Source organism: Odocoileus virginianus, chromosome 20, assembly GCF_023699985.2.
Source record: "Odocoileus virginianus isolate 20LAN1187 ecotype Illinois chromosome 20, Ovbor_1.2, whole genome shotgun sequence".
In the NCBI taxonomy this organism is placed as follows: domain Eukaryota; kingdom Metazoa; phylum Chordata; class Mammalia; order Artiodactyla; family Cervidae; genus Odocoileus; species Odocoileus virginianus.
In genome coordinates this window covers 25987649-26225772 of record NC_069693.1, presented here as the reverse complement: position 1 = coordinate 26225772, position 238124 = coordinate 25987649, and the positions used below count along the sequence as shown (strand labels likewise).

Below are 238124 nucleotides of genomic sequence, written 5' to 3'. Positions count from 1 at the left end.
ACTCTATTAGTCAATCCTCAACTCTGGCTAGAATAATTTAAACAACTTAAAGTCATTATTGGCCTTATTCAGGTTTCAGAAACATTGGGAAATGTGAGAAGATAAGATACAGGCATAAATTTTTGGTTAGAGAAGATAATGTACATCTACGAGTGGTAGATGCTAAGCAAGTGTGGCTATCGAGCTTTTGAAATGTGGCTGCTAAAACCAAGAAACTGAATTTATTTTTTAATTTAAAAGCTGAAGCTATGTTAAATATTTTTCTGTTATAACTTTGGGGAAGACTACATTTCATGTTAGCCTTTGAAAATCTTGTTTCCGGGTTGAAGTACACTAAAATACCAAATACCAAAAATCTAATACAAAAGAAATAAGGTTTAATTTACATTTTGACTACATATTAAAATATACACTGTTATATTGGGTGAAATAAAAGTAACTTTGGTTTTTCCTTTTTAATGTGGCTAGTAGAAAATTTTAAATTGTGTGTATTGGTTTATATCAATATTAACATTGTAAGTAGGCAGAGGACATAGGTCATACTTTCAAAAGGAAAAATAAGTTTTAAACAAAGTAAACTATTAGAGTCTCACTGTTTTTAAAACAAGTGTGACTATTTTACCTCCTAGGATCATTTAGGGAAGAAATGTATTCCAGTACCCAAAATAGTAAAGTGAAAGTTGCTCAGTTGTGTCCAGATCAAACCATGTCTCCTGCATTGCAGGCAGATTCTTTACCAGCTCAGTCTCCAGGGAAGCCCAAGAATACTGGAACCGGTAGCCTATCCCTTCTCCAGCCTATCTTCCAAATCCAGGAATTGAATTGGGGTCTCCTGCATTGCAGGAGGATTCTTTACCAGCTGAGCTACCAGGGAAGTCCCAAAATAGACATGGTCTTTGCCCTCAGGGAACCTACGATCTGACTCAAAAAACGAACCAAAAGCAGACAAAATACACAACTTGTATTGGAAGTTGTGGCTCTTACGGGGCACATCTAACTTGCTCTGGGTGGTCAAAAAGACTTCCTTGAAAAAAGAAAAAGACTTCCTTGAGACATTTGAGCTGAGATCTGACTGTCAGCATGACAGAAGTATTATAGGCAGCATGGCAAATTTGAGAAGCTAAGTGCAGTTCAGTGTGACTGGTGGAATGAGGCTGGGGGTGCTGCAGTGAGACGAATCTGAAAGGGTCAGCAGGGGCCAGGGTGAGGGTAACCAGCAGTGCTGGATGGACTCTTCCAGTCATGTTAAAGTCCCTGGACAATTCCCAAGGGCAAATAGGAAGCCAGTGAGGGGTTGGGGGTGGGAGGGAAAAGGTGTTTGATAAAGCTCATTTTGGTTGATAGAACTAGAAGCAGCAAGTTTGTCCCATTGATGATAATGGTGACACAAGAGGAAGATTAAGGATAGCTTAGCGAGCATGAAAACACTTCAAGTCAGAGAAAAAAGTACAGGAGGCATAATTGACGATTTTTTCTTACCTGGATAAGTTGGTTGTGTTGCCTAAAACTCCTCAAATTTTATTGGCTTAAAGAATTATTTGCTAAATGTCCATCAGGTCAATACCTGCCCATTGACCTAGGCTGATAGATCACGGGAACATTGCTAGCCATGTGACAGAGCCAAGAAGACAGTGTAATGAAAGGGGCACTGACTTTTAAAACTGTCACCTGAAACTTGACACATGCATCTTCAGTTTTCATTTCATTGGACCTAGCAATCACAAGGGCCATGCTCAACTTCATCTGGACAGAGAACCACAGTCTACCTTTTTCCCAGGAAAGAAAATATCTGTGACTACTACAGGCCACCCTTTGAATTCTTAAATATTTAATTTTCCTGTCTTTCCCTCTTATTTGCAATGCAGAAATAGACGTAGAGAACAAAGGTATGGATACCAAGGGGTAAGGCGGGGATAGAATGAATTAGGAGATTGGGATGGACATATATACACTACTATGTATAAAATAAATAACTGATGAAAACCTACTGTATAGCACAGGGAACTCTACTCAATACTCTATGGTGGCCCAAATGGAAAGGAAATCCAAAAGGGGGGAGATATATATATATATACACACATACATATATATATATATAAACATATAGTTAATTCACCTTGCTATATGCAGCAGAAACTAAACACTGTAAAGCAACTAACTCCAATTTTTTTAAAAGAGAAGGGTCCTGTTAACACATATATATCAGTTAGCCACTTCCCTACTGATGGACTAGAGTGGGTAGCCTATCCTTTCTCCAGCGGATGTCCCGACCCAGGAATTGAACAGGGGTCTCCTGCATTGCAGGTGGATTCTTTACCAACTGAGCTATCAGGGAAGCCTGGACATCTTAATGACTCAGTTCTATTCTTTTGGCATAGGATGTTGCAAATGGATAGACTTCTCCGTGTTTATTTTATTGTCAGTAGCAATGACCTCAAGTTTTGGTAGAATCTCCCATGTTACACTCCTACCAAACTAGTCTAAGAATTCAGCATGTCACTCTGCTAAAAAACATTCCTCCGGGGCAATATAATGGAAAGAATTTGAATTCTACCCCTCGAACCAAAAGGCCTTCAGCCTCTCTGGGCCTCTTCCCCAACCCCACCCCCTACCCCCTCGCCTGTAAAGTGAGATAGGACCAATCTTGCATCCCAGGGCGGTTGAGAATCCAGAGATTCCGTCCATGAAGGGTCAGCTCCAGAAGAAACTTGGTCGTCTTTCAGTTTTAGAGTGCTCCAGGACATTGGCCAGAAGCTCAGGCTGAACAGGCTGGAGGACACCCTACTCCCGACTTGTAAATGAGGAAACGGGCACGAAGAGCACCAGAGATTTGATGAAAACCACATAGCGCTGGCGGCAAAGCCGGTGCTCCGGCGGAGTCTGGGCGGCTGCCAGCAGTGTTCGGATTGCAGCCCTCGGGGCTGTACACAGCGGAAGGTGGTCGGCTAGGAGGTCGGCTACTTAGCTCCTCTCTAACCTAGACCGCTCCCCCAGCTCCCCCAGCAACCCCACCCCCGTCCCACCCCAACACAAGTACTCGAACCCACTCCTCGCTTGCTTTGAGCTCGACCCAAGTCCCAGTGGCCGCAGAGAGAAGGAATCATTCCTGGACAACTAGAGGCAGCTGCGGCCAGCGTCAGTCTTGGCCCCAACCGGGAGTGGTAAGGCGCCGGCGCGTCTTGAGCTTTGAGGCTCCATGTCCTCTCTCCCCGCTGGGCCTCAGACAGTGCGCTCTCGGAACTCGCCTTTTGCGTTCAGTGACTGTGAGTGGGACGTACATGTAGACGGCAGACAGGTTCTGTATAGCCATGTCACATGTATGTGTTGCGTGGTCACGCATCCTTTTGTGAAACGTGTTCACTGTGGTGTGCGGATGTCGGGGTGCACGGAGTGTGATGCTCCTCATTCCAACAGCTCCCGCACTTCCGGATGATACAGACTTTTCTGCTTTTGCCGGACTGTCGCAACCGCCTATCCGGAGTTTGCGCTGGAGTGACTCCGCCTTACCTCCGCCCCCGCGACTGAAATCCCGCCTTCGCCCCGCCTCCGCCACACTTTACGGCCCCGCACGCCACTTTTGCCGCAAACGCTCCTGCTGCTGCCGCCGCTGCCCCAGGCTGCTGCCGGTGAAGTGAGGTGAGGTGAGGTCAGGTGAGGTGTGGTGTAGGGCCAGTAGCGCTGGCGACAGGGTAGAGGTGGAGAGCCGGGCCGTCGAGGGCCGGCGCGGGTGGTGAGTCACCTGCTGCTTTGTTTCTTAAGCTCCGGTCCGGTCTGCGCTGCCGCAGGGAGGCCGCCCCGGCCCGGCGAGCCGAGCCAATGCTGGATCTGGAGGTAGTGCCCGAGCGCTCTCTGGGAAACGAGCAATGGGAATTCGCGCTGGGTGAGTGTAAGGTCTTCCCCCACGACCCTTCTCGCTGATCCTTACTTCTTTCCCTGCCCTTCCCACCTCTGAGCTCTGCCCCTTACTCCCCTGCGCCCGCGGCTCCTTGACTCTTTGGGACTCCAGTCACTAGATGCCGGCCCCGACCTGGCAGCCTATCGTTCTGCCGGGCCCTGACGCCCTTGCATCATGCCTCGGCGGGGCCCCTCCCGGGGCAGTGCTACGATAATAACAACAATGGCTGACACGCCCCGAACATTTACCCAGGGCCTGACCCTGTTCTCCGGTGCATGATTATATCAGGTTGCCACCGGGGAGGCCTAAGATTGTTATTTCTTTACCCATTTTACAGACCAAATAGCTAAGAAGTGACTGACACCCTTAAATACCGCCCAAGTAGTTCATCTCCCTTTGCTTTTCTGGGCCTTGTGTAGCCTCTCCAGAAGGAGAAACCTAGGCACCGTTCCCATCGCCAAATACTGGGGAGCTGGTCAAGGGAACTGAGGAGAGTTTTTGTGTGTTAAAGCAACTTCTGACTAGCTTCCTTCTTGTTTTTAATGTGGTCGATGGGTGGTGTAATCCTAAACCCAGACTTTAGCAGAGAGAGTGAAAGGTTGAATGAAATAGAAGTTTGGGTAAAGTAACATTTGGTTTGTAAAAACGCAGGTTGGGCATTTTGTGAGATTTGGCCCGTGTTTTCCCCTTTTCCTCAATGTCGCTCCCTTTCTGTGTACAAGTATTTGCATTCAGTAACCCCGGAGTGTGTTTACTTTTATGTTCCAGCACTGGGAAGAGGGGTTGGGGAGCAGGTGTTTGTGCTGTTTGTTTGTGCAGGCCTAGACTTTTGTCACACTAATTTGGGCTACTGGACTGAGTCAGCTGCTCCATTGGGCTGTAGTTTATCCTTGAATCTGGAAGACTCCTGTCTATGGAGATAGGGTAGGTGAGAAACTGCAGAACAGATTTGCTGGTAGGATGCTACTGGTGCTCAGTGTCTCTGTGAACTGAACAGCAAGCTACCTCTGGGTTGTAGGAGCCAGTTTTACTGAGAATTTACCTTAACTGGTATGAAACACTTTAGCTTCTTGTGAAGCACCAAGAACCTGATTGAGAGGCTAAGGATATCATTGCCTCCAGGCCCATTTGTTTTGCTGAGGCTGTTTGGCTTCTAGTTAGGAAAGAACCTCCCCTAAACACAGCTTCTCATCCCAGGACTTCACAGGGCAGAGTGAAAACTATGACTATAGCTTCAAACTGTGCTTGATGGTGTGACTAGGTTGTGTATCTACAAGTACAGTCTCTGGGTCAAAAGTAGTATCATTTGAGATTTTCTAAAAATGAGGTGGGAGAGTAAGGTTTCTTCTATCAACTGTTGTTTTGATACTTTAACCCCTACTCCTAAGTTTGCCAGTTTCTAGGAGTCAAGGATTTGGATAGTTCTTTCAGGCTGTCTGAATACCAACCACAAATAGTGAAAAGAGCATTTCTGTATGTTGGGCATAGAACTGAACTTTGAGGGAAAGCTCATACAGGGAATAAGCCTGATGATCATCAGCCTTGATGATTCCTTTTTGGGTCTTGAAAGTCTGCACTTAAGGAGAGTTCCCTGGCGATCTAGTTGTTAGGACTTGGCATTTTCACTGCAGTAGGCTGGGGTTCAGTCGCTGGTTGGGGAACTAAGAGGCTCCAAGCTGTGCAGCATGGCCAAAAAAATCCACGTTTTTGTATTATGTCTGCCTGAGAAATGGTCATTTAACTTCCCTAAGCTTTTTATTAAAAAGTAATTTTCCCTCTTTCTCAGTCTTCTTACCAGCCCTTAACATTTAAGCTGAAATTTAGGCTCATAGGTAGGGATAGTCCTAAGAAGTGAATCTGTGCTTTAGAATTATATTCTTAGGCTAAAGTCACCACAACCCTGTGAGATTACCTATATTTGCCAGGTGAGGCATAGGCTCAGAAAGGTAGAGAGGATAAAAAGAAGCCTAGTAGGGATTTCCTGCTTCTCACTGCTCTGCCCTTCTGAGAATGGGTTCAGCTTAGTCTCCAGGTTTCTTTTCAGCATCTGTGCAAATACAGATGTATCCAATTCTTGCCTTCATCCATCTGGCATCACAGTGAGGAGCTGCATCCAGCTTTTTGGCTTCCTTTCCTGACCTTTGTACTTTTGGGAGATTAGGGAACAACACAGAGATAAGATAAGCCTAGGCAGAGAGGAATCTTTTGCTGGTACCACCCTGGCTTGACCAATGGTGGAGTAAAAGCATTGCAAACTTAAGTGTTTTCATGAGACTTACAGAATGTATTGGTGTGGAGACATGTCTCTAAATTTGTTTTTAAATTAATCTTAAAAAATAGATAACTAATAAAGACCTGCTGTATAGCAGAGGAAATTCTCAATATTCTTTAATGACCTATATGAGAAAAGAATTTTTAAAAGAATGGCTATATATATATATAACTGATTCACTTTACTGTATAACAGAAACCACAACATTTTATATCAACTATACTCCAATAATTTTTTTTTTTAACTCATCGTGAAGATGCCCCAGCTGGGTAAATTTAAAGAATGAGTGGACAGTAGCCTTCTCTGAGATCACCTTGTTCCAGAGAGACTGGGGGCTTACTCTGTTGAAGGCTCATTCTGTGAACTCTGCTTACAGTTATTGAAAATTGAGTAAGAAAAAGTAGTCATGCCCTGAAGAACTTAGTCTAATGGAGGGGAAGGATTACAGAAATAGTTCATTTTATTATTTAAAAAATAGTTTATTTTATGGAAGATACTTGACCTGACCTGAGAATTCAGAGGAGGATTCCTATCAATCTCTAGGAGCCAGGAGCAAGTACTATTCCTAGAGCCAGTGAGCACCAGGAAGGCCCTGTCAGAAGTCTGCTGCCAAATTTCTCATCTAAACTTCCATAGACATAAATCTTCCAGTCAGTTTTTTTTGTTTGTTTTTGTTTTTTTTTTAAAGTGGGAAAGATAGGTGGGGGTGGGGCAGTGGGAGCTGCAAGCAATTTGGTATTGTAATTAGAGCATGATGTACTAGTGGGAGATCAGTTCCCCAGATTCCTTGTTTTTCAGTTACCTTCCTGGGACACTATCAGAGAGACTCTGTTCAGTGCGGAAAAGGATGTCTATTAGTAGTGTGTGTAGGCATGGGTTTAGGAGGAAAATTTGGAGAGATGGGTAAGGAAGAGGAATCTAGAGGTTTCTGGCTTGAGTGTCTGTGTAGATGTTAGAAATACTGAGATCCAGAATACAGAGGAGAGGGCAGAATGAAGAGAAAATTTTAAAGTTGCTTTTTTATCTGTCGGCTTTTTATTCGCCTTTGATTTATACAGAAAACAGATTAAGATGTGAGTCAGAAAAAAAAAAAAAGATGTGAGTCAGAAACTAGGTGGTTGGGTACATGATGGATGCGCAGAAGGAAATACTGCCCGACATGGAGACCTGGGAAAGTCAGAGGAGCAGCAGGAGAGAATGATAGTGATGGAGACAGGATGAGAATTCTCAGAAGGGGAGGGTGGTCACAAGGGCTAGAGGATCTAGGTATTGTACCTGATTGCTTTGTTTCACTCATTCAGAGCTCAGCAGATACATGGGACCACTTACTGTTGTGTTGGGCACCGGTGATTGAGTGCTGAGGATACATCTGTAAGACAGACATTGTCTCTATCAGCAAAGAGACATAAAGGGGAGACTTACAGATAAATAAATGGGATGGGAGGTTTGATTAGATAAGGCAGTCAGGGAAGTGAAGTGTGAGCCGAGACCTGAAGAGTGAGAAGAGCTAGCTATGGGAAGAACATTCCAGCAGAGTCCAGAGTCAATGCAAAAGCCTAAGATGGAAAAGAGCTTGATGTGTGCTGCGAGGCTTGGTGAGAAGTGGAAGGGATGATGGAGATAGACAAGGTCTAGAGTATTCAGGGCTCTTGGGTGAGGGCATATTGTTTGGGTTTTATCCCCCTATAATGGGAAACCATTGGAGGGTTATAAGCAGGCTAATAATGAGTAAGGTGTAGGATTTGTAGACTTTAGAAGACAGAGCATATAGTCCACACCCTTTGGGTGGTTAGGTAACTCTTCAAGCTAGAACAGTTCTCTGGTTTCTTTGCCGTATACACAGTTGGTTCCTTTTAGAGGCCATTTGTAGCTTTCCTTTACTAAGAGCTCTGTGACAACCGGTCATCGCTAGCTGCTTTGTCTCCTCCAGGTGGGTCACTCCTGGATGACTCAGGACCCAAGACTCCAAGGCCAGGAATGTGATGTGGTTAGGTGTGAAATAACTCTCTCACAAGAAACTGGCTTGTGCCATGCGGTCTTCTCTTTCTCAGCACCTGAGATTATCTGTCTTGCCCACATGAATGTTTACCATTCCCCCTGGGAGAGACAGCGTAGATGCTCCTCAATTTCTGGAATGCCAAAGCTGAGGAATGAATGCATCAACTTGTTCATATTCTCAGTGAACATTTAAGTCTACTATGTTCCAGGCCTTGTGCTGGGAAGTACCTTAAGGTCTGGTTTACTCCAGCTTTCTTCAAACTGTAGAATGGGCCATTGAATAAAGGCAGGATCAAATTATCGTTTAAATGTAGATGGGCCACACATTTTTTTAACCTACTGCTTTCTCTGTGAGCTCTTCTCTGCACATCTCTCCTCGAATCAGAGGTAAACTGATCTTGAATGTGAGCCACTGTCCTGGCCCAAGGTCATGTGGTGGTCTCTCTTCCTTTCTCTTGTTACCTAGTCCATAATCCTTCAGTCTCACTAAATAAATGTTTATTCAACAGACACTATGTGGGTCCCCAATGCTGGAGATCCAAAGAATGGCGAATAACAGTGAATAAATAACACAGACACTGTCCTTGCACTCATGAAACTTTGTTTTTGGATTGTTTCTGTGAGTTTCTTCTTGTTTGAAACATAATGCACTCTGTGAAAACATACTTTTTACCGTTCCCCATGAGTCCCTGAGCTTCCCTGGTGGCTCAGATGGTAAAGAATCCACCTGCAGTGTGGGAGACCTGGGTTCAATACCTGGAGGAGGGCATGGCAACCCACTTCAGTGTTCTTGCCTGGAGAATCCCATGGACAGAGAAGCCTGGTGGGCTACGGTCCATAGGGTCACAAAGAGTTGGACACAACTGAGCAACTAAGTACGCGAGTCCCTGGAATTTTTGAGGTGTCGTTGGAATTTCAATTTCTTTTACGCGAGTCCCTGGAATCTTTGAGGTGTCGTTGGAATTTCAATTTCTTAAACTGCAGCAGGGGTGCATATATAAATTTGTTTATAATGGGCCATGAGTTAAAAAATCAAGATTTAGAGGATGTTTGTGGGTTGATAAGTGAGAAGCCAGTGAAATTCTTGGAAAAATAAGTTGATTTTGGTAGACATATGATTCTTCACTTTTTAAATGAGCGCTTACAAATCATGCGCTCCTGCTGACTCAATGAGGAGACAAATATCAGGGAAAGAGGAAGGACTTGCCTTGGTTATACGTAATCATGGCAGAGTGAGAATCAGAATCTTGGTCTCCAGAGTCATGCAGTCAGTGCATTTCTTTCTTCTTTGGTTCCTACTGACTTGGCTTTCTCCAACCCCTTTGCCTGTTTGGGGATCAGCATAGAAGTCCCCATTTCCAGGAAGTCTTTCTATTTACTCCTTCCCCTTATACAATCCAGTTTTTCTCTTAGTGCTTGCTGTTAACTTTATTCTCTAGATCTTACTGCTTATTGGGCTTATTAAACTTTTATTTACTCAGTATGTCCGTAGACCTTAGTGGCCCCCATTCCCACCCCTGGCTTTACTGCAAGGACTAATGCCTAGTACACTGATAGATGTCAGTAAATAGATAGCCCAAGTAACCACACAGGTGTCCTTGCTTTATTTCAGGAATGCCTTTGGCTCAGGCGGTGGCCATTCTTCAGAAGCACTGTCGCATCATAAAAAATGTTCAGGTTCTCTACAGTGAACAGGTGAGTGGTAACTTATTTGTTTACTGAAATAGCATCCCTAATCAGTGGCTCACCTCTGGAGGTTGACGCTCTGGGAGATACTGACTGGCAGGGATTCTTAGGTCAATGTGTTTGAATGGGAGTGTCTTCAACACTTAGTCACTTACCCAGTACATTTTCTTTGATTCTGAAACATTTGTAGTTTTGATCATCTAGTACTGCCAGAAGGAAATGGCAACCCACTCCAGTATTCTTGCCTGGAGAATCCCAGGAATGGGGGAGCCTGGTGGGCTGCTGTCTGTGGGGTCGCACAGCATCAGACACGACTGAAGTAACTTAGCAGTAGCAGTGCTGCCAGAAGTTTAGATGAGCAGTAATAATCAAACTTGTTTTTTTATTATGTTTGACTTACCTACAGGCCCTTAAAAGGAGGGTTTTCAGTGGGAGGTCACTTCAGGGATTGTCTGGTCTTCTAGGGTACTTCCCTTCCACTTTCATGTTTAAAATAGTCTTTTCTGCTTTGTTGATTGCTTTGGTTTGCATTCAGGATTGTTGCAGTGCAGATTTCTAGCTAGCAGACCATCCCAGACTTGAAAAGAAGCAGGTATAGTTCACCCTTTTAATAAGAATGATCTGGTAATATGAAAATTGCTAAACATTGGTTCCAAATTAACGGACATGTTTTACTCTTATTTCTTTTGTCTGACTTGTGGTAATGTTTGTTAAATGTTGTGCCAAGAACTACCCTTATAGTGTAATGTGCGTGCCTACGAAGACCTTTGCAGTTTCCAGAAAGAGTATATTTTAGGTTAGCACTGGTGCAGAACTTTCTGAATACCAGGATTTTTTTATTAATTGGGTTTTATAAGTAAAGTTGGAAACATTTTTATAGACCTTTAGAAATAGGATTCTTCTTAACTCTCTAAAAATACTGCCCCTTTGGATCTCATGGCTCTTCTCGGACACAGACGCGCTGCCTCACGGAACAGCCCTGTGTGTCATAAACCTCGGGGGGTGGTTTTGATCCTACACAGGCTGCAAGATATTCTCAGTGCCTTTTCTGAGACCTTTTAAGTACCAATTTGATGATTTTAGTTCCATTCGTTTCTACTAGTTTCTGATCCTAAAGCAAATGGCAGCTTATTTTTGACGTGAACGTGACTGAGACTTCTATGTGGCTTCCGCATTTGGCTTAGTGTCAGAGTTGAGTGTGTTACCTATACCCAGACATTATATTTTACAGTACCGTGCACCTCTGACAACCTACTGAGGCCCATGTGAAAGGTCCTTCTGAGACAGAGAAGGCTTAATTTCCAAGCAAGTATTTGGAAATTCTTGTGCCAACCACAGGACTTGTGGGAGTGGGCAGAGCCACAGTGCCAAAGTGGTTTCTCTTTAAAGAAAAATGAAGAATGGTGACTTTTCCTCTTTTTTGCAATCAGATCATACCTAACCTAATCTGACTCAGCATTAGACCATGAGGGAATTACTCAGTGACAAGTAGCAGCCATCAAAACAGGGATAATGGGTTTGCTGCTTGAGCTTGTAGCCATCTGTACATTTAGTTCAATCAGAATTAGGCACCCAGGATTAAATACAGTTGAAAGTAGTCTTTAAACTTTTTAACCAATTTTTAAAATGAGGCTTATTTCTTATATCACTATCTTGTCTGTCATTCCAGTCTTTGGGTACAAATAGTTGTTCTGGCATTAGTTAAGCTAATTTCCCCCAATGTCTTCTAAGCAGCTGGAACAACAGGGTTTTAAATCCAGACCTTGGTTCAGATCCATGCTTTCCCCATTTCTTGGTTGTACAGCTGTGGCAAGTTAATAACCAGTCTGGTTCTCCAGATGGTTTCCTTATAATAGAATAATCTTTTTATGAGGATCAAGAGGAAATGGCCTCTCAGAGCTCTGATATGGTGCTTTTTAATTGTGCATCCTATCCTCGTTGCCCTCCTTCGCTTCTTTTCCCATTTGTCTCTTTGCTTCATCATTTGACCCCATTAAACATTTCAGAAATATCTTGTTTCCAGCAGATCACACCTTGGAAATTAAATGTGCATGTCAAGTAGATCCCATCTGAGAGGGAAGAGATGTTAACAACTAACAGAGACAGCTTTATTGAACTGGAAGGACCTCCTTAAACACCACATAGCACATGTGATTTTGGTTCTGTAGATAAAGTACTAACAAAATATTGATTGTGAGGATGATTTGCTTGCTTTTGAATACTGCTTAGTTATGTCCTAAATTGTAGCAATGCCAAGGGAAAAACGATCAGATCTTGGAAATGTGTAACGAAATTCAGATACTCCAAACAAAGGTCTTTAAAGATGCTGAAATATTGCTTCATCCTGTTTACCTCCATGGAATAGCCCTCTCAGAAAGAGAGGGAGAATAAGTGACCTAAGACGAGGTTCATTATTCCATTATCTTACTTGAGTCCTATTGGTTTTAGAAAAACATTCATAGAGACCTACTGGAAAATTACAACATTCTTTCTTCTGGTGTTTGCCAGGCATGGTGGAGCCACCTGGGCCTACTATCTTGTGAAGATCAGTGGGGTGGAGGGGAGTGGACAGTATGAACTAATCTCAGAAGGCTCTTTCTAGAGAATTTTTCCAGTGAGGCCCATACCAGCAGGGGCACCTGGCCTTCTAGCCTATATCTCTATCTCTGACAGACACCACCTTCAATCATTGGGCCCACCTTAAGAAGCTCTATAAAGAGAGAAACTTCTCTAAATCTTTTTGACAGCTATGTGCCAGTTTTAAGAAAGGACAGGGTTTTGAATGGTGGTGTTTTTCTTCTGCTGGGCAGCATGGTTCAGGGCAATGGAGAGTCTTCAGACTTTGAATTGATTGCTTTGCAGCAGAAGCAGGCAGGTGGGACAGACTCCAGGAAAGAATATTATATGCTGAGTGCTGTGCTTGATGCTTTCTGATCTACTGTCTCTGTCCTCATTACAACCCTGGAGGTGTAGGGATGATGGTATTCCCATGAAAAAACAGAAAAGTATAGAGAAACACTTAAGGTCACCAGTTCACCAAGTCTCAGGGCCAGCTCTATCCATTGCTCTGCTGCTGCTCCCCTCCCCCCGAGGACTCAGAAGGGGCAAATATAGAAATGACTCCTTAGATCTCGGACTTGGATTTTACAGAAAGAGGCACATGCGACATGGGATGGTGTGGGGAGGGAGGGAGGAGTGAGAGTGTCATCTCGTACATAATCAGATCACAAGGCACTTCTTTGTCCCAGAATGTGACGCAAAAGAGTCAAAGAATAAAATGTGTTTCCTTTGAGTGGTACAAACAGCCTGAGAGTGAAGGGACATAGGTTCAGCTAACAATGCACTGACCATTACTTGCTGAATTTGGGTCCTGGTGAGGCCTTTTATAAGGCTTGTATTTCTCATCAACTACTCTGTAGCTTTGACAGCAGTAAATAAACCCATGCTACAAATATGGACTCTGGACCTGTGAAAGAAAATGGCCTATATACCCACATAATTTTGACTTTTCTCCCAGGTAATAACTCAAAGCCTGGAAAAGAGGCTCTTTTCAACCAACATTTTGAAGCAACAGCTGCGGACTGGAAGTAGAGGACACTGAATTCACAAACCAGTTTCTTCTGGCTTGTAAACCTGTCAGCTGTCTGCACTTAGATACTCCCTGTGCACTGCATTTATGTTGTAAGGTTTCAAATTCAGCTAGTGCTGATGAATATACTTAGTTGTTCAGAGTGTGTATTTATTTATCATTTTGTTTTTTGTAGTCTCCTCTAAGCCATGACCTCATCCTTAACCTGACTCAGGACGGGATCAAACTACTGTTTGATGCTTTCAATCAGAGACTTAAGGTAACTATAAATGACAACTGAAGTTTCATGTCAGGCTGATTAATGTGTGCAATTGTGGAATGTTTCCGAAACTCCTGAGTGGGAGTAGGCTTGTGGTTCAGAGACAGCCACAATATAGGAGACTGAAGCTGTGCCTGTCCTCCTAAAGGGAGAACCTGGGGGTAGATTGGGATGGTTGGAAAGAGGCTGGGAGGGACTTCAGTTCCAGGCTCCAGAGGTGAAGGGGAAAGAGTATTGAAGATACGGAGAACATGCTGTAGGGAGCAGGCTTTTCTGTGTTGAATCGAAAAATGAGAGGAGGTAAGTATTTGTCATAGATTATCCTAAGTCTTTAAAATGGGGCCTGACTGCAGAGTAGAACTGGAAGGCTTCAGTCAGATTTTTGTATCTTATTGTTTTACTTCATTCTTGAGTCAAACAATAAGACTTGGAAGATGAAAAATGGAACCTTTCCTCCTAAAATGCTGAGGGCTTGGACCTTAACACCACCATCACCAAGTTGATTCTTAAATCCCTTTAAAGAAATCAAACAACTTGCTGGTATGTCTTAATTGGCATTCAAGTACAGTTTACTAGCACCAATTTCAGACCAGGATGTTTTTAATGTGCTATTTACAAATGCCTGGACATGATAGGTTAGTCATGTAACATCCGACTCATGCCTTAGAGTCACAAGGTTGAATGTGGCTCAGGGCAGTGGCATGCCAGGGCTGTCGTCCTGGTTAGCTTATGGAGCTGCTTTTCCAAAGGCTTGGGTACTTCCTACTTCTCACCATCCCCTCTCAAGTGAGCTGCTGAGTTCAGAGAACACATGGAAAAATAACCTGTATATGGAATAATAATTCTTCATTTATGCTGCCTTTTCAAAAAGGAGAGTTTGATGTGAACACTCTTATCCCCACAGCACCCTTGCCTCTCTGTATAGGCTCAGTCAACCTGGCCTACTGACCAGAAGCCCCACACTGAGAAAGGGTAGAAGCTGGTCTTCAATGTGGCTTCATCACAGATTGGGGGAAATTAATCTGGAAACACCTTTACAAAGAGCCATTTGTCTTTAACTTGGTAAATCCACTGTAGGAAACTAAACCCAGAAAGATTAATGGGGAGGGTAATATTGCCAGGTATTTATAGCAGGGCTTTTGATAGTAATGAAAAGCCGGAAGTAATCTAAATGGGCAACAGTGGGGGGTAGATAGGCAGCCTATGGCAGAATTTCAGCATGGTGAGGAAATATATTTAGTAAGCACTTAGTACCTGTTGGAGAAGGAAATGGCAACCCACTCCAGTACTCTTGCCTGGAAAATCCCATGGGAGAAGCCTGGTAGGCTACAGTCCATGGGGTCACAAAGAGTTGGACACAACTGAGCGACTTTACTTACTTACTTACTTACTTACTTACTTAGTACCTGTTAGTCATGTGGCTGAGTGCTTCCCATGCATTTCCTAATTTAATCCTCACAAGCCTGTAAGTGGTAGGCTTACTAGTGAGACAACAGGGGGACAGAAGATAAGCAGTCTACCTGACACCAGGCTTTTAACTCTGTATTACCAGAGCATAGCGACTGGCTCCTAGGAATAGAAATGGCTTAGGTTCTGTTGATGAATGTGGGAAATAAATGGGATAAAAGTGTGTGAGTATACTATGCAGAAATGCAAGGAATTCAAAGTACCATTGAGTGGGAAAAGAGAGAGAGTAGAACCATCTCTCTCCCTTCTGTGAGTCCCTATGAAGGGAGGGCTGGAGCCCTGCCTGAGAGCATGGAAACTGAGGAAGCAGTCCCTCAGGCACCGTTGATGGGCACCAGGTCTGACCTGACCCGTCTGCCCCACCATACAAGGGCTTCAGAAGTCACCTCTCCCCACTGCTGTCCCCTGCAGTTCCCCCATCCTCTCACTCCCTCCCTGTGAGAGAGCCCTGTGGAATGAAGCTTCATAAGTCACAATCTCGTCTTAAGTCATAAGTCACAATCAATTTCTGATCTTGCCTGCTGCCATAACTTCTCCTCTGGGAAATCAAGGTCTTTTCCAGCCCAGAGGGTGGAAAACCATGGCTTTCAGATTTCCCCAGCTACCTGTCCCTATGGTCCAGCAAGCATCTGTGGGCGAAAATCTGCTTGTTGATTCTGGCAAGGGACCCAGAGTGCTGACCATCTTGGAGTCCTTCACATCACAAGTGCCATAGTGTCACAGGAAGAATATTCTGAAGGCCCACAGGCTGAGTGATGGGCCACCCTTGGGGGATCATTGGTCAGCCATAGTGGTAGCAATCAGAGGGGCAGAGTGCTACTCCTGCTGCACAAGCAGAGGTTCTGGCTGAGGGTCGAGGCCTCTGGCAGCCTGGGACCCTGGCCTCAGTAAAATGGCACACCCGTTTAGCATAATATACTGCCATGCCCCAGCTTCCTGAAGATACTATTATGAATCACAACTATTCCCCTGCCCTTGCACGACCTCCCTCAGCACCTTTTTTCATGTTTCTGAGCTTCATATTACCCTTAGCTGGCTTCATCCCAGGCAGACTCCTGACATGTGTTGTGTACCCTTCTGTGCACACTAATGAGCCAGACTAAAAGGGGCCTAACTCAGTGGGACAGTGAATGGCCTATACTGGTAGTGTAGGAAAGAGTAGACGGAAATGCTCCAACAGCCCAGGAGAGGCAGTGATTCTTAGCAGCATGTAGGATCAGTATAGCTGCACTTTATAGTTAAGAAGCACCCAACTTGTAGTTTTCCAAGCCAGGGACAGGTCTGACCACAAGTGAACTGTCTGTTATGTCTCTGTTCCTGTGACAGTGCCAGGTGCCCCGTCACCCAATGTCCACAGTCCTTCCCAGAATGAAGCCCTGGTTGTCAGGGCAAACAGATTGAACCAGCTCTGCTTGTGCTTCTGCAGTGGAGGCCAAATCTCCCAGCTGGGGAAAGCAGATGGTTTGCCCATCCTCAATCAGCTATGCTACTGGCTAGACGTCTAGCCTTTGATGCCATGGACATCAAAGACATCAGATGCAGATTACTAGTGCATTACTAGATGCATCACTAGTGGCTGGATGTTCAATCCCTTTTCCTTTGTTTCCTCCCTGAGTTCTTGGCATTTCATCAGACTGCACCCTTAGAAACTTCACAAGGGTCCTGAGGTTCTCTAGGTTGGACCAGATTCTCTTCATTAGGGATGTAACAGTATTGTCACACTGGACCTAGGCTAATAAAATGACTTGTTTTCTAATAAGATAGATCCCCCTATCTTTCTTTTTTTTTTTTTTTTTTTGTAAACCACAATATTTTGAAACTGTTTTTGAAAGTGACTTGATTTGGGTTTTTATAATGCAATAAAGTATAGCATGAAAGAAAAGGGGCTCAATATTCCCCTTACAGGTTACAACCTTCACAAGCTGCTTGAATTTGTTTTTGTGGAGGGTTTCACTGTCCTGTCGCATGGTATGTGCACTCTTATGTGTGATCCAGCTGTAGACTAGATACAAAAACTTGACCCAGAGCATCCACAGACCTCTGTTGAACCATCCTCTACAGAGAGGGGGAAGGTGACTTTATGCCATGTGTGGTATGGGTTTTTCTTCCAGATTTAAAAATAAAAGCAAACAAAATGTGTAGTGCTTCAGGAGAATTTCAGCTAGTGATTTTTTTTTCCTCACTGCTCTATAAATGTCTTCTAATTAACCTTTTTCAACTGCCGAGCTCCAATAGATCTTAAACATTTGCTTTTTGTTTTTAGGTGATTGAAGTATATGACTTGACTAAAGTAAAGTTAAAATATTGGTAAGTTTTCTCCCGGTTTGTGTCTTAGGCTTGGCACATATGGGCTGATTTCTATCCTCAACAGTTCTGGGATTACAGCCGGGTGCCATGATTCCCTCAGGCAGCCTCCAAGTCTACTCCATTTCTTGGGGAAGAGAAGGAAAGGTCATTCACAACACACTGTAAATGAAACACTTCCCATTTGGGTCAGTTTCCTTAATCCCACCACAAAGCAGGACCTCAGTCTGTGACTGTCCCCTGGGTCATAGCTGCCCTTCCCTGCACAGCTTCTTTTGGCACCTTTTTATGTTTTCATGACCAACAAAGGTGGGACAAACCAGATATAGCTGATTCTGAGGCCTATGCTAAAGAGAATGCCAAAACGATCACTGTTTGTGGGGGTGGGGGGAAGGGGGCAAAATCTGCTTTTTAGAATGAAAATGGAAATAGCCTGTATGGTGCACAAATATTTCAGCCCCCATATGGTAAGTTGCTGTGCTGGCATCTAGAATATTCTGTTCAGTAAGCTTCCTTAACAAGCTTCCCTTTTCAAGGATATCAAAGGGATCTGTTCCTGGGTTGTTTCAAGCAGTATCTGCCAATAGAGAAGTGGATAAACCAGATGCATAATAGCACTGACCCCCTGCAGATTCTGGTTATCTTTTAGTCTTGGGGCCTTCCGTACCTCACGGTTTGGCTTCTCTTTACCCTCTTAAGAGTCACTGGTGGGTAAGCGAGGGGTCAAGAGTCAGGCTGCCCTGGGTTTGAGTTATGGCTTCTTCATTTCATTACTCTGCGAAATTGGGCAAGTCACTTAACCTCTTTGAGCTTGTTTTTTCATCAGAGAAGTGAAAGCATAAATCTGGCTGCTGAGTTAGGAAAACTACATGAGATAATGCTGATAAAGCATACAGCACAGTGCCTGGTTAAAAACAGAGGTGCTCTAGATGCTAACTATTATATACAGAGTAGATAAACAGCAAAGTCCTACTGTATAGCTTGGGAAACTATTTTCAATATCCTGTAATAAACCATAGTGGAAAGAATGTGAAGAAGAATATATATATACATATATATATAATTGAATCACTTTGCTGTACAGCAGAAATTAACACAATATTGTAAATCAACTATACTTAATAAAATTTTTAAAATGCAGAGGTGTTCCATAATGATACTCATTTTTTAAAAAAAAATATTCTTAACCTTTAAGCATTCTCCTTAAAGTTAGAAATGACTTATCTTCATGCTCATCATCTGAAATCACATGCTCCTCTTTGCTCCCAAGCCCACCCCCTCCCAGGTATTTTTCCTTTGCTTGGGATCATTCCTCCCCATCCACTTACCCATTCACCCAGTTGATGAGTGCTGGTTCTTCTGCTTGTTAGGAAAACAAGCTGCCTTGCTCAGCTGTATCCTACATTTAAAATGTTCATCCCCTTTTTAAGAAAGTTCCTTTTCAAGACAAACTACTCTGGGAAAACACATTAACAATGTCTATTTCTATGATTATTCTTCTCCAAGTCCAAATGCTATGGGGCTGAGGCTGAATTTACTTCCTTCTGAACTGGGCCTGGTCACCATAGATGTCTTGGGAGGTCCTAGAAGGCTAACCCTTTGTATCAGCCTCAGGAGAATTGACTATTTCTGACCTCATTAATTGTCTCTTGCTTAAAAGCTCTATAGTTAAACCTTTATTTTGATATAATTATAGACTCAACCCCCATGTATTTTAAGAATAACTCTTCCAGCCACCATCTCTAATGACCTGTGAGTGCATCCTACAAGCCTGGTATTAAAAAGCATCTTTGTTTTTCAGTGGCGTGCATTTTAATTCTCAAGCCATAGCTCCCACCATTGAGCAGATTGACCAGTCTTTCGGTGCAACCCATCCTGGAGGTAAGCCCAGCCCATCTGATTCCTCTGGTCGTCTGTAGCAGCCAATAGTAATAAATCTGGCAAGTGGTGCCATGCCAGCCCCAACCTCAAAGCTCCTATCAGATTTGGGGGCTGGTACTTGAGTGTGAAGGAAAGCTCTCCCCCATTGTTTTCAGCCTAGTAAGTCAGTTCAGAAATGAGACACAATGAAAGTGTTGCCAGTCATTACTCCCTGTCAGGCTGGTCTGTGCTCACAGCTTCGGATGCCATTCAACCTTGTCATTTTCTTCTCCCCACTCCCACAGTGTACAACTCTGCTGAGCAGCTCTTCCACCTCAACTTCAGAGGATTGTCTTTCTCTTTTCAGCTAGATTCCTGGACCGAGGCTCCCAAATATGAGGTTAGCCTTTTTCTTTCCCTGATATTTATTGCCCAGTGCCCGGATGATAGGGGGCAGAAGACAGTACCATTGGAGGAGGCTGGATAGGTACCCTTCCTTTGGTTCCCTTAATCTCTGAGGTCTTCAGAGGCCCCTTGGGTGTACAGTGGGTGAAGCTGACAGAACAAAGCCCAGACTGGCATTCTCAGGAGGAGGGCGCTTCCAACTGAAGTGAGGTCGAGCTTGCTCTTCAGAGGGAAATCCATGTCGTGTGCTATAAAACTCCAAATCACCACAGTTTTTCTCAATGGCCTAGAATTTGAGAGAATTCATTCTTCGACAGTGGCATCCTTAGTGTTATGAAATGGTAGTTTTTTGTAAGTTTTACATTTTATTAAAGAAGGCATTTCTGCATGTTCTCCCTGATGAAGGAAAGGAAAACAGTAAAATTAAAGATGAACTTGCATGGTTGAGTGAATTTATTGACCTGGAGACAGATCAGACTGTGCTTTCACCTGTCCAGTTCTTTTTTTTTTTTTTAATACCTTGATAAATAAAACGAGCAGATTTCAAAGTTTCTCAGAAACCATTCCACACTGCAGGTAACAATACCCAGTGAGAAAATGGATACAGAAAATTTGTACCAAATAAGGCAGTACCAGTAGTACAGTTGTGTCTGAAACTGAGATATTCCTTTTCTAAATTCCCTACTTTTGTGACCTGGCCAGTTCTCCAAAACCATGAGTATTGGGAAAATGCCAGGGCCTGCAGTGTGCTTTTAGTAAAACATTTATCCTGTGTTTGCAGCCCAATTTTGCCCATGGCCTGGCTTCTCTTCAGATACCCCACGGAGCAACTGTGAAACGAATGTATATCTACAGTGGGAACAGCCTACAGGATACCAAGTATGTGTGGGGGAGCACAGGCTTCATGCTAAGGCCACGGGCTCCCTGGGAGGGAGGACAAAGTCTCTGCTCACTCTGTGCCTGCCCCCAGGGCTCCCATGATGCCCTTGAGCTGTTTCCTGGGCAATGTGTATGCTGAGAGTGTGGATGTTCTCCGGGATGGAACTGGACCCTCAGGTTTACGACTCCGCCTCCTTGCCGCAGGTCAGTTACTGGCTTTGGGGTGGTGGGTTCTCCATTATAGCCTTGTCAAGATGGTCTAAAATCCCACGTCCTTAGGGATAGTTGGTAGAAAACAAATGGTGCTAACGTTTATGGTTAGAAGTTTTCATTTGTTTGTGAAGGAATAAGACATAGTTTTATTTTGAGCAGCCCTTATAAATGACAGTAAAACTGTTTCCCTCGACATGTACATCAGCCTCTGTGTACTTAGGTGGTTTTGCAGTGGTGCCCGGGTCTTAGAGGTATATTTTATAGGCTCAGTGTTGCATGTTCTCTCATTTTCCACCCTTTGTGCTCATTTCTCAGAGTAGACTGGCAAGAGGGACTTGTTGAATTGTGATTTGGCCATACCCTGCTCAGTTTTGCTGATTACAAACAAAAAGAATTGCTGCCTTCAGTAGCCAGTCTCTCTAAAATCCACACCTCATCCTGTGATTTTCTTGTGTGGACAGTCTCAGCTCCTTCAAACTTTGGATTATGCTTAGGGGTACAGAGATCGTCCAGTGTGGAGTTTGCCTCCATAAAGATGACCTGGGGACTGTGAGATCCATGAAGGGACCTGTGCCTTCATGGAGCTCATAGTCTAGCCAGCCTTTGTTTGTAAGCTGGGATCTTCCCTCAGTCTCTGGGGCATCAGTTCTCAACTGCTAAGAATCTGGCAAATAAATTGTAAACTCACTCCCCTGAACAATTAGACAGTTCAAAACCTCCAGGTTAGAAATTTCTTAAAATGTGGTTTTCTAGCCATGGCAGAACACCAGCTACTTAAAGGAGCATTGTGCTTGTACTGTAGTTTTCGAAAAAATTGAGATGTGGCGTCTCAAAAAAGAAGATGAGGTCTTCTCAGGAGGCTTGCTGCTTGAAGCAATGGGGTAGTCAAGGGTAGTATAAGACACCAGGTGACAGCAAGAGGAGCCTGTTGAGAGTAGGAGGTCTCAGCCGGTTCTGACCACCACCCTGACAGGACAGTCCCAGCAGTCACATCACACTGCCTACAAAACACCTTAAGTCAAGACCTCACTGAGTTATTATCCCACCCAGTACTCATTGAGAGTTCCTGTGGAGTGTGGCTACAGTGATGCCATTCAACTGTCTTGATCGCCACAGTAATGTATAGGAGGACTCACTCAAGGGAATCAGAAACTAAAGTAGTCTCCTTGAGAAACTAAGGGTGCCTTTACTTGAGGAGACTTCAGATAGAGTCAGACAAGAGAGGAGACTCACCTGTGAAGGGTGCCTCCCGCACAGCCCTGTGTGGGCATTCACAAGGATCTGGTACTCGCAGACTTTGGGCACACCATCTAGCTTGACAGGACTTTCAGTGGTTTCCATAGGTCACCCAGGCTTACCTAAGTGCAGGATTTATACACAGAACTTAATGTGAACTATGCTTCTTTCCCCTGATTTACACACAGCTTTGTGTGTGTGTGTGTGGAGTGGGATTTGAAACAGCTTTTATTGTACAAGAAAGAGCTTTGTCAGCTGTAAAGCCCTATGCAGAGTAAGGTGATAGTGGTGATTATCATGGTACCAGAAATTATTCCTCCTCAAATTCTTAGCTTCCTTTTATAATTTTGGGCAAAACACTGTGTCTTCCCATCCACAGAATGAGGGAAATTTTACCGTTGGTACGTTCATTGCTATTCCACAACCACTTTGTGTGTGTGGTGGTGGTGGGGGGGGGGGGGGGAGGTATTTAACCAGAATCATTTTTTAAATGTATTAGACAAACTCAGAGTTTAAAGATTATTCCCAAAGAAGAAACCTTTGACAAATCAGGTTTTCCGTTTTCACCCACTTTCCTGGTTTGTCTCTTTGAGTGTTAGTGTCTGTAGAGTCAGGGAGTAAGTTAGTGGGTGCTTAACTCTTGGCTCTTTTATAGAGTGACCTTCCTGTCCAGTCTCAGGTTGGAGGTTACCATTGAGAAGTACTTCTTATCGTAAATCCTCTATCTTGTTGAGAACCGGAAAGTGGCAGGAGATAATGGCACCTATTTGTATATTTCCATAGCACCTGTGCTGCTGTTTGTTGTATGGCAGTTGTGTGATGGTCTGATTAGAATCTTTATACCATGAGCTCCAACGTAGGCAGAGACTGCACCTGTTTTTCTCAACGTTGTTCCCTCAGCATCTAGCAGAGTGTCCTAGCCCAGGGTGTCAATGACTAAATATTTGGTGAGTCAGTGAGTGACATCTCCAGAGCTCCATGTTACTTTTGTGGGATTGAGTGAGCCTCTGGCATTGTTTTGAGTAGATAGTGATCTCCTGTAGTATCTCAAGTCCTGGTGACCTGGTGTTTCTCCTTACATGCAGTCTTGCCCCTCAGCCAAACCTGATAATGAAGCATGCAGCCACTGGCCTCTCTGGAGCTCCAGACCCTGGGCTGCAGGGTTCCAGGCCCTGACTGGGAACCTGACCACCTCTACTTGTTCTCTGCAGGTTGTGGACCTGGCCTGCTAGCAGATGCCAAGATGCGGGTATTTGAACGCTCAGTGTATTTTGGTGATTCTTGTCAGGATGTTCTTAGCATGCTTGGCTCTCCACACAAGGTCTTCTACAAGTCAGAAGATAAGGTAGGGGAAATGTGTTTATAAAGTGAATAGGCAATCTCTCTCTTTTTATTTAATCAACTTGAACTTAATAGTGAATAAATATAAGCTGCTGTTTTCCCAGAGAACCTGTTCTATTAAAGCTAATGGAAAAAAAGTAAAAAACTGATGGAGAAGTAAATTGAAAGCTCTCTTCTGACCCTTGTTGGTCAGATTGTCCTGCCTTTCCTTGGAGACCAGGGCCCAGTCTGTAGTCAACCAAAGCTGTCTGGGTTGTCTTAGCACCAGCGTCGGGGACTCCCACACTCTTGCTTACCCAACAGATAACTGTCACACAAGAAACACAACTCGTAGACTCATTTCATCCAAGACCTATATTAATGGATTGGATTTTAATTCACTGTTATTTTTTCCCCAACAGATGAAGATTCATTCTCCTTCCCCTCATAAGCAAGTTCCATCCAAGTGCAATGACTACTTTTTTAACTACTTCACTCTCGGAGTGGTAAGCTGTGATTCCTTAGAGAAGTGTTTGATTTCCCTGGGAGTGTGCAGTGTGCTGGGCAGACCTGTGTGTACACTTGCAGCTTTAACTGTGCTGGCCTCTGGAAGCCAGAAGGATCTGGCTGGTCCTGGCTTTCAGAACAACCAGGTGCCTTGAGCCCCTTGATGGTCAAGGGGGTCCTGAATCTTCTCATTAGCTTTTAAGGCAAAATCTGTGCTCAGTTACATTTTTTAATCTGGTGCTTTTTGTCAGGGAAGATCTCTCTGACCATGTTTGAGTTCCCAAACAGTGGGAGCGGTAGCCCTGTGTCCCTGTGGGGCCTACTGGTACAAGGTTTGGAATGAGGAGGCCTGAGATGGTTGGAATGTGTGTGTCGTCCCATCATGCTAGGCCTCACCTGTCCCCTTGGTTGTTGTTTGGGTCAGAGCTGTTCCCCAAGGGCATCCCCATTGTGTAGTGGGTGTCTTTGAGTAGGACATGCCCTCGAAAGCCCCCTGCCCGCCTCAGTAACTTTACCCACTTGAGCACCCTTGTTTTCTATCCCAGGACATTCTCTTTGATGCGAATACACACAAAGTGAAGAAGTTTGTCCTACATACCAATTACCCTGGACATTATAATTTTAATATGTGAGTATACCCGCACCTACCCCTCCAGGAAAGAGAGCTTGTGGCCTTGGATGTTTGCTAATTCATGAAAAGTAAACGATTTCCTGAGTGTTTTCTGTTCCTGGTATAGTGTCCATTACCTTTTATCTCTCCATTTATACCCATTTTACAAATAGAGAAATGGATTCAGAAAGCTTGGCCTCTTATCCGAGGTGACAGGGTCTTCAGAGCCCCCTGGCTGTGCCCTTTCTGGTTTGACTCTAGGGCCCAAATCTGGCCTGTCCAAGGCTTTGAGCAGGTGTGCTTGATCTTGTTTTTCCTGGGGTGCGGAGTTGAGATGTGGGGGTGGTCAGGTCTCCCAACGGGTCCCACCTTTACCCATCTCCCTTCTCTCTCTAGTTATCACCGCTGTGAGTTCAAGATCCCCCTAACCGTAAAGAGAGGTGAGTGGTCAGTGTCCTCAGGGTAAGGAAAGGGTTTTAGAGTCAGTCTCCCATGCATCGAAGAGATGATGATCCAAGCAGAGAGGGTGGCAGTGGTTGGATGTGTGGACTCTTTGCCCACCTGCTTCTGCCCAGAGCCTCAGCTCCTCTGGGTTGGGCTCTTGGTTCTGGGAGCCACGTGGTTCTTGGTCCGTAGTCTCCTGGAAGCCCTTAAGGTCTTATCCTGTGCCTGTGGGATTGGCGGTTTCCAAACTTGAATCCTAGTGTATAGGGCGGTGAGGGCTGGGGTCTCAGGTGGGCTGAGCCATCTACTTGAGCAGATGTGGAACTGAATCCAGGCCAGGCCCGCTACCAACCATGCTGTGTTCTCTTTTCAGAAAACACAGAGGGTCAGACAGAAACATGCACAACCTACAGCAAGGTGAGCTCCTGTTTTTCCCACCTGACACAGCCTGAATATGGGGAGGCCACAAGCCTACCAGCAGTCTGGTGCCTGCATCCTTTGGGCCAGCCTTTGGTCACAGTGGGGTCGGGTCCCTGCTAATCCCCTGTCACCCTTATCCCTCTTGTAGTGGGATAACATCCAGGAGCTCCTGGGACACCCTGTGGAGAAGCCTGTGGTCCTGCACAGGTGAGTGGGGGGTTGCTTTCTGATCGCCGCACCCAGCTCCTCACCGCCCAGAAGGACTGGGAACCCTAGCGGTGGGTATGGCTTAAAACCAGCAGGAATTTCTGATGTTGCCACACGCTTCCTGCCCAAGCCTTGTGAGTTACAACTCGGCCAACAGTTCTGCACATTTACTTGGAACTGGAGGGGCTGCCCCTGGGATAGCTCCCCCCTCCAGGTATAGGGACCTTTCACCTCCAGTTACTCAGAGAGGGAGGCAGTTTGGCTGGCTGTCCACATCACACCTGCTGCCTGCTTTGGCTCACAGCCCAGCACCTGGTTGCCCTCCTGTCTGAGGCTCCATCTCCCTGCTGACTGTACACCCCAGTCCAGCTGCATAATACCCTTCTGTGCCAGCGCGGCTGCACAGGATTTGGTGCCCAAGTGAGATCCATCACTGTGCCTTGGCCCTCAAGAGCCCATGTGGGACACACACTCAGAGCCCTGAGGACTGGCTAACAGCCCCTACCCCAGAAGGAACTGAATGCCCCACCTGGCCTAGGTCTCTTGTCTGCCCCTCTAATTCTGGCTTCCTCGGCCTCAGGTCCTCGTCCCCAAACAACACCAACCCTTTTGGCTCCACGTTCTGCTTTGGTCTTCAGCGGATGATCTTTGAGGTAAGCCCTGGGGGTTGAGTGGCTGGTGATCATGGCAAGGACAGGCAAGTGATGGGGAAGAGATTGGGGAGGGCCTGAAGGCCCTACAGGGCAGGCTCATCCAACAAGATGAGGGGAAATGGGGAGCCCACATTTATACTTGAAAACATGAGCACAATAGCAAAGGGAACTGCAGGGAAAGTGGGGCTGTGTCCGGGGGCGTTGGGAGATGGTCTTTAAATGCCACATGAATGAATGTGCGGTGGGCCGAGTGGCTCTTGAGGCCCCACTGGCTGGGAGAAGAATGGGCTGCCCCTGCTTTCCCATCTGGTTGCCATACCTTTAGCAGACTCTTAGCAGTTCCAGAAGGGCTGGACAGATGGGTATGGTAAAGTTTATGTGTCCTGGAGGAACAGGTAGACACAGGCAGAGATGACACCTAGCACGAGCTGGGGGATGTTGAGGGGTCATTCCAGCCCCATGTGCAAGTGTGTTGCACACACAGGCGCTGCCTCAAGTGCCTTCTCTTCTGTCACAGCCCAGGACTGATCCCACTGGGGGTTTTGTGGGAGTTTTGCTGTGCTTACATCCCTTCGACTCCTCCCCATCAACTCACTGTCCTCTTCTTACGCCAGGTCATGCAGAACAACCACATTGCCTCGGTGACCCTCTATGGCCCCCCCAGACCTGGTGCCCACCTGAGAACTGTGGAGCTCCCCTAGGAACGTCATGACCCTTGCCCCTCTGCCCTGTGGAACTGTGCATTGCATCCTGTTCAGTGGGTTTTCTTGGACATCTTGCCAGTGTGGAAGGGCTGTTGTGGTATTTTGAGGTGGGGCTCAGGCTGGGCAATCTGCCATGGGGTGAGAGGCCCAGATATTCCTCAGTCCATTCTCAGCCTGCTGGTGCCAACAGGGGACACAGACTGCAAAGAGAAGCACAACTCTGAGCCTTGATACCTAGAGCCGGGAGCTCTCAACTAACATGTGAGGGGACAGGGTTCTGTCTCCCTGTCCCACACATTGGGAAAACTTGGGACTTTTCTATAGCTGAGAACACAGGCACCCAGACAAGGACACGGTCCTGCCTTTGGCCCAACATTGCCACGTGACCTTTAAGGCAAGCAGGTAGCATGTCCATTGTACTTGGTTGCGACTTTTGCACTACATCCACTTTAGTTACTTGATGAGCTGGCTGTGGCCAAGGTGGCCCACCTGCCCTTCCCTGTTTCTTTCTTGCATGTGCTCCCTGCCAGACCCAGTAGGCACACCCAAGTGGTTGAAACACAACTTTCTACCATCAAGGTACGTGCCCAGGCCTGACTCCACCCATCTTGGAGCAAGCCTTCAAGGTCGCCTGACCCCCTGCTCTGCCCCAACGTGGCTGGTGGGGCTGCATGTTTCCATTCTGTTTGCCTCTTTTATTTAATGCCAAAGTTTTAGCCAAAGACATCTTCCTCCTTTTTTGTGTGTTTCAGCATTCTGTTCTGCACTGTGGGCTTGGCTCTCCTGCCCTGACTCTGGGCAGTGTCCCCTGGCCGGGCCCTTTCACACGGCTCAAGGCCTCTGGGACTCGTGGAGGGCTGGGCTGCTCCCTCTTTGTGGGACTTGCTAAGGAAAGAAGCATATGTGCTTTAAAAATATTAATCCTTTTGAAAAGAATTGAGAAGAGAAATGTATAATTTTATCCCATTTTTAATATTTTGGTCTAGCAACTTGTGATACATAGATGACAATTTTGTGAGGTTTTTCAAATGTGTGTACAGATTTTTGTAAATACGACTCTTTTGTAATTAATTGATGTACAGCCTCATCCTGTATAGTTTAACAATGAATGTGCGGGGGACCAGCCCCGGGCTCCTGTGTGACGTTCCCATGACTTCGTGACTGATTGGTGTCTTCCTGTGTGGACAGTGGCCTGGCCAGAGACCCCCACACATCCCACTGTGGGGCAGCCAGGACTCTCCCCATCCTCCTAGAATGGGGGAATCTTCCTCATGCCCTACCCTACCCCTCCTCCAATAAAGACATGCCCTCAGCAACAGCTCCCCATGTGCTGTTGCTGGGATGTTTGTACTAAAATAAGCCTGGAGGCATTGGTGTGTTTTTTGTTTGTTTGTTTTTGAGAAAGGGGGTGGTTGAAGAAGATGGGGAATTTTCGAGCTGGCATCATCTTAGAAGAGGTTCCTTGGCTCCTCCGAAGGGGGCAGCACAGACTCCAGTGGGTTGCACAGGTGCACAGCTGCATGGGTGCAGGCTCTCCCGGGGGTAGCTGGAGGTGGGGGGAGACCTCAGGTAGGACGGTGTGCCGAGTCCCTGTGTGCCTCCATCCCAGGTGTTCCCCCTACTCCAGGGCTCAGGGGGAGCTGGGCCAGGAAAGCAGATCTAAAGACCTAGGCAGAGCTAAGACTCCAATTTGCAAACTGGAGGGGCAGATAGGATGCAAAACACCTACTTTCAGATTGAGTTGTGGCAGAATGGCTGCCAGTTCCATGAGGACTAAGGCCAGGCCCTTACCCCTCCCTGTGGGGTCCAGACTTGAGAAAGACCTGCATTTGTTGGCATGACTCTAGGGGTTCTAAACTAAGGAGCATGGTCAGACAGCATGAGTCTCTGCCGCCACCCCTCCCCCCATACTTACACTCACACATCCCTGCTAGGAGGACCAAGCATGTTCACCTGCTTGGCAAAGAGCCTGGTTCTCCACCACCTCAGCCCTGGCTATCTGTGTCACCATTAGATTGGTTCCAGATCACCGCCCAGTAGAGAGGGTCAGCAGGAGCCAAGCTCAGTCTTCATTCCCTGGGCCTTCTGAAGGCAGACACCTGGATACCCCTTTCTGGGGAAGAAACACATACACAGCACTTAACCCGCCTGGGAAATCTACCTTTCAAGCTACTTCCCACTTATATCCTGGGTCTGAATGAGGGGGGCTTAGAGCTGTGACAGGAGGCTAGGGGCCCCACTGGAAAGGGCCAGCAGGAACAGGCCATGGACGCGCACAGGCTGGCCCGTTCGGCCCGTGTAGCAGGTGCCACATAAGCCAGATGTCAGCAGCCGAGAGCCCGTGCACTACAACCAGCTCACGGTAAAAACAGGGATCGAAGGTGTGGAGGTGCGGTGCGGCTGAAGGTCGAGGGATGCCAAAAGTGCGGAAAGCAGGATGAGGCTCAGGCGTGAGGCGCAGGCGCTGTAGACACATGCCCAGAAAGACGTCGTCGATGGGGAAAAGCTCAACCTGCGCGCAGGCACCGGCCAGGCGGCGCAGTGTGGCCCCCGAGAGCACGAAGCCGCCGCCGCCTGCGTAGGCCGGGTAGGCTGGCAGGCCGTACACAGCCTCGGGGATGTAGTACTTGCTGGCCCGCACGCGGATTGGCCGCGCCTGCACGATCACGTCACCTGCAAGCAGGTCCTGCGCCGGATCCCTTGGCGCCAGGAACTCCAGCAGGTTTCCCACGTGAACGAACACGTCGGCGTCGCCTTTAAAAACGAAGCGCACATCGGGGCAGTAGGCGGAAGCCCAGGCCAGAAAGTGGATCTCCTTGAGCGTTAGGTTGAAGAAAGTGTCGTCGAAGGCCCAGAGCAGGATGTCCGCGTACGCGCGGCTCTCGGCACGCAGCAGGGCGCTCCAGTGCGTTTGAGTGCCCGCCTCCGCCTCACCCCCCACTGTGCCTGTGCCCCTGGGTATGCCCAGCAAGAATACCCTGCGCACTAGCGCCCCCTGCACGCGCCCCTCAGCACCCCACGTCTGGCGCACGGCCTGGCGCCGCTCGAAGTCCGCCGCCACGGACTTGACGGCGATGAGCAGGTCGGGTCCGCGGGGGAACGCGTCATTTCCTTGGCACTTGTGCGGCTGATTAATGAGGAGAGGGAAGCGCCGCTGGTCCTTGGCGCGCAGATAGCGGCGGAAGTCAAAGGGTCCCGTGGGCGTGGGCGGCTCTGGCGTATCCCCTTCGTAGGCCGGAGGGGCTGCACCCGTGTCCGGGGCCTGAAATACACGGAGCCCTGGAGTGGGCCCCGGCGCCGCCCTCCCTTGTGCTCGCGGCGAGCTCGTCGTCGGGGCCGTGCTTTCGTGCTGCGCGTAGAGCAGGAGGCCGAGGGTGGCGCCGAGGAGCAGCGTGAGCAACGCTTCTCGGCGTAGGCGCAGCCTCCGCCTCATGTCAGCCTGGCCGGCGCTCGCGCCTCCTGCGGAGAGACTCAGTCAGGGGCTCGCGACGTGGAAGCTAACAGCCGGCGGGGGCTCCCGCCCGGGGCTCCCGGAGGGGAGGCCGCGGGAGGCCACAGGCCAGGGGTCTCCGGCTACTGGTCGTTCACCCCCCTCCAGGGTCCTTCTATTTTGGACCCTAACTCCCCCCACTGGGATGGACACCCTGAAAAGACAAGAGGTTCCTCCTGTTAGCCGGCTGCCACCCTCTCAGCTCCTGCCCAGGACGGTGCCCCAGAGCCGGGGACGAGAGACGCGGAACCTCGGCCCCACCCCCTTCCCGCGCTGAGGCCGAATCCCTTCCACCCATCCCTACCCACCACGGCGGTCCTTGGGATCCTGACACACCTTCGGCCCTTGGGAGTGGCGCGGCCCCGGATGCCAGGGCCTCCGGGGCTCAGCGCAGGGTCCCAAGGGCGGCCATGGACGGGGCCTGGGCCAAATGCAACGTTGGCAGGAAGGGGGACCAGGGCCGCTGCCACGTGACCCTACAGCTGTGTGCGCCCGGACATCTGGAGCTCAGCTCCGCCCTGGCGCCGCGGGAACGCTGTCTCCAAGTGGAGACTAATCTCTGAAAGGGATCCTCACGGTCAGCTCTCTCTCCGGAAGGCTCAGAGAGGTGAGTTCTGGTCTTCGTTCTGACTTGAACTCCCCAATTCTGCCTTTCCAGGGGACAGGAAGAAGCACTAGCCTTTTTGGTTAGTTTCCCACCCTTGCCTCTCCGGAGCCAGAAGGGAGCCGGAAGGGAGCCCCAGCGCAGGCGGGCTTGGCATCCCCCGGCCCCTCCCAGGCCATCCTTGGAAGTGCCTCTTTTATGCATACCAGAAGCCCTGGTTCCCCAAGTACGCGGAGCCACCTTTCTCCTGGTTCTGCCAGGCCCACCAGCAGACACAGCACACACACAAGGACCAAGAGGACTGCTTGCTGAGTTCTCACAGCCCTGGCAGCAGCTGTCATGGGCCATGCCCAGATGAGGATATTCCTTCTCAGGGAGTCAGGTGACTCGCCCAGGATCAAACAGACAGAAGGTAAGAGCACTGCCCAGGACTTCTGGAATTCCATCCAGGACTCTTTCCTCTGTCTCCCTTGCCCCTCTGCCTACCCATCCACAGGGATACAGGAGAGGGGGCCAACCCTGTCTGCTATAACTTCACAGATAAGCACTTCAATCTTTCTTCGCAGAGGCAGTTCTGAGTCCTCTAGTCCCTAGTGGCCCAGGCCAGCATGGCCTACTGCAGGAGGAAATCACCATGCCTGGGCCCACTGCAGGCCAGACAGGCTGGCAGGGATTGGTTCAGCTTGGGGAACTCCCGAAGTAGGTCAGTGTGCAAATGGTTTGATGGGAACCCAGTGGGGCAGAGAGGTGAAGACTGAGAGGCCAGGCCTTGCCCAGTTATGCTGCCACCTCTCTCTCCCTGGAACTCAGAGCCTCCAGGTCCCAGCCCATGCAGTGGGGCCTGGAGTAGACAACCCCACCGCATCCCCCCCACCCCGGAGTTTCTGAGGGCAGACTAGGGAACCAGCACTGCTACCCAGCGCCATCCTCCTTCTCCGTGGCTATGACTGCTCCTTCTGACTTCTTCTCACCAATGTTCTCCTTCCAAAATAAACCCTCCATCCTGGGCCTCACTCTCCTGCTCACAGACTTTTCAGGAGTCCTCTCCTATCTGTGGCTTTCTCTACTGCTTCCATCCCATCCCTCCCGTGGTCTGGTATCAGGCTGTCCCCACTATGTCCCAGACACAGCCTCCACCTAGTAACCTTTTCCCTGACTCCAGTGGACACTCCTCGGCCTTCACAAATTCTCAGCCTCCATCACAGCAGGGAGAGCCATTCCTCTGGCTTCCAAATCTGGTTTTCCTCCTTCCTCTTTGGGTTGTTCTTTTTTCCAGTTGGCGTCCTTCAGGACCTCCCCCTGGGCTGTCCCACCCACACCCACCTGTACGTTTTGGAGTCCTTAGCCTTGACCCTCTCCTGAACTCAAAACTACAGCTCTAGCCATCCTTGAACTCTGGGTGTTCGACAGGAACATCACACCCAGCTAGTCCCAAAGAGAGCAAGTGCTTCACTTTCCCCAGGGCCCCTATCTCAGCAGGCAGATCCCTCCTCCCATCTAACTGGCAAAATCAGAAACTCTGGAGTCCTCTCCCCGCTCTCTCCTCTTTTAGTGTCACCAGGCCTGTTGTCCTTTGTCCTAAACAGCTCTCGGTGTTCATCGTTTTCCTCCATCTCTACTGCCAACTGCCTCAGCCTGGGGACTGTACTCTCTCTCCCTCTGAATCCTCACTCCCAGCCTGAACTGTCAAACCCCCTTAAAGGCCTCTCACTCGCCTCCGGATGAAATCCAAACTCTTGTAAAATGGTTCCCCAGACCCCATACTCTCTGCCTCCCCGACTCTCCAGTGGGTCTCTGCAAATCCACCCACTCCTAGATCCAGCCACTGTAAACCTTCTGTTCTAACATCCCTCCCTCCCACCTTCCTCAAGACTTCACCTGAGGCTGGCCATGTCCAGAATACTGCCCTTCTCTCATTCCACCCCTCCCCAGCTCCAATATTCACACTCATCTCTCCCCAAGGAAGCCTAACCCCTAACCTGGGTTAGGCCCCTGCTCATTTGTTCCCACAATGCCTTGTATTTTTCACATCCAAAAAATGAGTAGTATTTTATTACTTTATATTCAGAGTCCCACACTGATCGTGAACTGACTACAGACAAGATTCGTGTGTTTTGTTCACCACAGTATTTGCAGCACCCAGGATGATGCCTAGGATACAGCAGGTCCTTAATGAATAATAATGAATGAAGAGGTAAAGTCTGGCTGAAACCCTTCTAGGGTGGGAGAAGGTGAAGCAGACCTTGCAGCAGGTCTGTTCTAGATACTAGGACAGACACCCATTCACTCTGTCTCTGTCCTAGTATCTAGAACACAACTGCCCATTAGCACCCCAGCAGACACGGTGGGTGCTTGTCTGACTCCTGGAGAGGGCCGCCATCATCTCTGCGCAGCAGCTCCAGCAACTCAGCTAAGTGGGGTTGCTAAGTGTGGTCTCAGAGTCGCGTGGTGGACAAGAGGTCAGCAGTAGCAGCAGGAGGGACCCTACGGTCATCCAGATGCTCCAAACCCTGGCTGGGCAACTGACTGACCTCCCCTTTCTCTGGTACTCTGCCTAGGCCAGGCCGCCGTCAGGGTTCGCCAGGCCCAGCAAGTCCTCCGCCAGGCTGGTGAGCTCGTTCTCCTCGAGCGCCTCCACCAGGCGCTGCAGCGTGGCGCGGCGGCCCTCGGCCTGCACGAAGCGCCGCAGCAGCTGGAAGGCCTGCTCGTACAGCCCTTCGCGCTCGTATTCATAGGCCAGTGAGTCCAGCGCCGGGTCCCGCAGCGCGCGGCAGCTGCGCTGCAGAGAGCGCCCCACCTTGCGCCACTTGAGGCCCACGGAGCGGGCGAACTTCTGTTGATCCTGCAGGTTCAACGGCCGGTTCACTGCAGAGAGAGTGGGGAGGGAGTGAGCTTGGGATACCCTTCCATTCCCGCCGTGACTACCCCGCCCAGACCTCGCCCCTCCCCAAGCTTCATCCTCCTGAGGATCCTGCCTCTCCCTTTCTCTGGGAGTCTCACCTATGAGCTGACCCTGGAAGAAAAAAGTCTGGCCAGGCGGCGGGGGTGGCGGTTTCTCCTCTGGCGGAGAAGGTGCCAGAGACTGCGAGGGGGCTGGGGTGCCTTGCACGTCGCCCCCTTGGCCCGCTGCCGAGCCGCACGTCAGATTCCTGAGCGCATCCTCCAACTCGGTGAGTTCCTCATCCCGGAGCCGGTCAGGCTAGAGAGGAGAGTGTGGCGTCGGTGGAGGTCTCCTTAGCGAATTCCCGCCCCACCCGACCCTGGCCCCAGCCCGGCCGCACCTTCTGCGCGCATATGCAGTTCAAACAGTGCTCCTCGTCGGTCAACACGGCATCCAGCTGCTCGGCGCCAGCACGCAGCTCCAGTTGCAGCGGCACCGCGTTCAGGGCCAGTGCCCGAGCCAGGCACCCTTGCAGCGTGGCTCGCAGCGCCCCCTCGCGGTAGGCGCGGAGGAAGCGGCCGCACGTCTGGCGCCCGCTGAAACGCAGTTGCACGATCAGCTGCGGGTCGCTGCGGTGGATCTTGAGCATCTGCAGCAGGTCGGGGCTCCCGCCACTCTCTGCGGAGGCGGGCAGTCAGGCGCCATGCAGTCCCCATGCGGGGCCATGCTCCATGAGGCCGGAGAAGGAATGAAGGCCGAGATGAGATGCCTTCCCCACCCCCAGACACCTAGGGGCGTGGTATACCCCAGAGCTCCTGGCTGGGAAGCAGAATGGGGAGGTAAACAGCAACAACCCAGAATAAAGGCCAGGACCTATCACAGGGATCACTCTGAGACGGAGTGGGTGCCACTCTTGCCGCATCCCTGAAGCCTCAAATGAGGGTGGGCAAAAGGGACGTGGAAGAGACTGCAGCGTAGAAAGGGGCGTTTGCCCTGGGCAGCCAAGACCTCTGGGTAGGCAGCTGGCCATGCAGTAGGCGGGTTTCAGGTCTTCCGCCTCCTAGTACTGCTGCCCTCCTCCCAAGGAGAGGGGCTCTCGCTGGTCTGAGGCTGGGGCCAGATCCCCCAACCAGCTTCAACCTCCTGTGGCCTCAACCCTGAGATGGGAAAAGTAGGCTGGAAAGGGAGGTACTGGGGAAGGATCTTGGGCAAGGAGTGCTGCAGTGAGAGAGGAAAAGAAGAGAGAGAGTGGTAAAATTAGAAAGCAGTGAGCAAGCGGCCTGATCTGGGGAGTGGGGGGGGGCATGGAGTAGGGGGATATTAGTGCACACATAGGTAGACTATACACAGACACAGAGACACAAGTCTATACCCAAGGGCACTTATGCGTGCCAGAGAAGAAAGACCCTACATAACCAGGCATCCTTCTCCTGTCATCCCCAAGGAATCTTTTCTTCAAAGCGGTGATTAAACACAAGCCCACAGAGTTGAAGAGGTGGGGGTCTTAGTCTCTGGCCCCGCCCACAAAAGGCCCCAGGCCCCCCTTTCTTCCCCAAGTGCCTGCCCAGCCACACACCTGCCAGGGCAGTCCGGAGAGCCCTGTACATTGCCACTTTCTGCTGCTGGTGAGCGTAGGCATCGGACAAGACCACTTTGTCCAGCGAGGACTCCACAAACAGGTACGCGCTGCCCACCCACTCCTCAAGCCCATTTGGCCCAGCCGCCATCTTGCCTCCTGGGCAAGGAGAGATAGGCATTCAGATCACCCCTGGCCCAGCCCTGGAGACAGCTGTCCAGTCCCACGTCACCCAGCTGTCCCCACTCAGCTGGCACGCTTGTGAAGGTAAGTTCATAATCCCCTCGGCAGCTTCTTGTGCTTCTGGCCCCAGCTTAGCTAAGAGTTGTAGTCAGGACTGTACCTCCACTGCCTTCTCTGAGAAAGAGCCCAAGGTCACAGGGGTGAGGAGAGGGACAGTGTTGCAGTAAAAGCAAAGTTCTGCCCCCTCCTCAGGGGAGGGTGTCTCTCTTTTCAAAGCTGACTGGAGACACCCTCCTGGATGGTGCCCACGCCCCACAGCACAACCAGACTCATGTCCTGGTATGCCCTCAGTTCAAATTTGAGGATCCCTGCAGGGGTTCCACAGCTCCCCCCCAACCTAGGTTTCTTCGCTGGCCTTCCTGCTGTACCTCCTGGCTTCACTTTAAAGGACACCTGTAGTTTGCGCCTGCCCAGATTCTCTCCCCGAGTCCTGACTGATCTCTGGGGACTTCCCTCTTCCCTTTACTCAATCCACAGGCCTGTTGGAAGGGCTAATCTCACTCCTGACGTCCAGCCTAACCAATCTGCATCTTCCATTCACCTTCCTGAAATGGTTTGTTCTGAGTTGGGCACAGGATTCATACTGGACCTATTGGAATCAACCTGCAATTTGGGCTTCCCTGTTGGCTCAGTCAGTAAAGAGTCTGCCTTCAATGCAGGAGACCTGGGTTCAATCCCTGAGTCGGGAAGATGTGGAGAAGGAAATGGCAACCCACTCCAGTATTCATGCCTGGAGAATTCCATGGACAGAGGAGCCTGGTGGCTACAGTCTATGGACTCAAAAGAGGCAGACACAACTTAGCAACTAAAGCAACAGGAAAGAGGAACAAGCTTCCCTTTCCTATGTTGAAGCTGAGCTAGAAGGAAGGGTAGGTCTCCTTTGCTATTCTCAGCCTGACCAAGAATGAAACTGGCACAGAAAGCTGCAGGGCCAAGAGATGAAGAAGTGCACCTCCAACCACACCGAGTCCCCGGCTCTAGCTGCCTCTCGGACTTTTCTGTTATGTGAACTAAATCCTTCCTTTTTAGTCTCAAGTTCTTGGAGATAGTCTGTTGTCTGACGCCATTCAAGTTGTTCTGTTACAGGCTCCTTCTCTGTCCAAACACAGTCAGGGCCCTTGGCATTAGCATCTCCTCTAATCTATCTTCGACAAAATCCTAGCTCTAGATCAAGGAGCAAAATTCTCAGTCAGCCATGGCAGTGGCCTGTCAGTGGCCTCCCAGCTACAGCACCATGAGCAACAGGTGGAGACCTGCCCTGCCTCTTCCTTCACCCCTTACCCGAGGCAACATTATACCCTTTTTTAAGAAAAATGGGTTCAAGGGAATTCCTTGGGGGTGCTTTCACTGCCAGGGGCCTGGGCTCAATCCCTGGTCAGGGAACTAAGATCCCTCAAGCTGTGCAGTGCAGCTGGCAAATTTAAAAAATAGTAATAATAAAGGCAAAGAGAAATGGCATCCTCCACCTTCACCCAGACCTGGTAGGAAGAATGATACCTGATAACCCTACCCTGAGTTTGAGCACAGGGAACATACCTTTTGACCAGCTCCTCCCATAATTAGTAAGAAAACTTACTAATACTTGTGTGTTTATCCAAAAACAATAGAAATTAACAAGAAATTAGTACTGTTTATTTCTCTTGGGGAAGGGGGATATTGGGGTGATGTTTATTTTCATTTTATTTAAATATTATGCTTTATGTGAAATAGAGATTTATTTTGTATGAAAAAGGCATATTTGTTTTTCTTAAAAAGCAAAACAAAACAAAAACGAGGTGGATGACAACTGGGACCAAGAGCAGTAGGGAGACAAGTGGGAAGCCCTGGGGTATTGGCCCAGAGTGGAGAAGTGGGAACCTGGCCCCAAAACATTTCCCCTTTGCCATCTTCCTAGACCCCTGACTGGAGGGTGCTGACCCCATAGGGTGGGTAAGTAAGGGCAGGACCAGACAGTCCTCTACCCAGCTGGCCTGCCTGCAGGACACTGCAAACCAAGAGGAGGGGGGAATCTCTGTCATACTGTCTAGGACTGGAACGGGAGAAGGCAAACAGCCTGGTAACGGTTGAGAAGTGGCAGGGGTGGGGTGGGATGAGGGGCGGGCCTTGGCTCACTAAGCCCCCTTGGGAACTCTGTGTCCCTTCACAGAAGCCCCTCCTTGGGAAGCTCCGCGCCCCACCCACCTGGGGTCCGCCTCTCTTATCAGCGGGGCCTGCCGGGGTCCTGGGAACCCTTAGCTGGGCTGAGACCGTAAGGGACACGTGGGTACCAACTCAGGAAAATATGCCCCTGCCATCGGTAGCCAGCCGGTGCAGCGCTCCATTAACACTGACAGAGGATGAGATGGTTCGATGGCATCACTGACTCAGTGGACATAAGTCTGAGCAAACTCTGAGAGATGGTGAAGGACAGGGAAGCCTGGCGTGCTACAGTCCACGGGGTCGCAAAGAGTCGGACACAACTTAGTGACTGAACAATAACAGTCCTGAGTAGCCCCACTTCTGGCCGGCTAGGCGGTGACGACCTGCGGGCGTGGCCTCTCAAGGCCTGAAAAGCTGCGAGTTCCAGCATCTACTCAAGCAAAGCCTCTCACGAGCTCTAGAGAGGAGCTCCCCGGCCTCCCGTTAGCCCACCCTCCTGCTGGAGTTTCGCGCCTGCTACTGGCTCTTACCGGCAAGGGGTTTCTACTCGAATGTCTGTTCAGAACCAGCCCCACCCCGTCCTCTCACCCACAGGGCCCTGCCGCCCCTTGAAAGCCCCTAGTTGGGACAAGGCAGGGGCCAACGTCGGTACCCTCTCTCCAGCCTCCCACGGAAACAGCTCAATAGGCCACCACCACGACCACCACCACCTGCCCCGGCAGCCGCGGGTGACAACCGGACCGCGCCCGTGCTCCTGAGCCAGGATCCGCCTGGCTCCTGCCCGCAACGGAAAGCCCACCCACCCCCTGCACTAACCTGGCCGCCTTGGCCCGGCCTGGATTCCCACGCCCGCCGGCTTCCACCGGACTCGCGCTGCTTCCGGGTGTGCGCGGAGCGCAGGGGCGGTGCCCCAGTCCGAGCCGCCCCGTCCGTCCCGGCGTCCCGCCCCCCGGGCTGCCCGCAGTTCCTTCCCGCCACCGTCCTCTGCTGCCAATCCCCAGCCTCTGGGCAAAGCCCACCCGATCCGCTGCGCAGGTAAGACACTGGCGCCTGAGGTCAAACAGCCGGCGGAACTGCCCGCGGCAAGGGACTTCGAGGACTTGAGGTTCTTACGAGGCCGGAGGGCCCCAGGGTGAGAGCCGATCCTCTTCCTCCAGCGGGTAACGGACGGAGCAACGAGGGGACGTCCCCTTCTGGGTGGTCGAGCTCGAAGATCCCTGATCTCTGATTCTACCTGACACTCTGAACTGGGTGCCAAGTTCAAGCGTGGAGGAGGGTATCAGAAACTCCCGGGTACTCGAGACACAAATTCCAGCAGGGACCGTTAGCCTAGAAAATATGGGAAAATAGAAAGCTGGCCAGTGGCGTCAAACGTTGTCTACGAAAACCTTTAAGCACCTTAAACTAAAATTGGCAACTTCAAAAAGGACACACAATCTCCAACAAAGGCCTGCGCTCTGATGTGGGTCTGCGGAATTCCAGTTGAGCTTAAACCGCCCAACGGGTGCCTGGGCTGCTCGGGGTTCAGGATCGGAATTTGAACCCAGGGTCCCTCAGGCTCCCACAACCCCAAGATTTTCTCCGCCTCGCTGGCCTCTCATTGGAAGAACCCAAATTGTCTCCCCCAGTGAAGTGGAGGAAGGAGCCTCCCTTCTCCTTGCGGATTCAGCTACGCCCCACCAGCACCTCTGCTTCCTGATTGGCTCCTGGTCCCTGCCAATTAAAAGTTTTCCTTAATGCTCCCGCCCTATTAACTCTGCCGTCACTCTCTGGTGACGGGTGGGGCTAGGACCGGCTTTCTCAATTTGGGACCTGTGGTATACATCTGCGCTTGTTGAAATTCATATTCCTGTGCCCTACTGTTTGAGGAGAGCTTGATTTAGTAGGTAGGGCCATGAAATCTGTAGTGTGAACAAAAGTCCGGGTGATTCTGGTGCCCAGCGTCCTTTGAGAAGCCATTTCAACGGCCCTTGGTGTTTGGGCTCCGTCGTTCCCTAAGTACTCAGGGTCTAAGCTGGGAGGCAAGCAGTTCAGTGACTCTGTGAGACTAGTCCGGGTTCTCTGGCCGCCGTGATGGTGCGGTAGAGGGAGACGGGGGTGAGGGGTTGGGGAAGACGTGGTGGTCTGGAGTCAGGGCCTGGGCAGCGGCCCTCCAACTTCCTCAGAGAAGGCATTGGTGACTAGGAGAAAGATCTGACAGCATCGTCCCAAATCCGGGTATTTTGGCTTTATCAACCTGGTGCACGGATCGTGGTTGAGTTCCTTCTAATAGAGTATTATAAAATGTGGATTTGTTCAACAAGTGAGAACGTAGTTTAAAGGAAGAATCAGAAATGCTCGGCCTCTCAGTCAGACCACATGCGTCTGAGATCTGTGTACAGAGCCCCAGGCTTGGTTTAATAGCTTGGTTAAATGATCTGCTGTCAACGGTCTTGAAATCCTCGATAATATTTTAAACAGAGAGACACACATTTTCACTTTGCACTGGGCTCTGCAAATTTACATAGAGGATGCTGGGCCCCAAACATTTCTACACATAGGCTCCAGGTATTCCCCTCAACACTGTGGCCTTCCTGCAGGGGAGGGGGCCCACCTGGCCATGGCCGAGCCTGGAGAACAGCTGCCGGAGGAGGTGCTGGCGCTCATCTTCCGCCACCTGCCCCTGCCCGACCGCGCTGCTGCAGCGAGGGTCTGCAGAGCTTGGGCTGCCGCTGCCACCTGCAGCGCTGTGTGGCACGACACGAGCATCAGGTGAGCAGTCTCTTCCCCCTCCCACCTTCTCCCAGTCTTGGTAGAGTCTGAGGTTGGGGAGATGCTGTGACTCCTCCCCATATTAAAAAGCATCATTTCTAACATTGGCCACCTACTGTGTACCAACCATTGTTCTAATGGTTGGTATACCAGTCTTACTAATTCTCACAAACACTTTATGTGATGGACTTTATTATCTCCATCGCACAGATAAAAAAAATGAGGCAGAGAGATTTAATTACTTCCTCACTCAACTGAGAAGTAACAGGCGGAATGTGAATGCGGCAGCCCAGAGGCCTGGCCCCGCCCCGCCTCCTGAAAGACCCATGAGAAAGCCCATTTTCTAAAATACCTTGCCTCTCTCTGGCACGGTTTCAACTGGAGGCAGATGCATCTGAAGGAAGGGATAGGGCTCCCTCCTAGCTTACGTAGGAGCGACCAGGCATGGGCGGAACAGGGAGATTTGTGGGCAGGGGGCAGAAGTGGGGATGGTAACCGGAACCCAGAGAGAGGGGTGGGTTAGAGACCTCTCGCCAGGTCGCAGGGACTTGGCCGGCCGATGCCTTTTCTCTACCACTCTACCCCCAAGTTGCGACTGTGAGCTGGAAGGCATGCTGCCGCCGTATCTGTCCGCCTGCCTGGACCACATTCAGAATCTATGGCTGGAATTTGAGCCGTCGAGGAAGTCGAGTCGCCGGGCGGCCACGGAGTTACTGACTGCACTGAGGGGCCGTACCCCCGGGCTGCGAGGCCTGTGCCTGGAGTGCCGCGGAGAAAAGCCGCTCTTCGACGCCGGCCGCGACGTCCTGGACGCGGTGCACGCCCTCTGTGGGGCGGCCCGCGCGCTGCGCCACCTCGACCTGCGGCGCCTGCCCTTCTCACTAGACGACGCGCTGGTGCTGCAGGTGGCACACGGTTGTCCGGAGCTCCGCAGCCTTTTCCTGGATAACAGAACGCTGGTGGGCAGCGTGGGGCCGGGCTCCGTGCTCGAGCTACTACAGGCCTGCCCCTTCCTGCGCGCCCTTGGCCTGCACCTGGCCAGCCTGTCGCGCACCGCGCTCGAGGCACTGGCGGCGCCAGAGCGCGCGCCTTTCGAGCTCCTCGCCCTGCGGTGCGCGTGTCCGGAAGACGCACGCGCGCCCCCCCTGCCTGATGAAGCCTGGGCCGCGTTGAGCCACCGCCACCCGGGACTGGAGGTAGAGCTGGAGCTAGAGCCGGTGCTGCCTGCAGAGAGCGTGACGCGCGTCCTGCAGCCAGCCGTACCCGTGGCTGCGCTGCGCCTCAGCCTCTCTGGGGACACCGTAGGCCCAGTGCGCTTCGCGGCGCGCCACTACGCCGCAACCTTGCGCGCGCTTGAGGTGCGCGCCGCCGCCTCGGCAGAGCTGGACGCCGCACTGGAGGAGCTGGCAGCGTGCTGCGCGGGCCTGCGCGAGGTACACTGCTTCTGCGTGGTGCGACCTTCCGTGCTGCACGCCTTCCGCGCGCGCTGCCCGCGCCTGCGCAGCTACACGCTCAAGCTAACGCGGGAGCCGCATCCCTGGCGGCCCACGCTTGTGGCGTGATGGGACAAACGCTCTTTCCGCTCCCTGCGGACGTGTGTCCTCTGAAATGCTGCGTGGGTTTGCCCAGGGGCGGGCCAGCTGCTAGCCCTCTCCTTTGGGACTCTTGCCTCTTGTCCCTCGCGAGGATTAGAGCCTATAAAGTGGCATCGTTACCGGTCCAGGGCGCCGTGAGCCCACTCGTTGCTTTCAACATCTGCGGACACCCACTGTCCCTGCAGTACAGGGATCACCCTCCTCCAACCCCAGCCCTTTGCAAACGTGTCGCTAGCTCGGCGGCCCTGGCGTGGAGGGAGGGAGGGCAGTGGCTCAAGTCATGCCTCTGGGGTGAGTGTGGAATAAATCAAGCATTATCTCTGAGTCCTGTGAAAAGCCGGGTCTGCTCTGAACTGACAGAGGCTGGAAGAGGGGTAGGGAGGGTTTGAGACCTCAAGGTCCATTTCTACCGGTGCAGCTGCAGCGGTCAGGGTCGGGGTCCTGGCATCTTCGGAATGACAGTGTCCCAGGTTCCGCGGGAGGGTGTCAGCTTCTCCTCCCCACCCTCGCCCGCCCCTATCTGCACCACTACCCGAGGCTTGGCTGTGCCCATCTCTTTCCCAGCCTACATCAGGCTGTGTACGCTCGATTTCTCCCGAAGAACACAGGAGCAAACTGCGGGCCTGAGAAGGGTGCGACTCGAACTCAGGTCTCCCTCCCTCCTGCCCCCTGCCCCCACGCACATCCGATCCCATACTGCCCTTTCGGTCCGCTGGTGTTGCGGCCGCGGCCAGAGCCCCGCCCCGCCAGTTCGCACGTGGCCCCCGCCTGACCCGGCGCCGGGAGGCGGAGTAGGGCGGGGCGGGCGGCAAACGCAGCACTTTCCGCGGCTTTGACAAGCCCGCGGCGGCCGGGCCCAAGCGCTTAGCGGTGCCGAGACTGCGCCATGCAGGAAGCGCCGGCCGCGCTGCCCACGGAGCCGGGCCCCAGCCCAGTGCCTGCCTTCCTCGGCAAGCTATGGGCACTGGTGGGCGACCCGGGCACCGACCACCTGATCCGCTGGAGCCCGGTGAGGGCTGGGGCCCCTCGACTTCCTCACTGGTCCCCGGGATTCCTCCACGTCAGTGAACGTCCACGCTCATCAACCCCTGCCTGGGACGGGGTTGTGGGTCCCTTGATTCAGCCGTCTAGGGTAGGCGACAGCTTGGGCGGAGGGTGTGGTATTGGAGATGGAGGTGAGGCGACTTCCTTCGGGCAGAGGAAAGGGTAGGAACCTTCTGAAGGAGACCCAGCACCCGAAGGATCTTCGAGGTCTTCTAGTTCCCACCCTATCCCATCAGACAGATGGGAAAAAGGAGACCAGGAGAAGGGAAGGGCTGGGTCTGATTCTAAATCAGAGTCACAACGCGGGTCTGGGAGCCATCCGGGTCTGGAACCCAAGTCTGGCCTCGGCACCTCCTCCTAGAAAACCGAGTAGGGAGTCTGGGTGGGCTGGGGTAGAGGTTCATTGTGGTGGCCCCGGGATAGGCCTCCGAGCTGGTTCCGGCCGGCCTCGTCCCACGTCCCCATGAATGACAGTCTCGGTCTCCAGAGTGAGTGCGAGTTTGTGTGTGCGCGCGCCGGCCCGCTGGCTTGGCCGTGGGCGGGCACCGCTCACCGTGTCGTCTGGTCTCCGCCCGCACCATGAGTGGGCGGGCGGTGCTCTCCTCAGAGCGGGACCAGCTTCCTCGTGAGCGACCAGAGCCGCTTCGCCAAGGAGGTGTTGCCCCAATACTTCAAGCACAGCAACATGGCGAGCTTCGTGCGGCAACTCAATATGTGTGAGTCCCTAGGGCCGAGTGGGAAGCTAGCGTGGATGACTTGGATCGCGGGGACTCAGCAACTTACGCCCACGCGCCCTGCTCCCTAGACGGTTTTCGGAAGGTGGTGAGCATCGAGCAGGGTGGCCTGCTGAGACCCGAACGGGATCACGTCGAGTTCCAGCACCCGAGCTTCGTACGCGGCCGAGAGCAACTGCTGGAACGCGTGCGCCGCAAGGTTAGGGGCGGCCAGCAGTGACCAGCGAACCCGGGTGGAGGTGGGACAGCTATTTCGTGCGACCCTTACTTGAGGGAGGCTCCCTCCTGCAGGTGCCTGCGCTGCGCGGCGACGACGGCCGCTGGCGCCCCGAGGACCTGGGCCGGCTGCTGGGCGAGGTGCAGGCTTTTCGGGGAATGCAGGAGAGCACCGAGGCGCGGCTGCGGGAACTCAGGCAGTGCGGGGGAGGGGGCGGAGGAGGATGGGGAGGGGGAAGGGGGGCTCTGGGCGCGAGGACACTGGCTTCTAGATGGTTCTGGGCACCTCCTCCAAGACCAGTGGGCCGAGCTGTGGCAGTCTCTTGACTATGAATGGACGATCGTCCGAGCGGACGCGGGCGCGGGCCTGCCGTTCTGGGGGTGGGCGGCGGTGACCCCGCGAACTCTCAGATGCCTCAGCATCCTCCCGCGCCTTCCCCCAGGCAGAACGAGATCCTGTGGAGGGAGGTGGTCACGCTGCGGCAGAGCCACGGTCAGCAGCACCGGGTCATCGGCAAGGTGACCCTCCTCCCCCGCCCCACTCCTGAACGCACCCCGCCCCGCCGCCCTCGACAAAGGCCAGTCCCGGAAGCCCCCTGGCAGTGTCTTGTGAGAGTGAGGGGTGAGTTAACCCTTCGTTTCCTTTTCAGCTGATCCAGTGCCTCTTTGGGCCACTTCAGGCTGGGTCTGGCAGCGCAGGAGCTAAGAGGAAGCTGTGAGTGAGAACCCCAGAGACGCCCCTACTCCCTGCAGGACTTCCCTGCCAGAGCCCCAGGCAGGACTCCTTCTCCTTCAGAAACCCCTTCACCTGTCTTTCCCCCTGCACTACAGTCTTCCTCACCCCATGGCCATCTCCCCTAAAGCCCCATTCCAGGGCTTCACCCCACCCCTAATTCTACCACAAAACCCCAACTCTCAGACCCCTCACTTCCAGGGCCTTAATCCTGTATTTCCACCTTATGATCCCCTTCCCCTCACTCCAGAGCATCCCAAGAGCAGAGGGTCTGGGGCCCAACCAGGCTTCCTCCCTCCCCTCTGCCCCCAAAGGGCCCCCATCTCTGGTGGGGGGGGAGCCCCTTCTGCCTCCAGCATGTGACTGATGCCCTGGCAACAGGCCTCAGCTCTGCTGACGTGGCTGCTGGGGCCTGTGGGAGGGCGGTGGTGCAGGCTGAGGGGCCTGGGAGATGAACCTGCCCAGCCCCCTGCCTGTGCCCCTGGCCATCTTGCACAGGTCCCTGATGCTGGATGAAGGGTGCCCAACACCAGCCAAATTCAACGCCTGCCCCTTACCTGGTGCCCTCCTGCAGGACCCCTACTTTATCCAGTCGGTAGGTTTTTGATTCTCCTCTCTTCCCTCCATAGAGAGCCTGTTCCCTTTCCCCATTCCCCAAAAAGAAGAGATGAAAAAAAAAAAGAAAGAAAAGAAATAGGAGAGAAGATGGAGCCTAACCTCCCTCCCACCAGACCCAGCAAGGGTCAAGCCTCCCCCTTCAAGCCTCCCCCCTTAGGTCTGGCCCACGTGGTACCAGTCGGGCTCTGGCTCACCCTATGACTTGAGATAAAGAGCTCAACCCGTCTTCTACTTACAGCCCCTCCCGGAGACCACGCTGGGCCTCAGCAGCCCTCACAGGGCCAGGGGCCCCATCATCTCCGACCTCCCGGAAGACTCTCCATCCCCTGAAGGAACCAGGCTTTCCCCCTCCAGTGGTGGCAGGAGGTAAGAGGGACAGGAGCTGCCTTCTGGGGAGCTGTGGCGGGGCGGGCCTGGCAGCCCAGATGGCTGTGGGGATAGGGGGAGAGGTCAGCGCCAGGGTCTGGTTGAAGCTTTTCTCTGGTGCAGGGAGAAGGGCCTGGCACTGCTCAAAGAAGAGCCAGCCAGCCCAGGGGGGGAAGGCGAGGCCGGGCTGGCCCTGGCCCCAAACGAGTGTGACTTCTGCGTGACAGCACCCCCACCGCTGCCTGTGGCTGTAGTGCAGGCCATCCTGGAGGGGAAAGGGAGCTTCAGCCCTGAGGGGCCCAGGAATGCCCAACAGCCTGAACCAAGAGGCCCCAGGGAGGTTCCCGACAGGTGAGCAGAAAGCCCATTTGTGATCATAAACCCCGTGGGCCATGTTTTCAGCTAGACCCGCACTAGCTAGTCCTGAACCTCCCAGCCTTGTCTGCCCCGGGGTGGCTGAGGAGGCAGCCATGATCTGACCTGATTTCTCAGAGTTGCTCTAAGGAGCACCAGTTTCAGAGGCCCCTGGCAAGTGGAAACGCCTCAGGGGCAGGGCTGAGGAGTCTGCATTTTAAATGCTACCACTGGGGTGATTGTCAAGATTGTAAAGTACATGACAGTTGAAGACCCACTGGTATTGATAACTGCCTGGGTGGGGGCAGGCACACAACCCAAACCTCAGACCAAAGGTAGGAGGCAGAAGGCACTTTGTCTGTGCCCTTCTGTGTGTGGGGGTTGGGAGGTCCTCTTCTAACACTTTCTAGATATTGTCAGATTTAGATCCTGATGTATCCAGGTTCCTTGGAAACCTAATGCAGGGAGTGGCCAACAGCAGTTCTCTGTGCACAGGGGCCCTCTGGACCTGGAGAGGGGAGGCCGGAGTCCAGAGAGTCTGCTGCCTCCAATGCTGCTTCGGGCCCCCCCTGAAAGTGTGGAGCCCGCAGGGCCGCTGGATGTGAGTACACGTTCCGTGAGGCAGGGGCACAGGGCTCAGTGGGCTCCAGCTGTCTGGGCACCATTGACCCAGAGCTCCCCCCAGGTGCTGGGCCCCAGCCTCCAAGGGCGGGAATGGACTCTGATGGACTTAGACATGGAGCTGTCCCTGGTAAGATGGGGGTAGGAGGGCGGCGGGGGTGGGTGTTGAGGGTTGCTCAGCCAAGCCCTTTAGTCCACCACTGTTCTCCCTCAGCCAAAGCCCCAGCTCCCTTCACCAGCTGCTTCCTGGGGTTCTCTTCTGCAGTTGCAGCCCTTGGTTCCAGAGAAGGGTGAGACCGAGCTGGCGGTTAAGGGGTTAAGTTCTCCAGGCCCAGGTAATAATTGTGGTGACTCAGGGACCAGGGGGAGACCCTGAGGGACCTGAGCTATCACGATTGGGTGGGCTGGGCAGTCGATGTTTGGGAGGGAAATCCCCGGAGTCAGGCTGGGAGAGGGGGGAGGTTGAGAGTGGATGTTTCATCTCAACTGACCAGAGGGCAAGGCGAGTGAAGCTCTCCTTCCCCGAAGAAAGGAGATGACCGTCTCTCCCTGCTGAGTACAGCCCCGCTTCTCCTAGGAAAGGACTCCACCCTCGGGGCACCACTCCTGCTGGACATGCCAGCGGCTTTGGGAGGCCCAGCCCTCAGCCTGCCCGGAGCTTTAACCATTTACAGCAGCCCTGAGAGCCGGGCCTCCTACCTGGGCGCGGGAGACAACCCCTCGCCCTGAGACCCCCTCCACTCCGAAGCCAGCCCTGCTGCGGGGCTGGCCGGCAGGAGCACGCCCTGCTCGGCTTCCTTGAGCCCCCTGGTGGACGCTGAGTGAAGCCGCACTTTCTTGGCAGCCCCTCTCCATTCCCGAGCCCTGCATAAAACCGCGGTTTTTTTCTGTGTTTCTGGTCTCTTTCCTCTACCGACCAGGGAACACAGAAGTCATGGGTGGGGGGGCGCCTTTGCCTTCATAGAAACGTCCAGATCCCAGGGCTTTAATGTTAATCGAGGAACCCTTGGAGAGCGGAGGTGCCTCCGAGGCCGAGCTCTCTTGCTTAGGCCCCATCCTCCGGGTGCGAATCCAGGGCTGGCTCATGGCCACTGCGACCTCCGGGAATCGGGGGCTTTTAGGGGTCACACCCAGCACCGCAGTGCACCCGCTCTGTGATCTTGAGTAAGCTGGTCCCCTTCTCTGAGCCTTCTCTGTGCGGGTAGAGAGAATGGGTGTAAAACGTCTGGGAATTGCTGGGGTACTTGGGTCCGCGGGCTTAACGATCCCCACCCTGACTCCTCCGGTGCGCCCGGGGTGATGAGGGAAAGCGGATTGCGTATACGCGGCCAGACGGTACTCGACCTCTGCGGCCGGCCTCCCCGCGTCCCGAGAAGAACGGCCCCCTTTCCCCACCCCCTCCCGGTTCCCAGCAGCCCTGGCCGCCCCGCCCCCGCCCCCGCCGCAGCTGCTGCTCCCATCCCGCCCGGCCCTTTCTGCCTCGTCATCTCCTGCCCCGCCGAGGCTCGACCCGTGAGTGGGGCCGCCAGGAGCGCAGGGACCGGGAGCCCCACCGAACCCCTCCCCCCCCCCGGCTGGGGGAGGGAAGAGAAACTGAGTTTGGGCCAAATCCGTGCCGAATCACCACCAGCAGCCTTGCGCGAAGGTCTGTGAGCCCCGCCCCTCCCCTCCCCTCCGCAGAACTCGTCTCTGGGGCTGGGTGGAGGGATGGATGTTAAAAGCTCGCAGGTGCGCGAAGTCTTCCGCGTTGACCCATCACCTTCGCTCCTTAGCGAAAGAACGCGCGCAGGAAGTGAGGTGGGGAGGGCGGCAGAGACCCCCGACCACGCGTGCTAACTGGAGCCGCCTGGTCCTTTGGGAAGAATCTGGGCTGTGATCATTGAAGGACGTAACTTCAATATTCTGAGCATTAAATCTCAGAGGATCTAGACTAGCTGGGGTCTCTGCTCTCCAAACAGGACAAAAGGCAGGACTTGGGGTAACTAGAGGAGGAAGCTAACATGAAAATAATTTGGGGAGGAGGGAGAAAAAAGGAGGGGCCAACCTAATATGTCCCCTCCCTCTCTGCACCTATACACAGTGGGTTCTGTCCTCCCTCCCCTCCTACACTTTTGACTGGGGGAACAGGTTTTGGAAACCGCAAGTAAGAGGGCAAAGGATCCATGGTACACAGTCCAGTGATGTCAGCCTAGTGAGGGTGTATGATGTTCACTGGGATACAGAGGAGAAGGAACCAATCTGCTTCTGGGACACTCGGGCATTGGGGTAAAGGAGGGGACAATTGAGTCTTGGAGGATGGGTCCACCGCTTGGAGGGAGAAAAGGGATTCCAGGTCCAGGGAACAGTGTCTACAAAGTTTAGGAAGTGCGGGTACTGAATGGTTGAGGGAAGTGGGGGAAAGCCTGCTATCTAGGGGGTGGGAGGTGAACAGATAGTCTTGGTTCTCTCTGGTGGTCTCACGAGGGTTTGGGGACAGGTAGTTATGGTTGACATTTTGCTTGGCCAGACACCTCGTAGTTCAGGCTGGAGCAAGTCAGACTCTAGTTCTGCCACTTGGTCTCTCTGAACCTGTCTCCTCATCTGTAAAATGGGCACAATAATCCTACCCTAGAGAGTTGTCAAAGTCACTGTTCCATAGGGTGATGGGACAGGAGTGAGAGGTGCTGGGAGAGGCTGTTACAGGAGATGGGGGGTGGAGGGAGATGCTGGTTCTTACTGAGATGTTAGTGGAGGAGCAGCATTTGTCACAAATGGGACATGAAGGGAGAGGGAAGGGCAAAGGGTCTCTGCTCATGGCCTGAGGGAAGGGCCGACACCTCAGTATGGCTAGGAGGGGTGCAATGACCAGAGAGGCATAGCATGACACCAGGCAGTGAGAGACATGGGGGTTAAGACCAAATCCTCTCTCCCATTCCTAGAGCCAGGTAAGGAGGTAAACGAGGGACCCCAAAGAGAGGATGAAACCCTTGGACAAAGCCAAGGCCAAGGGAGATGGACTGAGAGAGGGAGTGGTCCAGGGCCTGACCTAATTGCCCCTTAATGCCAGGGACCTTGCTGCCTGGGTCAGGCGACCCAAGAGGAGATGGGCCATTGTCCTTGGTTGTTGATAAGTGAACAAAGCAGATTAATTTCTGCCCAACACCTGCTGTTGGGGTGGTGACAGCCTCTCAAAATGGGAGGATCCACGGAGGAAAACAGTGAAAGTTTGACATTTCCTGGTAGCTTTTATAAGTTGGGTCCTGGATACTTCAAGATGATGGCTGTAAATCATTCCCAGAGTAGCAGGGAGACAGTTTGGTCTCAGGTGATGTCAGAAGATCTCGGTCAGAGCTAAGACTCAAGAGGACTCAAGTATCTCTACTCAGGAAACCAGGAGAGGCCAGGAGACCACACTGGGGTTCCAACACAGTGGTGGTATTGGTGAGGGGGTGCAGAGGCAGGGGCCTGTCCAGGAAGGATTGACCTCAGGCTCAGGATAAGGGGTTTGGACTTCCTCAGGTAGGTGAGAGGAGCGGAAAGACTCTCAGCACTTTGGGATCCTGGACGGGAGATACGAAACTTTGCAGGGTCTAGGCTGGAAATGAAAGACTAGACTCAGTGGTGAAGTTGACAAAAGTATTCAGCAGAGAGACTGAAAAGGACTTGATTGCAAGCTGGGTGTGGGTTATCAGGACCAGCTGCAAGTTGGGGAAGCAGGTTGGGAAAGAGAAGTTAGGTTGGATAAACTAGGTCTGAATCCATCGCGGGATCTACAGGTGGCAGGGACTCAGGAGGAAGGACCTGCTTGGGGAGGGCAGTCAGAGTAGATGATGGTCCTGGGGTAGCTAGGGGAGGAGAGGAGCGCCACAGCTCACATTTAGGGACTGAAGGTGAAGCCCGAAGCAGAGATAAGGCAGAAAAGGCCAGGGAGGCAGGATCGGTCCTGTGCTGCGCTGCGGGGCTGGCGGGCCACAGCAGAGATCCAGGTGAACTTGGACCCCAGCCACGGATGTTCACTGGGGCCCCGGGAGGGAGGTCAAAAGCAGGGGAGCTCCGGCCCCCACTACCTCTCGCCCCCCACCTCCCATGCAGCCCCTACCATGGGCAACACCCAGGAGAGGCCATCAGAGACGATCGACCGCGAGCGGAAACGCCTGGTAGAGACGCTGCAGGCGGACTCGGGGCTGCTGCTGGATGCGCTGCTGGCACGGGGCGTGCTCACCGGGCCCGAGTACGAGGCGCTAGACGCGCTGCCTGACGCCGAACGCAGGGTGCGCCGCCTGTTGCTGCTGGTGCAGAGCAAGGGCGAGGCTGCCTGCCAGGAGCTGCTGAGCTGCGCCCAACGAACTGTGCGGGCGCCCGACCCCGCCTGGGACTGGCAGCACGTGGGGACCGGTGAGAGCGCGCGGGGGAGGCGGGGCCTAGGTCAGAGAAGGGGCCGTGGCGTGGGGGCATCGATCTGTGGTCTTCCCCAAAGACTCGCACGTGTGCAGAGGAAACCAAGGGGATAAACTGAGCCTGAGACACTCCCACCTCCGCCGCAGGCTACCGGGAACGTAGCTATGACCCTCCATGCCCAGGCCACTGGACTCCCGGGGCTGCTGACTCAGGGGCCACGTGCCCCTGGCTGCCCAGAGCTCCAGAATCCGACGAGGCCCGGGGTCCTGAGGACTCCGAGGCAGCACAATCCGGAACCCTCGAGGAAACTGAGCCAGAGCTGGAAGCCGAGACCTCTGAAGGGGCTGAACCGGAGTTGGAAACCCAAATGGATCCGGAACCGGAGCCAGAGACGGAACGGGAGCCGGAGGCAGAACCAGAGCCAGAGCCACCAGAGCCGGAGCCAGAGCCGGAGCCAGAGCCTGACTCTGACTTCGAGGCTGGAGACGAGTCTGAAGGTGTGAGGCTGCCCAAACCTGGCGGGAGGGCGTGGCCTGGGAGGTTGCGGCGCGGGGAGGGGGGCTCCACCTGAATGACCACGCCCCTTCCATCATTTTCTAGATTCCTGAAAGCCATAGAGCCTACAGGCCACTCTTCGTCGTAACAGGATGGGATCTGGGATCCTGCCATGGTGACATCAGATGCCACCAAGGTTCCATCTGGCCCAGTACCACTGAAAGTGAATAAATTCTGGAGGGTCAGCCTGGACTCTTGATTGTGGCTCTTTGCCCAGGAACGAGGGTGTGGATGTGTGGCTCTAAGTGCCAAAGACTTGGGCAGCCCTGTGTCCATGGCACAGTCCTCAGCCCATTTCTGTCGTCAACAGTACAAACTGTACCCCTATAGACCCCAGACCCAGGTCCCCAGTGGGACAAGGGCCAGATCCTTGGGCCCTACTCCATGGCCCTTTTATCCTCATGAACCATTTGGGAACATGTGTCATCACCAGCCCCACCCCATGGAAGCCCCTAGCACCGGCACAAAGGGCCAGGGAAGGAGTACTTCTCTCCACTTAGAGAAAGCTAGACTCACAGCCTTGGGAAGGGAGATTAAGAGAAAGTGGAAGTGATCGTGAGTAGATGCAGCCGACACACTTCATTGTAATTGTTTTAATTGGCTTCTCTCAGGACTGGGAGCTCAGTGAGGATTCTGACCAGTTAACTGGTACACAGAAGGCGCTCTATACATATTTAATGACTAAAGGAATAAGGACTTTCCAGCTGTGTTTCCAAGTTTTCAAATGGGAAAAGTAAGGCCAAGGGTGGGAGTGGGGCCAGGTCAACCTGACTCGGCTGTATGAGAAACTAGAAGCAACAATCATCTTGGCACCTCTCCTGGTTGAGGAGAGGCTCGGAACTTGGAATCACCGGGGGCCTGCCCCTCAGGCTTGATTGTGGATGCTGCCAGCCTATGCCAACCCCTGCCAGAGACCAGCTGCGAGGGTGTGGGCAAAGACAGGGACAGCAGAGGCCAGTGCAGGGGTTGAGGGCAAGGCCAGGTGAGCGCTCGGCTTGACTCACAAGGCCTGTGTATGTGTGTGTTGGGGGGGTGTATGGGTGGAGCTGGGAACAGTCAGTGCCTTCCAGAGGAGCCCTGTTCCCTCCACCAAACTTTCAGAAGCCCAGGACATACAGCACATAAATAGGGAATACATACAATGACAATGGGAGAGGCAAAATGCTGGAAAGCACACCCCAGCCCAGCTGGGTCTCTACTACCAGGATCCCTGCTCCTTGAGTCTGTGTGAAAGCCAGGACAGCAGGCTCAGGCAGTCACCCCAGGAGAAGGGAGATCCCCACCAGGACCCAGTGAGAGGTAGACAGCATGAAAGCTGAAGGAGCACCAAGGGGCCAGGTGGGGGACGAAAAGACTGGAGTACGCAGACACCCAAAGCCATCTCATGCAAGAACAAGTTTCTACTCCCAAACCACCCCCCTATGCCCACTCATGCTCAGCTTCCCTCCCTCCATCAGGCTCTTCCTTGGCTCAACAGATAGCTGGAGACAGGAGGGCAGGCTTAGTTTGCCTGACATGCTGCTGTTGGCCCTCGGGGTCCAGGGAGGCTAGTACAAACTCTGCTGTTGCCGCTGCTCCCTCCTGAAATGCTTCTGCCCTCCCCAGGCCCCAAGAAACACCCAGGCTGTGGAAGCACAGAGCAGCCAGCTTCATGTTCTGGGGGCTGATCCGGAGCCCTCAACCAGTATCAGTCAGGCAGCAGGCGGCCCAGCTCTGCCTCATCCAGCCGGTTGGTGGTCATGATGTGTTCCAGCTGCTGCCGGTAGCGTGCTAAGTCCTGCATGAAATGGGGCACCCGGGTGTTGTCCAGCACCCCGTGCGGCCGGAGGTGATCCACATCCTCATAGGAGACCTGCAGGAAGAAAGCTGGGCCTCAGTGCAGGGTCCCCTGGTTTTCAGGCAGCTGGTCCCAGCTCTCTTACAATGGCCCATAGCCCTTTGCTCCCAGAACCCCTCCCACTCCCCTTCTGATTCACTCCCAACATTCTGTACCCTGTGGCTCCATCCTGGGTGTTTGCTCTTTCTCTCAACACCTTCTTCTAACATCTATGTGCTACAACCCTACACGTGTCTCCAGTCCAGCTTTCCCCCCTTTATCTCCAAATCTGGGTATCCAACTGCCTTCTGAACATCTTTCCCTGGATACCAGGCACCTTAGATGCCTCATATCCAGCCTTCCTGGGTGCCAGCTTATGCAGCCCAACCCTTCTCACAGCCCCTAGGTCAGATTCTAGGGTGGGGACATAGTGTCACCCTCCCACTCAGAGTGGCCACTCTCTGAAGATCTCTCCAGCTTGCCCCTTCTTCTCCAACTGCATGACCACTGTGGGGTTATGCCAGACCACCATCAGTGTTGCAGAAGAGATGAAAAAGGCCTCCTCCTCTTTCCCTTGCACTCCCTTCCCTAGGCCTCTCGTCCCATATGATACACAGAGCCTTCTAAAGCCAACATCTGTGCCACCCTTTGCTTGAAGCTCCTTGGATTCCCCACTGCTTTGGATGAAGTTCAACTTCCTCAGCCTGGCACAAATACCCAGTGCCAAGGGCTTGATCCCTGGCTATTTCTCCAGCCTGCTTCCGCCCTTCTTGACAGCTCTCCTGGCCTGGAATGCTCACTTCCTTTGCAGTGTCTACACACCTGTGGGCTGGAAAAAGCACCTATACTGGCTGCCAGACTGTCACGTCATCTCCTGTGCTCACTCCACCCACACTCCCCCCATGAGAGGCCTGGCACCCAGTCCTCAGTCAAGCTCCAACCAGAGGCTCAGGGAATACAGCAGTAAGGGGCAGAGTTGGCTGGGGCCTCTGAAGGCCCTGTGGCCCCTCACCTTGCCCAGCGAGGTCAGCAGCGGGAAGTCGATGGTCTGGCGATGCCGCAGAATGCGCACGATGCCATCCAGGTATACCTGGTCCTTGCTGAAGCAGCCTGTGGGCACAGGAGGGCCGTGAGCCCTAGGTCCAAAGCCCCACCCTCACCCTCCCGCCCCAGATCGAGGCACTCCCCCGCCAGCCCCACAGGACTGGGGCCCACCGGGCAGCGAGGTGTCAGTCTGGCCGCGCTTGGCGCGCACGCAGTACTCCCAGCGCACGTCGGCGTCCTGCACGTAGCGCGCCAGGTCCTGGAAGAGCTGGCGAAAGGACATGCGCGCGGCACGATGTATCGTATAGTAGAGCAGCGCCGCGCGCCACAGAAAGGGCTGCTTGCGGAACAGCACGCTGTGCAGGCTGGCCAGGCCCTCCTCCGTGGGGTTCGCTGGCCGCAGCCCGTACTGCTGCCGGCCCTCGGCGCTGTGCCATGGCTGCCGCGCGTTGTTCACGCCCCGAAGGTAGTGGGTACCTGCGGGGTGGGCAAAGAAGAGGCTGGGCTGGGCATCCAGAGGGTCTTCCTGGCCTGACCCTGTCCGGGCCCTGCTCTGCCTGGCTGGACCTTTAGCCGGCGACTCACATAGCTTTATGCCCCTAGAATCAGGCTCTCACACAAGCCTCTCCACCCCACACCCATACTCACCCAACCTAAGGCATCATCAAGACCCTCTTCAGGTGAACTCACACCCAAGGATCCAGAGGCTCACACACATAAATCTCCCCCCACCCATCCAGGACTACACACACACAACTCTCCCAAATGCACACTGCTCGCCCCGCCAGTCCCCTAGAGAGGTGGGGAACTCACACACCACCCCGGCCCCACACCCTTGCATGCCCATCTCATGCTGGCATCTCCAGCAAAAACTACCTTTTGCCCAGAGCAATGATTCTTGACGAGGAGTGACAGACATGGAAGAATAGTAATTAGTGTCCTATGCCTGCCTTTCCAGCCTGGCCAGTCCCCTCCTAAATCCAGCTGTGTCTTCAACCAGTTCCCCTCCCAGAATCTGAACTTGCACCCACCATGGAAGGCCTGTACTGTTGGCTAGACTAGTGGGGCCCTTAGGGTTCTCCCTCTGGCCTGTCCGGGCCTCAGCAGTCTTGCCCCATGGACAAGGGAAATCAGAGAGAAAGCCGAGGGAGAAAAAGATACCCAGAAGGAACAGGAAATGAGGGTGAGTCCAAAGAATGGGCTGGCATGTTCTGGGCTACCTCTGTGAGCCAGAGGGAGAAGGTGGCTGCTGGTGAAGGGAAGGGGAAGAATGAGAGGGGATGGAGTTACTGGGGTCCCTCACTGCCTGCCCCCCACCCCACATCCCAGCCCCCTCTCATCCCAGCCCACCCACCTACCACACCCTGACCTATCTCGTGCCGCAGCATGCCCTCCAACCAATACTGGCGGGCTCCAGTCAGGTTGATGGCCAACGTTGGCCGGCTGTTCTCCACCATCATCACTGCCTGGGACAGCAGGTCCTCACTCAGCTGTACCACTACCTGTGGGTGGCAGAGACGCGTGTCATGGCCACCAACCCTGGGGGCCAGTGGGCAGGTGGACCTGCTGATGCCGCAGGGGAGCCACGCAGGACAGTTGACCACGACACCCACCCTGCCCCACCTCTGCTTGGAGCCAGCTCCCACCTGACTGGGGCAGGGGCGGGAACAGGGCTGGCCTGAGGTCACTAGCTCCACCAGAATGGAGCTGGGCCTGGCACTGCCCACTTGGTAGTCTGGTTGGGAGCGGGTGGAAAAGGGGCATCACTGGCAGTGTGAGCTCACCTCCCCGACGCAGCCCTCCTTCTGCATGTATCTGCGCACAATGGACCAGATCTGGCACTTGGTCAGCAGCTGGCCCCCTGTCGCAGCCTCGAAGTGTTCATAGGTCCCAAACTTCTCCAGGACAGCCTCGATGATGCCAACTGCCTGCACAGAGGGCCGCAGCAGCAGGTCAGGCCGGACCACTCAGGTGGTCCGGGCTGGGGTGAGACGGGCAGTCTGCACTGACCTGATGAATGAACTGTCCAGAGGCCTCACAGTATTTCTCCAGCACAGCCGTGGGCATGGGTTCCTGGTATTCAAACTGTGGGTTGTAGGTGTAATGGGACTGGAAGAACTTGTCCCGCTCACGGTCCATGTTGGTTGGCCGCAGAGCCACCAACATGCAGGGGCTCTTGCTGATGCCGCGGCCCGCTTCCTTCCGCGCTTTAGCGATGTGAGGCAGGGAGGCCGCGGGCCGCAGGGTGCCCCCACCTGGGTCCCGTCCCCGTCCAGGCGGGGCCCGACCCTGGGTGCTGCCCCCCCGCCGGCCAGTACTGTTCACTGTGTAGGTGCTCTCACTGCGCCGCATGTGTCCACGGCGGCCCAAGTGCAGCTCTGAGAAGGGCTGCCTCTCCGCCTGGGGCTGTAGGGCTGAGGGGACGGACAGAGCCAGGGGCAGGGCCAGGGACTGAGGCCAGGGGAACAGCGCTGTCCCATCTCGGTCTGAGGGCCCCGGCCTATGGGCCAAGGAGGAGGGGCTGGCTGGTGGGCTGGGGGGTGCCTGCTCATACACCTGAGCACCTGAGTCCAGCACCATTCTGTCCTGGAGGGCACATCCAGCCAGGTCACTCCAGCTCCCCACACCGTCGACTTCTGGAGACACAGGAAGGATATGGAGGCCACCAGTGAGTGGGTGTGGCCTGAGTGAGGGCCAGCAGGCCCCTTGCCCCCTCACCTCCACCCTAGTTAGTCCATTCCCTGGACTGGGGGAAAGCAGGAGGAAGTCTCATACACCCACTTAGATGGTGGTTCCTCAAATCCCCTTAGCCCACGAGCTTCTGAGGGTAAGGCCTAAACCCCCAACTCATGATTCTAATCCCTGTGCTCAGCACCCACCCAGACTGGGAATTTGGTATAATGTAGCCTCAGCTGCCAGGATGTCAGGTGAGGGGGCCTCACTACCTTCTACCTCTGGCATTTTCTCCGTCTCACTCCACCCTCCCACCCGGCTCCATCCACCTCCTCCAGCCCATTGGGCCTGCCTGCCCCTTGCTTATGCTAGTCCCTCCACCTGGAATGCTCTCTCTCTCCTCTGGTCCATCTGTTCAAATCTAAATTAGAAACAGCTTTTTGTAAGCAGAGGGAAAGTTCAGCCAATCCAAGCCAATCCCTGGGTGTCTCCCATCGGAGCCATCTTCCTAGTGGTCATCCAAGGCCAGTGTCAGGACAGTTACACCAACTCTGTACCAGGGCTCAGTCCAACCCAGTCTATCCCCAGAGACTGACCAAAGGCTCCATCCTCCGAACTCTGTCTGCTCAGGGACATAATTCCAGCATCTCTCCTTTTCCCTACATCTCCTACATCATCAGTCTCTTCCATTCTGCTGGATTCTTCCCGTCAGTATAAACACATGCTGTTATTTCTCCATCTTAAAAAAACAAAACCCTCACTTGACCCCATAGTCTTCTAGCTTCACTGCATCTCCCTCCAGCTGCTTCTCAGGGTAACACAACACTCCAAGTCATCTACACTCAGTCTCTATCTAGCTCCTTCTTTCCTGTTCTGTCTTAAATTTCACTTCAAGTAGGGGCTTCTGGCCCCTGCTCTCTATCAAAACTGACCTGACCAAGGTCACCAGTGATCTTCATGTTGATCAGTAGAACTTGACAAAGTTAATGACTTCATCTCAGCTTGGCCACATCTTCCACTTGGTTCCCAAATACACTGGGACATAGTTCTCCCACCTCACTATCTGAGTGTTCTTGTCTTCCTTGCTGGTCATCTCTTTCTGACCTCTTAACACCATAATGTGGAGACACCACTTTGGGAAAGATCCCTGCTGTTCTCCTAACTTGCTACAACTAATAAATCCTTCCTTACCCACCCCTCCCCTGGAAAAAAAAAACAAACACTCTAATGTCCAGGACTTGGAAACTTCTCTTCTCCATTTATGCTGTCTCCCTGGGTGATCTCATCCACTCTCATGGTTTTAATTATGTCAGCCCAAACTTCTTCCATAAATTTCAGACTAGTGTTCTGTCTGTGTAAGTTGCTCAGCCATATCCGACTCTGCAACCCTATGAACTGCAGCCTACCAGGCTCCTATGTCCATGGAATTCTCCAGGCAAGAATACTGGATACGGAGTGGGTTGCCATTCCCTTTACCAGGGATCTTCCCGACCCAGGTCTCCTGCATTGCAGGCAGATTCTTTACCATCTGAACCACAGGGAAGCCCCTCAAACTCTGTTATCAGTTCTCAATTCAACATGTTTACTTGCATGTATAACAGACATCTCGAACTGAAAATGTCCCTGTCTGGAACGCTTTCCCCTCATATAACCGCAGGGGTCACTCTCACTTTCCTCAGGTTTCTGTACAAATATCTTGTTAGAAAAGCCTTCCCAACACACCCTCTATAAGACAGTAAACCTCCTCTAAACCCTCTCCATCAGAACCTTGCCTTCCCCACAATATTGTCCTCCAATGCAGTCATCACCATCTGAAGTACAGTATATGTGATTATTATGTTTTCTCCTTCTAAGTGTTCACAGCTGTGTCCCCAGAACAGTTGCTCAGTAAAGGAATGAAACCGAGAGCCCTTGTCCTTCTCAGAACTGGAATCATTCCTTCCCTGCACTTGGCTTCCCCAGCTAGTTCTGATCCCCTCCCCCTCCTCCCAGCATTCTGCCTAGTGACAAGCTGCTGGATGATTTTGGGACTCAGGCTTCCTTCCCCTAAACTAACCATACACTTTTCTGGATTCCTCACTGCTCTCCAAGCCTCTTACTTGTACCAATCCTCTTTATCTCCCCTTCTTTCATTTGACCTACCTCTTTGGAATTACCAGGATATGCCTGTTTCTTTCATGTGTCAGGTCCTTTTGCCAAGAATGCCCTCCCAATGTCTCCCTGTAATAAACTCCTAACCATTCTTCAGGACTCGGTTTAGGCCTCACCTCCTCCGGGAAGCCTTCCCAGCGTCTTAGAGGCTCCCAGTGCCCAAACGGCTTCTTTACCACCCTAGGCTGTCATTGTTGAAGCCTAGGTCCGTGTTCCCCCACATCATCCCCTGAACTCCCTGAGGGCAGGGACGGTTCTCATTCACCCCCATGACGAAAGTACACAGCACTAGATGCAGAATGAATGAAAGATGGTTGTGGGAGGAGCCCAGACTGAAGGCGGAGTCTGGTGATATAGTAAAGGGTGTGGTCTGCTCCAATAAGAAACTCCGAGAGAAGATAACATTGAAGAGGAGCCAATGGGTACTAGGAGATCGAGGAGGGGCGTGACCTACAGCCAATAAGTGGCGGGGGCTGGGGCAAAGGGCGTGCCCAATGGAGGGCGGGGCCAGTGGACAATGGAGCGGGGTTCCCAGGCAGATGAGGAGGGGTCCGGTCGAAGGCCTTTTCTGCCTCCTGGGGGTGGGGGGATTACATCCGCGTGCCGCGCCCCCACCTGTTCAATCCTCTTCTCGCCGCCGCTGTTCCCGCTCCGCAACACAGGCCGCCAGCTGCCCAGCCCGCGGGAGCCGACGCTGGTGACGCACGGACTCGGGCGCGCGCACGCTCAGACGAAGGAGCGCGGATTCGCGTCAATCTCTGCTGCCGCAAGAGCCCGAGGACACGGCTTGGGGTGGGGCCAGGCAGAGTAGGCGGGGCGGTGTCCGCCATCAGGTCACGCCCCTGGGTGGGGTGTTGTCTTAAGCCCGCCCCCTCTGCCTCAGTTGACTGACTCCTGGCGTAGGAGACGCTAGCTCTCTGCGGGTGTGTGCAAACGTAAAGATGTAGTCCGCACACTGTGTAAGCCCGGGTACTTGGGAAAGCAGCCCACATACAGGTCTGGTACCGGGATAGGTGGGGCGCAGCCATATATCAGAACTGGAACCAGGATACCTTAGGTGTGTCACTGAACTTGGACCCCCTGCCCTTCGTGGGCACTTTTATTTCATCCACCCTTCGCCAACACGTACAATTCAGGCGTACGGGGACGTGACTTTATTCTGCGGGCAGTCAGGGGTCAGGCACAGGACCCTGAGGGGAAGCAGGAGGCCAGCGAGGGTGCAGGTGTTGGCACGAGGCTGAAAAGTGCTCGGCGACCAGCTGGGGGCGAGGGCTGCGGGCCGGCCCGCAGAGAGCTGAGTGCGGCCAGGCGCTGCTCTCGGGACACGTCCCCGCGCAGGTCCAGGAGGGCGGAGACGTGATCCTCGCTGTGGAGTTACGGGTGCGTTAGCCCCGCCCAGCCCCTCCTGGGTCTCCTCCCTTCCCGACCCGTCTTCGCACCTCACGTCGGGAAACTGTTGCCGCAAACCTGCCACCTCGAGGCCAAGTAGCGTGGGGTCGCTGAGGTTCAGCAGCTCCCTCAATGCAAGCAGCACTGGCGCACACTGAACGCTCTCCTCCAGGCCCTGAGCACACAGGGGTTGGTCTTTCTCCAGTCCTCGACCCCTATCGAATCACTAAGATTCCCGCCCATCCGCTCGCCCAGCGAATTCTCACCAAACCGAGGAAAAGCTCCTGAAGCTGGGCCGCATCGTGCTGCAGGCGCTCGGCCGCCTGGGTCCTCTCGTCAGCACCGCGGCAGACTAGGCGGCCTTGCATCAGCGCACGTAAGTACTGCAGCACCACCGTACGCTCCGCCTCGGCCAGCAACAGCTGTGGGGATCGCGATCAAATGGGTCCAGGATGTTTTTCCCATGGGCGCTTTGACCTCCCACAACCCACCCCCCCCCCCCCCAGCCTTTCCCCGCAGATGCACCTGGACCGCGGGATTCCGCACGTGCCGAAAGTTCTGGCAGAATCGCGCCGTCCGCTCGCACACGTCATCCAGCAGCTCTGGGCTTGAGAGCCAGCGGCGCGAGGGCAGAACCGCGAATAGGGGCTGAGAGCGGAGTTCAGAGACACGGCTGGAGGGACGATTCAGACCCAGCATTCCGCGGCAGAGGGCCCCATGCATACGCTGTATCTGCTCCTCCCAACCCCATCTCCCCCTGAAGCCTCACCTGTAGCTCCGCCAGCAGCGCCTCCAACACCAGGCGACAGATCCTCTTCTGCAACTTGTCTAGCTCTGCCTCCACCGGAGCCAAGACCCCTGGAACCACCCATTCGGGCTGCAGGACGGATACGGAGGAGCTGGACCGACCAAAAGGACGGCTTCAGGACCAAGGCCAAGGCCCGACAGGCCCTCTGTTGTCTAGCCACTCGGGCGCCACCTAGTGGCACAAGTGTGTCGCCCGAGGAGGGCAAGAAGGGCGGCTCCCTGCACTTCTGAAAAGTGTAGACCCTGAGCTGAGGCTGAAGTGGTGGGCTCAGCGAGCTAGAAGGCACACATGCCACCCGGACCTGCCTCTATTTCGCGGTATGATTTTTGAGCAAGTTATGTCTTTCAGTTTGTTTCGGTAAGAGGAGAGAGTTGATCCCAGTCAGGAGGGAGTCAAAATCATCATTAACTTGTTTGGTCCTCTCTTGCCCACACCCCAGAGAACATAAGACCCAAGAGGAAGGGAATATTTTTGTTATATTCACAGCGGTAACGCTAGACGTTACCTGGCACAGAATAGGGCCTTGATAAATATTTGTTGAATGAATGAATAATTGACACTCTGTGCCAGGTACAGTGGTAGGTTCTTTATATCTGTAATCTCACGTGAGTCTCAGAAGGTCCATTATTACCCATATACTATTAATGACAGAAGCAAAATTCAGAGAGATTAGATAACTGGCCCAAGGTCACACAGCTAGTAATTAGGAGACCTAGGATTGGAATCCCAGGGTTACGTGAGTCTAAAATTTCTAAAGGCCCAGTGTAGGCTAGATCCGTACTGAATAGATGTCCAGTCAGGGGTTAGTGAAGGTGGGGTTCTGTGGGCACATCCTGGTACCTGAGTGCTAACTGGTGGTTGAGGGTAGCCAGTAGGTAGGGCACGTAATGCGGGACCACTGCGTCCCCCCTGAGATGGTCTCGGGAGAATCGGATCAGAGCATCGCTGAAGCTGCAAAGAGCAGAGGTGGCTCCGGTACCTGCTGTCACTCTGTGCAACCCCAGTCCTTAGTACTCTGGCCCCACCTCCAAGATACCAAGGCCCTGTTTTGAAGGAGTCCTTTCCCATGGGTGTGTCTGATCACTCAGAACCCCTTAGGGTTGCCTGGGAGCAGGGCCAGGAGTTGGGAGTGGGTCAGACCTCCTCAGGAAGGCACTCAGTTCTGACAGTGCCATGCCATGCACCCGCCGCTGCAGTGACACGCTGACCATTCTGGTCACACGAATGTTCTCTTCCAGGATCTACAGGTAGGGATGGACAGCCATTAGCGGAGTCCTGGTCCTGCCCTCCTTCCCTTTCCCTGTGAGGGCTGCCCCCAGGCTTCACCACTTTTCACCCACCTGCAGCACGATGGCTGGCAATGGTGAGTGGTAGAAGCCAGACAGGTCTGTGTCAGGTTCCTGCTCTCGGCCCCACTCAACTACCTCCCCATCCAGTGCCTTCTGCAGCCACTGGGCCACATTTGCCTGGGGAAAGGGGGCAAGGTGCAGCAGGATGTAGCAGGGCACTGACACTGCTAGAGACAGGTAGATGCGCGACTGCACAGATACAGGCCCACAGGTGGCGGCAGCACTGCTCTGAACCTGGGCTCCAACTACTCACCTGGACTTTGGCCACAAATGTTGCCTCCAACTGCTCGATGTTTTCCAGGGTCAGGAGGGGCTCCAGATCAGACACGTCAGCCTCAGGCCCCAACTCCAGGCTCCCCATCATCTCTGGCCTGGAGGTGGGTGGCCCAGTGTTACACAGAGCCCCCAGGCTTTGATGCCCCCACGCCCTACTGCCCCCGAGACTGACCCCTGGTAGACATGCAGCGCCCAGTGCAGCAGGGTGAAGGTGTCGGCAGCTTCCAGCTCAGGCCCTTCCAGGAGTTGCTGCAGGCAGCGCCGCAGGCCACCATGAAGGGTGTGGGCCCACAACTGGACAACTTTGTAGTGTGGTGGGCAGCAGGGTGCTACCAGAGCCTCAGCCATGGCCAACTCGGCTGGAAGAGCCACCCGAAGAGCCTCCAGCCACTCTGCTAGTGCCCCAGGCCCAGGCTGCAGAGATGTCCCGAAGTGGACCCGCTCCAAGCCCTGCTGTAGTGCATGCAGACAGCGCTGTCGCCAGTCCCGTGGAGCTTGCTCCAGGGAGGTGGTGCGCCCAGCATCCACCTCGGCCACACGCATGGCAGCCACCAGCAAGGCTGGGTCCTCCCGGGCCAGCTGCCCTGCAGCCCCTGCAGCCGCCTCCACAGCCTGGCCCAGGGCCTCAGCCAGAGGGCCCAGTCCCTCGAAGACTGGCAACTCCAGGCCCCCAAGATGTGCGCATGTCTCTTCTTGCAGCTGCTCCAGTTCCCGGAGGCTCACATAGGCCTCCAAGAACCGCTGGGCATCAATCAGGGTCTGTGTGTGGGCCACTGCAGCTGGCACTAATCAGAGAGAAGAGACAGCCTTGAGTCTAAACCATTTCCACCTGTGCAGTGGGTACAGCAGTGGATTTTGACGCCCTGGGGCTGGGGTGTGGTGTAAAAGATTTCATAGTCAGTACAGTAGAGCACTGGGCAGTCTGAAAAGCCCCAGGGAAGGGCCTACATGGTGGTTAGGGTGTAAACCCTTGAGCTGATGAAACAGGAGGAAGGGAGGAACTTGGGGGAGGGGGTCGTGCCAGTGGCTATTCGTCCACCCTGTTAGGGAACTAGTTCAGCCAAGTAACTAACTATAACAGCCAAGTGGGGCAGAGCCACAGGTGTCAGTCCTGACTCACATCCCATGCTTGTGCGGTGTTTAGTTGCTCAGTTGTGTCCAACTCTTTGCAACCCCATGGACTGTAACCCACCAGGCTCCTCTGTCCAATGGGATGCTCCAGGCAAGAATACTGAAGTGAGTTGCCATGCCCTCCTCCAGGGGATCTTCCCAACCCAGGGATTGAACCCAGGTCTCCCTCGTTGCAGGTGGATTCTTTACTACTGAGCCGCCTGGGAAGCCCAAGGGTACTGGAGTGGGTAGCCTATCCCTTTTCCAGGGGATCTTCCCGACCCAGACCCAGGACTAAAACCATGGACTCCTGCATTCCAAGTGAATTCTTTACCAGCTAAGCTACCAGGGAAGCCCTCACACGCCTGGGAACCCCAGAATGAACTAACAGGCACCCTACTTCATATGTCATCTGAAGCCTATATTACTCCCTGGGAGGTCCCCGATGTGTCCCTCCATGCAATTTCCCACTGGCATCCCAGCCCCTTGATCAGTGACGGTGCTTGTCAACTGGCTAGCAGAGGGCTGAGGCTGAGGGCCAGGCACACTCACCAGCTCGAAGCCGGGGCAGCAGCTGAGACAAGGCCTGCAGTTGTTTGTGCTGTACAACCTGCTCCCGCAGGGGTTCTAGGGTCTGCGCAGCCTCAGCCATATCCCGGAGCAGCTCACGGGCCTGGCCCAGGGCCTCTCGGGTTCCCCGCACAGCCTCAAGGGCCTGGGCCAGCTGCCACACCCCGGTCTTCACACCCTCCAGGTATGACTGCACCACTGACTGTGGAAGGGAGGCAGGCTGTGAGGCCTTGCCAGCCCTGCAGCTTGCCCCCAGCACTTGTGCCTCCTGCCTGATGCCCACCTTGATGCGTGCTTCCAGAGAACAGGTCCGCTGCACCTCACGGCTCCGGTACTGGCCCAGCCTGGCCAGCTGCTCTGGCCGGTAGAAGATGCCTGAGGCCCACTTGAGTGCTGCACCCCGGGCCAGCTGCTCCGCCCGCTCCTGCTCCGGCCACTCCGGCCCTGGGCAGGAAGAGCCTGGGCAGCTGCGTCAATTGGGCTAGGCCTGCAGGAAGCGGCTGCCGAGTCTGCTCCTCTTCCTACCCCTCGGCCTGTCCCCCAGGGCGGTCCAGTCCTCTCCCCGCCCTACAGAGCTCCAGTCAGACCCCAACCCACCATCCCCATCTTTCTTCCCACCATCCCTCTCTCGGCCCACCCAGAAGGGCTCATACCAGTGGGGAGTGCGCGCTGCATTTTGTCCCTGGCTGCCGAGTCCATGGCTGGAGGAGCTGGAGCGGAGGTGGGAATGAGGGCAAAGGTCCAGGTTAGAGCAGGCAGAGTGGGCGCTCCTCTGAGCTACTGTGTTCATCTAGGCCCCTCTGAGAAGGAGAAGGTTCCAGCTCCCTCAGGAAATGAGGGAGGTGGGAGAGACGGGGAGGCACCTGAGATGCCTTTGCCGATGAGGTTTTCCGGTTTTGCCCCCAGATGTAAGTGAGGCAGGGTAGCCAGGGGCCTCTGCTGGGCAGCACTCCTGCTCTGAGCTGCAGAGAACAGTGTGATATGGAGCTCACCAGGCTTGACCAGGCGTCCAGTGCTCCCTCCTCCACAGAGAGCCTTGGCCTTGAGGATGGCCCTCTCCCCCGGCTGTCTCAGCAGAGTTGGATACTCCCTCCACTGGCTCACGAGGCCCACACCTCAGCCTGCCACAGCAGAATTCCTCACCCCAAGGAAGCCTCTGACCCACCTCCCTCCTCAGGAGCACCCTCCTCCCTCCAGGCCCCGCCCTCTCCAAGGCCACATGCAGAAAGGAAGGAAGCTGAGTCTCTGGTACTTTATTCCCAACAGGAAAGAGCATCTGCACCGTGGGACAGAGTGGGGAGGGCTGGGCACCACTTCCTTGGGGGAAGGGGGGGTGTCCTCCCTGTGATCAATGAGTCTGGAGCAGCCTAGGCAGGACCTCCTATGCTCAGAGCACAGACGGGAACTAGATGGCCCCAACGTGGGTGGAGAGGAAGGTGTGCTGATATGGATGCAGACATCACAGTGTGAAAACTGTGTTGACAGGCCCTTAGAGGCAGGTGTGCCTCTGCAGAGGAGCAAGAGACCATAGGCTATTGTGAAGAGAGTGTGTGGCAGGAGATGGCAGAGAGGGATGGAAGGGCTATGAAAGCTTGTTTGTGTTGGAGATAAAAGGAGCCATGGAAGGGGATGCTGCTCCCGCTTAGCTGCTTCAGTCGTGTCTCTGTGCGACTCTATGGACTGTAGCCCACCAGGCTCCTCTGTCCGTGGGATTCTCTAGGCAAGAATACTGGAGCGGGTTGCCATGCCCTCCTCCAATGGAACTGACTAGTAGGTAGTAATAATGCAGTGGACACTGGCTACCATCCAAATCCACCTTTCAAGACAAAGACACTCATTCCCCTAGCTGCCTGAAATGTAGGCCAATGAGGTCTCAGATCTGAGTCTCTTGGTCAGTGTTAGGATATAAAGGCCAGATAGGCCTTGGAAGGGGTACCCCACTTTCAGTGCTCCTAGGAGGACAGAGGCCTCCATTTTAACCTTCTCAGTTTAATTCTCCTCTCTGCCCTGTTTGGCCTGACTTACTTCCTTACAAGTGTGGCTTCTCAGTAAACTTCCTGCCGGCACATCTCTTTCTCAAAGACTGTTTTCCAAAGAACTTGACCTAAAATAAACCACAATAAATGACAGTGTTAAAAATAACAAAATGATACTAGCAAACACATAATCCTTCCACATGCCAGAAACTAAGGGCTTTATAAATATTGACACATAGGTAAATATGTTTACATTGGTTGAAAAGTGGTTTTAATCCCATGGCCTCTGAGCACTGTAGTGTGGAGACAGAGAAAGGTGAGGCTGGGATCAGGGGAAGAGAGTGGGGATGCAGACAGGTGGATAAGCTAGATGTAGTTAGTGCTTGCTGTTTGGCAGGAAGTGAAGGACAGGATAGGGTAGGTGATCCCAAGACAGTGGGGCAGTCTTTTAGGAGCAGGTTTGGGAAAACACATTGGGTTCATCAGGCAGCAGGGTCTCCTCTCCTGAGATGAGGGTTGGGGCACAGTTAGTGGAGTTGGGGCAGGTTTGCCAGCCAGGAAGTTTCCAGTGATTCCTCCTTACTATTCCTGGGGCTACCCAACGACTTCCGCCACATGCTTCCTCGACCACACCTGTCTTCCGGGATCCTGGGGTTATTTTCGTCCTCTTCGGCGGTTGGACATTTGTCGATGGTCCCTGAAGTTTTTCGGCCATGTCCGCTGAGAGGAATTGTGATGGACTCCCTGGAAGGGAACGAAGCGGAAGCGGAAGTAGCGAGGCTGGCGCCGGCGGCCGGGAGGCCAGGAGCGGAAGCGGAAGTGGCGGCGGCGCCGGCCTGGCCTGGCCTGGCTGAGGGGAGGCGGCGGGCGGGCGCGATGGCGGAGGCTGGGCCACAGGCGCCGCCGCCCCCAGGCACCCCAAGCCGGCACGAGAAAAGCTTGGGACTTCTCACTACCAAGTTCGTGTCGCTTCTGCAGGAAGCCAAGGACGGCGTGCTTGACCTCAAGCTGGTGCGGCCCGGGCTAAGGGGCGACTGGGGGTATGGTGGATCAGGCCTGAGCCGGTAGAGGGAACCCCCGGGGCGGCCCAGCTGAGCCCTCAGAGCAGGCCGCCATACATGTGCTTCTCACAAGCGGGAGGCCGGGAGCTGTTTCATTCATTCGGCTGAGGCTGTTCATCGGATGTCAGCTTTGTGCCAGGCTTGGGGCTGCGGGTGCTAGTCCTCGTGGTCCTCCCCAGCAGGTGTAGGGAGAAGAGAATCGGAACATCAGCTCAGGCTTCGTCAGGCCTCTTCCCACCCCACAGTCCTGAGCTGCTGTAGTGTCTGGGGAGGAGGGCTCGAATTCAGGCCACCCCCTTTTCAGACTGCTCCAGACCGAGTTCCCCCCAAGAGTGGGACTGAGCATTCTCCATTCTCTTTTCTCTGCCAGGCAGCTGACACCCTAGCTGTGCGCCAGAAGCGGCGGATATATGACATTACTAACGTGCTGGAAGGTATCGGGCTGATCGAGAAAAAATCCAAGAATAGCATCCAGTGGAAGTGAGTGGGGGCACCGGGGAGGGCAATGGGATCTACTGCCCAGAAGTGTCAGGGGTGGAGGGTGGCAGAGAGGACAGGGGCTGTGGGACCCAGAGTGCCAGGCAGCCCCTCTCAGCTCTCCTTCCTGGACTTAGGGGTGTGGGGCCTGGCTGCAACACCCGGGAGATTGCAGACAAGCTAATTGAGCTCAAGGCAGAGATCGAGGAGCTGCAGCAGCGGGAGCAAGAACTAGACCAGCACAAGGTGTGGGTGCAGCAGAGCATCCGGAACGTCACAGAGGACGTGCAGAACAGCTGATATCCTCCTGTCGGCGGTCCTGGCTCCTGGGGAGTGGGCGATGGGCCCTCTAGTCCAGCTGGGTTTGCTCTGTGGCCCCCTAGTCCTTGTCCCGCTTGGGAGGATGGTCGTCCGGCTCCTGGCCAGGTTTCAGCCTCGGGTTCCCTCCTCAGAGCCTCTCCCCGCACAGTCTTGGTCTGTGATCCCTCCCCCATGTAGACCCCAGGCCTCAGGGCTTTTCTTTGTGAGCATGTATATCAGACCTTTGCTGCAAAGCTGGGTCTTCGCTATGGTCAGTCATCTGTCACCATAGGCAGGGCATCAGCCGTTCTCCTTAACCCCCACACCTTGGCCTACGTGACTCATGAGGACATCTGCAGATGCTTTGCTGGTGAGCAGAGCCTGGGTAGGGGGAGATGGGGGTGGGACTGGGCTGAGCCACAGCCCTGAGCAGTGGACTTGGTGTTTGAGAGATTTCCATCTCTTAAGAGGGTTCCTGGGTCCTACTCAAAGAAGAACCAGACAGGGTAAGTCCTGGATTTGAGGGTCTCTGGGACCCTGTGGAGGCTAACCATGCTGAGGGTACAGGAAGCCTGGACTGGGTCCCTCGGTCAGCCCCCACCTGCATTGCCCCCTAGGTTTGGCTTCTCAGGTGTGACAGAAGCATACGCAGAGAGAAAGTGTGTGTGCCTGTTCGTGTATGCTTGTGTGCATGGGCAGTGGTGCCCACTTCCAACCTGTAGTTTAGTTGCACTGTAGGTACAGGAACTCTTCCTTGTCCATCTTGCATTTCCCAGGCTGGTTCTCGGGAAGAGCTGTTGGCCTTAGCCAGAATATCTTTGCCTAGGGAGCAGCCCCATCAATCAAGTGAGGTGCCCATGGCCACTAATCTTTTGCTCCACGTGTCTGAACCCAGATTTTCTGGTTACTGACCTCTGGGTTCTTAGGAGGAGAAAAGCTTTAGTTCTCTCCCCCAGCCTCGATAGGGAGTGAGTGAAGCCTACTGTCTGGCCCCTCTGGGACTATGACCTCCTTCCTTGCTCTGAGGGATAGGCACCCCATTCCCAGTTCAAATTGAGCCCATGGGCCTTGATCCATCCTCTTTGTCATCCTAGGAGATACCCTCCTTGCCATCCGGGCCCCGTCGGGCACCAGCCTGGAGGTGCCCATCCCAGAGGTGGGTGCTCAGCTCAGCCGGGTGGGGTGGATTGAGGGCGGGTGCTGGCTGTGGAGCCCGATAAGTCCCGGGTGGGGCAGGTAAGGGGAGGCCTAGGGTTTGAAGTTATCTAGGAGAATGGGCAGCCCAGGGTGGGAGAGGACACTGGCCCTGGCCCAGGGTCAGGCAGGAGCCAAACCTGCTTCCAATTCCACCTGTCCTCCACCCCTACCTCCAGGGCCTCAATGGGCAGAAGAAGTACCAGATTCACCTGAAGAGCGTAAGCGGCCCCATTGAGGTGCTTCTGGTGAACAAGGAGGCATGGAGCTCCCCGCCCGTGGCGGTGCCTGTGCCACCACCCGAAGACCTGCTCCAGAGCCCGCCTGCTGTCTCTACCCCTCCGCTTCTGCCCAAGCCTGCCCTGGCCCAGCCCCAGGATGCCTCACGCCCGAGTAGTCCCCAGGCGACCACCCCCAACCCTGTCCCCAGTAGCACCGAGGCCCAGGGGGTGGCTGGTCCAGCAGCTGAGATCCCAGGTGAGGCACAAGGGGTATGTGGTAATGAGGGACTTCAGGGACCCAAGAAGCAATATTTCTGTGTAACGAGATGAAATACTCAGAGTTGGAGAGACCCTGTAGGGGTTATCTTACCCACCCACCCCCACCCCACTGGCCTCTCTGCTGGTGCACCCAATGAGCCCTTTTTAACAGGGACATTCTGACTTTGTGAAGGGGCATTGGTGGCAGTTTTCTACCAGGTCTGCCTGTGTCTCACTTGCCCTGGCACCCCTCTTGACGTGTGGTTGCAGCAGTCATATCCGCGAGTCTCCCTCTTTTGGGCTTCATGCCCCATCTCCTTCAGTGACTAATTTTCACATTACCTTTCTGAGAGTGGTGAGCATGCCTAAGTCTCCTTGGGCCGAGGAACCAGGGCCGTAGTCATCCTGGCTGTGGATTCTACCATGGCCAGCTTCAATATCCTGCTTCCTTTCCATGAGTGACCAGGTTTGGGGGATGTGGTTGCAGCGAGTGGAGGCCATGGAACCGAGAGCAAGGACAGTGGTGAACTCAGCTCCCTCCCGCTGGGCCTGGCAGCTCTGGACACCCGGCCACTGCAGTCCTCTGCCCTGTTGGACAGCAGCAGCAGCAGCAGCAACAGCAGTTCATCTGGACCCAACCCTTCTACCTCCTTTGAGCCCATCAAGGCAGACCCCACAGGTGGTGAGTACTTGTACCCTTGGGGGCAGGGAAAACCCAGCCTCAGAAAGACCTAGTTCAATAGAATCAGGCCTGGAACCGAACTCTCCTATCTCCTCTATCAAAACTGGCCAGCCCCCTGCCATCAGCTAGAGCTCTGCCAGCCAAGGCGAGGAGCCTGGCCTCTGGCTTGGTGCTGGTGCCCCTTTGCCCCCTTTCCTGGTCCTCCCTCAAGCCTTGCCTACCACCCCTTGGACTCAGGTCTCAGGAAGGCATGAGCGCTCTCCTAGGGAATGGGCTGTGGTATGGCCCTCAGGCTCCAAAGTGGGGCAGTGTCTTAGGAGAGACAGTGTCATCTGTCTGCTGTCTCCTCGTCATCCTGTGACTTGAGTGTTTGCTTTTTCCAGGACTCATTCTCTCAGCCCTCAAGCACTGCTAAGTCTTTCATTAAATGACATTTCATCCCTTGTATCCCCCTCTCTCGCCTTCCCTACTCTGTGTTTAGACTCCTTGAAAAAGTCATCTCCATTCTATTCCATATTCTGGTCCCCTGGTCAAGCTTCAGATTGCAGCAGTCAGGACCCCAGCCCTAGCTCCTCTACCCCATTCCATACTAGTGTTGCTCTTGATCAATCACCCAGCCCTGCCCAGCCAGCTTCAGCAAGTTTGTCGGTGATTTGCTTGGTCCTCTCTTGCTTTGTGTTGATGCTCTGTTCCCTCTTTAGCATCCATAATGTCAGCTTTTGGCTCTTTTCTGTTAATTGATTTCTCCTTCTGACCTCTCCTTGGCATTTTTTTACATCTGGCTTCCCAGATCTCTGGCCCATGGCACACTTGTGGAGGGCCCCAGTTCTGGGTAGGTGAATCCCACCCTTCATCTTTCCTAGGTCTTTTGCCTGAACCTTACCTCTTATGTCCAAGTGCCTTCTGCACATCCAATGGGCACTTCATTTCTATATCTCCTCAACTGAAACTTGTTTTTCCATGTCTGTGCGTACCCGACCATTGGCCCTAGTCACCCAGAGCTGACACCCTGGTGTCACTCAAGCTCTCTCCTTCTCCTGCTCCCCACCCCTATCAGCTAAATGAATTCTCTCCCAGATGTTCCCCATGGATGGCCTCATGTATCCTAACACTCAGGATCACTGCCACCACCTCTGTCCTAAGTTCTTCAACATTGTCGTCTTTATCCTGACTAATTCTGAAACACCCTGACTGGCTTTTCTCTATTTACAAAAATTCTTTTAACAGCTCCCTAAGGTATACTGGATAAAACCAGAGCCCCTAAACCTGGCATATGAAATCCCTGCTGACCAGGCTCCAACACTTCTTCCCTGTTTCCCATGTTTGTCCTGGTTAGACCTTTGTAGCAGCGTCGTCACCCTGTAGCACTGTTCCCTATTTAAGAGTGCCTCCTTCTCTGCCAAGTGACTTGGGGGGTGTGGTCTCAGCCTGGCACAAGTAGGTGCTTAGCTAGGGCAGGGATGGACAGGACATCCTTTCATCATGCAGGGCATCCTCCGTCAGACAGGCATCCTCCATCAGACAGGGTATGTGCTCTGAACCTAGAGATGAAAGGGGAGTGTGTTGTCCTTCTGCTGAACCGCTGAGCTAGAAGCACCGTACCAATAACTTAACAGTGGGCCTCTGGCACAGAGTAATTCAGATCTGACACCCTGGTGTCACTCAAGCTCTCTCCTTCTCCTGCTCCCCACCCCATATCAGCTAAATGAATTCTCTCCCAGATATTCCCCATGGATGGCCTCATGTATCCTAACACTCAGGATCACTGCCACCACCTCTACTGACAGTGCCAGCTTGGCCTGGTTTAGGGCCTACATCTCAGCTGTATGGCACCCCCTGGGTAGGTGGCATAGGATGTGGAGAAGCAAGGGCTAGAGTCCAACTGCGATGGACCTCTGTGCCCTTGATCATGGTTTTCTTGTCTTTCAGTTTTGGAGCTCCCCAAAGAGCTGTCAGAAATCTTTGATCCCACTCGAGGTAGGGCTGTGTTCCTCCCTGGGGCTGGGGTAAGGGGCACAGCTCATTGGGTCTTAGAGCTGTTTTCTTGCCCTTCTGAGGACCTTATGGTTGTGCCTGTTATCTGTTCAAAGGGTCAGAGTTCCTGGTGGGTGGCTCAGTGGTCCCCTTCATGAACTTTGGTGGGTGGAGAAGGGGGAGCCAGGATGTAATTGAGCTCTCCCTCTGTCCCCAGAATGCATGAGTTCAGAGCTCTTGGAGGAGCTGATGTCCTCAGAAGGTAGGTGGCCCAGCAAGGTCGGGGGTGAACTGTATGTGGGTAGAGTTTGGGTGGCCGTGGGTGGGGCCTCAGCTTGTTGTTCTCTGCAGTGTTTGCACCCCTCCTCCGCCTTTCTCCGCCCCCTGGAGACCATGATTACATCTACAACCTGGACGAAAGTGAAGGTGTCTGTGACCTCTTTGATGTGCCTGTTCTCAACCTCTGACTGACAGGAGCATGCCCTTTGTGGCTGGGACACAGACTGTCTGACCTGGGGGCTGCCTGGGGACCTATCCCCACTCCCCCACAGCTTAAGAGCCGCAGACTTCTGGCTTCCCCAGCCTTCCCTCACTGCACAGTTCTGGCCCCAAGTCCTGCTCCTGCAAGTCCACCTGTTCTGTGCTGGGAGAGCTGGGGAAAGGAGCATTGCCCCCTCCACCATGGAGCCAAAGTGTTTGCCTCTCCTTTTGGGTGGCCTTACCCTACCTGGTATCCTCCTTGAGCCCTCCCAGAGTTCAGGTTCAGCTGCCACCCAGTGGCACAGAACCAAGGACCCTCCATCACCCTCACAGGGCCACTTGTCCATTCCCATTGCCCTGTACCTGCCAGGCCTTCCCCCTTGCAGGAGAAGTCTGGGGTGGTGATGGGCACATGCCAGCACCACCCCTGGCCTCCTTAACGTCTCCCCATGCCTGATCACACACCTCCTCCTGGACTTCTCATGTGCCCCCTCTTCTGCTGGGCCCTTGGCCCTGAGGACCTGTTGACATGGGGGTGCTAACAGGAAGGAATGGAGGTTTCTAGCTAAGAATCTGGGCTGCTGAGTCCCTAAGGATTGGCCCAGCCTCCCTCTGCCCCATAGCCCCCCCCTCTTGTTTATTCATTTACCCTCATTTAGAGCCATTTGCAGAGATTTAGAAAGATTTGCAGTAACGGATGGATTCCTATATAAAGATTATTTTTATACTTTTTGCAACAAAAGGAAATTGTAATATTTGTACAGTATCCAAGTAAATAAAGATCGTGCCTAAGGCTATCTTTGATCTGGTTCTTTCAGGGCCCTTCCCTGGGATTGTGCTGGGTTGGTGGTGGAACTGGGCGGGTCAACTCTTGGAAAAGGAGGTGTGGCTGTGCTGACAGCCCGCCCTCCACACCCCCACCTGCCGCACCTTGGGGCAGGGCGGGGCCTCCTTGGTGGGGCGGGGCGGGGCAGGCGCTCTCCTATCCTCCGGACTCCAACCCGGAACTGGCCTTGGATCCGGGTCCCTAGGGAAGGCCGCGGCACCTTGTCGCGAGTGGGAGCCTGAGCCACGGGAGCCAAGCCTCGGACTGAGGAACGCCTTCGTTCTCAGGGGCCCCAGGCCAGGTGTGCTCTCAGCGGAGGTGGCACATCTGGAAAGTATAAGGCCCCCACGGCTAGACCATGGCGCCCCCGCGGAATGTGGTGAAGATCGCCGTCCAGATGCGTGACGCCATCCCGCAGCTCATCCAGCTGGACCAGGTCACCAGGCCTGGCTGGCCTCCATCCAACCCACCACCTACCTCCGGGTCACCCCCTTCCCCTCGAATAGCCCACCCCGCCCCTCCCCAGGCTCCTCCGCAACCTGTTCCCACTGCCATCCCGTGAGTTGACTCTTCCACTTGTAGGCAAAACCCCTGGCTGCTGTACTGAAGGAGGTGTGCGACGTGTGAGTGCGGGTCGCGCGGGCGAGTAGGGGATGGGGCGGGGCAGGAGGGGGAGGGCGCCCCCTGCCTGCCTCACGGAGCCTCTGCTGCCTGCAGGTGGAGCTTGCCTCACTCTGAGCGCTATGCCCTGCAGTTTGCGGATGGGCACCGGAGATACATCACTGAGAACGTGAGTCCCCTCCCCTCCGCCCCGCATTCCACCCTGTGATCCCTTCTAACTCTGGCTTCGACTCACATTCATCGTCCCACTCTCTGCAACCTGATCTTTTACTGACTCCCAAATCCTCCCTTCTTGGCAGTCCCAACTAGCCAGTCCTCAGGGCCCTTCTTGACTTCTTTCCGTTCTCTGCCATCTTTTCCAGAACCGCATGGAGATCAAGAATGGCAGCATCCTGTGCCTCAGCACGGCCCCAGTAATGCCCCCCCCGACCCCGCCCTCCTTCCCTGCCCATCTGCTGCGCCTCTTTTTTGCACCTGGAGACTGGGGGCCCAGTCCCAGCTCCAGCCCAGAAGTGCCCCACCTAGTGTACACCCGCGTCCCCACACCCCAGTTCTCTCTCACCTCCTCACCTGTGCTCTGCCCTTGCCCTACCCCGCCAGGACCGCGAGGCGGAGCGGCTGTTGCGGGGGCTGCAGAGCGAAAGTCGTGAAGGGCGCCGGGAAGCCCTGCGGCACCTCCTCCTGCTGGCCCCGGACCTGACCTTCGCCCGGGAGGTCATCAGCCGTGATGGGCTTCAGAGACTGGGCACCATCATTGAGGATGGGGACGAGTGAGCCCAGGGCTGTGGTGGGCGGGGGACACAGTGGGACCGCGGATCCTGGTCTTGCTCTGCTCAGCCTCCGATGTCCCTCCAGCCTAGGAGAGGTGCTGGCCCTCGCACTGAGGGCCTTCTTGGAGCTTATGGAGCACGGCGTGGTGTCCTGGGAGACACTCAGCATCCCCTTTGTTAGGAAGGTGGGTGGGCTTTTCTCGGGGAAACAGGTGGGGATGGTGGAGAGGTGTCAGGGCCTGGCCTTCCACGGTGATGAGGTGGTGACAACCTCTGCTCTGCCAAAGGTGGTGTGCTACGTGAACATGAACCTGATGGATGCCTCTGTGCAGCCCTTGGCCCTGGGCTTGCTGGAGAATGTGACCTTGAGCAGCCCTACCCTGGGCCAACTGGTCAAGAGCGAGGTGCCACTAGACAGGCTGCTGGTGCACCTACAGGTGTAAGTGTCTGAAGGTGGGGGACCAGGGAGGACAGCAGGACTGGGCCCTGGATGGCCGGCTGAGCCCTCTTTTTGACCCAGGATGAACCAGCAGCTGCAAACCAAGGCCATGGCTCTGCTGACAGCTTTGCTACAGGGAGCCACCCCTGCAGAACGTAAGGTGGGCATCCATCCAGTGACTGGATGGGGTGTGCAGGAGCTGGTGGGTGCTGTACTCAGCAGTGGGCCAAAAAGATGGGTGCTCGTGGTGGGGCTAAATCACTCAAGCCCCCTTCCCACCCACCAGCACATGCTTGACTACCTGTGGCAGAGAAACCTTCGCCAGTTCATCTACAAGGTAGGAAGGACCAGACCTGACAGACCCCTCCCCACTCCTCTCCTTGCAAGCCCACACTCACAGCCGTGGACTGGCTGTCCTTCAGAACATCATCCACAGTGCAGCGCCATTGGGTGACGAGATGGCTCACCACCTGTACGTACTGCAGGCCCTGATGCTGGGGCTGCTGGAGCCACGCATGCGGACACCACTGGACCCCTACAGTCAGGTAGGTGCCTTGAGCGTGCAGAAGGCTGGGGCTGGCCCGAGTTTGGCCTTGAATCTTCAATTTTGCCACCACTCCCAACAATGACCCCAGGAGCAGCGGGAGCAGCTGCAGGCCCTGCGCCAAGCTGCCTTTGAGCCGGAGGGGGAGCCCGTGGGCACCGGGCTGAGCGCTGACCGTCGCCGTTCCCTGTGTGCCCGAGAGTTCCGCAAACTGGGCTTCTCTGTGAGTGACCCCTACCCAGCCCTCTGCCCCCTGCCTCCACCCAGGGCTACTGCTACTGCTCCAGAGGGCTGGGACCTTCCTCAACTGCCTCTCCCCTTCCCCCCCCCCCCCCCAGAACAGCAACCCCGCACAGGACTTGGAGCGCGTGCCCCCTGGCCTGCTGGCCCTGGACAACATGCTCTACTTCTCCAGACAGGCACCCAGCGCCTACAGCCGGGTCAGTGGTGGGGCGGGGTGGGGTATGAATGAATGGGGTACAGGGCGCCTAGGTGGGGCCTCCTGGGGCTTAGTCATGACTCCCCAGCCCATCCTGTGCTCCCGCCTCCTCAGTTTGTGCTAGAGAACAGCAGCCGTGAGGACAAGCACGAGTGCCCCTTTGCACGGAGCAGCATCCAGCTGACCGTGCTGCTGTGTGATCTGCTCCATGTCGGGGAGCCCTGTGAGTGGCGCTGGGCACAGCGTGTTCAGGAACGGGGGACGGAAGGGCAGAGAGGGCCAGGGGCAGCACACACTATCTCCCTGAGCCCCTCCTGCCCCCCCACTCCAGGTTCCGAAACAGCCCAGGACTTTTCACCCATGTTCTTTGGCCAAGACCAGAGCTTCCATGAGCTCTTCTGTGTGAGCATCCAACTGCTGAATAAGACCTGGAAGGAGATGCGGGCCACTCAGGAGGACTTCGACAAGGTGCGGAGGGCAGCAGTGGGGAGACCCGGGCCAGGGCAGAGGTGGTTCTGGGGTTGGGGCCTGGAACTCAAGCCGAGCTCAGCTTGGGATGGCCCCAGGTCATGCAAGTGGTGCGGGAGCAGCTGGCCCGCACGCTGGCCCTGAAGCCCAGCTCTCTGGAGCTCTTCCGAACAAAGGTGAATGCACTCACCTACGGGGAGGTGCTGCGGCTGCGGCAGACTGAGAGGCTGCACCAGGAAGGCACGCTGGCCCCCCCGATTCTGTGAGTCATGGGGGTGGGTCCCAGGCCTGGCCCCCACCTGCCCTGCTGCCTCGCCCAGGCCCGGCCGTCCGGCTTAGTGAGCCCCCTCCCCTGCACCCAGGGAGCTTCGGGAGAAGCTGAAGCCGGAGCTCCTGGGCCTGATCCGCCAGCAGCGTCTGCTCCGCCTCTGCGAGGGGACGCTCTTCCACAAGATCAGCAGCCGGAGGCGCCAGGGTCACTGTGTGGGCGGTGGTGGGGCTGGAGGGCAGCTGGGAAGGGTTGGGGAGGCCCTCTCATTCCTCCCCCTCCCCCTTTCCACCCACAGACAAGCTGTGGTTCTGCTGCCTGTCCCCCAACCACAAAGTGCTGCAGTATGGGGACGTGGAGGAGGGAGTAGGCCCACCAACCCCCGAGAGCCTGCCCGAGCAGCGTGAGGAGGGCTTGGGGGTGGGCAGACACTTGTGCTCCCCCGAGCTGCTCCACTCCGGGCCGCCAGGGGTCCCAGTGGTCAACCCAGCCTTTTTCCTGCAGTTCCTGTGGCCGACATCAGGGCACTGCTGACAGGCAAGGACTGCCCCCACGTCCGGGAGAAGGGCTCTGGGAAGCAGAACAAGGTGAGTGCAGTGGGCGCCAGGGCTACTTCCCACTGGCCCCTGCTCAGTGCTCCTGGCTCCCTTGCTTCTCCAGGACATCTGTGAGTTAGCTTTCTCAGTCAGCTATGACCACGGGGAGGAGGAGACATACCTCAACTTCATTGCCCCATCCAAACGGGAGGTGAGTATCTGGGCAGCCTGAGCAGATGGGCAGGGGGACAGACGGGCAGGGGGAGAGATGGAGAGGACCTCATGGAGCTGGCCCCATCCACAGTTCCACCTGTGGACAGATGGGCTGAGCGCCCTGCTGGGCAATCCCATGGGGAGTGAGCAGACACGGCTGGACCTGGAGCAGCTGCTAACCATGGAGACCAAGCTGCGGCTGCTGGAGCTGGAGAATGTGCCCATCCCTGAACAGCCACCCCCTGTGCCCCCGCCCCCCACCAACTTCAACTTCTGCTATGACTGCAGCATTGCCGAACCTTGACAGTGAAGGTGGCCAAGGGCCACAGCTGCTGCCGTCATGGTGGCCACAAAGGGTGGAGGGGGGGAAGCACAGGCACCTTGACCAGCAGAGGCTGCGGCAGAAATAAAAGTCTGCTTGGCTCTTAGATGTGTGTCGAGCCAGCTCTGAACCTCATAGGCTAAGCCTGCCTTCCACCTTGGCTGGCAAGTGAAAGGGGGTGTCAGGCCAGGGCCACAGCTTGGGGCCATGAACCTGGGCAACTCCAGTTACGGGGCTGGTGTTCTGAAGGAGGGTGAGGACCGGCTGGCCCTGTTACCCTTCTCCAGAGTGAGTCTTCAGCCCACCCTCTGCTAGCCCTGCAGAGCAGAATGGGCTGTAGTCTGGGGGCCGCCAGCTGAGAGAGGTCTGGGGAAGCCAGCCAGATGAGGGAGAGATGGCAGGGTAGGAAGTATTTCCCCAATTTTAGCAGGGGCCTAGTTTGGGAGCCATATTTCCAGAAGGCTCCAGACAGTTTGAGCTTAGCTCTCCACCCTGCCTGGCCCTTCCTGTGTCCTCTGTGGGTCCCAAAGGCCTGCTTTCGAGAGACTTGAAGGGAAAGACATGAAGTTGGGCATGCTTTGTGCTGAAGGGCAAACTCAGGGTTCCCGTAGGTGTCCGCCAGGCCAGTGGGAGGATGTAGGCTGATTCCGACAAGATGGAATTCAGTGCAAGAAGCCTGCGTTCTGATTAAAACTCATCTGCAGCAGCATGGGTGGGGTGGGAGCCACAGATAGGCCAGCTGGAGGCGAAGCTCAGAGGCTGTGGTCATGGACCCCAAGCCTCTGAGGCAGAGAGGAGCACACCCACCCCCAGGACCCACAGACAGGCTGGAAGCTGCTAGCCATCACCCTCTGATCTTCATGCCTCTCACTACCTCTCCTTCCCAGTGCCTCCTCAAAATATCTTTAAGTGTTAACCATCACCACGTTGCCTAGAAACTGATGGTATGGCACCTCCCTTGAAGAATGTTCCGGGGGAGTACTTGCTTCCCACCCCCTAGCTATGCTTCTTACTTGGGCATCTAGGGCCCCACGTGCCCACTCCTGTATTCAGACTTCCCATCCCACTTAGAATAGTCCCTGTTGAGTTCAAGGTGAAAAATGTATCACCCAGATGCAGTTACATCTCCTGATACCTTCAGTTCTTTTTCAATGTCTCCAGTCGCTTGTACAGGCCACCATCATCTTAGCAAGAACCTCCTGACTTCCTGCTTCCTGCCTTGCCCTCCAGTCTTCTCAATACCACCTACTCCAACTGCTTTCTCAAACAGGAAACTGACCTGATTACACACACACATCACCCCCTCCTGTTTCTCCCGTGTCTCCCTGTTGTCTGTGGATAACAGTCATGGTACCATGACTGAACAGAACTGAGCTGGGATGCAGACATGCCATGGTTTACCCCTTTCAACAGAGTGCCCGTAGCTTACAGAGCTCTTGATGCTTGATTCAAGCTGGCATCCTCCCTGCTCACTTTGGGAGCTGGGAACCCCCTACCCAGCCCCAACTCTGGCCTGCCCACGTGCACCTCCCCAGGTCCCTTCTGCCTGTTTGTCCCCTTTCCTCCCTCTTCTTTCACTGACTTGATTTCTTTCACTTTCTTTGACTTTTCAGGCTAAGCTCATGCTCCCCTGGGCTCCTAGACCCAGGAGCTTCTTTCTGTTTTAGAAGGTTGGACCTCTAATGACCTTTCCTACCCAGAGATGCTCTCTCTTGTGTCTTATGTGTAAGTACTGAAAAACCCCATTGACTCAACCATCCTTACTCTCTATGCTCCTGGGATCTTCACATGGACATGGCTTTGCTGTGGGACATGTGCCAGGGCTCATGCTCGGGAGAAGCCTCTGGCATCTCCCACCATGTGGGGAAGAAGCTAGGACCTGCTCGGGGCACCTGTTGGGCCAGGTGTGAGAAAGAAGCTGTCTGTCCCTCTGGCATTTCCTACACATTGTCCCTGGGCTGGGCTGGGCTGGGCCGCTTCACTGAGGTGGGGAGGGGCCCTTTGGTCTGAGAACTTCAGACAAGGAAGAAAGATCTGGAATTTTTAATCTTGGGTATACAACAAAGACTGTGGCTTAGCTGCTAAAACTCAGTGCTGGTGGGGGGCTGGGAGAGCTATAGGGAACAAGGCTGGGCACAGGCCTCAGTGTGAGAAGTGGGTGGAACAAAAGGTGCCAGGGTCCACTCTTTCCAGCATCAGACCCAGCCCACCAATGGCCTGGCCTCTGGACCCAGGCCTGGACAGGCGAGCAGGATCTGGCATTTCCGGGGGCCTGTGGCAGTGCCATGTAGCTGGAGAAGGTTCCTGTGGGCTGTGGGGCAGGCAGGCAAGAAGCCTGGTAGGCTGTCCTGGTATCATCCCACTCTCAGACCCAGTGAAGGGGTTTCTAGTTTGGGGAAGGCCCTCTGGGGCATGTAACAGAGAGGGGCAGAGGGAGCTGAGTCAAACTCCAGGTCCAGAGGCCAGGACCAGGGATGCTGGAGATGACAGAGGCTGAGCCACTGGTCACTGATCTGGCCTCAGAGTGTTAGGGTCAGGTCTGCCCCTCCCACGAAGCGGGACTGGATGCAGGTCACCTCAGGCAGTCGGGCTTGGAAGCGCCTGACGGAGGCTATGCTGATGCCGGGGCACATGGCCACATCTACCATCCGCAGCTGCCTGCACGCCTGCCCGATGGAATCCAGAGTTCTGCAGGGAAGCCGCCGGGTGAGCACCTGACCCGGCCCAGGCCCAGCCAGCCCCCACCGCAGGCAGCCCCCGATACACTCAACTGCTCCGTGAGCTGACTGCAGCTGGACAGGTTGAGGTGCTGCATCCTCGGCCAGGAGCTGGCCGCCTGCGCCCAGCCGTGGTCGCTGAGGAGGCTGCAGTGACTCAGCGCCAAGCGCTCCAGGCTGGGGCAGCCCTTGGCCACAGCCACCAAGGCCTTGTCTGTGAGTGCTGGCAGCAGGCTCAGTGACAGCTGCCTCAGCTGGGGGAACCGGAGCACCTGCGAGGATGCAGTAGGGATGGGGAGGGTAACGAGGCCCTGGAGCCCTTCCAGCTTCCCCCACCCCCAGCCAGAGGAAATGCCACATCCAGCAGAAGCCCATGAGAAAAACGCTTGTTTCAAGCAAAAAGCTCCAGTCCCAGGCCTATCCACGCCCCCAGCCTCACACCTTGGTCAAACTGGCATCAGTCAGCTTGCTGCAGGCTGTGAGGTCTAGCTCCCGCAGGGCCTGCAGCACGAGCAGGGAGGGGCCCTGTGGCTGGGGAAAGAGGTCCTTGGGGCTGGAGGCCCAGTGCTCCAGCTCTTCGTGGGGCTGCGGGAGGAAGCTCCTGCTGCTCAGGTTCCTCCTGAGTTTGGCCCTCAACTGTTGCCGGACAGGGACGAAGGAGGGCAGCTGAGCCCAGGTACCCCCACCAGCCCACCATGACTTCGAGGGTCTCACACCTGAGGCTCCTGCGAAGGTGCCTTGATGGGCTCCCCCAGCCCCAGGAGCCCCCAGTCACCAAGCTCCTTGCACCAGGCCAGGCGTAGGACTGAGAGGTGGGTGAGGTAGGTGCAGATGGCCTGCAGGGTCTGGTTGGTGAGGGCCACACAGGAGGACAAGTCTAGCACCCTGAGGCGTGGGCCCAGCGCTGGGATCAGGGAGAGCACCGAGGCATCCTACGAGGGAAGTGGAAAAGGGAGCAGGTGATGGGGAGGTGCCCGCTGCTTGTGCCACCAGGTGTGGCAGGCTATGAGGTCCAGCTCCCACGGGGCCTGGAGCATGAGCAGGCCCTGTGGCTAGGAAGAGGGGTCCTTGGGGCTGGAGGCCCAGTGCTCCAGCTCTTGGTGGGGCTGTGGGAGGAAGCTCTTGCTGCTCAGGCAGGGAGGGGTCCCAGGAAGGTTCTGCCCAAAGTTACAGCCCCACAGGCAACAGGAAACTGTCACAGGGCCCACGGAAGGGTGCATCAGTGTTCCTGCGCTGTGTGTCACAGTGGATGTGATGGGCTGAGAAGGGGGAACACAGGGAGAAGGACAAATACCTAGACTGGCTGGTGTGGGAAGGATGTAGGTGAAAATCTCTAAGGCGTTCACCCTCTCTGTGGTCCCAGCACCAGTCAACCAGGTACACTCCCTCTAGGACTGGGAGGACATACAGCAGAGCTGCCACCTGCCAGGAGTGGTTGGGGGATGGGGGGGGGGGGGTAAGAACTAAGGGCAGGACAGAGGAAGCTGCTTTGTAGAGATGCAGACATGGGAACATGGGCCTCTAGAGAGAGTGCTTAAGAGACACACGATCGACACAGTGAGGATGAAGTAGGGCAAGAGAGGCACTTGGGGGGAAACGTTGAATGCTTTTCAGGTGAAGAATGCTCTGGGCACAGTTGCAGATTGAAGGAATAACCTGCTAAAGAGGGAGGGAGCGACACTGCTAAGACAGGACCACCACCCAGAGGGACAGGGCTGAGCCCTACTGAAGGGACCGGCGTCAGCCAAAAGTGACCCTCTTCCTCCCTTGTCACATGGCCTCCCCAGGGCCCCTCCTGAGCAACTACTGCTATGTGACCTCGGGGCCCCTTTCCCCAGGGCCTGGTTCTGTCACCCCTGCCCCCAGAACACCCACCCTCAGTCCCCTCCCCAGACTGCAATGATCACCAAGCACCGGACTTGTGAGGTGTGGGTCACCTCGTGGGCTGGGCCCCTCTGGTCTCCGGGACCTCCCTCTGCATGGACCCACCACGGGGGCGGCAGGGAGGAGTGTGGGCAGCAGCACCGTCTGCCTAGGCACCTTTCCACTTCCAGCTGACTTGGACACAAACACGGGGCACCTCCCTGGTGCCAGGCTCCCAGTTCCCCCAATCCCTGGCCCTGGTGAGGAAGGAAGGAAGGGGGTGGAACGCTCACCTTGAGTGAGGAGCAGTAGGCCAGGCTGAGGGAGGCCAGTGGGGGTGGAGGTCCACACACCGAGCCCAGAGACTGGGCCAGCTCCCGCCCTCTCACCAGGCAGCACTCAGCCATGTCGAGGCTCTGCAGTTCCCGCAGGCCCCCCAGGGCCGAGCATCCTGCGTCTGTCAGCCGCTGCAGCTTCCTCAGGCTCAGGCGCCGCAGGTGCCGCAGGCCCCGGCTCACGGCCAGGACTGCTCCATCAGTCAGTTCTGAGCAGCCACTGAGATCCAGGGAGGTAAGGCCTGGTTGCTGGTGGCAAAGGGCGGCCACGGCCTCTGTGGAGAGGTCCCGGCAGCTATGCAGGCTCAGGTTCTGCAGCTGCAGCCCGGCCACCTGGCCCAGCGCCCGCAGGGCCTCGGGCGGCAAGCCAGTGCCGCTCAGGTCCAGGGTGTGCAGCCTGCCGGCCCGCTCCTTCAGGAATCGCAGCAGGTTACGGAAGGAGAGTTGAGAGGGGGAGGAGTCCTGGGGGTCAATGGAGCCCCAGGATGGGCCTAGCTGGAAGGTGAGGTGGCAATAGGCCAAGGAGAGGCGCTCCAGGCAGGGGGCACAACTGCTGAGCCGGTTGAAGCTGAGGTCGGCCAGGTCCCGAAGGCTAGCCAGGCTGAGCTCACGGAGGCCACTCAGCGCCTGCTGGACCTGCTGCGCCGTCTCAGGCTGAGCCAGCAGCATGCCCGACGTGAAGAGGCTGTTGCAGCCACTGAGGTCTAGGATACGCAGGGCCGGGCAGCCCAGGATCAGAGCCATGAAGGAGGCCTCTGTGGGGCTGCCCCCACCAAGGCACAAGCTCTGCAGGTGTGGGCCCAGGTGGTGGGTAACAGACTGCAGCACCTGGAGTGAAGCCGGAGAGCCATCCAGGTTGGTCAGGCTGATGCAGGTGACGCCCCTGAGACCCAGGCTCTTGATGACCGGAAGGGAGGCAGATGACACAGGGATGTTGTACTGCACGCTGGCCTACGGGGCAGCAGCGGGCCTGGGGTTAGCCCTCTGGCTTCACAGTGTGCCAGCCATTGGGTCTGGTGGCAATTTGCTGGCCAGAGTTTAAGGGAAGGTCAGGAAGGGCCCTTCAACAATGGGGACCCACTGTGGTGTCATGTGCCTGAGGGGGTGCTGATGGGAAGTGGGAGCAGGGAGGACGGGTCATACTGGGGCTCAAGGGGGAGGAATACAAGGGGAGGACAGAAAGTTAGTGATGGCCGGGGCTGAGTGCCTATGGAGAGGCTGGGCCAGAGTGGGGACTTGGCATGCTAGGTACAGGAGGTCTGGGGGACGGCCTGGAGGAGAGCCAGCAAAGGTCCCTGGGAGCAGGAGGACAAAGCATTCTGGACCCCAACTTTGGGGACTTTCAGAAGGTGGCCTTGAGACCCACGGACTCCAAATCCAGGGCCTCAGCTAAGCGTTAGCTAAGCAATCAGCCTCCCCCACTTTCTCAAGAGCATATAAATAGCCCTGAGAGCAGCTGAGGGCGGGAAGAAGCAACGGCAGGTGTTGCTCACCACAACGCCCTGTGGTCCAGATGCCAGAGATCTGGGGCAGGCAGTGAGGCCAAGGTACTCTGGTGGCCTCAGTGTCTCGGCCACAGGAATGTTTGCAAAACCGGCTTTTGTGTGTAAGTGAAAAATGTGCCTACGCATGTGAGTGTGGTGTGTGGATGCGTGTGTATGCGCACACGTGAATGCCCTTTAGGCTGGAGATTCCAGATGCGCTTGTGATCCCTGGTCTTATCTCTGGAGGGTCTGTCTTATTCCTGCAGGTGAGGAGGGAGAAGTGTACTATTTCTCTAGACAGGAACTCAGAGAACAAATTTCAGAGGCAGGGAGGAAGTTGGCCCAACTGGAGAGGAACTGGGGACGGAGCTTGGGGAGCACGGAGCTGGAGTCCGGTGGGGCGGGGACGCAAGCTCAGGGCTAGTTGTGGGGAAAGGTTGGCTTGTTTAGGAGTGTGAGGAACCGCCAGTAAGAGTTGTTTTCAGAGAACCTTGCCTGATCTTGTGATAGAGGGAGCCAAAGGACAAAAAGTACAGGAATGTGTGGAACTGGTCTGTCGGGGAGGGAGAAGAGGGCTTGGCTTCTGAAACCCTAGCCCCATTTCTCTACCCCCACCAAGGCCCAGGATGCAGGCAAGTGATACTCATAGATTCTTGTTTTCACAAGCAAGCTCCCCCCCAAACCTGTCCAGTGAGTAACAGGAAGAACAGAAGAACAAGCTGACATTCCCTGCTTGTCCCCCACAGAAAATCATCAAAAGGGAACCAGAAAGCTCAAAATGATGCATAATATGTGCTCCCTGCAAGATGTTTATCAATGGGATTCTTCCAGGAAGACAGGTGGAACTCATTCCCAGGTGTGGAGACCCCACCTGGCTTCTGCCCCAGAGAAGCAGCAGCCCCCGAGGGCTGTCGTCCTGGGAACGAGCCTGTGGTAAGAGGGAGACCAGCTCCCACCAATTTCACGGGAATCAGGGAGTCAAACCACGTTCTCAGACCCCATGGTCAATACGGGTGAGAGGAGCTCTGCCCATAGATCCCCCCATGGACACCAGGAGACTGTGGGGAGTGGGGACGCCAGAGACCTGGGTCCCTCTCTCAGATTTGAGGAGAGCTGGCGAAGATGCCAGTGTGTGAGGTTGGGGAGGGTACTGAAAAAGTCAGGGAGAATAGTTTTAAGAAAGGAACGGTAAAGCATGCCTCCAGCCATTTCAAAGCCCTGCAGTGCTAGATGAGCCAATCTCATAATGAGTAGAATGAACTCTGGTGGGGGGAGTATAGAGCAGTGCTGGTTGCCAGGCAGCACCTGCCCCCACCAGTCACATGGCACCCCGCAGCCCCCAGCTCCAGCCGCCTTCAGTCTTCCTTCTTTCCCTATCTTCCTGAGCCTTGGCTGCCAGCAGTGTTCCTCCCTCTCCCACTGCCTTCCTATACACAAGGTAAACCAACAGCCCAGGGTCCAAGTGCAGGGCTGGCAGGTGGCCCCAGGAGCTACCTAGTGAAGGAGCAGGGCCTGGCCTAAAGGACTTCCAACTATGGGGCCGGGTGAGTTTTGAGGCCACCTCCCTACTCCCCATAGTTTTTCCTGGTGGGAAGAAGACGGCCTCTAAGCCATCACTCAGGTGGTCTACCTGGGACTCAGATACAGAAGTCCAGGAGCAGCCTGTTGGGGATATTTACCCTCTGTGGACAGCCTTCTGGGTTCTGGTCTTTACCCCAGTGTAGGAAAGTCCCCCTCCCCAGGCCCTGGGAAGATGCTTCTAAAGCCCCAAGGGAGTATAACATGGGTACCTGCTCCAGCTTCAGCTGCCTCGGCAGAGGGGCCAACTAGCCCCCTGGTCTCCTCCCTTCTATGCTGGCATCTTAAGAGTAAATGCGGACTCATTTGGAAAAATGCCCTAAACCTGCTAAAAGCAATACGTGTTCCTTGACTGTGAAAGGCCAGGACTCTGTTGTAACTACTGAAGTCCTGAGCTGAGGCAGCAGGCCTGTGTGCAGACTTGGAAAGCCATCTGAGAGAAGCATGCCTCTCCTGTCTGCCAGCACAGGGATCCAAAGTTAGCATGCCTGTTTTCCGGAAGGACTTTGAGGAAGCATATGTCCTGGTGCCCAGGGGCTTTGGTCTCCAGAGAGGAATCAGACTTTGGGGCTCATTTCTAGAGGCTTTTATAGACACCTCAGGCACGAGAAGGCAGCAGGGGGCAGGAGCTGTCCTGAGATCTTCACAGTGACCAGCATGGTGGCAGCACCCCCGCCCCAGTCCCAGGTATGGACAGAGCCCAGGTGTACATCAGGCCCTGCCTTTGTCTGTCTTCTTATTTGAGAAAAAGTGGAAATAAGTGGGGGCAGGTGAGGGAGATTAAGAAGTTACCAAGTTGAGCATCCTAGCCTGACCTGGAGCCATACGGCTTGGCCTTGGTGAGCCAGAATCTTCCACAGCATCTACTAGCTGGGGCACCACCTCCTCAACCGGCTGCACCCTGGGAGATGGGTCCTGTCAATAGGGCTCCAGAGATTGTTCTCTGGGACATGGTGGTGTCAGCCCTAGAAGCCCAGGTATCTGTGGCCTGGCTTCTCAGGGCTCCCAGTCCTGGCGGTGGAGTAGGGCTTTGCAGAGTCACCGAACGGGTCTTTGTCAGTGCTCTATCTGGAGCTCAGGGTTCACTGGAGAAGCTCCAGTGCTAAAATGGTAGGCTCTGGATCCCAAACTCTGACCCTGGCCTCCTCCTCTTCTTCCTTCCCTCACTCCTGTTCCAGTCTCACCTTCATCCCTGGGGCCTGACTGCCCACTTGGCTTCTTCTGCACCCTCCTTTGCTGGACTCCAAGAAGCCTCCCTGACTGATGACCTCTCATCAGGGTCCCCGTGGCCCTGCCCATCATGTGGGTGCACCTGCTCTCTGGGCCCTCTGCCCAGCCAGGGATGATGAGACCATGGCCTCCTCTCGGTACGTGCTGTCCGAGGAAGCCACAGCCTCCCTTCCTGTCTGCACTGGCTCCCCTCTCCTCACAGCCCCTCTCTTCTCACTCCCCTTGTCTTCTTTCCAAGCCCCCGATGCTACTGCAGCTCCCTCCCCTCACTCCAGCCTTCTCAGATATGTTTCAAATAGAAACCAATGCTCTTAGGTGGGAAGGCCCTCTTTCTTCCCTGTTCCCATCCACCAGCCCATCCTTGGCAGGACCCATCTGAACCTCCTTCCCTATTCTGCTCTTGGGTTCAAGGAGACTCCTTCTCCTGGCCTACTGAGCCTGTCCCCACCCTCTCCTCTGAGAATCCCCAAATCTCTGCCTTTCCACTGCTCCTTCCTCAGAGTCCACAAACACCCCAGAGTCTTAACAAAGGCCTCCCTTGATCCTACAACCCCCTCACCCCTCCCCTTTACTATCACGCTTCTTGGAAGCACATGGGTGCCCACACCCACTGTGGCCACCTCTTGACCACAGTTTTGCCCACTAATCCCTCCACCACTGTCCCCACAGAATCCCTCATTCCCAGAAACAGCCCCTCTCCAGCAAGATCACCAATATCCGGGGGCTCCCCTGCAGACCTTCCACAGGTGTCCTTCCTCTCTGCTGCGCCATGGTGCCTACTCGATACGGCCTGTCTCCCCGGTGTTCTTTCCTATTGGGGGTTCTGAGACTCTGCCCTCTTGTCTCTCCTACCTTCTAGCCTGTTCCCTGTTTGGGGTCATCAAAGATCAGAAAGACCCAGTCCATGGACCAGTGGGTTCCCCATGAATTGTTCCATTCCACCACACACACACACACACACACACACACACACACACACACACACACACAGAGTTTCCCTCCACGTGCACCCCAGCAGACTTCATGCCATTCCAGCTACTCTGTTCCCTGTTTGGGGTCATCAAAGAGCAGAAAGACCCAGTCCATGGACCAGTGGGTTCCCCATGAATTGTTCCATTCCACCACACACACACACACACACACACACACACACACACACACAGTTTCCCTCCATGTGCACCCCAGCAGACTTCATGCCATTCCAGCTACTTTGTTTCCCACACCTTCTTCCTGGGCACCAGATACTGGAAGCCATGACCTGATGGACCTCTCTCCAGATACAGGGATGCATTATGCCCAAATCTGAATTTACTGTCTTATCCCCGCTTCTCCCAAACTCCCAGTGCCTTCTACCAAATCACCTAAGTCAGAAATCTGGCAATCATCCTAGACTGCTCCCTCATATCCACAACGTCCAAGGTCCTTTCCAGTCCATCTCCCATTTCCTCCTGGCCTTCAATCTCTCTGGCTCCAGTCTACTCTTGGTATTGTCAACAGAGTGATCGTGACGAAAGGCAACTGACCACGTTTTTCGGGGCCTTGGTGGTTCATCACTGCACAGGATGGAAGCTGAGCTTCCCGGCTGGCATTCAGGGCCCGCCTACTTCTTCAGCCCCAGCTTTCCCATGCCTGCTCCCCACTCTGGCTCTGGAATGCTAATTTCAGACCACTGTCTCATACTTCCATGCCTGGGTTCAGCTGTTTTTTTTCTGGGGGTGGGGGGTGGTCTGACCCCTCACCTATTCCTTAACAAATATGTATCCTCTCTCAAGATTTAACCCAAGCATCCCCTTCTCCATGAAGTCTTCTGTGAATCTTCTCTGCATCTTTGGTATGCATCATGCACCTTTCTTAAGATTTTGAGCGCAGTGCTGTGTCTCTCTCACTGTCAACTCTGAGTGCTGTGTCTGCCCCAGCCCTGGGGCCTAGCACAGTGCTTGGGCACAGAGGTAGCATCACCATCCGAATGAGTGAGGCCTCTCTACAGGCCCCTCCTCCTCTCCTTGCCTTTGGACTGGTATCCTTCCTGGACAGTCTCTGTGGCCTGCTCTTCAGGGCTCCTCTTGTTCTCCCCAGGGAAAGTGACTTAGATCCAAGGCTTAAATCTCCACCTGTTCTTAAATGACACCTTCATCTATATTTATTACCCAGAACTTTCTCTTGAATTCCTCTCTCAGAAGTCCAACTACCAACTGGATCTCGCCATTTAGATGTTTTATACTTCATATTTTCAACAAATTCAAACCAAATTTCTTTAGAAACTAGGCTCAATGACACTGGAGAGAGAACTCAACAACAACCCTACTTAAACGCTCATTTAAAATGTGACAGAGGAGGTTTCCAATCCATTATACATAAATGGTACTTGGGCTACTTGAAAACTAATCAGTTTAGCTCCTTACCTTACAGCATAAGTCAAAATAAATTACATCAAATATATATGTGTGTGTGTGTGTGTGTGTGTATAAATTCAAGCCATAAAACAATTTTGCTGTGAACCTAAAACTGATCTAAGAAGTAAATCGAAATTTAAAAAAAAAAAGCAAAATATGAGTGTATATTTATCAAATCTCCGAAGAGGCAAAGTATCTCTAAAGCAATGGCAGAAATAAAGAAAAGAATGTTCAGAGTCAACAACCCAAAAATTTAACCCCTGTATATCTCATAAACAACACATATCTACAAATCAAATTTTAAAAGGCAAATATATGAGGAATATATTTCAGTAAGTATGTAAAAGATTAACTTCTTTAATGTATAAAATGTTCATACAAATCAATAAGAAAAATACTAAGACCCCAATAATTAGACAAGGAACAGAAATACACAAAAGAGGGAAATATAAATGGTCCACTAATGAGAAAATTGTTCAACCTCAGTGACAGTCAAAACTGAAACAAAGGGCTCTTACTGCTTGCCTTTCCAACTAGCACAAATGCCTGCACTCACCTCCTAGGGGGTTGTCTCCCTATGAATCACCTCTCAGTCCACTCTGCACTGTGGAGGTCTAAGACATAAATCACTGCATGTCACTCCCCTGCCTAATGTTCCTTTAATGTTCCATGGGTTACCTGGTTACCCATGATGATAACCAGGAGAAAGCCCTAGCAATGCCACCTGGCACATCTGTCTTGCTTTCTGACCCCTTTCTAGCCTCATCTCCCACCACTTCTCTCCAACACACCTAAGTTCCAGTCATAGCGAACCTGGGTGGTCGTTTCCTGAACTATTTCACACCTTGATGCCTTCGCCTGTGCGGTTATTGAGTCCTGAAGACCAACCTTCATGCTCCTCATCCTGTTCCTTCAGGAAGCCTTCCCTGATGCTGCCAGTCTCCTTCCATGTCCTTAATGTTCCCATGGCCCCCTTCATGCCAATGCCCTGAGCACACAACATCATGATCACTCACTTATTTGTCTTTTTCCTTCACTAGACTATGAGCTTCTCAGGGGAGGGGAATATGTTTGGTTCATCTGTAGAGTCCCAGTACTGGACCCAGAGCCAAGTATGTATGAATAAATATGCAGGAATGAATGGATGGATGATGTATGAGTAGGGCCACGAGCAAGCTGAAGTGAGACATACTGAGAATGGGCTAGGTGAGGGTAGGCACCTTACCTCCCGAAGGGCATTCTGGGCTGCACAGTACCAAGCCCGGCTCACGAGGGAGGCCTCTTTCTGATCTGACAGAGGCAGGAAGCTCAGAATATATGTGACCATCTGAGGGAAAAAGACAGGGCATTGGGGCTGTTAGTGCTGGTGGGGCCCTCTGAAATCTTCTCTGTCTGGCAGCACAGTAGGTCAGAGGGGACTAGAGCACTGGCTTCTAGCTCATCTTGGATCCTAAGCTTCAGAAAGTCTTCACTTGTCCTCTCCAGTCTCCCGTATCTTTACTGGGAACAAACCTTTGCTGAGCACCATCTGGATGCAGGTTTGTTCTGATAAAAATCAAACTTCCTGCTCAATTTGATAAAAAGGGCCTGGGCACTGGGACTAGATGAACCTAGTTTAGATCCTTATTCTCTCAACTGACCCCTCTGAGCCTTATTTTTCTTATCTATAAAAAGACAGTTGTAGTGAGATTTAAGTGGGTTGCTGTGACAGTTAAATATCATGGTAAAGTGTCTTGCATAGGATCTAGAACACAGCAAGGCAAGTGCTGATCTTGAGGAAGTTACACTGGGACTGCACTCTTTCAGTCTTCTTCACAGCTTCTCAGCCGGCTGTTACAATTCTCAGCAAGACCCATCCTGGTAGGCTAAGGCTCTCACTCCACCTATGCTCTACGAGGCTGGGGGTGGAGGACTTATTAGGGACTGGGGAAGGGAGCTGCCTGTGAGACCAAGAATAATCTGGTATTAACTATTCTTTTCTTCTGGTATCTTCCCTCCTTGACTTCTGTGACACTGTTTTCTAGGGCTCCACTCACCACTCCAATTGCCCTGTTTCTAGATTCTTCTGTGGCTCCCAGGGCTCAGACCTGAGTCTTTCAATTTGTTCACTTTCTAGGATAATAAATTCACTTGCATTGCTTTAACAATTACCTCTATAAGAATAACCAACAATTCAATATTCCATATTGTTTTATCATTCATGTGCTAGTCTAGTATTGCCAACTGTCCACAGGATTCTTCATCCAAATGTTTTACCATCACCTTCACCGCAGTCCAAAGCAGCCCCTCCTCCCAACTTTCCAGCCCCCAAACTTCAATCCCAACAGAGCATCTCGCCTGAAGATCCTGATAAAACTTTATACTCTTCATGCTCGTCTGTCCCTTGCTCCAGATACAGGTATAAAGCATAGGCTTTACTTAAGACTCATTCAAATCCCAGCTCCACCAGTTCCTAGCTGTGTGACCTCAGGCAAGATATGTGATGTCTCTGAACCTCAACCCACACCTGTAAAGTGGGGATATTAAAAAAATCTAGATCACAGTCTTATGTGCTGTGCTTAGTCATTCAGTCATGTCCAACTCTGCAACCCCATGGACTGTAGCCCGCCAGGCTCCTCTGTCCATGGGGATTCTCCCAGGCAAGAATACTGGAGTGGGGTGCCATGCCCTCCTCCAGGGCATCTTCCCAACCAGGGATCAAACCCAGGTCTCCCGTATTGCAGGCGGATTCTTTACTATCTGAGCCACCAGGGAAGCCCAAGAATACTGGAGTGGGCACCCTTTCCATTCTCCAGGGGAACTTCCCAACATAGGAATCAAACAGGTCTCCTGCATTGCAGGAGTCTTTAGTAGCTGCCCTCACAGTCTTCTGACAGGGATCAAATTATAATTTATATATATATAAATTTAATAGATATAATATGCTTCACACCTAGTAGATGGTCCATAAATGGTTCCTGGATTGCTGTTATTAATAATTCTACCTTTGAAACCTTACCACCTTAGTAGCCCAGATCTTCCTCACCCCAGACCAGGGTTTCTTCCACCATCTCCCACCTGATCTCCTTGCCTCCAGGTTCATCCTTGCTAATCATTCTACAGACTGCAACAAGGTTAATTTTCCTAAGAAACAGCTTTCAGTCTCAGTGCATTCCTGATGAAAACCTTTGGGGTTCCCCAATACCCTCAAGACAAAATTTCTTCTCCTGAGTCAGCACTGCCAGGCCTCCATGCCTGACTGTACCCCTGATCCCAGAGCTTCCACAAGCCAGTCTTCCCAGTGTCCTACAAACACAGCAAGTTGATTTTCTTATTTCCTTCTGCCAATGTGGGCCTTTTTCCTGGAATGCCCTTAAGCTTGACCCTCACCAGCCCACTTGGTCTCTTCTTCCCTTCCCTGATTGCTAGTACACAGAAGGTACTTAGTCAGTACTTACTGGATTGAATTAAATAAGAATGGACAGTCTTTTACCTCTCTTTTCACCAAAGATTTGCTCAAGGAATGGGTGGGAAGATAAAACAGATCATTACTGAGAGGAGAATGACTGGCGAGAACAACTTCTGGGCCAGGGAGGCTAGGCCTGGGGAAGAGACCTTTGATGGGGACTGAAACTGACCATGCTCCAATCCCCAAGAGGAGGCAGGAAAACTTGTCTGAGCTGAGGTAAGATAGTGGTCATCCTGTCTTCTGGGGTTCAGTAGCCAACCCCAGAGCAAAAGGAGGGCAACAAACCTGTCCTCACTGAGAGGGGGAAGCATGAGTGTTTGAGTTGAGAAGGGGGAAGGCCTTTCTAGAGGGAACAGAAGAGGCAGTGATAAGGGTGGAGTGGCCATCCCAGGAACTCCATCCCAAGGAGCTACTATAGATATGACTGGTCATCTTTGTGATCCATGGTGATGGGACAGATATCCTCTGGGGCAGAAGGGGGAAAGGATGCCATCTCAGGGGTTCATTGGAGGTGGAACATCATTCCAAGGCCGATGGGGAAAGGGTGCCCTGTCTCTCTTGGGCAGTGGGAGGGGTCTGCCAACTTTCTGGGCAAACAGGATGGAGAGGCCATCCCAAGAGGCCACTGGGACAAAACTTATCTGTCTCGGGACAACAGCGGCAGAGTGATCTACCTCCAGTTTAAGTAGAGGGAGCAAACATCTCATGAAAGATGAAGGTGAAGGAGGCAGGGATGGCCATTACTAGGGGCTGAGGAAGTGGGGAGCAGGCCTGTCCTCGGTGAGGGAACTCAGAGACCATGCCCGAAGTTGATGGGAAGGGGCAGCAGTCTCTCGAAGGGAAGGGAATGGAGCGACCATTCCAAGGGACAAATGGGGGTAAGATCGGTTACCCTTCGGGGCTGATGGGATGCAGCGGACATCTTCCAGAACTGAGGGGGAGGGACGACCATCTCAAGAGATCAGGGGTAGGCAGAGAGGCCCTGTCCTCGCTGAGGTGACAGCAGCTATCTCCTGGGGCCGATGGGGAAGGAGAGGATGGTCCCCCAAGGTAAGGGGATAGAGTGGCCCAAAGGCGGCGGGGCCGTTACCCATAGCCTGCAGGTCCAGGGATCTCCCGGCCGGGTTGTTTCCGCCAGACTGGCGGGTCCGGGAGAGCTGTCTGACAGCCCCTCCCCACAGCCTGGGACCCCGAAGGCGGGGCCTGTCCCGAGCTAGGCCTGAGGGCAGCCTCCTCTCACCTCCAGCGGCAGCGACTCCGCCATCGCATCCCTGCTGCCTCCGCCCCCGCGCAAGGCTTTCTGGGAAGCGTAGTCCCACCGACTCTGGACGGCGGGGCTTGGGAAGGAAGTGGACCTACAACTTCCGTCCCAGGTGTGACGTATTGGATCTGCACCGGAAGTGTCTGTGCTGCCGATGTGGTACCTACTGAGTGCGGTTTTGGTCGCTCTCCCTTCTTTCCTTGGCTGGGTATTTGCGTCTCACTATGGCGGTAAGGAGGGCGAGTAGGGCGTGGTCCGCATGGCAAAGCGCTCCCGGGATCGGGCGACTGAAATCAGAAGAAGAGCTTCAAGGGAAATAGGTCAATCCAGCGCCCCCCCCCCCACCTTCGCTGGAGGGGGGCGCCATCCAGTGGCCATCCAGGACCATACCAGAGCTGGTGCCAGAGAGAGCTGGGCGTCTGTAGCAGACAGTACCAGGGCTGCAGAGATCGAGGGGCCTGAGGGGCGATGGGCGTCGATATCAAACAGTAACTAGCTAGAGATCTGAGGGGCTTGAGGCAGGATAGTGTCAGCCCCGAGCGGGTTTACTTCAGTAGAGGCCGGAGAGGGACGCCAGTCAAGCCCATTCAGCTAACCGGAATGGTGGGGAGGCTAAGGCAGGTCCTGACTGATGTGGGTTCTGATGGTATCTCATTATCTCTCTGCAGCCCAAAGGAAAAGTGGGCACGAGAGGGAAGAAGCAGATATTTGAGGAGAACAAAGAGACCCTGAAGTTCTACCTGCGAATCATACTGGGGGCTAATGTAAGTGCCTCCCTCCTTGGTTCCTTGCCCACCCAAGGTTCCATAGTCCTCAGCTCTGTTTGGTGGGGTGGAGTGGTGGGGGTGTGTGACAGCCAAAACTCCAGAAGAAAACTCCAGTTAAACATAAAGGAGAGAGACTTCCCTGGTGGTCCAGTGTCTAAGACTCCCTAGATCCCATATGCTACACTTAGGACCGAGTGCAGCCAAATAAATGAGAAAGAATCCTGGTGCAGAGAAAGTGCTGAATAGTCAAAATGAAAAACAAAAGCAAAATGAGGGTGTGAGTCTCAAATGAACCTGAGCCTTTCCCATCCTAAATGCACAGGGGCTTCTTTCCTGTGTCAGGGGTGTCTGGATATTCTGGGAGCAGATCTCTTCCCCCAACCTTGTAAGAAACGACTTGTCTCCTTTCATCACCTGGTCTAGAGTCAAAGTCAAGGAAGGTCCATGGTTTAGTAAGCTTTTGATCCTAGCCTGATCCTGTGTCTGCTTACAGGCCATTTACTGTCTTGTGACCTTGGTCTTTTTCTACTCATCTGCCTCATTTTGGGCCTGGGTAAGTGTCCCCCATCCTGCGAAGTGGGTAAGCCCATAGGGTCAGTGGCTGCCCTTTTAACACCCCCATTCTTATTCCACAGATGGCCCTGGTCTTTAGTCTGGCAGTATATGGGGCCAGCTACCACTCTATGAGCTCGATGGCAAGGGCAGCCTTCTCTGAGGATGGGGCCCTGGTGGATGGTGGAATGGATCTCAACATGGAGCAGGGCATGGCAGAGTGAGTGTCCCCCGCTGTCAGCCCAGGTGAGCAGCGCCAGGGCTGGGGTGCTGGGGCCCAGATAGCCCAAGACCCACAGCTGCCTGCAACTTGAAGAGGGTGGAAGGGAGTTGAACTAGGGCCCATCTCTTATTTTTGTTTTATGTAAAAATTTTTGGCTCTGCTGCGCATCTTGTGGGATCTTAGTTCCCCAACCAGGGATTGAACCCAGGCCTTCAGCAGTGAAAGCATGGAATCCTAAACCGCTGGACCACCAGGGAATTCCCCGGGTACTATTTTTGGCCCTTGCAGCTTCCCTTCTCTCCACAGGCACCTTAAAGATGTGATCCTACTGACAGCTATCGTGCAGGTGCTCAGCTGCTTCTCCCTCTACATCTGGTCCTTCTGGCTCCTGGTATGTGGGTTGTGGGACTCCCGAGGAGGAGCTGGCGCATCTAAGCCTTCTCTTCTTTCATTTCCTGTACCTGGCTTCAAGCTTCCTTTTTTCTCCTAGGCTCCAGGCAGAGCTCTTTACCTCCTGTGGGTCAATGTCCTGGGCCCCTGGTTCACAGCGGACAGTGGCGCCCCAGTGCCAGAGCACAATGAGAAACGGCAGCGCCGACAGGAGCGGCGGCAGATGAAGCGGTTATAGCCACTGACATTGTGGCCCCAGGTTTCTGAGCCCTGGGTGGCTCTTATCAGGCTGTGTGGTCCCCATGCCAGGAGCAGTGAGGGCCTAGTCCAGGGGCCAAAAGTGGTCTAGGGTATAGGATTGTTGAATAAATGGCTTATAATGTGGCTAATGGCTTTGTGGGTGATAATGAGAGAGCTAGGGCAGGAACAGCCAGTTCTTTGGGATTTTCTTTTCTGCTGTGGGCCAGCGTCGTGGGTACCCTGAAGGAAGAAAAAGGCTCTTGACTGGCTAGGAAAACTTTATTATGCTCCAGCATCCAGGGAGCTCACACATGCACACGCACACCCACACAGGCATACACAGCTAATACTGCTCACGGCACTGGCCACGGGCACAGAGTGGCCCTTGAGTTGAGAAGAGGCCCAGAATTCTGCTCTGGTGCCTCCTCACTATAGTCTCCTGCACTGCAGGCTGGGGCCCAGATAGGTGTCCTGGAGGCAGCACCTTCACACTTCCAGGCCAGGACCCTTGCTCAGTCCAAGTGCCTGTACCAGGTCCTCTCCAAGCCCGCTCTTCAGTGTCCGCCTCACTGCAAGACAGAGCAGGGTTGGTGGGGCTTGATGGGGTTAAGGTGGGCAGTGGGCATGTGGGGAATACTCACAAGACTTGCGGTTGCCACGGGAACGCTTGCGTTCCCTAGCAGCTAAGGCACGGGGGCTGCTCTTGGTCACTGACTGCACCAGCAGGTCCATGATCTCATCTGAAGTGTCACTGGGTAAACTGGAGCCTGGAGATTCTTCTGGGGGTACAGTGGATGGCCCCACTGCTGTAGGCATGACTGGGGAGCTGCTCTGGACCATGCCTGTGAGAGCCAGGTAAAAAGGTCAGACCAGAGTGGCCCCAGAGCCCACTGCCCCCAGCAGCCACTGGTCCCACCTCTGCTGCGACGGCCATGTGTGGCAACCTCAGGCTTGCTGGCCAGCAGACTCTTCATGGTGGCGTGACTATCAGCATCACCTTCTTCCGGCCCACTGCTCACAGCCACAGGGACAGATGGCTTGCTGGGGGTTTCCCCAGCCACACCCGAGAACTTCTCTGTCTGGAGAGGGGAAAGGGGGTGAATGGGGAGTAGAAGAAAACCACAGGGGTGGCAGTCAAGACCGGAAGGCACACCCACCTCGGTGATCATACGTCCCCGGGTCTTGTTGCGCTCACGGTACGTGGCCCGCTTCTGCTGCTGTTGCAGCACCCGGTCCCGGCAGGTCCGATACTCCAGTGCGAACTCCCGCAGCGTGTGGCAGAACTGCATGATGCGAACCTCACGGGCTGCCTCCGCCGTGTACCCCAGGTACAGCAGGAAGGCATGGAATCTAGGTGTAGAATGGAGAGGAGGGCTGAGTCCTGTTTGGGGTCTGAGGGATGGTGGTGGCGGTCCCCCCTCTGTCTGCAGTGCCCCCACCTGTTGCAGACACGACGGTGCACGACCCTCAGCATGGCAACACGGCGGGTACAGTGAGCCAGGAAGTGGGTGAGGCGGGCACGCAGGGCTGGAGCCAGCTCGTGCTTGGCCAGGCTCCGCAGGCTGTCTTCAGCTGCCCGGCTCCGGCGCTCCAGCTGCCCCAGGTTCTCAGTCAGCTGCTCAAAGTCCACCTGGAAAAGCAGGGGGTAACATGCAGTCCCCCCACAGAAAGACACTGCCTGAGGTTGCCTCTGTGCTGGGATGGTCAGCCTGGGCCCTGAGCAAACAGCAGATCCAACCCCCACCCTCCAAAAGCTCACAGTCTCGTGCAAGATTCCAGCAAGTCCATGTGATACAGTAGGGAACAGAGGTTTCTTGGGATAGTGAAAGTGTTAGCTGCTCAGTCATGTCTAACTCTTTTTGACCCCGTGGACTGTAGCCCACCAGCCTCCTCTGCCCATGGAATTCTCCAGGTAAGAATACTGGAGTGGGTTGCTATTCCTTCCTCCAGGGGATCTTCCCAACCCAGGGATCAAACCTGGGTTTCCTGCATTTCAGGCAAATTCTTTACCATCTGAGCCACCAGGGAAGCCCCTTCTTGGGATAAGTGGCAGCTAAACAGACCCCAAACTGAGTAGGTGTAGCCAGGCCAAAAGAAGAGTGTTTCTGGCAGAAGACAGAGCCCACACAAGCCTGGAGCCTGAGCAAGCCCTGGCCCGGCAGCCCACTCAGAGAGAGGGAGAGAAGTGGTGCTCCCTCATGCCATGACCAGCCTTAGTCAAGCCTCTGTCAGGTGCTGACCTTGGCACAGCGGGTCAGGGCAGGAATTTCTGAGTAGAGGTCAGAGGAATCAGGTCGGGTCTGGAGCACCAGGGAGCAGAGATGGTGCAGCAGTGACTGTCGGCGCACCGTGTCCTTCACTTCTGACACCTTCTCCAGGTAGCTCAGCTCAAAGCCGCTGCTCTGAAAGGATCCCGTCTGAACCTGGGCCTGGGCCTGGCTGGCTCCAGAGTCCCAGTCCCCACCATCATAGGCTCTCAACTCACCTGGGAGCCATTGAGGAAGTTGCCCACAGCCAGCAGGGTGGCCAGGATGCAGCGGAAGGTGGCATTTTGCACCAGTTGTTCCATGCCCACTTTCAGGTCGAACAGTGGCTCTGCAATTTCCTGGTAGGGGAGATGAGGGATTCAGACTACACGGTCATCATGCTCACTTGTCCCACTGCCTGTCCCGTCCCATGACCCAGGTACCCGCTCCATGCTGTCATAATCCAGTTTGAAGGCCCAGAGTTGTAGGCGGGCCGCCAGGCCCCCGATGGAGGCGAGAGTCACCAGGAAATTCTCGGCTGGGCCCAAGGGTATGTCGGGATTGGCCAGCTGGGCCTCCTCGATCTTCTGCCGCTCCTCCTCCGTGGGCATCATGGTCAGTAGCTTCTGAGAATGCACCCACCGCCCCACAGAGGCCACTCAGTGCTGGCCTGAGGCCTTGGGTACTGACCTTGACTCCTCCCTAGGTCATCTGGGGCAGTCCCACAGTCTGAGGACTGCTCTGCAGAAATGCCAAGCCCATGCCCACCACTGGAGGGACAGGAAGTGGCCATCAACCAAAGGAGAGGGCCCAGCTCCCCACACCCCTCACTGTGTATCCCTACCTCGATGCCATCCTTGCTTACGGCAAACTCATCAAAGTTGAGGAGGGCAGCCTTGATCACGTGCACAGGCGGCAGTGTGGTTAGGCCAATGTTGATGGCATTGCTGCGCTTGGGGTCCAGCACTGTGGTCATTGTACGGCGGCCCTCACCAGCTTTCTTTGACATCGGGGGAAAGGCAGTATAAGATTGGGAAAGAGTCTAACTGGGGCAACAACCTAAGAGGTCACACCAAGGCCCCACTCTCAGTGCCCCAAATGGTGCAATTACCCCATAGCCAGGGCTCTGGGATGTGCAAGGCCTTGGGATGGGCTTAGATGCTAGTTAGGGATGGGCTAAACCCTCATTGAAGGACCTCAGACAAGTTCCTCCTCCTTTCTTTGCCTCAGTTTCCCCAGCAGTTCAGACCCTTGAGCTCTGGCTACCTTCTCTCCCTCCCTGGGGTTACCCTGCAGATGAGGGTGTGCTTACCTTGGAAGGCAAAATGTCCTTGGCTCGGGACTCAAACAGGTGTTCTAGCCGGGCTGTATCCACTGAGACAGGCTCTAGTGAGGCCCACAGGGTGGGGCTGGGCCCAAAGCGACTGCCAGAGCCTCCACGGACTCCAGCCAACTTTAGCTCCCGCCAGAAGAGTTTTACTGTCTTCCTCTTGGTGGGGAGGGCAGGGCCATCAGGTGCCGAGTGGGGAAGAGGGGCAGCAGGGGGTGGGGGTGGGGCTGGTGGGAAGGGGCTTTTGAGGGGTGGTGGAGGTGGAGGCGGAGGAGGTGGGAGGCTTCCATAGAGCAGGGGTGGTGGGGGCGGTGGGGGTGGGATCCCTTTCTCCACCTCCACAGACTCCATGTTCAGCATGTCCTGGTCTTCATCCTCCCCCAGATCTGAGAAGTCCAGGTCCCCAATGCAGAGCCTGGGTACACGGGCAGGGAGCTCCCACACAGGCTCAGCCTTGGGGCTTGGTGGGGCCAATGGCTCCTTGGGCTCTGGCTCAAGGCTCTGCTGGGCACGCAGCAGGATTCGGGGGGCAGCACTCTGGGGTGTCCTGGGTGCAGGGGTGGGTTCCTGAGAGGGCCGTGATTCCTGGGTGTCTAGACAAAGGGAAGCAGCTGTCAGTGTCATGTCTTCTCTAGAGCAATAGGGCAACGTGGGTGGATACTGCCTACCCACCTACTCACCTGGGCGCCCGTCGATATCATCGGGCATGGCTCCGGCCAATGTTTCTGCCCGGCCCTGCGCCAGCGCAGCCTGCTTTTCTGTTTCTGCTGCTGCTACATTCTCCAGGAACCGGGCTCTGGGGGGAGGAACTTGTCAGTGAGCGTGTCTGACATACCCCAGCCCAGGGTGGTGCGCATGCCTTGCTGGGCCCCTGGCCACTGCCCCTAGTTGCAAGCACACAGACACACAGGGAACAGTCCATGCGCTGAGCAGACCGGGACCTGCCCAAGGGCAGTCCCCATTCAGTCTTCCACATTTGGGGAGGTCACTAACAACCCAGTACTCCTAGGTCAACAAATGGGAAAAGTCCTAAGTGACATCTAACTTGCAATCTTGCTGTTGTTCATGCTCACTGTTCTGATTCTAGACAAGGACCCTTAGAGCAGGGGGAGGGGCTAGCTGTCCCAATGGCCACACCAGGCTGTCCCTCCCTTGGCAGGTCTGGCAGCTTCCAAGAGCCCTGACTGATGCCCAGAAGAGGGGTCCGGTAAATGACAGGTGCTCAGTTTACGTTGACATAATGAAGGTGATCCCATCTCTTTTGGCCCTGCTGGCACTCAGTCTCTGTCCTTCCCTTAGACAGAGGTTGCTCCTCCACCTCCACACCATGTAGCACTCTAGGTCCCTCCCAGCACTAATCCTGGACTGAGGATCCAGAATCGGCTCCAGGTTGGGAATTCACATCCTCATCACTGATCAAAGCTGTTAAGGTGCCATGGTTAAAGCACAGGGACCTCTATGACCCCAGTGAACTGTCTTCCAGTGCTTAGTCCTTGGGTATCTGAGGAGGTATAAGTCTGAGACAGCCCCCCAGCTCTGGCTGCATCAGGCACATGGAACCCCCGCTGGGGGAAGCAATGCTGAAGCCCTGAGCACATGGCAGGCCTGGCAGGCTGGCCTCTGTACTTACTCCAGCCTGGCCTCCCCAGTAGGGACCTGGGGGACAGGTGGGCTCTCAGGGGCCCTGGGTGGGGGGGGGGGGTGGATGAGAGGAAGAAATGGTAATTGTGGTGCCTGCTCCACCCCACAGCACCCAGTTGCTCACACCCACACACAGCTGGGCAGTGATATCAGGGGTCCCTTCCCAGTCACAAAGGGAATAGGAGGGAGTTAGGGAGGCATGATGCGAGGAAACTGGAAATGCAGAGGAGAGACGGACATGACGCAGGACAGGGTGCCGTAAAAGACAAAGACAGCGAAACGAGAGAGCCACAGACAGTTACAGAGAAACTGAGACAGAAGGGGGCAGAGAGACAGATGACATTGACCATACAGGTGGAATGCCAGAAAGAGATGAAGAAAAGCCTCAGGAGGACGAGGTCCAGTCAGAGCCGAACCCCACCCCCCAGCAGTCACTTACCAAACGGGAGCAGTTTGGTGAAGTCTGGAAAGAAAGAGAAAGCACGCGTTTGGCAGAGAAGTTTGGGCAGAGGAGGCGGAGGGCCCGTGGAGGGGCGCAGAGAGGAGGGACAGTTGGAGAGAAGACTCCCGTGACCGCCTGTATCTCCCTGCTTACTTGTAGACGCTCCTCTCACAGGAGCTGTCGGATGAGGGCGCCACGGAGATGGTAGGAAAGAGGCTCAAGGTGCTGTGGAGGCCAGAGGCAGGGCCCACGGGGCTGGAGGCGGGCCTTGGAGGTGGGGCGGGGCCTACGGGGCTGGAGGTGGGGCTGGTCGGCAGGACCGGGCTGGCGGCGGCGGTGGAGACGGCCGGAGAGGCGGGGCCTGTGGAGCTGGAGGTGTGGCCTGTCAGGAGGCAGGGCTACTCCTGGCTGATCCAACCCTCCCCAGGGGCCGAGGTAGCTTGTTCTTACCCAGGCTCCGGGGAGCGCACTTCTAGAGATCGGCGGCTCCTTTTGCCCTCCTCTGAGGAAGGTTTTCGGCGGGTGGTGCGCCGCCCACCTGTGACGGCTTCTTCGAGGTCTCCATCCTCCAACCGCAGGGCGTTCTAGCGGAGTTGGGCCCAGAAGGGAGTGGCTGAGGCCCAAGTCGATGGGGTGGGGCCCTGGCTAACGGCGCCTCCTCTCTTCCCTCCCCTTCAGTCTCTCCTTCCCCTCCTCTCCAGCCCTTGATGGCCCAGCCCACCTCGTAGAGTACTAGCTGGGCTCGCAGGTCGACGTCCGTGCCCGCCGTGCCCAAGTGGCGCTGGACCAGCGCTTCCATGCCCTGCTGCTCCAGTGCATCCGTCACGTCGTAGAAGGAGTCCTGGTCCGGGAGGGCGGCAAGAGTCTGGAGGGTGGGGATGGGAGGGCAAGGCTGAAGCTGATGCAGATCAGAGGACAAGAGACTGAGCGGCCCAGGATGGCCCTGGGTTCCCCCCTTGCTCTGCCATCCCACCTTGTTTTTTTTTTTTTTTAAACAATATTTGTTTTTATTTATTTCTTTGTGTAGGGTCTTAGTTGCATGTGGGATCTACTTCCCTGACCAGGGATTGAACCCCGGGGCCCCTGCATTAGGAGCATGGAGCCTTAGCCACTGGACCACCAGGGAAGTCCCCCATCCCACCTTGTTGATGAGGGTGACAGTGTACACCAGCAGCTCTGGGTCAGCGCCGTTCTTCTCCTCCAGGATGGACACCAAATTGGCCCATGGAGGAGCACCTGCACCCAGAAAGGGGAAAGGTCACGTGGGAACAAGGAGGAGAGAGGGTTCCCAGCAGTGGAGAAGGGAGGGACAGTCTCTGACCCGTGGTGCTGGCCACAGAGTTGACTGCACGGATGAACAGCGGTGCGTTGCTCTCAGAGTATTCCACGAACACCAGTAGCAGTTTCAGGGCTGTCTTCACCACCAAGCGGGACTAGGGGGAGGGGTCACCACGTGTGAGTGGGGCTGGGGCCAGACCTGTGCTGGCTCCTGGTGGGGAGGGGAAAGGGCTCGGGGTGGGGGGGGGGCTGGACCCAGAGAGGACAGTCTAATCAGAAAGAGCCATCTCTAGGACCAGGTGTTGAACTGCCTTTGAGGCTTAGAGGGGCCACAGACACACTCCATTCCAGCCCACTGTGCTGAGGAAACTAAGGGCCAGAGAGAGACAGTGGGAAAAGGGTGCGTGGCTGGGTGGAAGGCCACTTACCAGGCTGGCACACAGTGTGTACAGCCACTGCACGGTCTCAGTGTGGGCCACCACCCCCAGCATCCCATCCACAAACAGCATCAGCTGGCCTAGGGCTGGGGACACAGGCACAAGAGGTCAGTAAGGGGTCACTGAAGGCGGGAATCATGGGAGAGGGGTGGGGCTGACCTCGGAGGATGTAGCTCTGGTAGTTGTGGTCAGCAGCAGCGCCCACACGGATCAGGCAACTCAGCCCCTCAGAGTGCACGAATTCAGGCACCAGGTCCTTGTCCTCCTGGGGGCACCAAGGAGGAGTTTAGGGGGGTGTGGATCAGTTTGGATGCCCACCTCCGACCCACCTCTGAGCCTCACCTGGAAGATCTGCTTCAGTGAGAAGAGGGAGCGGCGGAGCTCAGGACCACTGGAGCCATACAACTTTTCTGCAAGGGGTAGGTGGGCATGGAAATCTCAAGGGGACACAGACACTCTCTTCTACTGGGACACAACCACAACTCCCTGACTCTGGGCAACATATATCACAGTCTAGCAGCTGCCCTGGCCCTGGGAGAAGGGGTCAGAACAGGAATGGGAGGGGAAACACATCCTGTCTCTCATCTGTCCTGTTCACTGTCCAGCACAGGCCTGAAAGAAACTGAGCCAACTGGGAAGCGGGGTGTATGAGGGGGTATAATTTCTGGATATGCTGATATCCTCACACACTCACCTAAGATGGCATTGACCCTCACGGAGAGCTGGGTCCGCAGGATCAGAGTAGGCTTCCGCCCTTTGCTGGAATCAAGTAGCCCAGTCAGCAGTTCTCAGCCCTTTCCTTGGGGTCCCTCCATCCATGCCAAGGCAACCAAAGACCTCCCTGCATGCCAACCCTGGCCCAGCTCCTTCCTCGCCAACTGTTCTCCGAGCCCAGGAGTTGTCCAGATAGGAGGGTTTGTGTGAACGCAGGCATCTCAGGAATGTGGGTGAGCCCCCACTCCCATCCCAGGCGGCAGGTAACACTGGCCAGGCCTTGGGATTCCCCTGGCACAGTTCCCCTGGGCAGCAGGAGGTGACCCACAGCCCTGGCTAGAGATCAGGTGTCTTGGCTGCTGACCCATGAGCCAGCCCCTCCAGCATGGCGGCAAGGGTGGGAGTCAGCCTCGCCTTCCTGTCACCATCCGCTCTGACCTGATCTCTTCAAAGAAGCCCTCCAACATCTCCCGCTGCTCTTCCAGGGACAGCTCAGGGTCCAGGTAATATCCAGAAGGAGACACTTGCAGGGCACAGTCCTCGAGCTGGGGGCAAAGGGACCAGCTGTCAGGGCTGGGGAAGAGGTAGCAGGGGTATTCATGGAGAGCCCATGACCTCCTACCTCCCCACCCAGGGTACTGGCAGAGGCCTGCACTGCAGCCATGCATTCCCTGAGCAGTCATTCTCTTGGGGCCTACTCTGTGCAAAACGCATGCAAAGAGCTTTCTTGTGGCTGACATCTACCCAATTTTTCAGGTTTCTGATTAGATAATGCTTTCTTTTGGCTGTGTCCGTGCAGCTTGCAGAACCTTAGTTCCCCGATCAGAGTTTGAACTCGCATTCTCAGCAGTGAAAAATGCAGAGTCCTAACCACTGAACCACCAGGGAATTCTCAGATAATGCCTTTTTGCAAAGCCTTCTTGGACTCCTCTAGCCATTGCTATGCAAATCCCTCCAGCCCTCGTGTGGACCCTCCTCTGAGGCCTTCCACATGGCATCAGCACATCCTAGGCACTAGGATCCCTCCCCACTAACCAGGAGTACTCTGAGTCCAGGCATCATGTCTGTCTTGTCCGTACGACATCTGCAGAGCCTCGCACACACTTGGGGCACAGCTAGTGCTCCCTAAATGGTTGTTGAGCTAATGCACGTGAATGAGGAAGGAGGATGGAGACAAGATAGGAGGAAGTTCCTGCCTTCAAGGAAGTTCACAGCTCTGTGGGGTGATAAGTTGTAGCCACAAGCATTCAAGTCCAAGGAGAAAGTGTTAAGAATGCTGGGAGAAAAAAAAAGAATGCTGGGAGGTTGCAAACCCAGCTCAGGGAGGGATGTGTGTCACCCCAAGTCAAGACAGTGAGAAGAAGGGCTCCCAGTCCCTCCAGGCCTGAGGGTCTTTGCTCTATCCCCAAATGGGCTACAGTCCCCACAGTTCAGTTCAGTTGCTCAGTCGATGCAAAGACTCAGACAGTCCCCACGGTCCTAGCTAAACCTCAGAGGCCTCCAAGAGGCCTATTAAGCACCAGATTTTAGGGTGTAACTCAGTCAGCCTACTGAGGGCTGCCCCGGTGGCTCAGACGATAAAGAATCTGCCTGCTATACAGGAGATCTGGGTTCGATTCCTGGGTCGGGAAGATTCCCTGGAGAAGGAGATAGCAACCCACTACAGTATTCTTGCCTGGAGAATTCCACGGACAGAGGAGCCTGATAGGCTACAGTCTACGGGATGGCGAAGAGTCGGACATGACTGAGGGACTAACACTTTCACTTTCACAGTCAGCCTATAGTGGGTCCCTGGAACCTGCAGTTTAACAAAAAGTACATGCTCCTTCCATGAGTTCACTGTGCATGCCTTCCACCCACCTGAGCCTGACTTCCCACCATCACCACTGGGACCACCACCATCACCAGGCAGGATGCTTGGCCCCTTGAGAAATGCCGGTAGAGAAGCCTAGTGAGGTGACTCCGGAGAGTCTGAGGGCAGCACTGTGCCTCTGCTCGCCACCTCCTCCACAGCACCATGCCAGTGTGCAGGGCTCGGCTAAGTTCTCTTGACTTGAGAGGCCCAGGGAAAGCCCAGCTCTGGAGAGGCAGGGCGTCTTCTGGTCTCCATCTTACTGGGCAAGTCAACCTCAACATGTGTCCTGTTGTTCTGTCAGCCCTGCCCTTCTCTGGACCCAGCCCAAGGCTTCCAGCTGCCCTCGGTCCCATGGGGTTAAGGGAGTCCGGCTCCTGCCCCTGTCCTGCCTCCGCTTAGTATTCCTGCTCAAGCCTGAGAGCCTGACCCGGCTCCTTCCTGGCAGTTGAGCCTGTAAGGCCCTTGGGTGACACCCCCCCTCCCTGGGTTCCTGCGTGGGACATGGGACATAGGACAAACACTCCAGCCTGTTCTGTCCCACTTCCTGCTTGGCTGCCTGCCCTCCCCTGGGCGCCTTGGGCGGGCCTGGCCTCTCTCCCCTCCCTGGGAGCAGAGTCATCCTCTCCAGGCCCTACTGGGAATGGGCCCTGCAATGGAGAGGCAAGGCCCCAGGGCTGAGGTACTTTCTGGGACCAGCTCAGCTGAGGGCAGTCCCACGTTCCTCCTGATCCCTCTTCCCACACAGTGACTCAGCAGCCACCCTACTCCACCCCCAGCCAGGCACAGCCATATCTCCTTCCACTTTGGACTGGAGGACTCCAGGACCCCAAAGCCACAACCCTCCGCTCAGAGATCCCCCAAATCACACACATGTAGAAGAGCTCATTCATTCAAATATTCATGAACCTGGCTGGTTTTAGGTACTCAGGACACAACAGGGAACAAGCTAGTGCCTCTGCCTTCCCTGTCTTCCAACTCTGTTGGGGAGGTAGGCAGGTTTGACTCAGAAAAAGGTCACAAATAAATGTAGAAGCACAGCCGCCTCGGGTGCTGAGAGGAGACTGTGAAGGTAAACACCGGAGGGGTGAGCAGATTATGCCTGGTAGCAGCTCACACACCCAAGTATATGGTAAGGCAGGGTGTATACACACACACATATACACATGCTACTGGCTGTGCACAGGTGAGCATACCCACAGAAAGCTCTCTTCCCCTCCTGCAGGCACACATCCAGGCTCTAATTCTGTGAGCTGAGAATGGCCCTTTCCTTTCAGAAACCCTGGGATGCCCATGTCCCTTTGGGGCAGGGTCCTGAAGACTGAATGCTCCAGCACCCCCTGCCTCCTCAGATGAGCCCCTTTCTCTGTGACGATAGCCATGGCTCTTCCAGCCACTTCGCCTGTCTTAGCCTGCCTAGGCCCCAGTTCTTGGGGGGAGGTCCAGAGCCCCTAGGATGATGCCCCCCCCCCTTCATCTCCCCTGCCTGTCCTGGGGAGATGGAGTCGGGGGGGGGGGGGTCAGGCAAGCTGCAAAGAGCAGAGACTTCCTGCCAGCTGGGAGTTGCTTGTCCCTCACAGCCCTGGCCCCTTCCTGGGGTCACCTTCTGAGCGCCAACCCTCTGGGCCTTGTTTCTTGCACCCTGGGGCTGGGCCAGCCTGGAGGCAGCCCAAACTCTGGTCCCTGCTGACAGTGCTTGGGTCAGCACAGGGTGAGCATAGACCCATATCTCGGACTGCCTCCAGGGCACTTGTCTTCCTCACTTCTCTGATGTTTGCCTTGGGGTGGAGGCTCCCAGCTCCAGCTCACTTTTCTCTACTTATTTGCTTATTCTTATTGAGGTACTGATTTTACAATATTGTATAAGTTTCAGGTGTACAACGTAGTAATCCACAATTTGTAAAGATTATACTTGGGAATTTCCTGGTGGTCCAGTGGTTAGGACTCCAAGCTTTCACTACTGAGGGCCCCAGTTCAACCACTGGTCATCCCATAAGGCGCGTAGTGCAGCCAAAAACAAAAAAAGATTATATTTTATTTAAAGTTATTATAAAATACTAGCTATATTCCCTGTGCTGTACTATATATTCTTGTGCATGCAAGCATGCATGCTCAGTCACTCAGTTATGTCTGACACTTTGCGACCCTATGGACTGTAGCCCGCCAAGCTCCTCAGTCCATGGGATTCTCCAGGCAAGAATACTAGAGTGGGTTGCCATGCCCTCCTCCACGGGATCTTCCTGACTCATGGATCAAACCCAGGTCTCCTGCATTACAGGCAGGTTCTTTACCATCTGAGCCATTAAGGAAGTCTTTATAACTTATTTTACATATAGCAGCTTGTACCTCTAAATCTCCTACCTCTGTCTTGCCCATTTTTCTCTTCATTCCTTGGACTCAGGCTTTTCTGGCAGCCCAAACCAACTTGTCACATGTGGTTTTACATTCAAGGGCAAGCTTAGGGGACCATGGTGTCTACTCCCCAATATTTTTCATAACAGTATATTTGGGTGAGAATGCCAGGGCCAAGTAAGATGGAGAAAAGTGAAAATTACATGCTGAAGGATTCTTGTTTTAGGAAATAATTTAACTATCCATTTCTTCTCCTTTCCTAAGACCTTGTGTTCTGATGTTCTGTGTTTTGATGTTTTCTATTTTAATTTGTTAATATGGTGTATTACATGATTGATTTGTGAAGAATCCTTGCATCCTGGGGAAAAACCCACTTGATTGTGGTGCATAATCCTTTTAATGTGTTGTTGGATTCTATTTGATAGCATTTTGTTGAGGATTTTAGCATCTATGTTCATCAGTGATACTGACATGTAATTTTCTTTCCTCCCTTTTATCTTGGGTCTCCAACTGGACTTTGGCTTCCTGAATGAGATGACAAGAATGGGCCTTGAGGGTGGGAGCCTGCATTTGTTATGCCTTCTCTGTACAACATACTGGGCTGCCTGGTGCCTTGATTCTCCTGATAATCCTTCTACAGGTGAGGAAACCAAGGCTCAGAAACTCTGTGAATTTGCCCCAGGTTGCAGAATCAAGAATGGTACCAGGGCTCCCTGAACTGATCTTGGGTTCATGGACTTTGGAAGTGCTCCAGGGAACCCTGGGGCGGTGGGGGCAGGTGGAGTGAGGGCTGGAGCCTGCGAGGTTGTCAAGGGCTGGAGAATGCCCCTCAGCTTTTTGAACTGTGCAAATACCCCAAACTGGTCCTCCCAGTCCCGGCAAGGGAACACGAATGAACACACACACATCATACCTGCTGGGGTAACAGGGCCTACTTCTGCCAGGACCAAGTTCATGGGGTCCCTTACCAGGCTGCAGCCCAGAATGAACAGCAAATTGGACATGCTGGCCCCAGGGAAAGCTGGGGGGAGACCATGACTCAGGCTCACATCACAATATTCTACAGTCTCCCGAAAAGATCTCCAAAGGGCTCAGTTGATCACCAGAGCACCCCATCTTATTAAGAATCCTCTGGGACCCTGCCACATGGGTCCCTGTCCCAGTAGGTCAGGTTCACACTTTAGCCCCTTTGCCACAGCTGCTCCTGAGGGGTAAACTGAGGCTGGAGTAGGGAGGGGCAAGGTCAGGAAACAAGTACCACACCTGTTCCCCTGCAATGTTTAGCCACAGATGGGGAAACAAAGTTGCTGGGAATGAACAGATTTCTAGGGCCATCTCTGCTGCTAGGAATGGGGGCCCCTTTGGCCTTCGCATCAGGGTCAGAGCAGTACCCAGGTCCCTCTACCTGGAGCCCAGGGGGAAGGAAGTCTGTGCCATCCCAGATGTGGCAGGGCCTTGGGATATCAGGGAAGGGCTCCAGAGGCAGGCCCAGAAAGGCAAAGGGTAGCAAGGAGGGTGGGACTGGGCAGTTTTGGGTAAAGAGGATGAGGCAGGGTCCCCTGGGCTCCAGCACAGAGTGGAGACAGATCCCCTGAGTTCCCCTGGGGACACTACACATGACCCAAGGCACTGCCTGGACACACCCCCACCCTCCTCCTCCCTAGGGCCAGGAGATGAGTCAGAGGCTGTGGCCAGGAGCTTCCTCCTAGACTGGGAGGAAATGAGCAAGGCCTTCTCAGACCTGAAAACTCTGAACATTTAAAAAGGAAGCCCTCAGGGGGAACTGTATAGGCTAGCAACTGCCCAATGGGGTGTGTGGGGTGGAGCCAGAGAGAGAAAGCGGGTTGGGCCTCTGTCCATTCCCAGGGATGTGGCAGGGTCTGCAGGGTTGAAGGGGGTCAGTGCCCAGAGTTGGGGGGATGGGAGCAGAGGTCGCTTGGCTGTGAACTGTTCTCCTACTGGACAACTGTGCAGAGGATGAAGCAGTGAGCCTCTTATTTTTGTTCTACAGCCTGGGATGGGGAGGCCTGGGTTTGGGGGCCACCTCTCCCCTCTAGAGAGCTGTGGAAGCAGGCCTGAGTCATGTCTGTGCCCCTGGGGCACCACTTCCAGGACTAGGGGAGGGACCAATTGTTGACATTTCCTACGAGGAGGAGCCCTGCTCTCTGATGTCCCTGCCCCTACCCTATTCTCAGCCCTTCTTCCTCTGGCCTTCTATTCTGGGGCTGTGGTCACAGTTTATATTTGGGATATGCACATCACAGTGCATCTGACCATTCCTGGCAGAGATGCCAGCCCCAGGGAGTCCTGGCTCCAGGCACAGTGGTAACCCAGTGTCTGGGCCCCCCTATCCTGCCTGTGGGGGATATGGCAGTCCTCAGGGGGTAATCATGAAAGTGGGGAGATCAGAAAGGACTGAGGTGAGGGTTACTTAAAAATTATCCTGGTGCTTTCTTCCCAGGTGGAGCAGTGGTAAAAGAATCCACCTGCCAATGCAGGATACACAAGAGATGAGGGTTTGATCCCTGGGTCAGGAAGATCCCCTAGAGTAGGAAAATGGCAACCTGCTCCAGTATTCTTGCCTAGAAAATGCCATGGACAGAGGAGCCTGGCAGGCTACAATCCAAGGGGTCGCAAAGAGCTGGGCACAACTGAGCACGCGCGCGCGCACACACACACACACACACCCACCCACCCATATTAATCCCAGCTCTCAGCAAAGAGCTGGGCACAACTGAGCGCGCGCGTGCACACACGCGCGCGCGTGCACACACACACACACACCCACCCACCCACCCATATTAATCCCAGCTCTCAGCTAGGGAGCAGAGAACAGAGGGCAGAGCACCTGGTGAGGGGGTGGTGGTGATGGGTCTCTAAATGACAGGGAGAGGTAAGGGGTAATTCTCCAAACCTGCCCCTAATTGGAGAAGGGGTGTTAGGGCTAAGCTGTGTTCTCCAGTGGCGGGGGATGGGAGGAATACTATGTTCCCTGTCGTGCTCCAGGCTTATTTCAGTACTAGGAGTTCCAGGAGTCTGGAGGCAGGAACCTGGCCTCAGTTCAGGTTCCTCTGAACTGAGGAACACCTCTCTCCCCAGCGCCCAATCTGAATGGGAGGTGGCTTCTGGCTGGAGGTGTTTCTTTCAGGTCCACTTCGGTCTGTTCCTTTGAACAGGGCAGAACAAGGAGAGGACAGAGGCAGAACAAAAGTCTGGAGAGGGCAATGCGCTGCTATCTTCGATCCTTGTCCTCGAAGCCTGAGCTCTGCTCAGACACGCGCCACTCCCCAGGCCGAGTCTCAGCGCTTCTCCCGCCCGCGCCCGGAGGCGGGGCAGGCCCGCAGCGCTAGGAATGCAGGCTGGGGGCCTGGCGCCTGGGGCACATTCCAGGGGAGACCCCAGGCCCAGGGGGCAAGTTTGCGCAACTCGGCGCCCAGCTAAGCCTGGGAGCAAGGGAGGACACTTCCACTAACTCTCACTTCACCACCTGGTGCCGACTGGATGACGAGGCACCCCGGGAGGTGGTGGTGTGCCTTCCAGAGTCCTGGCCCGGAAACCAAGTGCGCCGGAAAGGGCCGCCTGCGGGGGGCTGAGCGCGGCGAGCAGGAGGGGAGGTAGGGCGGGCCATCTGCAAAAGGGCCTCTCCCGGCACCATGCACGAGTAGACTCTGGGGTGCAGGCAAACTAGGGCAGGCCGACGGTTTAAAATTAGCCCGGATCTCTCCTTCCCTTCCAGCCCCCGGCCGGCGGCGTCTGCGGAGATGGTGGGGGCGGTGACTTAAAGGGCTTTTCCACCAGTGCAGCCTCCCGCGCTCAGGATGTCCCGGACCAGGCCGCTTCCAGGGAACTCCCCTCACCCCGTGGTCTCACCTCCGCCGGCAATGGGCCTCACCCGCCACGGACAACACTCAATTCGGCAGGACCCAATCCTGCCTCAAGACACCTCCAGTGGCCCGCCCCGGGCCCGCCCCTCCTCGTGATCCCGCCCCCACCTCACCTAAAGCAGGTGAAAGCTGGTCCATCCTCAGATGCGTCTTCTAGGACCGCTACCACCCAAACGCTCAGGCTACCCCCCCATGCACAGCAGGCGGGCAGGGAGCGGACCCCGAGCGCCTCCCCAGGTGGGCCTCATTTCGAAGGGCAGCCTGGGTGCCGCAGAGTACAAGCTTTCATCTCCCTTCTTCAGTTTCCCTCAACTCGAAATGCGTTTCCCACCAGCCGGGCAACGTAGGACCTTGGGTGCCCAGCCCAAATCTTTCCCCGAGGAGCGCACCCGCTTGCTTCAGCCTCTCCTCGAGAGGCTCCCAAAAGTTTTCATGGAGCCGACCCTGAACCATTAGTCGCCCCTAGTCTTTCTCCGGCTCCCCTCACCTTGAGCGGCGCCCCCAGCAGGCGGTGCAGGGCGGGTATCTGCGCGCCTAGGGGCAGCGCCCCGTCCAGGCTGCAGGTGGGTGCCCGGCGCGGCTCCGGGAAGTTGGCACATGCGAAAGGGTCGGTGTCCTCTAGGTACTGCACCCGCACGGTCACCAGTGATACAGGCTCCCCGTCCCCGCGGTCTTCCTCGCCCGCCATGGCTCCGCCACTGGCTCCCTCCGGGCGGGTCCCGGCCGCGCCGCCGCTTCTACTCAACTACTTCTCTGTCTAGGCGGGGCCGGGCGGACGCCGAGGAAGAGGGGCGGGGCCATACGGAGGCGGGGCCGAGGAAGGGGGTGGGGCCAATACTAGTCTCCGGACGCGCGGGGTCGGGGGCGTACTGCGGTTGGTGGAGCTTGCAGCCAGTCACTCAGAGGGCGTGATCGTGGGCCCGTTAGTTCACAGGCTAGTCCCGGGAAAACCCGAGCTCACGCGTCCCCCAACCCACTGCGAGAGCGCGCAGAGCGCCGAGAGGCTTTCTCTGGGCTTGGGGGCGGTGAGGCTGTGCTCTCTTGAGAGACTGCTAGGGCAAGATGGGGTGGAAGTTTCTTCAGATCGTGGCCCGCCAGGTCCGCCTAGGTTTAGGGACCTGAAGATCTGATTTCTTTCAGCTGAGGTATGAAGTGGATGGGCGTCCTTCGTTTGGAGGAAGCAGGGAGATGGGTCCCTTTCAGTTTGGAGCAAGAAGTGAAAATATATTACACTCAATTCAAAGGAGGAGGTGGGATGATTTACCCTTAGTTGGAGGAGAAAGAGGGACGGGTGCTCTTAATTCTGGGAAAAGGATAGAACGACTCAGTTTGGCCGCGAGGTAGAACACGTTACCCTCAATCTGGGGGAAGAACAGGGATGGGTTGTACTTCAATGAAAAGGGGAAACGGTCCTTTTCAGTTTAGGGCGGGATAAGCCGAATGCCTCCTCAGGTTTGGGAAAAAAGGTTGAGTGAATTCCTTTTAGTTTGAAGGGAATCGATAGGCTGGGTTTTCGTAGTTTAGGGAAGAAGATACGTTCTCTTCATTGTCTCATGGAAAGGGTGAGAAGAGTTCACTGTAGTTTAAGGGAAAGGGAGGCCGGTTGCCCCTCGATTTGGTGAATGAAGAGGAAGAGACTCCTCCTCAGCCTGATATGAACTCGGCCCAATCTGGGCCTTGGGGTTTCTGGGGACGACGGGGACAGTTGTCCCTCACGGCTTTCTAAAAAGGCCTAGTGCGCGTGCGCAGCTCTGGTCTGAGAGCGGGGCCCGAAGGGGTCTTAGGCTCCCGAGGGCTGAGCTGAAGGCGACGGCGCACTGCCCCCTGCAGTCTGCACGGGGCAGCGTTGGGGTCCGCGGCCTCGATACCCGGGGCCGGCCGCCAGTCGCCGACCGCACTCTCCGTGGCGGGGCCGCCCTCCTCTCGCCTGAACCCCGCCACCCGGCAGACCCCCGTCACTCTCGCGACTGGCTGTCGCCTCCGGCGGGTGGGACTCCGCGGTGCCCCTTGGGGACTGTGGCCGCTCACAGCTCTGAATACGGATCGGGGGAGGTTTGGGGAGGGTTTGAGGGAGCGGGCTTGAAGGACTAGGTTGCAGGGCTTGTGGGGGAGGGCTGCACTGGGGGATTTCCAGAGTCGAGACTGGTTTAGAGCTGAGGGGCAGGTGTCCGGAGTACGGACGCCCGGGACAGGGTCTCGGAGTCCGGACCTGGGTTGGGGGTATCCGAGCCGGGATTGGGGGGAGCGGACCCCACGTGCCTGTGACGCGGGGGAGGCCGGTAGGCGGCGGCGGCGACGCGGGGCCGGCCGCCGTGCGGTGCCTGGAGGGCTGCTAGGCAGGCGGCAGGATGCTGCGCGCCGCACTGCCGCTGCTCGGGCTGCCCCTGGCGGGGGCAGGAGCGACCGAAAAGCCCACCCAGGAGCCGGGGTCGCCGGGTGAGCCTCCCCCAGGGTTGGCGCTCTTCCGCTGGCAATGGCACGAGGTGGAGGCGCCCTACTTGGTAGCCCTCTGGATCCTGGTGGCCAGCCTGGCTAAAATCGGTGAGTGCGTGTGTGCGTGCGCCAGGGCCGGCGGCAGGCAGCGGACCCGCCCCCAACCCCTAGTCCCCAGATCCCGGCCGGATTTTTGCAGAGTGCCCCGACTTTAGGTTCCGATTCCGCAAATCCGGGCTCTCACCTTGTCTCTGCGCCTCCTCTTGTGGATCCCCCTCCTCCCCTTCTCGCGTGGGAGCCCTGAGGATTTGCCTTCTCAGAGGGCTGCCCCTGCGCTCTCCAACCCCATCCCTAGCCTAATTTGTCCTCTCTTTCCCCTCTTCTCCTTGCAGTCAGCTCTTTGGTCTGGGCTCCCCTCCACCAATCCCCAGTCCCTGTCAGCAGTGAGGGCGTGTGGGACATTGAGGTGATAGTATTCTCTGGCAAACCCCAGCATCCAGGTCCCGAGGAAGCAGCCTTCCCTGGAGGCCACCTCCAAATGTCCATTCTCTTGGGATGCTAAAATGCCACTTTTCCTCTATCCCCCCCATCCCCTAAAGATGTCCCCTTCTTGTGCCCAGCTGTGTCCCCGCCCCTTCCAATTCAAGTCTACCTCTTCCCACTTAAGGGTATGGGAAACTTCCATTTATTGGGCCTTACTATGTGCTGCCTGCCCTAGAGGCTTTCACACATTCAATCTCCTTCAGTCTGCACAGTACTGAGAGCTGTGCTTCAGACTTCTTTCCTTGAATAGAGCTGCTTTTCCTCGCCTCTGCCCCTTCCTCCCCACTTCTGAGCAGCCAATGGTCCCTCCTCCCACCAGAGACCCTCCTCCCTCTCCCTGTTGTGCAGCCTGCGCTGTGGGGGTGACTAATTATAGCTGAGCCGTTGCTACTCACTCCCCATCTAAGCTGGCACAGTCTGTACTCCCAGTCTCACCAGTACATTCTTCACATAGGAATCGCGCCGTCTAGAGTTTGCCCCCTTCTTCCCCCAGGGACACAGTTGGGAGTGGGGGCTGGGCAGGAACAGACAAGCTCTCCACTCTGCCGTGGCAGCCCATTAATAATGGAAAATGGGGCTTGATATGCCTTCAAGGAGCCTAGTTCTGTCAGAGAACAGGCTTTTGTGAAGGGTTTTGGATTGCAGTGCTGGGATTAATGCATGCTCTGGAGATAAGGATGGAATAAGGTCCCTGAAGGAGAGGAGAGGGGGACCAGGGGTAGGGCTGAGTGTGGGGAGAGCTGTGGCTGAGCTCACCTTAGGGCCTGGCAGCAATAAGAGCAAGGTAGGAGGAGCCTCAGATCTAGGAACCAAAATTGGGTCTGCTGAGAAGTCTGCCAGGTGGAGAGTTCCTGTCTTATTTAGGGTTTACAGCAATGGCTGTAGTTTCCTCATAAATCATAGTTCTTTTTCTAGCTTGGATGACATCTCCTATGGAGGTTGAAGAGGTTGAAGAGAGTCTTTTTCTCATCAACCAAAAAAAAAAAAAAAATCCTTGGGATTAGGGGTGGGGAGAGATAGGTAGAATGTTCAGAAATACCTTCCCCCAGCTTCATTGCTAGGATTTTTTTTTTCCCTTTTATTCACCAGATATTTAGGTAGATCCCACCACAGGCCAGGCACTGTCCTAGGCTCTCTGGGTACAGCTTCCAAAGGGCACTGTCTTAGCATTGTGTCTCATACAGCCTAACACCAAGGTGTTAGGTGTCCCTAACTACCCACCACTCCAAGGATTGTCTGGGGAGAGGAGCTCACCTGGCCCAGGGCCCAATCGAAAGCCCAAAGAGTTTATATGATGAGGCAAAGGTAGGAGTGGCAATAGTGCTAGAAAATCATTCCATACCTCCTCTTCTTTCCATGGGTCAGATATGTTATTACTTCCCCCCAGAATCATATTGAATTAACATTTGTTGAGATCCTATTATGTGTCTGACATTCTGCTAGGCACCTTCACACTATATCATTTTTATCCTCACCCTGTGACGGTTATTTTTCCCCATATTACAGGAGAAGAAATTGAAGCTCAGGAATTTAAATAATTTGCCTGAGATCACACAATTAGGATAGGATGGAGCCACAAGAAGAACTGGAGGTCTAACTGCTAAGTCTATTGCTTCTAAAACTACTGAGCCCTTAGTGAACCTACACAATGAAAAAGCACACGGGGCTAGGAGATCTGCTGTACTCCTAGTAGGTATAATATGCATTATGATCTAGGGCAGGACACAATAATAGAATAAAAGGTAACATTTATAGAGCACTTACTACAAAGCACTAGGCTAACTGCTTTTGAGCAGATCGTATTACTTAAACCTTGCAACAATCCTATGAGATCAGTACTGTCTTTATTCTCATTTTACTGATGAAAAAACTGCAAGTCAAAAAGGGACTGGGACTTCCCTGGCTGTCCAGTGTTAAGACTCCGAGCTCCCAGTGTCAGGGGCCTGGGTTCCATCCCTGGTCAGGAAACTAGATCCCCTCATGCTACAGCTAGAGATTTTGCGTATTGCAACTAACACCCGGCCCAACAGTTAAAAAAAAAAAAGTGAAGATATTTGCTTCAAAGTCACAGAACTGGTAAATGAAAGACCTAGGCTTTGAACCCAGGGAGACTGACTCCAGAGGCCCTAATTTTTAGAACAATGTTATGCATAAAAATGTACCTTGTATTTGCTGAGGTTCAAATAACGGCAATGGATAAGGGAGAGCAGAAAAAGGTGAGGTCCTTTGAGGATGACAGTAGAGAGGATGGGGTATTTTCAGAAGTGGAAAAAGTAAGCAGAGACCTAAGTTACCATGATAGGAGCACTAAGAAATAGACAACTGTGGCTGCAGTGGAGAGTTTGAAGCTCTGGAGGCTGGAGATTCTAGCAATCCTGAATTTCTTCTTCCTTGGCCCCAGGATTGGGGGTCCTGACCTTGAATAAATGTCTAAGACTGGAAGGCTATAGGCCAGTGCGTGTGTGTGTGTGTGTGTGTGTGTGTGTGTGTGCTTCATAAGTTGACGATACCTCCCGCCCTATTCTTGTGTTGTAGTGTTTCACTTGTCTCGGAAGGTGACGTCTCTGGTGCCTGAGAGCTGTCTGCTGATTTTGCTGGGACTGGCACTGGGGGGCATTGTCTTGGCTGTGGCCAAGAAAGCGGAGTACCAGCTGGAGCCAGGCACCTTCTTCCTTTTCTTGTTGCCTCCTATTGTGCTGGACTCGGGCTATTTCATGCCCAGCCGGCTGTTCTTTGACAATTTGGGCGCCATCCTCACCTATGCCGTGGTGGGCACACTCTGGAATGCCTTCACAACGGGTGCTGCCCTCTGGGGCCTGCAGCAGGCTGGACTTGTGGGTGAGTGACTCTAAGACGTGGACCAGCCGTGGGGGGCTTTGCCAGATTCCTTCCCCAGCTCCCTTCTCCTCCAGCTCTGAAGATCCTCTGTTGACAAGAGCCATGCCCTGAGGCCTCCATCTTAGGCCCCTCCCAACTGGGCAGTGCTCCAGATGGGCCTGCAGCCTTCATTTAGGTCTCTGCCAGATGAGTCTGGGCTTCTGCAGATGACAGCTGAGTAGGGGCCTGGCTCCCAGCTGTGCGTGGGCTGCCAAGGCTGGGGAGCCTGCATTTACCACCCTGCTTCTTCCTGCCCTCTGTTACCACACTGCCACTTGCCAGCCTGGCTCCCCTGAGGCACAGCTCAACATCCCTTTGAGGGCTCTGCCCAGGTCACATCAGGGTGGTTTTCTGTTTTTATTATTTTAATAAATACATATCATACATCTGCAGAATGCAAGACACTACACTGGGTGTTCTCTCTTTGCTCATCCCACTGGCTCTTCATATCAACCTTGCTGGGGGTATCATTTGTCCCATTTAATGGACGAGGAAATAGAGGCCCTTAAACTCATTTGATATCAGGTCCAAGGTTAGCAGGAGAGCTCTTTGCCTTCAGGCTGCCCTGTTCTGCTCCCTTCTTTCTCATTTTCTGGGCCCCAAACCCATTCAACCCTGAAAGTTGATGATTCAGACTTCTTCCCAGGGGCAAAGGGAGGTTTGCAATTTTCACTCAGGTCTCCAACCTGGTTTTTCTATGGGGTCAGTGAACTCTTTGGGGGCAGGAAGGGAGGGGAGGACATCAGCCCATAATCATAGTAATCCTAGTAATAGGTAATAACTACTGAGTGCTTACTATGTATAGGTACTGGTTCAATAAGAAACTTTCTGAGGTAGACACTATTATTATTCTCAGCATATACAAGTGGAAACTGAGGTTTCACGGAGATTGCATGGGATGTTCGAGTCCCACCAATGGTGGGTGCTTTTCATATTGTATTCAGCCCTTGTGGATGGCTAGCCCCTCCCCCTCCTGCTGAGAATTGTTGCCTTCCTTAGGCTGAGAACTACAATGTGGGAGACGGCACTCTTTTGTTCTCCTAATAAAGCCAGTCAGCAGCCTATTTCCACCTGATGGTGGTTATTATTGCTGTTGCTAAGTTTTTTCTTGTCAGTGCCATCTTAGCTCTCCAGGTTACACAGAGCTTTTGTAGCCATTTCCCTGGTTGATTTCTGCAGCAATCTTGTCAGGCAGGCATATGAGGAGGTATGGCTTATGAGAAGTCAGGTGGCAGTGACGTTGCCAATGTCATAGAGTGGGTAAGTGGCAAAGACAGTCCTTAGGCTCAAGACCTAAGGTCTCCTGACCTGCAGGCTGACGCACTCTTCACCATCCCAAGTCCTCTTGGGGCATCCTTGTTTCAACAGTCTGGGCCTGTCGCTGGGGCTGCTATAGCCAATTCAGTACCTCACCGTCTGCTGTCCCTCAAAAGCCCCTAGAGTGCAGGCTGGCTTGCTGGACTTCCTGCTGTTCGGGAGCCTCATCTCAGCAGTGGATCCCGTGGCCGTGCTGGCTGTCTTTGAGGAGGTGCACGTCAACGAGACCCTCTTTATCATCGTCTTTGGCGAGTCCCTGCTCAACGATGCAGTCACCGTGGTGAGAGTGCGCACTGGGCTGCCGTTCCTTGATCCCATGCTGCCATGCTTTTGACCAGGCTCAGACCCTTCCCCGGATCCCCTGGGGAAGAAATCTGGTCTCCGCCTTCCCCTGTCATCACTCCTGATGCACCACTTCTCACTCAGGTGTTGTACAAGGTCTGCAACTCTTTTGTGGAGATGGGCTCTGCCAACGTGCGGGCCACTGACTACCTGAAGGGAGTCGGTCAGTATCTCCCCCCTCTCAGCGGGCACTGGAGGCTGCCTCCCTCGGGTTGCTGAGCCCCTCCCCCACTGCGTCTGGACAGAGGATGCTGCTGGGGTGCCTCATTCCTCCCTTCCCTCCTCCACAGAGAAACAGGGCCCTGAGAACCCGAGAAGGAGGGGCTTTCCTGCTATCCTGACCCCTGGGGAGCATGGTGGGCATCCTCCTCCACTCCCCGCCAGGCAGCAGTCTTGGCCCGGGAGGGGTCCCGGCCAGGGGTCGTGCTGACAAACCACTCCTCCCCCAGCCTCCTTGTTTGTGGTCAGTCTGGGCGGGGCAGCCGTGGGCTTAGTCTTTGCCTTCCTCCTGGCCCTGACCACACGCTTCACCAAGCGGGTCCGCATCATCGAGCCGCTGCTGGTCTTCCTCCTCGCCTACGCAGCCTACCTTACCGCTGAAATGGCCTCGCTCTCTGCCATTCTTGCGTGAGTCCTGGGGGTGCTGAGCACGCAGGCAGCTGGGAGGGGGTGCTGGAGATGGTTGCCCTTCACACAGACAGGAGCAGGACCTTGAGGAGTCCATAGGTTTGAGTTTGAGGGGGAGCTTCAAGTTTCCCAGGGGAGACACTAAACCTCAGGGAACATTACAGGACTCACCTCTAGAACTGTCCTGGGCCCCCAGAACCCAATTTTTCCCTGCCTAAAGTGCTCTCTGGGGTGTGGGTTGAGCCAGAAGTAGACTTTGAGGCCTGATGCCATGGCTCTGGTGGCCACAGAACTCCAAAAGGTGCTTCAGGCAGTCTGTGCTAGTCAGATCACGTTTTCCCACCTTCCCCTCCAGAAGGCACTGAGTGGGAAGCCTGGCAATTCCGACCCTTTTATCCCAGGACTACCACTACCTATCCTTGGACGGGCTCCATGCTTCTCTGCGCTTTGGCTCTGAGTGTGACATCCTGTGATGGGCAACACCCTCTCCTGTGCATGCTCAGACCCCAGAGGCTGTGCTTCCTGCAGCCCCTGCTCATTGCTCTGACTCTCCATTCCTCTCCCAGGGTGACCATGTGTGGCCTGGGCTGTAAGAAGTATGTGGAGGCCAACATCTCCCATAAGTCCCGCACAGCTGTCAAGTACACCATGAAGACTCTAGCCAGCTGTGCGGAGACCGTCATCTTCATGCTGCTCGGCATCTCGGCCGTGGACTCTTCCAAGTGGGCCTGGGACTCTGGGCTGGTGCTGGGCACCCTCTTCTTCATCCTGTTCTTCCGAGCCCTCGGTATAGCTGGCACCCCATGCTTTCCTATCCTCCCTGCCCTTGCCCCCCTACCCCAGCTCATCTCACACTCTGAGTCCACATCCTTGTCCTCCCTGTGTTGCTCAGCCCCCCCAGCCCTTCAGACCTGAGCCCTGATACCGGGTGCCAGCTGCACCCAGTGCCCTCCACTCCCAACACCCTGCTCCCACTGGCCTCCCTCCTGCTGTAGGCGTAGTCCTGCAGACGTGGGTGCTGAATCAGTTCCGGCTGGTCCCTTTGGACAAGATTGACCAGGTGGTGATGTCCTATGGGGGCCTGCGGGGGGCTGTGGCCTTCGCTCTCGTCATCCTCCTGGACAGGACCAAGGTCCCTGCCAAGGACTACTTTGTAGCCACCACGATTGTGGTGGTCTTCTTCACAGTCATCGTGCAGGTGGGAGCGCCCAGGAGGCTGGATGGGGAGAGGGTCTGGCAGGCCCTCGGGGAGGCCTGGAGCCTATGGGAGAGGGGCTCCTTTTCCTGTTGGGGGCTGCAGGGGCTTGACTTCCCAGACTTTGAGAGCAGTGAGGTGGAGATACAGAAGCTGAAGCCTAACCGTGGGGAGAGAAAGGCAGCAGACAACTGGCCAGGGCAGGGCTCACCGGCTGCCCGTCCATAGGGCCTGACCATCAAGCCACTGGTCAAGTGGCTGAAGGTGAAGAGGAGTGAGCATCACAAACCCACCCTGAACCAGGAGCTGCATGAGCACGTGGGTACCAGAACCCCATCCCCCCACCTGTCCCTCTCTCCCTTCTCCTATTCTGAGCAGAGTCCTGATCTGGTCCCCCTACCCACCCCCCTTCTAGACTTTTGACCACATTCTGGCTGCAGTGGAGGACGTTGTGGGCCACCATGGCTATCACTACTGGAGGGACAGGTGAGGGAGCTGCCTCCAGGCTCCTTCAGCAGCAGCAGCAGCAGCACCCCCTCCCCAGCAGCCCCAGCCAGGGCAGCATGGGGGACATGCCACACTTCTGAGAAGGGACGCAGCCAGGCGCAGGCTGGGCGACCTGTCCCTGAAGCTCTTCAGGCAGGGCTGGTGTCCCCGTACTCTCAGGATGAGATAATGCTCCCCAGCGAGGCCTGCCCGGCCCTGCCCTGCGTGGTCTGGCACCTCCAGACTCCAGCCGCCTTGTGCTCCGCTGTGACTTTGACTCTCGGCCTGCCAACGAAATAAACCCTGTTTTAGAAACTCAGGACCCACCATGCTCCCCCTGCCCTGGCCAGCGGGACCTTTGCACATGTTGTTCTTTCTACTAGAACATTCCCTCCCCTCTATCTTGCCTCCTTAACCTCTCTGTTCATCCTTCAGATACTACCACAGGCATCATGTCCTTAGGGAGGCTTCCCTGACTAGGACAAATCCCCATTATACTCTACAATTATCCTTTGTAGTTCCTGTCATGGTTGCAATTTTATAGTTACATGTCATAACTTCATCAATGTCAGGCACTGTCAGTTCCATAAGGGCAGGGACCAGCTTCCAGATTCTCCCTGACCGATGCCCACACCAAGAGATGTGGGCCCCGCGCTGGCAGTGCCCCAGCCCTGTCTGAGGAAGTGCCAGCACTCAGGACTGGGCCTGGCATCCTCTGTAGGTGGGAGCAGTTTGATAAGAAGTACCTAAGTCAGCTGTTGATGCGGCGCTCAGCCTACCGCATCCGGGACCAGATCTGGGATGTGTATTACAGACTCAACATCCGGGACGCCATCAGCTTCGTGGATCAGGTGGGCCAGCAGACAATGGAGAATGGGCGGGTGGCCAGCAGGGCAAGGCAGGAAGCGGTGACAAGCAGGCAGGCAGGCCCTGAGCAGGGAGTTGGGAATTCCCAGTAGACTCCATGGACTTGTGAAGTGGCAGCTACAGGAATGAGCCCGGCCTGACGCTGACATTTAGATTCTAGTGGGCAGTGCAGAAAGGTGGGAGACAGCTGGACTCTGGCATCAGCAGACGTGGTTCAGATTGTTATCATCTCAGGCTTGTGACCTTGGGTAAGTCATTTATCCTCTCTGAGCTTCGGTATCCTCAACTGTAAGAAAGCGACAGTAAAGAGTACCTCTGTCACAGAGTTTTGTAGGTGCAGTATAGAAAAGCACCTAGCGCAGTCCCTGGAACATCCAGAGAGCAAAGTGTGTTAACCGGTGTTATTCCTTTTGTTCCCCTCTGTCTGCGCCACCTTCATCTGATTGCCATCTGACCTCTGACATGGCTCCTGCAGGGAGGCCACGTCCTGTCCTCCACTGGGCTTACTCTGCCCTCTATGCCCAGCCGTAATTCCATGGCAGAGACTTCCGTCACCAACCTGCTGTAAGTCCTGGAGCCCCCTCCCGCTTCCCCAGGCTCCTCCCTACTGGGGCCTCTCTCTGAATCCCTCTGGGGAAGATCCGTGAGCACCTCTGCTTCCGCCCATCCCCCGGGCCACGCCTCCCGGCCCCGCCCCAGCACGCGTGTCCCCGCCGCCCGCAGGAGGGAGAGCGGCAGTGGAGCGTGTCTGGATCTGCAGGTGATCGACACGGTGCGCAGCGGCCGGGACCGGGAAGATGCCGCGATGCACCACCTGCTCTGCGGAGGCCTCTACAAGCCGCGCCGCAGGGTGAGAGCAGGCAGGGCCTCTGAGTCCCGAGGGGGAGCGAGGTCTGGGGAGGCCATGATCCAAGGCTCCAGAGGCAACTGGCCCCAGCTTGTGGAGAGCTGTAGATGCCCAGTTGAAGAGCGTGGGCTTCATTTTGTTGGTTATAACCTTTAGTTTTGGGGTTTTTTTGTTGTTGTTTTGAGAAAGGTTGGCTTGTTACAAGGATGGTTTAAGGATGTCTTCCCTGGTAGCAGAGAGCAGATCTAATTGGACGGGGTGAGTTGAGAGGCCAGGAGAATCAGTTGGGAAGCTGGAGTGAAACACTGCAGATTAGAGCTGGGTGGCTGGAAGGAAGAGGGGGCACATAGGACTGTGAAATCAGCAAGGAAGGGGAGAGGAGGTACAGAGGGCTTGATGGGGGTCACAGACAGAAGCAGGAGTGCCAAGGAGGCCTGTTGGGAGCAGCTTAACCTGGGGGAGGCAGACATCCAGTTTAGGTAACATGAGTGAGTCCCGTGCAGGTCTGTGAAGCCTCGGGGTTGGAAAGGTCCAACCCATCCAGGCAGGAATCCGCTGCAACCCCACAAGGGGGCAGCAAGCCATTACCTTGAACCTTTCTTAAATGAGAAGCCAGCTGTGACCATTCTTGGCAGCTCTAACAGTCAAGGCCCTTTCTAGAGAGACGGGAATTCTTTCCCTTTAATTTGCTCCCTCTGGGCCTGATTTGACTCTCTGCACCTCTGCAGAGCAAAAGCCTGCAAAGATGTCAAAACAGCTTCCTTTCACACAGAGGCCTTCTTGCCTTCAGGCCAGCAGCTTCTGTCCCTGATGTGTCTTCTTCAGCCATTAGAAATAAGGCCCCTAGGAATTCTATGATGGACTAGTGGTTAGGATTCCAGGCTTTCACTGCCGTGGCCAAAGAGGCCCCAGATAGAAGGTGCTATGCTAGTTGTGGTTGGCCAGGGCCAGGCACAGGGGACCTTTAACCTTTCTAGTTATGGAACTTGCCTTTCTCTTCCCGCAGCCCAGGATCCCTCCAGCTCTGGCTCATCACCCTGAGACCTCACACTGTTCGTACAATCAGACAACCCACCCCCAATGTCTTCCTCAGTTAATGACTGTGAAACCCTGTCTCATCCAACTTGTGGAGTTTTTGTTTGTTTTTCGGTTTTGGTTACTTTTTCTTATAGAAAATTTCAGTCATTCACAAAACTAGAGAGAATAAAGAAACTCATTTAACCATCACTCAGTTCCAATAATTCCCCCTTACACCCTATCTACACTTTATTATCTTAAAGCAAACTCCAGACATCATATCATCTCTAAATATTTCCACATGTATTTCTAGGTGGCAAGAATTCTTTTTTTTTTTTTTCAAAAAAGCCATAGTACCATTACCGCACACAACAAGTAACAGTGATTCCTTCTCACCTCACCTCAAATATCCACTCAGAGTTCAATACATTATCTTTTTCCATCTGGTTTGTTCAAGCCAGGATCCAAATAAAGTCCACACTTTGCATTTTTAGTAAGTATGTCTTTTTATTTTATTTTTTTTTAATTTGTAATAGTTTCTTCTTCCTTTTTTCCCTCCTTTTTATTTATTTACTGAAGAAACTGGATAGATCGTCTTAGAAAATTCTGCATTTTACAGATTTTGCTGATTGTATTCCAGAGGTGGTATCTGACATGTTATCCTTGGTACCCTGTATTTCTTGGTAGTTCAATCTAGAGGCCTGGTTGTATTCAACAACATTTGACAGCTGTATTATTATATTACATTAGGAAGTACTGATACATAATGATTGGCTGGCTGTTGATGTGTGTGTGTGTGTATGTAAGTTTGGTCAATGGGTTTTGTCCAACCAGTTCTTGTGTAGTCGACTAAAAAAAACACCTGGATTATGGTTGTGCTTATCACTGTTAAATGTCATCTTATTTGATTTAGCCCATCATTCCATCATTTGGATACCATGTCGGTCACCAAAAATCTCCTCAGATTCACATCATATAAAATTCTGTTAAGCCTGTTAACTCTGTATTCATCAAAATCAACATAAAAATGAACAGGATAGAGTTGAGGACAGAGCCCTGTGGTCTGCTACTAAAGACTTTCCTCCAGACTGATCTGGATCAAGAATTTTGGGGGTATGGTTACTCAACCAGCTCTAAATCCACTTAGTTATGCCAGCACACAATCCATAATTCTTCATGTTCTTCACAGAAATATCATTAGAGACAGAAGTGTCTAGTATACAGTTAGAAACATAAGATGATAGTTTAAAAGAGAGAGAGAGACAGGCTGGAGATAAAAAGACTTGGAAGCAATCTACAGCAGCGGTTTCCTGGCCTGGCTACATCAGAATCTCCTGGGGAGCTTACTAGAATACATATTCCTGGCTTCACCTCCTGCAGAATCTGATTCTGTTGAGTGGAATGGAATGAGGAATCTGCTCTTAATAAGCCCCTTGAGGGGGTTGAAATGCAGCTGGTCTGATGGCTGGTGTCTGGGAAGCACAGATTTATCACTGGGCTGGCTGGTACTAAGAGAGTCAATACTTTCACTGGGGAGGGCATTGAGATGGGAGAGGGGGCCAAGGATAATGCTGGGGAATGCACATGGAAGAAAAGGAAGGGGAGCCAGCAGAGGAGGAGAGAGAAGGAGCCTTTGGAGGGGCAGTAGCTGATGCCCCTCATAGCTGTCTCAGAGGCCTGGGGCAAGAGGAGGGCTGGACTTTGCACAGATGTTGCCTAACCAGAGGCCAAGGTACTGATGACCCGGCAGAAAGCTGCACAGTGGGGCTGCAGTCAGGCAACCCCCCTTGCTCCCACCCCAGCTGTATCTCTGACATTCAGTGAATTAATGGGTACTAGGGGAAGTGTCAGAATGTAAGTGTGAAGGTTTAGCAGCAAAAGCAAGGCAATGGTGTCAATGGAAAGGCGTTTTTCAAGGAGGTAAGGGCAGGAACAGGTCTAAAAGCAGAGGCAGGGAGCCAGTGGCCAGGGAAGGATTGAAGATGCAGGAGAGTGGAGGACTGGGAGGGAGGAACTGATGGAGAAGAAGGGAACTGATGGAGGCAGGGAGTGGGGAGTGAAGAGCCCTGTGAAGGAGCTGGGCTTCTGTACCCATCCACCCCCACTCAAGGGAGAGAGGGGCACCTCTGCATGAGTGTGTAGAAGAGGGCAGTTGGGAGGACATTTAAAGGGGATTCTTAGATCCAGCTCAGGGAAGCAGAAAATATGAAGGGCAAAGGAAAGAGACCAGCCTGGGGGTGTGCAGCTGGACAAGAATGATTGGGAACACGCAGGTGGTACTTTGGGAAATTACCAGGAGGCAATGAAAAGGCTGCTAAGCAGTCGCGGCCAGAGGTGGAGACAGGTTAGGTGAGGGTGTAGTGGGCTTGGTCTTTATGAGGAAGAGTTAGAAAGAGCAGATGATGGGGTGGTCCTGATTTGGGCACAGGCATGGTTGGACTGAGAGGGTCCAAGGTGGCAAGAGATAGTCACGGAAGTTCCTGCGGCCTGAGTCATGGTGGCGGCTGCAGAAAGGGCTAAGTAGGGAGGGCCAGCTGGACAGAGTTCTGTGTAGTCACAAGAAGGCAAATGGGCCAGGCATGTGGACTAGGCTCAGATAAACTGAGGTGCAAAGAAGGAAATGCCTGCCTTGGTTTCATGGTAGTCCTGAGGACAGGACACATGATCCCCTGTCTCTTGTCACTTCACATCTGAGAAAACAGGGAGAGGGCAAGAGGGGATAAGGAAAGCCACATTTGAGGGAGTAGGTTCTGGGATAAAGAACTGAGAATATAGAGTCTGGCTGGGTCTCTATTGTATTTTTAAGTTTTTTTCATTCCATGGCTAGTTCTGGAAACAGCAGGCTGGCAGGAGCTATGGTGAACTTGGGGCTGTGACGTGGGGTTCCTGTGGGAGGCAGGACACCCAGCCTCATGGCAGGGTGGGGTTGTCATTGCCAGTACAAAGCCAGCTGCAGCCGCCACTTCATCTCTGAGGACGCGCAGGAACGCCAGGACAAGGAAGTCTTCCAGCAGAACATGAAGCGGCGGCTGGAGTCCTTTAAGTCCACCAAGCATAACATCTGCTTCACCAAGAGCAAGCCACGACCCCGCAAGGCCGGCCACAAGAAGGCATGTGCTTTCTCTAGGACTCCTGTTTGCAGCTGCAGGCTGATGGCATGCAGTTTTGAGCTCACAGGTTTTGGAATCCAGCCTCAGGGACCTGGGGGCTGCAGCAGCTTGAGTTCCCTTTTGCATCTTCCTGGAGCTCCAGAGGGGAAGCCTTCAGAGGGAGAGCAACCTCTTGTGGTCACCTGCTCAAGGCAGCAGGACCACCTACCAGAGGTGGAGTGAGCAGGAAAGAGGCAGATTCCTTGTTGGGGAAGGGGTGCGGGGACTCCATGAATTTCTTATTCAACCCAGGCTGATGTACTGAGCATCTCTGCTGGGGCCATCAGACTCTACAACACTTGCTGGGGGGTGGGGGTGGGGGTCAAGGGATGGTAGAACCACTGTAATTGACACAGATTCCCTTCCATGTGGTGTCAGGAAGCCCTGTCTTCTTGTTGACCCCACCAGATGACAGGATTGGGGTTTGGAGTCAGGGCAAGAGGCTTAGGACTTTTTTTTTTTTTTTGGTCCTTAGAAGGATGGCGTGGCTAACACTGAGGCTACAAACGGGAAACCTCCTCGAGACCTGGGCTTCCATGACACAGGTAAGCAGGGAGTGGGGTGGTGTTGAGGATGGGACGGGGAGGGGAAGGGCAGGTTCCCACTGACTGGAAGCCTGCAGGACCTTCTCTGCATGGTACTCAATGCCAAGAGCTGGGGCTCTTCCCCTTAAAACTAGATGGACAGGTCTCAGCAGTTACTAGATGTCTGTGACACCTGAGAGCTAACTACAGGCTACAGACCCTGAGGACCTGGAGAATGTGTCATAAATGAAGCCTGGTCTGTGCCTTAAAGGATGGGTGGGCCCTGGTGTCCAGTGTCCCTGCAGTAAAACCAGAGGCCTAGAAGAGCTGCAACACTGATGGGCCTTCCAGCCTTCCAGATGTTTATGCTTCCCGTTGATGATGGGATCTGAGGTTAAGAGAAGATGAAGGTGCTGGGAAGTGTGATTCTCTGATGGCTTCCTCTGAGGATCTGTCTTTCCTGTTGCCTCCTGGGGCTCTGGAGCCCCATGCCCCTTCCTCTCAAGCTCCCCCACCCCCCTAGGCCAGTGCTGTAACAGCCACAGGACAAAGCAGGTGTCTCTACCAACTGTGGGCTCCGCCTAGATGGACAAGGGGTTGGGTTCCAGGTGGTGTGGTACCATGACGCAGCTGCTGGGCTGGCCAATCCCACTCAGCTCTTGTCCCTGTCCAGCTGCTGTGATCTTAACCGTGGAGTCTGAGGAGGAGGAGGACAGCGACAGTTCGGAGACAGAGAAGGAGGATGACGAGGGGATCATCTTCGTGGCTCGGGCCACCAGTGAGGTTCTCCAGGAGGGCAAGGCCTCAGGTAATGGCTTCCTCCTGCCTGCCTCCCTCTGGAGCAAACTGGAGCTACGCACTTGGCTTCCTCCCCCTTTGCTGATGGCCTTTACTCTAGACAGTCCCTCTGCCTATCTGCTCATTCACTCATCAACCAGCATTTACTCAGCATTTCTTTTATGTCAGACATCTGACATCTATGATCTGATTCAGTCCTCACAGCAATCAAGATGGTGAAACTGAGCTCAAAGGAACTTGGGACTTGTCTAGAAATCAGCAGAACCAGAATTTGAACCTGACCCATCTGATTCCAAAGCTCACAGCCATTTCACTTGCCTCCCTTTACACTCTGGCGAGAAACACAAGGTGACAAGCAGACCTAACACCAGGTTCTGCTGTGACCCGTGCTCAGCACACCAGCCCTCAGGTACAGCCCCCAGTAAGAGTGGCAGCTGGACCTGAAAGAGGAGCCTGCATTCATCAAAATAGCATCACTATAGATAAAAACCAACATATATGTGCTTCCATATGTGGAGACCTAATGAACTCAGAATGCTAATTACCACTGCCTGTTGGCTCAAGAATTCTCAGGTGTCTTTTAAAAAACATCCTATTATAGAAAATTTCAAAATATACAGTAGACAGAATAGTAGAATAAACTCCCATCTCTCTACCATCCATCTTCAATAATTACCTACTCCTAACTGATCTTATTTCACTTACACCTTCACTATGCCCCTCTCTTCACTGGATTCTTTTGAAGCAAACTGCAAATATCATACCACTTTATTGCTAAATACTTCAGCAAGTATCTCTAAAAGATAAGGATCCTTCTTAAAAATATAACCACAATACCATTATCATATCCAAAATCTTTGTTATCAGATATCCAGTCCATGTTCAAATTTCCCTGATTGTCTTCATTTATTTTTACAGTAGGTTGTTCAAATAAAAATCCAGACAAAGACCCACACGTGAAATTTGGTGGATAAGTCTCTTTTAACGTATAACACTGATTCTTAAGGAGGTAGTAGTAGTGATTTTGTCCCCTAGGGCAGCGGTCCCCAACCTTTTTGGCACCAGGGACTGATTTCATGGAAGACATTTTGTCCATGGACTGGGGATGGGTGGGGATGATTCAAGCGTATTACATTTATTGTGCACTTTGCTTCTGATCTAGTGCTGCTGTTGATCTGACAGGAGGTAGCGGTTCACAGCTTGGAGAGTGGGGACCCCTGCCCTAGGGTACTGTCTGGAGACATCTTGTGTTGTCACAGTGGGAGGGGTACCTCTGCGATGTGTGGGTAGAGGCCAGGGATATTGTTAAACACCCTAAAATGCACAGAACAGCTCTCTACAGCGAAGTCTCTGCTCCTATCTGGGACAGTGACAAGTTTGAAAAACCCTGATTTATAGGTCCCCCCACCATACTTTCTTTCCTTGCACTGTATTTATTGACATAACTTGGTTATTTGTCCCCCAGTCCTTCCTTGTCTGGATTTTGCTGATTGCATCCCCTAAGCATCATTTAATATGTCTGTTTCACTGATCTTTACATTCCCTTCAAATCTAGATCAGACTTGATAAACATACTCCATAGGTGGTGATGTTATACCTCCCACTGCGTCTCACCAGGGACCATGTACCATCTGGCTGGCTGTCTTTTTGCAGGTTAATATTGACTATTGGCTTCGGTTGTTGTTAGCCTGACCCACCCATTATCAAACTCCCTGTCAGTTTTTCATCAGGTGGTCTTGCAGTCACTGGTGATCACTGCCACATCCAACAGTTCATTCTGGGTTGCACAATGCTGATATTCTATTTTTTGTTTGCATTGATTAGCAGGAATTCTTGTATTAAAAAAAAAGCCTTCTCTCATCAATTATTTAGTCAGTCTGAGGTACAGTTCATACAGGGAAGAATGGATAAATGTTTGAATTTTTCCTTTCACTTAGTGGTTTTCAGACCAATAGTTACCTAGCATCCTCTAAAGGTGAACACTGAAGTTTTTTTGTTGTTAAAATTTCATACAGCATTCCAGGGAGGTAGTTTCACTCTCAGTCACAGCATCAATACATTTCATAACGTGGAGCACTTGAAGTCAAGTTCACAGCACTGCTCAGGACTTTATCAGTGCGCAGACACTGACTGAGCACCTATTATATGCAAGGCACTGAGCTTGACTTTGGAGAACAAGGGGTGGTGGATAGCCAGAGGGCCGCTCTTTCCCTGTTTTCCTCTTTCAGAGCCTCAGCCTTTCTGTAATGCCGTGGCTGAGCCTTCCATCACGGCTGTCAGCACTTCTGGGATTCTCGGCTCACATCCCCTGTGCTATGGCATCCCCTCTGTGGCTCATCTTTAGCTTGTTTTAGGTTCGTGTGAGCTCACTCTCCTGGACTCTGTCCCACCAACGGGCTGCGGTGGGAACTCAGGCAAGGAGTGCAGTGGCCAAGCCTCGAGATCTTCCTCACCCTGGGCCAGGGGCCTAGCAGGATGTGGTTTAAGCCTGGCACTGCAAGTTGGTTGAGGGCTGATCATAGATGGGTTTTTTCCTGCCTCGCTCTCGCTTTGGCTTGTTCTAGTTGTTTTCATTTGTTCAGTAGGTATTTGTTGAGCAACTGCTACATGCTCAGTCCTGTGCTAGGTGCTGGGGATACAGTGGGGAGCAAATCCAGCTGTGGCGCTTCCCCTGGGCCAGGCGTGCATCCAATAACTGCACAAATGGATGCTGTGTGGCAACTGCAGAATGAACTTCTGTGCTCACACTTGAGAAAGTGTCACTGGCTTGGCGATGAGTGCCTGTCTGCTTTGTCCCCAGGGAGCCTTGAGGTGTGCCCCAGCCCACGCATCATCCCCCCGTCCCCAACCTGTGCGGAGAAGGAGCTGCCCTGGAAGAGTGGGCAGGGGGACCTGGCTGTCTACGTGTCCTCAGAAACCACCAAGATTGTGCCCGTGGACATGCAGACAGGCTGGAACCAGAGCATCTCGTCCCTGGAGAGCTTGGCATCCCCGCCGTGTACTCAGGCTCCAACGATGACACGCCTGCCTCCCCGCCCACGGGCCCCGGAAGAGCCCCAGGTCCCTCTCAAGCTGCCCCTCTCCTCTGATCCACACTCTTGCTTTGCCTTCCCCCCGAGCCTGGCCAAGGCGGGCCGTTCTCGCAGTGAGAGCAGCGCTGACATCCCCCAGCAGCAGGAGCTGCAGCCCCTCATGGGACACAAGGACCACACCCATCTCAGCCCAGGCACCGCCAACTCCCACTGGTGCATCCACTTCAACAAAGGCGGCCGGCTGTAGCCCAGAGACTCGGGGAGGAGCAGGGGGCCGGAGCCCCCCTGGAAGTCTTCCCTGCACAACGGGCGGAGGAGCCCACTCAACCGGACATGGGGTTAGAGGAGCCTGGACTGAAGTAGCAGCTGGGCTCCCTTGGGGCAGGTCAGAAGGGTCTCGTGGGCTGGTCCTCACAGGAACCCTTTTCACCGCCCTCCTTGTTCCAAAACTCCTGCCACCTTCCCTTTCAAAAAGGCCCTAACTCTGGTTCAAGACCCAGTCCAGATGTTTTTAGAGGCAAGGCCCAGAGACAAGGGGAGCTGATGCTCCTTCCCCAGCGGGTGCTCCTGGGGAGCAGTTCCTGTCCCCCAAGCAAGGGCATCTCTCCTCAGCTGACACTGGGCTGTCCTGCACTCCACCCTGCCCCAACCCAACGTCAGCTCAGGAACCTGGCAGGGAGGCTCCATGAGGGGCTGGTCCTCAGAGGGACTGGGCTGGGAGGTGCAGCGGGCTTTGCTGCCCTGTCGGCACAGCTACCCACAGCCAGTTGATTTGGAGCAGTGGAAATCTGTCTCCACTCCTTGCTTTATCTTCCTTTGCTGCCAGTCTCTGGGACAATAGTTCCTCCAATTCCAGGCCACAGGGTTGGGCCAGGCTTCGGGTCACGGCTGCTTCTTAGCCGGTGTCACTCTGGGGATCTGCTGCTTTGCATCCGGGTTTGGACCTTTCAGATCCTTGGGTCTGAGATTTGTGAGGAGAGGAGATGGTGGCCTCTGGCCTCCCACACTGTCTCCTCGTTATTCCCTGAACAGGAAAGGGGCCAGGTATCCCAGGATCACTGCTCCGGTGCTCTGGGGCTGAGAGGCCTGACTACAATGGAAAAGGGGCTGACTGGGTGGCAGGTGACTTTCCTGGGGTTAGCATCCGCCCTGAATTTTGTACCTTGAACCTAAGATACATTAAACATCTCTCATATGAATGTGTGTCCTGCGCCCATGTGTCTGGGGGTTTTGAGGTGTGAGAAGTGGGCAAAAGGGCATGTGGTGAGGGAGATGGAAACTTTCAACTCTGTGGCCCAGGGCTTCCCGGATACAGAATGCGGGGTGGGGAGGGGGGCGGTCCCGGGAAGGACTGTTAGGCCCTATGGCCCTCCCTCCCTCTGCTCCCATTCTTTCCCACTACGTCACCTTACAGGAAGCCTGCAGCAAGTCCAGGGAATTGTTGTCTGGGCACCGGGTCACAGAACTGGGTGTCCACAAAATGGGAATGACTTGCAGGAAGAGAGACCCCAGAGGTCAGGTGCCAAGGTGCCCAAAGATGCAGCCAACACACACTGGCACCAGATAAACGTTCCTCAAATGCCTGGAGGGAGGGGTAGAACAGATGAAAAGATGTGTTTTGCACATGGCAGTGGGAGGACAATCTCAAGGGAGCTGGTTACCCTGAATGTTTCTGATACAAATTGGAGAGTGTGGGGTCCAGAAACATCTAGGGCTTGAAACCCCTGATGACAGCAGACCCAGTTTCCACTGGGCTTATCTATCAATACCTCACATACACACCCCCCATAAAATTTACCCATTTAAAATGTACAGCTTGTTGGTTTTCTAACATATTCACAGAGTTGTGCAACCCTCCCCACAAGCTAAGTTTGGAACAGTTTCATCGTCTCCCAGAGAAACTGTACTGTCGGCAGTCACTCCTCACCCTCTGCCGAGCCCTAGATAATCACTGATCTGTCATTCGTCTTTACAGACCTGAAACCCTGAACACACTGCAAAGCTCACACATTTAGTCAACCATTTTTTCTGATTTATGCCTGGGGAATGTGTGAAGAGAAGGAAGAGTGACTTTCAGGCTTTGCCCTCACACGGCTTACAGTCAGCTGTGATAAGGCTGAGCAGCTGGTCCCAGCCCTCCCTTGCCGGGTATGTTACCTTAGGTATGTTACACACTCTCTCCGAGTTCCAGTGTCTACATCTCTAAAATGGGATCCTTATTTCATACCGTTGCTGTCTGGATGATGAAATGAGAAGAACCAGGTACACAGCCTGGCCTGTGGAAAAGGATTATAAATGTTAGTCACTGTTGGTGTTACGTTACAAGCCCAAGAGCAGAGAAAGTTCTGTGAGGCCTGGAGGAGATCTAGCGGGGGAAGCTTTGAGAGGAGTCTGAGTGTGTGTGTGTGTGAGAGAGAGAGAGAGAGAGAGAGAGAGAGAGAGAGAGAGACGGGGCTCAGACAGCATGGGTGAGGCTATGTGGGTGCATTCCAGGTGGGAAGAGCACCATGAATAAAAGACATCTGGAGCACACACAGTGAGAAACAAGGAGCAGTGGGTGACATGCTGGGGAGAGGCCAGCCAAGGACACAAAGGCTTGGGTGGGGTGACCCTGCCGAGTTTTGGAGGTGGCAGCCTGGGAGAACTGTGACCGAGGGAGTGTGGGCAGTGATGTGCACTAGTGAGCATGAATGTAGCTGGTGCTGGGGGAGGATGGGTGAAAGCCCACGTGGAGGAAGGCTTGGTAGGAGGAAAGGCTAGAGATGGAAGACCTGCTAGGAGGCCCAGGGATGTGAAGGTGCTTGTGTTGGAGACGGCTGGCAGCCATTCTTAGACCCTGGTGTCAGAACCACTGGGAGCTTGTCAAACACAGATTCCTGGGCCTACCCCAAGGTTCTGACTCAGCAGGTCTATGGGAGCCCAGAGGTCTGTAATCTGAACCCGCTCTCCAAAAGGAGATGGCCCAGGGACCACATCCTTCAAAAAATCTTTGTGACCCCATGGACTGTAGCCTGCCAGGCTCCTCTGTCCATAGGATTTCCCAGGCAAGAATACTGGAGTGGGTTGCCATTTCCTCCTTCAAGGGATCTTCCTGACCCAAGGATCGAACCCATGTCTCCTGTGTCTCCTGCATTGACATGCAGATCCTTTACCACTGTGCCACCTGGGCATTCCAGGAACAGGGAAACATTTTGCAACAAAACTTGTGATCAGGTGAATTTTCCAGGCCTATGTAAGAGCTAGACAGGAAGGCTGTGATTATGTCTCTGAATGGCTTTGAATGCCACACTGAGGAGTATAGAGTTTATTTAGGCTAGAGGTGAGATAGATCTGGAAGGTGTAGGGTATTTGTCACCCTCGCTGTCGAGGGCAGTACTGAAGAGGGGAAGGTTTGGGGTGGAATGAGGGCAATGAATGTGGTTCTCTTACCACTAGGCCCACAGAAGTACAGAGCTCCCACTCCATTTTTGATTGGCTCATGTCGGTAAGAAATGCGAAGCTGGCTGGTAAAGGGGCAGGGGAGGGAGGCCCATCCCCATTTCATGATCTCAGTGGAAAAGGCTTCTGTGAGGACATTCTGCTGCCAGGAGAGCCACAGAGCTGGGCCCCATGAGTCACTGCTCAGTCCTGCAAACTCAGCCCACAGAGCCTGCTGTGGTCAGCGGCTCAGGTTGGCTCCAGGCCCAGCCCCCAGTGTTCCCCACTAGGCCCAGTTTGTCCCCATTTCTATCTGTCTCTCTGCCCTCCTGGGGCTATGCATCTTGCCACCCTCTGCCTCTTCTGTGGCCCTCTCCGACTGAGCCTCTGAATCTGCTTCCATTTGTGACTCTGGTTTACATCTGGCTCATAAATGGAGAGCCTCAGGAGGGCAGGGCTGGTGTGACCAGTCTCAGGCACCCCTCAATATTTATTCCAGGCCCTGTGCTAGATACAAGAAATACAGAAGTGGGCAATACATGGTCTCTGTCTTCACAAAGCTTACAATGCAATTGTAAGCTTACAATTACAATTCTGTGCAGAGTGACTAAACCAAGGCCTGGCCCTGCCCCTGAATCTATCTGCCTGTGCCCAGGGGTGCTGGGGTCAGCTATGGCCTGTGGCTTGAGGCTTCTTGTCTTTGGCTCTGGAGGAATACATGTGCCAGCCAGCAGGTCTAACCAGCTCTTAGGGCTCACAGGGAGCCTGGCTGGTGGGTGGGGGTGGGCAGACAGTGGGCAGCAGAAGGGGAGGGAGGGAGCTGGAGGCAGTGACTCAGTGGGGCGGCTCTAAGACAGCTGGGGAGGGTGCCAAGGCTGGTCCTGATGCTCGCTGAAGCTAGAGGAGGGTGGGATGAGAAGGCCTGCTGGGGGTTGGGGATGGAGCAGGACAACCCCAAGCCTCCTCACTCGCAGCCACATCCTCTGAAGAAGGAGGCTCCTGAGAGGCTGACTTGGTGCTGATGTGGCAGCTGCAACGGTGGGGAGGGGAGGATTGCTGGTGCTCCTTCTGATGCCCTGATTCCCTCCTCTGGCAGCTTCTTGAAGGAGGTGACTACCCTAGAGCCAGGGAAGCCACTGTAGCCCTGCCCTCTCTCTACAAGGAACCCAGGGCCTGAATAAGGTTAAGGGGCACGGTGTCTTCTTCTGGTCACATAGCCTACCTTCTTATAATCTTCCCACAAGTTTGGGGGAGTGTCAGGCCAGACCCACATGTCCCCGAAGGGACTTCACACCTCAGAGCTGAGCGAGATCTCATAGGTCAGCTCTCCAAGTGACTTTCACCAGTTCAGGATCCTCTGACCGAGCATGAAATGAAGGGCAGGGCTCCAACACAGCCCAAGAGCTGGCAGCAAGTGGACCTCTGACATACAGGTCTTTCCTAGTTCTCAGGGGGCAATCCCAGGAGAAAGGAACGACTTTCCTTCTTTCTTTTACAGGTGAGTAAGATGAGGCTCGAGCAGCACTGAGTTGCAGGAGCTCACCCAGCAGGTAAGGGGAAGGGCATACCTGGCCCTCTGCTTGCTGAATCCTGTCCTCGGTCCCAGCCTCTTTGGCTGGACTTTGTGGTAGGGGCTGTGGAGCTGGGGAGAGGGTGTATATGACAGAAGTGCCAAGAACGCAAGGGAGTGGAGAGTCCGGGCTTGGTGGATTCTGGCGAATCTGGGTCAGCACCCACTACAGAGCTCCCTCCTTTCCTCTAGCCCAGACAGCAGCCCCCACGTCCCATCATGGGATCCCATCATGGGATCATACAACCTGTCTCTCGGTGCCTGGGCCTGAGGACTGGAAAGGAAGAGAGGGGCTGCAATGGAAGGGCCCCTCCCTCCATGAAGATACCCCTACTGGCTGCCAGCAGCATGAAGCAGCTGGTCTGGGCTTCCGGAGTCTCTCTTCCTAGGGGTCTCCAGGCAGACAGAAGCGCTCCTTGTTTTGCCCAGGGAGGCTGGGGCTGTACTCCCTCCATCCTCGTGCATTTAAGAGCAGAAGCCTCCCCCACCCCCACCCTGCCACTCCGCCAGCCCCCTCCCTCGCCCCCAGGCAGACCCCTGGCTCACTCACCCTCGCGCACCTACGCCGCCTTCCAAGAGGGGGAGCGCTTCTGGCGCGCTGAGCAGGCCGGGGGCGTGGGGGCCGTGGGAAGGCCGCTGGTCGTTGCCCCTACCGGCGGACTGAGAAGCCAAGTCAAAGTCAGCTGGAAGTCCCGGGGGCGAAGCCGAGCCGTCCCGGCCCGCGGGGTACGAAGGGGCGGCTCGGCAGGGGGCGCTGCGAGAGCCGGCGTCTCGGCGCTCTCTGGCCGGCTTGGGCTCGGGCGGCTGCCGTCGGGCCGGGCGGGGTGGGCGGTGGCTGCGTCCTCCGGCCCCCAGGGGGCGGTGCTGCGCCGCCGCGTTCCCTGCTGCGCCCGTGCCCGCCCCCGCGGTCTGGAGGCTGCGCACCGTAGCCGCCGTCGAGGCAGCGATGCGGTACGTTCGAGGGCTCCGGCTGCCTGGCGTTTTGGGTTCGCGTTACCCCGTCGGCGCGTCCTGACGTTGTGAGCGTGACCGGCGGGCGGGCAAGGAAATGGGAGCGCGAGTGTCCGTGGCGAGGCCGGGGTCGGCCGGGCCGGCGCGAGCGCGAGCACGAGGCGGCGCCCCGCCCCCGCCTTGAGCGTCCCACCCGCGCAGGCCGGCCCAGCGTGGGGCCCTTTGGGCGAAGGCCCACGGGAGCTCGGCCCCGCCGGTCCCAAGCTTGAGGGAGAGACCCCAGACCTTCTCCTTTCTCCTCAGGCCTCAACTGCGACAGCCGCTGTGCTCCCGGTGCCGGGCACCAAGACTGGTGCCTCCTACGGCCTAGTGCCTTCCGCCTGCATCGCCCACCGACCCTACCCGTCCATCTTCAACGTGTTTCCTGGATGAGCTGAGGTCTCAGTTCACACCGAGGGCTTAGCTCCTCTCCCGTTTGCTTGGAGCAGGCCCACCCTTAAGGAAGGGGTGATGGAAGGGCCCCTGGAGGATGGGGATGAGTCTCCAGAGTCCCAGGGCCATGCCACCGACTGGAGATTTGCTGTGTGCAGTTTCAGAGATGCCTGGGATGAGGGGGAACCTGCTCCCCAGATCCAGGCTAAGAACCCCCATCCTCCAAGCCCACCAGCAGGGGCAGCTGGGGAGGAGCTCCAGGGCAGCCCTCTGCCTGGCGAGCTTCAATCACCCGCAGGACAGATGGTTGCAGATGAGTCGGGGCATGGCCAGAAGGGCACATTAGGAGGGTCCTCTGTCCACATGAATGAACCAGCCTCCTATGGAGTGGAGATCCTCCTAAGTCCAATGTCTTCCCACCTTAGTCTGGCACAGGGTGAGAATGACAGCCAAGGAGGAGACTTGGCAGGGGACTCAGTTTCAGGCAGGGTCGTGCCAGTCCGCTTGGACCCTGAAGGGTTGGACAGTGACCCTGTGAACCATGGAGGTCGTTTATCTGAGACGTCGTCAGGGCTACTGGAGGCAGGTAAGGAAGGCTGGGCCAGGGAAGTCTTGGGAGGGAAGGAGGGAGGGTCCTTCTGATCCTATTCAGGCTAAAGCCCAGGTGCAAATAGGGGGTCTCTGGGTAGATTGCCCAGTGTAGACCCAAACAGTTTTCCTCCCCAAGACTCCCACAGATCCAGGCTCTTGAAGTCCACTGACTACCTCCTGGCCCAAGACCTTGCCTGGGAGCTGCTTGCCAGTGGCATGGCTGCCCTGCCAGGTAGCTAGCTGGGAGACACTAAAGGCAGTACAGGTGGGGTGGCTTGATTGAGCAGATGTTCACTGCCTTTTCCCCACAGGGACTCGAGATGTAGAAGGCCGGGCAGTGCTGCTTCTGTGTGCCCATAACTCAGCCTGGAATCACCCCAAGTGCAACAGCCATGAGCTCGTCCGCCTCCTGCTCTACTTGCAAAGCATCCCCAGGTTGGGGGAGGAGGTTGGGGGACAGAACCTGAGCCAGGAGATGGCAGGGTTGGGGAAATAGATACTCAACCAAAGCCTGCTCCTTTAGGCCCAAAGTACAGACCTTGGGACTGACCGTGTTGGTGGATGCCCGGATTTGTTCCCCAAGCTCTTCCATGTTCTGGGGGCTCAGCCAACTGCAAGTGAGTACAGGATTGTAGCTCTCTTCTTCCCCCCAGCCATTCCTTTCGTGTAGGGTCGGGGTCAGGGCTGAGCTCAGATTCTTTGCAGGAAGCAGTCCCGGGATCAGTGCACCGTGTGCTGCTGGTGGGAAAGCTGCCAGAGGAAGTGCCTGCAGGGCTACAGGTACTGAGCCATTTTGGTCAGGGTGGAGATGGGGTGAGTCCCCACCAGGCCTGAGTCCACTACACCTCCTTTTTCTGCAGTTAGAGCATCTATCCTCTCACCAAAGCCTACTGACCCACATCTCCACTTCAGAGTTGCTCACTTCACTAGGAGGAGGCCTGCCTTACTGTCACCAGGCTTGGCTGGACTTCCGGATGGTCTGTACACTGGGTGGGGCATTGGGTGGGTAGGCAGGCGATCTGGTCAGCAGAGGAGCCTCCCCTGGGCTGGCTTGAGCAGTGCATAGCTGGCTGCAGTGGCCTGGGATCCAAGATGCCTGGGACCAGCCCTGTGCTCTGCACTGGTCATGCCTGACTCTGTTCACAGCGTCTGGAAGCCCTCCTGCAGAGCTGCCAGGGGATTTGTGCCCTGCTTCAGGGAGCCATTGAGAGCATGAAGGCTGTACCCCAGCCCATGGAATCTGGGGTGAGTGTCCCCTCTTGACACCTCCCCAAATTCTCCCTATCTTCCTTCTTCCACACGTGCCTCCACCACCTGTTGCTCTTAACCATAGGAAGTTGGTCGACTGCTGCAGCAGGCACGGGTCCTGATGGAGCATGTGCTAGACTCTCCACGGTTGGCATGGCTACAATGCCAGGGAGCCTTGGAGCTCACATGGCTAAAGCAAGAGGTCCCAGAGGTGACCCTGAGCCCAGACTACAGGTAGGTACAAGCTCAGGTCTTGCCCCAGCCCACCATATGCCATGCCAAGGACTCAGTGTCTGGCCCAAACCAGCCAGGATTATGGTCCCAAGACAGGGTCAAGTAGAGCTAGGCACCTGGAAGGGGCACTAAGACGTGTACCACGCACCAGGTCAGCAGTGGATGAGGTTGAGGAGCTGTATGGCCGTGTGGATGGATTGCTGCACCAATTGACCCTGCAGGGTAACCGCCGAATACAAGCGCTGGAGTTGGTCCAGACGCTGGAGGCCCAGGAGGGCGAGCTGCACCAGGTGAGAACTATCTGCCCAGGTGGGCCTCACCTCTAATCTTAAGCATTACCCCACCCCATAGCAACTCTCCTTTCCTTGTTCGTACTCTTCCAGATGGAAGTGTGGCTTCAGCAGGTGGGCTGGCCAGCACTTGAGGAGTTCAGGGAGCCCTCACTGGACATGCTGCTTCAGGCCCAAGGCCCTTTTCGGGAACTGGACCAGATTGCTCAGGTGAGTCTGGTTACTTGTTCCTTGTGTAGGTATTGGAGCACTTTGCCAGAAACTTGGAATGCAGAGTGGGTGAAAGTAAATCTAGTCTTCATTCTCTTGGAAATTACAAGCCAGTGGAGGAGATCAGTTGTAACCAAAGATTGAAAGTCATGTATATATGACAATGGCAACCCACTCCAGTATTCTTGCCTGGAGAATCCCATGGACAGGGGAGCCGGCAAGCTACCGTCCATAAGTTGCAAAGAGTTGGACGTGACTGTGCGACTGAGCACATTTGTTCTTTCTGTGCAAAAGTTCTAGAGAGAAGCAATACAGGTGTTTCTATCTGAGTGTATGATGAAGTCTTGAACCAGGAAGGGTCTTGGGCAAACTCTCTCGAGATAGTGACTTTTGATCTGAGATCTGAAGGATAGGTTGACATTAACCAGGCAGAAGAGGGTTAGAGATAAGACATGTTTCAGACTGAGGAAGCAAAAGGCATGTGCAAAGGTCCTGTGATAGGAGGGAGTGTGGCTTGCCTGAGGAACCATCAGAAAGTCATTGAGGATGAAATACAGAGCAGAAGATGGAGGGAGAGTGGGGTGAGATGAGGTAAAATGAGGCCGGAAGAGTGGCCAGTGGCCAGGAACTGGGTCCTGTAATGGAGTACAATTTAAGCAGGAAAATCTTATAATCAGATCTGTATTCTAGAAATATTACCATAACTCCTGGGTAGACAGTGACTTGGTGGATGGACATGCAGAGTCCATTGAAGAGGCACTTGTGGCGGTCCAGGTGGGAAAGATGCTACTCTGGCCAGGATGGTGGCAGAGGAGATAACATTTGAGAAGTTGATGGGATTCAATGGTGGATACATACGAGGCTGTAAGAGGGAGAAGCGTTTACAAAGGTGAATATGTCCTGTTCCCTGAGAGACGGGCCTTCTGGGGGAAAGGGCGTTCATCTCTCCAGCCTTGGATGAACTCTGGAAATGACCATAAGGGAAGGAGAGGGAGCGCTGAGTGTCGAGGCTCGTTTGGTGGTTGTAGGTGTACGGGTGATGTTTGAAGTGTGTTTGCACATGATTGCCTGAGGGGAGAGAGTGGACTGTCTTCAGGAACACCAAGGTTTAACAACGGAGGTAAGGGATGGGGGATCAGGAGCAGGGAAGCACTAGAGAAAGCCAAGGAGAATCAGGGAGAAGGGGAGAGGTCAGGGGAGCTAGAGGAGAGAGGTTTGGTACTACTGAATGGTAAGAGAGGAAGCCTGAGAGGCGCTGGGGATGGGGAGTAGAGTGGGGTTGCAGAAGGCCAACATAGTTAAGAAGTAGTGATGAAAATAACGGTTTCCTCAGGGAGTTTGGCTGTGGAGAGGAGCACAGAGAGAGGGGGTTGGGGGAGGGGTTGCAGAGCTTTAGTCTTCACAGAAGTGACTTGATGATGCCATGTAGACATCCATGGAAAAGACTTGGGCTCAGCAACTGCAATGCCAGGCCTAGGCTTGCTGATTCCAGACTCTGTCTCCAGGAACAGGTCAGGCGAGCAGAGAAATGTCTGCAGCCACTGGTTGGCTGTGATGCGGCCGAACTGGGCCCCTTTGGGACCCGCTTTCTGACCCTGCAAACCCAGCTGGCCGACTTCTCTAGGGCTTTGGCCCAGCGGCGGCAGCGACTGGCAGATGCTGAGAAACTCTTGCAGTTCTTCAAGCAGGTGGGTGAGGGGTCCTGTCCCTGGTTCCAGGTGGTCAGAGAAGTCAGAGGGGTGGCTGCTTAGTGCTACGGCAGCCTGAGCTTTGAAGGATATCGTGCCTGTTTTCTCTCCCTGTTTTCAGTCTGACGCCCAAATCCACTGGGGATGCAGCCTGGGGCCACCGTTCCGTGGGGATGGGGGGAGATAGAGAAGGCTCAGCAGTCTTGGGGAGATCCTTCCTCAGCACCCATCTGGCCTTGGTGTTGCAGGCCTTGACCTGGGCCGAGGAGGGGCAGCAAGTGTTGGCAGAGCTGGAACAGGAGTGCCCAGGGGTTGTGCTGCAGCGGCTGCAGCTGCACTGGACCAAGCACCCGGACTTGCCTCCTGCCCACTTCAGAAAGATGTGGGCTCTAGCCACAGGGCTGGGATCTGAGGGCATTCGCCAGGAGTGCCGCTGGGCCTGGGCGCGGTGCCAGGATACCTGGCTGGCCCTGGATCAGAAGTTAGAAGCTGCTCTGAAGTCACCCCCGACGGGTAGCACAGCTAGCCTGTGTGTCAGCCGGGTCCCAGTGGTACCTGCCGTCCCTCCCCTGAGAAAGGCCTATAGCCTTGATCGGAATCTGGGATTGAGTCTCAGAGAACCTGCCCACCAGTGCCACCATGAGGCTGTTGTACCTGCCTGCCACAGACCAGAGGCTGGGGATGGTGCCCAGTCAGGGTCATGCCCCACCATGCCTCCTCCAGGGAGCTGTGACCCCAGGAGCCCCAACAGGTACAGAGAGTGGGCAGGGCAGGGAGGATGGTGGCAGGGCAGATGTCTTGGGTCTTGACTCCACCTCCCTGGTAGACTTCAGCTGGTGCTGGCGGAGATGGTGGCTACAGAGAGGGAGTATGTCCGTGCCCTGGACTACACCATGGAGAACTACTTCCCTGAGCTGGATCGCCCTGATGTGCCCCAGGGCCTCCGTGGCCAGCGTGCCCAACTCTTTGGCAACCTGGAGAAGCTGTGGGACTTCCACCGCCACTTTTTCTTGCGTGAGCTGGAGGCCTGTACCCAGCACCCGCCCCGGGTGGCCTATGCCTTCCTGCGCCATGTAAGCCCCACAGGCCACGAGGCCCCTGGCTGATCCTGCCACACTCAACAGCGAGCTATTGGGTCTGACCTTGGTGTCAGGTCCTGTGATGGGTACAGCTATGAGCAGGACCAACCAGCCCCTGTTATTCAGGGTGCTTTTAGTTTAGCAGAGGAGATGTGAGTGTAAAATAGATAATTCCAGATATAATTGGGGTTAGAAAAACATCCAGATAGGTGATGGTGAGTTATCAGTGAGGCAGGGGTACCCCCTTTAGAGAGAACAGTTAGAGAGGCATCTTAAGAGAAGCTGATGTTTGAGCTCAGGCCAGAGGGAGGGGCTGTAGTCAGAGCATTCCATTCAGAGGAAAGATCAAGCACAACGTGCTGGGCAGGACAGAGGCCCTGTGGTCGAGAAGCAGACGGGTCAGTGTAGCTTAGTGTTGTGAGCAAGGGAAGGGTCGTCCGAGGTGAGATGGGACCAGAGCAGAGCTCTTGGGGCCGTGGGAGTGGCAGGGCTGTGTGCAGGACTTCCTCCCCAGAGCCCTGTAGACAAGCCCCTCCCTGCACAGCGCCTGTTCCTGCCAGATCACCCGTCACTCCAAGCAGGGCAGGTAGGATCTGTCGGTGGGAGGCCTTCTGGCTACACGTCGGCAATTTGGGCCTCCCGAGCTGAGAGTGGTCTGACCCCCTTGGATGCCGGCCCATTGCACCTGGTCAAACTGTGTATCTTTGCAGAGGGTGCAGTTTGGGATGTACGCACTCTACAGCAAGAATAAACCACGCTCTGATGCCCTGATGACCAGCTATGGTCATGTCTTCTTCAGGGTGGGTGAGCCTGAGCCTGTAGCGGGAGAGGGGATGGAACAAACAACGGGAAGCTCCCTGACGGTGTCTGATGCACCCGGCAGGACAAGCAGCAGGCACTGGGAGACCACTTGGACTTGGCCTCCTACCTGCTGAAGCCCATCCAGCGCATGAGCAAGTACGCGCTGCTGCTGCAGGAGCTGGCGCGGGCCTGCGGGGGACCCGCACAGGAGCTGAGTGCCCTGCGGGCTGCCCAGAGCCTCGTGCACTTCCAGCTGCGACATGGCAATGACTTGCTAGCCATGGATGCCATCCATGGCTGTGACGTGAGTCTTGGCAGGCTGTGGTGGCCAGGGGCAGTGGGTGTGAAGGGAGGGGGCGGAAGAGGCCAGGCACCCACCAGACCCCCACTTGGCAGGTCAACCTCAAGGAACAGGGCCAGTTGGTCCGGCAGGATGAGTTCACAGTACGCTGTGGGCGCCACAAATCCCTGCGTCGCATTTTCCTCTTTGAGGAGCTGTTGCTTTTCAGCAAGCCTCGCCGAGGACCCACAGGTGTCGACATGTTTACCTACAAGCGCTCTTTTAAGGTAGGCCCACCCGGCCCCTCCCCATACCCCCAGCACCCCTAGAGCCTCACTGAGCTCCTCTCTTGGCCACACAGATGGCAGACCTTGGCCTCACTGAGTGCTGTGGGGACAACAACCTGCGCTTTGAGATCTGGTTTCGCCGTCGCAAGGCCAAGGACACCTTTGTGCTACAAGCCGCCAGCTTGGCCACCAAGCAGGCCTGGACAGCTGACATCTCCCGCCTGCTCTGGAGGCAGGCCGTCCACAACAAGGGTGGGTGTCTGCCCCATTTCATCCCATGATCCCCTCCTTGGAGAGCTTACATTGTCCCCGAGGGGCCCCAGGGAGGGCCTCAGGAACTGGAAACACTGGGGAGGGTGGAAAAGGTCCAGCAGCAACAGCCAGCACAGGTAAAGAACTCAAGTCAGGCAGTCCTTACGTCACCATCTCAGGCTGAGGACATGTAAGCCTCTGAGTGTTTGGTGCACAGGACAGTCCACATGCTATGGGTGTCCAGGAGAGACTTTATATGAGAAGGGGGAGTGATAAAGGGCCAGGCTGACGTCCAGATATCCACTTTCCACCTAGAGGTGCGCATGGCTGAGATGGTGTCTATGGGTGTGGGGAACAAGGCCTTCCGGGACATCGCCCCCAGCGAAGAAGCCATCAACGACCGCACTGTCAACTATATCCTGAAGTGCCAAGGTAGCAGACAGGCTGCGGGGATGGGGTGGGGAGAGCTGCTCAGGGAGCGATGTGGGCCTCTGGCAGTACTAGCACTCCCCTCAGGACCTCAGCCCAGCTGGGCTCTGGCCCAGCCAGACTCTCTTTCTCATGCAGCGGTTCGCTCTCGAGCCTCCATTGCTGTGGCTCCCTTCGACTCTGACAGCCCCTACCTGGGGGCCTCAAGTGCCCTTCCTGGAGACCCTGCCTCTTGCTCCGTACTGGGGTCCCTCAACCTGCATCTGCACAGAGACCCAGCTCTTCTGGGCTTCCGCTGGCCCCTGTATTCTACCAGTTTCCCAGAGGAAGCGGCACTGGAGACGGACGCCGAGCTGGGCAGTCAGCCATCTTTGAGTAGGTTTCTGGGCTTTCCCAGAGGCAGGAGGGCATGACTTGGGGTCTGGGCCTCCCCTGCTGATGGCTCACTTGGCCTCCCTTCCCAGCTCCTGAGGACTCAGAGGTTTCCTCCCAGTGCCCATCTGCCAGTGGCTCCAGTGGCTCAGACAGCAGCTGTGTGTCAGGGCAGATCCTGGGCAAGGGCCTGGAGGACTTGTCCTACGTGAGTGCCATTTTGCCTTGTACCTACCGGCGCTTTCTCAGCTCTACCTAGGCCTATGGCACCCTTGTCTTTAGGTGGAAATGAGGGTGGTGGAACAGAGACATTCCTTAGAGACCCCACCTGGATCCCGAGCCAGGGAAATATGTGTTCATACCTGGCTTTGTACCACAGGTCTGAGCCTGGGCTTGAAGGTGGGCAGTGGATCCAGGAGTCATTAGATCCAAGGAGCATCACCTCCCTGGAGATCTGCTATGACCAGGCCATGGGCGGCAACTGGGTCACCTCCAGGCCATATGCACAGTCCTGTTGACCACCCATTCTGATGTCTGTGTCCATTGGACAGATCGGCAGTGACTCTCTCCAGGGGATTCTGGCAGCAGAGCCTAAATGAGCACCCTCATTTTGGGCTCCTGGCCCATGTCCCCTTCTGTCCCTATCTTCTGCTCCCACCCAGAGCAGAAGGTGGATGTATGTTTCTATGCCCTAGGCTAGTGGGATGTTGAGTGGCTCTGGTAGTGACTAAGCTGCCCCACCCTTTAGGAGGAACAGAGCTGTGTTCCTTGCCACTGCTTCCCAACTCTGGGTCTCAAAGCCAGGCTCATCCATACTGGACTCTTCCTCTTGCCTGCCCTAGCTCCCCAGTCCAGTTTGGTTACATGGACTCAGAGGTTTTTGAATAACTTTCAGTTAGAGTTGTATAAGATTATTTCACTGGTTGTAAGGTCTTTGGTTCTCAGAGATAGAGTCCAGACCCTTGACTCGTGGTTTATTCTTTATTTGTTTATAATAAAAAATAAATTGATAATGCACCTTTCAGTGGGGACATCCCTGGTTAAAATGCATCTTGGCGATGGGATGGGTGGGATGTGGCGGCAGCATATCTCCCCAAGCATGGCTGGGCACCTTAGCCATCTTGTAAGTACTTGCTCAGGACAGAGTAAGAGACAGACCTTGACAGGCCTCTCTGGATGAGCAGGTCCACACAGCGGCCATATTTCCTGGCGAAAGGCAACGTGAGCTGGAAGGAAAGGCTGGTCTTACTCCTAGCTGGCTGCTACTCTAGCTTTGTGAGGGCCTCCTATCTGGGTGGGGGCAGGGTTGGGGCAAAGCCAGTTGGTGCTGTTGACCTCAGTTCTGCCTAAAGGCATCTCACAGACCTGGGGCTCAGAGTGGCTATCAGGGCACAGAATGAAATGAATAGAGGATCAAAAGTGCATGTTCTCTGTCATCGGTTTTCCACTTTCTAGTTGTAGATGCTGACTTCATTTCCAGTCAACAGACTAGGCAGAGGCTAGTAACTTGGCACTATTATGTTTATGGTGAAAGGTGTTATAATAACGTACTTGATTATAGAAATAGATTAATGAAAAATTAGCCAAATCTTTTTCACCTCCAACATTCAAATAAAAATTTGAATCCTAAAATTATTTGAAGGACTCAAAAACAAAAACTGGGGTCACTCCTTTGCCCTTATTGAAGAATTTTCTTTGTAAAAACTGCTTTATAGTAGCTTAAGTAGAAAAGGAATGTATGATACAAAAGTATTGACATCATGTTTGAGTAGGTGATGTTGGTATCTATAACTCACTGAAAGCATGTGACTGCCAATAGTTTCTCTGATTTCAACACCCCAAAACGAGTTCATATGATGTGCATCCCTGGTCAGGGTTGTTAGTGATGAAGGCTAATTTGGCAAACATTGGAGAAGACTATAAAAAGTAGTGACCCAAATACTGCTTTTTGACCACTCTGGACAGGTTAATTTCAGCCATTGTTCCTCCCTTCCTGGGACCAGGGACTAGAGTTCTAGTTCCCTATCTTCACCTTCTGGGCAGCATTGGCTTGGCCCTCATGCAGCAAGACAGTGTCCATCTGAGTCTTCCAGAGGGTTGCCATTTCCCGTGGGGTGCAGGTGGCCCTCACCTCGACCCAGCTGTACAGGCGTTCCTGGGTGTGCCGGTCATCCTTGAATCCAGTGATGGCCAGCAAATCCACCACAAACTGCTTGGGGCTTATGTGCAGGGTCTGCCAGAAGAGCCCACAGTCAGGCAGGGCTGGAGGCCACAGCCTGAGACACATTTGCTCCCAGTCCCTTAGAGTGGGATGCAGAGCAGGGGCCTCTGGGCCTGCAGAAGCCACAGAGGTCGAGGGGTACCGTCACTTCAAACTGCCTCTTGGCCATGGCTCGGCCCAGGTGCTGCTGTCCTGTCTCCCGGTCCCTACCCTTCTTGCTACCCTTCTACCCCTCACTTCTTCCCCTAGCTGCTCCCCCAATCCCATTTTGGCTGCTCCCCCTTGTCTTGCACTATTGTTGTGGAGGTGAGGGGACAGTGGAGAAGGAACAGGGCCTGGGGCCAATCACACATACCCACAGCCGGTTGACCAGGGAGACCACCTTGGCTGTGATGGCTTTGGGGTCATTTTGCCGGATGGAATCCAGAATGATGTCAGTCAGGAAGCAGTGACATTTCTGTGCATAAAACATCTCTTCCCAGGACAGAGAGAAACTCAGGAAAGTCACCTCTGTGGAGGAGAATGGGGGTGTGGCCACATCTGCCATGGAGAGGGGCTCAGAGCCAGCCTTGGTTAGGGGGAGAAGTGCAGGGCTTCCAGGGAGACTCTATCCCTGAAGTACCTGGCTGGGGACTCAGGCATCTGCCCATGGGCAGGGCCAGGCCCAACTCCAGAGCCTCACCTCGGGGCTGGGGGCTGGCTGGGGGCGGCGTGCGCCTGAGGTGGTCCATGTGCGTGGTGTAGATGATGCTGTCCTCAAAGAACATGCACGAGCCATCACTGCCCACCACTGGGGGGTGGGTCACCTTGAGGATGACCCCTGTGTTGTCCCCCTCACTGGCCTCAGGCAGGGACAACTCAGGGGCAGGACTTTCTGTGAAAACAACATGGGGAGAGGTCTCTCCTTAAGCTCCATCAGAGCCCAAGCAGGGAGACCTCTGGCAACAGACCAGTGCAGTCAGTCACCAGCTCTCGCCTCCAGCTTCTCAGAAGCGGGAGCCTGGGCTGGCAGGGCCATGTTCTAACTCTCCTCTCTTCATCGCCCTGGAATCACTGCAACATACATCCTCAATTTCAGAACTCCAAGGAACTTTCCAAATCATCTGTTGAACTAGGCTAGTATAGTAAATAGAGCTGATCACAACCCAGCAGGGGACTGGAAATCTTTGTAAAATTATGAGATGAGCTTTTGCAGTGGCGGGGGTAGGGGGGTTGCTGATGCATGTCTACTCTGAAGAACATGCTTGACAGACCAACTGGGGGCTCACAGGCAGGGCCCAGGAACACCCCTCCAAGCATGACACAAGCCATTGAAAGAGAAAATGACAGAATATTGTAGGAAGGGCTTTGAGAGAGCAGAGGAAACAGTCCATAATAGCAGTTTTCAACCCACTTCCCTGGGCTGCTCCTCACTTCTCCACCACACACACTCCTCTCTGTTCAGCCTGGTCCCCATATACCCTCCTGTCTCCTGGACTTCTCCCCTTGGACGCCCATCAGTGCTTCATACACCCTGTGTCCTCTTCCCCAAGCCCTACTCCTCTCCTTCCCACCTCAGTGACTGTCCACCCCCTTGCAGTCACCCAAATCAGAAACCTGTCCCTTCCTTGGCCTGATCCTTTCCTGTTTCTTCCAACTGCCTCACCTGTTTCACCTAGGATGGTCTTGGCACTTCTAACATTTACCTCCTGCTACTGCATTTCCTCTGCCCCTGGAACAAACTTTCTAAATGCATACCTGGTTGTGCTTGCTCCCTTGTATAGAATGCTTCAGTGGCTGGCTGCTCCACTTAGGATCGGAACAAAGTACCAGGGCCTGAACTTGACCCACAAGACCTGTCCTGATTCCTAATGTCTTCAGCCTTATCTTTCATCACTTTATGAAGACTGGTTTCCAGCTGCTAGACCCATGACTTAGGTTTCTACAAGCACCCAAGACTTCTTTCCTCCGCTGACTCCTCAGCCCCAAACCCTTCTTTGTGCTCCTGTTGCTTTATAGGTCCTTCCTTTCATATGCCTCATGTGGCTTCTCAAGCCCCCAGGCCATGCCAGCGTGCCTGTCATTTCTGGGTCTTTTGCTTGGCAGTAGTGAATGCGCAGTTCTAGTCTCCTTTAATCACTAACTCACTCTGTGGTCTTGGCCAAGGTTTGCCTTCTCTGTTGTAAATGGGACTTAGGTTAAGGATGGGACAGGACTCACCTCTCTCCTTTGACCTCTGCTTGCCCCAGTCCTTCAGGGCGACAGCTTTTTTCATGGGGAAGTATGGATTAAAGTTTGGCTCTGGCCCCTTGTCTTTGGTTCCGGCTCCAGCCCCTGCCTGTGGGCCTGGGTCCTTCTCTGAGGCTGTGGAATGGCCTTTCCAGGAAGCTGAGCTGCTGGGCTGGGAAACAGCCTCACTTCCTGAGGAGTGCTGCAGGGTGGCTTCCTCCAAGGAGCTGCTCCGGGGGGCTGGCAGTGGCTGGAATTCCCACTGTTTACAGTTGACCATGTCCCACTCCCTTACCAGGGAGATAAGTTTTTGCATGGGGGTGACAGGAGGGTCTTTGGTTTCAGATTTCTGTGTGAGGTTGACAGTGGTACACTTCTTCTTGGGAGGACTCTCAGGGTGGCCCCCCCAGTGTCTAGGGTTGGCACATAGGCCAGGACAGTGTGAGTATGTGCTGGGATTACCTGCCCTCTTGGCACCTCGGCATAAGGACATCTGAATTGTCCGAGAGTACTGTTCGGCCTCCTCTATCTGGCTGGACCTGGCCAGGGTGCCCTTGGCCTTGTTCCACAGAGTTCGGTCACTGCAGTCTTGGAACTCCATCGGCATGCAAGCCATGGTCTGGGGAGAGGACACAGCAGCTCTGCGCATGTCGTACTCCCACACTGAAGCCTTACCCAAGATCTGATAAGCTGGGTTTCTTAAGACTTCACTTGCTTACCCAGAACAATTTTGTCCCCCACATGGGTCTAACATTTGAGATCTGCTCAGTTGGAGTGGGGTTGGTAACCAGCCCAGGGGCCTCTCACACACCAAAGGGGCATATCAGCATGCCAGGCCTCACACGGCCAGCACTTACTTGAGTTCAGAGACCAGTCACTGTGCCAGAGCCATGTAGGCCTGTCTCTCTCATTTTGCCATGCTCCCCAGTAGCAGGATCTGCCCCCCGAGCCCTGTGCTGGTGCCTTTCAGGACACCACCAAACCAGAGGAGGCTGGAACTTACTTCTTCGGTGTCTCTGCTGAACTCCCCCAGTGACCCTGGCCCTTCTGTTACCACGTGCAGCCTTCTGATGGGAAAAGCTTCTTCACTTTCAGATTCTTTCTCTTGGATCCATGACCTGCAGATTCCAAGAGGGTTTGGTTAGTGAGCAGAAGCTTCCACTAGTCCATTGACCAGGTGTGCCCTTTGGCTGAGAGTTCACTCAGGAAGGAGGGGCCTTAAGAGTTTCACTTAGGTCCCTGCCCAGTCTGGGCCTGCCCCCCCGCCCCCTTAACCCTAAGGAGAACAGGTCCTACTGGGAGGTGGGACTTAGGACAGGATTCCCAAGAGGCATATAAAGGTTCAAACTTTAGATCATGGTGTCAAGGGAGTGGATTCCTTACTTGTATGCCTCACACTGGACAAGTGCTTCTGAGAGAGATGGGATGTGGTATTCCTCCACCTCCTGGCAGAGGAGGGGCCATTCCCTGTGAATGATAAGAAGAGGTCACACTGGGCATCTGGGGTGGGAATGTGGATGGGGTTGTTGGCCTACAGAGCAGCTGCTCTGAACAGCAGTTCACATGTTGGAAATAACATAATCTCTTCTGTCAAGGCTGCAAACTCAAATTTCCTCCTTGCAGAGGGATAGGAGTTTCATCATATGATTTCCTTCCTGCACTCACTTAAATTCAGATGGTAAAAATAGTTTTCCAAGCCTCAGGAAGTTGAGAATGTGTCGGAACATTTGGCCATCCCCGTGGATCAGCAGGGTCTGTCCGTATGTTATCCAGTACACTCTCTGAGGGTTGGACAACAGTTCTGGATACTGCAAAGGGTTGGACATCAGACTCTGTTAGTCTGTTAGTTAGTTAGTTAGTTAGTCTGTTAGTCTGTTAGTTAAAGGGGCTATGTCCTCATTAAGGAGTAGGTCAGTCTTTGTTTTCCCACCCATTCCAGAGCAGAGGCTTTGGGATTTCTATCTCCCTGTCTTGTTGACCACAAAGAGACACATAAGGAGGAACAGAGCATCCAGGGAGAAGCACGTCATCTCTGCTCAAAGTATTGCTGGCTCCTCAACCACTCTCTTAAGCCGTTGGGGACCTCACCCTACATCCTGCCTTGGTCCAGGCCCCTCCCTACCCAGACTCCTGAAGGCTTTCCCAGCCTGCTGCTCATGCAGTAAGGGCACTCTGGACCTAGGAGTAGGGGGAAAAATCCTTGATGTAAGCAGGTGCTGGAGGCTGAGTGAAGGTCAGTGACAGGTTCCAAAGCATCTCAGCCACTGAAACTGCAAGGAGAGGAGGGCAGCCGCAGACCAGCAGTACCTTCAGCAGGGTCTGCAGGGTGGTTGCATACCAGTGGCTTCCAACATAAACTTTGATGATCTGTTGGAAGGAATACACAGTGATTTCTGCTGTCCACTCCTCATCTAAGGAAACCAATGAGAGAGAACATGTCACATGGCCAGAAGAACATTAGGTAGGGCATTTTGTCAATAAGGTATCACATGTTAAGACTCAGTATCTTCATCAGTCGTATTCTTTTGCCTACTCTGAGAAGCAGAAATCCCTAACACCAGCCCTCTCTGCTCCTCAGGCCTTTCCTGTGGCTTACCATAGAGTTTCCTGGGTGGTGAGATGGGTTTAGAACAGTAGCTTGGAGGGTCAGCTGGTGATTCTGAGTTGGGGGAGGGCCACCAACCCCAAGGGCACTGCTGTACTACCCCTGGCCCACCTCTCCCAAGAAAGCTTGACTAATGTTCCTTTCTATCTACATTGTTAAAGCCCTTCAGTTTCTGACTGGGTATGTCCTGGGTGTGTAGTTTTCCACATGGCCACTCAGACTGGAGCTAGGAGTCCCTCTGTATGTTCGAGCTTACGGTTTGGCAGATATCACAGACCTAACCTCTCATCAAATCATTACAGAGACCAAGCCTTGTGAATAGGCTTTATTCTGGAAAGGTGAATTCATGACCCTTATCCTGGGGATGACTAGATTTAGGCTTTGTTCTGGTATTTTAGAATCAGTTTCTTTTTTTTTTTTTTTTTTGAGAATCAGTTTCTAGTGAACTTTGTCATGAATGAAGGGTATATAAACAGATGATATAACCAAGACGTATATCATTAGACTGTGAACCCTATGAAAATAAGAGACTGGGTCTGTTTTGCTCTCTTCTATACTCCTAGTGTTATCTGATGTCCTGGTTTATGGTAGGTGCTCCAATAAATATTGTTTCTGAATGATAGTAATATAGCTTAAGTTGATATAAAACTTTTTGTTAGTAAACAGTTATAGGCAGCTGGTAAAACAACATTGGTTTTAGACTCAGATTTAAATCCCAGCTTGACCACAATCTCATCATATGAGCAGGTTCCCTCCCTGAGCCTCCGTGTCCTCTCTTAAGTGAGCCCAGGGACCATTCTTCTCTGGATGGCTGTGAAGACCCAAGGGGCACAGTGTCAGCTCCCAGGGCCAGAGCGGGCCTGCCCTTGGGGACCCATGCAGCCCCCACTGGGCCCATCTGCGCTGCTCAGCCTGTACTGCTTGAGGCTACTTGTGGGTTTGGTGTGGGGTGGGGGTCACCTAACATGAAAGTTTCCTTTTAGGCAAAAGCCACAAATGTTAGTCTGGCTTTCCTTTCCTGTTCCATCTATAGTTCCTGGCTCTGGCCAGCTTTATCTTTCCTCTCCTATCCCCTAGACCCTCCTCTGATGCTGCATCCAAACTGAGAAGCTTCTTTATTTACTGAGCACATCCATGGATGCCAGAGTCCTTGGCTCCAGATGAGTCTTGAGAGCCACTTTCATTGGCTCGTAGGTGATGTCCCTCTTGTCCAGGAAGGCACAGAGCTCATACACCTCAGAAATGGTCTCAGTCAGGGGCAGACGGCAAGTCCCCAGCCAGTTCCTGCCAAGAGAAAAGACCTGTCACAGAGTGCTTCAGCACTACACCCCAAGGGAGTCCAGCCTGTCAACTTCCCATATCTAGAATGTCTTGCCCTAAACACTGACTCAGACCTGTGGCCACTAATGTCATTTCCTTAACTGGTTTCTGTTGATGTCTCATAGTGGGTACATTTGGACACATAGACTCATCCTTTTGGGGCTGAGATTGACCTGTATCAGCAAAGCCCTCTAAATTGACTAGTTGCAAGCCTCCAGGCCCTGTCTTGGGTTCCAGAATCCAGGCCAGGGCCTAGCCACTCTATTTCCGCCCCAAGATATCTCAGCCACTGTGTGGCAGCCTGTCATGGTTTGGGAGATAACTGATACCTTCTCTGCCCAGGAAAGAAGCTAGGGACCTGAATATCAACCCCACCGCCTCTAAAGGCACTTGTCTTTGCCCTCTGTGCCCTGTGACCTCAGGGGTGGGACATCTCTGGGAGAGATGGATGGGGGTGGGTCACAAAGGCCCCACCCTTGGGGTAAGACAGTGTTTGAGGTTGGCTGACCCTCTCCACAGGTGCTCAGGAAAAGCCACTTCTATCTTTAGTTTTGGTACCAGTGTATTTTGTGAGCCTAAGAGAGTTCTATTCAGAACTTGTTTACCCTTCTATAAAACAGGATTAGAATCCATGCCCAGCACTAGTAGGAACAATCTCAGCTCATTCCCCAGGGCACAAGCCAGGTATCACTTCCTTCAAGAAGCCTATTTTGCCTTGCTCTTGGGGGGGGGGCAGGGTGCTCACCCCTGGTTCTGGACTTTCTGTGTGTCCTTGGGGAGGACTTTTGTAGGAGAAGGAATATGGCAGGGGAAATATCCAGCATCCTGAGTGTTGTGGCTGTGGCCTGGCCACCTTGGACCTAGCACAGGGCTAGAACCAGTGATGGATTGCAGAGGATGAAAATATTAAACAGTTTGAGACCTTTGAACCTTAGGAACCTTACACCTTGTCACCAGCCATCTCCTCTGAGGCCCAGATTTGGTGGTACTGATGCAGATGGTGGGAGTGGCTAAAATGATGGGTTTGTCCTATATTTCCTGACTCATGGACAGGGCCCCAGGGTGGTTCCTAGAGAAAGGTAAAGTGCAGCCTGAGTGGGATGAAGCATTCTCTGAGGAGGGCCTTACTTAACATGCTGGAAGAGAACCCCATTCCCGGTGATGTACAGCCTACTCCCATCCAGTGTGCTCTCGATGCGGAGCTGTCCCAGTGCGGAGTCTGGGTACTTGACAAGCAGACCCAGGGCCATCATGTACAGTGGCTTCACGGACTCTAGGCCTGCTGAACGGCCCCCCTTCCCAGGGCTTGGAGGAGGACAGGAGGTCCTGGAACAGCCACCTGTGCCGGAGAGAAAGAGGTGACTCCTAGGGTGCTCATGGTCAAAACTCTATTGGAAGCTTTGGGTCTTGCTTCCAACTGCTGTCTTGAATCAGTACTGAAGAGGCTTAGTGGGAGCTTATTTCCTTGCACAGCCACATCTGAATCTGCTGAACATCAGTATAGTTTTTATATTCAGCCTGCTTGAGGTCAAAACTATCTGTTGGGAGGTGAGGTGGGTGTGGGAGAAGGATTAATTTGCTGTATCACTAACACTTGAATTTCAGAACAATAGCCATCTGGCCCAGTCTCAGCAGGAATTTCCCTTAGTTCTAAGCTCTGCTGTAATTATCCATGGGTAAAGAACGACAACCATAGCAGAGAACCTGATATCATTACAGGGTCCCGAGACTCACAGTCCCTACCACGCCTGGGCAGAATTTTCCCAAGACACACTGTCTAGTGTTACTTTTAGGTTGGGTGTTCGTGTTCCTGGCTCACTGTTCTCCTGCAGTGGCCATAATGCTCAGTCTACACGAGACTGTCCCAGTGGCACCTGTGGGCCAGCGGCAAGCTGCCAGGTGATTTTTGTGGTTGTCTCCATCCCTGCAGGAGGGCTGGTATTCTCCTCTTATCACAGATGAGGAAACTATGTCCTGAGAGCATAGTCAGTAACTAAGTACCTTGCCCCAAACAGCAAAGCTAGGTGGGCCAGAGCTGGAGTGTGAGGGTGACTCTATTTTCAAGACTACCAGGGCTGTTTCTCTTACTTATGGTGCTTTATGAAAGGCAAAAAAACAGGCTTTGTGTTTGGGGGCTGCTGATGGCTTACAGAGCCCGTCCAGCAGCATGCCTCTCTTCCAGCTTCACATAACTCCTGAGCATCAGGCCCCACTCTGCTTAGCTCTCTGACCTCTGTTCTCTGACGAACAGAAGCCCTGGTGGAGAGGTTTGAACTCACACCCTCTCAAGTGGGTTGGAAGATCCTAAGAGGCTCCTGAGATCTGCTGCAGGATGCTACTACCCCCAAATAGGATAGGACTCCAATTGCCTGAGGAGAAGTCTGGAAGAACTGGGCCTCAAAGCAGGGAAGATCTGATTCCCATAGAATAAATATCTGGCAACATGCAGGCCAAACTTCACATGTGTAAGAGTACTATGCATTCTCAGAATGCCTGCTGAGGCCATGCAAAGGTAGTTGACTCCTGCAATATATACAGTAGCTTCCATAGACATGCAGGGTTTGGAAATGAGATGGTGAAAGGCTAATAAAAAAATGTGAGGAAAAAAAAATGTGAGGAACAAATTAGCATGAGATTGGACTGGGAGCCTGAAGGCCTGGACTGGACCAGTGTCAGAAAGTGGCAGGAGCAGGCAGAAACAGGCACAGCAGCCAGGGGTTCGAAGTAGGAAGGACAAGGGAATTTGGGGGTGGGTGGGATAACTGAAGTAGTATGGGGAATTTGCCCAAGAATTTCCCATGCCCTCCAGCTGTGCCCGGAAGAAGGAGGACAGGAGTGGCAGGTGGGGGTTAGTTACAAGTTCCCAATTGTTCGATTTGTCCAAAAGGAGGGCAGACCTCCCCTGACCTTGGGAAACCTGCCCTCAGGCCCAGCCTCCCTCCCCAGCCAGGCTGGGCTGAGCTACCTACATTTCAGTGGGAAGACTGAACAGACAGAGGACATGCCAGGTTTCAGGCTGAAATTTCTCTTCTCAGATTCTAAGTCAATCAAAATACCCACTTCTGTCACCATTAACCAAAGTGGATGGTGGGAGGGAAGGTGTTTGTTTTTGGCTTTTCTGGTCAAAGCCCAGACTGCCCGAGGATGTCAAGGGGAGGGCACATTTCCCCTGGGGACATACCCATGTTCATTCGATACAACCTCACAGCTTCACTGAGCTCAGGGATTTCCAGAATTTCTACTTCTGCTTCAAGCACATCTATGTTGGAGAAATTATCTGGTAGCAAAATCTTCTGTGAGCGGAGAAAATTCACTTGAAAAGCAAAGGGAAACAAAATGGGTTAAGGAGGTTATTTCTGATCTACTTGTAGGTCCAGGTTTTGGCACGTTTTTGATGCTGCAGCTTATCCTAGGCTCTCCTTGTTCTGAAACAATTTCTGAACATACCTGGTTAGATTAGCTTTCAGTCTATGGTTTTCAAGGTGAAATATCCCAAATTACTTTATTTTCCTGTGTTTGAGTCCCTGGGTGTGGCTTCCTATGGCCTGGCCTCAGGCTCCCAAGCCAGGCAGGCTCTCCTGGTGAGCACATTAGCCCTGAGACTTACCCTATGAGTCCTGACCCAAGAGCAGGTCATTCCAAAAGAAGGAGTTGTCTTGTCGCTTAGAGAGGAAGGGCCTGAGCGAGCCTGGGCTGGCAGGTGGCACTTGTAGTTTGTCCCTGCCTGGACTGCAGTGTGGGAGGCAGAGATGGAGCCAACGCTACTGTTCTGTGTGAATCAACTTTGAGATTCAGAAGCATATTATAGACAACTTCCCAGGTGACTATGAATAGGAAAGGCTGGGGTTCCAGGCATGTGGGCCCCAGTACCATTTGGGTGTTTCCTTCCCTGTTTGTCTAGGCAGCAGCAGCGTCTTAGAGTCAGTTCAGTTCACACCTCACCAGAGCCTGTCCTGGGCAGTGCAGAATGGAGGCTCTCTTCTGTCCAGGGTTGAAAGTTTTATCCCTCTTTAGGCCACTAGCTCAAGCAGACAATTCTGCAATGATTTTGGGGAAACTTTCACCATCCCCTCTTCCCTTTTATCCTGAGTTTAGTGCAAATGAGAGCTGAAGGGACTATCCTTTGAAACAACTCTATTTCCTCATTTTATGGCAAGAGAAACTGAGGTCTACAGCCTAGATGGATAAATAAAAGCAAAGAAATAAGAGTAGTTTGGAGTTCTGCTTAAGGTCTTGCCCTTCACATCAACTCTTGTGGCCCCTGATACCACTACAGGTGGTTTCCAGTGCCCCTTTACAACCCAGGCCCTTCCAAAATGAACAGGGAATAAAATAGCCCCGAGGCTAATGGCAGCCTAAGGTTGGGAATCCATCTGCCTCCAGGAAGGCTCTGTCATGTTTCCACCAGCTCTGCTCAGGGAAGGTCTTGAGGCCCTAAGCCCCAAGCTGGGCCTCCAAGGGGTGTGGGGTCAGGAGGGGTGGATAAGCCCTATCCGCCCACCCCTGCGCACCTCCCCTCCCCCATGATAAAACAATCACCAATGAAGCGGAACTCGCTGCACTCGCACTCGATCAGGGCCATGGTCTCAGCCAGCCACAGCAGGTTGTCTTCAGTTACCAGGCTTGGATGCTTGGCCACTAGGTCTAGGGGCAGGAAGCAGTAGTGCACTTCCTCTTCTGTGTCTAACAGTGGTGTATCCATGAGTCCCAAAGGTGCCTTATCATGTAGGCCTGGAGGAAAATGTGCAGAAGGGCATCACCAACTTCCAGAGGTCAGGGCTCTCAGAGGTGGGGGCACTCACTGACTCAGGGGGCCCAGAGGAAGCTGGAGAGATCATCCCAGAGATGGTCCCTGCCAGATGCCTCCTCCTTCTCACTCCTTTCAGTGTAACCCTAGGTTTGGCAAGGGTGTGGTGGGGAACAGGGCAAGAGAAATCTATCTATTCTACAGTGAAGGGCAGTGGGACATGTGAAATTTTGGCTCATATACTTAAAGTCATTAAATTCATACTGGTTTCCAGCTGGGGAGACATTACTTGCAGGATTCACAGAATGAAAGGGAGCCAAGGTAACCAGAACTTAGGAAGGCATGGGGGAGGGAAATGGCCAAAATGAAGTTAGGATAGTAAGAAAGGGCCTGGGGTGGGCTATGGTGAGAAGTTTAGTTTTTTAAGTAATAAAATGGAAAAATAATTTTGAAAAATTCATACTGGTTATCCATTTATTTCTTTCTAATTGATCAAACCAACTACAGATAAAATAAATGACCCATAGATAAAATAGATCCTTTTAACTCTCCCCAAAGCTCTAAACCCATCAATAATCATGAATGTCTATTCTTGTGTCTCAAATAGGTCATTCTATACTACAAGGCACCCACCAAGCAGTGATCATTTGGAGACATTCCTTGTGTGGTGGTTAGAGGTGACTTGATGGTAGAGTTCCCTGACCACTAGGACAGGGTGGAGGGCAGCCTAGCCTTGCCCAGGTGAAACCAGTATGCAGAGGAATGAACAAGAAGAAGGATGTTTAGTTCCAGTGGGTAAGCGGCCATGGAGAGGGCATGTGGCAGGTACAAAATCAAAGGAGATGACAGGAAGGCACAGAAATCATTTAGAACTAGTTCAGAAATCAGGGCACTCTCCACTTCTGTTAGAGTGAGGAGAAAGGAAGCCGATCTGGGCTTTAGAAAAGGTCAGCCTGTGGTGATACCTGTGAAGGCTGGGCTTTTTATAGGAAATTCTGAGGGTTTGCTGATACACTTCCACGTTCGCCAGTAGTTCAGAGATGCTCTCTCGGCAACAGGTATGTCTGCAGGCCTCACACGTAGGTGGTGTTTCCCTTCCTTCAGATTATCTAGAGTCTGTTAGATAAAGAAGGTTATTGCTTTGAAAATTTTAAACCAAGTAATTATCTACCAATTCTGGGGTGAAATACTAGAATTTGGTAAAGTGTTTTGAAATAAACTGAGTCACTCACTCAATTTAGGTAAAAATTTAAGTCTATAAGATGATATGCTGTTACTCAAAATATTAATGAATATTTCCTTTATGATTTTTGAAGCAGTTTTTTCTGCTTTATAATTTTGAGTGATAAAAATTTATCTTATACAATTTTAAGAGTAATTTAATCATTAAAAAGTAGTCCTCTAAAGGCACCACATGACCAGTTTTATTCTCTTAAGAGCCTCATAATGGACAGAACACCTCAGATCCAGTGTGAAGCTAATTAAAGAACCTGCTTACTACACTGGTGCTCTCCAAAAGCTGCCCAAGGAATCCTGAGCTTTGAGAAGAGCCCTCTGGTGGCCATGGCTATAAACTGCACCCCCATAACTGCTTAAGACCTGCAAAAGGAGGGGACCACAGTGGGGAATCTTCCCCACTTTGAGTGGCTGGTGGATTTGTGGAAGGACTGGATAATGGTGGGGTCATGGGGAGTGCTTTCCTGGAGGCAATGAACAATGGAAGAAAAAAGTGCATGTGAAACAGCAGAAGAGAGTCTGTCATTCATTCATTGAGAAATGGTTGCCTGCTGTAGTTGAGACCCGGCTCCATTTCCTGCTACTTCCACTAAAGTGTGAGCAGTATCATTTCCTCCAATAAGTGTTTGACAAATCTAAAACAGGGAAAAAAAACCCAAACAAGTAAATCTACAAGGATTGCAATTCTTGCCAGTCAAGAACATGCTGCATGCATTAGACCCAGGAACGTCAACTAGGTTTTTTCCTAAACTCTCTCAGCCAATCCTTGCTCTTATTTCTAGAAATATAAGGCCTTCCACTCATGGGAAGCCATTTGGCTGCTCTAAGAATCCATGGAATCCCTAACCCCTTTACTCTGCTTTATTATTCTCAGTAACACCTACTTGTTTATTTACTGTCTGCCAGTCTCCCCAAATATATATAACCTTCAAGACCATAAGGACCCTGTCTGTTTTGTTCTCCGCTGCATTTACAGCAACCACAGTAGTGTTTGTGGGATCTCAATGTATTTTTGTGGAATGAATGAATGAGTGAAGAGCACTTCAGAGAGCTTATGCTTTCAGTTGCCCCTTGGCTTTGCTGACTAAAGTTGCCAGAGTGTGTGGCTGGTCTTCCATGGACTTTAATGCCCCTTTTTTCTGCCTGAATACTACTCCTAGTACTTTTCCTCTTCGTATGTTATGACCCATAAATTATTAGAGGGAGGATTTCTTTAGGGAAATACAGACCCGAATTCAAATGGCTAACTGCTAGCACAAGGATAATTAATGTTGCTTTTGGCTCAGATTATAGTGAAGACATATGTCAATCAGAAGTAACATAAGACTGATGGCATGGGGGCGAGTGTGTGTATGCACAGTTGCCAAAAGATGGCTGACAAATGCCCTGCTGGCAGAGCCCTGGGACTTAACCGAGCTTTTCCAAAACAGCAGCAGTGCTCAGAGAAGCCTTATGCTCTGATGTGGGCTGTTGGAAGGAATGTGATGGTAAGAGAGCCTGGGGGAGCTTGCAAATATCCAACTGTTTGTAAAGACAAGAAGGGCCAGCACCACTTGGAAGCTCAGAGGAGCAAGATTGGTTGAACAAAAGGATATACACAATAGATGCTATCAGCCAAACAAGCCAAATAAGACACACCTATCAGCATCTCTAACCTGCCCCTCCACTGCTATCTCCAGCTCCCCACCCTGAAGTAGATTCAGCCTTCACACATCATCTTGGATACATCATTCAGTGTTCTGTCAGCACATATTTTATTAAACACCTGCTATAGGCCCAGTACTGTGATGCTGGGAATGTAAACATGAAAAGAACTCAAGCTAGTGAGGGAGGGGACATATGAATATCCCAACAGAATTAGCACTGATCTTAGAGCAGAGGCAAAACTACCTGGAAATGTCAGGCTAGTCTTCCTGTGGGCCTCATTTAGGCTAATTCTTGAAGTGTTCTAGAAAGAGGGAACAGCAAGTGAAAAGGTGTTAAGAGGAAGCATTTAGGGTGCTCAGTGACATGACTGGACATTGAGGTGGGCATGTGTGTATGTGTGTGTTTGAGTGTGAGCATGTGTGCATGCATGGATGTAGATTTATCTATGTGTTGGGACATGAGCCAGGACAAGCATATGGGCTGTTCTGTGAGGAGCCCTGATGCCATGTTGAAGCATTTATACTTGAGCTGTCCATTTACCCACATCCACAGATGAGCTACACTGTTGGGGTAAGTATCTGCTGTTTATGAAATCTTCCTTTACAAGATCACAGTGGTAATCTGTCTCACATCATAAGAAATTGGAAATGTGAGACTTGTCAGTGCAGTGGTCTTTTTTCTTAAAAGCATCATTTGTGTGATCAACATAAAAACTCTCTAGCTCCCTTGAGCACAAGGGTTGCAGGCCTATTTGGTTTGCTTGCCGGTAGCAGAACACTCCAGAGAAGGCAATGGCAACCCACTCCAGTACTCTTGCCTGGCAAATCCCATGGATGGAGGAGGCTGCAGTCCATGGGGTCGCTAAGAGTCGGACACGACTGAGTGACTTCCCTTTCACTTTTCACTTTCATGCACTGGAGAAGGAAATGGCACCCCACTCCAGTGTTCTTGCCTGGAGAATCCCAGGGACGGGGGAGCCTGGTGGGCTGCCATCTATGGGGTCGCACAGAGTCAGACACGACTGAAGCGACTTAGCAGCAGCAGCAGAACACTCACAGTTTCCAAACTTACAAGTCCTCAGAAGGCATGAAAAAGGAAATACAATTAGCATGTACCGTCAACATACTAAGTACTTGGTGGACTTCAGGCAGGCAAGAAAAGGGAATCAACAGTCTGCCATGAACCTTGAAGCCTTGTGACTTATCCTGAAGAAAAATTTCACACTCTGCAGTAGCAGCTGTGACTCCCAATCAAGCTGATAGTATGTGTGAGGTTTGGAGCAGCTTACATTTACACAAAGGGGACTTCCTGAATTACAGAGAAAATTCTAGGAAGCACTGTGGCATTAATGTACAGACTTGTAATGACTAGTTTATGCTCCCCCTGTGAACAAGATACAACATTCCTAACTATCCAGGCTTGAGGATTTACATACCAACCTTAAGGACTCCAAATTTATGTCTCTAGACCTGACTGCTTCCTTGAATTCCAGATCTATACATCTGGCTGCCTGCCCCCATCACCATCCAGATTTTTAATGAGCACCATTTTCTTGCCTCTCAATACATTCAAATCCAAACTCCTGATTTTCCCCTCTGAGCCTGCACCTCAGAACCCTGAAATTTGACTTTCATATAATTTTTATGTGTCACAAATATTTTTCTTTTGATTTTTTTCAACCATCTAAAAATGTAAAAGCAATTCTTAGTTCATAAGTTGTACAAAAAAAGTAATGGGCTGAATTTGGTCTATGATGTAGTTTGCTGACTCCTAATGTTAGGCTGGAAGTTAATGATTTTTTATAGCTCTATTGAAATGTTTCATATTATTTCTAATGTGAATAAATTTCATATTATATGGGCTTCCCAGGTGGTGTTAGTCATAAAGAATCTGCCTGCCAATGCAGGAGATGTAATGTGAATAAATTTCATATTATATATATAAATGAAAAAATTTACCCACCTAAATTATACAATTCAGTAATTTTTAGCATATTCACAGAATTGTGCAGCCATCATCACAATCTATTTTAATATCATAAAAAGAAACCCTATGCTCATTTAAGAGTCCACTGCCCATTTTTGCTGATTCTATCCTTCTTACCCTGTACCTTGGCCTTAGGCAACTACTGATCTACTTTCTGTCTCTGTAACTTTGCCTATTTCTGCACATTTTATATAAATGGAATCATACAATATATGGTCTTTTGCATCTGATTCTTTCACTTTGCATAACATTTCAAAGTTCATTTTCATTGTTACATGTATCAGTACTTCATTCCTTTTATTGACAAATAATATTTCATTGTATAAATATACCATTTTGTTTGTCTATTCATCAGCTGATGAACATACAGGTTCACTTTTTGGCTTTTATGAACAATTCTGCTATGAACATTTGTCTGCAAGTGTCCACGTGGACATTCTGTAGGTTTTAATTTTTCTTGGGTATATACCTAGGAGTGGAACTGCTGGGTTATATGGTAACACCATGTTTAACTTTTTGAGGAACTGCCAGACTGCTTGCCAAAGAGGTTGTACAAATTTACATTCCTATCAGCAGTGCATGAGGGTTCTAATTTCACCCTGTCTTTGCCAACACCTGTTATTGTCTTTTTGATGAGAGGCATCCTAGTGGGTATGAAGTGGTAACTTAATCGTGGTTTTGATTTGCATTTCCTTGATGGCTAGTGATACTGAGCACCTTTTCATGTGCTTATTGCCCATTTGTATATCTTCTTTGGAAAAATGTCTATTCAAATACTTTTAAAATTTATTTATTTTGGCTGCACTGGATCTTTGCAGCTGAGTGCAGACTTTTTTTAGTTGTGGTGAGCAGGGACTACTCTTCATCGTAGAGTGCAGGCTTCTCATTGTGGTGGTTATGCTTGCTGGCAGAGTACAGGCTCTAGGCACTCAGGCTTCAGTAGTTGTAACATGTGGGCTCATTAGTTATCATTCATGGGCTCTAGAGCTCGGGCTCAGTAGTTGTGGCAGTGGGCCCACTTGCTCTGTGGCATGTGGGATCATCCTGGACCAATGATCAAATCCATGTCCCCTGCATTGGAGGGTGGATTCTCAACCCTCCAATGGACCTTCACTGGACCAGCAGGGAAATCCCCTTTGCTCATTTTAAATTTGACTGTCTTTTTGCTGTTTAGTTGTAAGAGTTCTTTATATATTTTGGATACATGTCCCTTATCAGATATGTGATTTGCAAATATTTCATTCCGTTCTGTGTGCTGTCTCTTCACTTTCTCAATGGTGTCCTTTGAAGCACAAAATTTTAGAATTTTGATGAAATTCAAAATTCATTTAATTCTTTTGTTTCTCATGTTTCTGACATTGTACCTGACAACCATTGTTTAACCCAAGGTATAATGATCTTATAAAATTTTAAATTTGATAATTTTATTTCTTTCTTTAAACATCTCCAAAAGCTACCTATAACATTTAGAATAGATCCTGTATAGTCGCCTATACAACTCTGTAAGATCTGACCTGTAACATCCTCTGACCTCATCTACTTTTGATATCTCTCTACTCCCCACCACCACACTGTGTGGCATGTGGGATCTTTGTTGCCTGACAAGGGGTTGAATCTTCGTCCCCTGCAATGGATGCATGGAGTCTTAACCACTGGACCACCAGGGAAGTCCTGGCATCTCCCTGCTTCTCACTGAACCTGACAATGGCCGCTGAGTCTGCCTCTTCCAAGCCATTCTAACCTCAGGGCATTTGTGTTTGTTGTTCTTATGCCTCAAAGATTTTTCCTAGACATCTCCATATTTTATCCCTTTTGCATTCAGTCTTCTGTTCAAATATTGCCTTCAATAAATCCAGCCCTGACCACTCTTTCTAAAGGAGTAGCTGACCTCAGTCACTTGCTATCTCCTTATGACATACTACACAACTGTATATTAAAAAGCAGATTAGATATAAATGCTTTATTCCTTCAACATATTCTAGTACTATAAAGTAGTGACTGATATAATAAATAAAAGTTACACATGAAAAAAAGAAAATCAGAGACTTCCTTGGTAGTCCAGGGGTTAAGACTCTGCCCTTTCAATACAGGGAGTGTGGGTTCAATCCCTGGTTGGGGAACTAAGATTTCACATGCCATGCAAAGTGGCCAAGAAATAAACAAAGAACAAGTGAATCAAAAAAAAAATTTTTTAAGAGAAAATCATATAAACACATTCTGAAGCCCCAAGAAGTTCTAGAATACAGAAATGGCCTCCTCTTTCACTATTACACAGGAAACACTGCTCTATTCTTCATAGCACACACCTCTATCTGACCTTATATGACTATATAGTTCATTCTGTGTCTCCAGTACTTGGCCTGTGATTGGTGCTCTATACATGTTAATGTTACACTTAGAATCAAGACAATAATAGGTATTGAGTGTGCCCTTTAAAGGCCAAAGCTATAGGCCGGAAGGAGGTAGGATGGGCAGGTAGATGGCAAGGAGGAATGGGAGAGATAAAGGGTAGGGATGTAAGGAATGGGAGAAATAAAGGGTAGGGATGTGAGGGAATGAGGGAAGGGTAGAGACTGTGAGCTCAACCACCTGTCCTCTAGAGGCTTCCCATCTCATTCTACTAGTTGGTTCCTGTATGGTTTTTCAACCGAACTTACTATATTATAGATAATCCTGAGTAGGATATGCCACATGTTGAGATCATGGGAACTTTAGTTAGTGGGAGGCAAAGTCTTGTTTTATTGTTAGGGGCTAAATCTGAAGGACTCTATAGTGAGCAGCACTAACAGGTTAGAACAATTGAGAATAGTGTTGTCCAATATGTGGCTATTGGATACTTGAAATGTGATAGCCTGAATCTGAGATGTGCTATAAGTGTAAAATACACATCAGATTTTGAAGACTTGGTACATGAAAAGAAAGTAAAATATATTAATTTTAAAATACTGATTACATGGAATTTCCTGGTGGTCCAGTGATTAAGAACCTGCCTGCCAAAGCAGGGGATACAGGTTTGACCTCTGGTCTGAGATGATTCCACATGGGCAGAGTAACTAAGCCCATGCCCCACAACTTCTGAAGCCTGAGTGTCCTAGAGCCTGTGCTCCATAGAGCCCATGCTCCACAACAAGAGAAGTCACCACAATGAGAAGACCACGCACCACAGATAGAGTAACCCCCATTCACTGCAACTAGAGAAAGCCCGTGTGCAGCAATGAAGACACAGAACAACCAAAAATAAATGAATTAAAAATAAATACTTTATAAAAAAGAAAATATCGATTATATATTGAAATGATAACATTTAAAAATATTGGGTTAAATAAAATATATTGTTAATTTCACTTGCTATTTTTTAATGTGGCTACTAGAAAAATTAAGTTACACATATGGCACAAATGTGTAACACAAATGTGGTTAACATATTTTTATTGGATCATCCTATAATCCCATAGGAATAATGTCTGATACCTAGAAAGTTTTCAGTAAATACTGGCTAAATGCATTAAAGTTGGCTGCCTGAGAAGGGTCTTTAGACTAAGAATTGGCAGACCCTGTTTTCTCCAAGCAAATTGTACATTTAGGCAAGAACCTGAGTACGTGGACAGGGCTTAACAGTGAGGAAAATGATGGAAATGTGTGAGGCTGTTGATTTGCTTGAGATTGCTGTCTTTTTCTCCAGCTGTATTTATACTCTACTTTAGTGAATAAATAACACTTAAGCCGGGTTGGCCTAAATGTTTATTTCTTTGAGAGCACCATTTATGAAACATAAGCACTTGTTTTATGGTCTGTTTTGGGAGGCAGATCCATATGATTTTTTTTTTCCCATGTGATTCTTCAAATACTGCTACTGCTCACACAACTTGCAACTTTGGAATTGGACTAATTCATTGGCTGCTAAGTTGTTACCTCCCATTTAGAAATTGCTTCCCAAATATATTTTGTCTCAATTTGGGGAATAAGGACATCAAAGGAATTAAAGGGCTTGATAAATTGTATAATAGCCTTGTGCTCTTTAAAGTAGTTCTTCAAAAAGTTGCATAGATCTCTTTGATTTTCTGCAATGAACAACTGACTCCCTCCTTTCTCCCATTAAATGGTGCTTGGGAATTCCCTGACAGTTCAGTATAAGGACTCTCCATTCCCACTGCTAAGAGCCTGGGTTTGATCCCTGGCTGGGGAAGAAGTCATATGGTGGTGCAGCCAAAAAAAAAAAAAAAAAAAAGTCAGCAGCTATCTTGACATTCCAGGTCCTTTAAGTGAATTTGAAGCACTTGTAAGCAATTCTAGTGCTCAGTTCCTGGGATAGCTGAAAAAATTTTTATTTCAGGTGGGTAACTTAAAAAAGAATACACAACAGTTTGCACTGGAGTATATGGATGTTGATTTCCAAATATATAATACCTTTTAAATATTAAATACTGATTTAGTAAAGTGTCCATAAAACATGCATTGTGAAATGTCCCTGATCCTATATGACCCAGATATGCAGGGACTACATCAGTTCCTCTCTGAGGTGTTGGGGAGGCATAGTTGGTTGCACACTGAGCTGCACTGTGGCTTGTTGAGTCAGTGCTTCTGAAGACAGAGTAAACAACACCCTGTCCAGACAGTGGGGTTAATATGGAGCAAGATCAATGGTCCTTCCCAGTTATAATATTTAGCTCTTCCAGGTTAAAGAAGTCATTGTTCAAAAACTAAAAATAAACTACTTAAGATTAACCATAGAAATGATTTCTGTAGTTGGGAGAAAAATTAGGAAAGAAGGTAATGTTCTCTGGTGATACTATAATGGTTTCAAAGTAAAGGTATTTAAAGCTCTTACACCAAGAAAAGAATAGTCTTGGAAAACAGAGAAGTGAAGACAAAGGAAAGATTCTGCAGTTTGCAGGACTTTTTGCTTTGCTGTAAGTGAACACTGTGTACCTAACAGGCACAATGAGAAGTAATGTTGTCTGACACATCTTTCAGATTTTAAATCTCAGACACAGTGCATGTAGCAAATCCTATAATTTCTAGTGTTTTCACCTTTCAAAATTCAACAACAAAAATAAGGAGAAGCTTAAATTAGGATTTCCAAGAGTTAAGAATACCCTCTCGGGGGATGGAAAGTTCTATCTGGGGGTCTGTGGTAACTGCTGGTATAGACAAGGCAGAGTTAGGATGAAATCCTTTATTCAGAACATGCATTTCCAGTGTACTGTTTATTACTTTGACTCTCTCATCATACTTTCTCATTAGAGGATCATCTCAGCAACCAATATATAAAAGGACACAAATTTTTAGTGATGTAAAGCCTATATTATTGAGCACCACTCCTGGAAGATAAGCATATCTTACCTGCAGCAAAGGCATCAGCTGCAAACCCAGTGCTTGCTCATAGAGCAAGTTCAGCTCTGCACAACTGGAGAAGGAGAGTTTGGAGGTGTAGAGGTAATAGTGCACATGCCTGAATGTGGAACCATCTCTGTCGATGAACAACCTCTGGTTTTCAGAGGTCAGTGCTGAAGCCTCTTTCCATAGCAGGGAGTCTGGGAACTGAGCGAGTTTGCTTCTGGGAACTGAGAAATGCCAGCCCCCCACATTGAAATGAAACAAATCCTCTGCTGACTCATGAGGCATACCAGGCTCCTCCTAAAGGGAAAATGAAGAGATCTATGCAATAAAATGAAATAAAAAGCACCCATATTGGAAAGGAAGAAGTAAAATTATCTCTATTTGTAGATGATGTGATCTTGCAATAGAAAATCCTGAGGAATTCACTAGGAAATTACTAGAAATAAGTTCAAGAAGGTTGAAGGGTGCATATCAATATAAAAAATCAACTGTATTTTTATATGCTAGCAATGAACAATACAAAAATGAAATTAAGAAAACAATTCCACTCACAACAGTATAAAAATGAACAAAGTATTTAAGAATAAATTTAACAAAAGAAGTATAATACTTGTACTCTGAAAACCCCAAAACATTGTTGAAAGATAATTTAAAATACCTAAATAAATGGAAAATCTTTCTACGTTCATGGATCAGAAGACAATATTGTTATGGTAGCAATACTCTTGGAATTGATTCCTATGAAACACAATTCCTATGAAAATTCCAACTGATTTTTTTTTCTTTTGCAAAAATTGACAAGCTGATGTTAAAATTCATACCCTACTATTGGCCAACAGAGGAAGAATGATTTTCTCCTTGCCTGGGACAGCTCAACCAATGAGACACTGTCACAACTCAGCCAATGAAAAGTCACTAAACTTCAAACTCCCAGGTTCCTCCAGTGTATTTTTGTTTTTATTACAGCCCTTCCCAACTTCCCCTTCTCCTCTACAAAAGTTTCCTCTCTTCCACTTTACCAGACTTGCATGTGGTTCACCATAATTGCATGTCCTGAGTTGCAGTTCTTTACTGTTCCCAAATAAACCTGTTTTACTGGTTAAAAACAAAACCCAATTGTTTCAGGTTAACAAATTCTAGGTAAAAATTATGCATGCTGAAGTGATTGGGGTGCAATGTACCAATATTTCTAATTTATTTTTAAATGTATCAAAAGATAAGATGAATGGATAGAGGATGAGTGATTAAACAACTACAGCGAAATGTTCATTGTAGAATCTAGGTGGTGGCTATATAGTTTCACTGTAAAATTCTTTCAAACTTTCTAAATGTTTCAAAATCTGCATTAAAATGCTGGGAGGTGGGGGAGATTGTTAAGGTGGTTGCTCAAGGGAGGAAAAGTCCACTTCTCCGACAAAAACCTGCCATCTCCAATTTTGACATCTGGGTAAAGAAAATAAATGCATGCAATGAAGAAGGGAGTGAGGTTCTTTTCTCTCATAAGAAGCCTGGTTTAAATGTTCAGATATAAAGAACAATTATACATGTCATGTTTGAGGCTAGAAGAATTAAAGGGGACATGAGAGAAGGATTACAAATTGTAAAATGGTGACAATACTCTCAGAAGCAGAGGTGGAAAAACCAATCTAATAAGCTAATCTAAACTTTTAAGTCATGACCTTTCTAAACATGGCTAAGGCTGAATATGACAAGCTGAGAGTAAGGACCCCACCTAGACCAGAAAGCATAAATATACACACAAACACGATTTTGCTTTCTATTCTCCTTAAAGGTGATGAGCTGGCCCTACAGGCGCTTGTAGTTCTTGAAAGACAAAAGGCTTCTTGTCAGATTGACTGCAGGAAACAGAGTAGCCTGTAGTCATCACTACTCCGTCCCAAAGAGTGTCTCTCTCTTCCCCACACTGATCCCTCACCCCTAAAGAAGATCAATCAGTTGATCCCGCTTCCAAATCAATTTCTAGAACTAGAACTACCTCATGATCTACAGACAGGACCTCAACTCCTCAGAGCCAGGATTTCGTATCTGGAGCTTCCCATCATGCCTCAGAGAGCTGCCCTCCAACCCAATCTTTCAGATCCCCCACCCGCCATTACGTTCACCCACCAGGCCACCGCCTTGCCTCAAAGTCAACGTTCCCCAAGAACTGAGATTGAAGACCTTTACCCCGTCCGAGGCACAGCCTCACCTTTCAGACCTGGAGTCCCACACCCCATCCTCAGAGTTAGAACACTTCAACCGTCAAAGCAGGCACATTCTTCTGACTCCTCAGAACTAGCCCCCAGACCCTTCAAAGCTGGGTTTATATCCGCCCTGTGTCCCAGAGTCAGGTCCCTAACCCTACAGCCCTAATCCTCGACCACATCGCACCCATTCGCTGTTTTAACGCTTTTGGCGCCCCCGCCAGGGCGGGCTCCATACCATGGTCCAGGCTCCAGAAGCGGGTGGACAGGCACGTGACCAGGACAATAACGGACCTCAGGAGTGCGGCGGCGCGCGGGGCGGGGCGGGGCCTGGCGGCGCTGGGCGGGGCTTGGCGCGCGGCCGGCGGTCTCGCGGGCCGCGACAGGTGAGCGACGCCGCGGGGCAGGCGGGCAGGGATGGCGGAGCAGTGGGAGCTGGACGAGGAGGGCATCCGCCGCCTGGGGGCGCTGACCATGGAGCAGCCCGGTAGGGCCCTGCTGGCAGGGTCTGGGTCGGGAGCACGGGGTTCGAAGCTGAGGGGAGCAAACTGAGGGCGAGGCAGAGGAACCTGAGGTAGTCACGGGGGAACGGCGGCGGAGGAGCGGTCTCTGAGGTAGAGGAGCGCTCCCTGAGGTAGAGGGGGCCCCCCTAAGTTAGAGGAGCGGTCCCTGAGGCGGAGGAGGGGTTACGCTGAGGTAGCGGTGAAGGAACTGCAGTTACCGGGGAATCTGGGGCAGAGGGCGAGAAATTGAGGGAGGGGAGCGGAGTCTAGAAGAGAGGAGAAACGAGGTTAAGCGGACTCTGAGGCCAGGAACAGAAAATTGGACAAAGTGGAAGGAAACTGAGCCCCAAGAGGGGCTACTAATGGGAGAAGGGAAGCGCTATGAGAAGTACGTTTGAAGTTGGGGTGCTGTTGGAGGAGACAAGAAAGGTTGATTTTGGCAGTTCTGGAAACTTCCACCCCGACTTGCTTGTTTAGGGTGAAATAGGAAAGGATGTTCCTTGATCAGCCAGCCCTCTCTTCGTCCAGTCTTCTCGTCTAGAACTTGGCCATTTCCTTGATCCATCTGTATGTGTCGCCTCATGAGACTCAGAAAGGGGCCTGAGGTAAAAGGAATAGTAGCTGATATTAGATCGCTTCGTCTTAGAGGTGAACCTGGCGGAGTGACTGCTGACCCCACCTTTGACCTGGGGTTTGATTCACGCAGCTTGCTTTTCTAAGTTTTTATGGAGTAGAAATGTGTTAAAGTTATCAGTGTTCCTGATTCAATTTTGTTCCTTTTCTTTCTTTCTTTCTTTTTTTTTTTTACAGTTGAGTAAAATTAGGTTTAGACTCATGCCCCGAGTCAAACAGCCCTAAGTAATGCAGCGATGGTTTATTAACCTAGACTTTGATTCCAGAGCCTGTCCTCTAACCACAACAAAACGTTGCCTTTCTTGCTTTCTCTAGTACTTTTTATTGGGGGAATATGCAATAATTTGGTTTTATTTTATTTAAATTTATTTAAAATGTATCAAAATTAGTATATGATGGTAACAAACACTACATGATGGTTTGGTGTGCGTATCAATAGGTTGATGTAGATAGTTCAGGTTTTTCTTTTCCAAACCACTTTGTGCTCCCCTAATTTGTAAAGCTTCATTGGCTTGACATACTGGTGTACTTTTCTTTCTTTCTTCCTCTCCTTTGTTTTAAAGAATTTATTCAATTTGATTGGGGGGGGGCACATATGCCTTCCATTATCCAGCTAGAATAATATGTGGCAGGATTTTTTTTTTTTTTTGGCTTCTTTGCTTGTTTTTATTATATGTGAATAACAAAATTAATTTTACTCATTCTGACAATTCAAACAATACAAAAGTATCTAAAGTAAAAAAAATTCTTCCCTCTCCCTCCTTCTATAACTTTTCCATTGCTTTTACAAACATATTCCTTTTATTCTTAAGGGATAGAGCATATATATCAATATGATTTGGCATGATTTTGCTTTTTTACTACCAATAAAGCATAGATATCTTTCTTCTTTCTTTCTTTTGGCTGCCACTTGGCTTGTGCGATATTAGTTCTCCAACCAGGGAATAAATCCAGGCCTGGGGCTGTGAGAACATGGAGTCCTAACCAGTGGACCGCCAGGGAAGTCCCATAAATGGTGTTGAAAGCCATGGGGCTGGATAATGTAGATAGATAATAGAAGGTTTAAGACTCAGCCCTAGGGTATTTCAATGTTTAAAGCTTAAAGAGAGGAGAAGGAGAGTGATGTTTTGGAATTTACTAAAGGGTACTGTGTCAAGTAATTCCCTGGTGGCTCAGTCAGTAAAGGACCCGCCTGCAACGCAGGAGACTGCGTGCAGCACAGGAGACCCAGGTTTGATCCCTGGGTCTGGAAGATCCCCTGGAGAAGAAAATGGCAATCCACTCCAGTATTCTTGCCTGGAAAATCCCATGGACAGAGGAGCCTGGTGGGCTACAGTCCATGGGGTAGCAAGACTTAGCAACTAAACCACCAGAGGAGTCTGTGGGCTGCAGTCTATGGGATCACAACAGTTGGGACAGGACTTAGCGACTAAACCACAACCACTGTATCAAGGAGGGAGTGGTCAGAAGTGTCAAATGCTATTGACAGGCTGAGCAACCTAATGCAGAGAAGTGTCTGTTAGATTTGGCAACATGGAACTCATTGGTAACTAACTAGGGAAGAGTAGGGAGGAAGCAAGCCAGGTCAGGTTGGGATAAAAAGGGATTAATATGTGACGGAAAAGAAATAGAGAAGATAAGAACCTTTGCCAAGAAATTTGGCTATAAATGAGAATGCATAAGTGGAATATTAGCTAGAGGATATGAAGTGGAATTAAGAACAAGTTTTTAAAGACATGATATACTAGAGCATATTTGCAGGCTAATGATAATTACTAGGAAGAAAGATAAAATATGCAATTATATACTTTTTGGTTCCTAAAAATAATTCCATTAATTAACTTATTATATGGGTACTATAATAACTACTATGAAAAGTAAGTCTTGAGCCCCTACCCCCCTCCTTGGCCCCACCCAGTTTTCCTTCCTAACAGTGATCACTGTTACTAATATTTTGGATAGCTCTCTCTACATATTCTCTACATATATGAGCATTTGTACTTACTTTATAATTTTTTATTATGGCAATTCATAAATATATCCAAGAGTAGAGATGACAGAATAGTGAACTGCCATCAACCTAATATCAATAGTTATCATCAGTTCATGGCCAATCTTCTTTCATCTATACCCTGCCTATCATCTATCTACCCTCAGTCCCCTGAAATTTTTTTTTTACTGTGTTGAGTCTTTGATGCTGCTTGTGGGCTTTCTGTAGTTGCAGAAATTGTAGGTTACTCTTTATTTGTGATGCAAGGGCTCCTGATTGTGGTGGCTTCTCTTGTTGCAGAGCATGGGCTCTAGGAGCACAGGCTTCAGTATTTGTGGCACATGGGTTTAGTTGCCACGAGGCGTGTGGGCTCTTCCAGGAGCAGGGATGGAATCTGTGTCCCATGCATTGGCAGGTGGATTCTCAACCACTAGACCACCAGGAGAGTTCTGTGCACTGTCTAGTTTGAAACAAGTCCTAGTCATATGACTTAACCCATGAATATTTTAGTATTTGTCTTCAAAAGATTACAACTCTTTTAAAAGTCACATATAAAACCTAAAAATATTTTACAGTAATTTTTTTAAAATAACATTTTATTTTTGACTCTGCTGGATCTTCGTTGCTGTGCGCTGGGTTTTTCTAGTTGCAGTGAGCAGGGGCAACTCTCCAGTTGCAGTGCATGAGCTTCTCATTATGGTGGCTTCTTTTGTTGTGAAGCTTGGGGTCTAGGTGAGTGGGCTTCACTAGTTGTAGCATTGTTTTCTTAATATAATTATAAACTTATGGATTTAAATATTTTGGTGTGTTCCAGTCCCTTGCAGTTATTATAATTGATGCTGAGTTTGTCCAGAATTTAGTAGTGGGAGATCTTTCATGTAGATTTAGATTCCTGAGGCCTTTTTTATTTGTTTTATTTATTTGAAACTCTTTCATCATTATTATAAATAAGCTTTAATTCAGTTTCTAAGTGAACTATATAAATGGTTTTCTATAAAGGGATTACTTGTCATTATCAATAAAACATGTTTTTGCCCACTGGAGTTATTATAGCCTATGGAGTAAAATTGGAAGGTCATTCTGTTATTCTTGACATCTATAACGTGCAATGTTTGATTTGCTCTACAGTCTATTTGTCTTCACTCTATAACTGATGAAACTGAGTGCATAATCTCTTAAGACCTGTGTGTGTTAGTCACTAAGTCATGTCTGACCCTTTGTGACCCCATGGAATGTAGCCTACCAGGTTCCTCTGTCCTTGGAATTCTCCAGGCAAGAAAACTGGAGTGGGTAGCCATTCCCTTCTCCAGGGAATCTTCCTGACCCAGGGACAGAACCGAGGTCTCCTGAATTGCAGTTGGATTCTTTACCATCTGAGCCACCAGGAAAACCTAAGACCTGTACTTCATGTAAATCATCAAAGAACATCTGTCCCAGTGGCAGTTTATCATTTGATTGATAATCCTAGTTCCCTTTAAAAATGCTAAAATGTCTGCTTTTTAAAATAGAATACAGTGAAAGGCATGTGAAATGCAGCAGGGCAGTGAATGAAATCATAACTGACCTTAGCTTTTGCCCCATGGTAACAAGATTCTCAGTATATTTGGTCATTGCATACTACAGAGCTACCAATATAGTGCTCTCAAAGTTGGGATTTTTTTTCTTGAGATATAATTCACATCCTATAAAATTTAAAGTATGCATTTCAGTATCACTTAGTGCATTGTATAACCATCACCACTGTCTAGTTCCAGAGCCTAAAAGGAGACCTCATATTCTTTAGACAGTCAGTCCTTATTTCCAACTCCTGGCAATAAGTGGTCCCAAGCAACTACAAATCTGCTATCTGTCTCCATGGATTTGTTTGTTCTAGATATTTCATATAAATGGAATCATACAATATGTGGCCTTTTGTGTCTGGCTTCTTTCACTGAGCATGCTTTTATTAAGGTTCATCCATATTTTAGCAAAGTGTACTTGATTCCTTTTAAAAATTATTTATTATTAATAGACTTTAATTCTTAAAGCAGTTTTAGGTTTACAGAAAAATTGAGCAGAAAGTACAAGAGTTCCCATAACTCTTCCTTCATCACACTTTCTCTATATCCCCTTCCAGTTTTCCTATTATTAGTATCTTGCATTCACGCAGTACATTTGTTATGGTTGTTGAACCAATGATAATACATTATTACTAACTAAGATCTGTAGTTTACATTAGGATTCACTCTTTGTGTTGTACAGTTCTGTGTGTTTTGACAAATATATAGTCATGTGTATGCCATTACAGTATCAACAGAACAATTTCACTGCCCAAAGAGTCCTCAGTGTTCCACCTGTTCATCCCTCCCCCACCAGTGAACCTCTGGAAACTACTGACCTTTATCCTGTTGCCTTTTTCAGAATGTCATGTAATCATATAATCATACAGTATATAATCCCTGGGAGCCAATGATTCTTTAAAAATTAAAAAAATTCTTTTCATTGATGTACAATTGATATATAATATTAACTTAGTTTCAGGTGTACACCATAATGGTTGATGTTTGTATACATTGCAAAATGGTCACACCAATAAATCTATGTAACATTTATCATTTTACATAGTAGCAAAATTTTTTTTCTTAGAATGACAACTTTTAAGATCCAGTCTTAGCAACTTTCAAATATGCATTGCTGTATTAGTAACTAGTCATCATTACTGTATATCACTGATATTTTTAGTGTTACCTTTTTCAGAATATTATGCAGAATGTTTTCAACCTGATTTCTTTCATTTAGTGATGGGGAAACAGTGAAAACAGTGTCAGACTTTATTTTTTTGGGCTCCAAAATCAGTGCAGATGGTGATTGCAGTCATGAAATTAAAAGACATTTACTCCTTGGAAGGAAAGTTATGACCAACCTGGATAGCACATTTAAAAGCAGAGACATTACTTTGCCAACAAAGGTTCATCTAGTCAAGGCTATGGTTTTTCCAGTAGTCTTGTATGGATGTGAGAGTTGGATGGTGAAGAAAGCTGAGCACTGAAGAATTGATGCTTTTGAACTGTGGTGTTGGAGAAGACTCTTGAGAGTCCCTTGGACTGCAAGGAGATCCAACCAGTCCATCCTAAAGGAGATCAGTCCTGGGTGTTCATTGGAAGGACTGATGTTGAAGCTGAAACTACAATACTTTGGCTACCTCATGCGAAGAGTTGACTCATTGGAAAAGACCCTGATGCTGGTAAGGATTGGGGGCAGGAGGAGAAGCGGACGACAGAGGATGAGATGGCTGGATGGCATCACGGACTCGATGGACATGGGTTTGGGTAGACTCTGGGAGTTGGAGATGGACAGGGAGGCCTGGCGTGCTGTGATTCATAGGGTTGCAAAGAGTCAGACATGACTGAGCAACTGAACTGAACTGAATGTGTATTTAAGGGTGCTCCATGTCTTTCCATAGCTTGGTCCATAGGTGATTTTATTGCTCGGTAATATTCTACTATATGAATGTACCATAGTTTTGTTTATTCATTTCCTTATTGAAGGATATCTTGGTTGCTTCTGAGTTGTGGCAATTATGAATAAAGTTGCCATAAACATTTACATTCAGGTTTCTGTGGGGACATAAACTTTCAACTTACTTGAGTAAATACCAAAGAGCTATAATTGCTAGATCTTACAGTAAAAGTCGTGTTTCAGTTCAGTTGTCGCTCAGTCACGTCTGACTCTTTGCGATACCATGGACTGCAACACTGCAGCATGCCATCTTTAGCTTTGTAAAAAACTTCCAAACTATCTTTTAAAGTAGCTATTCCTTTGCATTTAACTAGCAGTGAATGAGAGTTCCTATTGCCCTCATGCTCTAGTTGAATATTTGTGTCTCCCCCCAAACTATTCATATGTTGAAATTCTAATGCCTAATATGATGGTATTAAGAGGTGTGTCCTCTGGGAGGTGATTAGGTCTTGAAAGTGAAAGAAAGTGTTAGTTACTCAGTTGTGTCCAACTTTTTGTGATTCCATGGACTGTAACCCACCAGGCTTCTCTGTCCATGGAATTTTCCAGGCAAGAATAATGGAATGGGTTGCCATCCCTTTCTCTGGGGGATCTTCCTGACACAGGAACTGAACCCAGGTCTCCCGCACTGTGGGCAGATTCTTTACCATCTGAACCACCAGGGAGAGAAGAGAGAGAAGTCGCTCAGTCGTGTCTGACTCTTTGCGACCCGATGGACTGTAACCTACCAGGCTCCTCCGACCATGGGATTCTCCAGGCAAGAATACTGGAGTGGGTTGCCATTTCCTTCTCCAGGGGATCTTCCCAACCCAAGGATCGAACCCGCGTCTCCCGCATTGGAGGCGGACACTTTAACCTCTGAGCCACCAGGGAAGCCCTCATAAAAGAGTTTAATGACTTTGTAACAGAGACCAAAGAGAAAGTTCCCTTGCCCTCTTCCACTGTGTGAGGACACACGGAGAAGTAGGCAGTCTGGAACCTGGAAGAAGGCTTTCACCACAACCCAGTCATGCCAGCACCCTGATCTTGGACTTCCAGTCTCCAGAACTGTGAGAAATAATTGTTTGTTGTTTATAAGCCACTCAGTCTAATTTACATTTTTCAACAATTCTCAAAATTTTTGGTCTCAGGATTCCATTACACTCTTACTTAAATATTATTCAAAGAGCTTTGGTTAATGTGGATTATATCTACTTATATTTACCATATTTGATGTTGAAACAAAATTTTAAAATATTTATTTGTAAGTCATTAAAAGATAACCGTAACATACCCATTACGTGTTAACATATATAATGTCTTTTTAATGTCTTAATTGAAGACATCCATATTCTCATATCTTCCTCTGTGTTAAATATGATGTTGTTTGATTGAAATATATATATATATATATATATATATATATACACACACATATATGCAGTCATGCCTTATATAGCTATATAGTTGAAAAAGGGGAATATTTATTTAGGGTATGTCAGCTCTTCACTGCTGCGCACAGGCTCTCTCTACTTGCAGAGAATGGAGGCTACTCTCCAGTTGCAGTTTGCAGCTTCTCATTGCAGTGGCTTCTCTTGTGGAGCACACACTCTAAAGTGCACAGGCTTCAGCAGTTCTGCACAGACTCAGTAGTCATGGCTGGTGGGCTCCAAAGCACAGGCTTCATTGTTGTGGTGCACAGGTTTGGTTGCCCTGTGCCATGTGGGATCTTTCAGACTAGGGATCCAATTGGTGTCTCCTGCATTGCAAGATGGATTTTTAACCCTGGATCACCAGGGAAGCCCTCCCAAAAGGAAGAAGTATTTAAATAGCCTTTTCAGTGAATTTTCTTCTTTGCTATGACATGATAACTGAGCAAATGGTAGTTTCTTAAAGGTTAGTTGTATCTGAAATATAAAACCATATCATGAACTTTCTGTACTCTGTTACATTAAAATCCATTGGTACATTAATATCATGCATCCATCATTCGAAAGATATTAACTCACTGACTTGTATATATCTTCCAAATATTGACAAATTTCATTATATAACATTAAAAAATCATATTTGTTAATATCATCACAAATTTCACTAGAGAGAGCTTTAGATTTTGGAATCTGTCAAGTTTATGGTGGCAAATACAAGTTTATCAAAATTCTAATTTCAGCTTGGAAGCTCATATGTTAATAATTGACAACAGTTACTGTTACTTGCTTTGACTGAAGTGACAGTCTCACTTTCTTTATTTTTAAGAAAATGTCTCACAGCCATTCAGGTATGTCAGAATTTTATAGTAACAGTAGTTACCTCCCCCCTAAAAAATGGCTAGTTAAGCTGGCATCTCAAAACCCACGCAAGTGTTTTCCTGCTAGGCATCCAGCATACATCAGTATGCAGCAGAAATACTTCATGCATACATACCTCCCATTGTCAAGATTTACTAAAATTAACCGTTTTTACTGCTTTTTCAAGGGCATTCTTAAGAAAAAGTGGCTCTTTTTTTAAACTGCATGCATATAATGGTGAAGAGTACAATACTATGACTAAGTAAAGTTTGATGCCACTGCCTCAAGTCATCCTAAGGCCTCAGTAGTTTTTGCTCTTATACCCTACGTGCAAATATCAGCACAGTAAAAATAGTTGTTAATGTTTTAATATTATTATGAAAATAATTTTTTAAAATAGTTTTGATTTTGTGGACCCCTGTGCATGTCTCAGGGATCTCCAGGGGATGTTTTGAGAACTGCTACACTTTGTTATGGAGAAGGCAATGGCACCCCACTCCAATACTCTTGCCTGGAAAATCCCATGGATGGAGGAGTCTGGTGGGCTGCAGTCCATGGGGTCGCTACAGAGTCGGACACAACTGAGCGACTTCACTTTCACTTTTCACTTTCATGCATTGGAGAAGGAAATGGCAACCCACTCCAGTGTTCTTGCCTGGAGAACCCCAGGGACGGGGGAGCCTGGTGGGCTGCCGTCTATGGGGTCGCACAGAGTTGGGCACGACTGAAGTGACTTAGCAGCAGCAGCACACTTTGTTATGACGTCTTTTAGCTTTTGAAATTTGTTTTGAAATACTAAGTTAAAGGTTTCCTTTGTTTTGTGGATGTATCTTTTTGGAGTGCTTTCATTCTTTAGGGATGCTATTCTGTTTTTGTTCTTTTTTGTTTTAATAACCTCATATACAATTTGACTGTAAACCTTTTCTGTGTCTTTGTTAAAGTGCTTTAAGTTTTCTATACTTTTAGCTGGGCCAGAATAACTTTTCTAGTTTCAGGGTTTGGAGCTCCCTCTTCTGTTGTGTTCACAAAGTATGAAAAATAGGGCTTTAAGCTTCCTGAGATCTGCAGTCTCTGCTTTCCTCCCAGACTTGTATCTAGACCTTCTCTTTCTTTTGAACTTATTGTCTGTATTCCATTCAATGTGGATTCTGTTCCGATTATTTCTTTCAGGGATGAGTCTTATCTTGAAAAGGATCTTGTTTCATGTTTTTTATAATTTATAGGGCCTAGACTGCTCCAGTACCTAAGAACTTATTTCGGTGCAGTTCCTTGGCAGTCACCTGCAAATGGGATTCTGTAGAAGCTCCTTCCAGTTTTTGTTCCTGTTCTCATTTTGGCCCACCACACTTGCCAGTGAGCTCCTATTGGCAGTTTCGAGATTCTCCTCTTTTCAGTGCTGTCAGAAGTCTAGTTTGACATACGTGTATGTATGTATATATATATACACACACACATATACACACATAAGTACACACACATATATTCTTTAAAAGCAAAAATAAACAAATGGGACCTAATTAAACTTAAAAGCTTTTGCACAGCAAAGGAAACTATAAGCAAGGTGAAAAGACAGCCTTCAGAATGGGAGAAAATAGTAGCAAACAAAGCAACTGACAAAAGAACCTCAAAAATATACAAGCAACTCCTGCAGCTCAATTCCAGAAAAATAAACGACCCAATCAAAAAATGGGCCAAAGAACTAAACAAACATTTCTCCAAAAAAGACATACAAATGGCTAACAAACACGTGAAAAGATGCTCAACATCACTCATTATCAGAGAAATGAAAATCAAAACCACAATGAGGTACCATTTCATGCCAGTTAGAATGGCTGCTATCCAAAAGTTTACAAGCAGTAAATGCTGGAGAGGGTGTGGAGAAAAGGGAACCCTCTTACACTGTTGGTGGGAATGCAAACTAGTACAGCCACTATGGAGAAGAGTGTGGAGGTTCCTTAAAAAACTGGAAATAGAACTGCCATATCACCCAGCAATCCCACTGCTGGGCATACACACCGAGGAAACCAGAATTGAAAGAGACACGTGTACATGTTCATTGCAGTTCATCACAGCACTGTTTATAATAGCCAGGACATGGAAGCAACCTAGATGTCCATCAGCAGATGAATGGATAAGAAAGCTATGGTACATATACACCATGGAATATTACTCAGCCATTAAAAAGAATCCGTTTGAATCAGTTCTAATGAGGTGGATGAAACTGGAGCCTATTATACAGAGTGAAGTAAGCCAGAAAGAAAAACACCAACACAGTATACTAACGCATATATATGGAATTTAGAAAGATGGTAACAATAACCCTATATGTGAGACAGCAAAAGAGACACAGATATATAGAACAGTCTTTTGGACTCTGTGGGAGAGGGTGAGGATGGGATGATTTGGGAGAATGGCATTGAAACATGTATATTATCATATGTGAAACAGATCGCCAGTCCAGGTTGGATGCATGAGACAGGGTGCTCGGGGCTGGTGCACTGGGATGACCCAGAGAGATGGGATGGGGAGGGAGGTGAGAGGGGGTTCAGGATAGGGAACACATGTAAATCCATGGCTGATTCATGTCAATATATGGCAAAATCACTACAATATTGTAATTAGCCTCCAATTAAATAAATTTATATTAAAAAATAAAAATAAATACATAAAACACAGTCACACATATACAGACACAAAGTCACACTTTTTTTCAGTGTCTTTGAGATCTTTCCATACAAGCATCTACAAATCTACCTCATTCTTTTAAATGATTATATAATAATAATTAGCATGTATATAGCACCATGTGTCAGACACTATTCTAAGTTTTGTATACTCTCTCTCTCACACACACATACATATATATATGCGTATATGTTTATGGGCTTTCCTGGTGGCTCAGCAGTAAAGAACTCACCTGTCAATGAAAGAGATGCGGATTCTATCCTTGGGTCGGGAAGATTCCCTGGAGAAGGAAATGGCAATCCATTCCAGTATTCTTGCCTAGGAAATCCCATGGACAGAGAAGCCTGGTGGGCTACAGTCCATGGGGTCACAAAAGAGTTGAACATGACTTAGAGACTAAACAACAGCAACAACTATATACATGTATATATACAATACATATAGTCATTAAATCCTTTACAGCATCTTATGAGATAAGTAATGTTGTAATCTTCATTTATCACATGATGTAACGATAACCCTATATGCAAAGCAGAAAAAGAGACTCAGATGTATAGAACAGACTTGTGGACTCTGGGAGAAGCCGAGGGTGGGATGTTTCAAGAGAACAGCATTGAAACATGTATATTATCTAGGGTGAAACAGATCACCAGCCCAGGTTGGGTGCATGAGACGAGTGCTCGGGCCTGGTGCACTGGGACGACCCAGAGGGATTGGGTGGAGAGGGAGGTGGGAGAGGGGACCGGGATGGGGAATACATGTAAATCCATGGCTAATTCATTTCAATGTATGACAAAAACTACTGTAATGATGTAAAGTAATTAGCCTCCAACTAATAAAAATAAATGAAAAAAAAAAAACATTTATCACATGATGAAATGGATGCACAGAGAAGTTAAGTGACTTTTACATGGTCACAGATCTAGTACATTGTTCAATGCACTGCTACTTAGGCCATCTAGTTCTGCTCTTCTACTGATGAGCCCTTTGATGATTTTCTTTTTCTCCTTTTCCTTCCTCCTTCTCTCCCTTTCTTCTTCCCTCCCTCCTTCCCTCTCTTTCTTTCTTTCACTATCCTAAAACTTTACTGTAATTGACATCCTTCTGGTCTATATCATATATCCTGGCAAAATGCTGTACTATCTATAGGGCTAAATCCTAGCAGTGGGATTGCTGAATTTGTTGTTTGTTTTGAGAACTTTGGGAGACTCTTACTACGTCATTCAGGGTACTTAAAGAAACTCAGGGTTTCTGTAAAACCAAGTCTTGATGTCATTGCATTAGACCATATTGCTAATTTTAAAAGGAAGATCTTCTCTTCTTATGAGCCTTGAATATAGGACCTTTCACAGATGAGATATGGGAGAAAGGAAGGCCTGTTTTCAATGACTCTGCTCTTTTTCCAAGCAGAGATCATAATATATCTACTGATGATCTCTTTTCAGAACTGGTGGAGTCTCTTTCATTGCAGGGATCTTATGCTGGAAAAATCCATTCCATCGGCGATGCCTTCAGAAATTTTAAAAGTCTCCGATCCTTAGATTTATCAAGAAATTTGATCACTAGCCTGAAGGTAAGTTCTGTGTTTTATGACCGGACAGTTTTTTGGTTTTTTTTAATGGGAAGAAGTAAAAGAATATCAGCTTGGGGAATATCCTTTTAAATGTTTCCAAACTAAATTTTGTTATTCACCATAAAATTCTTTCAATTTTGCTTTATGTTTGACATTTAAATTATAAGATAGTGGGAAAAAATTTATTTTATACTAAAAGAAAACTGTCACTTCCTAGGGCAATTGTTATGATTCTTAATGTGTGTTAAAAAATTATGAGGAGCACTGTTAAAAGTACAGATTCTTGGAGATTTTCTGGCAGTCTAGTGATTAAGACTCCTGTTTTCACTGCTGAGGGTATAGGTTCAATCCCTGATTGGGGAACTAAGATCCCCTGTGTGGGATCTTAGTTAAATAATAAAAAATAATAAATAAAAAATATTAATAAAAATACAGAGTCTTAGTCCTTATTCTGAGGGAGAGAGTCTGAGTTAGTAAATATGCAGTGGGTCCAGGACATTTCCCAAGGGATTCTGATGATGTTGATGCATGGAACATATATGGAGAAACACTGGCCTAGGTTGCTACTGTGAGTTTTTTTCAGGAGGGGGAGAAAATGATGGTCTTGAAAACAAAGAAAAACTTCCAGGCCAGGAGATGGTGGAGCAGAGGACAGTTCAGGAAAGTAGGTGCTTAAGCAGAAAGTGTGAGGATTAGCAAACACAAAGCAAGAGCTCTACAAACATAAACACCCTCACACACAGAAATGGAAATTTTCTTTTCTTTGTGTAGACCCCCAAATAGTATTTCTTCCACCATTCCCTTTTTGCCCAGCTACAAGTCTGTCTTGATAAAGCCCTTTGCAAGACTGAAGGTGAAAGACTTACAGGTGCTGTCCAAGATTGGTTACTGATCTGGATTATTCTGCCAGTTTTGCATTTCTTAGGGGAAACTTTTCAACAACACAAATCAGACCTGATCTCAAGGTCTAAAACTAAGGGCCCTGAAAGAATAAATCCAAGCTAGATCAAATTTCCAAATAGGATTCTAAGAGCAGAAATTCCAAGTTAAACTAGGTCTTTAGAATCTTAGATAAGAGTCCTTTGTATCTGGCTCACCTATTTCAGAAAGTATTGGTACAGAGTTATTTAGGCCTCCTCTTCTCATATGTATTTTTACTGTTTGTTTTTTCAGACTAAAAAGATTGAGTGAACATTGCTATCATTTGCTTTTGCACTCCATTTTTTTCTACTTCTGTAAATTGCCTGAAAAACTGTTGTGAAGATTAATCAAATTAGTACAACTAATCAAAAATTACATATATAAGACTCCTGGTAGTGTTTGGCATATAGAAAAGCACTTAGTAAATGCCAGTTTCCTAGATTTTTTTTTTTAACTTCTGTGATTTATCTGCAGGTATTCATCTCTAGCAGCTCCGAATCATTTTGCTTGCTTTTTTCAAGGGGGAAATCTTTTGTGTTTATTTCTAATGTAGCATTGAGAATACATAAATTTATGCCAATGGGGAATATGCCAATGGGGAAATGTGAGAGGAGGATTGGATTTGCTCCCTTGACTATTATACTGAGACATTAAAAGGTTACTTGAGCTGGGACATTAGATACATTTAAAGATGGCCCTAATGGTGTGCTACCCTGAGAGTGATGCCAAAAGCATTGATAAATATCCCTAACCATTTATCCTTTCACAATGTAGCAGTTAATGGAACTGAAAATAGCCAGAAAGAAATGCATTGAACTGTAGGCAGGGTTCAATTCAGAAATGTTTTTAATATATCCTTGAGTTTTCTAAACTTCCTGCAATTAAAAAAGGTTAATTTTAAATGAGAAAAGAATATAAACATTATTTTATAAATAGGTGATGGAAAATAATTTTACCTTTCTGAAATAACTCTCAATGACAGAGTTCCTTTTATGGTAAGCATTTTTAATATTAAAAGTGTGTGACTATACATACATGTACATGTTTTGAAATATTGTCTTGAAATTTAGTGTTGGGCCAAAGCACCTAACTAGCTAAATACATGAAAATTAAACAATTAGTTTCAATAGTAGGTTTTAGTAAAGGAGAAAAACTGTGACTTTTCCTCTCAAGTGTCCCAGTTCTGATTGCACTGTTGCTAGAGAAGTGGAGGGGGTGGGGTTGCTAAGTCCACAGAGAGAAAAGAGAAGAAGGAAGAGCATTTCTACCAAGAGGAACTGACTGATTGGAGGATGTGGAGCTCGTATTGTGGCAGTAACCCTGAAGGGGGAAAAGGGGGCTCCAGGTTGGTCCAGGAGTGAAGACTTGGAGATTGCATTGTTTGGTTTTTCCGTGTAGTCCTTTCATCCTAAAAGTGAGGTCTTGAGATATTAATATAAGAACATATACATAGAATACTTTGGCCTCCTGATGTGATGAGTCGACTCATTGGAAAAGACCCTGATGCTGGGAAGGATTGAAGGCAAAAGGAGAAGGGGGCAGTAGAGGATGAGATGGTTAGACAGCATCACCAACTCAATGGATATGAATCTGAGCAAACTCTGGGAGATAGTGAAGCACAGGGGAGCCTGGCGTGCTGCAGTCCATAGGGTCACAATGAGTCAGACATGACTTAGTGACAGAGCAACAACAAAATACATACACACTTAATTTCTTTCCATACCCTTTCCTTAGAACCATCTCTCTTTTGCCTCCCTCCCTCTTGAGGGCTTTTTGGGGCAGGAGAGTGGTTGTAGCAAGGGTGAGAGAAATGCAAAAGTGACTTGGCCTGGCTACTACCAGGAAGGATTAGATTGGAAGAGTGACAAGAGGCAGCAGAAGTATAAAACTGACTGCAGATATTTGAATGTCAGAGCTTATAGAGGAGGAAATGTATGATATCAGTGAATTATTTAATGTATAGCTACACCCAGTGCCCATGGGCTGCAGCATTCTTATTGTCAGGCAACTAAATGGGAATTTCAACCCTGCCTTTCTCATGGGTGACTCAGGTAACTGTTTAAGGATGGAAAGTAATATTTGTATTTCTACCTTTATCTGTGAGATTCCTAGTCCTTCCCAACATGCACTTTCATAATGTGGTCTTTTCCTTGCAGGGCATCCAGTATTTATGTTCGCTCCAAGACCTGAATTTATATTATAACAACATTCCTTCATTAGTGGAGGTGTCCCGCCTACAGCCTTTACCCTTCCTCAAAGAACTAGATTTGAGACTCAATCCTGTTGTCAGGAAAGATACAGATTATAGGCTCTTTGCTGTCTATACGCTACAAACTCTGGAGAAACTGGGTGAGACCCTCCTCCCTTGTTCTTTGTCCCAAAATCTTACTTTAAACTAGCTGCCTCCTAACCTTTTGGATGTTGGCCCAGAGTGTGCACTGGCAGGATATATTTGTTTATTAGTCAATATTTATGTAACTTTTGTGTTGGCAGGATGTATGACGAGTCCTTTTATTGTTTATTGAATGACAATCTATGATTTTATCAGTTACTTCCAGCTTTAGTTTTCTTCACTTGATGGTTTCACCACCACTTCCTCCTCAACAAAAAGTTTCCAGTTTGACATTTATTTTTCCAGGTGCCCCAACTTTGTAACTACATCAGCAGTAGAAAATGAATATAGCAACTTTTTGAGGCTTAGTTGGCAAGGAACAATACATAGTCCTTCAAATGAGTTAGTCTGTATTTCTTTATAATTTTATTCTCATTGATATAAACTTCTATGTTACATGCTCCCGGGAAAATTATAGGGAAGTTAAGTAAAGTCTTTTAGAAATGGTGTGACTTTCAGCCTTTAAGATTAGGCCGTTTAAAAAAAAAAAAGATTAGGCCATTTGGATTGTTTGCTGCCCAAACTGTACTTTCCTGTAGCGATAGTTACACTTAGGTGACAGTTGTTGCTATGGTGTCCCTGTAGTCTCCCTAAGTTACTGCTTACTCCAATGACAACATAATAGCATTATTCTGTGACCCGTCTACACAAAAGATGAGATTGATCTTTAGTTTTTACTCTGTGAATATGCTTTTCTGACCCACTACTGTTTACTCCAAAAAAGAAATATGCTCAGACCATGGTTTTTTCCTCCAGATGACCGAGCTGTACGAGAAAGTGAGAGAAAAGCTGCCAAGCTGCATTTTAGTCAGTTGGGCAACAGTGAAAATTTTCTTTTAGAGGTGGAAAAAAGGTAAGATTTTTACCAAAATTTTTTTTAGTTTGGTTCTGGACAGAGAGTAGTGAATTCCTGCTTAACTTTCTTCATTATCCAGCAGAAATCTCTACAAGTTATAAGAATCCTCAGATCAGAAATCAAAGTATCTATGCAAAATTTTCAGATTTATCTGGGGTGAGAATCTGGCCCTCAGTGGTACATTTCTGCTTTCTTGAACCACTGGGTCTTCTTTGGATATAATTGTACCTTCTCTAAAGTTATTGTTCAGAGTTTATAGATAGGGGTTTTATGGAATTACTTATTCCCATAGATGTTTGCCAGCCCTTTCTTGGTAGAGTTATAAATCAGTACATGGTCTTTTCCTATTGAATTAGGAGGATTACATTACCATGGGCAGGCTCGTTAGAGATAAATTTGTTAAAAAATGATAAGGGAAGCATTTTTGTACAAAACCAAAAGTAAATGGCCTTTTAAGCTCTAAAGTATCTGCATGGTAGATTTTTCCATTTTTTATTACTAAAATTTTGTCAAAATAAGGTACCATATCTTCTACCTCAAAATTCATGCTTTTTAAAAAAAAGTTGTTTTATTATTTTTGAAAAATAGAAGTTTCTGATAAACAAATAACACAAAAGTGCAGGAGAAAAAGTCAAAATCACCCTATATTTTGCTATTAAGTTAACTACTAGTAATGTTTGGTATACATCCTTTCAGACATCTGTGTACCTATACACATATGTAGATGTATTACTAGTACTTTTTTCCTGATGATAGAAGGAATGTGTATTTATTGTGAGAATATGGAAAGTAGAAAAAAAAACAATGTTAGCCACTTATAATCACACTACCCAGAAAGAAACACTAATTATATTATGGTAAATATCTTCTTAGTTTTAGGTATATGTATATGTGTGTGTGTATTTTGTCTGTGCATGTTTATATATTATAGCAACATAGGACCTTATATATCATACAATCAATATATAAATATATTAATAAAATAATAAATATATTTATTTTATAGCAGTTTGCTTCCTATACATACCATTTTAAATTTGATAAGATATGAAAATGTCCACACAACACTAAATATTCTTCCTCAGGATGTTTTTTCTTTACTTCTTTATTATCTTTCCCCTCCACTAGAATATAAGCTCCATGAGAACAAAAACCTTGCTTGTCTTGTTTACTGCAGTATCCCTAGTGCCTAGAACAATGTCTGGCCCATGAGCGGTGCTAAGAAATAGTTTGCTGAATGATGATTAAGTGAAGTCCATGCCTGTTGGCCTGGGATCCTGCTCTTTTCTGGTGACTCTGCCTGTCTCTGTTCTCATTCATTATATGTTTTGTAATTTTACCCTCAGAGAGCAGCCTTATTTCTCTATTTTTTTAAGTTCCCTATTTTAAAAACTATTTGTTTATTTTTGGCTATGCTCAGTCTTCATTGAGCATTCAGTCTTCAGTGCTGCTCGGACTTTTCTCTAGTTGCAGCAAGCAAGGGCTACTCTATAGCTGTAGTGTGCAGGCTTCTCGTTAAGATTGCTTCTCTTGTTGCACAGCATGGACTCCACACACAAGGGATTCAGTAGCTGTGGCTCTAGAGCACAGGCTCAATAGTTGTGGTGCATGGACTTAGTTGCTCTTTGACATGTGGGGTCTTTCTGGATTAGAGGTCAAACCTGTGGCTTCTGCGGCAGGTGGATTCTTTACTACTGAGCCACAATGGAAGCCCATAAGTTCCCTGTATTTTAAAGTCCAGTTTAATTTGTTGTTGTATATTCGCTAAGTCTGACTCTTTTGCGTCCCCATGAACTGTAGCCTGCTAGGCTCCTCTGCCCATGGGATTTCCCAAGCAAGAATACTGGGGTGGGTTGCCATTTACTTCTCGAGGGAATCTTCCTGACCCAGGGATTGAACCCAGGTCTCCTTCCTTGCTGGTGGATTCTTTACCACTGGGCCAAGTGGGAAGCCTTGAAGTTAATGAGATTAATTTACATAGACTAAAATTCACCCTGCTGTAGAAAGAAATGGAATAGTTCTTAAAAATTATTTGTCTATATACTTTGTAAATTAATTCGTATTTTAAATGCATTGGAGTACCTTGTTTACTACAGAAATCCAGAGGTGAGTTAATATATAATTGAATAAACTTCCTAGTGAGGCAAACAATTATCACCACTATATTTCTGTTTAGTTACCTTATAGTGATTGCAAAAACAAAAGTAAAATGTTGCTCAAGTATCCAGAATTAACATTAATACTCTATAAGCTCTCCAACCTTGGGTGAAGGATTTTTCTTTTAAGCCTTTCTGAGTCCCAAGTCCCCCAACCTATAAAATGGTGATTATAGATTAATGAGAGAGCTTTTATGATTAAATGAAATGATGACAGTAAAGTGCTTGGCTCATAGTTTAGGCTGTCTGTACTTAATGTATTTTCCAATCTGTACACAACCAGTCTTACCATACTATATCAATCAAGTGCAAACACTCACCTTTCTTATTTCTTTTTCAAACTAATGGTTATAGTTGTCTCCATTGTAATTCTTGGTAGAAGAACCATCCTTTTTGTATCCTATGAAATTTTTAATTCAAAAGAAAATATTTTTATTTTATAATATAAAATATTACTCCCTGAGTCATCTAAGTTTATGTCAAGAAAACAGAGTATCTAAGTTTGGAATTTTCTGGCTTTCATGCTTTCAAGGGTGAACTGTAGTGTCTTTCTTTCTCATTTCCCAATGAAAATACTATGACTTTAAAAAAATAGTTTTAACTGAAATATTTGTGAAAATAATATGTTCTGGAGCATTTGGGAAAAAAAATCTGATCACCCTGAAATGTTTCTTTTTTTCTAAATAACCTTTACTCATGATCTCAGAAGCTTCTTTCAGTTTTAAATAAATTATTTGATGTGACAGCTCTAGGGAGAAGACAGTAAAAAACTGTGTAACAAATGAGAGCACTGCATCAAAAGTCAGCACTGATAGTGATAACAGAATTGAAACTGGTAAGTTTTCCCTTTCTGACCACAAAACAATTAAAACATTAATTGTTTCTGTTTCTATGGCCAATCATAAGTAGGATGAAGACACAATAGTTGAGAAATAACATAGACTTGAAGCAAGCACAAGATTTACCAGTTTGTGTTTTTCCTTCTTTCTCTCACTGCCAGAGAAGCCCTATTTACTAAGCAGGCCTAAGCCAGAACCCATCAAAGTGTACAAGCTGTACTCAGTTCAATTTCACTTACATCACTTTATATCATTAGTACATCCTGGAAATTGCATTGCCAATCCCCACAGGATTCATTAGCCAGAGACTCAGGACTCATCTGCATCAGTGCAGCTCACACCCTTAGCCTCTTGGCGTCTCCCCCATGAAACTTTGCAGCTGCAGAATCTGTTTGTGCTATATTCTTGGGAATTGTTGCCTGTAAGCAGTATTGGTAATCCAACATGAATAAAGTGGTTATGCTACATTCATGGTCATGCCACAGGCTAGAAGAAAGCTTTCCAATAGAGAACTTGCATGCAGTGGGCCCATATGGATTAATTTGGCACTCATCAGATGATCTTTCACTTGAGAAAATTTTTTCTGGCTTGAGGTCTCTGTCCCTTTTTGAAGAGTCTATTGAATTATATACAAACTCTAAAAATTAATCCTTAAAATCTCAACAATAATTAATATATTAATGATGTAGTTTATACACAAAGGGTTTTCAGTTTGTAATATACAGTGTTTTATTTCCTGACTTTGTATCTATCCATGTAGACATTAGTTGACAAGTTATTTTCATGCAGTATTTCATGGTGAAATAAGCCATAGTGAGGTATGATTTTTATTTTCCTTTCTTAGAGATCTCAGCATATGTAAGTCATGGACCATAGATTGCTCTATTTCATTTTAAATAGCATTTTTTATATTTCAATATTGATGAAATTCTACTGTAGTTATTTTGGAAAGTACTGAAAAGCCCAAAGAACATTTTAATCATTCAGAAGACTGTCCCCTAAAGCGAATCTCAGTTAATTTGATAGACAGCTTTCCTATCTTTTTTATAAGTATAAGCATTTATGTATCCATTTCCGGAAAGACAAAGATACACTGAAGCATAATTTGATTACATTTTTTGTATGAGCTGAATTAAATGTCATTTATATCATTACATGTCATAAGCACACACAGTCACTCTAGAATTAAAATGTTTGAAAGTACACAGCCTTTACTGAGAACAAACTGCTTTACTAGACACGGGTCCCATTTCTAAAGGTGCTCAGAAGCTCCAGCTGTTGCTGGAATTTTTTTTTAATATTAAATTTATTTTGCTGCTTTGAAACATTAAAGATCTTTGCTTTCTGCTGAAAATAATGTTTTGTGCTAGATCCCTGGGGAGTGTTGCCTGTAAGCACTGTTGGTAATCCAGTATGACTAAAGTGGTTATACCACATTAATGTTTGTGCCACAGGCTAGGACAAAACTTTCTAGAAAATATTTCCCACTAGCTCAGTTGTTCAAACAGTGGTTTCCCACCAGTCATTTAGGATGGCAGGGAATCTTCACTGGCTTGGATCCTCATCCTGGTCTCTTCACTGCATAATTTTCGACTGTTTCAAAGTTCCGTCTCTCTTTTCCCATACCCCTAAAATAAGCATACCTAGGCTGTGCCTTCAGATTCTCTTCTTTCTCTACTCTTTGCCCTATTAAGCTCATCTGTTTCCACAGCTAGCTTTATTTCCTCCCTGTTGATGACTCTTAAACATATTGGTCTAGCTGTGACAACTTGTACAGTTTCTCTGCATCAGCTCCCCATTTCTTTTTTTTTCCATTTATTTTTATTAGTTGGAGGCTAATTACTTTACAGTATTGTGGTTTTTGTCATACGTTGATGTGGATCAGCCATGGATTTACATGTGTTCCCCATCCCGATCCCCCCTCCCACCTCCCTCTCCACCCGACCCCTCTGGGTCTTCCCAGTGCACCAGGCCCGAGCGCTTGTCTCATGCATCCAACCTGGGCTGATGATCTGTTTCACCCTAGATAATATACATGTTTCGATGCTATTATTGAAACATTCCACTCTCGCCTTCTCTCACAGAGTCCAAAAGTCTGTTCTGTACATCTGTGTCTCTTTTTCTGTTTTGCATATAGGGTTATTGATACCATCTTTCTAAATTCCATATATATGTGTTAGTATACTGTATTGGTCTTTATCTTTCTGTCTTACTTCACTCTGTATACTGGGCTCCAGTTTCATCCATCTCATTAGAACTGATTCAAATGAATTCTTTTTAATGGCTGAGTAATATTCCATGGTGTATATGTACCACAGCTTCCTTATCCATTCATCTGCTGATGGGCATCTAGGTTGCTTCCATGTCCTGGCTATTATAAACAGTGATGTGATGAACATTGGGGTGCACGTGTCTCTTTCAGATCTGGTTTCCTCGGTGTGTATGCCCAGGAGTGGGATTGCTGGGTCATATGGCAGTTCTATTTCCAGTTTTTTAAGAAATCTCCACACTGTTCTCCATAGTGGCTGTACTAGTTTGCATTCCCACCAACAGTGTAAGAGGATTCCCTTTTCTCCACACCCTCTCCAGCATTTATTGCTTGTAGACTTCTGGATAGCAGCCATCCTGACTGGTGTGTAATGGTACCTCTTTCTGGTTTTGATTTGCATTTCTCTGATAATGAGTGATGTTGAGCATCTTTTCATGTGTTTGTTAGCCATCTGTATGTCTTCTTTGGAGAAATGTCTGTTTAGTTCTTTGGCCCATTTTTTGATTGGGTCATTTATTTTTCTGGAATTGAGCTTCAGGAGTTGCTTGTATATTTTTGAGATTAATTCTTTGTTGCTTCATTTGCTATTATTTTCTCCCAATCTGAGGGCTGTCTTTTCACCTTGCTTATAGTTTCCTTTGTTGTGCAAAAGCTTTTAAGTTTCATTAGGTCCCATTTGTTTATTTTTGCTTTTATTTCTAAAATTCTGGGATGTGGGTCATAGAGGATCCTGCTGTGATTTATGTCGGAGAGTGTTTTGCGTATGTTCTCCTCTAGGAGTTTTATAGTTTCTGGTCTTACATTTAGATCTTTAATCCATTTTGAGTTTATTTTTGTGTATGGTGTTAGAAAGTGTTCTAGTTTCATTCTTTAAACAAGTGGTTGACCAGTTTTCCCAGCACCACTTGTTAAAGAGGTTGTCTTTTTTCCATTGTATATCCTTGCCTCCTTTGTCAAAGATAAGGTGTCCATAGGTTCGTGGATTTATCTCTGGGCTTTCTGTTCTGTTCCATTGATCTATATTTCTGTCTTTGTGCCAGTACCATATTGTCTTGATGACTGTGGCTTTGTAGTATAATCTGAAGTCAGGCAGGTTGATTCCTCCAGTTCCATTCTTCTTTCTCAAGATTACTTTGGCTATTTGAGGCTTTTTGTATTTCCATACAAATTGTGAAATTATTTGTTCTAGTTCTGTGAAAAATACCGTTGGTAGCTTGATAGGGATTGCATTGAATCTATAGATTGCTTTGGGTAGTATACTCACTTTGACAATATTGATTCTTCCAATCCATGAACATGGTATATTTCTCCATCTGTTTGTGTCCTCTTTGATTTCTTTCATCAGTGTTTTATAGTTTTCTATGTATAGGCCTTTAGGTAGATATACTCCTAAGTATTTTATTCTTTTTGTTGCAATGGTGAATGGTATTTTTTCCTTAATTTCTCTTTCTGTTATCTCATTGTTAGTGTATAGGAATGCAAGGGATTTCTGTGTGTTAATTTTATATCCTGCAACTTTACTGTATTTGTTGATTAGCTCTAGTAATTTTCTGGTAGAGTCTTTAGGGTTTTCTATGTAGAGGATCATGTCATCTACAAACAGCGAGAGTTTCACTTCTTCTTTTCCTATCTGGATTCCTTTTACTTCTTTTCTGCTCTGATTGCTGTGGCCAAAACTTCCAAAACTATGTTGAATAGTAGTGGTGAGAGTGGGCACCCTTGTCTTGTTCCTGATTTTAGGGGAAATGCTTTCAATTTTTCACCATTGAGAGTAATGCTTGCTGTGGGTTTGTCATATATAGCTTTTATTATGTTGAGGTATGTTCCTTCTATTCCTGCCTTCTGGAGAGTTTTAATCATAAATGGATGTTGAATTTTGTCAAAGACTTTTCTGCATCTATTGAGATAATCATATGGTTTTTATCTTTCAATTTGTTAATGTGGTGTATTACACTGATTGATTTGCGGATATTAAAGAATCCTTGCATTCCTGGGATAAAGCCCTCAGTTCCCCATTTCTGTTGACCAACTATTAACATATACTTGGAATCACCACTGAATAATTTTCCAGCTTCTCACACTAACCATGTTAACTCAAATGAACCCCATTTCCTCCAGCCCTAAACAGCTCTCAGGGTTTCCTTAGTGTTACCACCACTTTCCCATTACCCAGGCTCAGAATCAGAGCAGGGTATAATTCTCTCCCTCCCCAAAATCCAGTTTGAATGTTCATACCATAGAGTATGATTCACAATTGACAAGCTTTCTTTTCCCTTTCCTGTCTCTTAACAGCCATGTTTAATATCTATCATTCACTGAGTATAAACTCTAGGCCAGGCTATGTATATAATCTCATTAAATCCTCACAGCAATCTTGAAGGTGATTATAATTAAACTTTTTTCATGTGTGAGGAAACCAGGCCCAAAAGAGGTGAAATAATTTGCTCTAATTATACAGTAAGTGGCAAAGCTGTGATGCAAACTCTGGTCTGTCAGTCATCAAAGTCCTCTTAAATATTATACTGTGCTGCCTCCTAGTTTCTTCTTTATTCAGTTTGTTTTGTATTTCCTGTCAGATTAATTCTCTTAAAACTCAACTGTGATTATTATATTTGCCTGCTCAAAAACTTGCATGGCTCCCACTCATAGCTGAAGTTAGAGTCCTCAATCTGACACACAAGGCTCCTCTAAGTTGTAGCTGCGGGATTTCCCTGGTGGCTAAGACTCTGCACACCCAATGCAGGGGGCCTGGGTTCAATCCTTGGTCAGGGTGCTAGATCCCACTTGCTGCAACTAAAGTTTCCATGTGCTGCAACAAAAATCAAAGATCCCATGTGCAGCAGCTAAGACACAGCACAGCCAAATAATTAATTAAAATTAAAAAAAACTGCTGGAACTCATCTCTTCAGCCTACCCTGGAACCTCATCTCCTGTTTCTCAACTACAATATACGACGCTTCAATCAAGTCAAACCACTCTCTCCCTTTTCTCTCTTCTGCCCCTAAACTAATGCTGTCCCTTCTGCCCTCAGTGCTTGAATTAAAATCCTTCTCTTTATGACCCAACTCAAAGTCCATTTTTTATTCTCATCCAACTTTTTTTCCCTTTTTTCTTTTTGTAAACTCGCAGAAGTTATCTTCTGAAACATATACTCTGGAAATAGAAAATTCAATCATTTCCTGAATTACTTGCAATATAAGATAATGAGACAAACATAAAAAAGCTAAATAACACAATTTCAGGCAGTGCATGTGAAAACGTTAAATAAATGATACAGATCAGCATTCCTCAAACTCAATGTTGTGAACGCCTAGAGCAGGGATAATCTCAGAGGTCCACAGGCAGTGTGGGACCCTTTAATTCATGTTTTTGTTTGATGCAGTTATGGAAAACATTTAAAAGATGTAAGAGCAAAAATACTCCTTTGCAGAATTAGCCTGCTATTTGAAAAAATACTGTTTTTTAGAATAGTTTTAGATACACAGCAAAACTGAACAGGAAATACAGGGTTCCTATATACCTCCTGCCTCTACACATGCATAGCCTCTCTCACTACCAACAACAGGTATCAGAGTGGTGCTTTTGTTACAACTGTTGAACCTGCATTGACACATTATCACCTGAAGTCCTTAGTTTACATTAGGGTTCCTTCTTGGTAGTGTACATTCTATGGGTTTGGCAAATGTATTAATTTAATCACATGTATTCACCATTTTAGCATCATACAGAATAGTTTCACTGGTCTAAACTCTGTGCTCATGTAGTCATCCCTTTCTCCCCTCTTACCCCTGGCAACTACTGATCTTTTTACCATCTTTTTTTTTTTCAGAAATTTTTATTGTGGTAAAATGTGTATAAGATTTACCATCTTAACCATTTTTAAGTGAACAGTTCACTGGTATTAAATGCATTCATAACATTGTGCAACCGTCACTACCAGCCCTCTGGAACTCTTTTCATCTTGTAAAACTGAACTACACCCATTAAATTATATATCCCCATCTGTCCTCCCTGTAGCCCATAGAAATCACCATTCTATTTTCTCTCTCTCTGATACTGACTGCTCTGGGTCTCTTGTAGAAGAGAAATCATACAGTATTTGTCTTTTTGTGACTGGTTTATTTCACTTAGCATAGTGTCCTCAATGTTGTTACCCTCTTCCAACAACTCAAGAGATAACTGTACACATGGACATCACCAGATGGTCAGTACCAAAATCAGATTGATTATATTCTTTGCAGCCAAAGATGGAGAAGTTCTATACTACAGTCAGCAAAAACAAGAATTAGAACTGAGTATGACTTAGATCATTAGCTCCTTAGGGCAAAATTTAGACTTAAATTGAAGAAAGTAGGGAAAACCACTAAACCATTCAGGTGTGATTGAAATCAAATTCCTTATGATTATACAGTGGAGATGACAAGTAGATTCAAGGGATTAGATCTGGTAAGCAGAATGCCTGAAAAACTGTGGATGGATGTTTGTAACATTGTACAGAAGGCAGTGACCAAAACCATCCCAAAGAAAAAGAAATGCAAGAAGGCAAAATGGTTGTCTGAAGAGGCTTTACAGATAGCTGAGAAGAGAAGCAAAAGGCAAAATAGAAAGGGAAAGATATACTAAACTGAATGTAGAGTTCCAGAGAAGAGCAAGAAGAGGTAAGAAAGCTGTAAGAGAACAATGCAAAGAAATAGAGGAAAACAATAGAATGGGAAAGACTAGAGACCTCTTCAAGAAAACTGGATGGGCGCAAGGACCTAACAGAAGCAGAAGAGATTTAGAAGAGGCAGCAATAATACACAGAAGAACTGTACAAAAAAGGTCTTAATGACCCAGATAATCACGATGGTGTGATCACTCAGCTAGAGCCAGACATCCTGGAATGTGAAGTCAAGTGGGCCTTAGGAAGCAGTACTATGGACAGAGCTGGTGGAGGTGATGAAATTCCAGCTGAGCTATTGCTAATCCTAAAAGATGAATCTGTTAAAGTGCTGCACTCATTATGCCAGCAAATTTAGAAAACTCAGCAATGGCCACAGGACTGGAAAAGGTCAGTTTTCATTGCAATCACAAGGAAAGGCAATGCTAAGGAACATTCAAACTACTGCACTATTTTGCTCATTTCACATGATAGCAAGGTAATGCTCAAAATCCTTCTGGCTAGGCTTTAGCAGTATATGAACCGAGAACTTTCAGATGTACAAACTGGATTTAGAAAAGGCAAAGGAACCAGAGATCAAATTGCCAACATCTGTTGGATCGTAGAAAAAGCAAGGGAATTCCAAAAAAATAATCTGTTTCACTGACTACACTAAAGGCTTTGACCATGTGGATCACAACAAACTGGAAAATTCTGAAAGAGGTAGGGATACCAGACTACCTTACTTACCTCCTGAGAAACTTGTATGCAGGTCAAGAAGCAATTAGAACCAGACATGGAACAACAGACTGGTTCCAAATTGGGAAAGGAGTATGTCAAGGCTGTATATTGTCACACTGCTTATTTAACCTATATGCAGAGTACATTATGTGAAATACCGAGCTGGATGAATCACAGACTGGAATCAAGATTGCCAGAAGTATCAGCAACCTCAGATATGCAGATGATACCAGCAGAAAGCAAAGAGGAACTAAAGTGCCTCTTGATGAGGGTGAAAGAGGAGAGTGAAAAAGATGGCTTAAAACTCAGCATTCAGAAAACTAAGATCCATGGATTCCAGTCCTATCACTTTATGCAAATAGATGGGGGAAAAGTGGAAACAGTGACAGATTGTATTTTCCTGGGCTCCAAAATCACTGTGGAAGGTGACTGCAGCCATGAAATTAAAAGATGCTTGCTCTTTGGAAGAAAAGTTATGACAAACCTAGACAGCATAGTAAAAAGCAGAGACATTACTTTGCTGACAAAGATCCATATAGTGAAAACTGTGGTTTTTCCAGTAATCATCTATGGATGTGGGAGTTGGACCATAAAAAAATGCTGAGCGCCGAAGAATTGATGCTTTTGAATTGTGATGCTGGAGAAGACTCTTGAGAGTCCCTTGGACAGCAAGGAGAACAAACCAGTCAATCCTAAAGGAAATCAACCCTGAATATTCATTGAAAGGACTGATGCTGAAGCTGAAGCTCCAATACTTCTGCCACCTGATGCGAAGAGCCAACTCATTGGTAAAGATCTGATACTGGGAAAGATTGATAGCAGGAGGAGAAAGCGGGGACAGAGGATGAGATGGTTGGATGACATCATTGACTCAATGGACATGAATTTGAGCAAACTCTAGGAGCTAGTAAAGGACATGGAATCCTGGTATGCTGCAGTCCTTGGAGTTGTGAAGAGTTGTACGTGACTTAGTGACTGAACAACAACAGTGTCCTCAAAGTTTATCCACGTGGTAGCATTTGTCAGAATTTCCTTCCTTTTTAAGGGTGAATAATATTCCATTGTATGTATAGAGCACATTTTGTTTATCCATTCATTTGTTGATGGACACTTGGGTTGCTCCCATGTTTTAGCTGTTGTGAATAATGCTGCTATGAACAGGGGTATACAACTATGTCTTCAAGACCCTGCTTTTACATCTTTGGGGTATGTCCCCAGAAGTGAAATTACTGGATCATGTAGTAATTTTATTTTTAATTTTTTTCAGGAACTGCCATGCTGTTGTCTATAGCCACTGTACCATTTTACACTCCCACCAACAGTGTACAAGAGTTCTGATTTATCTACATCCTTACCAACACTTGTTATTTTCTGATTTTTTGATAGTAGCCATCCTACTGGGTGTGAGGTGGTATCTCAAGTCTTTAATTTGTGTTTCCCTGATGATCAGTGATGTTGAGTATTTTTGTGTGTGTGCTTATTGGCCATTTGTAAATCTTCGTTTGGAGAAATGTCTATTCAAGTCCTTTGCCCACTTTTGAACCAAGTTGCTTTTTTGTTGTTGAGTATTAGGAGTTCTCTATATACTCTAAATATTAATTCTGTATCAGACATATGATTTGCAAATATTTTTTCCCATTCTGTGGGCTACCTTGTTACTCTGTGTGTATTGTTTTTAGATGCACAAAATTTTTAATTTTTCATGAAGTTCAGTTTGTCTGTTTTTTCTTTTATTGCTTTGCCTTTGGTGTCACAGTGCCAAATCCATTAAGCATTTTCTCTATGTTTTCTTCTAAGAGTTTTATACTTTTTAAAATATATTTGTTTATTTTTTATTTATTTGGATGCCCCAGGTCTTAGTTGGGCCATGTGGTATCTAGTTCCCTGACCAGGGTTCTAACCCTAGCCCCCTGCATTGGGAGTGTGGAGTCTTAGCCACTGGACGACTAGAGAAATCCTGAGTTTTATAGTTTAATATATTACATTTAAGTCTTTGATCCATTAATCCATCCAGTTAATTTTTGTGTTTATGTTAGGTAAGGGTCCAACTTAAATTTTTTGCATTAAGGGTGAGGGACAGGTAGCTGCTGCTTTGCTGAAAGTGAAAGTCGCTCAGTTGTGTCCGACTCATTGTGACCTCATGGACTGTAGCGCACCAGGTTCCTCGCCATGGAATTCTTCAGGCAAAAATACTGGAGTGTGTATCCCTTCTCCAGGGAATCTTCCCTACCCAGGGACCAAACCCAGGTCTCCCACATTGCAGGCAGATTCTTTATCATCTGAGCCACTAGGGAAGTCCAAGAATACTGGAGTGGGTAGCCTATCCCTCTCCAGGAGATATTCCTGACCCAGGAATCAAACCTTGGTCTCCTGCATTGCAGGTGGATTCTTTACCAGCTGAGCTACCAGGGAAGCCTTAGCTACTTTGCTAAGAACTGAAATTAACAAAAATTAACCCTAATTTACCTCCATGCCTTCGCCTCAGAAGTTGCAAGCCTTCAGTAGACTCCAGAATTCTAAAATAGTTATATCAGAGAATTCTGCCAGTGCAGTTGCTGTCTAGGGGGGAAACAGATGCAAGATGCTTCTCACTGCCATTTTCAGCTGTCGCCACAGTTTTGCCTTTTCCAGAATGTCATTTAATTGGAGTCATACTGTATGTAGCCTTTTCAGATTGACTTTGTCTGCTTAGTGATATGCAGTGGTTTCCTCCATATCTTTTCATGGCTTAGTAGCTACTTTCTTTTTAGGGCTTAATGGTGCTGTGGTCCATGGGGTTGCAAAGAGTCAGACATGACTGAGTGACTGAACTAAACTGAATATTCTATTATTATTATCTGGATTATTTTATTTATCCACTCACCTATTGAAGAACATCTTGGTTGCTCTCAGGTTTTGGCAGTTATGAAAAAAGTTGCTATAAACATCTATGTGCAGGTGTTTGTATGGATATAAGCTTTCAACTCTTTTGGGTAAATACCAAGTTTTTAGTTTTGTAAGAAACTGCCAAACTGTCACCTAATATAATCTGCTTTTTAAAATATCTTTTTACACACTGAGTTTCTTAAACTGAAATTTCTCAAACTAGATTGATAGTCTCAGGGTTTATGAGAATGTTGAGTTTGAGAAACACTGATGTAGATGGGCATATGCTGTAGAGACTCAGAGTGTACTAGGAGCAAATGGGGAAAGATTTTGTGACAGAAATTCATTTCTCTCTCATACAGAAATCCGGATGTTGGCAATCTAGGGCTGTTATTGGGGGTTCTAACAGATGAATAAGCATATAGTGGGAGGTGACTGGCATTCTCTGATGCGATGGATGTAAGAGCAATTCAGCAAACAGGTGTCTATCTACTGGAAAATTCCTGTGTTAGAGGCTAGGCATATTAGGAAATGACACAACAATGTCAGAGCTTCAGTTACTCCCACACCAGAGAGATTTATCATAGCTGATTAGGTTACAAGTCAGGCTGAGACACGAGTTGGACTTTGGCAGAGATAAAGAACTGTGGGGGAGAGACACTAGCAGTTGACCTGGGTAAAGCCTTCCCCAAAAGGATACATTTAAGTTGGGCATTCAAGTAGAATTCATTGGGCATAGTTGGGCATTCAATGCATAGAAAACAGAAGTAGAAAAAACAGGTGTGACAGATTAGGAAATTGACTCAGTTTGTGACTCAGTTTGTGACTGGGGGCTTCTCAGGTGCTGCTAATGGAAAAGAACCTGCCTGCCAGTGTAGGAAACATAAGAGATGTGAGTTTGATCCCTGATTAGGGAAGATCCCCTGGAGAAGAAAATGGCAACTCACTCCAGTATTCTTGCCTGCAGAATCCCATGGACAGAGGAGCCTGGCAGGATACAGTCCATTGGGTCGCAGAGAGTTGAACACGACTGAAGCGTCTTGGCACTCATGCAGGCACGTGACTGGAACTAAGGTGCTTGATTAAAGCCAAGTTGCAAACGGTCTCTTTATGAAACATTTCCTTTTTATTCTCTTGAAAATGGGTGACAAAGATGTTTTAGGTGGTAAGCATGATTAAATGTGTAATTTTTTAAAAAATGTGTAATTTAGAGCAGTAACTCAAGATTGATTTGGTTAGATGGGTAGCAACTAAAGACAGCAGTCCAAGTGGGAGATAATAAGGACGTGTCCTGACATAGGACAATAATAGTGTGTATACAAATGAGAAGGTACGGATTAATTAAATCCTTGAGAACTGGGACTTACTTGGTGGTCCAGGGGCTAAGACTCAGCACTCCCCATGCAGGGGCTCTGGTCAGGGAACTAGATCTCGCATGCTACTACTTAAAAAAAAGGTCCCAAATGCCAGAGCTTAAAGAGCCCATGTGCTGCAACTCAGACTCCACACAACCAAACAAATAAAAATAAATATTAAAAAAAAACTTTGTACTTCAAAGGACACTATCAAGAAGGTAAAAAAGCTAGGAAATTCCCTGGCAGTCCAGTGGTTAGAACTCTGTGCTTTTACTGCTGTGGGGGGATGGGTTCAATCCCTGGTGGGGGAGCTAAAATCCCAAATGCTGCATTGTATGACAAAAATAATAATTAATTTTTTTTAAAGTAAAAAAACAACCCAAAGAATAGAAGAAAATATTTGCAAATCATATGTCTGACAAGGGTCTGATATCCATTGTATATATATACACATATATATGTGGGTGTATATATACATATGTAGACTCTTAAAAAATCAGCAACAGAAAGGCAAACAACCCAATTAGAAAATGGGCAAAAGATTGAACAAACATTTCTCCAAAGAAGATATGTAACTAGCCAACAAGCACATGAAAGATGTTCAATATCACTAGCCATAAGGGAAATGCAAGTCCAAACCACAAGGAGGATAACATTTCATATCCACTAGGATGGCTAGAATCAAAAGGACAGATAACAAGTAACAACAAAGATGTGGAGAAATTGGAACCCTCATACATTTCTGGTGGGAAAATAAAATGGTATAGCTTCTTTGGAAAACAATTTGGAAGTTCCTCAGAAAGTTAGAGTTACCATTTGACCCAGCAATTCCACTTCTAGATATATACCCAAGAGACATGAAAACATATGTCCACACAAAGACTTGTGCAGAAATGAAAGCAGCATTATTCATAATAGCCAAAAAATCTATCAACTCATGAATGGAGAAACAAAATAAATGGCATATCCATATAAGGCATATTTTTGAGCCTAAAAAGGATTGAAGTACTGATACATGCTACAGTGTTTGTCCTGAAAATATACTAATTGAGAGAAACTAGATACAAAAGGTTAAATATTGTATTATTCCATCTTCATGAAATGTCCAGAATAGGCAAATCCTATTTGATGTTTGCTAGGGGCTGATGAAGAAGAGAGAATTAAGAGTCACAGTTAATTTGGCCTGTTTTGGGGTGATGAAAGTAGAAGGTGGTGATTGTACAACTTTGTGAATGCACTGAAAATCACTGAATTGCATACTGTAAAATGATGACATATGGCATGTACATTATACCTCAATTAAGATTCCCCCCTCCAAAAAAAGTAATTCTATAGAATTTGATAATTGACATTTGAGATAAGTGAGAGAAAGTCAAAGAAGAGGTTTCTATCTTGAGGGATTAGGTGAATAGTAATGCCAGTATTAAAATGAGGGTTAGGGTTGGAGGTGGGACATCAGCAGAAGTAGGCCTGGAAGTAAAGATTATGAGTTTAATTTAGAAAATATTTAGGGTACTTCCCTGTTAGTCCTGTGGTTAAGACACTGCCTTCCAATGCTGGGGTTTTGGGTTTGATCCTCAGTGAGGGAGCTAAGATCCCACATGCCCCTGGACAAAAAGACGAAACATAAAACAGAAACAATAGTATAGCAAATTCAATAAAAGACATTTTTTGAAAAGAAAATATTTGTGATTTCCCTAGTGGTCCTTTGGTTAGGACTCAGCACTTTCACTACCCGTGCCCAGGTTCAGTCCCTGGTCGGGGAATTAAGATCCCACAAGCCACGCAGCACAGCAAAAAGAAAAAAGAGGGAGAGAAAATACTGACTTTTCAGTTGTCTGTAGAGGACTCTTTGGGGAACAGTTCAAAAAACTTAAGTCTGGACATGAAAAGACAGATAAGAGTTAAGAGATTTAGACTTAGGGTCATCCAGATTTGAGTGATAGCTGAAACCAGAGAGAAGTTATGGTAGCATTCAGCAAGGAGTTGGGACCTCGGGAGATTTGTTTGAACCAAGAAGTAGGTTGAATTAAAAAAACAAAACAAAAACCTGTGAATCTAGAAAAGAGCATTAGAAAGATAGGAGGAAAACCAAGATGGAACAAGGTCTTGGATACCTGGGAAGTTTGTGGTGTTCTGTAGAAAAGGGGTAAGAGGTGCCCTGAACCCAAAGTCATAGCTTACTAACTGCTCTAATTTCCCACTAAGAATCAGATTTTAAAACAGCAGTTTCTGCTTCACCTTTTTTTTTCTGTGTTGCAACTGCAAAGGAACCAAAGAACATAAACTTTGAGAGCTATGTCACTTTGAGAAATAAAATTCTGTCAAGTACAAGGGTAGAAGGACATTTTGTACTGAAATAGCAGGACGTTTCATTCCCAGAAGGCAACTCAGAAGTAAGAAGCATTTTAGAGCCCCAAATGGACTGAGGGGCTGGATTTTAGGAAGGCTGGCTTTATTCTCATTCTGGATTCTCAGTTGCCCTGCCTTATTGTAGCTTTCTACTGCCAGAGCCTACACATGGGAACTAGGTGAAGAGCACATTGTTTAACTAAGGCACAAATGTTTGAAACTATTAATATCTTAATTCTTATATACAATCCTACTAAAGAAAAGAGCCTCTCTAAACAAAAATCTCTTATTTTTATCCATGAGTCTCCCAGAAGACTCCAAATCCCAGAATTCTGCAATTAATGTTTTGATCAAGGATTTGCAAAACCTTTTGTACGAGTGTTACAATCTAATAGAAATCTTAACTAGCTCCTATTGAGGTGGCCAGGACTAGGGTATAGTTTTTATTTGCTTTTCCTTTCTATTTTTAAAGTTGTTTCTCTAATAATAGGCCAAAAAAAAAAAAAAAAAAACTAAAGAGAGACCTAAAGATCTGGTATTCTTCTCTATGAAATAGGTCTTGATTAGTCTTTTTCTTTCTATAAATGAGGAAATCAAGGCAGAAAGAAGCTGGTTAGAAATTATAAAGCTGGGGCTTCCCTGGTGGCTCAGTGGTAAAGAATCCGCCTGCCAATGTAGGAGACTTGAGTTTGATCCCTGATCTGGGAAGATCCCATATGCCATGGAGCAGCTAAGTCCATACGCCGCAACTACTGAGCCTGTGCTCTAAAGCCCAGGAGCGGCAACTACTGAGCCTGCATGCTGCAACTACTGAAGCCTACCTGCCCTAGAGCCAGTACTCTGCAACAAGAGAAGTCACTGCAATAAGAAGCCTGTGCACCATGACTAGAAAGTAGCCCCTGCTCACCACAACTAGAGAAAAAAAGCCCTTGCAGCAAAGAAGACCCAGCACAGCTTAAATAAATAAACGAACAAAATTTAAAAAAAGAAATGACGAAGCTGATTTGAAATGATGAATCACTGCAGACTGCTGATTAAAGCCCTGGAGATGCCTGGTGTCAGGAGTCTATTTCCAGCCATCTCCCCCTGTAGCTGGAGATTGTTGAAATGATGTCAACGTTTATTGTGTGTTCATTTCAGAAGTGTGCAAAAATATTTGACTTTTTAATTTTTCTTGAGCATTTCATAATTTATGAAACCTTTCATATGCATTATCTTATTTTAACCTTACCTCCACTCTGAAAGATGGAAAATTTAGATTTTATCATCACTGTTTTATAAGTGGAGGGATTGAGAGAGGTTTAGCAGTTTGCCCAAATTCACATTTTTTCCAAGTGGTGACATAGTACTAACTCTCAATCTTGTGACTTCTAGTATCTTTCCATAAGACACGTTGCCTTTAAAGTCTGGTCAGTGCTTCATTGTATGCCTTTTCTTTTAAAACAGACTCAAACAAAGGACTTTTTATTCCCTTCCCTAACCGGGAAATAAAGGACTCCCTAGCAAGTTCTTCTGCAACCCAGGGCAGTGTTATACCAGATCAGAAATTAGACCCTTTCCTATTGGGAACACAGGTAATGTATTCACCCTCCTGCTGGATCTATTGACTAGTCAATGATTAATGCTAATAATCCAGTAGATTCTCAGTTACTTGTGAAATTTTAAGAGGACTTTAAATTTTTTTTTTCTCTTTTAAAAAAATTTTATTTGGGGAAAACTGCTTTACAATGTTGTGTTAGTCTCTGTTGTACAAGAACGCAAATCAACCATAATTATATATATCTCACCTCCCTCTCGAGCCTCCCTCCCCTCCCCTCACTCCACCCCTTTAGGTCATCACAGAGTGCCAGGCTCGGCTCCCTATGTTACACAGCAACTTCTTACCAGCTATCTGTTTTACATATGGTAGTGTATATATGTCAACGCTACTTTCTCTGTTCGTCCCACTGTCTCCTTTCCCCACTGTGTTCACAAGTCCATTCTCTATATCTGAGTCTCCATTCCTTCCCTGCAAATAGGTTTATCAATACCATTTTTCTAGATTCCATATATATGTGTTAATATATATTTGTTTTTCTCTTTCTACTTGCTTCACTATGTATAACAGGCTCTAGTGTCATCTACCTCACTTGAACAGACTCAAGTTTGTTCTTTTTTATGGCTGAGAAATATTCCATTGTATATATGTACCACATCTTATTTATCCTTTCATCTATTGATGGACATGTAGATTGCTTCCAATGTCCTAGCTATTGTAAATCGTGCTGCTATAAACATTGGGGTACATGTGTCTTTTTCAGTTATGGTTTTCTCAGGGTATATGCCCAGCAGTAGAATTGCTGGATCATATGGTAGTTTTATTCCCAGGTTGTTTTTTTTTTTAAGGAATCTCCATACTGTTCTCCATAGCAGCTGTTTCAGTTTACATTCCCACCAGCAGTGTAGGAGGTGGAGTATAGTTGATTTATAATGTTGTTAGTTTCTTCTGTACAGCAAAGTGAATCAGTTATACATATACATATATCTACTCTTTTACAGATTTTTTTTTCCCATATAGGTCATTATAGAGTGTCAAGTAGAATTCCCTGTGGTATAAAGTGAAAGTCACCCAGGCATGTCCGACTCTCTTCAACCCCATGGACTATATAGTCCTTGGAATTCTCTAGGCCAGAATACTAGAGTGGGTATCTTTTCCCTCCTCCAGGGGATCCTCCCAACCCAGGGATCAAACCCAGGTCTCCTGCATTGCAGGCAGACTCCTTACCAGCGGAGACACAAGGGAAGCCCAAGAATACTGGAGTGGATAGCCTATCCCTTCTCCAGCAGATATTCCCAACCCAGGAATCAAAGCAGGGTCTCCTGCATTACAGGTGGATTCTTTACCAACTGAGCTATCAGGGAAGCCCCCTTATTTACAAGACAGAGTCACAGATGTAAAAAACAATTTTATGGTTACCAAGGGGGAAAGGAGGGGAGGGATAAATTGGGAGATTGGAATTGACATATACACACTAAGTAGTGTGACTCTGTCTTATAAATAAGTTCATTTGTACTTTTTTTTTTAAGATTCCACATGTAAGTGATATCATATGATATTTGTCTTTGTCTGACCTAAGAGGCTTTTTTGATGAAAGCACGTTAGACACTTTAAAAGGAAAGCACAAGACAGGATGCAAAGAGCCTTCTCCATTAATTTTAGTCTCCCCTTTCCCTCTCGCCTAGTACCTGATCAAATGTACATATAATTTTAGCACATTGTATGCCAGGCATTTTGGCACTCAAACAGGGATATAGCTGTTACAGATTTGGGCTGATTTTCAGTTTTCTCCTCTCTTCCCAGTGTCTCCATTTCCTGTTACCTGGCTTCTTTACATTTTCTACATCTTAGCCTTTTAATTACTGGATTCTTAACATCTCAGGGATGGCTCTCCTAACACTGCTTCTTGAGCAATGAAGAGGCAGAGATCATGCAAGATGGGGGAAGAATTCAAAAAGTTTTTAGAGAAAAAATTGGTGGGAGTCCATTACTTATTTATATGAATGAATATGATGCAGGAAGCAGAATCAATGATTTTATATTCAGCTTCTTTTGTTTGCATTTTGTTTGATAAGTTATTGAGCAGTAAATTTGCTGAAAATATCCAGAAGGAGAAAGAAAAGAAGGAAAGACTGATTAATCCACAATTTGGATAATCAATGCTATATACAAGGAAAAAGATAGTAAGATTTCCTTTTAGGTTGAATTTTTATAATGCCTTCATTTTATAAAAAGACAGATTAGCATTTGGTTGGTTTCTTTGTTTTTGGAGAGTCTCCTTGGGTAATTTAGAAACTACTTCAATTACCATTTTTTAAGAAACTTGGCATTGTTTTAAAGAAAATGGAGACAAAAGTATACTCTGTATCTACATGCATGTGCGTGCTCAGTCGTGTCTGATTCTTTGTGACCTCAGGGACTGTAGCTTGGCAGGCTCCTCTGTCCTTGCCACTTCTTCCTTCAGGGGACCTTCACAACCCTGGAATCAAACCTGTGTCTCCTGCATTGGCAGGCAGATTCTTTACCGCTGAGCCATTGGGAAAGCCTTACTCTAATCTACAGTTAACATTAAATAGAACTTTTTATATTAAAAAAAAAAACAACCCAGCCTTTTACCTCGTTGCAGCTGAGAAAGCAACATGGGTCACCAGCAGCTCTACTGGAGCCATCCGAGAAAATTCAGCCAGGGTTCTCGCTCTTGCCGGGTCTGCTCAAACCAGCACGGTCTGATCCGGAAATACGGCCTTAATATGTGCCGCCAGTGTTTCCGCCAGTATGCGAATGACATCGGCTTAATTAAGTTGGACTAACCGAACTTCCTTAGATGGCTCATCCAGCACATCAACCTTAGGCGGAAATAATACTAGCTTTTTGTATATAAAATAAAAGCTTAAAAAAAAAGTTTTCTGAACTTCAAAAAAAATAAATAAATAAAATATAATTTAAATAAATAAATAAATAAAACCCCTAAACTTTGAAATAACTTCTTGAAGTGAGTGGAAAGAGGAAAGCGAATAAATAGCCTGCTTTATGTCCTCTTAGTTTAAGAAATAGGAAGTAGGATTTCTTCCTCTGTGTAACTACTGAAGATACTGAATACTTGAAGATGGTTTTTTAAAAAGCAGACTCTAGATGGCTTTCTAGATGCAAAAGTAGGAAGTCAAGAGATACCTGGAGTAACAGGCAAATTTGGCCTTGGAGTACAAAATGAAGCAGGTCAAAGGCTAACAGAGTTTTGCCAAGAGAATGCACTGGTCATAGCAAACACCCTCTTCCAACAACAAAAGAGAAGACTCTACACATGTATATCACCAGATGGTCAATACCAAAATCAGATTGACTGTATTCTTTGCAGCCAAAGATGGAGAAGCTCTATACAGTCAACAGAAACAAGACCGGGAGATGACTGTGTCTCAGATCATGAACTCCTTATTGCCAAATTCAGACTTAAAATGAAAAAAGTAGGGAAAACCACCACACCATTCAGGTATGACCTAAATCAAATCCCTTACGATTATACAGTGGAAGTGACAAATAGATTCAGGGGATTAGATCTGATAGACAGAGTGCCTGAAGAACTATGGAGGTTCATGACATTGTATAAGAGGCAGTGATCAAGACCATCCCCAAGATAAATGCGAAAAGGCAAAATAGTTGTCTGAGGAGGTCTTACAAATAGCTATGAAAAGAAGAGAAGTTAAAGGCAAAAGAGAAAAGGAAAGATATGCCCATTTGAATACAGAGTTCCAAAGAATAGCAAGGAGAGATAAGAAAGCCTTCCTCAGTGATCAGTGCAAAGAAATAGAGGAAAACAATAGAATGGGGAAGACTAGAGATCTCTTCAAGAAAATTAGAGATACCAGGGGAACATTTCATGCAAAGATGAGTGCAATAAAGGACAGAAATGTATGGACCTAACAGAAGCAGAAAATATTAAGAAGAGGTGGCAAGAATACACAGAAGAACTATACAAAAAAGATCTTCATGACTCAGATAACCACAATGGTGTGATCACTCACCTAGAGCCAGACATCGTGGAATGCGAAGTCAAGTGGGTCTTAAGAAGCATCACTGCAAACAAAGCTAGTGGAGGTGATGAAATTCCAGTTGAGCTGTTTCAAATCCTAGAAGATGATGCTTTGAAAGTGCTGCACTCAATATCCCAGCAAATTTGGAAAACTCAGCAGTGGCCCCGGGACTGGAAAAGGTGAGTTTTCATTCCAATCCCAAAGAAAGGCAATGCCAAAGAATGTTCAAACTACCGCACTATTGCACTCATCTCACATGCTAGCAAAGTAATGGTCAAAATTCTCCAAGCCAGGCTTCAACAGTACGTGAACTGTGAACTTCCAGATGTTCAAACTGGATTTAGAAAAGGCAGAGGAACCAGAGATCAAATTGCCAACATCCGTTGGATCATTGAAAAAGCAAGAGAGTTCCAGAAAAACATCTATTTCTGCTTTATTGACTACGCCAAAGCCTTTGACTGTGTAGATCACAATAAACTGTGCAAAATTCTGAAAGAGATGGGAATACCAGACACCTGACCTGCCTCCTGCCAAATCTGTATGCAGGTCAGGAAGCAACAGTTAGAACTGGACATGGAACAGCAGACTGGTTGCAAATCGGGAAAGAAGTACATCAAGGCTGTATATTGTCACCCTGCTTATTTAACATATGCAGAGTACATCATGTGAAATGCCGGAATGGATGAAGCACAAACTGGAATCAAGATCACTGGGAGAAATATCAATAACCTCAGATATGCAGATGACACCACCCTTATGGCAGAAAGCGAAGAACTAAAGAGCTTCTTGATGAAAGTGAAAGGAGAGTGAAAAACTTAGCTTAAAACTCAACATTCAGGAAACTAAGATTATGGCATCTGGTCCCATCACTTCATGGCAAATAGATGGGGAAACAGTGGAAACAGTGAAAGACTTTATTTTGGGGGGCTCCAAAATCACTGCAGATGGTGACTGCAGCCATGAAATTAAAAGACACTTATTCCTTGTAAGAAAAGCTATGACCAACCTAGACAGCATATTAAAAAGCAGAGACATTACTTTGCCAACAAGTAATGTCCATCTAGTCAAAGCTATGGTTTTTCCAGTAGTCATGTATGGGTGTGAGAGTTGGACTATAAAGAAAGCTGAGCAATCAAAGAATTGATGCTTTTGAACTGTGGTGTTAGAGAAGACTCTTGAGAGTATCTTGGACTGAAAGGAGATCCAACCAGTCAATCCTAAAGGAAATCAGTCCTGAATGAATATTCGTTGGAAGGCCTGATGCTGAAGCTGAAACTCCAATACTTTGGCCACCTGATGCAAAGAACTGACTCATTGGAAAAGACCCTGATGCTGGGAAAGACTGAAGGCGGGAGGAGAAGGGGACGACAGAGAACGACAGAGAATGAGATGGTTGGATAGCATCACCGACTCAATGGACATGAGTTTTGAGTAAGTTTTGGGAGTTGGTGATGGACAGGGAAGCCTGGCATGCTGCAGTCCATGGGGTCACAAAGAGTTGGACACAACTGAGCTACTAACTGAACTGAGATGGCTTTCTACTTTGTATAAATCCTTGCTTAATTATGCCTTAGATTAATTTTCAGCCTATTATAAGTCCCAGTAGCTCCTGTGCTTGATGCTCAGCTTTACCAGAGGTAATATAAATATGTGAGTTCTTTAAACAGAAATAAGTTGGGAAAGGTGGTACCGTCTAAACTCTATGCTGAGTTATCAAAAACAGAGAAAATAGAATATCTCACTGTTTGGTGTGAGATATCTAAAGAGTATTTTATCTTTGCAAGGCATCTCTTTATCTGCTTCAAAACAACTCTAGAAACTCTTTGCATTGTGGCTAGTTTAAAGAATTTTTTCCCCCAATTTTATTTAGTTTTTTTATTTTGGTCCCTAGTTTGCAAGGATGGACTTGCTTACTAACAGGGAAGTGTTCTGAACCCTTCCCCCTCCCTGTTCTAGTTAAACTCATGTCTGAATGCCCACTGACACTCTTCTAACCTTTAAACCTTTTCTTTTTAGATGCAGGAAGTGGCAAGAAGGGAGATGCCAAGTGAGAATAACCAGGAAGATGGTAAATATTTTGCTTACAATATTTTTCTTCATGCCAGTCAGAGAAATCTAGATGTGATGGGATTTGAGAGAAGATGGAGGGAGATGCTTCTGTCTGGGGGCACTACACGATGAATTCTTTTCTGCTGTCATAAAGGGCTGCCCTGAATGCTTAGTAACCTCTGAGGTTTTTCTAGTTGAAGAGACGATAGTCTGACTTCCTTTATTCTTGACTTTTTGTATTGGCTAGCTATTACTTGTTTCTTTTACCTTTCTTGACTTCTTTTGGATTTATTATGTTTTTATTCACCAATTTTTTCTTTCTGCTAATTTATAAGTTATACACTCTTTCTGTGCTTTTGATCTTCTTATGCCCTAAATTATAATATGTGTCCTTAACTTGTTCAATTTTAAAATTAATCAACACCTTAACACTTCTCTTGGAAAATTCAAAGAATTTAAAGTACTTTACTCCTTTTAATCCCTCCTGATTAATGTATTATTATTATGGATTTTAATTATATTTTAAAAAACTCACTAGATACTATTTTTATAAAGTCAATGTTTATTTAAGCTTATCCATATATTTACTACTTTGTTTTGCTTTTTATTTCTTCTTCTTCTTCTTTTTTTTTTCTTCTTTTTTTAATCCTAGACTTCCCTTCTGAGATAATTTTCCTATAGTTCATAGTACATCTTTTAGAATTTTCTTTAGTGTATGTCTACTGGTAATGAATTCTTTCAGCTTTTGATTGTCTGAAAATGCCCCTATCTCACTATAATTCTTAAAGGGTATTTTGGTTGGGTATAAATTTCTATGTTGGCACTTATTTCTTTCAAAATATTGAAGGTATTCCACTGTAGTCTGTCTTTTATGGTTGCTTTTGAGATGTTAGCTAGAAATATGTCACTCCTGCAAGGATAATGTTTTTTTCTTCTGGCTGCTTTTAAGATTTTCCAATTGTGTTTGATTTTTTTGTGATTTCACTATGATGTGTGAATTTCTTTTTATTTATCTTGTTTGGTATTTATTGCACTTGAATTGGTACATTCTGTCTCATTATTTCTTCAGAGTGCTTCAGAAATAATGTGTCCTATTTTTTCTGTCTTGTCCCTCTATAACTCTTGATTAAGTGAATATATATCAGAGACTTTTACATTGTCCTCTTTGCCTCTTATTCTTTCACATAATTCATCTTTTTTGCTTGATCTACATTCTGGATAATTCCTTCTGACCCATACTTTAAATTCATTCTTTTCAGCTGTGTCTAATCTGCTGTTAAGCTTGTTTGCTGAATTCTTAATTTCACTAGTTTTATTTTCAGTTTTATAAATTTGATTTGCTGCTTTTTCAAATCTTCTGGGCCACTTTTTATAAGCAGAAATTTCCCAGATGTTTTATATCTTTAAGCATAGTAAAAATAGCCATTGTATAAGCTGCATCTATTAATTCCAATTTTTGTGTGCCTGTGTTGTCTGTTTTTTCCTACACATTCTCACTTGTCTTATTTCCTTTTTTTTGCTTTGGCTACTTGCTGGATATTAGATTTTAAAAACTATTTGTAGGAATGGTTTAAAGTCTTACAAGGTATCTTTTCCAGATTAGACTTTCATTTGCTTCTACCAGTTAGCTAGAGAACTATCAGTCTGGGATCATCTTAATCCATGCTCAAAATTTGACATTCCCTGGATCACCCAGATAATACAAACCTGGATTACCAGTGTATAAGGGCTAGTTTATTCCAAGTTTACCTTTATTCTGAAAATTGTATCCTGCTTAGGTTCCCATCTTAATGTTGGGTAGGTGATGAGGGGGTGGTTTCTCATACTCTTTACCTTGGATGGGTCCTGGACTAGGACTTTATACCTTTTACCCTAAATCTCCTTAGAGAAAGAGTGACTTTAAGTGCTAGATTCATCTATAAGAGTTCTTGCTGTTTTCTAGATTTTGGCCTAGAAACTCCTCACTAGCTTGTTAGCTCTTTAATGCTTTTAAGGATATATATATATATATATATATATATATATATATATATATATATGATCCCACTTTTTAGATATCTTCAACAGGAGGGATAGTCTGAATTATTTAATCTCATCACATGTTCTTAGATTCTTTTTCTTACATAAAAATATTGTTCTTTAACATTTCTTCCACTGTATGGACTGGTGCTTAATAAAAACATTGATATTCTTAAAAGATTCTAGAGAGATAGAAAGTTCCACTGTTCTGAGTTAATGTGGCTAACTCAGGAAGGCCTTCAAACATATGAATATCTGAAAACCCCAAAGAACACAGAGACTTCTCTCTTTGTCTGATGCTTTAGTTGCCCCACTCTGAAGCTTTTCAGCTTTCAGCTGTATCAGATTCTGATACAGCTGGCTGAGAGAAATATTTTGGAATTGGTTTAGGGGTTTTCATAGGTTTTTGCATTTCCTGTCATTTAATTGGCTTATGATAGTGGTTCCCATGGAGAAGGCAATGGCAACCCACTCCAGTACTCTTGCCTGGAGAATCCCATGGATGGAGAAGCCTGGTGGGCTGCCGTCTATGGGGTCTCACAGAGTCGGACACGACTGAAACGACTTAGCAGCAGCAGCAGCAGTAGTTCCCAGTGTGTGAACCTATATCCTCTGGGTGGAGATTTGGAGTGGGAATGGGTTTAGCTTTATTGTGAGGAGTCTGTGAAATGAGAGACCTACCAACTATTGTCCATAGACTGAATACATAAGACCCCAACTTTTGTCATGTGGGGTGCACCAAAATAGTGGAAGTGTAAATATAGAAAACTCTGACACTACAGTTTTCGAAGGAAATTCCTAGGAAATTAGGTTGACGTAAAATTTATCTCCAGAATGTTATAGTCTTTACTGTTTACACAATGTCCAGCATGTTTTGTTGTTCTTCGCTGTAGGAATCCCTCCATAATTTTATCCTACCACTTATAAAAATTATAAACCATCTCTTCCTGAGAACTGGTTTTGTTTGGTTTGGTTTTTTTTTTTTTTTTTGGTAGACAAGAGTTTATCTAGTGAACAAGGCTACTCTAAAAATTCTCATTGTCTTTTTGTCCCCTGCTTGGTGATGGTTAGAAATCAGACGCTACTCACCTCATCAGTTGGCAGTTCGATCCCCAGAGAAGATGGCTAAAGAAGGGTACCGAATATCTTTTTTGGACAACAAGTCTTCAGGTTCTTCCCCAGAAAAGGACGTGATACCAAAACCTGATACTTATCAGCTTACCCATGATGCCTCATTGGGTAAACGCCTGGATGTGGGTGATTCTAGCCAGATTCATCCCTATCAGTTACCTTCAGATGTTGGTCTAGAAAATTATGATAGTCTTTATTCTCAAAATCTGTCCCTTCACGGAAGTATTGGTAAAAGGCCTCAGAGAAACAAGAACTACCGAGAATATAGCACAAAGCCTTCAAATAACATGAAAGCCACCACATCCCATTCCTGTGGAGATTTACTGACGTCTCTATCAAACCCTGACTCCAGCACTGGAAGGCTTTTGAAGCTTAGTTCAGGTAATAGCTTCCTATCAGTTTGTAGGCCTCTTTTCTTTAATAGGTATAAAGATTGAAGTTTAACTGTATATTTTGGAATAAATATTTCTTACATTGGGGAATTACCTGTCAGTCCAATGGTTAGGATTCTGTGCTTTCACTGCTGAGGGTGTGGGTTCAGTTCCTGGGTGGGGAACTAAAATATCCTGCAAACCTCATGGTGTGGCCAAAAGTAAATAAACAAATCGTGACCAGTAGTCAGAGCCTCAAGAAATCTACAGGGTATGAGTTTAACAAGATAGATACATTAGAGAAAATTCATATAAATGCAAACTTGATAACTATATGTTATTTCAGTTAAATAGCATCCTGGGATATATTTCTAGTAACATTTAGTCTTCTCTGGTCTCAATCACTTCTATTCAGAGTTACTTTTTCAGAAAAAGCTAGTTTTAAGAAAGTAAGTGTTGGAGACCACTCTTTAGTTGTGTATTTATTCAACAAAATGTATTAAATACCTACTATATGCCAGATGCTATTCTAGCTCTGTAGATAACATAGCAAACAAAAGTGAAATTCCATGTGTATTTTTGCATAAGTAAAAAAGGTCCCTACTTTCATGGAAATTCTATTCTAAAGAGGTAAGACAGATGATAAAATAAATTATAAATCTAGAAGTCAGCTTATAAGTGTTGTGAAGAAAAATAACATAAGGGTATTAGAGAATGGCTTCCCAGGTGGCTCCAGCAGTAAAGAACCCTCCTGCCAATGTAGGAGACATAAGAGACATGGGTTTGATCCCTGGGTCAAGAAGATCCCCTGGAGGAGGGCATGACAGCCCACTCCAGTATTCTTACCTGGAGAATCCCATGGACAGAGGAGCTTGGTGGGCTATAGTCCATAAGGTCACAAGAGTCGGACATGACTGAAGCAACTTAGCATGCACATAGCACTTATTAGAGAGTAATATGAAGGAGGTAAAGCTTTAGATGGAATGATCAGGGAAAGCTTCTCAAATGAGAAGTAAAAGTACAGACCTGAATGAAATGCATGTGAGTCATGTGGATAACTTGCAGGGGGGTGGGGGGAGAGAAGTTTTAGACAGTGGAAATATTAAGTGCAAAGTTCCTGAAACTGGAACATGCTTCGCATGTTCAAGGAACAATGAGGAAGCAGGGCTGCTACAGCAGAGTGAGGTCGATGAGGTGTATCGATAAAGTCAGATAATCAGACATTCATTCTGTGTCAGATCAGGAGCTGTTGGAGAGTTTGTAGCAGAGAAGTGACATCTAACTTAAAAATTACTCTTGCTGCTTAGTTGAGAATAGACAATGGGGAGCAAGGACAGAAGTTTCTTAAATTCTAAAAGTAGATCAGAATCTGGATAAGAGATGATGGTAAAAAAAAAAAAAGAGAGAGATGATAGTAACTTGAACTAGAGAGAAAGCAGTATAGGTGGTAAGAAATAGATTCTGAATATGTTCCAAAGATAACACTCCATAATTTGCTGCTGGGTTGAGGATGAAGTATGAGAGAAAGCAAGTGTGTAACTCTCAGGTTTCAAGTCTGAACAACTGGAAGGATGGAGTTACCATTTACTCAGATGGAAAAGAGTATGAGGAACAGGTTTTAGGATAGACACCAAGAGTTGGTCTTAGACATGTTGAGTTTGAGGTGCCTATTAAAACTTCTCAGAGATGCCAATTTGATAATTAGATATATTAGTCTGGAGTTCAGGGAAGAAGGTGGGGCTGGGAGTTAAAAGTGTGTGGATGACCTTAAAACAGACTGGGTATAATCTCCCCAAGGGGGTAAATATAGATAGAAAAGATATCTGAGGACTAACTTGAGTCCTCCAACAATTAGAAATCTCGTTGATGAAGAGAAACCATCATGGAGAGCAAGAAAGTGGCAGCCACTAAGTAAGAGAAAAGAAAAAAGCCGAAGAGGGAGTGGTAACCCGGAAGCCACATGAAAAATGTGTTTCAGGAAGGAGAGAGTGATAAATACAGTGTCAGATGTTTTTAATAGATGCCTTTAACACTTCTGGGACTGAGAAATGATCATGGTATTTGGCAATGCATTGGTGGTGGTGGTTTGGTCACTAAGTTGTGTCTGACTCTTGCAACCCCATGGACTGTTGCCCCTGCCAGATTCCTCTGTCCATGGGATTTCACAGGCAAGAATATTGGAGTAGGTTGTCATTTCCTTCTCCAGGGGATCTTCCCAACCCAGGCATTGAACCCATGTAGTGAGCAGCTCCAGGAGATGTGTGATTAATAAAAGCCTTGTTGAGGTGAATTAAAGAAAGAATTAAAGGAGAAGCAATAGAATTATAGAATATATACACCTTCAAGGAGTTTTGCAGTGAAGAGGAGCAAAGATGTGGAAATGTAGCTGGAAGGGGGATTGGATCAAAGAGAACATGGTGGAAATGACTAGTAGAGGGAAAATTGTTGATGCAGGAGAGAAAAGGGACAATTACAAAAAACAAAATAGGGGGGTGGTCTAGAGGAGATGGAATTTAGTCTACCAGTGGAGAGTTGGTCTTGGATTGAAGCACAGACAGTTCATATATTACAATAAGAAGGAAGGCAGATAATTTATAGATCCAAATACAGGTAGAATTGGTAGATTTAGTGGTGAGATCACATAAATGTTTTCTTTGATTGCCTCTGATTTACTCAGAGAAATAAAGCACCTGAGAGCGAGGAGGGAGGAGGAAGTGTTGGAAGTTTGAGGAGAAGAGATAAGAATAGGAGAGTAAATTGATTAGGGTAATGTATTAAAATAGCTGGGCCCAGTTAAGATAGTGGTTATGAACTTAAAGTGAAGATGGTAGAAAGAGATGCATATTGTTCTCCAGTCACTTCCCACTGCTCTGCTGTAGGTTTGGAGTATGTACACAGAGTATTTAACCAGATTTGGGGTTTTGTGAGGTGGATAGGAAGGGAGAATCCATGCAGTTGAGAGTATATACTAGGGAGAGGCCATTGTGATCCTTGGACTTCAGACAGGGTAAGGAAGGAAGGAAGACATGAAAGAGTTGAAGAGCAGGTTCATCTCCTGGCCTGTTTCCTTCACAGATCTGTATGCTGCAACCCATTTCAACAGTGATCCTGCTCTGGTGGTGAATGTAGAGCAACAATTAGCCACCAGCATCAGTGATTTAACACAAGCACGTGGTTCTTTCCCAAACAACTCCGTCCTGGGAGATTCTCTGAGGACACTGCTATTGCCTACTGGGACATCAGAAAACAGAGAGAATTTGACCAAGAGGTCATTAAGCCCATCAAGAAGAGGATTCAGACGGAAAGAAAATATCCTTGCCACCCTGAATACAAAGCATGGTTTCAAAGATGCTACAGGCAGTGAGGCAAGTGTTGAGTTGTTTATGCTTGTATAAAAACACATCAGGTCCAAGATTAGAATCGAGTTCTGTTTTGGTGGTGGTAGTTTCGATCAAGAATGATAGAAATTCAAAGGGATTTTCAGAGGTCAGTGGGTAATACTGCCAGGCCAAAGCCTGTGATTCTTTTGCCTTTGGGAAAGTCATTTCCCTTCTGCTGCATTTGTCACAGGAAGAATGGTCTCTAATCTACTTCCAGAGCATAAACATGGTGGGGAAGTACTTTGATAATAAGTGGACAGAGTTTACAATAGGAAAGAATACACAAGTTGCCAGGGGCTCAGGGTTGGTTGAAGAGTGATCTCTGTTTCATTGTGGCTTATAATCTTACCATGTTTACACATTTGCTTTGGCGACAAATGACTAACTTGCTAGGGACCTTTCTTCTGAAAGCATTGCTTTCCTGTCCAGAAATTAAAATTATTCCAGTTTTTCCCCAGAATGAATTAGATTAAGATGATGAATTAGATAATCCAAAAGATTTTTAGCTGAGAGTTGGCTCAGGGAATGAATAACAAATCAAAAACCATTCCCGCATATATTATTTAATTCATTTTATAAAATTGTAGTTTGATAGTATTGTTCTTACTCATTAACTAAGTTTTGTAACTGCTTATATATATATCCCTCCATGGAGAATGCTGTCTTCTCCCCCCTCGTCTATCTGAATATTAATTTTTCTCCAGGCTTTAATTCCATCATGAAGCCTTCTCATTAGTTAAAGGAACTATAGCTCTCAGGACATTCTCTTCCCTTGAACCTATAGTCTTAGTCATACGAATCATTTGTCATTTAGTGACTTACTGCCTTGTGAGAAAGCTGGTGATTTGGTCAAAACAATTATTTCTAGTTATTTTTGTTTCAGTTGCTGGAAATCTTTGCACATCGACATGGGCTTATAAAGGGATTTTGTTATTGTTTGGTTGGTTGGGTTTTTTTTAGCTTTTAAATACTTTCTATTCAGTTTTTCAAACTTTGGAATTGGTTATAATTTTTATGTACCAAAGGGGGCAGTCTTGTAATACTTTTTTGACTTTTTTGTTTTTTGTTTTCCATCTTCAGTCACTGATGCCTATTGTTCTAGACAAGAGCACTGGTGTTAATGTATTTAGGGTAAAGCCATAGCAACATTTAGGATACTTGGGTGCTATATTAATAAGATATGTTCTAGGAAATTTTCTCACCTCTATTCCATGTTATATATTGTTAAAACAGCAATTAAAATCTCAATGCACTTTTCTGGACTGTCTTAAAAATTCCCGTTTCTTTTTTCCTGTTATATACTGTATTTCTTTATATGAAAAATTATAAAAGAGCTGCTTGAATGTAAATATAAAAGAAATACACTGTTTAGTTTCTAGAAAGGTATAAATCAGAAGAGCGCTTAAAAGTTGTTTAAAAAATAATCCCTGGAGAAGAAAATGGCAGCCCACTCCAGTGTTCTTGCCTGGAGAATCCTGGGATTGGGGTCGCACAGAGTTGGACACGACTGAAGTGACTTAGCAGCAGCAGCGGCAGTACTGGACATGCTGTTACTGTGGTGACTTAAAAATGTTTGCTTCCTCCTTTAGCAAACCCCTGTCGATTCTAATCCCCTATACATTGATGCAGTCACATTTGTATTCATGCCCTGAACATATCTGTACTCATAGTTTTGGCATTCTAAACCAGCTATTCTTTCTCTCACCCTTCCATCTATCTTTCCCTTATTCTCTGTCCCTCCCTTCTCAGGTAAAATAATCATCATCATCATCATCATCATCATCATCCCATATTTTAAAAAACACAAAATTAAATCAAATATGAATTCTTGATTAAAAAATTTATTTTTAACCAGCTGACTTTAGAATCACAAATTATAAAAATTAAATTTTAAAAAATAAGGCATAATTTGCTGAAAATTAAAAGTAACAGAATTATCCCAAAGTTCATAAAAAATTATCCCACTCTCACCACATTATGAAAAGTGAAAGAAAATACATAAGGCATATGTGTGTTTCTAAGTTGCTTCATGATGTACACACAGTATTGCCAATACATGAAAAACCAATGACAGTTAATATCTCATTTTTCACAAGATCCTCTAAAGTGGCTTGTAGTGCAACCAGTCTTTCTATGACTTTTCTTCCTAATCAGATTAACTTCTTAAGGACTTCATCTTTTACTTCATATGTTCACAGACCTTATATAGAACTCTCAATGCACATGATCAGTGTTCAGTACAGATCTGTTTAATAAATGTTTATCCCATTTATAATGCTTTCCCTTATTAATCATAGGCCACATGTGTGACTCAAGTCATAAATATCACTGTCTGGTGTTCTGTTTCATGGTTGTCAGATATGACAGCATAAGCTAATTAATCATTTATATATTTTTAATATCAAAAGAGCCAAAGGTTGAGAAATAATTTGGGTGTTTTTAATATGTAACAGCTTCCTTGAAGTCCCTTGAGAACTCACAGAAAAGATTGATCTGTCCAGTAAAATTCACAATTTTTTTTTAATTTTTGAAAATTTTAATTAATTTATTTATGGGCTGCACTGGGTCTTCGTGCCGCTCACGAGCTTGTTGCAGTGTTTGGGCTTCTCATTGCAGTGGCTTCTCTTGTTGCAGAGCACAAGCTCTAGGGCATGCTGGCTCAGTAGTTGTGGTACGTGGGCTTAGTTGCCCTGTGGCATATGGGATCTTCCTGGACCAGTGATTGAACCTGTGTTTCCTGCATTGGCAGGTGGATTCTTAACCACTGGACCACCAGGGAAGTCCCCAGTTGTTTTTTAATTCATTCAGACATGACTAAATATATAGACATATACATCATATCTGAATGAATTAAAAATAATTGGAAGTTCCACTGGAGAGAGAGCTCTACCTATGCATCTATATACATAAGATTCTTACTGAATAAAAAGTATCTTTAGTACTGGGTCCAACAATAGCATTTAACGTAACATTTAAAGTGTTATAGGACAGTTAAGTTTATTATATATTAATATACTAAATATAAGCTTATGAGTTATAACTTTTATTAAATTACTCCCCATTTTATTTTATAATATAATACCTTAAAAAATGTTCTGCAGTTTAATCTTTGCATATTACATAACATAATACATTGAGCCATAGACATAGGTGTTAAAACATTTTTTGTTTTCTTCTGAAAATCTCCATAGAAAATTATGATAGAAGATACTGTTTGCTTTGAAATTATCCTTGTATATATTATTGTATTTGTCTTAGACATAAATAATATTCTATTCAAATCTGAACTGAAAGATGAAGTCAACTTTCTCTTTTGCTTAATGTTAACCCTTTAAATGTCTGGGTTTTTACTTCCCTTATTGTGTAAGAATGACAAATGGTTGGGTGTTTGTTTTTTTTTTTCTCTTGAGCCTCTCTCTAGTGACCTGGGCAGTTTGCATGGTTTGCCAGGAAACCACAGTCCCCCAGTCTCTGCCAGAACCTCCCATGTGGCCACTGTCCTCAGACAGCTCCTGGAGCTTGTGGATAAGCACTGGAACGGCTCCGGCTCCCTCCTCCTCAACAAGAAGTTTCTCGGTAAAGCGAATTCATTCTCAGTTCTCAGAGAAGGGCTCAGCCTTGCTTCTGCTCTATATTTTGATAAAAGCCACTCAGCCCCCTTTACTTGCTCTGATAAAAGCCACTCAGCCCCCTTTACTTGCAGGGGAGATTGTTCTCATGATGACTTACCAAAATTTGTCAGCCACACAGTGATTGACAAATCTGCATTTTTCTTACAATCATCTTCCCTGTTTTTCCTTTTTTGGTTGCACCATGCAGCTTGCCAGCTCTATGCAGGCTCTTAGTTCCCTCACCAGGGATTGAACCTGGGCCCACGGCAGTGAAAACACCAAGTCCTAACCACTCTACTGCCTGGGAATTCTGTTCTCTGTTTTCATAAGCACTCTTCCCTCCTGTACCAGTTGCCTTGTTTTCTTATAACTTTTTTTTGGGTAGTCTTTAAGTGATGATGTATAAAATAAAGTGTGGTCATGTTAATGATTACCAAAGGATTTTACGATCCTTGGGGGAAATGCCAATAATAAATACAATAGAAACTGAGTTTAATCATCAGAGGTCTGAGATGCCTATGGAAATGTTATGATTTATAAAACTCTAATGACTAAATGACCTGGACTCTTTTTCAGGACTTTGTTTTTAGGAACTTGGGGGGATACAGTTTTGCAAATATTGTCCCCATGTGTCTGTTGCTTAATAGTGGTGATAAGAGTTTAAGTAAAACTAGGAACTTTAAGGGCTTCCCTATTGGCTCAGAAAGTAAAGAATCCTTCTGTAATGCAGGAGACCCGGGTTTGATCCCTGGATCAGGAAGGTCCTCTGGAGAAAGACATGGCAACCCACTCCAGTATTCTTGCCTGAAGAGCTCCATGGACAGAAGAGCCCTGCAGGCTGTCCATGGGGTCATAAAAGAGTCAGATAAGACTTTAAAGTTGAAATACAGATGGCTAACAAACACATGAAAAGATAGATGCTCAACATCACTCATTATCAGAGAAATGCAAATCAAAACCACAATGAGGTACCATTACACACCAGTCAGGATGGCCGCTATCCAAAAGTCTACAAGCAATAAATGCTGGAGAGGGTGTGGAGAAAAAGGAACCCTCTTACACTGTTGGTGGGAATGCAAACTAGTATAGCCGTTATGGAGAACAGTGTGGAGATTTCTTAAAAAACTGGAAATAGAACTGCCATATGACCCAGCAATCCCACTCCTGGGCATACACCCCGAGGAAACCCATTCTGAAAGAGACACGTGCACCCCAATGTTCATCACATCACTGTTTATAATAGCCAGGACATGGAAGCAACCTAGATGCCCATCAGCAGATGAATGGATAAGGAAGCTGTGGTACATATACACCATGGAATATTACTCAGCCATTAAAAAGAATTCATTTGAATCAGTTCTAATGAGATGGATGAAACTGGAGCCCATTATACAAAGTGAAGTGAAGTAAGCCAGAAAGATAAAGACCAATACATTATACTAATGCATATATATGAAATTTAGAAAGATGGTAGCAATAACCCTATATGCAAAACAGAAAAAGAGACACAGATGTACAGAACAGACTTGTGGACTCTGTGGGAGAAGGCGAGGGTGGGATGTTTCAAGAGAACAGCATCAAAACATGTATATTATCTAGGGTGAAACAGATCACCAGCCCAGGTTGGATGCATGAGACAAGTGCTTGGGCCTGGTGCACTGGGAAGACCCAGAGGGATGGGGTGGAGAGGGAGGCGGGAGGGGGGATTGGGATGGGGAACACATGTAAATCTATGGCTGATTCATGTCAATGTATGGCAAAAACCACTACAATATTTTAAAGTAATTAGCCTCCAACTAATAAAAATAAATGGGAAAAAAAAGTTAACAGTCACAAATTGCAAAAAAATAAAATAAAGTTGTTTAGGCTTAGCTTTTTAAAAAAATATCTAAAGTGACATACAGAAGAAAAAGTCTTAGCCCAGTTACTTTCCTTCCCACATTGATCCTTTGCTCTTGTTTTGTAGGAAATTATCCCCAGGAGCCACTCATCAGTGATTAGAGAATAGCACAGAGCATGCACTCATGAGAGTCTACTGTTGTTTCTCCATAGATGTGGGATATAGTTTTTTAATCTCCATCATGAAACATCTCTTACAGTTACTTACTAAATTCTTATAAAAAGGAGACACTAGATTGCCCTATTTGTCTGACAGAGCTGGTAGCTATTGACTAGGAATTCTCTGCTTTAGCTTTTAAGACTGGCCCGTGTGCCCAACCTGAATTTTTGGCAGGTCCTGCCCGAGATCTGCTTCTGACCTTGGTAGTCCCTGCACCTTCTCAGCAGTGGTGTCGCTTGCATCCAGAAGATACATCAAAAACCTTCCACAGGAGGGAGATGGAACTGAAGGAGACAGGGCAGCTGGTCCCTAATGACATGGTATGCTGCTCTCATCTTCTTTTCCTACTCTTCCTTTATTAGAAAAGGAAAAGGCAGCAAGGCTAGAACAGCTCTGTGCCATAAAGATGATCATCACCTGAACACCTAGGTGCTTATGAACTGAAATGTAGAAAAGTCAGTCTGTGCAAATCAGGAACACAAAACTTGCAGGGACAGCTTGGAGGTTCTTCAGGGTTGACGCCCTAATCCAAAAATTCTAAGGAAAGACTTGAAATGGGGAAAAAAAAAAAAAGACTTAGAGCAAAGACATTTAGGACTGTGTTCTTGAAAGTTATGATTTGATTCAGATGAGGGAATTAGATGTCTCTGGGATTGTCTTTCCTCCCTTCTGATGGAGAGCCCTAAACCAGGGGCCACTCCCTAGAGCATTAGGCTTCTGGCTCTGGGAGGGAAAGAAGGGATTCATTTTCTTAGACTTCTCCCCAACCTTTTCTTAACATTAAAGGATTTTCAGACATCAAGTTCATTTTCTAGAAACTTTAAATAGGTGACTCATAATGCTGGCCACTTGTCAAAACAACCACTTGTTTTGTAATAGTAGTGGATAATTCACATGTGGTAAAATGCATGTGGTAAGTTTCTTTGCTGCACTTGAACTATGTTTACCAATAAATTAAAATTCTAGTGAGAGAGAGGCTGACCTCCATTCGGTTTATCACTAAAAAGAACAAAGATTCTTTCAATCTTCTAAAAACACTTTCCAGAATTTCAGGTTCTTAATGTGTTTGTATTTTGTTTTCTAATCTAAAGGAAAATTTGAAGCAAAAACTAGTCAGAGTGCTGGAGGAAAACCTCATTTTGTCAGAAAAAATCCAGCGTTTGGAGGAAGGTGCTACCACTTCGGTTGTCAGTGGGCACCTGTCCCACACTTATGGTAAGTCCAGGAAATCAATGTGTGGTTCATCTCAAGACAGCATTTTGTTTATAGATGACCCATTTAATAAGTTTTGTCATTCAGAGCTCATATGGCTTTCTAAATGGAAACAATCATTTTGCCTCAGAGTTGTAATGCAGGTGACTTGAGTTACCAGAAGAAGAGAGTTTACTTTTATAAGTGTAAAGTATTTACAAATGTTATTATTGTCATTATTTTTTGCGAAAGACACTTTTTTTTTCTGATTATAGCAGAAGATCATGTTTCTTACAGAAAGTTTGAAAAATATAAGGAAAATAAAATCTCACTACCCAGAAATAACTACCATTAGTGTTTTGGGTATATTTTCTTTCACCTATATCCCTATACATATATTTACTCAGAATTAAAATTTGTGTTTTGATTTTTCAAAACGAATTTACATACAACAAAATGCACACATTCTAAGTTTGATGAGTTTCAATGTATATGTATACTCATTTAATTCCATCCAATCAAAATACAGACCACTTCTAAAAAGTTCAACTCTGGTGCATTTAGGTTCCTCTACTATTGGCCCTCGGCAGTCTACAAGCTAATGTTATTCTACAAGCTAATGTTATTAATTTAATAGCATAGGCATTTCCTCTAATATCACATTAATATACCATATTTATCTATTTATTCCTCTATGTAGTTGTTTTTAATGTTAGTTATTGTAAATAAAGCTGTCATTATTTAATTATAAATAATTAAAAGAATTTCCAAACATTCAAAGACTTGAAATAGAAGAAAAGACCCTAGAGTGAAAAATGCTTCTCTAAGATCATCTTCTCTCCTGATGGAGCTGAGAGTCCTAATATTTATGCTGTGATAAATAATGCAGCTATTAATATCTGTGTATATAAATCTTTGTAAAAAAAAAAATCTTTGTGTACACTTCCTACCAGTTTTCCTAGGAGACACTCCTTGAAGTAGAATTAGTGGGTCCAAGGATGTGGACATTTTTGAGGTTTTTGTTACACGTTGCCAAATCATTCCTAAAAAGGTGGTTTCAGTTTATACACACATCAGCAGCAAGTATGTATTTGAATGCCTTTTCATTTCACCCTTGCCAACATTGAGTATTATATATTTTTCTTCATTATGACAGGTGAAAAATAATATCCTATTGAATTTGTGATTTGTTCTACTTTATTCTTAGTATAGTTTAGGTAGATAAAAGTCTACCCTTGACTTTAAACTTCTAGTTCAGCACACCAAAACAAACATTATGGGTATTTGAATATTTGTATGAGCAATTTGATTTGGAAATCAGCATTGAATTTCCAGAGATGAATCTCATCTCTCTAATATTTATAAGCCTGAATAATCAAGACATCAGTCTCCACTTACCTACACTGAAAATAAATAGGTGTTTATTCACTAGATACTTATTTTCAACCAGCCATGAGGCCCACTACTCTCTTTGGATTACTGGTGATAAATACAGCTGTTGCAGCCCTGATTTCTACCTTCCAGAACCTTGCTACTCAAAGAGTGAACCAGAGATCGGCAACATTAGCATCACTCAGGGATTTGTTACATATATAGAATACTTGGCCTCACCTCAGACCTACTGAATCAGAATCTGTTTTTTAATAAGATTCCCCAGGCAATTTGTAAGCATATTAAAATTTAAGTACTGTTCCAGAAGACTGACTTGCTTAAGATCCATAGTTCTTGTGCTTTCACTACCTTATGATTGCAAGCCTTGGTAATATATTTGGAAAGCTAAGTATGAATACCTTGGCCACAAATTCAGTTTCTGCTAGATCAAGTGGTTGAATTTTAATTCAGATATGCCTTCTGCTAAACTGTATATTCTTGTCACTATATCTGCTACCTGTTCACTCAAACTCTGCTCAAAGACTAGCTGCTTGGAATCCTCTCACCCCCATACACTATAACCTTTGTAGATGATCTTCTGCGCAAAAACCAACAGCTGAACATGCAGGTGTCTTGCCTGAACCAGGAGCTTGCCCAGCTGAAAAAGCTAGAGGAGACCGTGACTCTTCTCCACGAAAGTCAGAGGTAGGATTGGATCCTTCGAGCTGGCTTCTGGAAGCAGATATTTACTTTCCTTTATCTCCTTTGTTTTACTTGGCAAGTTAATATCTATATACTTTCCAAATTAACTATATTCTGAGTGTAAACAACCTGTATCCAGGCCAGTTAGCTCAGGGGTCAAAATATTGCTTTCAAGAACACACCAGGGACTAAATATCTTATGTCACCTCAATAATAAGTAGTTTCTCACTGGATCCAACAGGACCCTTGTTTGGGTCAGCTAGCTTTCCTCAGTCACAATGTACCCCTAAAATCAAGCCATCTTGCTCTTCTGAAAAATGTCTACCTGTTCTTGGTCCTAGAAGAGAGGTCAAGCACACTCAGAGTGATAGGGAAAGAATCCAATGTATGTGTTCTCTTCAGAGGAGTTCAATAGCATGAGGCTCTTCAAAGAACAGTTTCCCCATGCTACAGGCTAGACAAATCAGAAGAAGCCTCAATACTATTGCTATATTTAGAGAAGCCTTTGAAATTTTGATTTGCCAAACACCTTTGCTAGGACCATCAGTGAAGCTTAAATAGAAGAACTCTATTCCCCAAGTCTTCAGTCCCTAACTTCACTTCCTAATTTTCCTTGGAATAGCTTAATTTAAGGAGGATTCGACCCAGATCCATCCTGGCTGACTTTTTAAAAAACTTTTTTTCTAGTTATTGCAAACATATACAGAAAATGTGTGTGTGTGTGTGTGTGTGTGTGTGTGTGTGTGTGTTAGTGGCTCAGTCATGTCCAACTTGTTTCAACCTCCTGAACTGTATGTAGCCCATCAGGCTCCTCTGTTCATGGAATTCTCCAGGCAAGAATACTGGAGTGGAGAGTTATTCTCTTCTCCAGGGGATCTTCCTGACCGACCCACAGATTGAACCCAGGTCTTCTGTGTTGCAGGCAGATTCTTTGCCATCTGACCCACCACTATATAGGGGTATAGGTATACACCCCATACCCCTATACTATAGGAGTATATTATATACCCCTATACTCTGTATAGGGGTAGCCCATACAAGAGTATCAGTTCAGTTCAGTTCAGTCACTCAGTCGTGTCCGACTCTTTGCGACCCCATGAATGGCAGCACGCCAGGCCTCCCTGTCCATCACCAACTCCCGGAGTTTACTCAAACTCATGCCCATCGAGTCGGTGATGCCATCCAGCCATCTCATCCTCTGTCGTCCCCTTCTCCTCCTGCCCCCAATCCCTCCCAGCATCAAGGTCTTTCCCAATGAGGCAACTCTTCGCATGAGGTGGCCAAAGTATTGGAGTTTCAGCTTCAGCATCAGTCCGTCCAATGAACACCCAGGACTGATCTCCTTTAGGATGGACTGGTTGGATCTCCTTGCAGTCCAAGGGACTCTCAAGAGTCTTCTCCAACACCACAGTTCAAAAGCATCAATTTTTCGGCACTCAGCTTTCTAGTGAATAGCATAAATTCATGTTTATCACACTTGGGTGTGTACAGAATCACCCGAAAACTTGTTGAACTACAGAGTGCTGGGGCTCACCCCCAGAGTTTCTGATTCTGCAGATCCGGACTGGGAATTGAGAATTTGCATTTCTAGTAAGTTTTCGGGTGATGCTGTTGCTCCTGGCCTGGGGACCACACTTTGAGGACATTAAGATTTATCTCTTTAGTGATGTACAAATGGCTATATTTGTAACTTGAATTAATTCTTCTCTGTGTTGTTAAACCATCACTTCAATATATAGGTTCAATTTGTTTCATTTTTCTATAGGAAATATTTTTATTATTTTGATTTAATCCTGAGTACAATTATGTTAAACTTACATGGTCCCAAAATCAGATAAATGCAAACAAATTTAGCTTCCTTACCTGTCTTCTCTATCCTTTCCTTCCCTCCCACTAGCCTTCCATTGCAGATGTGGGATAAAAAGAGGCATAATGTTGCTTTAACATTTTATCTTAGAAATCATTTCATAGTGATGTTTAGAGTAAGTTCTCACTCCTTTTTATACATACATAGGACTCCATGGTGTGTGTAATTAATCCTCTACTGATGGACATTTAGGTTGATGGTATCTTGTTGTTACAAATAGTGCTGCAGTGAATAGCATTGTGCATACATCTTTTTTGGCAGGGAGGGGAAGTCTCTGATAGCTTCTAACATTACATGGTAATGCAGAGTCCAAGAATACAATTATGACTAGCACCATTAGTTTAATTGCTGAGGCAGTATAGATTAGAAGAAGCAGAAATTAAGATCTGGGAATAGGAATAAAAATTGCAGGCCTGGTCAGGAGCCAGTCTCCTTGTGTTTCTACTTATTTCATCGCGAAAAGTGCTTTGGAAAGAATAGAACAGTCACTATGTAAAATGTGAACTGTGTTATTGCTACAGTCAACCTGGAACATAATCAGACAGGACTGTAATAAACTGTTGGCCCACTTTTAAAATAACCCACTCATAAATCGGATAGTTCTTTCTATTTAAAGATGTTACTTCATTTTACATTTATCTTTAGCAAACATTTCAGGTCTGAATGACATCTACTTTGCTTTTATGACTTCACAACTGTCTTTTTCCCCCGTGTCTCAGATCCCTGGTGGTAACTAATGAGTATCTGCTGCAGCAGCTGAATAAAGAGCAAAAAGGTTATTCTGGGAAAGCACTCCTGCCTCCTGAGAAGAGTCATCATTTGGGGAGATCATCACCCTTTGGGAAAAGCATGCTGTCTTCCTCCTCACCAGTAGCACATGATATGGGTCAGTATTTAATACAGACTGTTTCAGACTCTGCCCCAGAGCCTAGTCTATGGAGCTAACACTGTGCACCTTTTTTGCAGCTTGTCTCTCAGCCCCAGGGGGTTCTCAATGTCATTACCACTAGTATGGTGGTATTTTCCCACAAGATTAAGAAAAAAATCTTAATTACACTGTATTGGTCTTTCTTTTTATTTTTCTTTTTATCTCCTCCCATCAAGTCATTCTTTCCTTCTGCCCACATAAATAGTTGGCACTTAGTCCTAGGCATCATATCACATAGGAACACTTGACTGGAAATGTCAAAAAGGAAAAAAACACTAGATATTTTTCCCAAGTGTCAGTTGAAACTGTGTAGTAGGAAGTTAGAAAAGAATATCCATGGCCAGGTATGTTTTGTGTTAGAAGAAATTTCAGAGAATCTCTATTGATCAGTTCATCAAATGTGTTTTGGGTTTCCTCCCATCATAGTTAAAGGTGACAAGGTCTTATGTTTTCCCTGGAGCAGCCAACAGTTTAGTTTTAGTTGTGTGATGGAGTTCAAAGTTTCCATTGGTACCAAACAGGCCTAAGTAAAAGCCTAGAGAGACACTGGAAAGACAGAGAGTAGGTAATTCCTACTCTGGAGAATTGGAGGTGTCAGTGAGGACTTGTTTGAGTGGAAGATGCAAAATGAGTATAATGGTACCAGGTACAGAGGGGTGCAGAGCCTCCTAGACCAAGAGTACAGGGTAGAAATGTCTGGGCCCCCAGGGATCACTGGGCAGGGAAAATGTAGGTCATGGTGCCATGAAGTATGTAACTAGGGGAACTTCCTAGCTTTGGAGGGAGGTATGATGTCAGGAATATGTCCCCTAAAGAAACAATCTTTCAACCAAAATCTTAAAAATTGGAATGGAAGATCAGGCAAACATAGGGTTGAAGGCAGAGGCAGTGGGGAGAGCTGCAGAGAGAAATAGCGTAAGTCAAGGCCATGGAATGGGAAGAAAGTGCAATCAGGGGACAGAAGGCCCGAGAAGACATACATACCATCTATGCTGCATGGCTGCTTAAGGGTTTTAGATTGGGAAGGCAGAGGGGTAGTAGATTTGTGTTTGAGAAGATTTCTTTGTAGAAACAGTGGATTGATGTCTGGCCATGTGGAGTGGGCTGGATCAGAGAGGAGCTAGAAAGATGAGAGAGAAGGCTGGCTCAGTCCAGACCAGAGGTGCAGCCTCTGACAGTTAGCTCTGAACTCAGCATCCACTTTACACATGAATACCTGGTATCTCAGACTGAGGATCAATCTTTTCTTTAATCCTGATTGATTAGGGAATGGTTGAATGGGAAAGGATAATGAAAGTGATTCTTGTCTTTCTGCTTTAAAGTTGCCCAAGTAGCTCATGTTGCCAGAGAGCTCTAGAGAGTGAAGGACTGTCAACCTAACATCATATTGTACTTATCTTCATCTTCAGGGTCATGTCAGAGAGAGAGGAAGGTGGAAAGATTAGACACTTACTTGCTCCCCTTATCCAGGTGCTGTGCAGGGAAGGAGAGCTATGCTGTAATAATGAGACATGAAAGTCAGAACTAAGAGCACACATCTCTAAGTTAAAATCTACAGACCTTTTGACTTCATGTGGGTTCCCAAAAGGAGCATGTGCAGTGGAGCCATAAGTTTCTTTGTGCGGCATGACTCTGAGGGAGCTAAGAGTGAGCTCGTTTTCTGTGGAAGTGTCAGTAAGGACAGCCCCCCAACCCTACTTTGCTGGTCCTGTCTTGGCTCCATTGAGAGGCCTCCAAAGAGCCTAAGTCTTGCCCAGGTAGTGTAGCCTTAGTCAATAGCCTTATGGCCCTATGTTGTCCTATTTCATGGTCCCAACCCAGTGCACAGGCCAACTTACTTGACAGCCAATAAGGTTTAGGGGAGGTGGGGACAGGGATAGTGTGCTTCTTTCTGCAACCCAGGCTCACTTCCTTCTCCTATCTGATAATGGCAACCTGGAACCTATTCAGAGTACCTCTAAGGAGAAGCAAAGAGCCTGACCAAGACTAAATCACCTTCCACCCTATTTTCTATTATCACCTAAAATGGCCATTACTGCACTAGGCCAGGCTCCTCTCTAGGTTTGCTGGTCATTCCTGCAGAAGTCAACTATGGTTCTGATTTTCCCTGTGTGGCCTTGGTCCAGGGGGCAGCAGTAGATTGGTGGCATCAAGGGAAGGGCCAAAGTGTTATTGCCCAATGGGGCTAAGTGGGCTCAACATGAAGCAGGGGAAGTCCCCTGAAGCAAGTATCAAATAGAAAATAAGTGGAGAAGAATTCCTCACTCTGGACCTGGGACTATTGGCAGAAAGACAGAAACAAGGCTGGCATGGAAAACAGGTCCTCAGGGAAGTTCTATGCCCAAAAGGAGAGGCAGGGCCCCCTGACAGGTTTCAACTTCCTACGAGCTATACATAGTGGGTTCTGACAGCTCCATCCCACAGATCCTAACCTTTCTTCCTTGCCCAACTGAGTTTGCTAGCAAGGGTATCCAAACCTGTCCACCATGAGGAGCTGTGGGGAGTAGAGCAGTGATAACCGAAGGGCTGAAGTTGCCCTGTTTGGTCAGTTGCTGCCAGGAACCAGATTCTACTAGACTAAAGGTTTTCTGGCTCTGGGTTGGCCTTGATTTCTTCCAGGTTCCATAACCACTTTTCAAGAAGAGGAGACTTTACTCCTACAAGGTGGAGTTTCAGGACTCAGCCAGTTCACTTTCTGGGCTCCCCTAAGCCACACTGCCAATCACAGGAGGGGCCAGCATGCTGCTCCCATTTGTACTAGACAGTCATCTCACCTGCAGCTTAATAGCCTGGACCAGGCCAATTTGCAGGATTTGGATTTCACTCCTGTTAGGCTCATTTAAGTAAACTTGCAATTTAAACCAATTCCCCAAGGCTGGAGGAAGCATTCCTCTTACTAGTTGCTGGTGGGAGAGGTAGAGCTCTCTGAAACTCTTCTCTGAGCAAGGCAAGGTCAGCTGAGTCAGGAGATCCCACAGCTGTCAGCCATTAGGCAAGGCTCTGCTGTGATCAGGTGATGGTCTCTGTTCTCTAATTTTCACTTAATCCCCAGAGTCTCTGTTTCAAGTTTCACTACCCCTCTAAACCCCTGCTCCAAGTGACTTTGGGCTCAAGGGACTCTGGGGCCACCTGGGGCAGAAACATCCCAGAACAGCTCAAGGAATGAGGAAATAAATAGTTGTGCTGCTTTGCTTTGTTATCTGAGTCAGGAAAGAAAATATTTGTGAATGTGTGCGTTTTAAGCCTTTTCTAGCACCATTGCTAGAAATGGACAGTCCCTAAGTTCCATCGAGTCTACTTGTCAGCAGAAAGGAAGGAGAGTTTGCCCCAAAGCCTTAGACTAGGGAGTAACTCTGTTCTAACATTGAGAACCTAGATGGGAGAAAAGGTTGATCTGGAAGCCCCAGGGTTTCTTAGGACCAGAGAAAGACACCCCTTCCCACCCAGCGTGGGGTGGTTAACAGATGGGAGGGGATCAGCAAGAAGAGGCCCCTTCACTGTTGGACACCCTGCTTGCCTGTCAAAGGCTGATGTTGAGTGCCAAGTTCTATCACTGGGCCTCCAGCGTCATTTTTGGAAATCAGTGTTGGGGCTTGCTGTGTTAGAGCCTAGCCAGGGAGACAGAGATGTGCTTCTGGCCTCTATACTGCAGAAGCTCCTTCACTCTTAGGGCCTGACTTTCTTCCACTATAAAATTGGGTGTTGAACATCTACTGCCTAAGGTTCTTTCTGGTCTTACATTTTCTGAATTTCTGAGATGCAGCCCAAAGTGACTCACCTTGGTGGCCCCCTGAAGTGGAGGCCTGTCAGCAAGCTTAGAGCTGAGGCCTGGCACTGGGCCCCAGCAGTGCTTAGCCCAGGCTGTTTGCTGTCTCATCCCTCCCCCTGCTGTGAAAGCAGAGAGGCCAAG

The 238124-nt window shown here is 49.3% G+C and overlaps 17 protein-coding genes and 1 long non-coding RNA gene across 61 annotated transcripts; 11 read left to right on the top strand and 7 right to left on the bottom strand.

Annotated features, from left to right (window-relative positions):
* Positions 1-3542: 3542 nt before the first annotated feature.
* PHAF1 (phagophore assembly factor 1) lies at positions 3543-28287 on the top strand. 4 transcript variants are annotated; one of them, XM_020884912.2, is made up of 17 exons: positions 3543-3636; positions 3760-3880; positions 9778-9860; positions 13616-13699; positions 17430-17473; positions 19272-19351; positions 19636-19730; positions 20517-20614; positions 20706-20818; positions 23275-23408; positions 23806-23889; positions 24436-24518; positions 24897-24940; positions 25318-25361; positions 25513-25571; positions 26152-26224; positions 26839-28287. In XM_020884912.2, exons 2-17 carry the CDS (start codon positions 3817-3819, stop codon positions 26923-26925), a joined length of 1269 nt encoding a protein of 422 aa, XP_020740571.1. In that variant the 5' UTR covers positions 3543-3636; positions 3760-3816; the 3' UTR covers positions 26926-28287. The 4 variants fall into 4 exon arrangements, with proteins under 4 accessions (XP_020740571.1, XP_070307288.1, XP_070307287.1 ...); XM_070451187.1 differs by having other exon boundaries at positions 3555-3641; XM_070451186.1 differs by having other exon boundaries at positions 3587-3651.
* B3GNT9 (UDP-GlcNAc:betaGal beta-1,3-N-acetylglucosaminyltransferase 9) lies at positions 27882-30811 on the bottom strand. Its single transcript, XM_020884913.2, has 2 exons — positions 30727-30811; positions 27882-30387 (listed from the first exon to the last, which is right to left on the bottom strand). Exon 2 carries the CDS (start codon positions 30359-30361, stop codon positions 29156-29158), a length of 1206 nt encoding a protein of 401 aa, XP_020740572.2. The 5' UTR covers positions 30362-30387; positions 30727-30811; the 3' UTR covers positions 27882-29155.
* A 2227-nt stretch (positions 30812-33038) lies between these two features.
* Positions 33039-35630, bottom strand: TRADD (TNFRSF1A associated via death domain). Its single transcript, XM_020884919.2, has 4 exons — positions 35480-35630; positions 34304-34581; positions 34023-34221; positions 33039-33887 (listed from the first exon to the last, which is right to left on the bottom strand). Exons 1-4 carry the CDS (start codon positions 35628-35630, stop codon positions 33577-33579), a joined length of 939 nt encoding a protein of 312 aa, XP_020740578.2. The 3' UTR covers positions 33039-33576.
* A 3161-nt stretch (positions 35631-38791) lies between these two features.
* Positions 38792-42531, top strand: FBXL8 (F-box and leucine rich repeat protein 8). The gene is made up of 3 exons (XM_020884914.2): positions 38792-38896; positions 40441-40612; positions 41202-42531. The coding sequence occupies exons 2-3, from the start codon at positions 40461-40463 to the stop codon at positions 42172-42174; spliced, it is 1125 nt and encodes a 374-aa protein (XP_020740573.2). The 5' UTR covers positions 38792-38896; positions 40441-40460; the 3' UTR covers positions 42175-42531.
* Positions 42532-42630: 99 nt separating this feature from the next.
* On the top strand, positions 42631-52010 carry LOC110131985 (heat shock factor protein 4). Of its 8 annotated transcripts, none has more exons than XM_020885042.2 (15): positions 42631-43216; positions 43859-43967; positions 44057-44184; positions 44277-44401; positions 44645-44720; positions 44852-44916; positions 45433-45529; positions 45791-45918; positions 46042-46269; positions 46768-46873; positions 46958-47023; positions 47159-47228; positions 50965-51267; positions 51417-51767; positions 51871-52010. In XM_020885042.2, exons 1-15 carry the CDS (start codon positions 43094-43096, stop codon positions 51876-51878), a joined length of 1983 nt encoding a protein of 660 aa, XP_020740701.2. In that variant the 5' UTR covers positions 42631-43093; the 3' UTR covers positions 51879-52010. The 8 variants fall into 8 exon arrangements, with proteins under 8 accessions (XP_020740701.2, XP_020740699.2, XP_020740702.1 ...); XM_020885040.2 differs by having other exon boundaries at positions 47108-47228; XM_070451181.1 differs by having other exon boundaries at positions 43052-43216; positions 43836-43967; positions 47108-47228.
* A 393-nt stretch (positions 52011-52403) lies between these two features.
* On the bottom strand, positions 52404-60223 carry MATCAP1 (microtubule associated tyrosine carboxypeptidase 1). 3 transcript variants are annotated; one of them, XM_020885071.2, is made up of 7 exons: positions 60125-60223; positions 56696-57321; positions 56470-56613; positions 56055-56187; positions 54857-55162; positions 54654-54751; positions 52404-53677 (listed from the first exon to the last, which is right to left on the bottom strand). In XM_020885071.2, exons 2-7 carry the CDS (start codon positions 57263-57265, stop codon positions 53513-53515), a joined length of 1416 nt encoding a protein of 471 aa, XP_020740730.1. In that variant the 5' UTR covers positions 57266-57321; positions 60125-60223; the 3' UTR covers positions 52404-53512. The 3 variants fall into 3 exon arrangements, with proteins under 3 accessions (XP_020740730.1, XP_020740729.1, XP_020740728.1); XM_020885070.2 differs by lacking the exon at positions 60125-60223 and adding an exon at positions 59501-60028; XM_020885069.2 differs by lacking the exon at positions 60125-60223 and adding an exon at positions 59626-60028.
* Positions 60224-60558: 335 nt separating this feature from the next.
* On the bottom strand, positions 60559-67778 carry EXOC3L1 (exocyst complex component 3 like 1). 12 transcript variants are annotated; one of them, XM_070451171.1, is made up of 15 exons: positions 67621-67777; positions 67037-67115; positions 65875-65973; positions 65665-65721; positions 65295-65470; positions 64994-65213; positions 63504-64116; positions 63309-63426; positions 63047-63172; positions 62847-62947; positions 62547-62657; positions 61668-61797; positions 61424-61546; positions 61165-61320; positions 60559-61073 (listed from the first exon to the last, which is right to left on the bottom strand). In XM_070451171.1, exons 4-15 carry the CDS (start codon positions 65708-65710, stop codon positions 60642-60644), a joined length of 2352 nt encoding a protein of 783 aa, XP_070307272.1. In that variant the 5' UTR covers positions 65711-65721; positions 65875-65973; positions 67037-67115; positions 67621-67777; the 3' UTR covers positions 60559-60641. The 12 variants fall into 12 exon arrangements, with proteins under 12 accessions (XP_070307272.1, XP_070307277.1, XP_070307273.1 ...); XM_070451176.1 differs by having other exon boundaries at positions 65295-65455; XM_070451178.1 differs by lacking the exon at positions 65875-65973 and having other exon boundaries at positions 60649-60875; positions 60949-61073.
* LOC139029905 (uncharacterized) lies at positions 61185-62086 on the top strand. Its single transcript, XR_011482191.1, has 2 exons — positions 61185-61274; positions 61405-62086. It is a non-coding gene; the product is annotated as an uncharacterized lncRNA (long non-coding RNA).
* Positions 67779-67803: 25 nt separating the features above from the next.
* E2F4 (E2F transcription factor 4) lies at positions 67804-74832 on the top strand. 3 transcript variants are annotated; one of them, XM_070451183.1, is made up of 10 exons: positions 67804-67998; positions 68419-68528; positions 68663-68824; positions 69152-69195; positions 69920-69981; positions 70199-70496; positions 70965-71180; positions 73110-73157; positions 73372-73416; positions 74748-74832. In XM_070451183.1, exons 1-10 carry the CDS (start codon positions 67864-67866, stop codon positions 74798-74800), a joined length of 1173 nt encoding a protein of 390 aa, XP_070307284.1. In that variant the 5' UTR covers positions 67804-67863; the 3' UTR covers positions 74801-74832. The 3 variants fall into 3 exon arrangements, with proteins under 3 accessions (XP_070307284.1, XP_020740643.2, XP_020740645.2); XM_020884984.2 differs by lacking the exon at positions 74748-74832 and adding an exon at positions 73506-74431 and having other exon boundaries at positions 67808-67998; XM_020884986.2 differs by lacking the exon at positions 74748-74832 and adding an exon at positions 73506-74431 and having other exon boundaries at positions 67809-67998; positions 70986-71180.
* Positions 74807-79186, top strand: ELMO3 (engulfment and cell motility 3). Of its 2 annotated transcripts, XM_020884940.2 has the most exons (20): positions 74807-74896; positions 75043-75083; positions 75178-75250; positions 75444-75494; positions 75682-75851; positions 75937-76036; positions 76139-76290; positions 76372-76450; positions 76577-76627; positions 76713-76835; positions 76926-77057; positions 77173-77274; positions 77388-77496; positions 77605-77741; positions 77840-78003; positions 78104-78216; positions 78308-78412; positions 78514-78596; positions 78670-78756; positions 78850-79186. In XM_020884940.2, the coding sequence occupies exons 1-20, from the start codon at positions 74819-74821 to the stop codon at positions 79060-79062; spliced, it is 2163 nt and encodes a 720-aa protein (XP_020740599.2). In that variant the 5' UTR covers positions 74807-74818; the 3' UTR covers positions 79063-79186. The 2 variants fall into 2 exon arrangements, with proteins under 2 accessions (XP_020740599.2, XP_020740601.2); XM_020884942.2 differs by lacking the exons at positions 74807-74896; positions 75043-75083; positions 75178-75250; ... (8 more) ...; positions 77173-77274; positions 77388-77496 and having other exon boundaries at positions 77674-77741; positions 77824-78003.
* A 1922-nt stretch (positions 79187-81108) lies between these two features.
* Positions 81109-91987, bottom strand: LOC110131924 (Leucine-rich repeat-containing protein 29). Its single transcript, XM_020884895.2, has 6 exons — positions 91906-91987; positions 83954-84270; positions 82514-82729; positions 82239-82382; positions 81852-82069; positions 81109-81768 (listed from the first exon to the last, which is right to left on the bottom strand). Exons 2-6 carry the CDS (start codon positions 84065-84067, stop codon positions 81600-81602), a joined length of 861 nt encoding a protein of 286 aa, XP_020740554.2. The 5' UTR covers positions 84068-84270; positions 91906-91987; the 3' UTR covers positions 81109-81599.
* Positions 86720-97710, top strand: TMEM208 (transmembrane protein 208). Of its 2 annotated transcripts, XM_070451188.1 has the most exons (7): positions 86720-86917; positions 95375-95548; positions 96058-96153; positions 96650-96709; positions 96792-96928; positions 97238-97322; positions 97422-97710. In XM_070451188.1, exons 1-7 carry the CDS (start codon positions 86726-86728, stop codon positions 97557-97559), a joined length of 882 nt encoding a protein of 293 aa, XP_070307289.1. In that variant the 5' UTR covers positions 86720-86725; the 3' UTR covers positions 97560-97710. The 2 variants fall into 2 exon arrangements, with proteins under 2 accessions (XP_070307289.1, XP_020740553.1); XM_020884894.2 differs by lacking the exon at positions 86720-86917 and having other exon boundaries at positions 95504-95619.
* A 111-nt stretch (positions 97711-97821) lies between these two features.
* FHOD1 (formin homology 2 domain containing 1) lies at positions 97822-114495 on the bottom strand. Of its 3 annotated transcripts, XM_020884892.2 has the most exons (24): positions 114225-114495; positions 106088-106194; positions 105630-105694; positions 105278-105345; positions 105095-105200; positions 104927-105021; positions 104542-104653; positions 104362-104456; positions 103942-104085; positions 103671-103804; positions 103374-103589; positions 103218-103241; positions 102768-102821; positions 101818-101933; positions 101120-101730; positions 100652-100807; positions 100251-100433; positions 100047-100166; positions 99802-99963; positions 99001-99191; positions 98719-98911; positions 98478-98640; positions 98203-98403; positions 97822-98130 (listed from the first exon to the last, which is right to left on the bottom strand). In XM_020884892.2, exons 1-24 carry the CDS (start codon positions 114423-114425, stop codon positions 98048-98050), a joined length of 3600 nt encoding a protein of 1199 aa, XP_020740551.2. In that variant the 5' UTR covers positions 114426-114495; the 3' UTR covers positions 97822-98047. The 3 variants fall into 3 exon arrangements, with proteins under 3 accessions (XP_020740551.2, XP_070307268.1, XP_020740552.2); XM_070451167.1 differs by lacking the exon at positions 99802-99963; XM_020884893.2 differs by lacking the exons at positions 102768-102821; positions 103218-103241.
* A 151-nt stretch (positions 114496-114646) lies between these two features.
* On the top strand, positions 114647-134990 carry SLC9A5 (solute carrier family 9 member A5). Of its 8 annotated transcripts, none has more exons than XM_070451163.1 (16): positions 114647-114882; positions 119269-119551; positions 121024-121187; positions 121334-121412; positions 121699-121876; positions 122443-122663; positions 122872-123074; positions 123300-123389; positions 123487-123557; positions 124279-124408; positions 124900-124988; positions 125148-125274; positions 129228-129398; positions 129913-129982; positions 130635-130769; positions 133560-134990. In XM_070451163.1, the coding sequence occupies exons 2-16, from the start codon at positions 119428-119430 to the stop codon at positions 134036-134038; spliced, it is 2331 nt and encodes a 776-aa protein (XP_070307264.1). In that variant the 5' UTR covers positions 114647-114882; positions 119269-119427; the 3' UTR covers positions 134039-134990. The 8 variants fall into 8 exon arrangements, with proteins under 8 accessions (XP_070307264.1, XP_070307267.1, XP_070307266.1 ...); XM_070451165.1 differs by lacking the exons at positions 114647-114882; positions 133560-134990 and adding exons at positions 115843-116278; positions 130955-131708 and having other exon boundaries at positions 119249-119551; XM_020884967.2 differs by lacking the exon at positions 114647-114882 and adding an exon at positions 115847-116278 and having other exon boundaries at positions 119249-119551.
* Positions 134991-139696: 4706 nt separating this feature from the next.
* On the top strand, positions 139697-148946 carry PLEKHG4 (pleckstrin homology and RhoGEF domain containing G4). 3 transcript variants are annotated; one of them, XM_020884957.2, is made up of 22 exons: positions 139697-139729; positions 140033-140747; positions 140889-140984; positions 141064-141187; positions 141276-141369; positions 141458-141532; positions 141613-141729; positions 141899-141997; positions 142086-142234; positions 142386-142524; positions 142618-142734; positions 144240-144422; positions 144671-145173; positions 145249-145495; positions 146212-146301; positions 146385-146606; positions 146699-146869; positions 146944-147121; positions 147437-147553; positions 147689-147925; positions 148015-148130; positions 148302-148946. In XM_020884957.2, the coding sequence occupies exons 2-22, from the start codon at positions 140240-140242 to the stop codon at positions 148305-148307; spliced, it is 3588 nt and encodes a 1195-aa protein (XP_020740616.2). In that variant the 5' UTR covers positions 139697-139729; positions 140033-140239; the 3' UTR covers positions 148308-148946. The 3 variants fall into 3 exon arrangements, with proteins under 3 accessions (XP_020740616.2, XP_020740615.2, XP_020740617.2); XM_020884956.2 differs by having other exon boundaries at positions 139715-139797; XM_020884958.2 differs by lacking the exons at positions 139697-139729; positions 140889-140984 and having other exon boundaries at positions 139940-140747.
* On the bottom strand, positions 148890-173758 carry KCTD19 (potassium channel tetramerization domain containing 19). 4 transcript variants are annotated; one of them, XM_020884963.2, is made up of 16 exons: positions 173675-173758; positions 171236-171529; positions 161989-162139; positions 160816-161007; positions 159458-159589; positions 157405-157615; positions 156080-156240; positions 154659-154762; positions 154017-154159; positions 153735-153818; positions 153355-153469; positions 152343-152970; positions 150826-151017; positions 150499-150653; positions 150054-150155; positions 148890-149148 (listed from the first exon to the last, which is right to left on the bottom strand). In XM_020884963.2, the coding sequence occupies exons 1-16, from the start codon at positions 173675-173677 to the stop codon at positions 149035-149037; spliced, it is 2781 nt and encodes a 926-aa protein (XP_020740622.1). In that variant the 5' UTR covers positions 173678-173758; the 3' UTR covers positions 148890-149034. The 4 variants fall into 4 exon arrangements, with proteins under 4 accessions (XP_020740622.1, XP_020740620.1, XP_020740624.1 ...); XM_020884961.2 differs by having other exon boundaries at positions 148890-149128; XM_020884965.2 differs by having other exon boundaries at positions 148890-149128; positions 152814-152970.
* Positions 173759-173838: 80 nt separating this feature from the next.
* LRRC36 (leucine rich repeat containing 36) lies at positions 173839-234342 on the top strand. 3 transcript variants are annotated; one of them, XM_020884904.2, is made up of 15 exons: positions 173864-173923; positions 174417-174544; positions 186484-186585; positions 189663-189855; positions 190655-190751; positions 193657-193745; positions 209417-209544; positions 215552-215603; positions 218675-219115; positions 222181-222470; positions 225896-226061; positions 228288-228475; positions 229247-229370; positions 231308-231422; positions 234006-234342. In XM_020884904.2, the coding sequence occupies exons 2-15, from the start codon at positions 174509-174511 to the stop codon at positions 234229-234231; spliced, it is 2247 nt and encodes a 748-aa protein (XP_020740563.2). In that variant the 5' UTR covers positions 173864-173923; positions 174417-174508; the 3' UTR covers positions 234232-234342. The 3 variants fall into 3 exon arrangements, with proteins under 3 accessions (XP_020740562.2, XP_020740561.2, XP_020740563.2); XM_020884903.2 differs by lacking the exon at positions 174417-174544 and having other exon boundaries at positions 173839-173923; positions 186458-186585; positions 228330-228475; XM_020884902.2 differs by lacking the exon at positions 174417-174544 and having other exon boundaries at positions 173839-173923; positions 186458-186585.
* LOC139029903 (small ribosomal subunit protein uS14-like) lies at positions 211793-213944 on the top strand. Its single transcript, XM_070451161.1, has one exon. It carries the CDS (start codon positions 212147-212149, stop codon positions 212315-212317), a length of 171 nt encoding a protein of 56 aa, XP_070307262.1. The 5' UTR covers positions 211793-212146; the 3' UTR covers positions 212318-213944.
* Positions 234343-238124: the final 3782 nt, after the last annotated feature.

Excerpts from the sequence above, each read along its gene's own strand:
- B3GNT9 (XM_020884913.2), bottom strand. The coding sequence starts at position 30,361 with ATGAGGCGGAGGCTGCGCCTACGCCGAGAAGCGTTGCTCACGCTGCTC.
- PLEKHG4 (XM_020884957.2), top strand. The coding sequence starts at position 140,240 with ATGGAAGGGCCCCTGGAGGATGGGGATGAGTCTCCAGAGTCCCAGGGC. Across the intron at positions 142,525-142,617 it reads AGGAGGGCGAGCTGCACCAG|ATGGAAGTGTGGCTTCAGCA; the intron begins GTGAGAACTATC and ends GTACTCTTCCAG. Across the intron at positions 146,607-146,698 it reads ATGCCATCCATGGCTGTGAC|GTCAACCTCAAGGAACAGGG; the intron begins GTGAGTCTTGGC and ends CCCACTTGGCAG.
- TRADD (XM_020884919.2), bottom strand. The coding sequence starts at position 35,630 with ATGGCGGCTGGGCCAAATGGGCTTGAGGAGTGGGTGGGCAGCGCGTAC. Across the intron at positions 34,222-34,303 it reads ACTGCATATGCGCGCAGAAG|CCTGACCGGCTCCGGGATGA; the intron begins GTGCGGCCGGGC and ends TCTCCTCTCTAG. Across the intron at positions 33,888-34,022 it reads CTTCCAGGGTCAGCTCATAG|TGAACCGGCCGTTGAACCTG; the intron begins GTGAGACTCCCA and ends CTCTCTCTGCAG.
- LOC139029903 (XM_070451161.1), top strand. The coding sequence starts at position 212,147 with ATGGGTCACCAGCAGCTCTACTGGAGCCATCCGAGAAAATTCAGCCAG.
- LOC110131985 (XM_020885040.2), top strand. The coding sequence starts at position 43,094 with ATGCAGGAAGCGCCGGCCGCGCTGCCCACGGAGCCGGGCCCCAGCCCA. Across the intron at positions 43,217-43,858 it reads ACCTGATCCGCTGGAGCCCG|AGCGGGACCAGCTTCCTCGT; the intron begins GTGAGGGCTGGG and ends TGCTCTCCTCAG. Across the intron at positions 44,721-44,851 it reads AGCACCGGGTCATCGGCAAG|CTGATCCAGTGCCTCTTTGG; the intron begins GTGACCCTCCTC and ends TTTCCTTTTCAG.
- PHAF1 (XM_020884912.2), top strand. The coding sequence starts at position 3,817 with ATGCTGGATCTGGAGGTAGTGCCCGAGCGCTCTCTGGGAAACGAGCAA. Across the intron at positions 13,700-17,429 it reads CTTTCAATCAGAGACTTAAG|GTGATTGAAGTATATGACTT; the intron begins GTAACTATAAAT and ends TTTTGTTTTTAG. Across the intron at positions 19,731-20,516 it reads CCGAGGCTCCCAAATATGAG|CCCAATTTTGCCCATGGCCT; the intron begins GTTAGCCTTTTT and ends CTGTGTTTGCAG.
- SLC9A5 (XM_020884967.2), top strand. The coding sequence starts at position 116,086 with ATGCTGCGCGCCGCACTGCCGCTGCTCGGGCTGCCCCTGGCGGGGGCA. Across the intron at positions 121,188-121,333 it reads TCAACGATGCAGTCACCGTG|GTGTTGTACAAGGTCTGCAA; the intron begins GTGAGAGTGCGC and ends CTTCTCACTCAG. Across the intron at positions 121,877-122,442 it reads TCGCTCTCTGCCATTCTTGC|GGTGACCATGTGTGGCCTGG; the intron begins GTGAGTCCTGGG and ends TTCCTCTCCCAG.
- EXOC3L1 (XM_070451172.1), bottom strand. The coding sequence starts at position 65,710 with ATGGACTCGGCAGCCAGGGACAAAATGCAGCGCGCACTCCCCACTG. Across the intron at positions 65,471-65,664 it reads GCAGCGCGCACTCCCCACTG|GCTCTTCCTGCCCAGGGCCG; the intron begins GTATGAGCCCTT and ends GCAGCTGCCCAG. Across the intron at positions 64,117-64,993 it reads GCTGCCCCGGCTTCGAGCTG|TGCCAGCTGCAGTGGCCCAC; the intron begins GTGAGTGTGCCT and ends CTCTCTGATTAG.
- KCTD19 (XM_020884961.2), bottom strand. Across the intron at positions 153,470-153,734 it reads GTCCAGTGTGAGGCATACAA|GTCATGGATCCAAGAGAAAG; the intron begins GTAAGGAATCCA and ends TGGAATCTGCAG. Across the intron at positions 150,654-150,825 it reads AGCCAGCCCCCAGCCCCGAG|AGGTGACTTTCCTGAGTTTC; the intron begins GTGAGGCTCTGG and ends TCTCCTCCACAG.
- MATCAP1 (XM_020885071.2), bottom strand. The coding sequence starts at position 57,265 with ATGGTGCTGGACTCAGGTGCTCAGGTGTATGAGCAGGCACCCCCCAGC. Across the intron at positions 56,614-56,695 it reads CTGGACAGTTCATTCATCAG|GCAGTTGGCATCATCGAGGC; the intron begins GTCAGTGCAGAC and ends CCCTCTGTGCAG. Across the intron at positions 55,163-56,054 it reads CATGCTGCGGCACGAGATAG|GTACCCACTACCTTCGGGGC; the intron begins GTCAGGGTGTGG and ends CCCACCCCGCAG.
- LOC110131924 (XM_020884895.2), bottom strand. The coding sequence starts at position 84,067 with ATGGCTGAGTGCTGCCTGGTGAGAGGGCGGGAGCTGGCCCAGTCTCTG. Across the intron at positions 82,383-82,513 it reads CACCTTCGCAGGAGCCTCAG|CCCCACGAAGAGCTGGAGCA; the intron begins GTGTGAGACCCT and ends TTCCTCCCGCAG. Across the intron at positions 81,769-81,851 it reads TGCAGTCAGCTCACGGAGCA|AACTCTGGATTCCATCGGGC; the intron begins GTTGAGTGTATC and ends GCTTCCCTGCAG.
- E2F4 (XM_020884984.2), top strand. The coding sequence starts at position 67,864 with ATGGCGGAGGCTGGGCCACAGGCGCCGCCGCCCCCAGGCACCCCAAGC. Across the intron at positions 69,982-70,198 it reads TGGAGGTGCCCATCCCAGAG|GGCCTCAATGGGCAGAAGAA; the intron begins GTGGGTGCTCAG and ends CCCTACCTCCAG. Across the intron at positions 71,181-73,109 it reads CAAGGCAGACCCCACAGGTG|TTTTGGAGCTCCCCAAAGAG; the intron begins GTGAGTACTTGT and ends CTTGTCTTTCAG.
- TMEM208 (XM_070451188.1), top strand. The coding sequence starts at position 86,726 with ATGAGTAGAATGAACTCTGGTGGGGGGAGTATAGAGCAGTGCTGGTTG. Across the intron at positions 96,710-96,791 it reads CTGCCTCATTTTGGGCCTGG|ATGGCCCTGGTCTTTAGTCT; the intron begins GTAAGTGTCCCC and ends CTTATTCCACAG. Across the intron at positions 96,929-97,237 it reads ATGGAGCAGGGCATGGCAGA|GCACCTTAAAGATGTGATCC; the intron begins GTGAGTGTCCCC and ends TTCTCTCCACAG.
- FHOD1 (XM_020884892.2), bottom strand. The coding sequence starts at position 114,425 with ATGGCGGGCGAGGAAGACCGCGGGGACGGGGAGCCTGTATCACTGGTG. Across the intron at positions 105,201-105,277 it reads CACTGAAGCAGATCTTCCAG|GAGGACAAGGACCTGGTGCC; the intron begins GTGAGGCTCAGA and ends TGGTGCCCCCAG. Across the intron at positions 104,086-104,361 it reads CTGTCACCCTCATCAACAAG|ACTCTTGCCGCCCTCCCGGA; the intron begins GTGGGATGGGGG and ends CCCACCCTCCAG.
- LRRC36 (XM_020884902.2), top strand. The coding sequence starts at position 173,854 with ATGGCGGAGCAGTGGGAGCTGGACGAGGAGGGCATCCGCCGCCTGGGG. Across the intron at positions 209,545-215,551 it reads CTTTCCTATTGGGAACACAG|ATGCAGGAAGTGGCAAGAAG; the intron begins GTAATGTATTCA and ends TTTTCTTTTTAG. Across the intron at positions 229,371-231,307 it reads GCACCTGTCCCACACTTATG|ATGATCTTCTGCGCAAAAAC; the intron begins GTAAGTCCAGGA and ends TAACCTTTGTAG.
- ELMO3 (XM_020884940.2), top strand. The coding sequence starts at position 74,819 with ATGGCGCCCCCGCGGAATGTGGTGAAGATCGCCGTCCAGATGCGTGAC. Across the intron at positions 76,291-76,371 it reads CTGCTGGTGCACCTACAGGT|GATGAACCAGCAGCTGCAAA; the intron begins GTAAGTGTCTGA and ends TTTTTGACCCAG. Across the intron at positions 77,058-77,172 it reads TCCGCAAACTGGGCTTCTCT|AACAGCAACCCCGCACAGGA; the intron begins GTGAGTGACCCC and ends CCCCCCCCCCAG.
- FBXL8 (XM_020884914.2), top strand. The coding sequence starts at position 40,461 with ATGGCCGAGCCTGGAGAACAGCTGCCGGAGGAGGTGCTGGCGCTCATC. Across the intron at positions 40,613-41,201 it reads TGGCACGACACGAGCATCAG|TTGCGACTGTGAGCTGGAAG; the intron begins GTGAGCAGTCTC and ends TCTACCCCCAAG.